Here is a 261680-nt window from a genome sequence, read left to right as displayed (position 1 = left end):
CAAAACGGAAGTATCATGAAGTTTGGGGGACGCCGAAAGGTTGCAGAACTGCAATTATTTAGAAGGAAAAGACAACCTTAAATGGAGAAGAACTGCAACAGCCCAATGAGAACTGTGCATGTTAAGAGGCCACAGCTACCTGACTCCGGTTGGTGGCAGGACAAAACCAGGAGAATGAGGGGGAAAGGAATGAAGTGGCTGGAATCCTAGGCAGGAAATCCCTCAGCACTGCAGCATTTTGTTTCAGATCCAGATTGTATTGCCTCGTCTTTCCCAGGATCGTAGATGCATATTTTTGTGCATTAAGTTCACTCTTATTAGTGAACTTAACTCTGTTTCTATAGTGGGGCAGTTTTTTTCTGAGCAAAGTTGTGCACTTGAAAAATGTTGCATCGTTCTAAATTGAAACAATTTAGTTTTGAATTTCCATAGATCTTTAAATGAATTGTTCCAACTTTGGAAAGCAAGACTTGGAGGAAAGGAGAACTTGCAAAGCCCCTTATGAATATTTCCTCCCTTCACATTTAAGCTGAAAATCATGCTGGTAGATAAAGGGTACACACACACACACAAACCGACGATGCAGCAGCAGTATATGCAAGATATAAACATCAGTGTAGCTCCTGCAGCTGGAGATAATTTTCTCAGTTTGGCAAAGTACCCATTTTCAAACTAAAGCTCTTCATTCGTGATCTTCCTTTATTACTCAGTGGAAAGTCCCCAAGGATGGATGGAGCTATGAAGAACATCAGGTGAATTATAAAACACTGAGCATACTTGGTCACCCGAGCGAACAATATTTGGTTGTTGTGTGTCAACAACTAAAAACATCTGGAGAACCACCATGGATGGGTAGTACAGGACTAGAGCAGGCCCTTACCTTAGGTAGAATGAGGCAACTGCCTCAGGCAGTAGATCCTGCTGGGTAGTAAGCAGCAGTAAGGAACTGGAGAGCAGACTTGCATGTGGCATGTGGCTTGCCCTGTACCCCCAAACTAGCCTGCTTCCCTCAGGTGCAGTCCAGGATGCTGTCCTGTCGCTAGTACTGAAGAAATATTCTATCATTTTTGCTGAAGTACAACCACCATGGCTTTTGTGAGTGTGAGCCCTGTCTCACTAACCTATGAAGGTTGTTTAAGGGTAGGGTCATAGCTCAGTGGCTAGAGCACATTTGGCATGTGGAAGGTCACAGGTTCAGTCCTTGGTATCTCCAGACAGCTTCCCTGCCGACTCACATGGGGGCTGGGAATGGAACTTGTTCTTCACTTCTGCGGTGTATTACTTCCTTATCTTCACTATTTTTACCCGGGGGGTTCTCCTTGCTGTTCCTCAACAGTACATTCTAAAGGGAGTGGTAGCGACTACAAAAAGCAGAGCAAGAAATACATGACCCTCTTCCCTTGGAGTAGTGGCTGCTGGCCTAAAATGGCTTTTGTGTGGTTCTGATTCTCTTCAGTTTCCACCTGATTATTTTTTTTAAAAAAATATTTATGCATTTTTACAACTGACACATACATCATGCAATGTTCATCATTTATCCCTTATCCTCGGACTTCCCAGTCCATCTCTCCTTGGCATTCTAGGTAGTCTTTTGAGGGCTGCATATTCTATTCTTCCACCCATTTTCATCTCAAAACTTACTTTATTCAGTGTTATCTGTTGCTCGTATGTCCATGCCTACTTGTAGGTTAAATTGACTATTACACCCTCTAAGATACTCTCCAAAACACTTTCACTCATCTCTTATCCAGGACTGATCTTTATTTCTTAACTTTGCGGTTGTTGTTTCTAATTCCGTGTATTCTATCAATTTCTACAGAATATAATTTCCACCTGATTTTACCCTAACAACAACCCTGTGAGATAAGTTAGGTTGTGACTGATCTAGTGTAATCCTTTCTGCTCACCCAGGTCCAAGGCTGAGGGAAAATATGGACCCCGGTCTCCTGAATATGAAAAACTAATTTTGAATGGAACATGAACAATTTAGCTTTGTAAAATATGAGTTTAGGCGTTTCCTTCTCTTGGCCCTATCCCTTAAAATGATGTGTGCCTTCGTGAGTCTATAACTTTTTCCACACATAGCAAGGTGGAATAATTATAGCCCAAAGACTGATGTATGAAATTGGAATTGGAACTGTTCCATATTTATTACGTTTGAGTGAATAAAGGAGGACTGCCATGTTTGAGGTTGCAATCCCATTTCCTATCAATCTCGGGGAAATACCTTTCCTTTTAGAAATAAATTTGAATGTCACAAGCAATGCCTCTGTTTGAAGAAATGTGCATAACAGAAAATGAATTCTAACAACTTACTCGCCTTTCAAACCTGGAGTTGCATGCTGCGTTATCCTTCCTACTCCCTGCCTCTTAGCTGGATAATTCCAAGCTATGGGTTCTCCAGTTATTAATCAAATCCCAGATGCAATAAAAGGGCATGTCTTACTGAAGGAGAGGGCAGGCCTGCTGCACTAGTGGATTGTTCCTGTGCAAAAGGTCTAATCACAGAAATTGTTTGGTCTGAAAATGGTACATCAGAGAACATATGGTATAAATTATACCTCAAGCCCGAAACCACTCTTACATTTGAAAATCTACTGGGGTCAGACCTTCACTTTAGAGATGCTCTGATGTTTCTGCCTTAGTCTGATGTCTCCACTAAACACATTACTTTACAACGAGAGGAGCTATGCCTTCAAAAAGGTTGCCGTAAGAAGTGGCATTTTTACTAGCTCTGCAGAGACAAGGTTGTGTTGCATAAATCATTGCACCTGTGACATGGATAAGATTCACTTGAAGTATTACAGATTTCTAATCACTTATCTGGTGGGGGGGGAGGGATCAATGCATGTGCATTGTAACATGTGAAGACTGCATGCATATTAAGATAAAGGTAAAGGGACCCCTGACCATTAGGTCCAGTCGTGGCCGACCCTGGGGTTGCGGCGCTCATCTCGCTTTATTGGCCGAGGGAGCCATCCGCGTCATGTGGCCAGCATGACTAAGCCGCTTCTGGCAAACGAGAGCAGCACACGGAAACACCATTTACCTTTCCACCGGAGCAGTACCTATTTATCTACTTGCACTTTGACATACTTTCGAACTGCTAGGTTGGCAGGAGCAGGGACAGAACAATGGGAGCTCTCCCTGTCATGGGGATTCAAACCGCCAGCCTTCTGATCGGCAAGCCCTAGGCTCTGTGGTTTAACCCACAGCGCCACCCGCGTCCTGCATGCATATGGGTGAAATGGTCAGTTTTGTTTTGTCTCAGTTTCTTATTTTTTCCACTCTTGAGTTCAGTTGTCTATATCTCCAAGGGCTTTTTAAGGCCTCGTAATTTTGGTTCAAATTTATCCTCATATATATTTTGCCCAATATACAGATTTTTGCAAAGCCATTAGCCTTATAGGTTACATTTTGTATGCTCTTTTCACCAATATATGCTTTTTTATGCACACTTTATGCTAGTATATGCACTTTTGTACCCATTACCTGCGTGGAGAACTGCATTGCAACATTTGGAGAAGTGTGGAAATATTGTGCTTTTGTTTGCATATTGTTTTGTAAAGTGTGATGTGATATTGATGTGTATGCATTAATGGAATGCTGTAATTGGCTGAGGGGAAAATCCTGTGGCACTTGGAAGGGTAACAAATTTATAGTAGCATGAGCTTTCTCATGTAAGACTCCCATTGATTGGATTCATGCATCCCCAACTGATGTATGTGTGAAACTACATGGAAAATGCAACCTAATCGGATTTTACTTTATTGTAAAATTGTGGTCTAGGGACACGGGTGGCGCTGTGGGTTAAACCACAGAGCCTAGGACTTGTTGATCAGAAGGTCAGCAGTTCGAATCCCCGCGACGGGGTGAGCTCCCGTTGCTCAGTCCCTGCTCCTGCCAACCTAGCAGTTCGAAAGCACGTCAAAGTTGGTTGAAGCCAATCTAACTTCCTTAGGGCCCGGGACCACTAGGGTGTTGCTATTTATGGACCTTGAGGCTCTCCGTGGGGCATACCAGGAGAGGCGGTCCCGTAGGTACGAGGGTCCTAGGCCGTGAAGGGCTTTAAAGGTCAAAAACAGCACCTTAAATCTGACCCTGTACTCTACCAGGAGCCAGTGCAGTTTGAAAAGCACTGGGTGAATATGCTCCCATGGCAGAGACCCCGTGAGGAGCCTCACTGCAGTATTCTACACCCTCTGGAGTTTCTGGGTCAGCTTCAAGGGCAGCCCCGCATAGAGCAAATTACAGTAGTCAAGCCTGGAGATGACCGTTGCATGGATCACTGTGGCCAGGTGATCACTTCAGCAGGTGGGAAAATGGCACATTTGAATGCTTTCGCAACATAAAGACTCCATGCACGAGAAAGCATCTCAAGGAGAAAGCTCAGCAATCCTCTTGTCTCTTAGTATTGTTTGCCGCAGTTTCACAGATCTACCTAGAAGCAAACAATTCACCAGTTATAATCTGTACATCCCGGTTTAAGAACTAGCGGTTTAGATAAATAGGTAGAATAACAGAAGCATCAAATATAAACCCAATTTCCCTGGTTTACATCTGTTCTACAGCCACAGTCTGAGGACCTTCTTTTACCGAAATAATGGCATAAAATTATCAATTGAGAGAGTGAGTGTGTAAATATATACAACAGCTCATTAATTCAGCAAGATGAATGCGCTGCTCTGGATAAAGGGCTGTTACTAGCTGATCCGAAAGCATGTCCCTGGGTTCTTTCCTATTTTTTCCGCCACAGTAGCAGCAACAACAACAAAGGATTTAAGTAATTGCATCAATGTTCCCCAAGCAGAAGCAAAACGAGAAAGCATCTGAAAAACCCAGCTCAAAATGAAATGTCATTTCCCCCCTATTCTGTTCAACAGCTTAAGTAAATCCACTTGTCCCTCACATCTGGTATATACAAATTCATAATATCTATATACGCACACATACATCATATGGGACTTCCACATGTTACTTTGAAGATGTGAAAAGTGGGTGTTGGAGCATTTTCGGCTCTGCAACTGGCTTTTAATATTTACCACGTGTAAAGCACCGATCAAGCAGGTAACCTGATGGAGGGCTCTGTTGTCTGGGAGTTGGTTGGGTCAGGTGACAGTAAATGTAATCTATTCCTTCCCCAGCATTAGAAATCCACAGTCCTGAAGAAGAAGAAATGATATCTAGGCGTTGTTGTCCCTCCCGGAAGAAGCCCTAAAGACAGGCAAAAGTACATCTAGTTCCCATGGTGAAATAGGGTAATGACTTCTGAATGTGTAAGAAAGGAATGGAAAAAGAGTTAAGGAACAGCTGCTGGCAAGTTACTGTTTTAGAGTTCAGCCACTTTTAGCCAGATAACCACCAGCAAACAAAACTATGATAGTATTTCAGAAGGGGAAAGGGGCAATTAATCTACCAGTGACCGGAGTTCCCTTCACATCCGCATGGGCTCTGGAGCAGCAACCACAGTGACTTTTGACTCTTCGTCAGAACCCGAAACTCAGTTCTAACAGTGCCAAACTACATGTTGACATTCAACACAATCCTCAATTTATCTGGTCTGCTTTAGTAGTTTTTTTTATAAATAGTAGCTTGCTGCTTCCCTCCTGGAAAAATTAGCGGCTTTGTGGGGGGGGGGGGCAGTTTTAATTGGAACTGTAGCTTTAATTGGAATCTTCCCTCCCCATTTGGCATTGTCCCAATTCTTACTCTACCCCTGCCCTGCTGCAATTTTTGTTAACACACCCGAACAAATATTGTATTTTTCCATCTATAAGATGCCCCCATGTATAAGATGCCCCTTATTTGGGGGGACTCCAATTTAAGAAAGTGAGGGGAGATCTATCCGTGTATAAGACGCCCCCAAATTTTGGACATTATTTTTTTGGGGGGAAACCTAGTCTTATACACGGAAAAATATGGTACATTACATGCGATCATACATTTAATGTTATGTAAAGTTTGGCCCTTGGTCAGATATGTGATCCTTTGTCCAAGATGTAGATTTGTGGGGCCTAAATTAACTGCATCTCTTAAACAGCAGAATTAGAAGTTATATAATATACCAACATTAGTGAAAATTAGATCTTATGAACACATGCCGATGAAAATGTGGTTCTTTTAATTTATATCTAGATGGAGATCAGGCTAATGTCTCAGGTTATAATTACAGCTGAAGCTAATTTGGTGGGGAAATATTTGGCTGATTCGTGCACGCATTCAAAAAAATCATCTGAATTTCCCTCTTGCCCTCAGTTATGGATGATGCTGGATTTAGGGCTTTTTGTGGGAAACAGCTACAGTTTTATTGTACTTGGCCGTAATCTATCAGGCCGGTAAACACCTTCATTAATACTTTTCCTGGTGGCATCTTTTATCAGTTTATTATTTTTTTAAAAATGAGCATTTAATTGGTGTAAAGATGCCTTTTAAAAACCAAAACATTTGCAAAACAGTGCATAATAAAAGCAAATTAAATAGATTTCAAATGATTTTAAAATGGGATATGAAGATAAATTGGCAGTGTGTCAAGTTCGTGGTTCTGAATCACCAATGTTTTTCAGGAAGTGTGTAGCTACTCTGAAACAGCAGAAGCTTCTGAGAATGCTTCCACTCTCTTTACTGCTGAATAGCCGCAGTTTGCTCACTCACTTTTTACAGGGCATCTGCATGATGTCATAAGCAAACCATCTTTTGTGTCCGTTTTGTTGCGGAATCTGTCCTACTTGTAGGCCACAGTGGGATCCAATGGAATGAAGGACGGGGCTCTAGAAACACAATAAGTGATAATATTTTCTCTGTTCAGCTTCTTTTTCTCTTGCACACAACTTAAAAAAAACCCAACTTTTTGAACTCAGTGGAATAGCTGCATAATTCCTCCAGGTGCACATAAGTTTAAACCAGCCATGTCCTCCCACATAGGGTACAAGTCTATCTTCACCCTGAAGCATAAATTTGGTGCTCGAATATCCAAACGCCCAGTGCGGGATTCTAACTTCAGATGACTGTCTGGGGACGGAGTTGGAAAAGTAAGTATTTCTCAATGTTCTTTCTCAAACGCTTCCTGTGCTACAAGGCTGCCATTGTGGATGATGGGCTTTGGGAAACAGCTTTCCCGTTTTCAGAACAATAACAAAAATATCCACCATAAACTTTGCAGTAGGAAAAAAAAAGGAGAGAGAAAACAGGAAAATCCTGGAGCTAGTTGTGTTTAGGAAAAAAGAAAGGATCTAGACATTACTTTTGGTACCATGGGTCCACATGGAATTTTCAGAAATGCCATGAGTGCTGGTCACAAAATGGCTGCCATATGAGAGGCAGGACAACAGACAGGTGTGGGAACATAGCCCTTCCACATCAGCCCCCCATCCATAGGGGGGAAATGGACTTGCGTCAGCCACTGCTGTGCTCACTTAGTGAGAGAAGCTCTTTGAACCTCCCCATTGTTCCCAACAGATGGGAGGGTGGGTGTCAAATCCTGGCACCCAGTGAAACGTGGGGAAATTTAAGGGGGTGTATTCAATAAACGAGAAGCTGAGGCAATCCAAGCGGGAACTGAGCAGGAAGAGCAAACAGCTGCTTGTGCATTGTGGATTTTTGAAGGGAATGTTTACTGAGATGGTTATTTTGCGGGCATCACTGGAGCCACCAATGGGGAAACAGCTGACCTCTGAGTTATTGCCTTCATGCCTTGCTTGTAAGTTGCCCTGGACTGTCTGGCTGGACACTGACGGCCCTTTGCTTTTGATGCAACAAGGCTCTGCATAATTTGGCTTTAAGGTAAAACTAAGAGAACAGATCTCCTCTGAAGGTCAAAGATGCCCTTAGGGCAGATCCCTAAGTAAATGATCAGCAAGCAGTAGTCCTCTGTTAGCTTCACTCATTTTTACCCAGACTAGGGCATTTATTGTTGAGCTAAGGGGCAATAGATCGCACCTAGCTATAGTATGCTCAGTTGTTCATGTGCTACATATTTCTCTGCTTTTGATTTTTATGCGCCGGCACCTATGCCAACACACCACATTTGGACTCTTCACAAAATATCCAGAAATGGTACATGGTGCTATCTATGTTAGCTAATGCTTGGACAGGGGCCAGGATAAAGATAAATGGGAGTATTATTTTCATAAATATGCCTTTAGCCTACTCAGGGAGCTAAAATGAACTGGGATAACCCCGCTCCATAACAGTCAGCAGCATTTTTTTATGATGGATGAATCCTATTCTGATTTACTGTTATGAGGTGCGTATGCCAGTAAAAGACACTGTAGGACATTCATATCAAATACGCTCAGATTAAGTGAAGTCCAATAAATCAACGCCACGCTACAACCCATGGGAGATTTATGCTCGGATTCTCCATTTCAGCCATGAATAGATTTCATTCACCGAAAAGATGATTAGATTGGGCTATTGGATATGTAGCCAAGGATGCCATAGACCTAGTGTATCAGATGCATTAAAATATTCATTTATGGGGATTTTAGTTGGCTAATATTTACTTTACTTGTCATTGACTGCTGCCAGTCATTCATAACCGCCCGTTCCTGAGCTCGCTCAGTCGCTAATAAAAACGCGTCCTGCTTGCCAGTAGAGAATCTTCTTACATCTGCAGAAAGTTAGCTGCTGTGAAATGGAGAATTGTCATAAGTGAGTAAGTTGTTAAGAAAATTGTGGGACAGATAAATTGGCAAGGCTCACACATTTCATACGCATGAGGCATCGCAAATCTATTTTGAAGCTCTTCCGTTGTCAGCTTTTCAAGGCAAGGATACAAACCTCCTTCTGAATTCATATTCTGACTGTGTGGAGGAAGAGCAGGATTGTGCCCAGTTGCCCTGCCCCCAACTCCCACATGTTCAGCCAGATGTCAGAAGGGGCTCTACGCATCTCCAGCTGTACACATGAGGGGCTCTGAGCACAGAGTAAGCACACAGTAGGGCATGCCCCAAACAGCCACCCAGCTCACCCACTCCGTTGACAAATGACAGAGGGAACATGTCAATGGTTTGAGGTGGTGGTGGTGGAGGAGTATCAGAGCAAAACAGTATCTCATTTCAGGGTGTTAGGAGGAGGGAGGGGGGCAATTAAGGGGGCTTTCTTAACATAGCATCTGCAGATCTTCTACTTATAATGACACCACTTTCAGAGTGGTAGTAGTAGCCAGAGCAGAACTTCGGCCTCTATTCCCCCCCACCAGAGGTGGATTTAGGGGAGAGCGGCCAGTTCAGTCCCACTGGGTGTGGAGCCTTGGGGGCGCTGTAACTATTGTTTAGAATGGAGTATGAGAGGCAGGGATGCCGAATTTTGAGACTTCAAGGTCCGCCGCTCCACAAGAACGCCTCAGTGCTCTGCAGGATGATGGTAGCATCGGCAAAATGAGACAGCCTGTTTCACTCCAGCCTCTGCCACTGAAAATTGCACCTGTTTTAGGCAAGACAGTGGTTTGGAATGGACTTACCCCAGCCCTAATACGGAATCCTTTGCGTGTACAGTTGTATGCATATAGAGTTTGTGGTTCGAGGACCCGACCCCCGCGATGCGGAATGAATACACAAGGACACATGATATAAGGTTAATGGGCATGGAAAGGCCACAACTTTATTGATTACAGCAGTGGAAAAGGTATTGGCTTAGGCATTGGATCTCTAAAGTCGTGACGAGACGATGGCGAAGAATGAGGCCGGGGAGAGGCTGGCACCGCAGCAAAAGGCTGCTGAACACGCCCCCTCCGAGGCACCTGGTTGGCTGCCTCCCGAGGGGCGTGGGCGCCAGCCAGGTGAGGTGGAGGCAGGGGGCTACGCCCCCTGCTAGGGGCGGTGCTCGGGCTCCCGTCCACAACCACTCCCCTCTCTTCCAGGGAGGAGAGTCTTTGGGCTCACCTGCAGCTGAATGTGAATTGGGGGCGATAGTGAGCAGGTGCAATCTCCACTTATTATGTGCACACATGGAAATGACAGCGAGAAATAGACTTGGATCTGATCAATATTGAACTGTGCTTAATAAGAGCTGTATTTATGAATCCCCCCCCCCTGAATAGGTTATAAATGACTTTTATTACACGGAGACATTGACGGTATTTTAATTTTATTAGAAAAGTTAATGATGTTTCCCACTTGCTGCTTATGGTGCCGTAGTTTTCACACTTTATTCCCAGGAAGGCCTGGGATTCCTTGGAAGCTTATCTCAAGATCTTCAATTAAGAGATCAACTACAACAGTGGGGAAATAGCCCTGAAAGAAGACTTGCACACCACTATGGGGCTTCTCATACAACATGCATTGATGGATAGTTGCTGGATGTGTTCTAGGCCAGGTGTGGGAAACCTTTGGCCCTCATCATGTTGCTGAACTACAACTCCCATCAGCTCCAGCAAGCATGCCCAGTGGTGATGGGATTTGTAGTTCAGCAGCATCTGGAGGTTTCCCGCTCCTGTTCTAGGCACAATTTCAGCTCAGTAGAATTTCAGACAATGCAGAAAAGGTTCTCTATAGGTGCAACATTTGAAAACCTTAAAAATAAAACCAAACATCTAGTAGGACCCAAAAGTAGCATGGATATCATACCTCTTTTGAATCCAAAGTACTGTCTTATTTCAGCCATGAAAAATAAAACAAAGGTTTGTTTATACGTTATAATCAACCAACCCCCAGACTCGGTAACATATTGTATTACCAAGGTTTGTTTATATATTATAATCAACCAACACAATACACAGCAAGATATTTTATTTTGTGAGCCAATCTCCACAGTTTTAGCATACAAATTTGGCATGACCACCCACAATGAGGCAGGAAAAGAGTTTGATTGTTTTGAAAGAGAGACTGAAAAGTATATAGAATATACTCATACCTGCATGATGCTCTGCTTTATGTAAAGTCTTATGGTCACCTTCTTAGTGGCAGACCCGTACCCAGTAACTAATGTGTAAATCTGTTCATGTTTTCAAGCTGTGATTCCACTTTCTGTTTATTGGAAATGTGTTCTACTTCAGTCACTGAGCTCTACTTTGAAGTTTGCCTATCTATGGGTGCTCAAAGTGTGCCGTATCATTTTCATCAATAGCACACATAAGACATTACTCTGCTGAAGTGAAAACACTGAAGGCTGCAATCCAAGACATGCTTATTTGTGAGTAAGTTATGTTGAACTCCGTGAAACTCATGATTGTCAGAATGACTGCATTGTTCTGTGTTTGTGGGAGTGGTTTAAGAACATGCTGACACTACTGATATTTTTTTTAATGCATATACAGTACTTGGTTAGATTGTGTGCATATTCCTCCCCCCACCCAGGGTGATTTTTTAATAAATGCTTTAGCTCAAGTTATTAATTAGTTTTATTGTATTTAACCCGATTCAATGCAAAAAATCTTCCACTCTCTCGTGGTCCCTTCCAGCGCTACAGTTCCATGAATCTATGTTATGTATTTTTTGTTTGTTTGTTTCTATATTGTAAACCGCCCTGTGATCCTTGCATAAAGGGTGGTATAGAAATTTAATATATAACAACCACCACCACCAGAATGTTGTCTCTCCCAGCTGTCTTTCCTTCTTATTTTGGGCTTATTTCAGGACAAGACCTTCCGTTTGGCAGAGAGAGGTGACCACTAAAAACAGCAGATGCTGGAGGGTGGGGAATAGTGTGGAGGAGAGAGCCTTTCCCATCTTGCAGCTTGTCCTGCTAGCCTGCTGTTGTCAGGTATGGCAGACACTCTGTACATGGAATTGCAGGCGGGTGCTGCCATCCTGTCTACCTCAAGCAGCCAGGCCGGTCCACTCACGAGGCAAAGTGAGGCAACTGCCTTGGGCAGCAGCATCCTTAGGGGCAGCGGATCCAGCCACCGAGGAATGCACCACCCACAGCTACTGCAGCAGTGGCAGCTGCACGCTCCCCAATGCTGGCTCTACTGCGGCCTCTAGGTGAATAGGAGGAGCTGCTGGTCTCCTTCCACCCCTAAGGCAGAAATTGCCAGGGGCTGCCCTATGGGGACTTCTGGGCTCTGCACCCACCCTGCATGATTCAGAGTGGGCCCATCCCCCTCCCCTCAATGGCCTCTGATTCTCACTTCAGCTCAACTGGTAAATTTGATTTCCCGCCTTTTTCCTGATGTAGATCTTCACACACTGCTTTTTCCCTAGGAGGGGGTGCACGCCATTTTGTGGTTTGCTTCAGGTGCCCAAATGTCTTGGGTTGGCCCTGCAAACAGCAAAACATCAGGAAAGTCAGCTTACCATTATCCCCATTGCTGTGCTTTGAGGCAGCCGGACTACTAGATTTATTATGTAGTATGAGAAACAATCATAGTCTGCTACATTTACCTACAGCAGGGGTGGGAATCCTTTTTTCAAACCTAAATCTGCATTCTCATTTGGGCTGGTTTCTAGGCACACTCCCGCACCTTTCTCTGCCCAGGTGATTGAAAGACATTATCAGAATTACGGCCATATTCCAACCAGGCAAAAACAGTCAAGGAGGACATAAAAGTAAGTCTGGTGAAGAGTGTAGCCTGAGGAAAGTCCCAACAGCTGGATAGTGAGGCCTGCAGGACGTATTTGCCCCATGCTGAGCCTGAGGTTCCCCGCCAATGAGCTACATTCATGACTTTGCTCCTCTTTGAGGCAAAAGGCATGGATGCCACCTGTTGCTTCAGTTTGTTTGGCCTGGGAACTGACCAGTACCCTGGAGAGGGAACATATGGCATATCCCTCCTGAGCTGTTCCAGCTCAAAATGCAGGTTGAGGAGTCATCTGTATGTCCGAATGCTCACTCACATGTTTAAAAAATCAACCCTCTCTACACAGAAATCTTGATGTCAAAGTGATGTCAAAGAACCCTTCTCTTTGAGCTGCTAGCTTTCCCACATGTTTTTGACATGGAGATTTATCCCACCTTGCAGTCTTCAACCCATGTTCTGTCATGGTGCGTTCCTGAGAAGCGTGTATGACATGCTTCTTCTTCCCACACCACTCCTGGTGCCAAACGACAAAAACACGAGGGACGGAAGTCAAGGATTTCTGTATTTTGAATTGTACGACAGAGAAAAGTTGGTCACCACTTTAACACTGAAGACTGTGTTGTAGTGTTCCAAAAGAATCAATTGGCCCAAATTATTTGTTTTGGGTGTGTGTGTGTGTGTGTGTGTGTGTGTGTGTGTGTGTGTGTGTGTGTAAATGTTCACCTTTTGGACGGTGGTAGAAAAATTCTTCCCCAAAGAGCTGCCTGGCAAGAGGCCGAGTTTACTTGGACAGCATTTTTAAAAAAATATATGTGAGAGAAAAACAGAAGCTGCCTTGTTGTTTCTTTTGTTTCAGTGGATGAACCACAGTCTTTTCCATTTCCTCTTTTAAGCGAAAGCTGGAAAATACATCAGGAAGATAAATTCATTCGTTTTAGAAGTGTTGTTCAAGCGGGGAAATAAGATGGAAAAGTAATTTTGCCGAGTGTATGAAAGACGTTGTGCGGGCAGTTCTGCAGTTGAACATTCCAGTGGACTATTGTTTTGTATGTTTTATTGGTTTTGCAGCTTTGTTTCACTTGTGGAACTCCAGCAAGCATATATAGTTGGAAATGTTTTGTGGTGCGTTGGTAATTTGCTGTTACAAATACAGTAGGTCAGTTTTGGGTTGAAGTTCCAGGTGTATATAAGTTCCATATGCAGGAGCCTCAAGGTCAGCCAGTTGAGTTCCTAAGCATTTGAGAAAGACATGGCATTTTAGACCTTGGTTATGCACATCATAATGCATTAGGTATACTATGCCAGATATGTTTTTAGGTCAAATTACACATATGGAGAAGCAAAATGGGATGCTTCAAGTAAGTGAGCTATATTTGCAATTTATAAAACAGCCTACCCCATCTTTGGACTACAACTCCCATCTTCCCTAATCATTGGCCAAGTTGACCAAGGCACATGGGAGTTGGAGACAAATCCCCTCTCCCATGATGCTGCCAGCCAACCTAATTTGGAGAAAGGAAATCCCTTCTTAACACCTTAGCAAAATCAGTTGTGAAAGCATGATTTGTCCATTAAATACCAATATAGAATATTCACAGCATGTAAGCAGACTAGCACATCCTTTCTGCTGTTTGTTCTCTCTCTCTCTCTCTCTCTCTCTCTCTCTCTGTGTGTGTGTGTGTGTGTGTGTGTGAGAGAGAGAGACAAATAATAAATAAAATATTTAATACAAATGTAGCATTTCAGTTTCAGCAAGGCTTTTCAGACACCAGATTTAGTGACGTGTATTAAATGTTTTAAAATCAGGTGCCTGGATAGGATTTCTGAAACAAACTTTTCCAAGCAGGCATGTAAAACAGTATTGTTTATGTGTATCACTAGTGCTTAGGAGGAAAACAGAAGCAGGTTTTATATGGCATCCATTATCCACATGGATTGCAATACAAGCCACTGTAAAATGCATTAAGTAAGAATTACAATTTGGAAATGTAATCCCAACCCACTGAAAAAAGATTTGTGCATCGCTGGGAAGGAAACATTGCATTTAATTTTTTTTTACTGATAGTGTCTGTCAAAATAATTGTTGGGGAAATGTTCTGAATACCTGTAAAGTTATGCACAAAATGCTATATCTGTATATTTTCTAACTATGTTATATTATCCATATATTTGAAATTAACTAGAATACCAAATAACATGTTTTAAAATTAATGAAGATATTTTCTTCTTGTGACTTTTCTAGAGAAGGGTATTCTAGGCTTTGATTTCAAACTCCTGATTTAACAACTATGCTTATTATTGGAGAGGAGGCCAACCCCTGCTTTCTTATCTCCATGTTTATACTTAACCCAAGAAACTCTCTTTTTATTTTAAGAGTCCTCACTTGTAAATCTATAAGGTCAACAACACCTTTAATGTAGGGCCAAGCAGGCATTTCTTAAGAGACCACCCTTCCATTTTGTTACTGTGTTTGAGATAGCGTGAATATGTGCATTTTGAATGTGTGTTCCAAATGAATTTTGGTAAATATTTGTGGCGGGACTGAATCAGACCTTGTACTAATAGTGTAATTCTATGCCAGACCCTCCAAGTGTCTCTATTTTCCAGGGACAGTCCTGGATTTACAGAATCCGCCCGGTTTCTGATTTGATCCCAGTGTTGGAGGGTATGTTATTCACATTTAATTTGAAGTAAATCTTGTACATATTATCAGCTTGCATGCAGTTCCTTTAAAAGAAACAGCTATGACTCAGGAGGCCAGGCTTTGGAGAACCAAGTCAGAGGTGTGGCCTGGCTGGAGGAGTTAATTACAACTCTGAGCGGCCTCCCAGGTCTCATCAAGATCAAGAATAACATTAGATTTACCATTAACTCAGCTGCTTGTGAGTTCATGCATAAACTGCAGAAGACAATACAGTGGTACCTCGGGTTAAGAACTTAATTCGTTCTGGAGGTCCGTTTTTAACCTGAAACTGTTCTTAACCTGAAGCACCACTTTAGCTAATGGGGCCTCCCGCTGCCGCCGCACCGCCACCGCACGATTTCTGTTCTCATCCTGAAGCAAAGTTCTTAACCCAAGGTACTATTTCTGGGTTAGTGGAGTCTGTAACCTGAAGCGTATGTAACCCAAGATACCACTGTACAAGCCTCATTAATTTCATTGAGTTTACTCCCAAGTAAGTGTGTACAGGACTGCAGCATAAGGACATTGTAGAGTACATCCCTGTCACTGCATCCTTTGTCGTTTAATTATGGTTCTCTCATACTCATATAGTTTTATTTAACTGAATGTCTTGCTTGTACATAAAGGCCTGCTATATTTTTTCCTGGTTGTAAGTAAATTACTCAGTTATTTTTCATTCGCAAGGGCTTTCAAAAAGAAAAAGGATGCTCAGTAAAGAAAACCTAGCGCTAGAACCTGCTCTGAGTCCAGAAGAAGGTGTCAAAAACAACAAGGAAGTATGTGTGTGTCAACATACATATACTAATTTTTCTCACCTCCTGCATAAGGCAGATTTGCCGCTCCTGTCAACTTTGAAACCAACGAGTAGGAAAACCATGTGCAAGTGTTATGCTTTGCCTAGGATTTTCATGACATTGGGCTCAGCCCAGCAATGAGTTAATGTCCTATTGAAATGCAGTTGAAGCTAATAAAATGAGAAATGTACAAGATGTGCACAACCCATCCTTTTCCCATTTACTCATCCCTCCTTTGTTTCCAGCGACTTAACGCAACAACCCCCAGGAGACATGTAGAGCAAAATTAGCCTTTTGAAAAGAAGGCTCTGAACTCTGTATTTGCATTCACCTTCTTCTTTTCAAGGAGGGGGGAAAAACCAGTTCCTTTCTAGAAGATCAGCTGGTTTGGGGTGATGGCCAACAAAACTCAACTACTCAAAGTAGAGCCAATGAAATCAACATGCTAGTCAATAGGTCTACTCTGAGTACATGGAGACACACAAGTTAACGCACACGTGTACCCAGACCACTAGTTCAACTGTCCTAAGGGGGAAGCACATCCAGATGTTGGCTGAGAAGGTCTGGAACGTGATGCTCCTGAGGTCTCGCTGGATGCTGAAGAGGAGCCAGCACTGCACCAAGGTCCAGAATCTGTGTGGCATCATGGTCCAGAAATGCATCAGCAGGGATCTCTCCAGGTGCTGAAGGTAAGCCTACAGAAGCTGGAGTGGGGAAGAGGGAGCAAACATAGCAATTTGGTTTCTTGGAGAAGCAAACTGGTTCCCGTCCTGTGCCAGTTATGGATCCATGCCAGAGGCAGGGGTCAAGACATTTGCAGACAGGGGCCACACTGGAGACATCGCCAAGACATCATGGGGCAAGTTCTTGTTGTGAAACAACTGGCTGTAGTGAAAATGGCAGCCCAGGAAAACTTGCCACACTGCAATGGTTGGGGCATGGCAACAGCTACCACATACCTCCAGATAGCTAAGAGGGCATGGTCAAGCACACTGTTCTGGGTGTACCCTGATTATGTCATTGCCCAAGATGGCCTCAGGATGTGCTTGGAAATGGCTGTAGCCAGAGGACATCGCTGGTGGTTTTCTGACATGTCTCAAATGGCAAAAGTGTACCTGATATTCTGCTGGCATAACAGCCTTCTGCCACATCCTAATGCTTAATGTTTTACATTTTATTACTTTTTATATTTTGCTGGAATCTGCCCAGAGTGGCTGGGGAAATCCAGCCAGATGATGATGATGATGATGATGATGATTCTTCTTCTTCTTCTTCTTCTTCTTCTTCTTCTTCTTCTTCTTCTCCTCTTCTTCCCTTCTTCTTCTTCTTCTTCTTCTTCTTCTTCTTCTTCTTCTTCTTCTTCTTCTCCTTCTTCTTCTTCTTCTTCTTCTTCTTCTCCTCCTCCTCCTCCTCCTCCTCCTCCTCCTCCGGAAACAGATCTCAAGTATAGGATTACATACTTAACCATCTTGTATAAAGTGTCATTTAAACTGTGTTTATATTGTTACCGTTGTGGGCTTTAAAAAAAACATTTGTAGCAAACCTGGGAGGAAACATTATTTTTGATGGGTTGGATCATTTCAAATAAATAACTTAAGGGCTGCAGTAGGATAGAATCTGGACCCATAAGATGGGGCCACAGGGTTTTTGGGGGTCAACTTCCTTTTCTGCCGTTTGGCTAGAAGTCTCCAGGCAATCTGGTGAAGTTCTGTGTGATTCCTCATTGGTTCTTTCTTTTGAAGGAGGAATTTGAAACCAAAATGTATGCAAAATCAGCTACTGATTTTGAACTATGCAAAAATATATCACAACGGAAAACAAGATTTCAACAATTCATGAGTCTTCATAGTCTCCGGACCTACAAAAAATTGTTATGCTGTGACCCATTCACTTCCCACTGTAGGAGTCCTTCAGTTTAGTTTAGTTTAGTTTAGTTTAGTTTAATTTAGTTTAGTTTAGTTTAGTTTATGAACACTGAGCAGTCCAAATGCAAACAGATATGACATGCCTGTGCAGAAAATCTTGAAACGTCAGTCTCTTTTGAAATATACATATAAATAAATGCCGTAGGCTTTGAAAGATCTTCTATGCATCAAAGCACGGGGCAGGTTATTGCAGGTTGAAATACCTGTGGAAAGTGGATGTGCTTATTCAGTTCACTTAGATTTAGCTTCAAATATGATGGAAGAGTGAAAGGGAAGGAGAGTGAACTCCAAAGGCACTTTATAACGTCAAGGGGAAATTATTTCAAATTCGGTAATAATTTGGGCTATTACAATAATTCATTCTGCCTTTGTTTATTGCTGCAGTATATTATTTCTCAATTATTCAGCCAGCTTAGCCGTTTGTTTATATAGACAGTAACTATATGTGTGTACCTTGCTAAGCAACTTTGATATCAGTACCTGGGTTCTGAATTTTCATCCTTTGTGACACAGTTCTAAAACATGGCCAAGCTCATTAACTCATGGTTTTGGATGAACTTCACCAGCTTTGTAAACCATGGTTTATGAAGCCAGGACTGAGCAAGGGCTCCTTCCCTCACATGTCAGCTTTGGGACTTCATTCCTGGCAAGTGTAAAACCAGTCCCCCATCATGTCTGAATTGGGCTACTTCAGCTTAATGTCACTTAACCATGTTTGAAGCCCTAAGCTTCGGCTCTCTCCTTCATCAAGTGCAGGTCAGCAGGGCTGGGAGAAACTCCTGCCTAAGAGCAGGAGAGGTGCGGAACTTAGTTCACTCTGGTTCAACACTTTTGGAACCAGATATACAAATCAATGGTCTAATATCATCCTGTGCATCTTGTGGACTTCTTTGGTCAAGCTTATCCTTGGGAAATGATCATGAAAATTAGTGGCATGCTTTCCATTTATAACTGAATCCTGGATATATGCATCCCAATCATACCATCATGCATATTTATTCAGAGGTAAAACCAACTCTGTCCAATAGGTCTTATTTCAGTAGCTGTGCCTAAGTAGGATTGTTGACTTTGTTTCACCAGTGCACATTATTGAGGCATCATAAGATGTTAACATTACTTCCTAATTATTTGTAGTCCTGTACTGTGGGGGCATTCAACATTAATAATCCTTTCTCACCTTAATTTTATATTTCAGGGCTTATTTATTAAGACCATTTTTAAAGCACTTGATAAATAGAATGATGTCTAAAGAGGTGTGCAGAAACATTACAAAGCTGTGAGGAACAAAACCCACAAATGTTACAGACACATACAGCAAAACAATCAATGCCAACTACTAAGAACAGCAGTGAAAATTAAAGAAATGCAGTAAAGCATTGTAACATACAGAAACCAATGCCCAGTTCTAAAGACCATCTTGGCTGTGAGTCCTGGAAGACCTGCTCCCTGCCTTGTAGGCTGTTTTCTACTTGGCCTTGAAGGCGGGTGGCTGACTGACTCCAGCTACAAAAGGTGAGGCTGCTGAAGAGGCCAGAGACCACCTTGCGAGACCCAGGTTATCCAGCCTGAGCTTCCACAACCACCAGCCACCATGAACCACCATTGGCAGAAGTGGCAGCAACAGCAGCAGGTATGTTCAGTGTTTATGGTAATATCTTTTCCGCTTGTTAGTTGTGCTGTTCTAAATGTGTATTCTGTAGCTGACCTCAAGTGTAATGTTTTATACTGAAATCTTTAAGATAAAAATTTAGTTTCCTGTTAAATATGTTGCTTTGAATGTTTACTTTGACTTTCTTCCGTAAAGTTGTATGTTGGATTGTTTTATTTGATGTTTTAGTGGGTTACAAACTGCTTTTGAGATTTTTTTTCCCCTTAAAAACAAAGTGGTATAGAAATGACATTAATAATAATAATATTTGGGTAACCTCACAAGATTAAAGTTCTTGTAGCTCCACAATGCTAATAAGCACATTTTGGATTGAAATGCCAAAGGACCAGTGCTTCATAACACAAGCATGGGGAAAAATGATTTTGGTTTCGAAGCTACGTGGCAAAGTTAGCTCCTCGTATTTTTGGGGGGAGAACATGATGCAGTATTCTCGTTGGCTTCTACAAAACCAGAGTTTCTCATTCAAAGTTCAACTTTGTAAATCAGTTAATCAGTATATAAGAAGCAGAATATGAACCATTAATTTCAAGTCAAAAACTTCCCACATCAGTTGTGTTTCGCTTCAAATACAGCAATGGCATGGAAAATATGTAAAGAGAAAACAGCTTTTGGGAAAGCCTAAAACTACATCACTTGCAAGAAATCCAGCCTGTCCATTCTGCTATGTTCACAAACAAATTTTTAAATTGTGAAGTGAAGAATATTGATTCTGAACACTGCAAGGTAATTGTTACTGTAACCTCTCTTTTTTGGCTTTAAATAGAGGAAACCAGAATGCCACCAAGTTCCACATGACAAAAGGAAGCCCTTATATCAGGTATAACCTGTGGCCCTCAGGATATTGTTAAACTACAGATGCTGTTACCACATGGGCTGTGGTTGATGAGAGCTGGAATTCTTCAACTCCTGGAGGGTCACAAGTTCCCCAACCTTGCCTGATATTGACAACCTTCAGTCTATGCTTGTGCATTTCAAAGTATATCCCAGCGAGTTTAATGAGATTAAGTTCTATCTGAGCATGCTTGGCTTCACAGCCAGAGCGTGCGAAAGGGAACACTCTGAAAGAGCTTCCTGTTTGATGCAGAGACCAGCCATAGCTTAAGAGCAAAGTAAGATTGCCAACTGACAAGAAAAAAAATAATAAATTGGCTTGGTCCTTTATTAGCACCTTGATCTACAGCCACCAACCGCTGGAGCTTTGTACAGCAGGGTGATGAAAAGGATTGCCCGATAATGACTCCAGATCAAGCTGCTGTTTTAAAGACGTAGGGGGGGAGCCAGCTAAAAAGTTGGCAGCCGTGGAGCCGAGACAGTTCCAAGTGTCAAGGAGCATGGAATGGGTATAAGGTGCCTGAATGAATGTAGAAGAATTGCCTCTTAGCAACTGCTGCTTAGCTCAGCTGTTAAGACATTCAGTAGCAATGTCCTAATATGCTTCAAGAGCCGCTTGCTTACCAAAAGCTTCCAGATGAGTTCATAACGAAGAGATATACCACCCACAATTCACAAGTGGCCCCTTTGTTGTAGCTTCCTTTGATAGATCGGTCCAGCCACATCAGCATTCCGAATGCTTGCGCTGTACAAATGACCAAGTTGAAAAACACAGTAGTGGGAGCCAAGAAAATAACTCCAACAAAACAGCAAGGCAAGCAAAGCCCAAGAAACCTAAGACGGGCTCTGTGAAAAGAATATGGCACACCTAGTCAGGCATTGGTAGGGTTGCCTCTTCCAAAGCCTATGATCAATCTTGTATGCTCTATAGCAGTGTTCCCCAACCTTGGACCTCCAGCTGTTTTTGGACTACAACTCCCATCATCCCTCGCTAGCAAGACCAGTGGTCAAGGATGATGGGAATTGTAGTCCAAAAACAGCTGGAGGCCCAAGGTTGGGGAACACTGCTCTACAGCATCTATTTGCAGAGGTACTTTTAATGGAACAAACCAAAGAGACATGGAAATGAGGACCTCTGCAACAAGGTTGTGGTTAAAATATCTGCCCTGTGTCATAAATGTGAAAGCGATCTTAAGAGACCAGCCCACATATGATGGGAAAACAGGCATTTTAACAAGCAAACACCCCATCTTCAGAATATTATGAACACTTAATAACAGACGTACTGTAGGCAAGACTGTGGTATACGGTATTCTGTGCAGAAATCTGAAGACTGTGGTACTGGGGAAAACTTCAGCTTCATGAGAATCTTGATTTCCAGTTTGTTTGTTTGTTTGTTTGTTTGTTTTCAAAAGCCTGTTTCAAGTCTTTTGGTTGTAAAGAAGGGTTTTAAAATGTGTGCATGGCAGTGCCTAGTGAAACCTTAGAAACAAGAGATTCAGATTTCCAGTGTCAGCATGAAAATCCGCTCCACTTCCCAGTGGGGAGGAGTTGCGGTGGACCGCATGGCCACCCACTCCCCACCGGGGGTGGGGGACTTTGTCCCCTGTTGCCTGGGGGATCCCAGCCGCGTCAGAACCCGGCCAGCCAATCCGCTGGCTGGGGGGCGTGGCTGGGGCCGTTTAAACCGAGGAGCAAGCCAGAGGACTTCCTCTTTGGCTCGCTTCCTCAATCACCCACCCTCCCTCCCTATTTGCAGGTTAGGCACTGGCCTTGCTATGGACTTCGGTTGGTCGCCTTGGTTGTCCAAGGGGCCTCGTAGGAATTATTCCATTTGGCAAATTGGCACTGGCCACTTGGTTTTCGCCTACCTCGTAGCAATCGTCACAACTTGGTTAGGGTTGCGGTTAGGCATCGTTTGACCTTGTGTGGGGGAGGGGAGGTGTGGCCATCACCTGCCCCTCCATGCTTAAGGGTATTCCGTTAAAGGAATCCAGGGGTGTTGATCTTGTCTGAAGCCCGGCTGGGGGCTAGGGCCTGGACACAACTCCGACGGGAACACCAAGGGGAGCTTGAGTTGGTTCGCATCGACAGGGCTCCCCCTACCAGTGGCTTACCCTTTCTGGACTTCCTGCACTGCGAGCAGGAGTCAGATATAGTCAGGTCCAATCAATGCCTAAGCCAATACTGCTCACATTCTGTAATTCAATAAAGTTGTGGCCAAAATTTGCCCAATAACATAAACCTAATATCTGTGTCCTGGTGTGAGTTATTTCCTAATGAGGGGGTGGCTGTGGGGTCTCGACACTCAACTGCTCTCCACAGTTTACCTGTATTATCTCTCCCCCGACGCTATGGAGCTACAGAAGCCAATGAGAGCAGAAACATGAAAAACAAATGCTTGATTGACATCGGACATTCACATTTCAAAAACGAGCATTTCAAGGGCAGCACTTGCGCTATTTGGTGCAAAGTTTTGTGTAGCAAACACAGCCTTGGATTATAGAAAAAGTATATGAATGCCCAAGCAGGAGGCACTAGGCGTATGAAACTTTCAGATCACCTTTCTGGATTGAGTCTTGGTGCTGAGCAAGAAACCAAGCAACTGATAGATAGATGTGGGTGGGGTTTTCCTGTTCCATACTGCGGCTCGCAAGAATATAATGGGGGGGGGGGACAGCATCTCAACTCGATCCTTGTAATTTTCACCCAAGGCATTCCCCCTAAACACCAGCTATTTCCCATCTTTTGGCCAGAAATTCTTGTTTTTTTTATGCTGTGAATGATTACTTGAAGCCATATTTATCCATTCTTATGAACGCACCATATGGAATTCATTTGAAGCCGTGGCTGTATTTTGCACTGGCGAATGAAAGCTCTTTTGCTTAAATTATGGCATTTTATCTGCAAAGTAAACGTTAGGAGCGAATGCTGTGCTATTTTGGGGCTCTTCCTTGATAACAGGTTCTCTGTCTTACAGCCATGGTGGTGAGCAGATGTGGCAACCCAAGGGCTCAGCAGCAGCCTGATCCTATACATGTTTATTCCCAAGGAAGTCCTGAGCACAATGGACTGAATCGCCCATGTACCGTAAGTGTGCATAGGACTGAATACTAAATGTTTCGGAGTAGGACTATATTGTGTTGAGAATAAGTGCAATGAAAGTATTATTTGCGTTATTTCTTGGTAACGATGCCTCTTACCTTCTTAAAGGTAAAAGGGACCCCTGACCATTAGGTCCAGTTGTGACCGACTCTGGGGTTGCGGCGCTCATCTCACTTTACTGGCCGGGGGAGCCGGTATACAGCTTCCGGGTCATGTGGCCAGCATGACTAAGCCACTTCTGGTGAACCAGAGCAGCACACAGAAACGCCGTTTACCTTCCCGCTGGAGTGGTACCTATTTATCTACTTGCACTTTGATGTGCTTCCGAATTGCTAAGTTGGCAGGAGCAGGGACTGAGCAACGGGAGCTCACCCTGTCGCAGGGATTCGAACCGCCGACCTTCTGTTTAACCCACAGTGCCACCCACGTCCCTTCCCTTCTTACCCCATCCTATTTTGTAAATCAGCTAATAAAGGTCCAGACCTTTACTCCACATCAGCTACAAGCCCAGATGTCCCCTGATCTTAGATGCTGGAGTTACCATGGTGAGGGAGCAAGTTTATCCCCCATCTCAGCTGTGTTCCTCAGGGTATCACCCTTTACTTTCTTCCATATAAGTGAATGGTTTCTATATTTCTGGAAAAAGAGGTGCTGCAAACCACCCCCCTCTTATAATGGAAGTGCAGGAACTGAGTTCTGGTGAGCTCCCGCTGGGAAAAAAAGCCCTGGTTGCTTTCTGTTCTGAAAGGGAAAGTAATGGGGGAAAGGTGGGGAACTGCTAGTGTAAGGACGAAATCTGCCTCCCCTCTCCTCGAACCAGATGTTCCTTTACCGATAGAAATCTCACAGAGGCATACACTCAATGTGCCACTCTTCAAATGCCTGCCACAAATGAGAAGCCAATAAGTTTCTTTCTGCTCTTCCAGGGGGCAGGACTAGATCTAATGGGAATGATTGACAGCGCGAGAGACTTTGGTTGAGGATTAGGATAAATGCCTTGATGGTCAGAACAATTTGATGATATTTTTTTTTAAATGATATTTGTTGGGAATTTAAAGTTACAGAAAAAGAGAAGAAGGAAAAGCAAAGAAAAAAGAGATTAAACAATACAAATCAATAAAAAGAAAATAAAAAGTAACTAACATACAATACACCAAAATCAAAAACAAGAACAAAAAATAAATAAATTTAAAAACAAATCCAATATTCCCATACCCTTATCTTCATTAACTTGTTTCCTCGACCTCTTCACACCTCCCTTTTTTGTATTCTAATTATTAATTATCTCAGCAAATCCTTTCCATCTTTCACTGTATTCTGTCCTTTAATTGTTTTAATTTATTTTAGCCTTATCTTACCATAAAAAACCCTAGAACTTAAAAACTTATTTATACATAACTCCTTATAACATTTCTACTAAAGCCTAATAGTTTCATTCCAAGATTTTCCTAACAGTCGTTAATTTTGCAATATTTCTCTAAATGAATTTTTAAACTTTCTGCCAATCTTCATCCACCGTCTCTTCTTCCTGGTCTCGGGTTCTGTCAGTCCTTTCTATCTGTTCCATCTAGTCCATCAACCTGGTGATCTTATGTCCGAGGCTCTTAACTCTTTTCCATGTCCCTTCTGCAGATCTTCTTCATAATTGTACCTGCACTTTACTTTGTCTTCTACTGGTCTTGTTCTTAATTTCCTTCCTTTGTCTTTGAGAAGTAGATCTCGGGGGAACAACCTAAGAGTGTCTTTATCCCTTCCCGGCCGGTCAGCCCGTTCTCCATGGTTAGCACTAAAATCCAAAAAATATTCCAAAACATACTTCAATGCCCCTCCAAAGTTGAGTGCCTCAACCACTCCAATCTCCTCCTGGCCCAAAACCAAATCCCAAAGGTCAGAGCATCCCTGCATAGGAGGATCTGACCAACTTGCCATCTCCAGTCCCGACAGGACTCCGTCTCTCCAAGTCTGCCTCACTCCAGATTCAGTCCTCAGAAACGACAGCTTATGCTCCTGCAGGGCCGCATCTCTCTCAACTTGTATTACTTGAGGTTCAACAACAACCTCCTCCTTTGTCTTCTCAACTTGCCCTGTCAGGGCAGATTCCTGGGTCAGTTGTTGAGCAGGTTCTATGTCAGTGGTCACTGTTTGACCGAAATTATCAATCGCAGTAGTCATCAAATCCATCTTCGCATGACGCTGCTCCAACAAAGCACTTGTCCTGCACAAAGCAGACACTAAGGTTTCCTGTGTCAACATTCTTATCCAAGGTCAGAGCCTGTTTCTCACACTCTCTAATCTCTACAGCTGTAGAGTTCCCCAGGTCCACTCCAACAACAGTTCAAAAGCTCCCTCTAGAGGAAACAATTTCTATTTGTATCCATCCTTTTACAAGCAGATCCAGCAACAAAATTGCTTTCGTTTTTCAAATCTTTGTTCCTTTTTAGTGCAAAAGGAAACATTGGAGTCAATATGTTTCTCTTATTTAACTATCTGTCAACATGTGTTATTATTCACAGTCAATGAACTTTCCCCAAACGTCTATCTTTGACAGCCCGTTCCCAGGTTCAAGACGATAGAAATTTATCTTTCTTTACTCCCTCTCCTGCAGGCTTGAACAATTTAAGATTTCCCCCCTCTTCTCCTGCTTCAAAGGGGGGTTTGTAGTTTTAACCTATGGAAATTTAGTCCTTTGGAGATGACTTTCCAGACTTTAGCTTGCGATGTCTTTGCTTCAACTGTTTACAAAAGCGGAAGGCGGACTTCCTGTTTAGACCTTCCTGCTCCGGTGCCAAATTACGAAGTTTAGTAATCCAATTTTTCCGTTCTACTCACGGGTACTTGTTTACAGTCCAATTGTCCACAGGAAAAAAGTCAGCGCTCTCCGACAACAGCAATGCGGCTTCACTCTGTGAAAAGAGCAATCGATTTGAAGCACCGCGCTGCTCACCCCATGTCACTCCGGATCCCCGTAGCTGGGTTTCCCCGCGAGTAGGGGAGGCGCTAAAGGTGCCAGCCGAATCCCAGGTCCACAGACTTCTCCCGCCTGTGGTTTTTGATGGGTCTCCGCCTCGCTGTGGCGGTCCAGACCCTGATTTTCACGGAGCGGGTTCCTCCAGATCAGAGGAAGCCCGCCATTGCCGGTGGCGCTAACCCGGAAGTCTAGAACAATTTGATGATAGAACCAGTTGTCTAGAGGGGGTGGTTGTGGTCTTTTCTGTCTCTCACTGGAGATCTTCAAGCAGAGCCTGGGCAGCTGTCTCTTGGGAGGAATGCTCTAGCTCTGGATTTCCTACATGAAGCTGAGGGGGTGGGTCAGACTAGCTGGCCCATAAGGTCCTCCAGCTCTATGGTTCCAGGATACCATCCATAACGTCTGAGGGACCTCACGTTATTTGGGCCTTCCTCTCACACACTTTCTGTCTATCACAATGAAAACGCAATGCTCTTGCTGGTGATGTTGGAAGCTACAGAAGGTTCTGCAGCTGTGCATCCTGGTGCTGGTTTCTGGGTTTACACTGCATGCCAGTTTGTGCTACATGACCTTGCCTTAAATGAGCAGTTATAATAACTTTGACTTTCGATAGCAATTTAAAAACAAAAACAAAAAACCAAGATGGTGCCAATGGACCGTTTTTCTGCGCAGCTGCTTCGTTCTTAGCATTTGTTTAAATCTCATGAATACAACCGGGGTTTTTAAAGATAGTGCAAGTTTAGAACTGAAGCACAAAAGCATTCTAACTAATAATATAAGAGAGGTAAAAATAGCAATCATCTGTTGGAGCTGTCTGCAGTCTGCTGCCTTCAAATCTAATAGTGAGTTGCCTGGTTTGTCAGCTTTAAAACAACAACAACAAAGACTGCTTGTGCTCCTGTGTCCTTAACAGTAGCTCGACAAGAAGAAAGAAAACAGCCTAATCTTTTCCCATCCCTTACATCTAGCTGTCAGGGACTTCTTCGACTACAGTATTAGATTTCTGTGCCACACGGCTCTTTTTAAGGCCCGAAAAAGCGCAAGAAATTAGTTACATGCAGGATTGCTGGATTAGAAAGCCTGAAAACTATCCTGACCTCTTGCATATGCCCAGAACCACAATAGAGATGGTTGGGTCTATGTGGGCTTATCCACATTCCTCTTATGCCTCTGCTTTCTCCCAGAGAAAACAGCTCTTTAGCACTCAGTTGGAACAAACAGCAATTTGGGTTTTCTCCAGATTGATGTTTTCTCTGATTAAGCACTAAAGAGTGGGTTTTCCCTGGGAAAGGAGCAGGGAAGGGGGAAACTACTTGGACCTCTGCTGAGAAAACAGGGGCAAGCGGAAAACTGCACAGACTCATGTTTTCCAGGCACAGGGAAAATGGAAGTGTGGCCCCATCCTCAGTTTCAGTTTCAGCTCACCCACACTTCCACAATCCCGCTCCTAGAAAACATGGGTCTGGGCAGTTTTCTGCTTGTCCCACCACTTCCTGATTTAAACGCTAAATTTGAGCAAGCATCAGTCTATGGAAAACCCAGTTGACATTTGGTTCAATTCAGCACGAAAGAGCCGGTTTTCCCAGAGGAAAGTGGCAGGACATGTGGAAGTTTGGATGAGCCCTTTCTCCGTTTCTCATTTCCTAGTCTTCAGTTTTCCACATTTCCACATCAAGTTTGCAATTTTTATTTTTTTATTTCAAAAGTCGCATGAAAATTCATCAGTAGATTACTCATAGTAGGCATATATGTGTGCAATTTTGCCCAATACACACATTTTTGCAAATAGGTTCCTCCTATTATGATGCATTTTTAAATGCTTTTTCACCCAGCTACATATTTTAATTGCACACTTTACCTTCGTATATGCATTTTTTTGTACACGTTACTTGGCTGGAGTGCTGCATTGCATTGCATTGCATTCGGAAAAATGCTGATTTTGAAAGGTGGCTGTGTTACTGATCACACACATTGTTTCAGAAAGCATGAATTAAGTAGATATTCCTTTAAATGCAAACAGAATTGAATTTTATTCCCCATCCCAAATGCATTTGTAAGTGATATGGGCTAATAGTGAGCATGTGGGCTATATGATCCCAGAATCAGGGCCATTGTATGTCGCTGACTGCATATATGAATGGATGGAGTTCATCTGCCCGTGAGTCCTCAAAATGTAGTCTTATATCTGGCCCATTTCCGCTTGGCTTGGGGAAGATGGAGTCCTGGCCAACCAAATTTTTGTTAGTTCGCTAATGTTAATATAACGACTATTATTTACGAAGCGTAATACATTGCATTTAGATGGCTTTTGGTCCAACTCAGTAGAGATCTTCTTACATTTTTGGTATTCACTGAAGATTACTTCCACATAAACTTGAATATTTACTAGGGAGTAAATCCTACTGAAGACTATGGCATTTGCTTTGAAGGAAACACACATGGGATTGTGGTGTTGCACTGTGAGTCTTTTTGGAACAGAAATTGCTGCTTCTGCTAAATCTGAAGAATGGATTCTATTAGCAACATACTTCCAACAATTTGCAAGGAATCCTGTTGGGAATGACATCAGCCAGTGACTGTAAACACCACAAGGACATGAGCCCTCTTCAGGCGGAGTGTCTGTATTAATTTAACTCACAAAGAGATTGCTGGGGGTGGGGGATGAGCACACCAGCTCTGCTCCCTGTTGCTATTCTTGACTTTCTGGAATAGGCAGCCCCTGATACACATGAAGGCTGTCAATGTGTTTAGAATCCTGTTTTCCCTATGTTCTCAAATGCACAGGGGTCCTTTGTGAATACAAAGTGCTCCCCATTTAAAGATTATTGTCTCACACCAAGCCACGAAGAGCCATGGGATGACAATGGCGGGCAGAGCTAGCACGCTCATTCCTGTGGTTCCTTTTACTTGTTGAGTTAATTTGAAGACTGAATGCCTGAAGAGATCTGTGGGGGGGGGGGGACCTGAGCCACAGCACACGTTTATCCTTCCACATGGAAGAAAGCATGCTCCGCGAATAGTTTTGAATAGTAGGGAAGGGCCATATCTCGGTGGAAAAGGACAAGCTTGGCATGCAAATGGTTTGAGGAACAACCCCTGACATCTCCAAGTGGGGTTCAGGAGACTCCTGCCGGAAGCTATGGTGAGCTGCTAATGGCCAGGATAGAGGATATTGAGCCAGATGGACTTCAGTACATGGTATCTTCCTACGTGCTGCAAGTGTTTGTTTTTGCTGTTAAGAGCACAGACTGGAAAAACCCAATGCTTGCAATGTCTTTGTAAGCTGCTCTAGTGCTGGAGGCATGATTTCTATAAATTATGGTGAACTTAGGAATAAATCATATTACAAGACAGAAGATAAATTGACTAATGGATAGTAGTAGCATCTAGGAAAATTATGTGATGATTTACAGATTGTTATGATCAAACATTTTCCCCTTGGCATGCCTTACATTACATATTTACCTAAAGAGCACTGAAGTGCAAACTCTCTGCTTGCTTTCGGCTATAGGAGTGAGAAGCCCTCTCCTTATCTCCTTGGTATCTCAAAAGCTTCCTAGTTTTCTAAATATAAGGTTTAAAACATTTTCCTTTTGCTTCCTGGCAGCAACAAGCTTTGTAAAAGATGGAAAACTCATTACGCATTGCAATGTGTGGCTAGAGTTTCCTCTCCTTTGAGGTCAGTGAATGGGCAAATCCTCTTTAGTAGTTTATGAAAATACCTACCTGAAATGCATAATACAGAAACTTGTTTTCGGGATCCGTTCCACCAGCCTTAAAACTAAGAGGCTCTGCAATGCTTAGAATTGAAGATAATTGTTAAGTGGCTTTAAATACAGCCAATGTTAAAACCATGTTTAATTGGAAGTGCATGTCATTGGTGTTCTAAGCCACTTACTGCCAAGTAAACATGCTTAGAAATGCTGTGCCTTATCCCCATATTTGTTAGTGCTCTCTCTCTCTCTCTCTCACCTGCTTCAGTTGGCTTTTCTGCAGAAAGAAGTGAGGCAGACCTAAGACCCATCTCCTCTGTTCTCTCAGTGGCCAACCGGATGCCAATGGGAAGAAGCACACAACCAGCATAGAAGTCCATTCCCTAACATCTGGTATCCAGAGGTATATTGCCTGTGATACAGCCATCATGACTAGTATCCACAGGTAGCCTTATGCTCTATGAAAGTGGTGCATTTAATGGCCTTATGTTCTCAACCAATGAATAAATTACCTTTGCTAAAAGCAAGACAAGCCATGTCCAAGTGTAGGGCTTCCTTCAGGAATTTCCAGAGTACAATCGTACTAAGTCTCAGTCGCATGGCCTTCTGAAAAGGTTTGTTCCTTTTCCTCTGCTCAGCACACCGACTCGCAAAGACAGAAATTCAGCAAATTGTCTGTGATAATGCAAACTCAACTCCATATGCTAAGCCAGTGGAGTCATTTGTCTGCTGTAGACATCACACTGAACAGTTGTTTCAGGACAACTCCCAGATCCTCTTCACATGTCTGCAAGAAGTTTGGCTTCCCCTTCTGTTTTAGATTAAGCCACAGCTGGCTGTGTGATCTGAACCTGGGGGAACAGGGGTTAATCTCAGCTATGGTTTGTTGGAAAAAGCCAACTTCAAACCATAGTTTAAGAAGCTGAGTGGCTTTTAACAAAACCTAGGGAAGATTAACCACTATTTGTCCGTGCTTGGATGAAACAGCAGACTGAGGGTAATCTAAAACAGAAAGGAAAGCTTCGGAATACTTCCATGTGGCTGCACAAAAAGAGGGAAGGGGGAGTGTGGGAGTCTAAAGCTCAGCTTGTCTGCGTAATGCTAAACCATGGTTTAGTGATAAGTGTAAACGGGATCATTGTGTAGCAACTGACTCTGAGCCCTAGTTTTCAATCTGCCAAATGGAAATAACAGAGGCAAACCCTGTGGAGCTGATATTTGAGCATGGCTAATCAACTGTAACAACTTTACAGCCTATATTGTTGTCCTGTTGTTTTGCAATTTTCAAAAGTTATGCAAAATTTAAATTTGCAAGTTCCTCAGGGCAAGGACACAATTTTATTTTATTTTTGCTTACTATCTGTCATACACTCTATAGGGTCATGGTGCTAAAGCAGAATGCTCTTAAAATTATAGTACTGGAGTTGGCCACCCATATTTTCATAGTATGATTTCATTATTTGTGTGAGCCGGGAATTGTTTCTGGATTTCCTAGTATGGCTACCAGGACAACACCCTGGCACAAAAAGTGAATGCCACGCAGTCGCAGCCAGGAAGAAATTCAGACCCACTAATAGAACATGCTTGTCTTGCCTAAATTTGGCATCACACCTACGCAAAGACTTTATTTCAACAATGCCACACTTTGCTTGAACCTATAGTTCGTGACTATTAAAAGGTCACATTTTTTAAAAAGGCGGGGGGGTTAAATTTCAGTCCCTCACTTTGTGTATGTGCTCCAAAGTTACTTAACACTTGCTTGCTCCTATTTTCTTAGCATGAAAATGCTCATCAAAACTTTTTGAAGTGTACTTTTGGACAGAATCAGTATCACTGGTGCAGACGAGTAGGGCTTGCAGCAAAATGTTCCAGTGTATCCTACGCTAAAAGGAGTGTTTCTGTTCGCAGTTTCAGCCAACTATTCCACTGAAAATCCCCTTGTTTTCCCGATTTTTGTTTTCTTACTCACAGTCAACATTCCATGAGTACTCTGCAAGCTCAGTTTGCCCCTTGGGTTTCTTAAAAAAAGTTTTATTATTGTCATTATTTATGTAAACCTCAAAGTTACTACTGAACATGCCAATATGTCTATTTTGTTTCTCGGTGGCCCTGTTTTGATCCATTTCTGCTGCCACTCACCATCTGAGCTTGCTGTTAGGGGGTGTGATGCTAAGGCAGAATGTCAACATATTTGGCTTCCACCTTGAGACTTCAAAGGCTGGTTAGAGCTTTTCCATTGCAAAGTGAGGCTGGAATAGCATGATTTCCAACAAAGAGGGTGAAGGCCAATTTTCCTCTATAGCTCCCCACAGCCTGAGTTCCAGAACCATCCTTCTGTTGCAAACATGGCCTGGGATATGAGCTAGGAACAACCCAGTTGACAGTTGTTGGAGGGGGGGGCAAGTGCCCTCCTCCCACTTACGCTTTTTCAACTGGCAGTTGTGCCCCTCTCAGCCCCACTTTTTTAAATGCCTGGACTGTCACTGAGGACACAGAGTGGAGTGGAAGTGGAATGTGTATTTCTGCCCTTATAAATGTCTTGGCTTTTCAGACTTTTTATTAAAAGGGCTGCCTAGGAAGTCTAGGATTTGAGATGATTATTATTATTCACAAACTTCCAATTGTCTGTCTGGTATTATGCTTAAAAAAGGGGGGGGGAGGGGAGGACCTTTGTCCCAGAAAAATCCCAGAAGCAATTAATTGATAATGGGAAACACATGGAAAGGGAACTTAAAAATAAAACATGACATCCATAAAAACAGAATGTTTGCTGTATTTACTCACTGCAGTTGTAATGTGGGTGGTTGTTGTTGCTGTTGTTATTATTATTATTATTATTATTATTATTATTACTATTACTATTATTATTATTTGCATTACTAGCAACTGTAATCAGGCCTAATTGTCCTAAATGGTGAGACTAAGGCACGGAGAAACACTGGCTTAAATTTTTTTTTTTTGATTTTTTTAAAAAAGCATGTGCACCACATTAGTTCCTTAATTACCTTTTCACAGTACCCCTCTTCACAACCGGCTCCAATGTGGTAACCACGAGCGCCCCTCATAGTGAGCTGCCAGTTGAGCAAGCAAATGTGGTTACATGATGGATGCCTTCATTTGTGGTACCCAGCCTTGTCGTAAAAAGGTCTGTCACTTCAATTAGTTGTGGTTCCCAAACCTGCCTCCATCTATGTGTCTCCTCAGGAACCTTGCGAGATATCTTGACAGTAATCTTTGTGCTGTAGGTGCTTTGTGATGCCCTAATCAGGCCTGTTAGACTTTACCACTGTCCCCAGCGCTCTTTGCTGGCTCTGTAAGAGAAGGGATATCGAACGCTGGTCAGGATGTCTTTCGGAGTAGCTGGCCTGCCATTGCTGATCTGATTGAGGAACCCTCAGCAGGTTTGCAAAGAATGGCCAGAGCTCCTAGGTGCATTCTCATATATGTTCTTTGAATTTTTACCATGTATGCTCTTTGAACAGAGTCTGCAAACTTGTTTCTTGAGAGTAATATTTTTTTGGATGGAAAATCTACAGTGGCATATAATGGAGTCACAGTCATTTTAGGATGAGTTGGCATTATAAATGAAAAACCGGGGAGTAGCCTCTATGGCTTATAGCTGGGAAATGGTTTAGCAGACTAATTTGAAACTTGGCAGTGTATGTGAGGTAAGTTCACACCAAACTGGGGGTAGAAAAGATAACAAATGACTTGTTTTGAATGAGTAAAATGTTTCATGAAAGACTTTGGTATATGGAAAAGCAGTGTCTCTTTCAACTCTCTGTGGATGAGCCCTAAGTCTAACATAACCACACAATGTTTGTTGTAAGGATAATATGGAAAAACAATACCTTGGGTTCACTGAAGAGAAGGCAGGATATAAATCTAATAGGCTGGTTATTCAGTTCTTTCTAGAAATCTATATTTGGGTGGTGTTGGTGTTTTGCCAGCTGCATTCCCTCTCCATTAGATGTTAACTTGATATCATGCTGTTGCCTCTGAAAAATTCAATGGGTATTTCTATGAAAGGACTGAAATGTGATTGGGACATGAATTGGCTAGATAAATCCTTACTCTCCTGCCTCATCAACATTCATCAGTTTATCATCTGGCAAATACCCTTGACCGACTTTCTTCTTCTGCGTAACTTGTTGGGTGTTTGCCTAGGTTTCTCATGGTTCCTCGTAAGGCACATACTATGTCATCTCTCAAATGAGATCTGACAAGTTTCCCACTCAAGCGCAGAGCTGCTTCCATAGGATGGTTTGCATTAAGGGCACCTCAGTCTTCCAGCAAAGATTTTGCTTGTAGCTTTGTCATGGACTTCTCCTCCTTCAGGAGCAGCTTTCTGAATGCGTTTTGTGGGCAGCACATTCTGGCTTCCTGAAACACAGCACTTCTTCTTTCTCAGCCTGAGAAGCCTTGTGGCATAAAGCCTTCATTCCACCTCACGGTTTACTTACCCATCTCCCCCCTACGCTTTCCCATTTCGCTCCCTGTCTACATTCCTTCGTTTTCTGTAGCTGCTCATCTTACAACATTTCAAGACTGCATAGTTATTTGTGGCTTGGCCTTTTTCTTGCGAGCTATACGCCACCTCAAGTTCAGGCCTATAGACGACTTCTATATTTGGGTTTTCAAGATGTTCTACTGCCCAGGCGGGTTGGCCATGCAAGTTATCGGGCAACTAGGTGATTGGTTGAATGGTTGGAGCTTAATTGAGGCAACAGCTTTTTGCCTTACTGCAACCACTTACGGTATGTTCCCCCAGGTGCTGGCTGCTCTCCAAATTGAAGCCAAGGCTCACTTGATCTCTAAATTAGAGCCACACCCACATGCCACTTGATCCCTAAATAATAACCATACACACAGAGACCAGCAAAGGCAGATCAGAGGGAGAAGTTGTTGGAAGTCTTGAGATGCAGCTGTAGGCTGCTATAGCTGCAAGGGAAGCATAGCTAGTGAGGAACCACCAACCTTCCTAGATGCTGCTTCTTTTGCCAAACTATTGGTCTTCTTTCAGTATTAGACTAATAACTTTCAAGTTATCTGACCTCATTTCCTACTTCCTTCTTCCTCTTACCTGGGGAGAAGAGACATCTTTGTGTGTGCCTCGTGCTGAGATGAAAGATGGCTCTTTGTATCTTCTCCTTAGTTAGATAGAACTAGGATATTTCCTATGAAGGATGTGCTGCTGTAATAAACATAGTTTTCTTATTTCCCTAAATTCAAGAGCCACGGTGCAATTATATAGAGAGCAAAGTGGGCTTCTTCCACTGGGATCTGGTATTCTGTACAGCTTCTGTAAGCATGTTAACAAGTCAACACCAACGGAAGTAGCTATGGCTGTCAATGCATTAAGTGTTAAAATATCTACTGATTGTTTTTCATCTGAACTGATAATGGTGCAAAAGTCTGCTTAAAAAACGGTAAGGCAGAAAGCTAAGAAGGCTGATAAAATCAGTGATCATTTGCAGCATTAAACCTAGTACCCCAGAAAGGAGTTAGGAGTGCAAAAAATAGGACAAAATATGAGACCAATTTGTACATGTTAGCTGATCTTTAAAGATTGGAATCTAGAAATAACCACTATACATTAAACAGAAATACAGTATGTCTGCACCATTGTTGGGAAGACTGTGACTGCTCAGTCTGCTCTATAGATGGTCACTGTTGCTAGGCAACGCCACATCCTCTGCTCTCCTCTTCTGATGGTTCTCCATCTTATTGGACTTGGACCAGACAGCCTTTTAAATAAAACAGCTATTTCAAACTGAGAACTGTCCTTTGTAAAGTAGGATATGCAGTCACCCTAACTTGCAAGCTTTCTGGATTTAGGAATAATAGGAAATGCAACTGTTTGAAAGCACTGCATTTCCCTTCATTCTATGAAATACTAATACTAATACGAGCTAATGTAATCCATCACAGCTGGTCTAACCCATTTGGACTGATACAGTGCAGTCATGTTAGGGCTGCACTACAGCAGAATCAAATGATGGATTCTGTGGCTCTTGCAAAACATCCATCCTGCAGTTCATAACTAGCAAACCAAAGAGAATTGGTCTAGCTCAAGCACTCTCCCTGATGTATTGGTTTCCTGTGCTTTGTTTATGCACCCCAGAGGAAGTCTCAACCGTGGCAGTGTAAGGAACACTGGAACAGCTGCCATGACAGGATGAAGTGGAAGTTCTGCGAAGTTTGGGTTGGGTGGGGGGAGAGATAAAGTGCGATGTATATAAAAATTTAGCTGAAAGAGGCCAAAGGCAAGTTGATAGGGTTTTTTTTTAATGCCAATAGGCCTTTGCAACTGTTTAATTAGCCAGTCACTTTTAAAATTCTATTTTTATTGGGGAGGGTTTGTACACTGCCCTTATATTTTACGATATGGTAGTATAGAAATACTTTCATAAATAAATGAATAAAATAAATCTGTCCCAATGGCACTTCCTTGACTGTAGGGAGAACATTATCTTCCTTCAGCTAAGGTTTGCTAATTGTTTTCTTTTGCAGTTGGCTCAATTCAACCCCCAATACACAGGGTGGTGTTTTTTTTGTAAAAGTGAAAACATTCAGATCCATTAAACAGCAGTCTGACATGGTACAGTCCCACTAAAGGTGTCCAGCCAGATTATTCTGAATGTGCAGACCACTGTTGCAGTTTTCTTATTTCCACAAAGAAGTACGAGAAATATTTTAGGAACCCATATAAGCTTAGCGAGTTGTCATAAAAGACATGGTGTAAAGCTTTCCATTTCTTGGATTTCCTCAATCCATATTTGATAGACTGGTAATATTTTCTTTAACCAAAGCAATCAAATATAATTTCTGGCTTTCCCTTACATAACTTAAAATAAATATTGTGCTGCGTTACATTCCATAAATCTTGGTATATGGCCTAGCCCTGTATATTGTGGTATTCAGAGGAAATACTTTTTTTGAAGTAGCCTCAGTTTCCTTAGGATTCTTCTGCCAGACACAGGAACTACAGCAAAAAAAACCTATATAGAAGTCAAATATTTATTACATGCTTCTTGGACTGATAGGCTCTACTATTCCATTCCCAAAGGCGTGTTATATTTTTGCCTTATTTTAGGAACTTGCAATGATTCTGACTATAGTTTCCTACTGTAGTTTCTCATCTCAGTGATAATACTTTTCCACAAATCATCGCACCTTAAAAATCTAATTACAATGCTGCTTGTTTGTTCATTTGAAGAGAATATTGGTACTGCCTTGGCTGCTTTGCAATCCCAGGTAGATAGCTCGTGTTTCCACAACTCTTCAAAAATATATGATATATGTATATCCAAATTCAGCATTCTTTCTTTTCCATTGAAAGAAAAAATTGCAATCCCAAGAAAAGGGATCATTTCTCATAAAGAAGAAGTATTAAGAATGGCACAGTGGCACTGGGTGCGGAAAGGAAATCAACCAAACAAATGAAACTAAAATATACGAGACACAGGATGCTCGTAGAGGCATATCTTACATTCTGGTATGTGGAAATGGGCAATAATAGTCCCTTATTGAATTTCTGACTTGGTTGTTGCTCTTTTCTATGGAAACATCCACCGCAAATTTTGCCAGGGCAAGCCACAATGGAACTTCTGGGTGCTACCATGCTTTCAGTGGCAGCTAGCAAGGTAAGTGGTAGTGCCCGGAACTGTTGAATGGCTGCCCTAGTTGTGGGGGCCCTAGATCCTTACTAGTAGTCAGTACTTTTTTTCTGGGGGGATGCAGGGGTATGTATACCCCTAAACATTTTGTGAATCTAACGGGATCTAGCATGGTGAATCGCCAGTTCTGTAGCTACCCCCAATGGCAGCCTCATTTCCTTTCCTGGTGTTTCCTGAGTCTCAGACGGAAGCAAGCGTTTAATGTGTGAAGTAGGAGTTGAAATCTAGCATGGTGATTGGTCAGTTTTGTTGTTACCACCTCCAATGGCGGCTTCATTTCCTTTCCCGGTGTTTCCTGAGTCTCAGGCGGAAGCGAGCATTTAATATGTGAAGCAGTTTAGAATGTGGATGTGTGGAGTTTTACTGATGAAAGTTTGGCTTCATTGAGGGGCAGTATTTCAGTATGAGTAGGAAAATTACTGTTTTTCATCATCACAGCCAGCAAAGAAGTATAAAGTTAATGATGACAAACAAAAGATGGGATAATGGTGTTGTGCATGTTCTTTGTACTTTTGTCCATTTACTGTATTTATCTCCCCCTGATTTGAACTACAAAATGGTGATTTTCTTAAGTCAAAATGAGAGTACCCCTAAACATTTTTTTTGTTTTAGAAAAAAAAGCACGGCTGATAGTCACTGCCAATCAGGGTGTGCTTGGAACTAGCACAGTGCAGATGCACACCTAAACTAAATCCTGTAAGTACTTGTGTTTTTACAGCATGCTGACTCAGTAATGTCCACCAGCAAGGGCTTCATGGGGCTTCCTTAGCTGCTTTTTTACATCCTCATTGTTTCACTGCTGCTGTTGCATATAACTAGGGTGCGTAGAGGAGGTCTTCCTAGTAGACCTTGCTCTAAACCATGACCTGCCATGCTAAGCACTTTTAAACCATACTGATTTCAAGATGTACAGCTCAATCCTATGCCCATTCAGCAGGAAGCATGTCAAACCAGGAAGTATATTTATGATTTCAACCTTCAGGATGTATTTAATTCTTTCCCATAAAAACTAGTGGGGATTAAACTTGGGTGCACCAAATCCATTTTTTTCTTTTCCTTCCTGTGTTTCAACGGCTTTGAGAAATAGCTGTTCTCATAACTCCTGTAACGTTATTAGTATCGGAGGTTCTGTTTACATAGATAAAGAATTTAGTATGTATGTGGTAGAAATATTTCGCAGTGGGAAAAATAACTGCGTTGCATGCAGAGGACATTTTTTAATTTTCACCATGCACATAAAATCCCTCATGCAGGAAAATATGCTGAAGTCAGTGGGAGTATTGTATCAATAAGGGTTTGTTATGAATATAATGTCTGTGGATTTGGCAATCTTTTTGTCACTACTCCTTTTATAATGTACACAGGGCCCTTGCTTGTATTGTTTAACTTTTTCCTGTGCATGTTTCAGGGGACAGCTTGGATGAAGCCTCTGAGACAGAATTATACAGAGCTTCACAGTAAAGATAGAAGCACTGGAAAAATCAATTGAAGTTAAAGCAGCAGAAAGGGGGAGAAGAGTATTGTGTTTCTTTTGGCACAGTGTTACTCCCAAATTACATCTGTTCTTCGAACATTTTCCAGAAGGAAGGTTCTTAGATCGTACCCTAATTGTATTCAGTAAAAAACCTCCATTCCATCATCTTTTAAATTCTTCTCTACATTTTAGCGCCAAGCTTTGCTGGCATACCCCAGAAAGAATAAAAGCTGCCAGTCCTTTGGAATCACACTAAATAAAGAAGCCCACATTTTTAGGCCTCTTGTCTCTGTTTCTTGGCTGAGTGCAGCATCGCTGATCGAGATCAGCAACTTACAAACAGAATGTTCTATTTATGGAGAGCGGAAAATGCTGCTGGTGCTGGTACACTGAAAACTGAAAAAAGGAATAAGGGTAAAATAATAAATATTAAAACACTGATTTAAAATGCAGAAAGGTGAAACCTGCATAGCTGTCAAGTGTCCCTTATTTGAAGGGACAGTCCCTTATTCCAGCACCATGTCCCGCTGGTGTCCCTTATTGATGGATGTCCCTTAAATGTCCCTTAAATTTCAAAGGAAGCAGCTCCTCTCCCTCCCTCCCTCCCTGCTGGCCAACTGTGTTGCTTGGCTGTGTTGCTCATCCAATAAGAAGTCTAAGAACAACTGGGGGTGGAGCTTGCATGCCTTGTGTGTGGCTAGTTAATGCAAGCTGAGGGGGTTTTTGAATGCTGGGCGCCATTTTGTTGCACGTGCTGCTGCAAACTTTGCAGTGCAAAGCCAGGCCGGGGAGCCATCTTAAGTTGAGGCTGCATAGGCCTTGTGGTGCATGTGATTCAGATTCTATTCAGTTGAACCTCTGGTTACAAAGTTGGTTGGGCAGTGTTCTCGAAGCTACCAGCATGAGTTTGACCAGACTGCAGGAGGACAGGAAGACTGGAGTGCCTGGAACAGGCGAGGCTGCAGGTCCCTTATTTTGGCTGCTGTTCCCTTATTTTCAAATCTGTAAGTTGACAGCTATGAACCTGCAAAAAATAAATAAATTTTGGGCCAATCCTGGGAAGTGAGCACATAGAGATACTAAGTGACTGTAGAGCAGGGATGGATAACTTGCGGCCTTCAAGACGCCAATTCCTATCAACCCCTGCCCATATGGCCAATGGTTAGGGATAATGTGGTTCTGAATTGGAATACAAAAAAGGGAGGCGTGAGGAGGTCCGGGAAACAAGCTAATGAAAAATAAGTAATGGAAAGATTGAGTTGTTTTTAATTATTTTTATTTTGTATTTTTCTTTTTTCTATTTTTCTTTTGTAATATTTTGAAAATCTTAATAAATATCATATATATAGATATAGATATAGATATAGATATAGATATAGATATAGATATAGATATAGATATAGATATATAGAGATAGATAGATAGATAGATAGATAGATAGATAGATAGATAGATAGATAGATAGATAATGTAGTTATAGCCTGACAACATCCGAAAGGCCACAGGTTCCCTGCTCCGGCTATAGAGATTTTAAGTACCTATTTTACTCCTTCCAGTTCCCTTGGGATCTCAAATTTCAGCAACATCCTGTGCAAGGCCAAAAGTTGGTCGTCCCCATCCCCTTCCTTTTGTCTTCCATTCTACATCAGAGTTGCGTCACCCCTGAGACGCCGCACCCAGTGCGAACGAACTGGTTGCGCTCCCCTAAATCTGCCTCAGCAGTTCCTTGGAGGAAACGGACTCCCTTTCAGATTTGCAAAACTTGGGAGCAAGAGCAGTGTTATTTCTTGTCCTTTAATGCTGGCACTATCAGGGTATGTTCGAACCTATGTGAATATGGTAAGGGGCTGGCAGATGTATGGGAATGGATGAGGTGTATGTTTCTCTTTGAATTTCTGTGGTAAAGCGTTCTGACAGCACTCACACCTTGGCCATTATCTTCATGAATGTCTGAAAGTGTTGTGAATGCAAGCAAGGTGGAAGGAACTTGTCATGTTTATCTTTGGGGGAAAGATGGACCTGTGTGGACATTGACAACCCAGACTTTCCCCAAGGGGTGATCTAGCTACGTTGATGTATGATCTACTGATCTGTGATGCATTTTGTACTTGTTTTATGAGTGTAAACTTGTTGTTGAACTTATGCTGCTCACTGCTGTGGTATTTTGTTTTCTTCATGTTGGTGGGACAATACGTTTTGCTGTTTTCGAAAATCTAAAAACTATCAGAGGCTGAGCCAAGTACCAATGGGTCACAACAAAACATAGGTTGGATATACATTTTCTAATTTTAGCAAAAGCTGAACTGTATAGTAGGAGCCTGTCCATATGATTCTTTTAGTGTGTTACATGAGCAAGTTGAAGAGGCCTTGGTTGCCACTTTGCTTGAAGTGAGGTAGTCATGATTGTAATTTGTTGGTCTGAATGCCAGTTAAAAACTTCTGAAAGTATCTTGAATGATGCTATGTTGACATGTGATATAGTTTTATGGCGAATTGCTCAAACCAAAATTACCCCTGCAATAATGTCAGTCCACTTCTTGGCATACCAGAAAATTGGCTCCGAATTATGTTGAGAGGGACTGAATCTCCCGTTCTGCAGCTTTTAAAGAGGCAACAAAATGATTACCTGTCAAAAAAAGGGGTTTAAATCTGGGAAACCTTCACAGAGACCATCAAGCTTCACCCCAAAGTGCCAATTCTGTGAAGTTCGCTTCTGTGACTATTTTTCAACTCTAGTTTTATTTTTGGACTTCTGAGAATATTTTAATAGGCAAAAAAAAAAAAAAAAGAAAGAAAGAAAGAAAGAAAGAAAGAAAGAAAGAAAGAAAGAAAGAAAGAAAGAAAGAAAGAAAAAGAAGAAAAAAAGCAATAAACTACTTTAAGGAACTTTTTGCCCCTCTAAAAACCTTTCTGGTAATTCTATACAAATGGGCAACACTAGACAGAAAAAAAATGCTCCGTGAGTTTCAAAAAATTAACTATTTGCTTTTAACAACTCTATAAACAGGTAAAGGTAAAGTACCCCCTGACAGTTAAGTCCAGTTGTGAATGACTCTAGGGTTGCGGCGCTCATCTTGCTTTACTGGCTGAGGGAGCCAACATTTGTCCGCAGACAGTTTTTCCGATGACGCAGAAATCAAATAAGTTTCTTCTACAACACTTAATGATAAATTTTACAACCCAGTATATAGCTCATATTTTTAACCATCCCACTTTTGCGTGAATTGGAACGTTTCAGAGGTGTTGCAGTGAGTGCACTGAACCGTTTAAAATCTCTGTCTCAAAACACATCAAGAAGAAGCATCTTCTCATCTCCCTCTCTGCTGGAGATCCAACAGCTGCAATGCAAATTCTTGTTAGATTTGCTGACACCTTTATAGTATTGTGGCATTTTGCAAACACCACACTCTAAGGTAGAAGTACCCCTTGTATATATTGAAAGTGAATACAGTGTAGCACCCTGATTGTGGTTAATGCTTAGCTGGAATGAAATATTCAACGAAGCAATAGAGAAATTAAAATAATAATTTATTTGTCAGACAAATAAATGAGAGACACAGTGGTATATGGATACCAAAGCTCTGCCCCCTCCAGCCCTGATGGCCAGCACTTACCGTATTTTTCGCACTATAGGACGCACTTTTTCCCCTCCAAAAATGAAGGGGAAATGTGTGTGCGTCCTATGGTGCGAATGCAGGCTTTTGCTGAAGCCTGGAGAGCGAGAGGGGTCCGTGCGCACCGACCCCTCTCGCTCTCCAGGCTTCAGGAAGCTATCCCAAGTCTTGCAAGCCCGGTGGGATGTCCCGCGGGCTCGCAAGGCTTGCGGGCAGCAGCCTGCACCCAAAAGCTGGGGACAGCGAGGAGGTGCAGAGCCGCCACCCCGCTATTCCCCGACGTGATCTGGAGGCTGGCGGGGGGAGAAGCAAGCCTGCTTCTCCCCCCCCCCAGCCCCACAAGCTCGGGGGATAGGGGGATGGCGAAGCGCCGCCATCCCGCTATTCCCCGACCTGATCTGGAGGCTGGGGGTGGGAGAAGCAAGCCTGCTTCTCCCCCCCCCCACCATCCCCACAACCTCCAGATCAGGTCGGGGAATAGCGGGATGGCAGCGCTCCGCCATCCCGCTATTCCATGACCTGATCTGGAGGCTGGGGGTGGGAGAAGCAAGCCTGCTTCTCCCCCCCACCATCCCCACAACCTCCAGATCAGGTCGGGGAATCGCGGGATGGCAGCGCTCCGCCATCCCGCTATTCCACGACCTGATCTGGAGGCTGGGGGTGGGAGAAGCAAGCCTGCTTCTCCCCCCCCACCATCCCCACAACCTCCAGATCAGGTCGGGGAATCGCGGGCTGGCAGCGCTCTGCCATCCCGCTATTCCACGACCTGATCTGGAGGCTGGGGGTGGGAGAAGCAAGCCTGCTTCTCCCCCCCACCATCCCCACAACCTCCAGATCAGGTCGGGGAATCGCGGGATGGCAGCGCTCTGCCATCCTGCTATTCCACGACCTGATCTGGAGGCTGGGGGTGGGAGAAGCAAGCCTGCTTCTTCCCCCCCACCATCCCCACAACCTCCAGATCAGGTCGGGGAATCGCGGGATGGCAGCGCTCCGCCATCCCGCTATTCCGCGACCTGATCTGGAGGCTGGGGGTGGGAGAAGCAAGCCTGCTTCTCCCCCCCACCAGCCCCACAACCTCCAGGCTTCAGGAGAGCCCCACCGCCAGCCCCACAAGCTCGGGGGACAGCGGGAGAGGCGCAGCGCGCCCCTCCCGCTGTCCCCCAACTTGGTTAGAAGGCTGGCGGGGGAGAAGCCTGCTCCTCCCCGTCGCCAGCCCCACAAACTCGGGGGACAGCGGGAGAGGCGCAGCGCGCCATTCCCGCTGTCCCCCGACTTGGTTTGGAGGCTGGCGGAAGGCTTCCTCCTCCCCCAGCCCCGCAAGCTCCCAGAGCGATGCCAAAGCTGCGCGCAGCTTCAGCATGGCTCTGGGTCCCGTTCTGGGGGAGGGGGAAGCTCGGGCTTCCCCGCCCCAGCCCCGCGCCTGGCGGGGGGGGGGATAAATTTTTTTCCCTTTATTTCCCCCCCCCCCAAATCTAGGTGCGTCCTATGGACCGGTGCGTCCAATAGTCCGAAAAATACGGTATATTTCCTCAGCCCAGCCCCCTTGCTCCTCCTTTGGCTGCCTCTGTCCAATCAGCCTAATTGAAATTCTTATTGGCTGTTTGCTAGAACCAATCATAAAAGATACACCCATTTCCTATTACCTTTTATGGGAGACAAAGAGCTATATTTCCTTCTATCCATAAATGGCAGACAAGTAGCCATATATCTTACATTTGCCTCGACAAGGCACCTTAATTATCAGATCATCTTTGCCCTATTGCCCTATTCACTCCAAAACAGATGGCTCATGGTTTTAAATTTTTATCTTAAACAGAGATCTTGGGTTCACCTCACACACCATCAATGAAATAAGAATCTAACATAAGAATCTAACATTTCTTACTTTCTAAATCCTTTGCATAATTACATTTAGCCAATAAATTTCATACATTAACATATATAGCTTTTTAGAAGGAAAGGAACTTAGTAAAAACAGTTTCCAAAAGCAACCCCTTAAATTTACACCCCCCTTTCAAGCCAGCTGCTGTTCCCATTAGCTCTTGCCCTTTAACCTTAGGAAGATGTGACTCGAGTCTGATGGGAGGCACATGGTATTTTCTGTTAAACAATAAATTTCACTATTTACCAACTCTTAATTAGTGTTTTTGCAGCTTGATTGTATTCTGTAATTTGTATGGTCAATATGACCTCTGTTCCCAGCCTGTAATTTCCTTTTACAACCCTGAGGTACTGCTATAGATCAGGGGGGCCCTGTTTAGGAAGATAAACAACTGCCAAAGCACCCAGCCAGCTGCTTTATGCCTGGCATGAAACACACAAGCATCTGCAAATATATCTTTTAAGCTCATTTTAAAATACAAGTCTTGATCAGATGCCTCAACAGTACAGTATACTGTAATTTTTGTCTTTGTCTTTTAGAGATGAAAAATCTTAACGTGCTGAGTCTGACTTGAAATATGGATGGTTTATGTGCATATTTACCTCAACCACCCAAGCTGGGGGGGGGGGACGCTGTGTTGACACACAGTGCTGTGAGGAGAGCCCTCAGATTGACATTTTTCCTTAAAGAGGATGGCCTTTAAAAAGTCCTTTTCAGTAAAAAACAAAGAAACGTAAGGTACAAAATGTAAGGTGGAAGGGAGGCTAGAAAGAGAACAAACTAATTAATGGTAATTGCACCCAGGCAATAAAAGTGCAACCATTGTCACACATATTCAGGGCTGTATTTAGGTTTGATGAGGCCCTAAGCTACTGAAGGTAATGGGGCTTTTTATGTGTCCAGCTGTCCTTTGTCAACAACAAATTGTCACTGTTTTTTGTGTTGAATATATGCTATATGGTGATTTATGGACCTAATGGGTATCTAAAGCCATTTGCACATGTTTCTGTATGTAGATTTTATTTTATTTATTTTTCATCTTATATTTTGGAAATGTACATCCACGGGTTTTTTCCCTTTAATTTTTTTTTGCCCCCCCCCAAAAAAAAAGAGTGGGGCCCTAAACTACAGCTTGTTTAGCTTATAGGAAAATCAGGCACTGGATTCCTTAGCAGATAAGACCCACTGACTGAACTCGGTAAAAAAGCGCTTTGGGGGATTGCAGCCTTAATAAGGGGGCGCGAGCCATATCAAGGCAGCAGAAGCAGCAGCAGCAGGCCTGGGCTGCTTCGCTTGCAGAAGCGCTTTCCCTCCAAAGCGGGACACAAAACCGCCGCCTTGAGAGCGCGCGCGTCCAACCCTCTTCGGGCGCTGCAATGGGGGAGCCCAAAGTCAGCAGCAGCAGCAGCAGCAGCTCCCGGGCTCCCCTCAGCGGCGGCGTCGGGCCGCCCACCCAAGTCCGGCTCTTGTCTCTCGCTCTGCCTCCTCTGCTTGGCGGCTGCCGGGAGGCCGGGGGAAGAAAAGAGAGATGCGTTTGATGATGTAATCGCCAGTCAGTGAGCGGTGAAATTTAACACCGAGCGGCGGTGGGGAGGATTCGCTTTGCTTTGGGGTTGGCTGCTCGCTCTGCTCTGCTCCGCAGCCAGAGGCAGAGTCTCCTTTTCAGCTCCGGATGCCTGCGCTGTTGCCACTAGAAGCTGCAGAGAGAGCAATTTAAAAAGTTTGGTGGGGGTTTTTTTTTGCCTGCGCGTTGCAGAGCTCCCCCCCTCCTTTTTTTCTTTGCCAGCCTGGACCTTTGCTGCAGCTGTTCCCCCCTTTCCGTTGGCCCAGAACTCGTGCAAAAACCCACCCCGCCGAAGCCCCTCACGCCAACCACCACGCGACACCCAAACAACAGCGCCCGGGCGGCCGCCGGCGAGGCACGCGCGAGGCGCCCCCTCTCGCGCCTTTGCCGAGCTGGCGCTTCCCCGCCATGCGGAGCGAGACCCGCTAGGGCGACCTTCGCGCAAGCAGCAGCAGCAGCAGCAGCAGCTCCTCTCTGGGCGGAGCGGAGCCGAGGAGCGGCGTCGGCGTTTCATGGACAGTACCTGAAGCCCCTGGCTGTGAGGAAGCGCTTGAGGAGGAGAGGGGGCGCCCCGAGGAGAAGAAGAAGACAGCCGCCTTCTGTTTTCGGTTAGAACTTCGCTGCCCGGACAAATGCATACAAATGCCTTTAGGAGCTCAAAGGACAAGGAGTGGAAGCATCTCTCCCACCGCAAAAACGTGAGTTTCAGGCAGGGGGAGCGGGGGGGGGGCGGCCGGGGAGGCGACAGCGCGGGATGGAGGAGCTGCGGGGCGCGCCGCGCTCTCGCCGCTTGTCAACGCGGTGGCCGGGCGGCGGGTCCCGGCTGTTGCAGCGACGAGGGGGTGGGGGTGCCTGCTTATGATGGGGGGGACACACACAGAGGAACCAAGTTCCCCCAATGAAATATTTTGAGGGCCCTCCCCCCAGAAGTTGATGGCCATTGGCATGGCCATTCACACGGTGTGCGTGCGCCCTGACTTGCGATGATTGTGTGGGGCGGGGCTTTATTTTATTCAAGTTGGCACGAATGAGTTGACAATGGTCAACAGCAAAGATGCTCGTTTGTTGGAAGATCTCCGTTCTCCTTGCCCGGCGAGGCTGTTTCTGGACTTGATGTTTTAAAGCCCTCGTGGGGGAAGGTGGCTGGCGCGTTTCCCATTCCTGGGAGGAACAGGATGCCGGGACTCCCAGGTTTCCCCCAGCTGTCCCTGGGAGTTACCAGGTCCGCTCATCTGCAAGGAGTCTCTAGCTTTCTCGGTTGACCTTTTCCCTCGTCAAACCAGAAGGAAACATGGGTCCTTTTTTTGCATTTTATTTTTTAAAAAATATTAATTCTGTTTTATTTCCAGCACCAGATGACAAGTTTGAGTGGGCTGGCCTGAGTTGGGAAGTAGTTGATTGATTAATGATGAACTGGCAAGTTTGTTTGGGTTTGCTGAGAGCAGACTTAGGGAGGAAGCATCTCTTTTAACCAGAGATGTCTCTGGTTGCCCTAACCACAGCATTCTTCTCCACAGTTTGCCAGCTCTCCTGGATAGTCTGCAAGGACATGCCAGCTCTGCAGAGCAGCAGCTCCCAGAATTAATATTATTCCTATTGGAACTGGGGACGGACTTCTGTGTGTGGATTCCAGCTCCACAACCAAGATTGAAACCCCCCCCCCCTCAACATCTACCACTCTGGCAAGAACTTGCTTACATTGATCCTGTGAACCATTAGATTAGCAGATCTGTCCCAGTCCCTACAATGGAGCATAATGATTCTCCCCTGATTTCTGAACATTGATGCTCCCTAGAGCCAACACATGGTTTTTTTTAAATAAAAAAATATTTTTATCTTTGGACTTCCTACCTACCTAGGAGCAAAAAAATTGCCCTTTCTTGCCCAGTCTGATGAGGAAGGGCCTATCAGGGTATAAGGACAACATGCAACCCATGTGGGGAGGCTGCACATCCCTGTGCATGTGTGAGATGTTCGTGGTATGAGACATAATAAGGGTGAAGTTGTGCCTTTCCTTCCTGGAAGGGCACAGTTCATGTGTATTATTTTTAGAGAAGGAACCATTTGGGTTCCAAGCAGATTTGGCTGCATTCTAGGAGGGAGCCGCTGCAAAGACTTAGCTTATGTATACACCCGTCTTTCTTTCAAGAAAGAAACAAAACCCTTGTTTTAAACCAATCTTTTTTTTAAAAAATTTACTGGTGATCTGGGGCTATTTAAAGTTCCTGCGTTCATGAAGCATGACAGAAAAGCACTTGCTTTCCCATCTGTGCAGCCCGGTTTTGGGAAGGAAGCAAAAGGGCACCCAAGATGACTGTTATTGGGAGAGGAAGGAGAGGTTTGGAGAAGGGTTGCTTGTTTGTACATGTGTGTGAGAGAGAGGGAAAGAGAGGAGGGGGCAGGGAGGCAGCTGACTGGAAAACCTCTCTCCCACCCACCCTCTTTTGCTCAATTCACAGGCAAGTGCTGCATTGAGAGGTCAGGTTGCCAAAACTTAGCTTCAATCCGCTTCCCTAGTTCATCTTTAGTAATAATCTTTCTCTTTCCCTGAAGGCAACAGGAGCAAAGAGGCATTTGTTGTTACTTGTGATGGATAGGACTACTTAGTTAGGTTTGACTTACAGGCATGAGAAATCAAGGTGATCTTCCTGGATGCAGTTTGATTTGCCCTGGGCTTTTGCTCATTTTCTGCTTAGAAAATCAACAGGCTCTGCCAAGCAGCCAATTCTTTTAATTTAATACAGCAGAGTCTCTTGGGGCAGCTCTCTGTAAACAAATCCCTTGGCGTGCGAGGTAGTCTTTCCACGGAAGAGCTGGAGAGCAATTTGCTTTGTTGAGATTTGCAAGGCTGACTCCTTTTGTTTTATGCTTCGCTGGTCTGAATTTATTTTTCGTCAGATGTGTCTGTTCTTTAAGGCCCAGTTCTCATTGAGGTAGTTAAACATAGATCTGGAGAGGAGCACTTCAAATGATTGAATGTCCTTTCAACCAGAAAAATAAAAAATTATGGGAGCAATAATTTTAGTGGAGAGCTCTGGCAATCATTCCATAAGCATAAGCATTTCAGCCCAAATAAGTACCTGCCCCTTAGGGTTGCGCTGTGGGTTAAACCATAGAGCCTAGGACTTGCCGATCAGAAGGTCGGCGGTTCGAATCCCCACGACGGGGTGAGCTCCCGTTACTCAGTCCCTGCTCCTACCAACCTAGCAGTTCGAAAGCACGTCAAAGTGCAAGTAGATAAATAGGTACCGCTCTGACGGGAAGGTAAACTGCGTTTCCGTGCTCTGCTCTGGTTCACCAGAAGCGGCTTAGTCATGCTAGCCACATGACCCAGAAGCTGTCTGCGGACAAATGCTGGCTCCCTCGGCCAATAAAGCGAGATGAGCGCCGCAACCCCAGAGTCAGTCACGACTGGACCTAATGGTCAGGTGTCCTTTACCTTTACCTTTAGACTTACGTGGGGCTTAGTCATGCGGCCACATGACCTGGAAGCTGTACGCTGACTCCCTTGGCCAATAAAGCGAGATGAGCGCCGCAACCCCAGGGTTGGTCACGACTGGACCTAATGGTCAGGGGTCCCTTTACCTTTACCTGAGTACCTGCCCCTTAGGGGCTAGATGTCTAATTTTCTACAAGCCAGTCTTCCAAAAGGAACTTTAGATTGAATAACTTGACTAGCCTAACCCGGTGTTAGGCTAAGAGATGGTGACTGGCCCATGGTCACCCGATGAGCTTCATGGCTGAGTGTAGAATCCAATCTTGGTCTCCCAAGTCATAGTCCCACACTCTAACCATTATGCCACACTGGCTCATTGCCTGCAGATAGTGCATGGGCCCAGCAGATGATGGTTATGATAGGCTAGTGACAGCAGGGCAGGGATTTCAGATGATGAGTAAATGCGAGGGGATCGTGTTAGCCCCAGCTGATGCACGTGCAGGGCACAGGTTCAGCTGCCATGAGAGGGAGCCATACATGTGTATGCATGCATGTATGTATGTATGTATGTATGCATGCACATAGCGCTCCTCTGCCTGAGAGAGGGGTTCCCTGGTCGGTCAGTATCCTGCATGCATGGGGCAACATCAGTATGCACTTAGATCTTGTTCTCATGGCCATGTTGGGGTCTGTCTGAACCCTCCCAAGGTTTTGGGAGAAAACCTTGGACTCAGCTATACAGCTGCAAATATAATGTTTTAAGTGTGTTTTAAGTGCATTATACAAATGGGACACCAGATGGCGCTGATGAGCTAACGACAAATTCCACAGGTTTTTAAGAATGGTTATTTAAAAAAACATTTGCACAGTGTTTTTTATATGTGTGTTGTTTCAGCCCTTGTGAATTTCACCAATGATGGTAAAATTTACCCCCACTTAAAAAACCCTGTATGTATCCACACAATACAGGAGGGGTAGCTAACATGGTGCCTGCCAGATGTTTTGGTCTACAACTGCCATTATCCCTGACTGACCTTTGACCTTGCTGCCTGAGGCTGATGGGAATTGTAGCCCAAAACACCTAGAGGGCACAACGTCGGCTAACCCTGTATAAGTGCTTGTCAGGGCCGGCCTTACCGTTAAGGAGTTGGACAGCCATCCGGGGCAGCAACAGTCCTTGGCAGATCCTTCTGCAACTCCAGCTGTTCTGCTACATGGCTTTGTCTGGGCTCCCTAAGCTGGTCTGCTGCCCCAGATGTGGTGGTGGAGCTGTCCTGTCACTAGTGTTGAAGTAAGATTCAGCTGCTAATTTATTTGGCTTCTGCATGTGGAACTAGGAGGAGTTGCTATCTTGTCCTTTGCCTCAGGTCACAAAATGTGTCTGTCCTGATGGTTGTGATTAATGGATGCTTCCAGATAGGTCTTTATTATGGGATGGGAGCTCATCATGCTTACCTTTTTTCTATAACATCAACATAACATCATTGGCGTCAAAATGCCAACCCCTACTTTGCCTTTAAGGGACGTGGCTGGCGCTGTGGGTTAAACCACAGAGCCTAGGACTTGCCGATCAGAAGGTCGGCGGTTCGAATCCCCGCAACAGGTTGAGCTCCCGTTGTTCGGTCCCAGCTCCTGCCAACCTAGCAGTTCGAAATCACGTCAAAGAGCAAGTAGATAAATAGGTGCCGCTCTGGCGGGAAGGTAAATGGCGTTTCCGTGTGCTGCTCTGGTTCTCCAGAAGCGGCTTAGTCATGCTGGCCACATGACCTGGAAGCTGTACGCCGGCTCCCTCGGCCAATAAAGTGAGATGAGCGCCGCAACCCCAGAGTCGGTCAAGACTGGACCTAATGGTCAGGGGTCCCTTTACCTTTACCTCACTTTGCCCTTATTTAATCTGGATTTAACATTTCTGGGGGAAAGCTGATTGGTTAACAAAAAAGCTTTTGGCATTGACCTGCTTGTGATAGCTGTCCAACTTTTTGCAGTATTAAGCTTCCATCTGGAAACACCCCCAAATCTATGGGGCAGGGTGTATTGTCAGCAGATACCAAGAAAATCTGTTTCTCACGCTTTCTGCAGCATATATTGCCAGCCCTGAGAATTACTGAAGGATTTGGTCATGTAAATGACTGTTTACGTTTTTGGCAGTGGCTAAAAATATTGGCACTGCTATAACAATAGTAAAATACTGTTTATGTTATAACTTTCTATATGCAGGATGTTGTTTAGACAGTAACAGTCCGAAAACCTAGGAGCCATTGTGGACCGAAGACTGAATATATGAATGCGATGGCTGCAGCCAAAAAAAATGGCAGTGCAGTAACCCCCTGCAATCTGCATGCATTTAACTTGTGCACATTCAGCTTTAGGCACTTGGTCCCCCAAAATGGGGCGGCGGGGGGGGGGGGAATTAAAAGGCGGCAAGGTATTAGGGAAAATTAATGTGGCAATCCACGCCCCCCCCCCCAAGAACCCAGTGAGTTTTGACTATACAGTGGTACCTCAGGTTACAGACTCGGCTAACCCAGAAATAGTACCTCGGGTTAAGAACTTTGCTTCAGGATGAGAACAGAAATTGTGAGGCGGTGGCAGCGGGAGGTCCCATTAGCTAAAGTGGTACCTCAGGTTAAGAACAGTTTCAGGTTAAGAACGGACCTCCAGAACAAATTAAGTTCTTAACCCAAGGTACCACTGTACATGCTTTTGGCTTTAGGTGCAATCCCTGGAACGTAACCCCGACATAAGTTGCTGGCCTACTGTACTGTTTTGGGTTACATTAACAAATGCATTATTTAAAAAACAAAACAAGAGCTAACAGAAACTTGGGTAATTGGTGGCTTGGGAGCTCTCAAAGTTTTCCATCACACTGCCAATACTGGACCCACCCCACTGCAGTGCAAGCTGAGAGCTTTACAACAAAACAAAAGAAGCAATCTCCTTGCCTTGTGAATAACATAGCCCTATGTGAGGAGTGAGGGTGTTAAAAAACCAGTGACTTACTGCTTAGCTTGTGCAGGAGTGAGTCAATGAGTAAAACCATCTCAGCAAGCACTAGCTCAGTTTCTACTTTTTGTTCCCATGTCATCCTCTTAGGACGTGGGTGGCGCTGTGGGTTAAACCACAGAGCCTAGGACTTGCCGATCAGAAGGTTGGCGGTTTGAAACCCTGCGACGGGGTGAGCTCCTGTTGCTCCGTCCCAGCTCCTGCCCACCTAGCAGTTCGAAAGCACGTCCAAGTACAAGTAGATAAATAGGTACCGCTCCGGCGGGAAGGTAAACAGCGTTTCTGCGAGCTGCTCTGATTCACCAGAAGTGGCTTAGTCATGCTGGCCACATGACCCGGAAGCTGTACGCCGGCTCCCTCGGCCAATAAAGCGAGATGAGCGCCGCAACCCCAGAGTCAGCCCCGACTGGACCTAATGGTCAGGGGTCCCCTTTACCCTTTACTTTACATCCTCTTGGTAAGATGCACGTATGATAAGCCCCTGGCTTAGGGTCATAATAGGGAGCATGCAGTCACAGCCTGCAGCCATTAAAGGCATCAGGGTCTGGACAGCCTGCTTCAGACACCTGCTTATCCTTTCCTGTCCCATGTCCTATGTAGGGTTTCCACATGCAACACATGCTGCTAGCCTTCTGCTAAATGCTCACTGCAGAAGCTCTTCATTGCTCCTTCTGACTTGCTACCTGTCCTCTGAGCACCCTGTTCCTGTCCGAATGAGCATTGTTTCATGATGGCAGGAGATCACAGAGGTGTAGCAGTGGAAGGTGGATGTTTTTTATTCATTTTTTACCAGGAGCATGGAGAAAGCAGGAGTAGGTAAGTGCTGAAGCAGGCTCTCTTGTCTGCAATATTTATTAGGGGGAGGGGGCCTCCTCCCTTATAGAGTCACAAAGAGGCAAAATACTACGCAGTTCTCATCCAGGGGATTTTTCCTATGTACATCTATCATCTAAGTTGACACCATGCAGTTCAGTATCTCATAACCTGCAGCTGAAATGTGCACACTACCTCCATTATTTAAAAAAAGAGGTGGCTTTTTGAAATTTGCTATCTCTCTATGGTCTTTGATCCATGATTATTGTTTCGTACATACAGCTTGTGATTTGATGTTGCAGTGATGACTGTGCATACACTTCTCAGAACGAGTATCTTCATCCAGTGGCATAGCCTGGGAGTGCCCACAGGTTGGCCCGGGCGCAAAATTTGTTAGGGGCGCAAAATTTCAAACACCCATTGCTGCCTCCATACAGCTACACACTTCCATCGCTGGGCTCTGTTGAAAACAGCTTCTCCATTCAAACCAGGAAGTGACCTCTCCAAACAACGGAACAACTCTTCTTAGCTCTGCGGCTGCGATCTCCTGGGTGACGTGGATGCCGTAGGCAGTTGAATGTGCATACGTACTCTGTCTGTTTCCCTCCCCCCTCTTTCCACGGCCCCGGACACTGGCAACCCACGCTACGCCCCTGTCCATCTGAGGGTTGAATAAACACTATCCGTCACCTCAGAGTCATATCATAAGTCCAAACAAAGAGTGAAAGCATATAAAGCTTGGTCCGATAACGTTTCCGTATAGCTTCATGAACATGGCATATGACCAGCTACCGTTTGTGGCAGTGTTGCTTTTAAGCTTTTCATTGAGAAATAATGTGGCTAGATGCACAAGAGGACAGGGCTTCTAAACTCCTAGTAGCTGAATTCCGTTTTTCTGCATGACTATTAATGGCGCAGGAGCCTTGCCTACTTTCACAAAGAGAAAGCATTTGGAAATCACAGTGAATTGGCAGCACAGTACTAGAAAAGTTTGGATTTGATATCCCGCTTTATCACTACCCTAAGGAGTCTCAAATCGGCTAACAATCTCCTTTCCCTTCCTCCCCCACAACAAACACTCTGTGAGGTGAATGAGGCTGAGAGACTTCAGAGAAGTGTGACTAGCCCAAGATCACCCAGCAGCTGCATGTGGAGGAGCGGGGATGCGAACCCGGTTCCCCAGATTACGAGTCTACCGCTCTTAACCACTACACCACATTACTAGGCATGTTTGCTCCTAAGCAAGTTGTGCTGTATTCATTCGGGCTTGTTTCCAAATGCCATTGCAGCCATACTGTGCCAGCTTGTTCATGCTTACTCAGAAATAGGTTCCATCCACTGTGTTCACTGGAGCTTTCTCTCAAGTAACTGAGAACATAGGAAGAGCCCTGCTGAATCAGAGCATCCTGTTATCACAGTGGCCAACCAAGTACCTAAGGGAAGCCAAAAAGCAGGACACGAGTGCAACATCACTCCTCCTACTTCTGCTTCCTAGTGACTGGGTTGTAGCCTTGTTTTACCTGCATTCTTGTTTTCTAGTTTTAGCATTTAGGCTAAAGCATTTTACAGCGCATATCTGCAGCAATAACCGATTAAAACCAAAACCCAGACTCTTAGGTTGCTAGTAAAAAACTATGTGCTGCACAGGAGGGTTTCTAGGGCTGCATACTACCCACCTGTGTTTAGCACACGAATGTTGACAGCTAACCATGTGGGGGGGAATAAGAGCCTGTATAGAATATTAGGGAAATGCTCTCTACAACTTTTCCAGCCAATTCCGGGGGGAAATATTAAGAGTTTATCACTTTAAGCAAAAACGCACAGAGGCTAAACTGCAAATGCATATGAAGTGAAAGATGAAGTGAGTATCCTTTCCTATACAATCTTGCTTCAAATTGCATTCCCCTCCCCCTGTGCTTTAGAGCCCGATGGAAAAAAATGTTCTGTAGGTAGTGGGGTTTGAGCAACTGCTCACTACTTGAGTAGCTGTGATGGGATTTGCTCGTCATTTGTCTTTCTGCGTACATCTTTCTCCAGAGACCCTCTGATAGTTTCCTGGCTGGTTTTGGGGCCTTGCAAATTGGGTCCAGATGAGGGAAAAGATTTTGAAGTTGGTGAGCAAAAGGATGTGTGTGTGTGGTGCTGGTGATGGGGAGAGGAATAATCACAAGCGTGTTTATCGGAACTGTGAAAGAAATGGCCAGGATGAAGTTTGGCTTTCGGGTAAGCGGGTGAGGTGGGCTTCTGAGAGGCTGCAAACAATTTGCAGATTCCAGGCAGCGAAACCATGAAGCCGAGTTTGTGAAAGGTTAATCTGGACCACCCTAAGCATATTATCCCATTGTTGATGTGTGGTCGTCATCCCCTGCTTCCCAGTTTTTTTCTGGGCTCAGTTCAAAGTGCTTGTCTTGACCTTGAAGATTTAAAGATCCTGAGACCTTAGTGTCTAAGTCTGATGTAAACTAGGACCACTTTCCACACATGGATATGGCCATCAGCTGAAATTATCTCTGAAATTACCCTTTGAGATTAGGTGGCAGACCATCAGACAAATCTGCACAGATACAAGACTATAGAAAATGAAGGAACTGTTTTGCAATGTGTCACAGCAATTGCGTTCAAGTTTCATTCAAGCTATCAACATGAAAGGGACTTGGACTTATTTTTTCCTTCTCTTCATTCCCAACTTACAACTGTGGAAAAAGAAATAATACATGTATTCATGGGAAGAGATCAGTTTTCTAAATTGATTCACCTTCTGTAGCTTGAGGAATGGATTGCCAATCTTTAGAAATCCCTGAACCTTTTGTTTGTGGTTTCTTGTAAGTTCTACCTCTGTTCTTTATATTAGGCAGAAAGAACTGCAGACCTTGAACAGCCATTTCCCTATCTTCCTTTAGGCTAGAGTTGAATAACTCATGGCCAAGTGAATTTTCAGAAACCTTACAAGGGATAGATAGATAGATAGATAGATGATAGATAGATAGATAGAAAATCCTTTTTTTCTGAAAAAGATAACCCTGACAACAGGAAACAGATCAATATATCAGTTACAATAGGACATTAGGATTTTGTGGGGTTTTGTTTATCAGATCTCTTTGATTGGTTTATTTTGTAATGCAAAATGTAGCATTACTAATATTCAATCATTCTTAAATCTGGCATGGGCTTTTGGGATTGTTTGATTTAGACTGCCAAGCAAAGTATGAGTTATTAACCAGTACTGAATCTTAATTATAGGGTAATCAGTATTATGCTTGTTTGTTTTTAAGAGGCACATTTTAGCGGGTGCCGTTGCCAATTTTGAAGTACTGTACCAGATTTCATAATTTCCTTACTGTAGTCTTGTTCTTTAGAAGTTCTGATGTTACGGTCTATCATTATACAAGGATAATAAATTTTTCCTTCCCTGCCATATCTTGATAACTTACTTTTTAATAGCTGCTTCTCCACTGGCCCACCTTCTTTATTTCCGGAAAAATACGTTGATTACAGTAGCTTCCGACCCTGGGATTTATTCTAAATCACATGCCATTTATTAATATTTCACCTAGTAAGGACAAGCAAAGTTCACATAACAGTTTGCAAGAGAGAAGCAAAGGATTCTGGGAGTTGAGTCAAGCATCCTGTCAGGCTAATGCAGCCTTCTCTAGCCAGGGCCCCACAGATTGGCCAACAGACACCAGTTGCCATTTCAGAAGGAAGAAAAGAGTGAGGGAGGCAGGCAAAAACAACACCAGTCTGCTCCCGTCAGACTGGTTTTCAGGTATAAAACATTCTCATTACATTCAGTTTTGGAAGGCTCAGAAATATATCTATCTAGTGCCATTTTTAGCATAAAATGAACAGTTCCTTTTCTTCCTGTTTTCTGAATTGAGAATTGGCCGCTGAGCATAAAATATCATTATCAGTGTTGCTTTCTCTCCTGGATTTTAGTGGGACGACTTTTGCAGCCAAAAGAGAAGGAGCTACACACTTGGTGCTGCACCGTTTCTTTCTTTTCTTTTTTAAAAAAAAACCTTTTAATGTTGACTAGAGACAAAACAATGTCGAAGGAAACATTATTCAGAGCCTATGCCTTGGTAATTTGTAAAAAAGTTCCCTCTGAAGTATAACATCTGCAGCAGGTGTGTTTTCTCATATCAGATGTCGAAGGGAAACCAGACAGAATGAAGTCAGCTGGAGCAGCCTCTCAGGAAGAACTTGTATAGTAAAACTGAATTATTTACAGTACAAGAATGATTTTTTTTATATTTCAGGTTGCCAACAGTTTTTCGGAAAGTTTTTTGTTTTTTGTTTAAAGCTGTGTGAGGAATAGAAAGGGAAAGGTGAACTTGCATTTACAGGGATAACTAGCAGAGCCCTCAACGCCCCTGCTTGAAAAATTTGCTAATACTTCTTGTATTTAGACAGAGGTGGGGGTGGTGAATATTGTGTAGAAGCAAACAGCAAAACGTTTTCTGTAGAAGCCTCAAATTGTTATTTGTTTGGGGTAAACACTTTTACAATTATGTTGGCAAAAGATTAGGAGGTGAATCTTGCTTTGGCATGGAAAGACGCTGTTTGAATGGAATGCTAAACTATGGTTTATTGCAGAGTGGCTAACCTGTGGCCCTCCAGGTTGCTGCCGGACTCCCAAATGCAATCAGCCCAAGCTGTGAACAGGAATGATGGGAGTTGTAGTCCAGCAACATCTGTGGGGCCACAGCTTAGCCACTTGTCATTCAGAATTACGTGCACAAGTCAGCAGGAGCTTCACTCATAGACTGCTCCTCTTTTCAAGATTGGGCACTTTTGTTTATTCTTGTTACTTTAAAATGTGATTTCTTCAAGCCAGCCGCTAACAAGTTGTTGTTTATGATCCTGACTTGTTCTCAAACTGAAGTTTCAGGTAACCAGAGTTTCCCAGGTTTGGCTGTAACGAGGAACTGTTGTTAGCTTCACAGTGGAAGCGGATACTTCCTGTCTCCCCACCTTCTTGGGAGTGGGGAGGGAAAGCTATCATGCAAGCCCATGCCTCATGCATTTAATGCATTTGGACCGAACCATCTGCATTCTTGCTGCTGCTAAAGATGTAGGGGCAGAGCCAGTTTAAAAGTTGTTTTTATTCAGAATGGAAGCAAAGATAATTACAAAACGCAATATATGTGCAGCCTGATTTCATGCAGAGTTAGGTAGGTAAGTATAGTTTTCAGTCAACTATTTTTCTCTTCACTCAGGGCTGATTCATGTATTACATTTCACCTTCCTTGACTACTAACACTAGTATAAGATGCAGAATAATCTCTCTCTTGTGAACAGCTGGATGCATTTTTGTTTGATGTCAATTTCACTCCCCCTCACAGGTGTTCATCTTTGGAGAGTGCATTTCTTTCACTCGAGTCAGTCTGAAAGACAAATAATACGAAATTAATAGTGACTTGGTCATGCAAAAATAACGTTGATACATATCTTAGGACAAGGGGATTAGAATTCGCACTGATTGAAAAATAACAGGATAGATAAATTCAGAGCCTGTTCACTATTCAGGTAACCATCTGTGCAGGCAATAGCTACAGGAAATTTTTTACTCTGGAGACCTTTTGTTCATGGATTTTTATGGGACATAAACTCTCGTCTGAAATCCCCCCCCCACTGCCTGCTTCACTCCCAACATTATAATCCTTGCTGGCTCCACCCCTTGACTTCTATATGATTGGTGTGAGGTGTGAACAAGGAGCTTATTTACATTATACCTGAAGGTCCTGTATACCTGAAGGATTATTCGGTTCAGGTCCTGTATACCTGAAGGAGCATTCTCCACCCCCATCATCCAGCCCAGACACTGAGGTCCAGCTCCGAGGGCCTTCTGGCGCTTCCCTCGCTACGAGAAGTGAGGTTACTGGGAACCAGGTAGAGGGCCTTCTCGGTAGTGGTGCCTGCCCTGTGGAATGGCCTCCCAGCAGATGTCAAGGCAATAAACAACTATTTTACTTTTAAAAGACAACTGAAGGCGGCCCTGTTTAGGGACGTTTTTAATTTCTGGTGCTGTATTGTTTTTAATATTCAGTTGGAAGCCGCCCATCTGGCTGGGGAATAAATAATAAATTATTATTATTGTTGTTGTTGTTGTTGTTGTTGTTGTTGTTGTTGTACAGCTGTTGTTATTTATTGATTTGATTTATATACTGCCTTTCATCCAAAGATCCTAGGGCGGTGTACAACATTAAGAACACGTTTTACAGAGCATCAAGATTAAAAACCTAATAAAAAAGCATAACAGACAATGTAAATAACAAATTAATCATAACAGTACCCCCCCCCATTTTTATTTGTCTTCTGCAAGATGCAGAACAAACGGGGGGTGGGGTGGGTGGATTCTGCCTTGGAGCAGCCTACTTGGGCTGTGGGCTCATTGCTGTCTTAAAAACGCTGGTCGTTCTTCTTCTTCTCCATTTGGATCAAAATCAGTTTGACGGGGGCGGTGTTTGCCAACAGGCGGGTGGTGGTGGTGGTGGAGACAGTTGAAAAGGCAGCATTCCCAGGGATAGTGCCAGACTGTGGTTGGCACCCAGTGGGTGCAGAGTAAAGGGGCTCTTGGGAAGGGTCCACAACAACATGGAGCAAATGGGTCAGTGCATCTGGCTGTTAACTGGAAGGTTGGTGCTTCAAGCCCACCCATGGATGGCTGTAGGCAAAAGATTCCTGCATTGCAGGGGGTTGGACTAGTTCAGTGTTTCTCAACCTGTGGTTCCCCAGATGTATGTTGGACTACAACTCCCATCATGCCTAGTCAGCATGACCAGTGGTCAGGGATGATGGGAGTTGTAGTCCAACAACATCTGGGGACCCACAGGTTGAGAACCGAACCTTGGGTACCTTCCAACTCTGCAATCCTATGATTCTATGAAATGCTTTGTGCAAATTCTTTCCCACAGATCTCCATGCTGTGTGTGTAGCAGACCATGTGTGTTCATTATAGTTTGCTTTACACTTTCCATGGTATCAGTTGCCTTGGGTGATGTTAATCGACCAGGCTTGAAAATGCTCAGGGTATTTTGCCTTGCTGATGCTCATCTACACGGAACATAGCACAAGCAAGTGCTGGTCTCTTTCTTCTCCTTCTTGGCTCATTATATGAAAGTGTTTGCACATCTAGCTGCCACCATCTTCTTCCTTATAGGCACATTAAAAGAATAGTAATCCTATGAAGAGACAGGGTAAATTAAGGTTTTGAAATGAATAATAATAATAATAATAATAATAATAATAATAATAATAAATTTGTTGACTGAAAGGCTGTCACACAGAAGAGGGCAAAGTCTTGTTCTCTGCAGCTACAGGGGTCAGGGATAAACTTGATGGCATCAAGTGACTGGAGGATAGATTTCAGTTGAACATTAGAGGAAACCTGTTTCCAATCCAGTGGAACCAATTAACTTCAATGGGTAGTGGTCTCTCCCTCCCTGGAGGCCTTCAGTCAGAGGCCAGACACCCATCTGTTGGGGATACTCTAATACTGGATTTCTAGAAGGTGGAATAATGGCCTTTTCGACCCCTTTTACCTCTGACTCTTTGGCTAAACGTTAACATTTTGTGTAACACAAACATTAATGCATATCACAGCTGGGGTCCCCAATGTGCTCTGCCTCAGACAAACACCTTCTTTGGCATCTACTAAGGCCTCTGTCCCTGACAATTTTATACTGTATATCTCTTTAAAGAGATTGAAGGTTTGGGGGCTTATTTGTTTGTGGTGCGTACTGCTTTATCATTATGGTTCGTCTTGCGGCGCCACCTAGGTCTTTTGCCTGTTATCTGAGTGGACCTCTGAGCTTCGCCCATGTTTCTTCTATGAAATGGGCATTGTGGGACACTCAGAACTGTTTCTTAGATTTCCAAATGTGTCCAGGGCCCAGAAAGATTGGGGGCCCTTGTATTGAACGGTATGATGGCTGCGGGATTGAAAAAAGCCCTGACACAGTGTGTAACTATATATATATATATAGCACACAACCTCACAATTCTACTGTTCACTGTGTTTGTGCCAAATAAGGAATTCCAAAGAGAAGAAATATAAGAATAAGAGATGCAGGTGGTGACGGATAAAATGACACCTGTGAGAGTGGGGACAGCCAGGAATGGTGGTGGAGACTTAACATGTTTACCCATCACTAAACCAACATGTGGTCTTCTGGCAAAACTGGATACTGACCTGGAAAAGCCTAATAGAATCTGAGAATTGGGTGGTGAATAAATTGTTTCATACCTAAGGATTGTGCATCACTTATTAGGGATAAAACATATATTTTTCTGTGTATTTAACTTGATATTATTTTCTTTTTTCTTTTAGGAAAACCCTCCTCCTTTTTTTTGCAACATGTATAGCTGTGGGTGCTACACAAATACAAGAAGAAGGTGAGACATGTTCCTAATTTTATTACAGAATATTTGAATGGTCTTCCTTTAAAAAAGAGAGAGAGAAATTATATGAAGGATTCTGGTAGTAATGACGTGAAATTCAGTTTTTCAAAGGCCTCTAATGCCAGATAGTTACAATAGGAGCAAAAGTTTAAAGAAACCAGTTTAGAAAGGCTGACCTTTTCAAAATTACTCAGATTTTCTGTCTGTGAAATTGCTTACATATTTAGGCAGACTCCTTGCAAAAAGGAAGTTTTGTACATTGTAAAGGCTTTGATTGTGACTTCATTGCACGTGGGTGTTTTTGGGGGTGGCAAACCGAAGCCGGATTACCTTTGCACTTCTTGGGACTCTCCAAAACAAACTAGTTCACATAATAAGTACTTAGTCTGAACTTGCATTTTTAAGGCCAAAAAAGTAAACTTGCTTTTTTGGCTTATTCCCTCCACCCACAAATTTTCAGACGCAGCTGTTGGCTAAAAAGCAACTGATTGTGCTTTTGTTGTTGTTTGTGTTTATTCAGAGGACAGATGGCTGGGCACTTGTTCTGGGATGCTAACATCTGAAGTTAGCATCTGTATCTATTTTAGCAGCAGTTAAAACCTGTGCTGGGGTTGTCATCTTTGAAACAAATGAGCTGGTTTGCATGGAACACTAAGCCAAGGATGGGGAACCTGTGACCATCCAGATGTTCATGAATTCCAACTTGCATCAGCCCTAGTCAGCAGGGACAAAGGGTTGGAATTATGGGACTTGTAATCTAGCAACCTCTGGAGGACCACAGGTTCCCCAAATCTATACTAAGCCAAGCTGTAATTTCGTTTGAATGTTTGAGTGTGAGACTTCTAGGAATGAGGATTGTGGCTGCTGCATTCCTCCTCTCGTCTAGCTGCAGCTGCAGCTGCCCTGCCATGGTTTGTCTTATCATGTTGTCTGAACCCAGACCCGTGGTTTGTCTCATTCCAGATAAACCACAAGAAGTAATTCGTGTTTATCTGGAGGAAACAAACCATAAGCCCAGATTCTGACACCGTAAAGCCAAACCATGGCTTCATTCAACAGCAGGACCCAGAGGAGGAGAAAAGTGGCTGCAATCTCCGTTCTCTCAGAGCTTACAAATTTGCAATATCCTAGTTTGACTCAGTGTTTCATCCAAACCAGCTCACTATGAGACTTCTGCTATTTTGTGGTATCTACTCAGGTTATAGTTGCATGAAGAAATATGAAGAATTTTAGAGGTGATTGAGAAAGACTACAGTTCACATGATAAAACTGTTCCTGGCCTTTACCACATTGGTCTTCTAGTACAGTGGTACCTTGGGTTAAGAACTTAATTCGTTCTGGAGGTCCGTTCTTAACCTGAAACTGTTCTTAACCTGAAGCACCACTTTAGCTAATGGGGCCTCCTGCTGCTGCCACATCGCTGTTGCGCGATTTCTGTTCTCATCCTGAAGCAAAGTTCTTAACCCGAGGTACTATTTCTGGGTTAGCGGAGTCTGTAACCTGAAGCGTCTGTAACCTAAAGCATCTGTAACCCGAGGTACCACTGTAGTTTTGTTGTATGGAGGACAAACATCCTGCTCGCTGAAAAGTTTCATGTCAGGGAGACACAACAACTAAGCTAGAACCTTTCTCCCTGACGGTTAGCTTTCTACGTTTAGGAAGTTCCTTTCCCCCAACCATCCCTACTAATCTCATTTCCTTTTGTGTCATAGCTTCTGGATTTTAAACTTGAGGACAGGGACTGTCTTGTTGATACCTTGAAGCTGCTCTGGGAGACCATTCAACTGCAAATTTTGTCATCACTTTTTGCAGCTTGGCAGCTCCAGGTTTTTTAAGTCAGGGCGCCTAAGAAAGGTAGTTGTTTTGGATATTCACACTCCAGCAAGCATTGCAAATCAAAAGCTAGCAGATTTAAAAGTTTTAAGTATTGGGAAGTGTCCGCGCGTTCGTGTTTATATCTATGTCTGTAGCTCAGAGTGACAGAGAATTGGCTCAAGGTGCCATCTTAGGGCGATGATGTCACCACCTTCCCATCTCCTGCTTCTTCACAAGACTTACAAAAAGTTTGTGAAACTTTCTGCTCCTGGGAATCTGACCCCTATCAAGATTGATCATTCATTGGTAATATTAGCCAATGAGATCCTGAGCTAGTTTACAGTCATCTGACACACACTGCAAGTAGAGTTTACTGACATAACCCGTGCCTCTTGTCTTTCATTTTTCCGATGTTTTCATGGGAAACACTTAAGTTCTTTGTTTTTGTCATATGACAAAGATATTATGTCATATCTTTTCATCATGCCCTTCCTCCAATGCCCCCTTACATTTTATCCTCACAATAACCCTGTTGAGGTAGACCAACCTGAGAAATTGTGAGTGGTTCAGGCTCACCTGGTGGGCTTCATGACCTAATAGGTATTTCAACTCACTGACTCTTAAGTTACGTTCTTCTGAAGATTTTACCCATCATATCTGCTGGCAATGGCTGTAGTTCTTATTTGGCCAAGATGCAAAAGGCTGGTTTAGGAACACCAAGGATTTGGGATTATGCAATTTGTTGTTTTTCTAAAATTGAGCAGTAGACTTCTTTGTGTTTCAAAAGTGACTTCCATTGTGGTGATGGTAGGGATGCCATTTAAGAAGCCTAAAGAAACAGCGAAGTAGCTTCATAGTTCTTTGTATTCCTTCCTTCGTGTTCTGCTGCTCTTGAATTTATCACACACACCTGTGTTGTTCAAAGCATTATTCCTTACCTCAAGCCCTTTAGATGTGATGGGCTGAAAACCTGTTCTGTCATTTGGCATATGGATTTCTTAGGTTATTTGGAATAGAAAACTTTCAAAATACAGGAAAAACTGGAGACATGTGGCACATATAGGGAGAAAAAGAGTTTGATGGCTTCCCTGACTGTGCTTCCTTGACAATGCACGGGGTGTTTGAGGGATAAGATGCAGTCCTGTTACCCTTATCCCCCTATGATTTAGGGGAATGATTAATGGGAGTCTGCAGGCAAGCATAGAAGAAAGTCTCTCCTGGACTTGAAACAAGCCATTTTCAAGATGACAAATCATAAATATATGTTGCAAGGAGATTGCCTATCCTTTGATTTCTTTCTTCTTTTTTTAATTTAGAGAGTAAATGAAATCAGATGCCGACATCTGTGTGCGGGAAGGAATAACTGATCATTAATGGGGGGGGCGGGAATGGCCGCTGGAATGAGGAGAAAGCAAGTGGATTACATGTGCTCCAAAAGAATGCATTCTGTTAAGTGTCTTTGAACACTGTTATATTTAGAAAGAGCTTTTGAGCAGTGCGGATGACGTGGTTATAGCTTTCCGCACATTTGCCTCAGGCTTAAAGGCCTGCCTGAAACGGTGTGGGTCATTGCTTTGAGGTGATTGCCCTCACATCCCAAAGCTTGCTTGCACATTCATAGCTGGCCATGTGGAGGAATAATCTGCTTTCTGCATTTGGGGGATTGACGCATTGTGCTCTTAATCAGAAATATATACCTGTAGTGGGATGTATGGGGTGTTAGGGGAGGGGATAGTACCTCTGGTGGGGGGCACATCATGCTCCTTCTGGGGTAGTTTGCCCACCTTTGGTCCCCACCCTGCACTCAGCTCCCACCTTTGTTTCAGAGAAACACCTTCCACCTTCAGAGAGGCTTATATCATAATTCTTCAGGAAACCTCTGTTTGCCTCCACTGCTAATCTCACAGTGATGTGAGGTGGAGAAAAATCTGTTTCATAAGGCCATCAGTAACAATGAATAGATGCCACTTGCAAATAAATGCTAAGCTAGCTGGTCAGTTTGATAGTTTTTAGCTTTGTTGACTAAATGCAAGTAAAAATAAACAGGGCAGATCAGGCCATCAGAAATTTTTCCTGTGCAAGTTACCCTAATTTGTATATGAAAATTTTCTGGAAACATTTTCCAGGGGGGAACCCTGTATAAATGTATTCCTGACTCTTTTGAAAATCACACTTTCAGTTTAAAAGTTAAATTTAACCATATGTAATTGTTTACATAATAATTTTAATTATTTTGTTTATTATGTATTATGTTTTTGGTTTACCTTATTATTATTATTTTTTGTAAACTGTCCTCTGACTAGTTGTGGTACAGAGTAGTATGAAAAGATCTTAGTAAGTATCTAGTCAATATCTTTATTGGATTTAAAATAGGTTTTTATGTATGTAATTGGGTTTTTATAAAATAGATAAAAGGAAAATGCAGTTGTTTGATATCATGTTGTGAAATCACTTTGAATGTCATAATAAGTGATTCAAAAATGAAATACATAATAAATAAAAATATATGAGGGGGACCTGCAACAAAATGTGGGACACTCTTTCTCATGATGCCAGCCAGCTACTAACCAGCGATGTCCCTTTTTTGTACTTATTTTTGCAAAGTTTGGTCCCCTCATCCCAACACATTTCTCATTCTGTTTAGTCTTGAATCCTGTCAGCACTTACTAGTACAATTTGCCATTTGGAAGAGGGAGAGATTGATATGTTAAACTTAGCATTTATTAGGGTTACCCACACCCCACAGAGCGGAAAATACCATATTAGACTTGGAACAAAACTTCTACTGTGCCCCAGAAAAACCCAATCTATGCTTGATTTGGCCTCTGTAAAACAAAACGAAAACAATTTTTTTTAAAAAAAAGTAACGAATAAATAAATAAATTTGCAGCTAAGCCATGATCATGCATGGAAGATTTTGGCCTTCAACTTAGAACATTGATTTCTCACTGTACCATAACCAAGCCTACAATTACTGCAGATTAGACTATAGCTTAAATAAATGAATTGTTTTGCAGCTGGACATCCAAAAGAGTTGGCAGATGTGTAACCCCCCCCCACCCCACCCCACCCCAAATGATAGGACTTCCTGTGCCTGAGGCCATGCCGGCTGCTTGCCATTTGTAAACTTGGCACCATTGTGCACTCCCTAACATGACTAGAACCACTGCAAGGTGTGTAACTAATTTTCAAGATGTATAGCACAGTCAAACGTATGCATTCTATGCCAATTTTTAAAAACCTTTCCAGAAATGTCTTCGATATTTGTGTGCATATGTGCACATTTTTGCTGGAACCGGAGCCAAGATGTGTCTGCTCTTAACATTTGCTAGTAATATCTTTGGTAAACAGAGGGAAGGCAGGTTGGGAAATGCAACCTAATTTCTTGGTAAAGTCTGTGGAAATCCTTATGTTTCAAGGACTCTCTTGACTTAGCTTTGGCTCCGACTTGCTTTCATGCTGACAGAGACTTGACCGTTCATCAGCACTTTAATCCTGAGGTAACATCCTGCTGTTCTCAGAACTCAAAGAGGAATTGATCATGTAAATACCCTTCCTGCTTTGATACTATGAGATGGCCTAGCAGCTTTTAGGATTAGGCACCAGGTGTATGAGGATGTGATGCCATTTTAGGGACTTAAACACAGAGTTGCTACTCTGCTAACATTAGTCCAAGCAACATTTAGTATGTCAGGTCCAATCTAGTTGTGAGAATGGCAGATCCATGTGTCAGAAGCAGGTGGCCATTTCTTTCCTATGAACTAGGTTGGAGATAGAAGATGTCAAGCACAAGATCAGTGAGTAAGAGGTGAGGGAGCTGGATTAGTGTTGGAAGCAATCCCCCCCCGGGCCATCTAGTCCAACCCCCTGCAATGCAGGAATCTCCACTAAAGCATGACAGATGGCCATTCAACCTCTGCCTAAAAACCTCCGGTGGAGAGTCCCCAACCTCCCAAGGGCATGTTCCGCTGTCCAGCAGCTCTTATCTGTCAGAAAGTTCTTCCTGATGTTTAGTCAGAATCTCTTTTCTCCAAAGCAGAAGCAATCAAGTTTGCTCCACCTTCCATGTGACAGCTCTTCAGATATTTGAAGACGGCTATCGTATCACCTCTTCCTTTCCTCTTTGCCAGGCTGTACACCCCAAGATCCTTCAGCCATTCTTCCTAAGTCTTGGTTTCCAGACCCTTGATCATATTGGTTGCCCTCCTCTGTACACATTCCCCAACCTATGCTTTCTCCCCAAAAATAATTTCTCCCCAGCCATTTTTTCTCCTGAAGTGGCTCTGTGTCCAGAAGGACCTGCTGGTAGAAAAACAACTGGGGGAAGAAAAGTGTAGATAGGAATGAGTTCAGCAGGTTTTTCTCTCATAACCATAGAACTCATGGGAATCTAAGGAAGCGTAAGGTTGGAAGATTCAGGACAGTCAAAAGCAGGGGTCAGCAAACTTTTTCAGCAGGGGGCCGGTCCACTGTGCCTCAGACCTTGTGGGGGGCCGGACTATATTTTGGAGGGGGGGGGAATGAACAAATTCCTATGCCCCACAAATAACCCAGAGATGGGTTTTAAATAAAAGCACACATTCTACTCATGTAAAAACACCAGGCAGGCCCCACAAATAACCCAGAGATGCATTTAAAATAAAAGGACACATTGTACTCATGTAAAAACACGCTGATTCCTGGACCATCTGCGGGCCAGATTTAGAAGGCGACTGGGCCGGATCGAGCCCCCGGGCCTTAGTTTGTCTACCCATGGTCAAAAGGAAGTACTTATTCACACAGTGCTTAGTTGTAGTAAGAATTGGGCTCCTGCTGGGGGCAATTATGACCACCAACTTAGATGGGTTTAAAAGAGGATAAGACAAATTCTCGGAGGACAAGATTATCAATAGTTACCCAGACACAATGGCTATACTCTGCCTTCACACTCGGAGACGGTATGCTTCTTAATAGTAGTTGCTGGAAACCACAGGAGGGGGGAGTGCAGTTGTGCTGACATCCTGCTTGTGAGCTCTCCATGGGCATCTGGTTGGCTGCTGTGAGCCCAAGATGCTGGACTAGGTGGGCTACCAGCCTGATCCAGCAAAGCCAGGCATCCCCAAACTAGGCTCTCCAGCTGTTTTTGGACTACAATTCCCATCATCCCTGATCACTGGTCCTGTTAGCTAGGGATGATGGGAGTTGTTGTCCTATAACAGCTGGAGGGCCGAATTTGGGGATGCCTGGTCAAAGCTATTCTTACATTTGTTTGTTTTTTTCTCTAGGGTTTAGAATCCAAAATTGCCCCTCAGTTTAATATTCACCAAATGCAGGCCTTTCTAGTTATGAAGTCAGATGAAAAATGTTGTCGAAAGACCAGCAGAATTCTGACATTTTGAGGGCGGGTTGCCCCGTTTAAAACAAAAACAAAATTGACTTAGATGAAATTTTAATGTATGAAACTAGTTCGGAAGTAGAATTGTTAGCCTTGTGTAAGGGTCAAGGTTATGGTCAACCATGTGGAAATAACATATTGTGGTGGCATCCACAGAACCAGGAGAGATGCCTTCGTTATATGTATGAAATATTGTTATGAAATACTGTTAGGCATACATTATTCATATGAATTCATACCACACCTTCTGCCATTCTCCTATCCTGTGTTTGAGTTGGAAAACCCTCTCTTTGCTACTCACTTGGAACAAATGGTAATTCTGTTTGCTCCAATTCAGCTTTAAAGAGTGGGTTTTTGTGGCGCTTCAGGTGTGGACCATGCCTGGAAAGTGTGGAGGAAAAGAAGGTGTGGATAAGCGCAGAGTTAATATAAAGCATTTGAATAAAATTAAGAATGAAGTTGTCTCACCCCTTCCTTTCTCTTTCCTCCCCTAGGCATAGATATTCTTCATCATTTAGGCCTAAGTGGGCAAGCTCTTCATCAACCATCAACAGGGACTGCACAGCCTTTGTCACGTACTTCATTACCTCAGGGGGTTCACCTAAGTGCCTCAGGAGTTGTTTTGTCCACAAATGCAGCCATTGAGGTGCCTGTCTCTCAAGTGATAGCATCACACATAGGCTCCCAGTTCACCCTTTTGGTTAGCTTACGTTCTTACGCAGTAAACAATGCCTTTCTTTTCAGTGTTAGAAATAAAAATAGACTGCAGTTTGGTGTCCAGTTGCTCCCAAGGAAGATAATGGTGCATACTGGAGGGAAGCAGTCTGTATATTTTGATTACACTGTTCATGATGAGCAGTGGCACACATTTGCTATTGACGTTACGGAAAAAGCCGTGTCCCTGTATACCCAATGTGGAAGAAAGCACTTCAGCAGGGAGACTATTTCTAAAGTACAGCCGTTCGATTCGCAGAGTTTGTTTACTTTAGGAAGGATGAACTCCCATTCAGTCAACTTTGAAGGAATAATTTGTCAGCTGGACATTATCCCCTCTGCACAAGCCTTGGCAAACTATTGTAAATATGTGAAACAACAGTGTCGTCAAGCTGACACATACCGGTCTCAAACGATTCCTCCAGACACATCCCTTGGGGTGCCGCCAAGCAAACAGTTGGATGAAGAAACCCAACCAGTTTCCATGCCATTGAGTACAAGGAAAGGAGAATCAAACCTTCGTAGCAGCAACGGTGCATCAGTCCACATGCCACCAGAACCCCTAGAGACATCCTCTCCCCTGACACCTCGTTTATTAGAAAATGGTACTGCATTGGAAATTATACCAGAACCAGATGACCAGGGAATTGTGAAAGCATCGAAAATTCCTCAGCAAGATGCCAGCAAAAAGAAAGATGGCTTCCAGGCTCTCACAAAATTGCCTCCAAACCTTACAGATAATGCCATGGGTGATACAAGCAGGAAAACCTACCCCGATCTGCTGTTTTCCATAAAGCAGACTAAAACCAAAACTGGCACATCAAAGCAGTATCCATATGAACCCGTGGAGCTGCAGCAAGTTTTAAACACAACATTATATGGAGCCTCTGATTCCACACCTTTCAATAACCAGCTTGGTTCAAGGGACGAAGGGACATTTCCGATTGATGACATTTACAACGCAGAAACCAGTTATGAACTTGATATTGACGGTTACGATTACGACTATGAAGAATTGGAAAGGATGTTTGAACTTGAGAATCTGAGAGGGCCTAAAGGAGACCCCGGGCCACCGGTAAGTTGTCTTGTTTATGTTCCTTAATAAAATGCAGCAGGAGTTCGCAGGTTATACACCATAGCGACTCAACAAATTGACACATAGCGACTCAACAAATTGATGCAGGAATTTCCTGTGGTTTCAATTTGGTACTTTAAGATGGAGGTATGAGAAATAACCTTGAACTTGTGATCCCTGATAAAAGTAGGGTTTGCTGCTGTGGATGCAGAAAAAACATGTTGAGGCAGAGAACTAAACTGAAGGTTAGAGGAAGAGGCTAGAACCTTTTCTCATTTATGACATTCTACTGTTTGAATGCTAGAAGCCTTACAGTCAGTGCAAATAAGACACTTACTTGGCACTGGGAATCTGCCAACTTAATCTTGATAATGTTGTTTAATCTATAACATGGTTTAATAGGTGGAGAGTACCTGCTCTAAGGGCTGGTTCGTTACCCTATAGTAACACCTATAATGAGGTTACTCCACTCTTCTTTGAGTAGTCTTTTCTTCTTCCAACTGATGAAGTTGTCCCATGCAAGGAGGTGCAAGGAGCTATCACTACAGGGAACAAGGGCGGAAAATAGGCAGGGAACCTCTTTTTGTTATTTTCTGTGGAAGATGAAAGTGCTGCTGTCAAGGTGAGTTTATAGTGGCAGCAGAATGTGCTTGCCCAAAGTTAGACGCAAGGTGAGAGCCAAAACAGGGCACAGGGACATGGTTGTCTAATTTGCCTGTAGTTGGTGTTGGGAATGAAAGTTATTTTAGGCATAAGGACAATTCAGTACACATGATCCCTCCTTATTGGATCATTTCTGAGATAGATATGTAACTTCCAGGAGTCTTCTAGGTCATGTATAGGGAGTCTCCCCCCCCCCCCAAATTGCTGAACTACAGATCTCAGCATCCCTTTCCCATTGGCAATGCTGGCTGGGGCTGGGAGTTGTGGTTTAGTGGGGGCCAAGATACCCCACACATATTCTAGGTTTCTGATTCTCTAGTTTTGTGTTCAGGTACTTTGTGCGGCTTTTGAGCCACTTGTCAGAAGTCTGCATTGTTTGATGTCAGGACAGTTGCCAAATATATTTAGTTCCATGGCCTATTGGCGTACAGTAAATTGCTCCCATTCTACAATTGCCAATAAATGAGTCCTTCTGTTTTCACTCCTTTTTGCTGATTCATGTGGTTTCTAGACTGCTAACAGTGTATCAACCTTTGACAAACTGGACTCTAGTTTGTGAAAGCTTATGCCAAAATACATTTGTTAGGCTTTAAGTGTTACACAATACACTTTTTGTTGTTGCCAACAATGTAGTCCATCTCTGTTTTACGAAGATACAACTCTGTCACTCCTAAGTCACTGAGTGCTCCTTCCTGTGCACCAGTTTCCTATTAATACCTGTGTCAGAAGAGCACACCTTATAATGTGCAGTGCAAGATGATGTGTGCGTTTATGTACTGGGGAAAGTACAGAAAGTGGATATCCCCAATGGTTCCCCTGTGTTTTTATGCATGCAGACTGAATAAATTTAAGGGATAGAAGCTGCTTTTCAGTTAAGTCTTTTTAGCATCATATCACTTTACAACCACAGGATGAAATCTCTAATTTGATCCACAGGCAACCAGAAAAGTGACTATTTAAAAGTCAATGTTAAATGAACACAGCTATTTAAATAATCATTTTCAGAATGCTTTTGTGATATATTCTACATGTAATTATGTTTTTGTGTTATTTGAATTTCTCGACAGAATCATTTTAAAGTGTATCAATGTATCTCTAAATATGAGAGAGAGAGATGTGAAGAATGTTTGTTTCAGCTCTAGGGCTTTAGTTTATTCAGGAACACTGAAAACAGAAACGTTTTAAGGCAGCTTGCTACTATAGCTTTTGTTTTGTATGTGATGTGTATTTGCTAGAAATCCAGACGACGGAATTCTGCATAGCAGTGTTACTTCTTGCAGCTATGTGCAGAAAGCATGATCAGAGATGTTCGAAAAATTAAAAGCAAACAAACTAATGGAGAAACCAGATGTTTCGCTGAGATTTATAGTGTACATAGCAATAGTACGTGATTGCTGATGGCAAAAAACGAATATCAGCTCCCTTTCTGTTCCGCCATTGAGTTAGCATAGCTAATTCAGTTCACCTTCCTCCTACTCTGTCAACATCTTTACCAAACGTTTGCAACACTAGTCTTTGCCTAAAATCTGTTGCCTGGGCATCCACTGAGGAAGATTCAAGCTGGCTTTGTAGAGAGGCCTGTTACTGGTATATGCATTCTAGCAGAGACCACCAAGGCTCCCCTAGTACCTGAAGCTAGTTGTGCAAACATGTAGCTATGCCAGGAGCAGCAATTGGAGGGCGGGGGGAGTGGGAGAAGGAAGCAGTTTGCCTTATATTGTTATAGGCTCTTGTCCTCTGCTCTAAACCAAATCACACACGTACTAGAATGGAAGGGATGGAGCTGGAGAGTGGAAGCCTGCTCTCTGCTTCTGCAGGGTAGATTCCTGCAGGATCAAGCAGGTGTTTCAACTAGGAGGAAGCTGCCCTAGAGCAAGTCAAGCCATTTGGTCCATCTAACCCACTACTGATGGACTTGTTTTGCTGCTGAAACCCTGAACCACCAGGGACCTTGCAGACACCCCTCCCTGGCAATTCATAAGACCTTCTGAGAAGACCCTCTGGTCATTTGACGACCACTGGATTGTCACTTGGTGACAGCACAAAAACGCATCTTCTTGGTAGTAGCATCTCCCTTATGGAGTGCCCTCCCTTGGGTAGCTCCAGCTACCTAATCCTTTTTGTTGAAGATGTCAGGGATTTGAACATGGGACCTTATGCAGGCACCGCTGTACTGTTGAGTTGCCACTTGCTCCCCATTCCCAGTTGGGGCCCTTAATCTCTGCTTCATCTTGCAGAGAGCTGCTGCTGCTCAGGGATAGATCTCCACAAGAGTAAGAAGTGACCAAGAGTCCTGGGCAGAAAATGGCAATATCCCTCTTAAAGAAGGGACACAAAGACTGATAATGCAGATGTATATGCACAGTTGTTCTTAGGCAGCTTCCAGTCATAGGTCCTTGTTTTGCAAGAGTGGGATTTGCGTCGGGATGAGAGAAGAATGTGATCTTCATTCTGTGATTCTGTACTAACTTTCACAATTCAGAAATTTGGTTTTTCTTGTCCCTCTTATCTTTAAAAGGGGGGGGGGTAGATTTAAAAGCTGCAAATGGAACTTTTAAGCAGAGGTTGAATAGCCACCTGCCATGTATAATCTAGTTGAGTTTCCTGCATTGCAGGGGTTGGACTAGATGACACTTGGGATCCCTTCCAACTCAGTTCTGTGATTCTATGATTAAACATTTCACAATCTTAATCTCCATATGGTGGCCTCCAGATATTTTGGGCTACAACTCTCATCAGTCCCAACCAGCATGGCCAATAGTTAGGGATGGTGAGAATCACTGCAGTGGTTATTTCCAGCAATGCCTTTTCCTCTTTCAAAGAACACACAGTAAAAATAATCTCATGCAATTCAATGTGTCTAAATGTTGTCAAAATAGGATGTGTTGAGTTACACTTGTCACCAGAGTTCGTTCATTTGTTTGATGTTAGCTTTAACCTGTTTGTTTGTTTGTTTACCTGTAGGGACCCCAAGGTTCTCCAGGATTACCTGGTCCAGCAGGGAAAAGAGGTCCGAGAGTAAGTAAAGGCTGATCTTTTGTTCCTAAAACATGATAATTAATGATCAAATTGGACGATATAACTCTGACTCTTCTCATACGCTCATAACAGATTAAGTGCAGAAAGCTTTGTTGTTAATTATCATGATATGGCATGTGTTGAAATAAGAAATAGACAAAGCAGTACTTTTTGCTTTGCACTTCCACTGAACGTTGGTTTGCTGCTACACTAATCCTTATGTTTTTCAGTCTTCTCATCGTCTGTGACTCTGCAACCTAAAGGTCATGTTCATTTGGTTGTTGGAATGAAGGGGAGTGGGCTTCCTAGATCACTGCATTCCAGAGCTAGAGAGTAAAAAACAATGAAGGAGGAATTATCCACAGCTGGAGAGAGGAAAAGCTGCCTTAGGAATATATAGTGTACCTTATTAGCAGGATAATGCAGTCATACTTTGAAAGACTGCAAGGGAATTCTACACCTTCTAAATACCCCTTGAAATACCCAGGACTGCACCCTTTCGAAAGAAAAGCCTAAATTCTGATTCAACACAGCTCGTTTTGCAATTATAGAAATTAAGCAAAGTTGCATTAAAGCACATAATGTGGCTTATCTGTCTTAATGCAATATTTGGTAGATTTTGTCTCTGAGAGCTTTGAATATTTGGGCAACTCTTGGGGCAGTGGTCAAATTATTAGAGGAAGTAGGCTCTTAATGAAATACACTTTCCATGGACATCTGGCTTGCTACTGTAAGAAAAGGATACTGGATTGGAAGCGCCCTCTTATAAACTTATGCTTTTAAGTGGAGAAGGAGGGAATGTGGAGCTAAAATTTGGGGAAAGGAGATCCATTAAATAAGTATCCTGCTTATCCATTAAACATTAATCTTTGATTTGTATCCTTTGCCCAGTTGAGTCAATATGCAGCCGCTTTAGTAGTCCAGTCAATGTGGAGATGCCTTTAGTTAAAGTTACGTATTTCTGTCCATTTCTAACCTAAAATAAAAACTCACCGGTTTATGGAATTTCTCACATGAAAATGAAGTTAAAGGACACTTTGATGATTTCACACAAAGCAAGACAAGTAAAAAAATTCTGAAGCATTTGACAGCTGTTTACTTGATCTTGTTTTTTGCCTATTCAAGCATGGCTGTTTTTAACAGTGCAATTCTGAGTATGTTACAAACTCCAAGCTTATTTTATTTTAGAGTAACACTTCCCACTTCTGATACTGCAAGTTATAGCACTTTATGAATTTTTTTTTCACCAGTGCTTTTTCTCTTGTACATCCCTGGGTTATCCCTGAAATTTCCTTTAAAAAATCCCTAATATTTACCTGAATATGTCACAAGTGGTGTAACCAACATTTTGACGTTCCAATGGCAAGACCGTTAGTTGCAAATGAGTTGACATATTTAAGAAGTACCTTTCAGCATGTTATAATTAGCAAAAACTAACTCATCAAGTAAACAATGGCACTGATGCAGAGATTCCCACGTGTATTGGCAAGCTGCATATGAAGATCTCCTTGCCAAATAACTGAAGGTGTCAATTTTGGCAGCCCTTATTAACTGCTGTAAGGAGAGGGAAGAGAAAAAAGATTCCAACAACGATCAGCAGTATCAGAGTTGGCTGCACTGACTGATTATTTGGGCTGAGCATATGTGGTGCAGAAACGCACATGGCGCAGAACTCCACAGCACTCTCATTGCATTTGGACCCATTCCTAACAGGTGGCCTCTATACAAAGGAGCATGTTTCTGCACATGGATTAATTAATCTTTCTGGATTAGCATAATGATCTGGAATTTGGTGTTGCTGAAATCACTGGGACTTGATTATTTCATCTCATTTTCATAAATCAAGACTTGCACGAGTGTGTGGAAAGTTACTTGAACTAGCATAGGTGAAACATATCCAGAAATTGAACTGAATATGTTTGAATAGCATCTCTGTTCAAACATATACTTATATTTATATACATTACCAATAGAACTATGGGGTTCTACTTTTCATCCACACACTTCTATTTGGGTAGGAGCAGAACACTTCCTGCTGACCCCTCTCTCTATATTTATATTTTATTTTTACTGGGGGGAAATATGCAACATGTTGAACCTCTGCTAATTTATCATTCTCTTGCTAATTGTGTTTTAAGTGCACATCTTACATTTGACTTCCTTTAGCAAGGTTTTCTCTGAAATGTTAAAAGATATTTTTCGTTAACTTGTGTTGCTTTGTGTTTGACTTTCTTCATTGATGTTTTATTTCGGCTTCTTCCATTTGATGGTTTAATGTAGATTGTGAGCCCCTTTGAGGTTTTTCCCCCCTTGAAAAATATAAAGCGGTATGATAACGATAACAATAATGATAATGATAATATATTACATTACTATTACTCAGACCCGGGTAGTGTGGTGGGGCTGTGCCATTCATCTGACCTCTCTCTGACTGAGTTGGTACTACTTGGGCAGAGAAGGGGGTGTCTCAGTGCCACCGTGCCAGTAGGAATGCCAGGTTGGCTCCTCAGGCACTTTTGCACTTCACTGTTGCCCCTTTTCTATCCAGCTTCCAGGGGCGACTTAGCAATCCTACCCTACCACCCGCTACTGCTTCTTCTTCATGATCTATTACTTAACGTGGTGGGGGCCAAGTTGAAAGTTAAATAAATCACTAGGATCTTGCTGAGCAGGTGATGATACAGGGCCACATAAACCAGCCATTTGCGTATTGGAAGAGAATATGTAGAAATAGCTGGGGGTAGACTGAAAGACTGAAACAAAGGATGAGGTTGGCCCCTCTACTGACTTGACAGTTGAGGGTGCCATAAACATGGTGGCCTCACTTAGGCCTAGTTTGTTAGTCAAGGAGGGCCAATTGTGTGAATGGAATAACCCTGCTTTGCCTGTTTTTCTTTTATTTATTGTACAACTCTATGCACCAGTTAAACAAAGAAACAAAGAAACAGGGGAAAGCAACAATCTAAAACAAACAAACAAAGTTCATTGTATAAAAATCCAACCTAATCAGGCAGCGGTAAAGAAATCATATATTGTTGAATCATATTCCAGAGAAGACCTCTGTGGATACGCTGCTATATATATTTTTTATTCTCTTCATCTATTTGTATTGCTTGAGCATGTCCATTTTACTATGCTTATCAACGGAGGCCTTGAACCAGTTGCTCGTGCTGTAAGAGGCCCTGTGAATGGTGTGTAGAACAACTATTTCTCAGTGGTATCTCTCAGGCTTCCCTCTCCAGAGACATATGCTAGATGTCCTATGTTCTTTCAACGCTTAACTAGCTTTGAGTTGGCATTCAGTCTGTGAGGGGAGAAGGGAGAAACTTCCGATAACTATTCTTTTGCTGCAGTTCACCTGATGTGTTTTATTAGGATTTTTCTTTTTAATTTTTTATTATTACTGCATTTTTATTTGAGTACGTTTCATTGGCTGGCCTGGGTATTTCAGGTAGAAAGGTAAAGTAGAGATAGTTTAAATGAACTTTTTTTTATTGAGAACTGTTTTATTGGGTCTGTTCAATGGAGAAAGGGAGGATAATTATAACCATAATAATCACAGTAGTAGCAACTAAATAATATAGGGAATAAGGCAGTTAGCGGGTTATTAACTTGTTTGGGGCTTTTTTTGGAGAAACCCCCCATACACTATTGACTACTGAACTAATGATCTTTCAGAACGGCTGTTTGTTATTTTTTACACAAAGCACTCCTTTACTCTTACTATTTTGTGTAACCTTTCCTCTCGCTTTCTGTAGGGTATTCCAGGTCCACATGGGAACCCAGGGCTACCGGGGCTGCCTGGTCCCAAGGTATGCTAACACATAAACAAAACTACTGTGTGAATCCAATGCTCTTCTGATATGTCCATGTTTGGAATGGTTAAAACCTGCTTGCACAGAAATTAATGAGAGTCATGTATTTGGTCTATAAATGAAGTCCTGACTATAAATGGTTGTCAGCAAATATAGCTAGTAAACAGAAGTGCAATAATAATAATAATAATAATAATAATAATAATAATAATAATAATAATAATAATAATTTAGTATTTATACCCCGACCATCTGGCTGAGTTACCCCAGCCACTCTGGGCGGCTCCCAATCAAGTGTTAAAAACAATACAGCGTTAAATATTAAAAACTTCCCTGAACAAGTGCAAGACTGAGCGCAAACAGACAGTACTGTAGAATTCAAAAAAATGCCCAAAGAATTAAATATTGATATGGATTTTGCTCCTTTAAGTCATCATTAATTTTTGTAAGAGAGAACCGTTTCAGATGGAAAACGTCACCAAACTGCGTCAAAGGTTCAGTGGTGGTTAAACTGGAAAGACAGTGTTAAGCTTTGATAGATTAAGGCCTAGTAAGCGACTCCGAACTCAAACCAGAGGAGCGCAAGCTATGTAAATAGTTTTGGACAGATTTGTGCCGTTGTGGAATGCCTTCAGCTCATATTTAGTTATAACAGTTTGATAGATACGTTGGAGGGGGGTGGGGTGGGGGGAGACGCAGCCCCAACCATGATTTGTTTTAGTGTGATTCCTCATGGCAGGAATCTGACCTGTAGTGACAGGTGTTAAAAATTGCCCCGGGCCAAGAAAATATATCAAATAAGGCTCTCACAGTTTGACATTGTAAAACAAAGTAGCCCATGATTGTTGGGGCGCCCTCTTATTAGCATCTGGTGTTTTAAGAGCAGGTAAGTGGAATATGCAAAGTTCACTAGTTCTATCTGTGTGGGGTTTACGGTGAGTTAAAATATAGACAGACCAATCGGAAGCCGTTACGAGCTGCTTGTTGGACATATTCTATGACGTTCTTCTTCAGTGACCAGGTCGCTCATATTTTGAGGTGAAATGTTGGCTTCACCAAAACCAGTGTTTCTAACATTACTGGTTCTAACATTACCGGGTGTTTGTTTGTTTTTTTGTACTTAATTAGTTCAGAAAGCAAGAATTGCTTTGTACTTGCTCCATGGGTTTTTTTGTCTTTTGTAATCCCAATTCCTGCTGAATTCTTAGTCGAAGAGTAGTTATTTATTAATCAGCCACACATCAATTATTTAATATATCAATATTCAGTGGCTATATATTTTATATGCATGGCAAATCTTTCGATAAGGGTCAGTATACAAATCTAATAAATAAATAATGGCAAAATAGCAGCTGGGTGGTAGATTACATGGATGATACATTAGCAAAGTATTGGAAGAAGAACCTACATACTGGGCCTTTCTGCACTTACCAATAATAAAAATTATAATAATTTATAATGGTATAGTTGCTGGTTGTTGATTTTGGGGAGTTTATTGGCATGGTGCCACACAACATCATCATCATTCAGCTTCTATTAATGTGCTAAAAAAACCCAACCACCCCTGTTTTTTCTTCTACTGCAAAAAACCCAACATTTGTGAAAGCTCAATATTTTCATTTAATTTGTACAAGCATCGCCCCCCCCCCCTGTGTGAAGGCTATGAGAGGTGATAGCTATTGTTTTAGAGACATCTGTTTAATGCCACTTCCCTTTGACTGGAGCAAGTTGTCAGTTTGCAAGCTATTTAGTTCAGAGAAGAGATACAGCAAATCGTGAATGGAGTTCAGAGACTAGCTGTTGCTCAGGCAGACACACATAGTTCCTCTCATCTGAACAAACCATTCTAGGGCAAACTAAATGTACAAAGAGCCAAGTTCCACTACCTTCCATTTCATTGCTGTCCCCTGTTTATTGACAGCTGACTGAGGTTAAAACTTTCAGGGGTTACTTAGGTCATTTGCTATCATGCATGTAAGATTATGGTGCATTGTATAGTTTTATTTTTGGTCTTATTTCTGGTCTGTTGCCTAAAATAAATAAACTGGTTAATGTGAGGTTGAAACCTGGATGTTGGCACTTTGCCTGCTGCAGGAGGGAGCAGGAAGCAAGTTGTGATGTTCCTTCTCATCCTTTACTGTTTTTTTGATTGACATTATTACTATATCCTTCAGGGGTTTTTGTTCCTCTTTAGTACTGACAAAATCCATCAACTGCCTTTTTTCAGGATTTGGACGTACACAAAACGGAACATGTCATGGCATATATATATTATTAGAATGCAAAACAAAGCAACATATACTCCTCCTTCTATGACCCAAACCCAGGAAATAACAGAAGAGGAAAAAGGGAAGAATGGTGATTGAGTTAGTGAATGAGAGAAGGAATTGGGGAAAAAACCACCAGAGACATCCAGAATAGGCAGTGCTTTTTTGTGACAGTAGTCACTGTCAGCACCTCTAGTTTGGTCGCCCCATGGCAGCCATTTTGGGCTGGCACCCACAGCAGTTTTATCAATATATGAGTAGTGGCATCTTTTTTTAAAAAAAAATCCCCGATGAGAATTAGAATTTGGACCAAACACCATTGAATGTAGTGCAGGCATTGTGCCTGTTGTTTATGAGATGTTGCTTCTGCCTGGCAACTGGTGACTGTATCACCAAAACTCACATTGAGGAAGTTGTAGCTCCATGGAAAGCTAGTGTTGCCTCAGTGCCAGTTGCTGCTCAAATTACTACTAAGAATTTGTAGGTCTCGACATACTGATTCAGGGTGCCGAACACTTTTTAATCACCCCTGTTCTTCCAATTGTAATAATATGTAGAGACTTAATGGTGTAGTCTTATTCAGATTTACTTATTGTGTTCAATGGAGCCTACTTCCTTGCAACTGTGTTTGGGATTGCAGCCACAGAACCATTTTGCATGTTCATTTACCATGTTGCCTATTCAACAACTATGACGAAATGTGTGTTTCAGATAATTTCTGGTACTATATTGGTTAAGTTTAAACTAGTTTGCAGAGGCCAGAAATATATACTGTATTTTCCGCTCTATAAGACGCACCAGACCAAAAGACGCACCTAGTTTTTGGAGGAGGAAAACAAGAAAAAAAATATTCTGAATCTCAGAAGCCAGAACAGCAAGAGGGATCACTGCGCAGCAAAAGCAGCGATCCCTCTTGCTGTTCTGGCTTCTGGGATAGCTGCGCAGCCTGCATTTGCTCCATAAGACGCACACACATTTCCCCTTACTTTTTAGGAGGGAAAAAGTGAGTCTTATATAGCAAAAAATACGGTACTTTGCTGCATTCTTGTAGATGTGAAACCCAAGTCATCCATTTAAAAAAAAACTCCAGAGGTTCTGACATGGTAAATGCAGGTGTAAAACCATTGATGTATGGCATTAATTTTGGGACACAATGGCCTACTTTATTAGTTGATTTCCATTATACCATTTCTTTAAAAAAAATATCGTAATTTTATTAATCTAGATTTTCAAGGTATCTTACAAAAGAGAACATGAAACAAATATAAAACAGATCAAAAACATCAGAAACAAAAACAATTATTGTAGCAACAGTAAACATACAAAAAAAGTAGATATAAATTCAGTTAAAATCCTGGGCACGTTTTAGACATTATACCACGTTGAAGCAAATTATCTGTATCTCCTAAGTAATGATAGCAATCATATGTTGTTGTTGTTGTGGTGGTGGTGGTGTAGTGGTTAAGAGCGGTAGTCTCGTAATCTGGGGAACCGGGTTCGCGTCTCCGCTCCTCCACATGCAGCTGCTGGGTGACCTTGGGTTAGTCACACTTCTCTGAAGTCTCTCAGCCCCACTCACCTCACAGAGTGTTTGTTGTGGGGGAGGAAGGGAAAGGAGAATGTTAGCCGCTTTGAGACTCCTTAAAGGTTTTTAACTCTTTATTTAATTTCTCAACCACAGGGTCCCAAAGGTGATCCAGGATTCTCCCCAGGACAAGCAAAACGTGGGGAAAAGGTAACTAGTTTAATTTTTTGAGAGCCATCTCCACAAACGTTTGAAATCTTGCCGATATTCTTGTACTCATGACATAAAATTTAAGTCTCTCCTGAATGTTTTCAGTAATAAACTACAGGTAGCTTGTTTATACTGGGGGATTTGCAGATTGGAGGAAAACATTTATATTTTATTGTTAGATACAAATCAGAACTAGTGCCAAAGTCAGAGTTGTGTTAAAGCAGACATCAAAAGCAAGTGTGGAAATACCCTTTCTTGCCTTGAAGCTCCATCTGAATCTGTATCTGGAAAACCTAATAACCCTAGCTACATTGTTCAGAAAATGGTGCTAGATCAACACAAATCTCGTTTCAATATGTTCAACGGTGCTTGTGTAAATCAGAGTTCTGGGGAAATAAGGTGGGATGGTGGTCAACCTAGCTAAGTCATAGAATGCTCCAGGTTCAATTGGTAGTCTCTTGCTTGAAAAAGTATCCAGGTAGCAATAGAAAATAATTTTTCCTCACTGGGAATGCCAAAGATTGAACCCTGAACCTTCTGCATGCAAGGCATGTACTGTGCCATGGAGATATGGCTCCTGTATTGTCTTTTGGAGATATTGCTGATGATTTACTCCGGTTCTGTGCATTCTGAATGGTGTTGTGTGGGTTTGCTTGTGTTGAACAGGCTGGGGAGGTGGGAGACTCCTGTGGTGACTCATTGGCTCTATCTTTAGGGAGGGGAACATAGTGGCCTTTATCATGTCTTCCAGCCTTAGACATGCTATGATTTCATCCCTCCCCAATATTGTGACAGGTTACAATAATTGTTTGAATTCTGAAATTACAGGGCGATACAGGACTAATAGGCTTGCCAGGCCTTGTAGGCATCAAAGGTGAAAAGGTAAGGTGTTTTGTTATGATTATTATTATTAACTTTCAGTGCTGTTACTGGAAGTCTACAAACAGAATGCTGGAGGCTTATGTACACACAGAGTTTCAGTGTGTGGAAGGGTTTCCTTACAGACTGGTGCAAAGCTGCCCATGAATAAGATTGCTAGTGAGCAAACAGAGCTTTGGATCAGAGCTCTAGTTACAGGTAGGTCTGCCATAGTTGAAACAAAATTTAAAAATTCCTTCCAGTAGCACCTTAGAGACCAGCTAAGTTTGTTATTGATGTGTATCTGAAGAAGTGTGCATGCACACGAAAGCTCATACCAATAACTAACTTAGTTGGTCTCTAAGGTGCTACTGGAAGGAATTTTAAAATTTTGGATCAGAGCGTAATTGTTCGGTGACGATTGTGGCTCTCAAGTGTTGATCAAGATCTTTTTCCAGAAGCCTTTTAAAAAATAATTTGCCACAAAACCCAATCTACAGAAATGTCAGTTTTTTGAATGCGCCAACTTTGGAAAACATGAGATTGTGGGAATTCAACAGGTGGAATTTTGTTCTAATATTTGATTTTGCGGGGATGTAATGTCCCTTCTGTGACTGATTGCCATGGGATCCTCAAGCTTGTTCTGTTTTAGTTTTTGTCACAGAGGTTAGGTAAATGAACGCTTATGGAAGTCAGTTTCTCCACTGTACGCGGCAGCAAACAAGAAATGGAATTGCAGTTGTTTTAATGTCTCGGCACTGAAATTTAGTTCTATAGTCATTCACTTCGTGCCACAGTTGACATGCTTTCTAGGCTGGCAGTGTAGAGATCTTTGCCACATCTGTGTGCTAATTTAGCAAATGATATCCATTAACCTTGCTATGAGGAGCTGCTAGTAAAAAGTGAAGCATTTTGAACTGAACAAAACTACAGTTCTGTCCTTTCCCATTTCCTCTACCATCTGAGTAGAAAATAGCAGGGCTGCCTGTAGATTTACTGGAAGTACGTGCTGCAGTGGTCCTTTAAAAGTTCCAATGTAAGTTATGTTCTAAAACCACAGGGGTGATGCATGTTTATCCATCGAAATAGCTTTCATACATCACAAGAACCAAAATCTTTTAAATGTGCTTTTATTCACTTTACCATAGAGTTTGAGCAGTAATTTCTGTAGTAAAATTCTTTCATGGTGCCTTGGCTACTGTAGAAAAAAAATTATGAAGTTCAAATATGAGGGGTGATGGGAAGATGAGGAAAAAGTTATTGGCTAAACCAAGCATGTCCAAAATCCGTTTATTTATTGGTGTCAAATCCTAAAAAAGCTCAACAACTTTGGTCGGCCCTCACACATGTTCACTTCGGGCCCTTTTTGAAAAAAGTTTGGGCACCCCTGGGCTAAACAATAATAACGTGTCGAACAAGGAAATATGTTCTTATTGTTAGGCTTAATGAATCCAATTAAAACATGTTGTTGACCATGCTTTTGTCTCAAGATCTGTTAGTCTGCTTTTTATTTTGAGACATAATTTCAAAACTTCCTCACTTCTAAAAACGACGCATGTAGATTATCCCAAAATGGTGTGCGCTCTTTAAGTGATCTTAAAGAGAAATTGTATATCATCTCTGCCAGATTGAGGTACAGACTGCAATAGTCACAAATGTGATTTTATGTGAACACTTCTCTATAGTGTCGTCCTATCCTTCAGTCAGTTTCAGAACCTAAAAATGTACTCCACATGGACAGATTTTTTTCCTCCAAAATCCTAACATGCCCATTTCTAGATGCAAATGGAAAATGTGGATGAGCTGTTGATGACATGTTGATGAAATGTATATACATAAATAGCGTTCATTTTCCATTCAGAGTAATGCAAGAAAATGCACACAGACAAAAGTATCCTTCAATGCTTCTTTATATTGTTTAAGCCAATACATCTGGTCTATATTTTGGCAAAAACCGACCTACTTTTTCATGATTACAGCTGCAGTAAACTGTGAAATTAATTAAGCATGTTGCAATTAGTTTGTTTTAAAGGTTGCAGACATAATGCAAATTGATATGATCATATTTGTCAGCACGTGCTCCTTTCTTTGCTGACCAAAATAGTTCTCTTAAAGAACCTAAAGTAAATTTAAAATCTGCCTCCTCAAAGCAGCTTTCCCTTGCCTCTCCAAAAGCTAGCCGTGAGAGTCATAGAGGAGACGTTCCCAGAGAGGAATTCAATGCTGCGTTAAGGGCTGCAGCTGAAGTTCTACAGTATATGTGGAAGGCATGCATTTGGGGTTCTTTGGATGTAATTTGGGTGCACTTTTCCTCATGCTGGATGTGAAGTCTGGACTCTATAGACAAAGTTGGGCTGGTTTGACTGTAAAAAGCATCTGAATCAATTTTTTGGAAGCAGCAATTCAAACGTACAGCTCCTCACTGTTGCTTCTAGAATCTATTCCAGACACAGAACAAATATAATATGCTTAATTAAGCAGAACTGTAAGCAAGAGATGAGTTAGCAACTTGAAATATTACAAGACGGAAGCTTAATGTGCAATTGTTACATGGTGGGGGAAATGTTCAATTTGTACATTATCTTGTAAGTAAAACGTTTTAATGTAATTTAGATTTTTTTTTTTTACATAAAATAATCATGAAATAGAAATAAAATGTTCACGGTCAGTTGTATGCATAGAGTTGTTTCGTTATGTGTGTCTTTTTAAAGTTCAGAAAATTATGGCCCAGATTATCTAGTTTCAGGGTCACTTCTGTGCCTGAATAGAATAGAAAAGTTCAGCGGATGTGCAAAATATACCTCATTTTATGTAATCCGCTTTGCAGTTCACACTTATTTGCATGTCCTTGGGGGGACTCCAATGAGAAGGAGCTGAAACCTAGCCCACTCCCTTTTTTTTTTAACCTATTGCGCTAAAAAAGAAACTAGCCTTTTTTATAGTGTGGCTGGCTTCATGTGTCCTCACTTCATGTGTGTGTGTAAGGACTGGTTGTTAGTACCTGGAATCCTTGGGTGTCTGTCAAGGTACCAGTACCCTGGCAGGTCCCACGCCTGATGCCTGCCATGGGCCCCTTGCTACATTTTTTCAAGGAGCACTGGGCAGCTGCCATTTTGATTTTCCACAGTGTCTCCCAATGTAGCATGTAGCTCCAGGGCATCATGATACATGAAAGTGGCCCAGCCCCAGCGAGATGGTGCTGTTTCTGCTGCCTACCAGTGCTGCCAGGTATGCTTGCTAGGGTCACCAGTAGAGGGGAGAGGGGTACATCCAACAGCCATTTTGCCCACCATCCCAAAGCTACCCGTGTGTGTGCGTGCACATGTGTGCGCGCATAACACAAGGTAATTTTTCTACCCATGGTTTGAAAGGTGCTTACAAACGGAATGCCAAGGATTTTGTGCTTTTTTGGGTACAACTGCCGCAACATACCTTGGGCTCTTTTGTATGGAAGAAGAGGGAAATTGGTGAGATGAGCAGGTGGACCCTACAATGGAATTAATTCCTCGCCTCTTATAAGACTAGAAATAGCAAAGTATTGATCAGAGTGTAATTTTGGTTTTTTTGGTGATCATAAACTTTCTCAACTCGCATTATTTTCCCAAAGCCAGACAGTAAAATTTACAGGTTTAGTTCACTTTCTTAAACAGCAGTAATTCTCTATAATGCAGTTTAGGACAATGCTATTTAAGTAGTGAGACAACAGCTTGCTTAAGCTGGCTTGTTGAATATTCCAAATTTATCGGAATATTGATGTTTTCTTTTATGTGTGTAAAATTATCTTAATTAATCTTTTTTCCAAATAGCTTCTTGGAGCTGTCTGTGAAAAACTTCTTTATAGCTACCTCACAGTATTACTCAGAGTGTTGCGAAAAGGATTTGGAATGGGGGGAAACTGCCTGGACCGGATCCAGCATTCAGTAATTACAAGCATATTGCTCCTGGAGGTCTTTTTCATCTACGTGTTACTTAATGCAAACCTCTGCTTGATTTCAGGTTGGCATATCAAGAAGTTGATAAAGAGTATGGAGATACAAGTGTCTCCCCATTTCTCACCAGTAGACTTGTCTTTTCAGACGCCAGCTGTTAAAACTAAGCTATATTGATATCAGATGAAAATAGGCTTGGCAAAATTTTCTTTGCTTATGGGTGCGGAGGAGAGGGGGAAGCAAAGTGCCGATACCTGATGTGTTTGTATGATCATTTCAGCATTCATTGAAACATTTATCTTTCATACCTGTAGGGTCCCATGGGGTATCCAGGACCACCGGGGCCACGTGGGGAGCAAGTAAGTAGTCCACTCACAATCTGATGCATCTCTTATAATGCATCTCTCATTTAATAAGCAATTTGTGCCAGAGTTTGGGAAAGTGAGGCTGATACCATAGGCAATTTTTGGAGGAACCAAAGTTCAGTGGTAGAGCATCCTTTGCATGAGTAAGGGACTAGTTTCAATCTCTGGCAATGCCAGCTAGAAGGATTTCAGAAAAACGGGACTGGGGAAGATTCTGGCTTCTGAGCACCACTGCTGGTCACAGTAGATAATTTTGAGCTAGTTGGACCAACCTTCAGATACTTCAGAGACATTTTAGGAATACATGATGTATCACAGTGGTGGCCAAACTTGGCCCTCCAGCTCTTTTTGGACTACAACTCCCATCATCCCTAGCTAACAGGACCAGTGGTCAGGGATGATGGGAACTGTAGTCCCAAAACAGCTGGAGGGCCAAGTTTGGCCACCATTGATGTAGCAGATGATGTATTGTTGGGTGGTAACTGGAATACCATGAAATGCCACTCAATGTGAAAGGCTGTACCGGTGAAGAGTAAGGCCTTACTTGGATTGGAGACAGGGATTAGTTATGGTGTTGTTTATTTGTTGCTGTTTTGTCCTCAATTGGGGGGTGGGGAACATTTTTTTTGGCCGTCAGGCCAAAAAGGACAGTTGGGCAGGGCTGCCCACCTGTCACATATCTGATGTGACTGGGTGCTTTGAAATCCCAAATTTGGGATGTGCACTCAGTCCATCAGTTTTGGTCTCTGCTGCCCATCAGATGGTTTCCCTAGCCACTGCTCCATTGGGAGCACACTTTAAGCCTCCCAAGTTTGCCTTGTCAGACATGCCTCTTCCTGTGCCAGATCTGATGTCATGTACGATGGCAAATGTGGTTAGTTGGGGAAAAGCCACCTGGTGGGCCAAATTTGCCTGTGGACCAGAGATTAATTAGCCCTGCCCTGGATGGAGGTGGCGAATGAGCTGGTTGTAAATTATGCTTAATTCTGCCAGGGTGGGCTATTATTATTATTATTTGTAGACCAGACATTCTTTTTACAACAAATGGTTGCCTGAGAATCAGCTGTGTTATCCGTATGAGAATAAGGTTCATATGTGGAAAATTGGTAAGGATGTATCTGGGAGACGTCACTGTGTGTGAAACAGGTGAGATCACCTGCAACTATTACATATTACCTAGGTTCCCTTTGCAGTGCTAGAATGGATGCAGGGAGCATCTATCTAGCAGGCAGCTTCTATCCCCTGTTAGTCAAGTTAGAATATTTTCCTGTCTTTAAGCATTTTATAATCTTCTGAAACAGCATTTTCATCAGCAGCAGACAGTGTGATGTGGCTGCATCACTCACATGATCTCTGTTCAGCTGAGTCACTGCAGTATAGCAGGACAGAGGAAAGGGCCTCAGCAAAGTCAGCAAACTATTATGGTGTAATCGCTGTGTCTCTCCCGCTCTTGGTCCCAGGATGCTGCAGTGACTCACCTGGATGCAGGCCAGGTGAATGGTGCGGCGAAGCCATGTTGCCCCCCCCCCGGCCGATTTTCATTTATTCCAAATTTACATAATCTGCACCCTGTGTATTTTAGAATGATTTGAAAAAATGCAGACTGTGAACTGTGACGGGCGGTGGTGGTACTTTTGCCAGAATTTATTGCAGGTTCATTTCCCTACTTCCCTGACATCCTTGTCCGCTTAGCTGCTCCCATGCAGAAATCTTCTCAGATCACCTCAAATCCTACCACCTAGTGGGGTTTTGAGCCGCAAAACAGCCATTTAACTTGGCTTCTGCTGTTGCACCGGGGTACCTGACAGCAGACAGCGTTGAGTAAATACTTATGTAGATATTGAAAACCTTCTCACATGGTTCCCCCCACCCCATGTAAATAGCAATCGTGTGACCAAGCTCAGGCTCAAGTTTCTGTAATCTGCATTATAAATCACTGTCCCTCGAGGGAATCTTCCATGTTTCACTTTTTCCGAAAAGTGGTCTACCAGTTTCCCTCATGAATCAGCCTGTGTTTCTCGCATTTCACCACTGAATGTCACGGCCCTCCTCTTCCGCCCACTAACTGGTGAGATACATGTTCCATTGCTTGGTTGAGTTATCATGCTGATGCACAGGATTGACATTTTCTGTAAGTTACGTGAAAGGCAGTCTTGAATTGAACGTTTAGGCCTTACCTACAAGTGAGAAAATGCATTAATTCTTCTTTCCCCCACCCCTTTTCTTCAATTCAGGGAATTCTAGGAATGGCTGGCAACCCTGGGGCTCCAGGTTACCCTGGCAGGCAGGTGCAGTAACTATACTTCAAACCTAAACTATCACATTATTTTTTTACTACATACCCAAATAATCAGATTTTCTTCTTTTTTAAAAATAAAATAAAAATACAGTCACGATTACAATCCCACAATAATTTGTCTATTGCTCTATTCTGTTTAAGTTTGTTGGTTTCTTTGCACGGTTTGTTCACAGCAGTTATAAAAGAATGACCGCTCACCTGGTCCTGGGGTGGACAGTGGTTGTGGCCCATCACCCCCTAGCTCCCTGGGGTGAAACGCTCCCAACATGGCTGCCAGCTGTTGGGGAATTTTCCTGGCTGTCTGCAAGGCATGGTGGGAAATCCTGCCCCTCTCAAATTTAAGCTGCCCAATTATGGGCAGTTGTGTGTGGAGTCTGAGCAGAGACTCGACTGGAGAAGTATTTGTTCCGGTTTGCCACCTGGGGATATAAGCCATCTGCACCTGAGTATTGTCTAAGTTTGTTCCATAAGTGGAGATTAAAGGCAACATGCAATATAGGAATTAAGACCTCACCAAAGTATGACTGGTGTGTCATTTGTTCACTATGGCGGCAGGGACACATCATGGTAAAATCACAGTTAATGGTTTAATCATGCACAAGGTGATTGCACTCACTTTCAGTTAGTCCAGCTTGCCCCTGGTAGAAACAAACCATGATCCCAGGATTAGCAATATGCCCAAACCAGGGATCACAAGACACAGTCAATTAACCAATAACAAATCTTGGCATATCACCATGTTTTGTAAGGAGCAAAACAAACTATGATTCTGACTTTGGTGTATTGCAAAGATATTTGAAAGAGATGTTACACTAGGTAAAGTGCATATTGAAGAGATGTGGAATTTTGTGTCAGGATATAGTGTGTGCATTTGTCCTTACGCATCTAGAAGTTTTGTGTTCTGGTAAAGTTTATTGATATAAATTAGGCTGGTCACTCTGTTTTTTGTTTTAATCTTTTGGTTTGTCCTATGCAACATTTGTCTTAAAACCTCTATGAATAAAGAGATACGTAGATGATAGGTTTTGATATATTTCCCCCATTGGAGCAACAACCATGTTAATATGTGTTTCCTGCTCTCCTTTTCTTTTGTTTACAGCTCTTTCTTGTGTTCCTTTTATATTTTTTGTTTCTGTGTTATTCTGATACACACCTGCCTTCCATCAGAAATGTTAGAAACCAAATAACCAGCCCAGTAGACACTCTGAAGTTACAAAAACTCCTTCTCCCCCACTTTCCCCAACATCTGTCTTGATTCTTGTGGAGGAATAATTATGTGATAAGCCACTTTAGGACAGTAAGAAGCACCTGCTGGTTTTCAACCCCAGTTCTGATGGGAGTATATTTATCAGCACCAGAGTCTATCCAGAATCTGAATCTGGGAGTATGATATTAACAGCTGCCACTAGCGTAGTTTTATTTATATAAAAGCAAAGAGGCAAAACTTGAGTCAGATTCTCAATTCTGGCCAAGCTGAAAGCCTGAAACAAGCATGAACCAAAAACTTTTTTGTTAGGTTCTGTGCCACCCCTGTCAACTTCTTCCCCCAGGCTCTGTGGTTTTAATTCCAAGAAAGCATAAAAGCCTATTTTTAAACTGTAAGGGAGTCTTGGTTCTCACTGACTGAATCTTCTCTCAAAAAGGAGTTTCATGAGTAAAAGAGAGCAAAAGACATTACATGGCAAGAACATCTGGCAAAATAACGGCTTACTTCTTTAAGCTGGCCTGTTGCGCTGCCGACTTAAAATTGGCTCCAGGCCTTCTTTGGCAAATCCAGTTATTGTGTGTACACTGAAGGTGTACCAAATATGTAACATGTGCAGAAAATAAGTGCCCTGTGGATAACATACCCTAATCCTTAAGCACATCTGAGAATACTGACGTCCAAGGCCATGAACACCCTTTGTAAAACACGAGATTAAGGCATCGACAGTGTCGGTGTTCCCTGTGGGAAACATCAGTTGTGTTTGTCATGTGAAGTGCCCAGATTGGAGAAAATAAGCAAAGTAGTTACAGCATACAGTTATGTTATCTGTCTTCAGTTCAAGCCATGGTCCAAAATATCCAAGATGGATGCTTCTGCATTACATTTTCCACAACTCTTTGCTTGGGGCCAGTTCCTATAAAAGACAAACAGGTCCTGCCGATTCTTAAAACCTAAACCACCTCAGCAACCAGATCAGTCCTCCACACGCCGCTGCTATTGGCCAGCTGAAATCCAGTGACTTGTTATCAGGTGTTAGAGCCAGCTAACCATGCCTCCTCCATGTTGTTAACATCTTAATTACATGTGTCAACAGGAAGAACCAGGATCGGGGCTGTACTTTTCAGAAGCACAGCCATTAACTGCAAAGGAATCTGAATTAAATGAATAATATGACAGAGCATATCAGTTGCAGCTGTCTTTGCAGGCTCATGGGGTGTGTGCAGGAAATAGATCTGGATCCACTTGTAGATCTCTGGGTAGTTTTCAATGAATCCACAAGGCTCTCTGACTTCCAATAAGAAAAAGGCTTTCCTTGCCACAAAAATAATAATGAATAAGAGACTGCTGAGATGAAGAAAGCTTTGGGGGATGGTGTGGTTCAGGACTGGGTTTTTGTGTGAACTTTGTTCTGGTATCGTAAACAAATTCCTAGGCTGAGGGTATAAAAGTTAAAGGGACCCCTGACCATTAGGTCCAGTCGTGGCCGACTCTGGGGTTGCGGCGCTCATCTCGCTTTACTGGCCGAGGGAGCCGGCGTACAGCTTTCGGGTCATGTGGCCAGCATGACTAAGCCGCTTCTGGTGAATCAGAGTAGCGCACAAAAACGCTGTTTGCCTTCCCACCGGAGCGGTACCTATTTATCTACTTGCACTTTGACATGCTTTTGAACTGCTAGTTTGGCAGGAGCAGGGACCGAGCAACGGGAGCTCACCATCGCGGGGATTCAAACCGCCAACCTTCTGATTGGCAAGTCCTAGGCTCTGTGGTTTAACCCACAGCGCCACCCGCGCCCCACCAGTCTGACGGTATGCTCAACTGCTAAATGCGCCCACCCTCTTGAGTCGCTACTTTGCTCCTGGTTTCTTTTGGTGAATCTCAGAATTCGATCAGAAAACAAAAGTTCACCCAACGAGCTTGAATTCTGTCCACCTAAGAAGGTGGTATGTACTTTTTCAAGTGCTGGTCATTCAGGTCAAGGAGGTTAAATATTAATCACCATGAATAGCACAGACTGAGGTCCCTCACAGTGGTCCTCGGAGTTTAGGAGAGAGGCACAAAGTGGCTCGCCAACAAGATATGAAGAGTTAATGGTTGGTGATGGTTGGTATACTCACAGTTGGGCTACTGCCAAAAGTTAGCAGTAGGGAACAAAGGGTTATAAATATGGAACAAGTCAAGAACTGAAGAGCCTGCTGAGAACCAGCCCTGGAACAACAAGAAAAAATACTACTTCAAATGCACTGTACTTTCCCTTCAATATTTGTGTTGGTTTCTTAATTGTTTTTAACCACTGGAACTTTCATAAGCTCGTTAATATGTTAAACGACTCTTTCCATTAAGTCAGTACATACAGAGAGAGAACCAACTAAAACATCCATCGTCATAGACACAGGATTTCCTTAATACACTTAATATCAGGAACAAAGTTGAATTCCAATGTACACATACAAAGGGGTCAGTTTTATCCCTTAATTTTGGCTTTTGCAGTGATTCTGTGTCTGCTAATTGGTTTCTAATAACTCACAGTCATGAATAGGGGTTATAGCAACAGGATAATAGCCTGCCAGCTCTTCCCAACTATCAAGCACTTTGAATGACTGGAATCAGCATGTTGTTCTGGGAAATGTCTGGAATTGCATCCGATCTTAAAAGTGTATTAAAAAATGGTTGTGAAGTCATAGTAAGCCAAGTCTCTAATTGAAAGGGGGTGAGGTGCAATCCCTGCAAATAATTAACTGAAAGAAAAAGAAAGAAAGTTGCACCCATACCAAGGGAACTATATGTTGTTGTTTTAAAAAAAACCCTTTGCAAATTTGATCACATATAGAGAGTTCTGACTTACACAGTCATAATTTTTGAAAAAGCATTTTGCCAGTTTTGCAAATGAATAGCTATGGCATTTTAAAATATAGTATCTCTGTGTATTAAAAATGAAGTAAAAGGCATTTCTTCTTGTGCTAGGGTTTAGCAGGACCAGAAGGTAACCCAGGCCCTAAAGGTGTAAGAGTAAGTAAGCATTTTTAAAGGATTATGACATGCATGACTTTATTTTATTTTTTGCCCATTCACAATGTAGCATGGAACTGCAGATACTTCATCCAGATTTACTATTTTTTCCGCTTACGGGGTCACTCTGTGAGTTATTCACAAACTGCGTTTCATTGACGTTCATGGAAGGGTTTGTTTCATTGTGCTCACAGTCTACAGTCTATCCATGCAAGTGCTCCATCTTTGATTGGAATACAAAGAGAAAGAGACAGACCCTGGAGGGAAATAGCATTGTGTGGATGTGCATGTATGGATGCTGGGCATTTTGTGCCTGAAACAATAGATTTTGTGTTGTTAAGAAGACAGGATGGAAGAATAAAACAGACTTTCCCCACAGTTATCAGGTTTGCAAAACTAAAGGTGTGTTTGGACGATACTTTCCTGATTCCTCCTTGAACGCAGTAAGGTTGTGAGGAGGTCTTGGGCTTGTGTGCTTCCACCCAGTCCCTCTGTAACTGACCCAGAAGAATGTGAAATCTCCTTTGACCTTGGGTATTAAACTTGCTAAGCAGAAAAGGTCTAAAAGAGTTACATGTGTGCCATCGAAAAGCAAAGCAATCCATTGTTCTATTTAGAATAGCAATTTTAGCAGAAAGGTGTAACAGTGTGGGGACATGATCAGCGTTCAGTCTCTTACCATAAGGCAATGGTGGCTAATCTGTGTCCCTCAAGCATTGCTGAACCACAACTCCCATTGGGCCCAGCCAGCATGGCTGGTGATGAGGGATGATGGGAGCTGTAGTTCAGTATCTTAAGGGCCATGGGTTAGCTACGCCTGCCGCTTGATCTAGGAACTAGTTTGCTCATTTCTTTTACATGGAAGAGGTTACTTCAGATTCTAACGAGTCACTACTGAACTAGTTGAACAGCTAGTCAAGCCAGGACAACAAGCTCTGTAAAGTTAAAGGACTTAAGTGCTGTTTTACACTAAATTTAAGTCAGTGGCCCAACTTACTCAGCATTATCCATCCTGTATTTTGGGTTCCCAGCATCGTTTTCTGGTGTGCATGAAGTTTATTTTTAACTGGAGATGCTGGGAATAGAACGTGGGATCCTTCTACCACTAAGTCTATTCATTTTAATTGCCGATTAGTGGAATATTTTGTGGCAACATCTGAGAAATACGACTCTTTTTCTCAATAAACATTTGCTTGTCACCTTGGTTACTACTGCACAGATTTTGTTTTCCTTTGTGGGTTTTCTTTGTGTGTGTATGTATCATGTGCACAATTGAGAACAGTTGTCTTTAGTTAGAGTTTTCTGTATTTTGACACTATAAGTATAGACTACTTGGACATACAGATTCAGTTCCTGTTCTGATGCCCTGTTTGAAAAATGCATCAGAATTGATACAATTGGCTGTTAAATCGGTGGGGGAAATTTGGTTAGCTTTAAAAGACAATAGGCTGATTGGAAAAAAATAGTTTGGAAGAACAATTCACAAAGTTAAAATTATGCAATTAAAGCTAGGTGTTTCTTCAATATTTGAATTAAAATAACTTTATTCGATCATTCAGCCTTGGAAATAAGTATACAAAAGTTACTAGCCAATGACAGATTTTAAGATCAATCTCTCCTCATATTAATCACTCAGTTGTGTCTTAATTTTCTTTTTTAAACAACCCCAGTTCTTGAATCTTTCTTGCCATGGGCAACCAGACAAGTGACTGTTTATTCTTTTGATCAGTTCATTTAATTGCAACAATAGGGTTTTCTCTGCAACATGTTTTCCTCCTTAGTTAAATTGCATGTAGCATTTGGTGCTGGTCATCTATGAGCGTAGCAAATCGTAAGTGACTTTGTGCTGGAAAAACAATTTCTGACCTGCTTATTTCTTTTGTTTATAAAGGGTTTCATTGGGCCCCCTGGTGTGGCAGGACTGCCTGGACCCGAGGGAGAAAGAGTAGGTTTTATGGAATTTTTGCGCATTTATGATAAGAAAGTGCTATGAAATCTAAATGTGACATGCATTTTATAGGACTCTGCCTCACATACGCCAAACAGAGGGCCAAACTAGACATGGCATTAAATGGGTCATTTCTCTTAATGTGCACATTTCATAAATTGTAAACAGCTGCTGCAAGGGAACTCAGTTCTCCAGGAAGTGTAATTTGTCATGTCCTCTCCTTCCTTAATTTAACAGCAACAACAACAACAAAATCAATGTGTTTATTCTTATGGCTTTTGGGGTCTATTCTAACGCTATTGACCGAAACAACTGAGAAATGAATGTGAGGTGCTTTGGTTCAAGTAATCCCTTTGGATGCTGTTTAAATTTATTACTGCCTGCACACTGCCCACGCTTGTGCCCCAGAAAGGTCACTTCAGTGCTGCTAATGCAGCAAAAACAGTAACACAGGAGGCAGTACTTATGAGTTACCAGTCTCTGTAACCATAGTGGGTGCTGTGATTCTCCAGCAGTTTGACTCCACCTCTGGAGGCGAACTCCATCGTCTTTCGGGACAGACAGATGCCAACATGTCTACATATACTTAGATATCTGGTCTTTCATTGTCCCTTGAGCACAGAGGCAGTACTTTGTCTATTTTTACAATAGACAAATTACTCAATTTCTTTTTGACGTCAATACAAATAGAGTCAATTAGGAGCCAATAATACCCACAGGTGTATATCTCCACCCCTACGCCACCCCACCCCCAAAAGATAGATATCATTTTGTGCACAGTTTACTAATTTGGCTTTTGGATCAGTATTTGCCAGCAGCCTCATGGTCTAAATCTGTGTGGAGTCATTCTTTCAGTGGGTCAGGACCTATGCTTTGAAACTGCTTGCCTATTAACATTAGGTAGGCCCCTTTTAATATTTAGATGTCTACTAAAAAAACTTTATTTCAGCAGGACGTATAGTTTAGTTACTCATACTTGTTTTTAAATTTTGCTAATTTTAGCTGCATATTATTGAAAATTATTATGCTGTTTCATATATGCCACTTAGATTTTGTTAAAAAATAAATAAGCAGGCTATAAACATGGAATTAATTGATTTATTAATTAAAGATTGTAAACAAATAACAAGAACAGTAATAGAAACAAACTGCATTATCAAGAGCCTGCAACTTTAATTCAAGGATTCTATTCTGTGACTTTTTTGTTTCAGGGCATCCCTGGTTTACCTGGAAAAAGAGGTCCTAAAGGGAGACAGGTAAAGTGCCTCAATGTTTCATTAATTAATTCATTCAGTCTTTATTGGCATAACGGGCCAATGTATTATTCACTTAGTTTGCTGCTTATTTAGTTTGATTGGTTGTTCCCTGTTATATTCTGAGGCTATTTTCCTCAGCTTATTATTATTTTTTTAGTTTTGTCCTGGAGGAAAGATTTCTTATTAAAAGGATGTTCTGTACAAAGGCCTGAAAAAGAAAAGCGGGGGGGGGGGGGGAGTAGAGGACCATATCAAAGAGCAGAAGGGTGCAGACAGCATGGAAGGGACCTCAGTAGGATTTTGAAAAGAGCAAATAAAGTTTAACCTCCCCACTTTAGTTGTAAAACCTTGCTTTGAGAACAACTTAGCTTTATCAGAGTAGAGCTTCTTGCCGTCTCATAGACCTATGCAGTGAGAGACAGCACGAGAGGTAGCACTCTGTGAAAGAATAAGTAGGGGTGCTCCTAAAGAAAGATTTGGCATTTGAAATGCATCAGGCTAATTTAAATGATGGGGAGAGCCATTCCCATGCACCTTTCTCCATGTGTGAATTAGGCAAAGGTAAAGGGACCCCTGACCATTAGGTCCAGTCATGGCCGACTCTGGGGTTGCGACGCTCATCTCGCTTTATTGGCCAAGGGAGCCGGCGTACAGCTTCCGGGTCATGTGGCCAGCATGACTAAGCCGCTTCTGGTGAACCAGAGCAGCGCACGGAAATGCCGTTTACCTTCCTGCCAGAGCGGCACCTATTTATCTACTTGCACTTTGAGGTGCTTTCAAACTGCTAGTTTGGCAGGAGCAGGGACAGAGCAACGGGAGCTCACCCCGTCGTGGGGATTCAAACAGTCAACCTTCTGATTGGCAAGTCCTAGGCCATCTGTGTCCCTCTATGTGTGAATTACACTCCTTGAAATCCAAAAAGCAGCTGTAGTAGTTTTGTGGTGCCTGGCTTGCCCACCTGGGCCGTAATAGCTCCTGAGATACGGTAGATCTGATTTCCACTCCTCGCCATTATACAGGTTGATGTACTGCTTTCAAAATGGTCTTGGCTCCATCTTGGTTACTCTTTTGCTACCGTTTCATAGGCAGTAGCATTAGAACATCAGACTTTAGGAGAGAGAAAAGGGATTCTGCTAAGAGAGCAGTTGTGATTAGTACTTCAAATATTCTTGGCATACGTGAAGTGGAACAAAATATTAAACTGGTTAGCTTTATTATTAAGAAAATTATAGGGTCTGGGCTACAAGCATTTTTAATATTCTGAATGTATAGTATGTTTAAATAAGAAACACTCTGTTATTCAAAACATATGTATCAAGTTTCTTTTCCACATTATGTATATTATATGAAAACTGGCATGTTTTACTGTATTTGAAAGTTATTGCCAATCGTATTATATTTGATACACAGAATTTTTGCAAACCTTTTATTTGGTCGGGAGAATAAATTATATGAGGGCTTTCTTATATATGAAATTATTCTATACAACTAGAAGTCAATCTGATGTAGGACACTTCATAAATTGAATTTACAGTTTTCCAGTTCAACTCACTGTAGCTGCAAGAACAATCAATCATAGTTCCTAGTAAAATATTAATAGACTTCCTCCTAGGGATGTTCTACAGAAGCCCAGCAACTGGTACTATTTAATGCTAAAGAACTGTGTACCACCTGAATTGTTACAGGGATGTTTAAAATGTAATGGGAGATAACACTTTTAAAAAAGACAAATCCTGACAGTGGCTTATGGGAGATTTAGGCTGGCATCTGAAGAGTTATTTTTGTATCTCCAAAAGTTTTTGGACTGTTATTGTAATAATTTTTTAGCAGAGGACTGTCTCTTTGCTGCCATGCCTTATCAGATACTGCTTTTGAAAGCAGCCTCAGGTGTCAAAAGAGAATGGCTATAGTAGAGTATCGTTCAAGGAACACAACTTGAAAGCACCCCTGGGAACGCAGAGCTAGCAATGTAATTCTTTGGATCCTGATTTTTAGGACTTCTCAGTTTTCTGAACAGTGTTGGATTTAAAACAACACCGACCGATATTTGAGAATTAAAGAATTGCCTTGCTGTAGCAGTTCATAGCAGTATGAATAGAATCATGCTCTGTTCTGTTCTGTTCTTAGCTTTGTTTTGTCTTGCTTTTTTATATATAATGCTGACTTGTTTTAAATTGGCATGGCGTGGAGTTGCTGATTGCTGTCATGGTAAAAGTTGATTCCCAGGGGGTCATTAACACAATAAGGATACAGATATTTATCTAGAGAAACACTCAAAAAGGAGTTCCTACTTCACCACTTGCTTCCAGTAGCAAATGCTGTGGTTTGGCTGTCACCTGACCTCTAGTTGGTTGTGTCACTACTGGTTACCAGGAGGTAGAGGGGAAGGGGTGAGGCAGTGGTGAGGTCAGTGTGGCACAAACAGATATAATATGCATGGGTTGCATATTGGGTTGTTGCATGTGTGTGGGTTGTTTGATTACTCTTGAAGACTATACACTTGAGGAGGATTCATGCAACCCCCTCAATGCGCCGAAATAAGGTTTGTGCATTCAAGTTACATCAGAAGGAGAACCACTCATGTAGTGCTCCTCCACATGAGGAGGAACCCCATTCCAATTTTGAACATGTGGATGTGGGGGCACTGGCGGAGGAAGAGGGGTGCAGGGGGAGCGCACCGCCCCCGGCAGCATGATCCTGGTGGGGTGCCATCGTGACTGCCCCCCCGCCCACGCTGGGTGCCACGCCCTTGTGGGCGGTGCACCACACCCCCAGGACACGCGCCATGCCTCTGCGGGCGGTGCGCCATGCCCCCAGAATGCGTATCACACCCCTGCAGGTGGCACACCACACCCCCAGGAATCGTGCCAGCCCCGTCCCCACCTGCTCTCCACCCCCCCCCCCAGTGCCGGAGCATGAAGCTCCACCACTGTGAGGCAGAAAATGTGGTAGCAGTCCATGCAAGTCATCACTGGAAGCTGCCAGCCTGATGGTGTTGACTCAGTGTGCAGCAGCTGTGAAAAAAGATTAATTCGACATTGGGGGTCGTTAGGAAAAGCTTTTTTGTGGGGGGAAATGCCTATATCATAATGCTGTTGTTCAAATCTGTGGTGCAACCCTACTTGCGTATAGTTCTGGTTTTCCTCACCTCAAAAATGATACGGCAGAGCTGAAAAAAGTTTGTCAAAGGGCAACCCAAACGATCAAACAGTTGTAGAACTCCCCTGTGAGGAAAGGTGGCAACGTTTAGGGGTTTAAAGTCTAGAAAAATGGTGAGCATGAGGGAGCAGAGGGATATAAAATTATGCTTCATGTGGAAGGAGTGGCTAGGGAGAAACTTCTCTGTCTTGAAATGCTAACATCAAGCTGAATGTTGAAAGGTTCAAGCCATATGGCAGAAAGTACTTATTCACATAGTGCATAGTTAAAACTATGGAATTTACTCTCACAAAAAGTGGTGGTAGCCACAAATCTGTACAGCTTTAGAAGAGTGTTAGCCAAACTCATGGGGGATAAGGCAGTCAGAGGCGTCGTAGGCTGCATGCTTCTGAATAGCAGTGGCTGGAAACCACAGGAGAGGAGAGTCCTGTTGCCTTCAGGTCTTGCTCGCAGGTCTACCACAGGCATCTGATTGGCTACTGTGAGAACAGGATTAGACAAGATGGCCTGATATGCTGGGGCTCTTACGTTCTTTATGTGGGAATCAGGCTGTTAGAGCTGGAAAGCCGATAAGAGACTAAATTAGTAAATCAATGAATAACCCCCAAACACTATTTGGTTTGAAGATTCCTAAGAGCAAGTCCCCCCCCCCAGCTTACTCTCAACATATAATGTTAAATATGCACTCATATATGCTGTGACTCCTAACAAACTATTGGTGATGTTTTAACCAGGGATTACCAGGTGATATTGGAAATAGAGGCCCCCCTGGTCCTGATGGAAGTCCTGTAAGTATGATGTCATGCGACAGAAAACAGTAATGGAATTTTCGAGGTTATTCAGTCTCTGACAACCTGTAAGAGGCATTGCTCCAGGATTATAACATATTCCTATCTATAAGAGGTTCCATTTACCTAATATGAGGTTAACCTCTCTCAGTATCTGGGTTGGAGAGATTGAGCATCCTAGGTCCCTATGTTTTCAGAGTGACATTTTAAGGTCAAGCTAAATGCCAAGTTGAATGCATGATTGTGTTTGTGTATCTTTAACCTAATAACAGCCTTGGAGCAATTGGCCTGCAATATGGGAGGAGAAAGGGAACTTCACCTCACTCCTCATGCCATTCTTATTCTTTTTTTTCCTTTTTTTTTTTTGCTATGTGCCTTGTGACAGGGACACGGGTGAGCTACTGGGGATGCAAATAGCAGAATCCCCCCCCCCAATTCCAGGGACATTGTTCAGGAATGGTCCAGAAGGCCCAAGGTGTTTTGTTTTGTGCCCCACATCTCATGTCTTTCCCCCTGCTCAATAACAACAACAACTTTGCATACATGCACACTGCAAAGAGCAGTGCTAGTGTGATCCCAGCCACCCATCATCTTAATTTACCCACAGGCACTTATTTCCGCTTTAATATGTACGTGAGCAGCAGTTCTTAGGGGTTCAGAAATTACTAGGAAGGTCCAATTCACATACAGTGTACCAGGCTCAGAAAATCCTGCTAGCATTGCATAGCTCGGAGATAGCCCTGGTAGCCAGAGTTCATCCTAAATTTCCACATATATACTAATTTGTGTCATGAGTCTGTGTGCAGAGTATTTTAAACATCTGAAAGCTACACAACTGCTGAAGGTGAACGGCAGTGTTTTTCTTCAGGAGAAGAATATTATGTGGATGTATTCGTCCCTTTTCTCTTATGTTGCAGTCCCAGTCCAAATCAGGGCCTCCCATGACTGTTGCATTAATAATAATAATAATAATAATAATAATAATAATAATAATAATAATAATAATACAGATAGACAGATTAGGTCAAACATTTTACTTCTTAGGGATGTCATCAGAAAGAAGGCAAGTGATTCCTTGGTTGTATTCATGATAGACCCTTATAACAGTAGCTGCTGTTGTGGAGCTGTGGACCCACGCTCCTGTTCGTGGCATCATTGCAGAGCCAATCCGCCATTCCTGCCACTGCCTGACCTCAGTGTTGCCCCACTTCGGTCCCACCCAGGGAAGGTGCAGCAGTGCTGATATTGGGAGGGCATCTCTGTCACTCAGCTCCACCAAACCAGCCACTGCAGCTCTGTAGCAGCTGAACACTTGAACTAGGACTTATGAAGAATGTCGTCCTGGATGGCTAGGAATTCACAGCAATCTGAGTTTGTAGTCTGGGATGCTGCAAGCGCTGGACACCGTCAGAGCATTTTATGGGGGCTTCTTAATAATTGCTTATATCAGAATTAGTTTGTCGTGGGGTTCGTTTTGATAAGTAAAGAAAATACCTTGGACCTTTGGCCCTGTAAGAAGCCTGAGCTAACTGCTAGCAGCTGCTTCTTTATAAATGCTCAGATAAAATATTTTGCAAATGCTGCTGCAGAATAAACAGTTTAATTATAGAATCAAACTTGGCAGAACCTGGATTCCAAGAAAGAGAGAGAGACACACAAAAACTATTCAGTGCAACTGAGAACATTTATATAGAAGAAGAAGAAGAAGAAGAAGAAGAAGAAGAAGAAAAGTCAATAAATCCGTTTGCAAAGGAGTTCCTTCTAATTGTCTGTGACAGCTGCTGCTATCGAACAACCAGTCCAGCCTGCCCCGCAGGGTTGGTTCAGGCAAGCCGCCAAACCTGCAGCTGCTGCGGTGGGGAGGGTTGCAGATGCTATTGCACCTACTGTAGGAAAAATGTGGGATGGCTCAGAAGCTAATGCAGGCTTCCTCCAAACTCTGACATTAGAACTTGAGCAGCTGGTAATGAAGAGAAACCTATGTTTAAAACATACCTAGATGTCATACGTATAACCAGCACTTTGGATAAGACACAGATAAAGGCAACTACAGGTCTCTCCTTGTACAGTGGTACCTCGGGTTACAGACGCTTCAGGTTACAGACTCCGCTAACCCAGAAATAGTGCCTCAGGTTAAGAACTTTGCTTCAGGATGTGAACAGAAATCGTGCTCTGGCAGCGCGGCGGCAGCAGGAGGCCCCATTAGCGAAAGTGGTGCTTCAGGTTAAGAACAGTTTCAGGTTAAGAATGGACCTCCGGAACGAATTAAGTACTTAACCCAAGGTACCACTGTACCATTTGCAAATGTGCCCACAGGCCCCAAACATTGGCAACCCTTGCCATATGCTCTCCTCTGCCCCACGTGTTCTGCTATAATAGAGCAAATGCTTGTCTAAAGAATAGTTTTAGGTATAGTTGCATTTCTACATCACCATTTTAAAAATAGGAACTGGAAAGAGGGTATACCGACTCCATGATACAGATTTGGCCACCTGAGTAGTTGTTTAAAGTGCCAATGAATGGAGGAAACAAACAAAACAAAACAAAAACCCTCTCTGTGGTTCTTTGTGGCTTAATAGCACGTGAGACTGCAAATCAAGAAGTCCCTGGTTCAAATCACGCTTCAACTTTTGATGTCACTTAATCCTTTTGGATCTTATTAAGTCCCCCTCTAAAACACGCCCCCACGTCAATCATCTGCCATATGGGAATAATACTATTGTTTTTTCCTGCAGGGTGGTGGAAGGGTGTGTGTGGAATGCTTTGAACACTTACAGTGAATGTGAACTATCATCATTATTTGAAAAATAATGTTGATTGTGAGGTAGAAATTATTGTAACTGTGCAGCAGAATTGTCAGCCCCCCTACAGGTAAACCTCTACCACCATCACAGATCCTTGAGTGCAGCAGTGTGGTCTGCATGACAATAAATAAATAAAAATATATATTTCACACATTGAGGGGTGTTGCAATCAACAGCGAATCCTCAGAGCTGCAAAATGGAAATGTGTGAATCAATAACCTCGATTCCGTTGCATGCTGAACAGATAAAGCAGCATATAAATGGAAAGACTGAGCAAAGCACCTTTTTGCGCAGAGTGTGGAATTTGCTGCCACAAAAATCACATGCCCAGATGCATGAAAGGTGGGGTGTCAGAGCAAGAAATGGCACGGAGACAAGGCCACAATTTTTATTTTGGGTTACAGCAACCTGGGTACAAGGCAGGTCCCATTCATGCAGCTCACTTGTAGTCCAAGGCCCTTGCCCATGTGCTGGGGTCTGTCCACAGGGTGTTGGCCTGAACTTACAAGCCTGCTTACAAGCATGGACCAGTCCCAGTGGGCTCCTTAGGAAACCTATGAGCATTGCCAAGCAGCAGCCCCCCGAAGTTGGGTCGGCTGTTAGAAGGCAGACTCTCTTAATCCCTTATTATGGGAGATCCCCATTGGGGGGCTGGGAGCCAACCCTCTGCTTTGCATGGTAATTACACAGATTCATGGAGAATCAGCTGCTTGTGATCATGAGTGCTCTCTGTCACCTGCAGGAACAGAGGCAACATGCCTCTGGATGTTGTGAGCATCTTGTAGCCATCTGGCCACAGTTCTGATCCAACGGGGCTCTTACATTCTTTTTCCCTATGCCGAACTCATATCCTGCAACCTGTGCCCTGTATTTGTCACCATCTGAACTTTTGCTTGGAAACATGCAATTCTAATTGTTTTACGCCCATTTTCCCCCCCAAAGGGAATTGTTGGTGGTGTTGGTCCTCCTGGATTTCCTGGACTTCGAGTGAGTAGATATGCTTCATCCCATAGACCTTTTTTCAAAAGTTCAATTAATTACTCATGGGTGCTGTGCCATGCATTCACAGAAGTTTCTGCTAAATATTGAGGGGATTTTAGGGATAGTGATTTGCACAAACCTTCTGTAGTTCACTAATGTACATGCAATTTGTACATGGCTGCCCTGATCTGTGCTCATTTTAACTTTGTGGTGATCTTAGGACTGTTGTGATTGAATTGTGGCAACCTGTGCTGTAACACCAGGGTGTTAGTGCTTCCTGCTGAAACCGTACACAATGGCAGATTTGGCTGAATGGGAGCTGGGGCAAGATGGAAATGGAACAGAAAGCAAAAGGTTGTGGGGTGGGGGAGGTTTGCAGCCAGGATGAATGAACTTGAAATAAAGAGCAAAGTAGGTCATGCTGCAACACAAACTATGCATGTTTATTAGAGAAGCTTTATTTATTTTTTAATTCCGGGGGAAAAGTGCTTAAATGGGTTGGAATAGAGAAAACATGGCTTGGAGATATATGCCCATATGCTATTTACTGAATAGGAAGACGTGAGCTGCAGTCTTTTAGCATGTAACTGAAAACATGAACCACCTACACAGATGCATGGCAACGCTAATTTTCTCCAGAGGAAACATGCATCAAGGAATCAGTAAGGAGGGAGGGGATTGTGTTGGCATTTTGTGGCCAACCACCCCGTCCTCCTTGCCACAACCACCCAGGCAGATGCATGATAGGAGTATCTGCTTATCAGAGTGCAAGGCTATAGCACATGTGTAGCATCTGGCAGTGCTGGTTCACTGCCAAACTTATGTGCTCTGTCTCTGGCCCCCGGACAAAATTAACTGCTCTGCCATTAGAAGCAGCTTTTAAAATTTGATTCTTGATCGCAAAAGTCTTTTTGCATCTAAATGCATTTGAGAAAGACAGTGGAAAGCTCCACTGCATGTTTAGTTATGTGAAAAGATGCTCTCTCAGCCAGAAACTCTTTTGTGCACGAGATCCGTAGCCATTTCCCATCAGTGGCAAGAGTAGCTGCACATTTGTTGCAAATTTGTTCATGTATGCTGTTTGGTCATCCATCCTGAAACATACGCGGCGGCACAAAAATGATAGGATGTTGATTCAAGTATATTGTTTACGTTTGAGTTCATAAAGCCTGCTCAGACTTTTGACAAAGCTCCTTACAAATTAAAAGTAGTCTCTTTTCTTACTTTCTAAGTAGCAAAATGAGTTCTTATGCACAGCCACGCTTGTATTCTTTAGTCATCATGTTACATGATCTGCCTTTCAGTGCCATAATTTTGATTCTTCACAGCATTCTTTTATTTTGCTTCCTAAAACAGATTTTTTAAAATGTGTTTTTCTTGGATGTTGCTAAGGAGCAAGTAGCACAAGTATTTCTCCCCTTCAGTGGAAACATATTCCCATTCTGTGCTTGTAGAAAGCCTTCGTTTCCATCCAAGCTCACATGTGAGTCTACTCTAGATCAACACACCGGGCCCAAGTTATTTTCTCTTTCTTATAGCTGGAATAGTTTCAGCTGGCTTTCAAGTCGGCGCAGGACTTTGCCATATGGATATTTCCATAACATCAACATTGGCTTGGCTGTTTCTAGACAAAAGTACATTTAGCCATTGCCAGATCAAGGCTTCCAGGCTATGGCTGAGATCCTAAGCACACTTGCTTGGAAGCAAGTCCCAGTGAAATCAGTGATGAAATCAGTTCCAAGTTGTGGTTAAAATAAGGTCCCAATATTCTACTGTTTAAAAAAAGACCCAAACAAACTCCAGAAAAAAAACCTATAACTGGAAACGAAACCAAGGTGGACTTTGCCAGAAAATACTAAGACTAATGGTATGGTGGCTGCTTTTGATTTCTAGGAATAAATGATGTGACAGAACATGTATGCACATTTAAATGAAAGGGTCAATTACACATCAGAGCAATCTAGTCCAAATGTCTGCTTCAAAACCTGAAGTAAAAAAGGCTTTAAAAAAAAGTTATCTACACTCATTTTCAGGGGAATATTTACTTACTTTACTGTTAGTTTACTCAGTCCATTTCTATTTTGAAAAATACACAATCCACTTAAGTGGCATTCTTCCCTTTGCCTGTGCTGAGACACAACCCACTCTTAAGAGGAGTTTTGGCCCAGGTGATTACTCAGAGTTGATCTACACCCTCATAATAATCACGAGGTATGAGTTATTCAGAAGTTCCCAGGGTTCCCTATGAATGCCTTGTATTTAGAAAGCTAGCCCTCCAAAACATTCAGATCCTGAAGTGATTTATGAAATCAGATGTAGGAGAGCAAGCTGAGACTGAGACAAGACAGAAATGCTCTTGTTGGTAGGATGGTTGATGTATCATAGAGATAGAGCCTATTTTAGACAGGGTTGCAGTTCCATTGAAGAATCAGGTTCATAACCTATGAGTACCTCTGGAAAAACCGTATTTTGGCTGTGCTAGGAGAGCTTTGGTATAACATAAGCTTGTGTCCCAGCGGCCACTGCAGAAAGAGGACATCGCCTGGGTCACTCATACTTTAATTTTATCAAGGCTAGTTTGCTGTTACAAGCTGTACTTGGGGCTCTCTTTGAAGTGTCTTCAGAAATTTCAGCTAGTACATTTAAAAAAGAAAGAAAGAAACGAAATGAAAACATTCAACTGGGTTGTTGTTTTTTACCAACTTCACTAACTCCATGTCATATTTTGAGCTTAGTTCAAAGTGTTGGTCATTATTTATTTATTTTGTAATTGTTTTCACTTTCTGATACACAAAAAGCAAAAATAACAACAATAAAGAGAAACTGCCAAAGCAAGATGAGGGGAAGAAGGGAAGGCTGAGAGAAGAGAGGAGGGAGTGGTACTATTCTAAAAAGCAGCGTTATAGTTCCAGACAATTGTCCTTTATTGGCATATTATCCCAGAATGTTTTGGTTTTTTTTTAATGAGAAGAAGGCTTTTCCTTTAATACATTCAGTAAATGGATGCCAAACTTTAGAAAAGTTGTCTTTCGTTTTCGGATGCCGTACCAATAGTCTTACATGTCCCCTGTAGCTGACTTCCATTGTCTGGCCGCTATAAGCCTGGCAGCTGCGAACCAAGGGAATCAAAGTAGTTCTTTATTGGAAAACTCTGCTTCTGAATTATCAAATAAGGAAAGAAGGGCCATCACTGGGTCCAGAGATTATGTTTGGAATGTAAGATAGGCTTATTTAATAAAGCCTTGAAAGACTGAATAACAGGGCAAGGCCACTGCATATGGTTGTATGTACCCATCCCCTCCCACTCCTCCAGCAAACTGAGCTGCTTGTTTTAGTAATTCTGCTCAGGGCATGGGGGGGATAGGTACCACCTGCAGATAACCTTATGTGCATTCTCCCAAATGCACGCTAATAGGGTGTGAAATCGGTTAACGTGACCTTCCACACTTGCGAGCAAATGAGTGGCGCTTCCTGATACTTCATTTTTCATCCCGTCATTCAGCATAGACATTTCCCCATCTGGAAAGAGCAGAAAAGTTCTACCTGGCTGTATTGTTCAGCCCTTTTCCAGTCTATCAGGCAGGCAGGATATCCTTGCAATGTATTTTCCAGCTGAGGAAAGAGAACGGTAATATCATGATTACACACACATCTTGGATGTTTTATTGTTGTTTAATTAGCTCTCAGACAGGTTAGCTTGGATGGGTCAGAAGAAAACCAGCACTCAAGCAGCAAATACACTATATTGTCTTATGACAGAGGTGGCCAACATGTTGTTTTCCAGGTGTTGTTGGACTACAACCCACATCTTCCCTGGTTATTAGCTGTGCTGACTGGGGCTGACAGGATTTGTAGGCCAAATGCATATGTTGGATACTCCTGTTATACAGGCTCTCTGTATGACTTAGTTCCCTTTTAAGAGTAAAGACACAGAGCAGTCATGTTCTTTATTGTCTTTTAGGGTGTTGTAGGACCAGCCGGATCATCTGGCGCACCTGGGATTCCTGGACCTCTGGTACAGTGTTTCATAGCTCATACCCAAGTGTTTTGCTGAAAGCCCTTTTCTGCCAGACAGTTGAACAATTGTGTTTTGTAATTTCTTTTATCTTTCTTCTGCATAGGGTCTTCCGGGGAGTATGGGGCAACCTGGATTGAAAGGTGATAAGGTGATCTAAATAGTTTCATTATCGGTGCTCTTTTAACTTTGAACCTTATCTACACCTCCTAATGTGATTCTACAAAGAACCCTTTCTTACTTTTCTTTTTTTTTTGGGGGGGGGGAAGCACCTGCAATAAGGTTCTACATTTTACCCGCCGCTTTGTTTTGTACAAGCTACTCGGGGCTAAGAATCTCTGCCAACACACACTTACTGCTGCTGTAGCTATTACTACTGTGAATAATCTCATCAACTGCTGAGACCTGTTTTAGCCATTAGAGACTCTGAAATCATACTCATTTGTGCAGCAGTGCAATGCACTTGGGCTGTGAATAACAAGCCATACTGACACATTTCTATGTCTGTTGGACTTCGTAAAACTTTCTATTAAAGTGTCCCTTCTCTCTCTCTCTCTCTCTCTCTCTCTCTCTCTCTCTCTCTCTCTCTTTTTCCCGCCCCCCCCCCAATGTTTCTGAATATACTAATACATTGTTTAGGGCGAACAAGGCATTTCAGGAGAGATGGGGGAGCTGGGATACCCAGGAGACAAGGTAACTCATAACAACTCTGTTTTGACCAACTTCTATAAGTCTTAGTCTTCTTGGAAATGTGCTACACTTTATACAGAGTGGTCTTATGTTCTGCACTGTTGTGTTTATCAGTCATGGGTGGTATCCAAATAACTCATTCTCAGCTCTGCTGATGTCACTTCCTCTTCCTCTGGCTACACTGACTGCTGGGGCTCGCTCATGGTTTCATTCAATCGTAGGCGAGCTTGGAGGCATGACCTGGGGGGCAGACCAGAGGGAAGACTTCATCTCTGACTTCCCTCTGATCCTCTCCCTGGCTGTATAAGCCACCCACGCCCAGGCACTGGTCTAAATTGGTGTTTGGTATCCCCACCCACTCGGCACTCTGTGTTCAGGACTGCCCGTGGACATTCCATGCATAAGACCTTGCTACGGATGCCTTCAATCACTGTATTCAGGGCCAGGGAGCATTTTGCCTGTGATATTTTTTGAGGCAGATTGATTCCAAAGTGTATGTTGCTGCCTTCCGGAATACAACATCCTCGGTGAAATTCAACATAGTGCTAAGGCTAACGTTGCATTAATGCAAGGATTTTTCCTTGCTCAGCAGAACATTCGCCGCTTCCCTGTATGTCCTCTAGATAAGCTCCCTGCACACAAATCAGGGTGATTGCTCAATTAACAGGTTGTCTGGAAGCAACCTATGTTTCTCTGACAAAATGGGGAAGGATAAGCACAGGAGGGAAGCAAGAGGTTTTGTTTTGCTTTAAAACCCATCTAGGTGGATTGGTTTTCAAAGAAAAATGTTTCGTAGCAGTGGCAAAAAGAAAGAAAGAAAAAGAATTAAATATAAATGTCTGTCTTTTATTCTTGTCAGCCCCCACGTAGCTTTGTAATGCAAAATATCTATGGGCGCAGGCAAAATAATCATTATTTTAGCTGAGCTGCAGAGTTAAGCTGTATCTGGATAGGATTTTCCTATATTTCTATGGGAATGCTTTATCCCCCAAATGGAAGCATAACAAGTCCTGTGACAGATAATTTATAAAACCATCTCCTCCCTCCTTCTATTTTTAATGGGAATGTGCTGCCATAATTTTCACTTAAATTCTAGCCACTCTTAACTGTATTTCTCAAAGGGTACAGCTGGTTTGCCGGGACCACCAGGAATCAGAGGAAAACCAGGACCCCCGGTATGCCTTAACACTTAACTTCATTTGCACTTCAACAGTAGCAGCATTTATTTGAGTTTGGTATTTAATAATATCTAAAAGGGTTGCTGACCAAATCTTATCCGGCACATTGCCATACAATGCATGTTATTTATAAGAAGTAAGGAACTAAATCATTGGGCAATATATTTGGGGTGTGTATGTGGTTGGGGAGCATTTTCAGATGTTCAGCTTTCATAATCTATAAAGTCCTGATACTGGTTATGCATGTTTCTTATTTCAAGCAAACAAGGATTGTTTATAAATTTGAAGAATGTAAATGGGAAAATTCTTTCCGACCAAATTAATAACAACAAGAAACTAGGGAGAAAGAGAAACACCTACAGAATCTGATTATTTGAGCAAAATAAGAACCCATTGGATATGAAACCATTAACCTATTTGATTCATATAAGAGAAAGGACAGTCCAAAAATGGGGAGGGGGTGTCATGTGACAGGAACTGAACTGTTTTTCGAATTGCAGGGATACGATGCATCCTAGTTGTATTTTCCAATATGCGTGCATTGACATTATTTTAAACACAAAAAATAAATTAATAACCAGTACAGAGTGAACATTGGTAATATCCAAATTGATAATAGGAAACTTTATATTCCTTGGACCGTCTGTTGGTGAAAATATAACAAATGGTATATTAAAAATCACTCCAGATAGATAATAGATAAAGGGGTTGTATCCAAGACTAGTCATACTTAGAGTAGAGCCTTTAGGTAAAAGTAAAGGGACCCCTGACCATTAGGTCCAGTCGCAAACGACTCTGGGGTTGCGGCGCTCATCTCGCTTTATTGGCCAAGGGAGCCGGTGTACAGCTTCCAGGTCATGTGACCAGCATGACTAAGCCGCTTCTGCCGAACCAGAGCAGCGCATGGAAACGCCATTTACCTTCCCTCCGGAGCAGTACCTGTTTATCTACTTGTACTTTGACGCGCTTTCGAACTACTAGGTTGGCAGGAGCAGGGACCGAGCAATGGGAGCTCACCCCATTGTGGGGATTCGAACCGCTGACGTTCTGATCGGCAAGTCCTAGGCTCTGTGGTTTAACCCACAGCGCCACCCGCGTCCCTCAGTAGAGCCTTTAATACACCCCTATTTTGGAATTAAAAATTTACCAAAAACGGGAGCCATTTCACCATGAAACCCTTAAAATCAAGATAGATAGATATAAACTTTTCTTTTGGTAATTGTTCAGATGTACGTTTTTGTGAAGAAATAGGAAATGTCTTATGCAGAACTAATCAGAAAAACCTGAATTTATAATGGATGCTCTAATTTTAGGGTAAAACAGGAGATCCAGGACCCCAGGGACCACTGGGACCTCTTGGACCTGAGGTAAGGAACTATTTAAAGAAGTAAATAATGCATCCTACTTTGCACTGAAAACAGCACAATTAGGCCAAGCTTTCGCTGCTCATGCATGAAGGGTGGCTGATTTGGCTCATGATGCAATAACCATACTGAATTTGGTCAGTGCCTGAATGGGAGACCACTTGGGAACTTTGGATGCCCCAGAAGAAAGGAGGTGTATACATGTAATAAATAAATAGCCATTTCTGATTCTTCGTTTAATGCAGATGTTATTCAGTACTTGCTTGGAAAGCAGGATATACAGTTTGCACTGATCCGGTTAGCTGGGATCCTTTTAAGATCCTCAATAAGAATCTACATCCATGTTTTGCAATACATAAATATATTTAAGTTAGGAACGTAATTGCTTAAGAGCCAATAAGTTGTTTAGAAGAAGAAAACCCTTTAAAACTGGTTTATTTGCCTTAACCAGGTGTCATATTTGGTTAATACATTGCTGCATTACAACCTCAGTTCTCAAACGTCTCTGTTGACGAATGATTCGGAACCCAAACGCCAAAAACCCGGAAGTACCGTTTTCCCCCGTGTATAAGACTATATATTTTTCCTAAATTTTTGAAGTTTAAAATAAGGGGTCATCTTATACATGGATAGTGTATAGTGCATTTTCTTAATTTTGAGTCCCCAAAAATAGGGGGCGTCTTATACATGAGGGTGTCTTATACACAGAAAAAGACGGTAATTGCTTCCATTTTTGAACAAGCCTCAAAAGTTGAATGGCTTCCACTGCATGTTTTTCCATTTTTTCAATGGATTTTGCCGACTGCCCATTGCTCCTTGGTTTTTGAACGTTTCGGAAGTCGAACCGTCTTCCAGAACGGATTACATTCGAAAACTGAGCTTCCACTGTATTGCAGAAATACGTTCAAAAGTTCATAACTATAATCTAAGGCTCATAAATATAATCTCAGGCTTGTGTTGCATGGCAAACTGCAGTGTGATTCAACAAGCATTTTCTCATGTAGATTGTGTTTGGTGGTGGGTAATGAGGGTCAGCTGACCGAAAGCAGGTAGAGGGAGAAGTAAAAATAATAATCCCAACAGGCGCACCCATTCTCTTGGGCCTAGCTACAGTATATTTTTGAATCTGAGTTTAAAGACTTTATTTTTGCTGTGAAAATGGAATTTCATGAGAACAGGAGCATTGTTACTATTATCTGCATTGGAAAGCCATCTGATTAAAACCACTATCCTGTGTATGGAAAAAGGATTCCTTGCCAACTCCGGCAGACTGAGCTTCTCTGTGTCTTCGTGGGGTTCTTCCCCCTTCGGTGGGGAAGTCCCTGCATTGCATCCCACAAACTTCTTTCAAAGCAGAATTTATTGTTTCCTCAAGGGGCTTTACTCCAGACTGCATCTGGAGTAAAGAAAACATAAGTCATTTCTTTCAATAGATACTTCATTGTATCCATAAATTGTTTTGATCTGAAATTGCGCACTTAATTTTTTTCAGGACGGTCAGCCATATGGGAGTCGACTGCCATATGTTTTGTGCACAGAGCTTGGGAATTACAAAGGAAAAGGGGCACGTTTGATTTGAATCATGCTTTGGTGGCAGCAAAATGCAAGTTTCTTACGCACGAATCCCTGATCGTGCTCCCAAAAGTCTACTTTCAAGCCATGTTTCATCTCAAACTGTGACGTTTTGAGGTTCTGCAGACAATGCTGTAAGCACTGGGGTATCCAATAACTTCTGTTTACTATTACGTACATTAAAAAAACCCCCAACCTCATAACAGCTGGTAGTTAGCTATCAGTGCTTCTGCATAATTTCCTGCAACATGAGAGTGCTTTGAATCTCTTGATTCTCAAGTGCCTTTGGCCAAGAGTAATTTAAATAATTAAGGTGCTTCGACCTATATTTCCAAAGCAAGGCTTGTTATTTCAGGGTTGCCAGGTGGAAATTCCAATCACAAGAGACACCAAAGGAGCTATGGAGCAGTTCAGTTTCAGTTATCTGAAATTAGACACATACTCTTAAAATAAGAGACATCTGGCCACTATACAGTCATACCTCAGGTTGCGAACGCTGCAGGTTGCGCATTTTCAGGCTGTGGACTGCGCCGAACCCGGAAGTACCGGAACGGGTTACTTCCGGTTTTCAGCGCATGCGCAGAAGCACAAAATGGTATCACGCACATGCACAGAAGCACCAAATCGCGTCACGTGCAGATGCAGTGCTGCAGGTTGCGAACGCTGCGGGTTGAGAATGTGCGTGATAATATACCACTGTATATTATTTCCTCCATGCAGCTACAGTGACAGAACTGCATAGCATGGGGGATTTTGAATATATGAACCATTATTGGATATACAGTGGTACCTCGGGTTACATACGCTTCAGGTTACATATGCTTCAGGTTACAGACTCCGCTAACCCAGAAATAGTACCTTGGGTTAAGAACTTTGCTTCAGCATGAGAACAGAAATTGTGCTCTGGCAGTGCGGCGGCAGCGGGAGGCCCCATTAGCTAAAGTGGTGCTTCATCTTAAGAACAGTTTCAGGTTAAGAACAGACCTCCGGAATGAATTAAGTTCTTAACCTGAGGTACCACTGTATGAACTTTTCATTAATTCCAGACCTGGTCACAAGAAACATGACGTGTTCCGGGGCTTTCATATTTCCAACAGAAATGTGCTAGCATTGCTTAAGTTTTGTGTTTGACATTCAGAACACCTGAAAGTGTGAAATTAGGATTATAACAATTATACACATACACTTGGAGGCTTTAGATTTGTTTTTCCTCAAACAGTACCTTCCTCTGTCCTTTTAAATGCCACAGTACGAACCACTTTTAAAACTGAGGGAAGTTTTTAAAGCATCTTGTTATGACATAAGAGGCCTGCTGTTCAAAGAAAAGCAAACACTCAGCTAGGCTAGCATGTGAGCCTAAACAGCAATGGTTTTTAGGCTGTGTGTGTGTGAAGCTTTATTTAGTCAATGGGGAAATTAGCTGATGTTTGTTTAGACACAAAGCAGTTGCGTTACCGTTCTGAAATTTCACTGATTCTTCTGTGGTTTGGAACTCCTAGAATGTTGAGATATTTTGTATTTATCCAAAACGGTCATAGCGCTGTATTAGAGCACATACTCTTGGTTCTGCTTCAGAATGTATAAATCTGTCACCTTTTACTAAAGTAACAGGGCACGTGATTTGTCTGCAGAAGTTCCTAGGTTCAATCCAAGTAGAAAAATATCCATCTGAAACGTTTGTTTCCAGTCACTGCTGCTGACCTATAGAACACCAGTGGTCTCACCCAAGGTTGAAGAAGGCATTCCATGTTTCCTATAACAGAGCTGTTGGTTCTGCAGAGGAAGATAGTTGATGATGAACTTGAGGTAGCTTCTGAACAAAGAAAAGGATGTAGATAACCAGGGCCTTTTTTTCAGTCGGAACTCGCCAGAACTCAGTTCCGGCACCTCTCAGGTGGGTGTCATTGCCATTTTCAGAGAACAAGGGAGGTGTTCATGGTGAGTTCTGGCACCTCTTTTTCTAGAAAAACAGCATTGGAGACAACTTTGTTCCTCGAAGTAGTTCCTTCCTTTTACTTGTGCCTAACCTGCGTGTGGCGCTGTGGGTTAAACCACAGAGCCTAGGACTTGCCGACCAGAAGGTCGGCAGTTCGAATCCCCGTGACGGGGTGAGCTCCCGTTGCTCGGTCCCTGCTCCTGCCAACCTAGCAGTTTGAAAGCACGTCAAAGTGCAAGTAGATAAATAGGTACCGCTCCGGCGGGAAGGTAAATGGCATTTCTGTGCGCTGCTCTGGTTCGCCAGAAGCGGCTTAGTCATGCTGGCCACATGACCCAGAAGCTGTACGCCGGCTCCCTTGGCCAATAAAGCGAGATGAGCACCGCAACCCCAGATTCGGCCATGACGGGACCTAATGGTCAGGGGTCCCTTTACCTTTAACCTGCCACAGAACATTACAAACTACTAAAAATGCAAAATCTACAGATTCTTTGGAGGAATATTTTCATTTCCAAAATTGTTATTTTCAATAGCTTTGCATATGGCTTGCATAACGTGGCAGAGCAGTTAAGCGCATAGCATCGTTTTGAGTCTTCTGAGGTAGGTTGCTCTTGTAGCAAAATAGAAAAAACCATAACAATTTGGGCTGGGGAACAGAATGTGAAAATATTTCCAGGGTGACTTTTACATTTCATAGGTATTTATGTCTAAGAGTGAATGGTTTGATATAAATTAAGTTATTATTAGATATGTAAATAATATAATAAATTATTGTATTAACTAGATCTAGAAAATGTGAAATTAGTAAAGTCTTTCTCAAATGCATCACCCACACCGACATTTTCTCCATACACCTGTTGGATTTTAGAACTGAATAAGCAGAATAAAAGCGTTATTTATTTCTTGATTTCTAGGGTTTTCCAGGGGATATTGGTGTTCCTGGTTTGAATGGCCCTGAAGGCCCAAAGGTAAGCATATGTGAAGTACTCTTTGTAAGCTCTTTCAGAGTGAAGGATAATATCAGTATTCCTTACTTAGAAAAAGTGTAACTTTTTTTTTTTACTTTGAAGTCACTATCCATTTGCTTCAAATAACTTTTATTCAGAGGTCGGTCTGTGAGAAATCTTTTAGATCTTGACGTAGGTAAACTTGCTGCTCTTTAAAATACAATTGTATAGTTCTCTCTCAAAAGCACAGTAGAAGAAAATGGAAGAAAAATAGGCACAGCTGTTGGATCCTACCAGTTGGATGTATGAAGGAAGCAAGGGTAAAAAAAATAGGCAGGAGTTTGAAGGAACAGATCCTGCCTCATTTGTTTTCACACTTCCCTTATCAAGGGATCCCTGAAGCCAGAAGGGAGACTCCATAGACTTTGTGATGCTGTTCTAGGCATGGTCAATGTTCAGCTTACAACTGAGACTGTGAGTCTTTGGCTACCTAGTCATAGGCAGGGCTAGATCTCTTAATCATTCATGGATGATGAAAACAGCAGTAAGATGATTGTGCAAGGGAGCTATAAGCCTGAATCCTAAATTCTCTGATGCAGCTATTAGCATTTCCTAATCCACTGTTACCAATAATTTTGGACTCTAATTAAAACAGGCTGTCTAGAACAAGGGCAAGAGTTTGGTTTCCCCAGCCATGATCTAGTATCCTTGCTTTGTGGCTGAATGACTAACACATTGAATCATAAACAGACAGCGCTATCAGAACTGTGACAGAGTTGGGTTCAGATGACAAAACGCCTTGTTCTCAGCAGCTTCTTCCTGCTTCTTCTTGGATAGGCTTCTGGAACACTGGATCCAGTGTGGATAAGGAAACCAACGTAATGCTAGTTGTATCTTGATAAAGGTCAGTTGGGAGGGTCCAGTGGCACAGAATCCACTGAATTTTGAGGGTACTCTCTGAAGCTGCCTCACAGGGACTTTGAATTTTCAAGTGGTTACAATCAAATGCCCAAAGATGAACTGAACGTATGGTGTCAGCATGCATGTGGACCACCTAGGCCATGGTGAAGAACAAGCTTTGCTGAAACAGAGTCGGCATGGATTATGCAAGGGCAAGTCCTGTCTCACGAACCCATGAGAGTTCTTCAAGAGCGTCAGCAAGCATATAGAGAAAGGTGATCCAGTTGACATAGTGTACTTGGAGTTTCAGGTACCAAAGACACCTAAGTAAGCTTAGCAGCCATGTAGTAAGAGGACAGGTCCTCTTGTGGATCAGGAATTACTTAAGTAGCAGGAAGCAAACCATAGGAATACTGTAAATGGACAGTTCTCTGAATGGAAGGATGGAAGAAAGTGGAGTACCCCAAAGACCAGTGCTGTGGCCTGTATTTTTTAACGATCTAGAGTTAGGGATGAGCAGTGACATGGCTACATTTGTCCATCATACTGAATTGTTCAGGATCATTCAGACAAAAAGAGATTGTGAAGAGTTCCAAAAGGACCACTCCAAACTGAGTGGGCGGTCAAATGGCAAATGCAGTTCAGTGTAAACAAGTGTGTAGTGATGTATGTTGGAGCAAAAATTTATTAACGTATATGTTAATGGGGTCTGAACTGGTGGTGACTTACCAGGAACAAGACTTTGGGCTCAAAGTGGACAGCTCAATGAAGATGTCGACTTAGTGTTCCACAACTGTGAAAAATGCAAATTTCATGCTGGGGATCATTAGGAAAGGAATCAAAAATAAAACTGCCAATATCATAATGCTGTTAGGCGAAGCTATTGGTGTGACTGCATTTGGAATACTGTGTGGAGTTCTTGTCACTTCATGTTCAAACTGATACTGTAGAGCTGGAGAAGATTCAGAAAAGGGCAACCCAAATGATTAAGAGGTTGGAGCGACTCAATCCATGAGGAAAGGTTGCGTTATTTGGGACTTTTTAAATTTTTCACTAAATCTCATTGATATCCAATAAAGTTGAATGCTGGAAGATTTCATGACAGATTTTAAAAAAGGGACTTCTTCATGCAGTGCATAGTTAAACTATGGAGCTTGCTCCCACAGAAGGCAGTGATGTCTATCAACTTGGATGGCTTTAAAAGAGGTTTAGACAAAATCCATGGAGGAGAAGACTATCAGTGGCTATTGCGTATGACAGCTATAGTCTGCCTCCATGATTTTCAGCTGTATGCTTCTGAAATACCATTTGCTGGAAACCTCAGGAGAGAAGAGTGCTGCTCTTCTGCTGAGGTCTTGCTTGCAGGTTTCCCACAGGCATCTAGTTGGCCACTGTGAGAACAAGATGCTGGACTAGATGGGTCATTGGCTTGTTCCAACAGGCTGGTCCTTATGACTTGTTTAGAAGTTGGCAGGTGCTGCTTTAAAACATGGTCGCCATTGGTTGAAATTTTTGTATGACTATGTCCCAAGTTTCTGCTAGAACGCCTATCAACTCTAAATACACCTTGTGTGGACTATGACTTTCTCCCAAGCCTAAGACCTAGAAAAAGCACCTCTCCTGCAGCAACAACTTTGATTGCAATCATTGTCCAAGTCCAATGACACATGTTGATATTAATGTTGATGTTATGTCAACATTTCAGCCATTTATTTGGGTACAAATATCTGCGATCGGGAAGTATGTTCACATTTCTCCCTAGTAAAATATACTGTCACAACCCTCGCTGCTCTAGTTTATTGCTATTCACTCAGATCCCTGCCAAAATGCTGATTAGTTAGTTGGAAACTTCAAATGTTGTTTGCTATAATAATAACTTTTACGAAGAGACTTTATGGTCTCCATAGATTTTTTTGGCTCTTGTACATGGAGAGCTCAAACAGCCATCTCTAATCAGAGAAAATTGGTGTCTTACATTTGAGATGAGCGTTAGACAAAATGGAAAAGCTTTTACACAGTCTATAAGACCAAGAGTCGAGGCCTACATGACACTGGAAATGTTCAGCTTTAGCTCTCCCAGCTGCTTTGTGCTTACTGCGGTTTTGAGGAGTTCCCTCTTTCTTTTATTTTTGGAAGAAAGCTTTGCTAAGCCTCTCTTTTCCTCATTCTTCTGTTTTTATGCTTCCACAGAAGTTAAATGTATGCTAACTGCCAAGAAAGCATTACAGAACTTTTGTGTTAACAGTAGTTTAAGATATCCGTGTTTCATACTGTCTGCAAACGCTAGACTGGCTGGTTCATTATTATTTTTTCTATTTCTTTTTCCAAATCCCTACAGTAATCAACAAATGTAATTCCCTGGTATATTTGAATTGTATAATTATGGACCATGATCTGAACATACAGTTCAGCTTGTAAACAACATTTTTCTTTTGACCTTTGGATGTGATCAACATCCAAACATCGTTGGAAGCATTTTCATTTCATTAGTTTTAGAAGAACCTATTGGTGGTTGATTTTGGTATGAGTGCTTTCCCTTGAGTTGTGTTTGCTAATGATATCTCTGGCCTTTCCATCACAAGAGCAGCTGACGTAAGGATGCTAATTGGTTAGATGAATCAATTAAAAACATTTTGAATATAAAGGCGCCTCCACAATTAACAGATTTAAGCAGATTTTATCTCAAGTGATTTTTTGATAATTAATATTAATTACTATACTTAAAAAAACCTACAGGTAGCAAATGCTATCTTCGAAGAGGCATTTTGCCCTATGTGTACTAAAAGTGGCAATGTGTCGTCTAAGGATCAAAGTATGTGCAACTTTAGCTGCATCCTCATCACAGCTAGTTTGGCCTTGGATGCCGCAACCCTCAGAACAAAGAGAGAATGTTTCCCCCCCCCCCCGTCTGAAGATTTATGCAAATTTAATAGACTGATAAATCAATTAATCGGCTCATACTGATATGATTAATGGACTACAAATTGTCTATTCCCATTTGAACTTGCACAATAACTTGGCTCAGGTTCTGAAGCCCTTCCTGTTGACTCTGACAAAAGTGCGCTTGGTGGGGATGTGGGAAACAGCATTTGCCATTATGTGCATCCAGTCCCATTTAACCATACACCCAAAAGCAGAGTTTGTGATGGGGCAGAGCACCAGAGCCACCCTTTCTGACGTTGGCATCTCTGTGGCCAACCTGGACCGGAATGGGCAAGGCCATGGTGAGCTTGGGGCCACGTAGCTGTGCCAACAGCAGTACCAGATTGTTAGTCCTACTGGTGCAATTGTATGTCCCTGACCTTGCTGCCATCCTACTCCTGTCCTGTAAAGCAGTGTTGGGAAGGCAACTCCATGGCTGTGCCCACTGCATGCATTGCCACTGCGCTTTGCACAAGCTGCTGAAAGGCAAGGCTGTCTTATTTGCAATGTAAACCTGGAAAGATGTTTTTCTTTTCCACCCAAAAAGTGTATTGTAAGAGTAAGAACCGCCTCTCCTCAGAGGAGGCTGCCACTCAGGTTTCTACATGTCAGTGATCTGGACATAATAATAATATAATTTATTATTTATACCCCGCCCATCTGGCTGGGTTTTCCCAGCCACTATGGGCAGCTTCCAAAAGAATATTAAAATACAATAGTCTAATAAACATTAAAAGCTTCCCTAAACAGGGCTGCCTTCAGATGTCTTCTAAAATTCTGGTAGTTGTTTTTCTCTTTGACATCTGGTGGGAGGGCGTTCCACAGGGCAGGTGCCACTACTTAGAAGGCCCTCTGCCTGGTTCCATGTAACCTGGCTTCTCACAGCGAGGGACCTCAGTGTCCGGGCAGAACAATGGGGGTGGAGACGCTCCTGCAGGTATACTGGACCGAGGCCGTTTAGGACATGCCTCCTGATTGAAAATGGTCAGATCCAGAGCACTGACTCAGGCCAATGATGCAACATGAAGCCCCCTCTGGAGATACGTAATTTTATGATTGAATGATCCAAGTGTGCCCAGTGCCGTGGTATCTACCTTCTAGCAGAGTTGGATTTAGAAGGGAGCAAGCCTATATCAAGTATACATTCGGATAATCAGAGCAGGGCCTTTCATCTGTGGCTCACGGGAACCTTTAATTATTTAATTTATTTATGTCTTTCAGCGCACTTATTTGAGAATTAACTGCCACGCATGCTGTAAAATGGAAATAGCTGGTAGCTTCATTCCATTACTTTCTGGTGTTTTGTTTGGACTGCTTACATGATATTAAGAACTTCACTAATCCTGTAAGAGAATGCTAATGGGGAAGTTACATAGCAATGTGAAGTATATATGACTCTTTGTAGACTCTCTAGATTCTTTCCTGGCATGTTTGATAAATCTCTGAAAGACCTTCACTTTCTTTTTTTAGTTGAAACTGCTGTAAGGAATGGAAACTTCAGTTAATTATCCTGATAGTGTCTGGAAACACTTTTTGCAAACTGGATAAGTCATGTCTAAAGATCCGCAGTAGCAAAGAAAGTTGCTGCCCATCTGCATCACATTAATTAATTAATAGTGAAAAGTATATCGTGTTCGTTGACAGGCATGCGGGAAAGAAAACCAACAGCCGTTTAGTAATATTTATATTTCCCCGGTACAACGTCAATGTTTGAATGTGTTCTTTGGCCCTTTCCAAGAATTTTGGATCCGGTATGTGCCATTTCTGGCCCTCTTCAAGCCATTCAGAAATTATTTTAAAATTATGCTGAATGTAGAAGCAGAGGCTGCATTGTACAAACCACAGTCTAGCAGATCTCATTGGCAATGTGGTTCATTAACTCAAAGGCTCATGTAGGACCTGAGGATCTGTTTATCCTTTTACCTACACCTTGCATGATTGGGTTTAATGTATGTTTGCAGGATCATTTGGTCCAAGAGGAATAAACTGGCAATCCACTAGACGGGTGGTTTAGCTGGGTCAGCAGGATAAAACATAGTCCAAGAGCAGGAAGTGTGGAAGCTTGGCTTGAGAGTGGTTCCAAGGAGAAAGGATGAAGTGGCAACAGAGGCAGGGCAGCCAAACTCCACTAGGCTGGAAACTGGAGATGTGTTCAATTAGAAAAAGAAGAAGTACCGGTATATGCTGGCACCCATCTGTCTCAACAGACAGTTGAGGGCGCCTCCGGGGGAGAAGTTCACACTGCTGGAGAATCACAGCACTGTGGGCTGCAGAGACTGGTAACTTGTGACTGCTGCATCCCCTGTTGTTTTGGTGCAAGGCAGTTTAGGATCAGAATTTTCACAGCTGTTATAACAGTGGTTGTTGTTCCTAGATAATAGCCCTGCCGATGAAGAGAAGGACTGTGTCTCAGTGGCAGAGCAGCTGCTTTGCATGCAGAAGGACTCTGGTTCAATCTGTGGCATCTCCATGTAGGGATGGGGATGTTCTCTGTCTGAAACTCTGGAGAGCCTCTGCCAATCAAGGTAGACAATACAGAACTAGACGGGCCAGCTCATGCCATCGTTGTGTTTCTCAGTGAACATTCCTGGGTTTTGGGTGGTTCACACAACCTACTTTGCACAAGGGAGCAAGCAACGTGGCGAGCTAACGATTGGTTGAATTCAGTTCTAGCCTCATAAACGCTTCTTGAAATCACACAATTTCCTATTGTGAGAAATTTTTGGAAATGTAGCTTGATGAAGGAGGTTGTAAGCCAGTTACCATACTGAAAAATCACGTGAAAAGCTGATTGTAGTAATTACTGTTAGTGGTTTTAAAGTAGACTTCTCCTGTGGTGAATACAGTTGACCACTTACTGAGTTGTAACTTAGTACAGTTATAGTTGTGCGTGTAATTATCTGAGCAGTTTTGTAACACTTGAACCCAATCAGAAATGTGTGAGGGTGGGACTTACTTCTGAATATATCCCTGAATATTAGGGTAGCCCTGCAGAACAGTGGTGAAAGTGGCCAAGCTAAACATCTGGCCTCCATCTACAGCTTGGTTATGGTGTAATATGAAATGGCAAAGCTGTTGCCATTTACTGTACAAGCAGTAGTGCTTCACTAGATCCAGACATGCTCACAGTGCTGAACTTGTTCCTCAACCCTTGTTTTCTATCCTGAAGTACCCCGGAAGAATATAACAATTTCCCCTTAAGAAGTCACAGTATTGGCTATGCTATATTGCGATGCTGGATTATATAAAACAGCAGTTTCCAAATTGTACACAGGGGCACACTGGTCTACTCTGAGAGAACTGATATGTTATACGAAGAACATTAATTAAGTAAGGCACCTGCAAGTACCCATCCCTGGAGGAGGAGGAGATTTGCATTTTTGCATGATTCAGTGCTCAGGGCTTTCCTGCTTCCTGTCAGCCAAAGCTGGGGCTGGCAGACGTGCCACATATCTACGTTTGGTGAGATCAGGCATCTAACTCAGTTATTTCTAATGTATCAAAAGAGGTTTCTCCTTGTGTCTCTGTATGATTAACTGCTCCAGCCTTGCCTCATCCCTATACGTTTCTGCTGTAGCAGTACTTCCATGTCTCCGCAAGTATTACTGGATCATTCAGCAGTTTGCAATGCACAAATGCAGTGTAATTATCCAGGTCTAGAGGTAGCTGTCTCTTGCATCTCTGCATCTCTGGACTTGTCTCCTTTTGATCAGGACTTATGCTCAGAGCAGTTGCTTGCAGAAAACAACATGGAACAGGGTTTCTCTGGTGGTGGGTAACCCTAGAGGGTGGGTTGTTTGTGTATTATTTAAGTAGCGTTTTAATAACTGAATGCATACAGAATATATAGCAAAGGCTATTTTATGATTCTTAAATCAGACACACAACTGGATAGTTTATGGATGAGTTATGGTTGAGTAAGGCCAACTTTAAATAAATTGTGCAATGTACTCCTCTCATTCCAGGCTGTTAGTGAATTGATACTGCAGTCCTGTGGAGTTATCAATTTGATTGTTACAGCAAAACTGTTGGAGACCCTTACCATGGAGCTATGTTGTGTCCGAAACTCCTTTCCCCAGTTTCTTTCTCACCTAAAATAGGAAAATATGGATTCATTCAGATCAGTGCCATTAGCAGGAAATGGTTATCAGCTTTCCCTCGCTATAACCAGTTAGTTTCCCATTGTAAGCTTCCTTGTTCTGCGCAGCTGAAATGCATATGCAGATAATTGTATACATATTGTAGTTTTACTAAGAAATTCAAATGGTCACAAGTGTGCTTCCTAAGGAAACACTTAAAAGAATAAAATAGAGTGAAGTGTCTTAGCTTTTATAGCATCACTCTTTCTAAGTTGTCTAGACTAACATGCTCATTCATTAATCTAAATATTTTGTGTGTGTGTTACTTAGGGATTTCTAGGTGACAGAGGACCTCCAGGCCCACCAGGCCCCAAAGGTGTTGAGGTAAGAAAGCTACATTGTTCCCTTAATTTCACACCATTTTTTCCTTGAAATTGGACTCCATTTTCACTAACGTGGTTGCTTTTGTTTGCAAAGATATCGACCTTCTGTTTTGGCAGGTGTTGAATAGAAATGGTTACACATCGCTGTGCTATTTATTTCTTTTTATTCCTATGCACTGTTTAAATGAGCTGAATCTGGCAGCTTGCAGATATACTGAAGAATTAAGTTTCACATTCTGAAGAAGAATGATCTGGATGCCTAAATAAATTGAATGAAGTTGTTGAGCGCATACATTTTTTTTTCTTTGTAAGGTTAGTTTTAAGAGGTATTAACGTTAAAAGATATTTCACTTGCTGTGGAGACAGTGGAGATATCTTAACATTGTGACCATCAGAAACATAAGTAGCATCAACATAGGGTTTAATGAATATCTGTTTACCTTGGGAATTTCAGTAAATACAGCCAATCAAATACTTGGTATGTGAATTCTAGATGGTGGGTGAGATAGAGATGGAGAACCTATTGCCTTCTAAATGTTGTTTGACTACAACTTCCATCAACCCTAACAATCGGCCACTCTGGCTGGGAATAATGGGAGTTGTAGTCCAACAACAATTGGAAGGCCACAGGCTTCCATTCATTTTGTTTCTAAATCTCTGACTGCTGGTTATTAATTATCATTTTTAACTCTTTCATGTTTAACTGCGCACAGACCCCTTTGGGTGTTTAAGAGAATAGTACACCATGTGCTTAAAATAAACACAGCATTCAAGAATGGAGAAGAATGGCTAACCTGTTTTTATTTCAGGGAGAAGAAGGACCTGCTGGACCTATTGGGGGAGCTGGACCAAGGGTAAGTAACTTCATATTTTAGAACTGCAGTAGAAGACCTGCTGAAAGTGAAATTCTCCAACTGTTTGCCATTGTGGGCTAATGGACATGAGTTGGGTTTGTATTTCTGTCACTGACTTTTTAGAGAGGTCACCCTGTGGCTAAGTGAATCAGTAGGGCATAGAAAACCCTTCCTCAGATTCCTGCTTGGTTGTGATACTTGCTAGGTAGTCTTGGGCATGAAACTCTCTCTTGATGTCCCTGCCTCATAGGGCTCTGAGAGGTTTAGATGAAGCTGGGATGGAAACATAGTCAGTGTTGTCCAGTTTTCTGCTTCCATCAGTGACCTGCCAGGTGCCTCAGGGTCAAACTGCGTGATGCACTTACTGCACCACATGCAGCTGTCTCTTTGTCTTTCTTAGATTAGTTACAGCCATGTCCCACATTGTTATTGGATTGCAGTGTGCAGGGAGGGGAGGGTTATCCCTTTGCTGCTCAGCTGCGATCCTTCTGAAAACCACCCCTTCACACACCCTGTTTTATTTATATACTTCCATCTCATGAAACATCAGGGTGCCGTTCAACAACAGGCAAAAACATGAAAAAGCTTTTAAAACAATATTACGCCAAGAGGCCTAGAGAAGAGAAGAGGAAAAGAGAAGAAAGAGAAGAGAAGCTCTTATTGGCATCAAAGGTTACTTCCTTTTCTTCTTTTTTATAAAGACTCATCACCACTTTGGAGAGGCAATTTTAGGAGGTTGTAGTTGGGAAGAAGGGATAATCGTACCTTCTATGTGTGTTTTGATCCCAACACATCAAGCATGACATGTAGTTTGACCCTCAGAGAAGCTCAGAGAAGTTGGGGATAATGGAAGCAGCCATCACTTGATGTTTGTTGCCACCATCTGGTCATCAAAGGTGTACTGCATCTGGATATGAAAGTTGCATTGAAATGGGAATGGTATTATTGCAAGCAGCAGTGGTTCATGTTTTCTGCTGTTCACTTTCATGCCTCTTATCTGAGGGCCAAAGTTGACAGGACAGTGTTCAAATAACTTATAAATTGGTAGGTCCAGTTTAGATCTGCGACATGTGTAGGGCTTTATTCCTTTTCAGCTCTCTGTGGTCCAGGCCGACACACATCAAATTTCTGTTTACCTTTAGACAACTCATTGCATAGTTGTTAACTGCATGAATGGTGTCACTTCTGGTTTGGCTCTGACAAGGCACCAGATGGAAAACAGTATGTAAAATGTCAAGGTTTATGAAAGCTGAATGATATCACTCTGTCTTGGTTCATCTGTTTTTATTTATTTGCTTTTTATTATTTTTTGAAAATATATGCTCTACCGAAATGTATACACTTAATTAATTAAACAAGTTTTATATTCAAAATACAGTGCTTGTTTGCTTTTTCCTCTGAAAACCCAGGATAGATGTGGAGTTAAAAAAAGAGGCCCAAGCAAATGCTTTCACCAATAATATAAAGGACTATATCCCCAGTTTAATCTCTTCTGCACATACAACTTGCCAGAATCTCATAACATTTTTTGCATCTGCTGATTAGACATTCTTCTAGAGCTTGACAAGAAGACACTTTTATAATATTTTTGGAACCTTGCTTGATGATGAGGACGCTAAACATGTTCCTCAGTTATCTAATGAGTTGATATTAATGGTGCAAATCCTGGAAATTCATTCTCCTAAATTTGTCTGTGCACCTTTGATGGCAACAAATTCCCCATATTCCATTTCTTGTCTTTCACTGTAAGAACATCCCAGAATTCAGTGTGATTTTAAGAAATAAATTCAATGAATTTTAAGGAAGAAATTCAAGTTTTTATTATGTTTATTAATTTTTAATCCATTAAAATACTCTGCTAATACGACCTTTTTGTAAAAGTAATATTTGAGGTCCTTCTGCACGTTATTTGTTCTGTTCCCAAACCTGGCACACATCAAATTGCCCAGGTTGTTACTGTGTGTAATACAGCATATTCTGTGTTAGTTTAAGCTAACAGCCTCTACATGTTAGTTTAAGCTAACAGCCTCTACAACAGCCTCTATATGTTCAATTTTCAATTCTAGCTAATCAGCAGTGGCAAAGTTTAGCTAAGCATTGCTTTTCCTGTGTCAGCGTAACTCAGCTCAGTCTATTGAAGCATGGACAGGTATTTTGTGTCAGGCATGATGCAACTCTGGTGCATTTCATGATTCCAAAGCCATTCAAAAGCAGAGGTTTTTCTTTATTTGAATGCAGGGAAAGCCTGGTCGAAAAGGTTATGCAGGTGAACCGGGACCAGAAGGCCTGAAGGTAGGGTTGACTTTTTTCTGAATTTACTGTTGTAAATATATATATGTATATAAAGTATTTATTGTATAGCTAATACTAGGTTCACAGATGAAAACTGAAAGCTAGTAAAAATATATCAATTTTTATTTTAATTTATTGTTCCTTTTTTCAAAAAAAGCGACTTACAAAAATGAGCTTTCAGAACACAAGGATAAATCAACCAAAAATTCTTTCTCTCTCTTCCCGCTCTCTCTGATTCAACTTCACCCCAACATACCCAAGGATGAGCAGAAGATCCCCACCTTCTCTTCTCCATCAGCCTTTCCTATTTCCACCAACATTTTCAGTATGCCCCTTGATCCACCCGAGAGGCTTTTTGGAATGTTATGGGCACCTGAGGGAGAAGGTGATAGGAAATTTCCCTCCTGTGGCTCCAAGCCATAATCTCCAAGTGTGTAGGACTTTAGACACATGTTGGCCACCCCTTCCCTGCCCATAAAACACACAGCAGTGTCCACTCTTATAAAGAAAGTCCAAATGGTGAAGCCACCCATAATTAAGAGACCATAGTCAGCAGGAACAAATCATATAATGGTAGAATTGTTGAGTTGGAAGGGACCCCAAGGGTCATCACCCATGGCAATGCAGGAATCCTGCCCACAGATGTCCTTTTGCGTCACTCTAGCCCAGCCCAGGAAGCTTTGGGTTGAGGGTTAATATGATGAAATGTTTAAGGCAGGGGATTGCTTGTATTGCTTTGGCTGTCTCCAACCCAGGACTTCAAGGCAGGCAACCATTTGCCAATTATTCTACCCTATGCAGACCAGCAAACCACTATCTAGACCACTTTGAGTAAAAAGAACTTACACCGCTTCTCAAAAATATACAGTCTTTGGCTGTGGCAGGTGTCTAAGAGAAGAACATATCGATGCCCACAAGAGATGCCATTGTAGATCTGACCCGGTGCATTGATGGTGTACTTTTTTATTTTAAAAAAAGGTGTCCCTAGACATGGCGGAACATAGAAGTAGGGGAAAATCTGCCCAAAATGCTTGTTTTTTTAGTGGTTTATGGGTCATCAAAATTACCTCTGCTTGAACCTGGAATGTAGTTGGGAGTCAGGTTGGGAATGTTGGTGCAGTCCTTATGACCCACTCCTTCAGGAAGCAAGTCATTTTGTGCCAGTTGAAGCCTCTGGATGTCTCTGAAAGCTTCCCCGCAAATGACCTTACAGTTTTACCTGGAATAGGTATATTGAAGGTGCACATAGGCCTGTTTGTGAGTAGCATCTGGTGTGGCACAGTGTGCGTTCGTTCACCTGTGGGCCATGGAAGATGGAGTGAAAAGGTCTCCTGCCAAGTGCACAATTGCATCAGTTTTTGAGCAGCGTGTATGCATTACTTCTTCCTGAACTAATCAGCTTCATCCAACAATTAATCAATGAATATATTGTGCTTTTAAAAAGGGGCTCTGGCCAAGCAACATTATTACAAAATGCAAAATATAGCCAATTTATTTTAGCATGGCAAATTTGTAAAGATGAGTAGTACTGGAAAGGAAATATTTTTATTCTGTGCATTGATAAACTGCCTTAGGGAGAGGGAATGCACTAAGCTGTTAGAGGTAAGTAGGGATTGAAAACTTCCTCTCTGTTCAGATGAAATTGTGTGCTAAATTACTAAATCAATTTTTAAATTCACAGGGAGAAACAGGAGACCAAGGAATTATTGGGAAAACTGGTGAAACAGTAAGGATAAATTTATGTTTTATTCACAGTATGGTATATTTTGTAATGATAGCCAGTGATTTGAATGGGAAAACTTACAACTTATGGTAAATAGTGGTGCTGGGGGCAGGGGAAGAACTTGGCATGAGTCTGCAGTTTTCAGTGGCATCCCAACGCCAAGTATATTGTTCCACCCTCAGTAAAAAATTAAACTTTATCCATAGATTAATATTAATAATTTTATTATTGATATCCCACCCATCTGGCTGGATTTCCCCAGCCACTCTGGGCAGCTTACAGCATATAGAATAACATAATAAAACATCAAACATTAAAAATTTCCCGATACAGGGCTGCCTTCAGATATCTTCTAAACATTCAACCTTCAGCACAGCTGCTTCTGTTGAGATGCTCATTTATCTTTGGGCTGCTCCAAAGTTTGAGCAGGCTGGGTTCCAAATGAAGGGAAAAAAGGAATTAACTTGTGTTTATATTTTAGCATAGAATATCTAATTAACTATCTCAAATAGGTTTGCATATAGCCTATCAGATAAGCATTCACTTACATTGGTTGCTTTGATTGCAATGCAAATAGCAGCTTGGGAAGAGCAATTTTCTTCTGTTTTCTTCAGAAGTGTTACACTCCTGCTCCCAATCTGCCGCAGTCTCAGTAATTATCTGTCCCACTCAGGAGCTGCTATTTGCGTTTTTAAAAACCTGTATGTTACATGCAAAGATGCATGCAATATCACATTAATTTGGTTTGTATAAAATGCTACAAAGGTGCTCACTGTTGTTATTAAGACCCCCTTGACATCTTTTCACAGAATCTATAGGATCACTTTCTTTCAATAGTTGACCTACAAACCTGACTTTGTTGTAGACATGCTTTAATTCTCCTTTATGGTATCCATAAACAATATCAGTTTTCTTGTTCCCAACAACTCCTACTAAGGGCCCTCAGATCCCCGTAACGGTTTCTTACTTCAGATTCTTCCTGGTTTAGCCAAGGGCTGAAGTTTGAAAGGAACCAGGGACATCTTAGCTATAGGCACTAGGGGTGCGGGGTGCCTGGCTCTCAGGGATACCAGGCTGAGAGTTGAGTCCGGGGAAGAGCCCGCCCATCGGTTGGAGAGCCGCAACAGGCTCTTCTGCTACGGGCGGCTGCACTGCTAGTTCAGGGGCGACCAAGCCAGTGAGACGCTGAGGCAGCCGGCTGGCTCCGCCCTCCTGCATGCCTGGGACTGGGTAACCGGGGGGGGGGCGCCGGACGGATCTTTGCACCACTGTGCCGCATATTCCCTGGAAGCAACACAAAACTGAATAATTAGTACAAACTATGTGTAATGTGCCTCTGCTCCACTAAGAGGAAGGAGCTTGTATTTCTCTGGGGACACAAAAAGAATACAAAAGAAAGAAAGAAAGAAAGAAAGAAAGAAAGAAAGAAAGAAAGAAAGAAAGAAAGAAAGAAAGAAAGTCTTGATTAATTTAAGATTGGGTGGGTATGCTGATTATAGATGCTATATGTTGGTGCTTATGTTTTCCCCCAAATTATTTTTAGGGTAATGCCTATTTTTCATATGCAATAAAGAGGAGATCTAGTTATAAACTCCAAAAATATTAACACAAGACACTACTAAACATGTTCATCTGCTGGGGCACAAATTTTGCATTGGAGCTAATAAAATATGGAGAAAAGTATTTTAGATGGCATGCCTTGCAATACTTTGAAACAGATGTTGGAGAATATCACCACAAGTGAAATAAATTTTGGAATAGTGGTTACACACACACACACTTACTTTATCATTTCATTCTTCAAAATATTGGCAGACATTCATCCCTGCTTCTTGTAAAGACATAGGTAAATATTATTGCCCTTCATTTTAAAAATCAAGAATCTGAGGTAGACATTAACCAAGATGAACAGGGGAGGTCCAATCCAAAATACCAGTGTGGCATACTATCTGGAAAGAATTAGGGAGAAATGTTCATGGATTCATTGGTATTCTTTTGTAAGAAACTGTATGCCTTGCGATATAAAGCAAAACGGGGTTAAAGTTTAGCATCTGGTCTGAGCCTTTTTATTGAATCCACTGTAATTAAATTTTACGGATATTTTGTATAGGTAATCCCAAAGTTGTCTCTCGGCCTAGTGGAACTACTGAGCTTTTTTAAAAAAACCAGCTGTCTCTGTGTTGCATCTCACTCAGTTTGTGGCATTTCGGCGTTTCCTTGAGCTATGTTGTGTAGCCTGTGTCGGTGACTGTAGTTTCCTGGAGCTTTAAAAATAATTCTATGGTGGTTGTTCACAAGGTTCTTAAACTGTGATTCCATATATGATTCAGGGACAATCTGGGACCCCGTTTTCCATGTGAGTCACATGACCCATGCGAGATTGTGGCCCTCCAAAAGCACTTTGGTGGGGCACAGTGGCCAAAAGCATTTGTTTTGGGGCACCATGTGAGATCACGGCCCTGAAAAAGTGCTGGGGGATTTTGGCCAGAAATTGTGCAAGAGCACGGCGCCCAAAATGGCTGCCATGCTCTCGCAATAAAAAATGGAATCAGGACAGCTGAGGCATGTGTGATTCATGTGCATGAACTGATTGGCAGCTGTCTCCCAGGTGCTGATGACAAGATTAATCTTGCTAAAATTTGAGAATTTTTCAACAGAATTGAATGTGAAAGTAGAACTAAATGAATTGTTTAGTTGACTCTTAAATGTTTGTGCTCTCCTACAAGAGACAAAATAATAGTCATCCCCTCAGGAACACATAGACACTAATACAGAATATTGGAACAGCAGTCTGGAGGATGAAATACAAAGAGAGAGGGATAACTCACTTTAAAATAGAATCCCTGGTTATTTGCTTCCAAACCACAGATATATTTGTGTAACCTTTGGCCCTACTTGCAAATAAGTATTATGTACAGAAACGGCCTTAATTCCCTCTAAAAATATTAACAATATTGTATACAATGTATGTCAAATGTATTGTTTGTTTGGTTTCTTTTCATGAAACAAAGCTGTATTTACACAATCAAATATATAACCAGACATATATTTATTGTAAAAACTCATCTTGCAACTTTACTTCATTCGAAATGATCAAATAAATAAACAGCACATTTGGCCTATATGGTGCAGTAGCCAAAAAAGAAAAATGCTTTTAAAAAACAAAAGTAGGAGTAGTAGACTATGGTGAGTTGTGTACATAGCACTTAATTGTAAATTTGGACCAAATGTTGCAATTACTGAATTTAAGGAATATTTTTTGAGGTAGATGATAACATAGAATAGTAATGGAAAGAACTTTTTGGCTTTGGTTCAGTATTATCATGAGTGCATAAACTTGACGAATCCATGGACCTGAACAACTGAGCCTCCTCATTCTGTTTACAGCCCTCCTGGCCAAATTCTGTACCAGGTGCAGCTTCCAGACCAAGGGTAGACTGAAATAGTATATATGGATTTTGAAATACTTTCTTGGTTTTTATAAGTGATGCATGCATGAATGTGGATGGTATCTATAGTCCCATTGATAATTGGAGATTATTAGGTCATAATTTTCCCACAGTCTGAACATTTTTATCCCACATTCATGTATTGTTGGAAACACAGAGTTCCAAACTTCCCTCCTCTTTATGAAGAAAATACCGCTGCTGGTGGTACCATACTTAATAATAATAATAATAATAATAATATGTTGTTGTTGTTGTTGTTGTTGTTGTTGTTGTTGTTGTTAATAATAATAATAATAATATGTTGTTGTTGTTGTTGTTGTTGTTGTTGTTGTTGTTGTTGTTGTTGTTGTTGTTGTTATTTCTACCCTGCCCATCTGGATGGATTTCCCCAGCCACTCTGGGCAGCTTCCAGCAGAAGGTTAAAAATACATTAAAACATCAGTCATTAAAAACTTCCCTAAACAGGGCTGCCTTCAGATGACTTCTAAATGTCATATAGTTGTCTATTTCTTTGACATTTGATGGGAGGGTGCTCCATAGGGTGGGCGCCACTACCAAGAAGGGCCTCTGCCCGGTTCCCTGTAACTTTGCTTCTTGCAGTGATGGAACTGCCAGAAGGCCCTCTGCGCTGGACCTCAGAGTCCAGGTTGGACGATGGGGTGGAGACGCTCCTTCAGGTATACAGGAATAGTTATACATTTGATTAGAAGATAAATGTATTTAATGCTCCTTATTTGGATTTATGAGTATGAGCAATACTCACAAAAGTGATAAAAACTTGATAACAATCTCAATCAGTTTATTACGGTCATAGACCAGTTTAAATCTGATAACAGTTTTGCTTGTTAAATTATATCTGAGTTCTAGATAGTCCATTGGTTTTTTTTTATACTAATTTTTATTGAATTTTTCCTTTTACAAATTCACCATCTCAAACAGTATTCACAAATTTCAACTTTTTGGACTTCCACCAGCTTCTCCACCAGTCATCCATATTTTCTATTTTTACGCATTCTCTGTATTTAATATTGCCATTTAATATTATCCTTTCCATTCTATTTCTTTTTTACAATACATCTTTAACTTTTACAAAGTCTCTTTAAATCCCACTAGCGTTGTCTGTTTGTCACATATGCTTTTCAGATAATCTGTAAACTTTCCCCAGTCCTCGATGAACTTGTGATCCCGTTGATATCTGATCTTCCCAGTCAATTTGTCCAATTCTGCATAATCCATAAGTTTCATTCTCCACTCTTCAAGGGTCAGCAACTCCTCTTGTTTCCATTTTTGGGCCATTAATATTCTTGCCACTGTTACTGTGTGTGAAAAAGTTTGTAGTCCCTTCTGTCTATCTCTCTTCCTATTATTCCTAACAAAAAGGCTTCTGGTTTCTTTACAAATGTATATTTAAACTTCTTCTTCAACTCATTGTATATCATTTCCCAGAAACCCTTTACCTTCTTACATTCCCACCACATATGGAAAAACGATCCTTCTTTTTCTTTACATTTCCAACACTTATTACATGTTTTAAACATTTTTGCTAACTTAACCAGTGTAATATACCATCTATATACCATTTTCATAATATTCTCCTTTAACGCCGTACATGCAGTAAATTTCATATTTTCATTCCATACTTTTTCCCAGTCAGCCAATTGTATATAATAACCAAAGTCTCTGGCCCAATGTATCATGACCGACTTTACCTCCTCATCCATCGTTTGCCATTCCAACAACATTTTATACATTTTTGACATTATCTTATAATCATTATTTATTATCTCTGTTTGAAATTTCGATTCTTTTTCTGTATATCCACTCTCTTTAAAGTCCTTTTTAAACATTTCATTTACCTGAAAATAATGCAACCAATCAAACACATGTTCTTTTACTTGTTCATATGGCTTCATTTTACATTTCCCCCCTTCTTTAATTATTAAATCTCCATAGGTAATCCAATTCCCTCTCATATTAATTTTCTTTATACTCATAACCTCTAATGGAGACAACCAGTGTAGAACTTTGGGTTCTAATATATTTTTATACCTGTTATGGAACTCCTGAAGATATGATTCTCAAAGCCCTTGTGACTTTTCTTCTTCTCCAACCATAAATACGCGTGCCATCCAAATCTGTTATCAAATCCTTCTAAATCTAAGAGTTTATTGTTTTTTAATTTTATCCATTCCTTTAACCAACAGAGACAAGACGCTTCATAGTATAATTTCAGATCTGGCAGGGCAAAGCCTCCTCTTTCCTTCGCATCTGTTAATAACTTAAATTGTATTCTTGGCTTTTTACCCTGCCAGATATATCTTGAAATTACTCTTTGCCACTCTTTGAAAGTCGTTGTCCCCTTAATTATAGGAATCATTTGAAACAAAAATAACATCTTTGGAAATACACTCATTTTGATCGTTGAAATTCTACCCCAAAAAGAAAGTTTCATCCTTCCCCAAACTTCCAGGTCTTTTTTGATTCCGTTCCACACTGGTATATAGTTGTTTTGAAATAAATCAATATTTTTTGAAGTTAACCATATTCCCAAATATTTTACCTTCTTTGCCACTTCAATCCCTGTTTCTCATTGCATTGCTTCTATTACACTCTGGTCTAATAGATAGTCCATTGTTGATGACACTTTTTAAACAAGCTATATCCATCTCCCTGGACTTGTTTAGAAGTTCTAGCAGGGATGTGTAGAAACACACATATATGGTAATAAAAGTTCCTGAAGCAATCTAGACAATATGCTCTAAAGCTGTCCAACAATGTCCTCAGTACAGGTGGGGAGAATGATTAGATTGATAGCTCTAATGTCTGGGGTTCCCCCCCCCCCCGTTACTTGTACAATTCTTTGTTATGCAGGATCTCCATGTGCCCTTGGCAAACATCAGTTTATTTATACTCCACATTTCCACAGTGGTGGCTTACAACATACCAAATGAACAATAATGAACAAAAAAAAAACCCCCACACATTAAGAACAATTAGAAATAATCATAATGTCAATGAATACAGAAAATCCACACAGAAACAATGGAAATAAGCTAACCAAATTTAACATCTTAAAACTCAACAAGAGAGAGAACAATAGCCAGATGGGCGGGGTATAAATAGCATCATCATCATCATCATTATTATTATTAACTATTATTATTAACTATTATTATTATTATTATTTCTAAAGGAATAGCATTAAATGTGTGCACAGTTACCTCTCTCTGGTTTTTCCAGAGTGAAAGGGCATCAAGGAAGCTTTATAAAATCTGATGTGCTGAAAATCATGACACTTTTGAAGCAGCAGAGAAAAGTTGTGGAAAATTCTACAGGAATAATGGGAATGCCTTGCTATAATGGGATTTTAACAGGCACAGCTGGCCGTAGTTCTTTCCTGTTTGAAGGGTACCCATGTAAGTTGTGTTTGCCACAGTTATTGCTTACAGTGAGTCTGTAGACACTTCCAAGCAAGCCAGTATCTTGGTTCCTCCCTCCCTTCGTTTTTGTTGTGAGCCTTGGAATGCAACAGGCTTTTTTTATATAAGGGGAAGCTAATTTGTTTAAGATCCTTATTAGATCCATGACTTTGACAGAATAGAATTTAAAACCTGAAGTGGAATTCTGCAGCTTTCCCTGGCTGGTAAGATTAGCCACCTCTTACAGAATCAGCAGATCCCTTTAGACAGCATTTGATTAATTTAATGAGAACTAAAGGAGTTCAGCCAGAGCAGATTTACAATGCTGATGAGACAAAGTGTTTTTTGGGTTGGTTTTTTTTTTTTTTTGAAAGCGATGCCAAGAAAAACATTGGCTTCAGCTACTGAGAAAATTGCCCCTGGATTAGAGGGAGAAAAGTCTCAACTGTGCTGGCATGCACAGTTGAGTTTCAGATTTTTAAATTACTAGCTGGCAGAACTTTGAAACCACATTGTATTACGCACAGACGCATGTAACCTGTCTTGTCCATCGCTGAGCATAATCCACTGCATGAATGGGTTTAGACGTTTGAAAAAGATGATTGAAAGATGACATTCTTTCACACATGAAAACTAATGTGACCTACAAAAGCGTTATGTTTCTTGGATGCCATTATTACTTGGAAACATAACTCATTGCCAAGGGGCAGAGGAAACACCCTCTGAATATTTGATTTATATGGATGTGGGTTCCTCGTAGAGAAGGCCAATATAAAATTCAGTCTGTAGACAGTCAGACCAAGATAGAAAATGTCAGCAGCAGACCAAAGGACCATAAACAGTGCCAGAATGTTGAGTTGTTGTCAGAAGGGCAAATAAGAATGTCATGTGAGCATATGAAGCTTCCTATTGGTCTATCCAGCCCAGTACTGCCTATTCTGATTTGCTCTTTCAAGCCTGAAGCAGTGGCCCTTGCTAACCCAGTGAGTTCTTTAAACTGGAGATAAAACCCAGGATCAACCCTGGGATCTTTTGCTTCAAAGCATGTGGTCCAATGTTATAGTATGGGATACCACCAATCAAATGCCTGCAAAACTGTATTTAAATACATATGTCTGTTGGTAGACAGGTATTCATTACAAGTATATGTATTCTGTTCTAGCAACAAACGCACAGAGGGTAACTAAAACAATGTATGGGAGTTCTGCTATAAATGATATGCCTGGTTGAGCTATTACAGGCTCACATTTAAGAAAAAGCATAGCCAATATTTTTTGTATAGACCTGCCTGCTTGGAAGCTTTGCACTTAACTGCCTCGTTGCTAAACTTGTTTTAGGCCTTGAGGATACCTAATTTATCTAGGAGAGGAAATCATAATTGCCTATGCCCAAAATTAAAGGGAAAATTGAAATTGCTTTAAATGATTGAGGACTTGAAGATGCTGAGTAGAACATATTCTTCAAACTTTGTAGAAATGCCTCAGGTTTGGAGATAAGGAGCCAAAAAATAGAAGACAAGGCAATAAATCTGCAATATGATCGCAGAAGAACTGGACTGCTAATGTTTCATTAGCACACAATGTAACTATCTCAGCCAGTTTTCAAAATTAACATCTGTGTTGCAAGAGCTGTGAGTTTGTAGCATCACAAGAGTCATAAGTCTCTGAGCCATGCTTTCCAAGGTAACTCACAACAGGAAAAAAGAATTGTAATGTAACAAAACACATAGGTGCAGTTCAAATGTGCGGCCTTGTGGTTGAGCACATACCCGTCTATTTGCATCATCCGGAGGAGGAGACAGGAAGCATCTGTTTCCTGGTTTAAACTAACCACAGTTTGTTACGTCTGAACCGGGATCTGTGGTTAGTTTAAACTACAGTTTATTCCAACTAGCCAGTGTCACAGACCACAGTGTATCTTGATTTGTTTAAAGAACCAGGTTAAACCCAGAAGCGAATGCTGGTGATGTCTACCAGAGAAATGGGGTGATTGCTTGACCTAAAGCTTGATCCTGTCCATTTGTCATATTTCAGTGTTCCGTCCAAACGACATTACATCAGAAACAGGCCTCAACAAATTAAATTTGCAATTAAAGCAGCAGGAGCAAATCCAATTTAAAACAGAAGGCATTTTTTTAAATTTTTTAAATCTCATTAAATGGCTGGAAAAGCAACTGCATTTTTAGCTGACCTTTAAATGCCATCAAAGAGCATTCTAATGACGCGGACAAGAGAAAGGCGTTCCTCAGACTTGGAACAACTAAGTAGGTCTTGGCTTCATCGTCACCTCACCTCAGAACACCAACAAAGAACGGGGCAAGTTTGGATGAGAACAGGCAGTCCTTCAGGTGCCCTGAGCCCAGGCCGTTTAAGATTTATAGGTAAAAATCAGCACTTTGATCCGTGCCTGAAAAGTAAGTGGTAGTCTGTGATGATTTTTTTCAATACTGAAGGTGGCGGGAGAAACTGGAGGAAATGACACTGAGAGAATTAAGCCTAGAGAGCTATATAATTTCTATGTATTAAGTGCCATGTGTTAATTCCTATGGTTGTTCCAGAAATTCAGCCACTCCTCACTTGGAGTGCCTTTCAGGGCTCCTAAAACACTTCCTTGTGGGAAAGGCAAGCTTTTATGAACTCCCCTGAGCAACTCACAGCCTTATTTGGATCAGAGCAATACCTGGATTAGAGATGGGTGCATTGCTTCCACAAACCCCTTTCTTCTCTCTGCCAGCCCCCAAAGCACCCTTTCCTTCTTTTCCCTTCCTTTAGCTGTTTCCAGGGATTGCGGCAGCAACAGCAGAAAAGGAGACAAAGAAGTTCTTTTTTCCTTCCTCCTCCCAGCTCTCAACTATTGCTACTACCAAACAAGAACAAAGTAAACCAGGAACCCCCACTCTTCCCCCCCCCAAAAAAAAATCTTAGTTGTTTGCGTTTGGGGAGACTTGAACCATCTTTTCATTTGCTTAGGTTGGCTCTGGAACAAAATGAGAATCCCTTCTTGAGAATCCTTGGCTAATCCTATATTATTTCAAATGCACATTTGAAATGTGGGCGCTGCGTGGTTCATCTTGCAAAATGTACTTAACCCAGCGGTGGGTTAATGACACAGGTTTTTACCCTGACTCACGCACCTTTGATTTGCTACCCGGTTAAGATTTCACAAGTCAGAAATGTTAACACAAACATCAACCAGACTCAATTCTTTGGGAACTTTTAGAAGGAAAACACACCTTTATAATCATATTCCCAACGTGAGTGAGTTTCTGCGAATCCTGGTGCTCCTGCCATAACATTCTTAGTACTTCAGCTAAGTGGCAGGAAATTGAGTTTGAAGTATGAAGGTGAGACATCAACCCAAAGACCACACACAAAAATTCCGGCTTGCTAGTCTGATGGAGTGAAGCAGCTCTTACTCTGTGAATTGAGTATGGGTTTGGTTATAACTCAGTGCCAGATGAACTGTGTTCCATCCTGGTTTTGTTAGGTCTGGAAAACTCTACTATCTTAAGATGAAATGCTTGTGGCAAATAGCTACTGTGGCAAATACTACAGAAGTACGACCTGTAGTTTGCTTACTCTCTAGAAATTCTGTATATGACTGCTACCATAATGGGGTTTGTTGGGGTGGGCACTCACATGCATGTGCATTCTTGTGTATTTAAATTTAAAGCAGCCCAATGAGGACTGAGCATGACCAGGAGCCATGAAATGTACCATGGAGTGTTGGAAAAGGAAAAATGGAATGGGGCAACAGCATGAGATGATTGGAATGCCCTACTTGGAGAGAATGGATGACCAGAATAGGACCTGAATAGGAGGAAAGATATACTGCAGTATTTTGTTACAGGCCTCACTAGTCGTTTCATAGGTAGCGATTACAAAAGACTTCAGCTCTTCTTTTGAAAACAATAGGCTGGACAACAGATAAGGAGACTCAAATTATATCCAAATAGTACTGTACTACTGTGAGTTTTTATCCATATAGGAAAATCATGGTACATACTACCAATCACCTGTGAAACATCAGTTTCAACAACAATAACAACAACAGCAACAAATTAAAGATCCTATAAACGAACAGTTGTTCCTGATTCATTGATTCCATCTGGAATGATGAAATGCACTAGTCTCTCCAGAATAGTTGTGTGTTGCAATTCTTCAAATTTGATAGATCTCCTTTTATAGGAAAATTACATCTTGTGCTTCAGTATACAGAACAAGCTGTCTGAAATACTTGTATAACTCCGCTGCCTCAAGGAAATCTGTGTTTCTTTTTCTTTTACCAAAAAAAGGAAAAGAAAAGAAAAGTTATCAGGGTTCTGTTACATATGTCCTTAATTCCATGCTAGTCGTTTACTCTGGAATTACCATCTGTTCACTTAATTTTTTGCAGAGGATCCATGTAATGTCAAATTGTTGCAGTCTGGTGTTTCATGTGTTGTCCTCTCCCCCCCTCCAGGCCTGGTGTGTGATGATCCCCACCCCTCCCCATGTTTTTGCAATAAAACACTGTCCAGTGTGGACACGCAAAGTACTATCAAGGCTTTTCGTGGCCCCTGTGTGTTTAATTAAAGTTTCTTACTTGCAGATCCCATCCATTTAATTGTTTCCTGTTGATAATGTTTCGTCTTAATTGTATGCCGCCTTTACAACAAGAAGAATAGTGATACATCTTACTTGGGGGATTAGTGATTAATAGCTTTACTTGATATATAATAATTTCGTTATTTATATCCCACTCATCTGGCTGGGTTTCCCTAGCCACTCTGAGCGGCTTACAACATACAGTGGTACCTCGCAAGACAAATGCCTCGCAAGACGAAAAACGCGCAAGACGAAAGAGTTTTCCATTTTTTTAGTCGTTCCGCAAGACGAATTTCCCTATGGGCTTGCTTCGCAAGATGAAACGTCTTGCGAGTTTGTTTCCTTTTTCTTAAAGCCGCTAAGCCGTTAATAGCCGCTAAGCCGCTAATAGCCGCTAAGCTGCTAATAGCCGTGCTTCGCAAGACGAAAAAACCGCAAGACGAAGAGACTCGCGGAATGGATTAATTTCGTCTTTCGAGGCACCACTGTATCTAAAAACATTATAAAAACATCAATCCTTAAAAACTTCCCAAAACAGGGCTGTTTAGCCCTGATAGCCCCATCATTACTTTCTATTCATGCTGCGGGGTAATGGAAGGGTTTACCTTCTCATATATATATTTTTCTTTTTTATATAGTGAAACATTGACATAAAAATGGAAAGAAAACCAATAATTAAAGCTCCTCACCCTTGCAGGAGCAGAAACCAACAATGGTGCCATTAGCAGGCTGATGATTAGTAATCCCCAGCTGTAATAAACATAAATAAGGAAGGAAAAAGCTGAATCGGGAAAGTATGAATTGACTTTGTGAAGGACCTTTGCCCAACAAGCTGTGATTGTAAATAAGCATTATAGAAAAATGTTGGCCACAGGGAAGGGCATTTCGGGGGACCATGGCGGTTCTCTCTCTGGCTGTATGGACTCCCTTGTTTAATTCCACTTCCAGCTAGTTACAGAAAAGTAATGCCTCAGCAACGCTAAGACTTGTTTGGATGCAACATTAGCATAGCAAGATGATGCAACTGAAACACAGGATTTATTAATTTGGGGATGAAATAGCTAACTACCAGTATGGCTTTCCACCAAAGAGGCAACACTGTCCATCTGCTAGTTCCTAACTCTTCCTATTTTTAGTGCTCCACCCCTGAATTTGAGGTATTTTGTGCCTGTAGGCATTTTCTTCCATTGCTAATCTGTTGGAAGCAACCGTATGTGAAAATTGCACTTTTCTAAACATATCATGCCAGAAAGGAAGGCACAAACTTCAGCCAATGAAGCAGCTTTCTCAAATGAGAAGTGTGCATAGCAGTAGTGGGGAAATGATAAGATAAATGTAGATGAGGTGATTGTTTTGAGCATCCCTTCAGAAACCTGGTTGGAGGTACAGGAAGAAGTAAAGTGTATATAAATATATGTGATAAGTACCTGCTTGTGCAGGGAATTCATGGAGCTACCTAGTTATAATCTTCTTTCTAAAAGGGTCTACTGAAGGATGATTATCATTGCTATTACATGCTCAAGTGTCGTCCCCCCCAACACTAAGCACATCATGTTTCCAATTATTTTACTGTAGTCCAACTTTTTAACACACAGCAGATGCCCTGGCAGAAGCTTTGCCTGCCTTAAGCATGTGTTAGATGTGGGATCTACCCTATGATTAATTTTCCAGAAGAACGCATGTGTCAAGGAGGCTTCCAAAAAGTCATCTTTGCCGTTAGAGAGAGACAAACAGAAACCACGGCACAATATTTTCTGTAGTTGTTTTAAAAGCGCATTCAACTTCAGTTTGAGATTGCCATTCGTTTTCGTTTGCATGTACAGTGGTACCTCAGGTTACAGACGCTTCAGGTTACAGACTCCACTAACCCAGAAATAGTACCTCAGGTTAAGAACTTGGCTTCAGGATGAGAACAGAAATCGTCATCCAGCGGCGCGGCGGCAGCAGGAGGCCCCATTAGCTAAAGTGGTGCCTCAGGTTATGAACAGTTTCAGGTTAAGAATGGACCTCCAGAACAAATTAAGTTCTTAACCCAAGGTACCACTGTATGCTGTTTAGTGTATTGATGGTGTGACATTTTCTTTAGTACGATATCACACAGAAAATCAGTTGTTTCAGGAGACAGTGACTTTACCAGCATCCAGTAGCTTCTGGTTTTCATCCTGTGCTTAAATTGTGATAGCCTTTGGGAGTGCTGAAATGATCCCTTTTATCTTTAGGTAGCCCATTGTTTCTGACTCAGATGCTGGCTTGTATATTTTTGTGTTCAAACCCTACAGTTTTGCCTTTTTGTGCTTGTTACTTCTCAGCTTTGTTCCTGGCTCTATGATCCGTCTGTGCTCCAGTCTTGATTCTATTAAAAAGCCTAATTTCTAGCTTCAAACCTACCTGATCTGAATCTCTGCTTGTCCTGGACGGGGTTTCATTAGGGTATTTTGTCAATTGCCTTTTAATTACACATTTTCTGGATACATTTCAGCCTGAACTTTTTAATTCCTTTTCACCCCCTAGTTTAATTTATAGCTTGTCACTTGCCCTGGGGGCTGGACCATGCCAGTCAGTCTTTGGCACTCATGGGCCTTGGGAATATTTTTTTAAGCAGAGGAAAACAACTTGGCTTTTAGCCTTTATAAATATAGAGTGCATAATGCAGTACCAATCTCCAACTTCTCCACTATGGAAGAAAAAAAAACCCCTCACCCTCTAATTAAAATGTTCTCAGGAAAACATCTGAGAATAGCACTTTATAGAAGTCCAGATAATGAATAAAAAGATTAGGCTTGCTGCGCGTGTTAAGATGGATGTGAAAAGATACCCCAATTGGTTTTGTGATGTCTATTAAATGGGCATTAAATGTGCTGAGGCAGGATGGTGCTGCAGGCGTTTATGCCTCCCTGGTTGCCAGGACATGTGTGCAACCAATGCCTTTTCAGCCTGCAAGGCACACCCCCTCCACCCACCAGAAGAGGCCATTCATTGGCCAATTTGAAATGCAGCAGCCGGTGGGAACTCAACGCTAGCTACCTAGGTGGCCAATGAGAATTCCCCCTCTGGCCGCCTGGCCATGTGCGTTCCTTTCTCACTGCCCGGGGATGGCGACTGAGCTCGAGGGTCCGCAACAACTGCCCACCCGGAGGAAGGGATAAGTGTCCATTATGTGCCTTTGATGATAAGCAGGCAGTTGACTGGTTCACCACATGCACAGCCTGGCTGTGAGCAAGGAGAATCTGTGGTTACCCCCTTCTCCATCCATGGAAATGCCATTTGCCTTCCTGCTACAGCAGTGCCTATTTATCTACTTGGGCTGGCTAGGTTGGCAGAAGCTGGGACAGAGCAACGGGAGCTCACCCTGTCGCGCTGACTTGAACCACCAACCTTCCAATCAGCAAGCCCAAGAGACTCAGTGGTTTAGACCACAGTGTCACCTGCTCCCGATAAATATATATCCCAATATATTGGCACCCTGATAATAAAAATCAGTGCCACTACCAACAAAGCTGTGTGTTTTCCATGATTCTGAGATCACCCAAGCATGGTCTTTGACTCCCCAAAATTTCTAATTAGTGAAACTAGAAGATACTTGACTTCCCAAATGCCATACATAGCTAATCTCAAATACCAAAACAGCGAAGGGCTTTCACCTTGGCCCGTTGTCAGGCCCTCCCTTCAGCAATTCAGGAAGGCCGTTATAGGAAGATACCATACGAGGAGAGGAAAGCCCATGTGGCTCTGGGCAGCAGGAAACAATGGAACATGCCCTTCTTCATTGCCAGTCTTATATAGACATTCGAGCCAGGTTTATGCAGCCCATCCTATAAAAATTCCCAGGGCATTCAGAACAACACAACATCTCCCTATTATTGCAGGACGAAAGCCCAGAAGTCACATATTCCGTTGCCAGATTCTGTGCTGCCATGATAGATACTTGTTGAAGGATGGTCTATGCTACAAATCAGTCCTAAAATGAAGGCCCATATTGTTAGATCTGTATCATTGAAGCCCCACCCCATATAGCTGTTTTAACTGGTCTTTTTAATTCTTCTTATTGCCTGGGGAATCATAGTTTGATGGCCAGTGCTTCAATAGTTTGATACTGATGAATCAATAAAGCTAATTTGATATGAGGTGAAATTGGTTTGTTCCTATTTTCCAATATACAGAGCCAAAAGCCAAGTTATGAGTTTTTAAAAATTAAATATCAGCGGTGCTATTTTTCCAGAAAAAGAGGTGCCGGAACTCACCATGAATGCCTCCCTTTTTCTCTTATCGTGGCAATGGTGCCCATCTGAGAGGTGCGAGAACTGAGTTCCAGTGAGTTCTGGGTGGAAAAAAGCCCTGCATATCAGTCTGCTACATTGCACTTCTAATACCTTGTTTTAATCTTTTGAAGATTGTCAGCTTCTGTTAGCGGTATTTGTGATCCCGGGCTCTTAACGCTGTTTCATCAAACACCAATTTTAGAAGCTCTTAGAAAGACTGGATGTTTCCAATAATACTTGCTTTACAATTACAGCATCTTGAGTCTCCTAAAGTTTGTGTACTGCTATTGTTTGAAGTCTCGAAGGTATTTTCCCAGGGAGGAAAATCTTGCAGCTGAGAGCCATTTATACACAGAAACACATCTGTATCGCAACTACCCTTTATTCTTGGATGAGACTCCCAGTGCCTAAGCAAGAAGCTTCAGAACTTGCACTCTTTTTTTGCTCTTGTCCTTTCCTTCTGCTCCAGAATACTTATTTGGCAGTTGCTAAACTTCTTCTGTAGAAATATAGCATGCAAACAGTTTATGGGGCAGGCAGAAAGCTCTGTGCTTTCGTTAGCCAAATTAGTCTTGGGTGAGGCTTATAAATAGTTACTTGTGGTTCATAAGGATTGCCTTAAAGGCACCATGCAAATAAGCTTTTTGTAATCTTGAGAGTTTTAGACATCTGTATTCTCCCCTTCCAAAGTCTTGAGGCACCTTCCAACAAAATAAACAATAATACAATAATAAGAAAGCACAGTTTAAGGTAGTAAACAGTCTTCACTCACCAAGCTGAATAATTGTCCAGACTGATTGGAGTTATTAGTTATATTAATATAGTGTTGGCAGCCCTAAGTTCCCCACTACTAGGCCAGAAAATCGGATAACGTGTGACAGTTCGGCAAAATGAATTTGGACTAAGCTCCCCCCACCCCCCACAGGGAACACTAATGAGTTCCATGAGCTCGTTTAAAATAAAGATTGGACCCATTCATTGTAGCGTCATTCCAGTGACACAGTTGTGATGAATTTATGGTAGCTTGACTGGGGCTAGGATTAAAGTGATATTAAAACAGCTTTGCCATTAGGATTCATGCTCTTCCAATATTAATCTCAAAGTTGAAATGTATACGGATGAAATCACTAGAAGACATGAGAAAATAATAATTAGCTCCCACTAAACCCCAGTGGACCAAACTGTATCTTTGGGTGTAGGGAAAAGCACTTACATTGATGATTCTGGTAACACCATTAGCATGAGTTGATGCTCAAATATGAAGATACGAAATTAGAAACCCATCTACTTTTGTTTTCCCTGTAGGGTCCCATCGGCTTACCTGGTGAAACTGGATCATCCGGAGGACCCGGCGAGAAGGTGTATAATGAGATGCTAGTACTGATAATGTAATAATCACTCTGGCACACGTAATGTTCCAAATACAGTAAAATTGCAAAAGCTGCATGTGAGGGTTTTGATCTTGGTTAATCTTGCCAAACTTGACAAGATGATGAAGACCTGTGCTTGGACCTCCCACCTCTTTATCTTTTTCTCTAAAATCAGCTGCTGCCTCCTTCCAGTATGGAGAATAGGAGTTGCCCTTGTGCCATTTCCCCAATTATAAAGAACCTTTCCCCTGGAGCAGGGGAAAGGTTTCTTGTTAGGGGAAGCTTACATTTATTTGAAAGATTTCCTTAATGGGGTAAATAGCACCTTTGAGAGTTGACTTTCATCAAAAATGTGTAGGAGGGAGGGCGGGTTTTGGAGGGCATTGTCCAATGCCCGTGTGACTCCAATTGAGATTAAAAGGCTACAGCAGCTGCTTTCTGCTAACAATTGAAAAATGGAAATCTGCACCCTTGATCTTTGCTGTCTTGTCAAGTTTGGTCCTAAGTTACAAACTACACACCTTTCGAACATGCACACATATTAGTGGTGCTTGCCTATTGTGTCTGTTGAATTGTAAATTCATTATTATTATTATTATTATTATTATTATTATTATTATTATATTTTATTAAAGATTTTTCTTTGGTTACAAGAGTACATACATCATCTCAATTTTCATAAATTCTTTTCGGTAGAACAGTCATACTCAATGTGAGACTTTAATGTTGTATACAGTATAAGGTTGGGGGAGAAGAGAACTGCATGGAAATCAAAGACTGGCAAAGCAAGAAGTTTTATTCAAGAGCATTCGGAATGTCTGGGAGATTAATAGCCTTATCTAATTTTAGAATACACAGTAGGGTTAACTTACATTTCCAAATGTCCTTATTACTACAGCCCTTTAATGTTCTGAAGAATTCTCCATTATTCCTTTTCTTAAAATTGAAAACAGGAAACTATTATTTAAATGGATGTCAGGTTTCATTATGCTAGAAACCTAAATATTTTTCAGTGTGATCTAGCATATTTGTTATTTCTACCCTGAAGGGAAAAATTATTTCAGCCAGTTTAATGTCAGGAATTCAAAAGGAAATTCTAGAGAAAGAGAGGGATTCAGCATAGCGCTTAGTCGGCAATGTATGCAGGAAACGAGGTTTGCTCACGCATTGGGGCTGACCCCTATCTCTCCTCCCACCACTCACCCCCTAAATCAGAGCAGATTTGGGAGGAAGAGCGGGGGGGGGGGGAGTCCTGTTGCGCAAGTGGACCTTGATTTGTGCACACAACAACGTAGTGGCATCCCACCCCAAAAATTTATTCTATGATGGTATTGTATCTGACATGAAAAATGTGAAAAGTCACTTTCGTTATACGTTAACATCAAAGTAAAATAACTGAAAAATAAACTTATTTCCTCTGTTCAGGATATAACTAAGAGATGGATTTTAATAATGCCAAGCAGTATGACACAGTAATTGCAATTGGTTGCTACTTAAGGATAAACTGACAAGTTTATTTTCAGATAAAATGAAAGTTTTGAATCAAGAGAATAAAGTATTGGGGTAATTAATCGGTTTTCAAATGCAATGAAACCCTTAAGAGGCACTTATCATTATCACACCATTTGCTTATTTCTCTGTAACATATCATTTTACATAGAGTGCTGAAATATTTTTCGCATAAAACCATTTTACACTCATGAAAGTAATATTGTAAGGTGTAGTTTAATAGTGTAACACTTTTTTTTGGTCTATTGTTGATAATTGTGCTATTTTAATACACATTCCATTAGGGCTACACAAAGTGTTTGTATGCCAATGTTGTTGTTGTTGGTATTTAGATTGGTGCACCACCCTATACCTGTAGATCTCACAATGTTTCACAACATAAGAGTTTTTCAGTACTTGGGGGCAGTGGTCAGCCAGAAGTATGAAACCATTCCCAAAGACTGAGAGCAGGGTCAGAGGTTTGTTTCCAAGGCAGGAAAATCAGATGATGCAAGTTTATAGTACTTTACTAACCATCCAAGGGCTGTGTTTTTAATTTTGTTTCCCCCCCCCCCTTAACTTCTAAATTAAAATTATTGGTTCGGCAGCAGAGTACACAGCAACAGAGCTGCAGTGCCCTTGGGAAATAGACCTACTAATGATCTGGGAACAATGATACATAATAATACGGCAAAAGAAAAGAGAAAAGCAGTAGCAGGAAGAGAACTTCCGCTAGCCGCAAGACCATGCAGCAATAAAGATGTCCCCTCATAGTGGCATTTTTCTTCCAGCCAACAAGCAGGTGGTTCTTTCTTCCAACCAGTTTTCTGAGCCACACAGGAACCAACTCAGGAATATGTTGACAAACCGAACGCTTCAGCTTCAGGACCTATAACTTTTCGTAAGCAAAATTTTCCAGAAAACTAGCAGGAGTCCAACAACATCTGGAGGACCATATGTTCTCCACCCTGGCAGAAGAATTATATGGCCAGGCCCCATTCTCCCACAACTAACCTTGTATTTTCTCACAGAGAAAGAAAAATGCAATGACAACCTATCAGAAAGTTTCATTTTTGTTGTTCTTTACCTTTTAGGGAGAGAGGGGTAGTCCGGGCCCAATGGGCCCTCCTGGGGAAAAAGGTATCATGGTAAGTAATTAATGGGAAGCAACTTTATATGCATATTTATTTTATGTTTTTAATGGCATGAACAGTGAGAAACCTAGTACTTAGAAACTTAACTGGAAATTTTCTGCTTTGGAAAGAACTCTTGCAAGAAAAAGAAGGAAAAGCAGTGTTAGTTAATCCTTTTTTAAGAAGCATTTTAGGACCAAGTCACATGTTAACTTCAAGGTGTTAAAGTCATGATTGCTTGGAGAGGCATTTGTGTGAAATAGCCTCTACCTAATACAAAATGAGAAGCTGTCATATCAAAGAAAATAGTAGACACATGTATTTTTGTAAAAACAAAACCTGTTGTGGCCTGATTTTTCAAGAAGCAATTTACAACTTGCCACTTTCACTGGGACAGAGTGTGTTTCTGGAGATAATCGACAGGGCAACACATGAAGTCTCAGAAATGATAAATTAGCCAGGCGTATGAATAAAAATCTAAAGTATCTGAAGCTCTGGGAAAGCCAACTCTCCTACTTCAAAAATAAGCATCTGGCCAGAGCAATTGGCAATAATTGTTTCTGATAATAGCCATTCTTCTCCCTCATGTGAACATTCTCATGTGTTTGTGAAGACCCGAAGGTTAAAGCCTTGAGTCTGTTGGGTTTTCCTGACCTGCAGAATGAACATGGTGCTGGTAAGATGCGAGCAGTCGCAGGTGTTGAATTGTGAGCAGTGGGAGAAAACACATGAGAGCATTTCGGTGGCTGCCATTCAACCAGACTAACCATTTCCTTCCATTTCAGGGATATCCAGGTCCTCCAGGTGGCTCTGGGGGTATAGGGCCACAAGGATTGCCTGTAAGTGAAACTTATTTTTGTTTGTTGGGTGCAGTGTATTACACATACAAATCGCCCCACAATTACATATTAACCCTAGCTTTGTTAGTATACTGTGTATCCTTGCAGAAGGCTGATGAAAATTCACCAGCTACGATGTGGGGTGGGATGCAGACACAGTGAGATAAAACCAGCCATACTATTCAACCAAAATTAATAATCAGCAAGTGTCAGTTCAGAAGAAGACATTTAAGCGCATGTTTAACAGAAAGGGCTTTGATTTAATAATAATAATAATAATTAAATAATGGGCTGGGCTCAGGGCGGCTGACACCAGATATGAATGAATTACAATAAAACATAATAGGGGAAGGAAAAAAACATACACACAACAACAAATAAACAGTTAATTAAAATACGGCTTAAAATACAGCTTAAAATTCAGCCTCGTTTTAGTAGTAGCCCACAAATCAAGACCATAAAGGGAGGAAACATCAGATATTCACACAAGCCAGCTATCCATGCTGGCCCTACATGGGCCAGCAAAAAAGCCAAGGGGAATTTTGTATACCAAATCCCATATGAGGGGTCAGAGTGAGTCTAAGCCGAAGGCCGGGTGGAACAGCTCCGTCTTGCAGGCCCTGCGGAAAGATGTCAAATACTGCAGGGCCCTAGTCTCTTGTGACAGAGCATTCCACCACGTCGGGGCCAGTGCTGAAAAGGCCCTGGCCCTAGTTGAAGCCAATCTAACCTTGAGGCTTGGGACCTCCAAAGTGTTGTTATTAGGCCCTCCTTGGGGCATACCAGGAGAGGCGGTCCCATAGGTACGAGGATCCTAAGATACATAGGGCTTTAAAGGTCAAAACCAGCAACTTTAACCTGACCCTGTACTCCACCGGGAGCCAGTACAGCTGGTAAAGCACTGGATGAATGTGATCCCACGGCAAGGACCCTGTAAGGAGCCTCACCGCGGCATTCTGCACCCGCTGGAGTTTCTGGGTCAGCTTCAAGGGCAGCCCTGTGTAGAGCAAGTTACAATAATCAAGCCTGGAGTTGATTGTTGCATGGATCACTGTGGCCAGATCAGGGCGAGAAAGGTAAGGGACCAACTGCTTAATACGGCAGGAATGGAAAAATGCCACCTTTGCTGTGGCTGCAACCTGTGCCTCCATAGAAAGGGAGGCATCAAAGATTACACCCAAACTCTTGACAGAAGGCGCTGGCACTAATTGAGCCCCCGCAAGAGATGGGAGTTGGCCCCCCAACTCCATGTTGTCCCAAACCAGCCAGAGGACCTCTGTCTTCGAAGGATTCAACTTCAAATGGCTCTCACGCAGCCATCCAGCCACAGCTTCCAAGCATCTGGTCAGTGTGTTTGGGGCCAAGTCAGGGTGGCCGTCCATCAATAAATAAAGCTGGGTGTCATCAGCATATTTATCAGCGGGAACAGTGATATTTTATTATTCCCCCTGCGCTTTTCCTCTCAAGCACTGGGGGATGCCCTGGAACAGTGTGAGAGGTTTGTGGGATGGGCTGAAGGGGGAATTGGCCAAAATCACTTCCCCCATTTCTGTTATATGAAAGTTTCATTTGAATTGGAGCTTCTTCCATGAAATGAAGGGCACCATTACATCCAGCCCGACAGATTTTATCCTTTGCCATGATGACCTGATAGTGACTTGGAAATGTATGTACCTGTTAGTAACTCATTTAAAATTATTGACCTTTCAGTCAAGTGGGAACAGCATGACTGATATGTTATTGTATTGTGCTTCTTTAAAAAAATGTTAAAGAAAATTCACAGAACATATTAAAATAATAACAACTTGACTCTCATACAAGAAGTTTTCCATAATCTGCTTGCTCAACCAACATCAACAAATCTTTAGAAGGTGATGGAACGTACATCACTAAAAAGCTGTGTGGTGGATAGATGATTTTCCTTGGGAAATCCGGGGGGGGGGTGTATATTTGTTCAGCCATTTAAAAAAATGGGTAGCTTTACATAAGTCTTAATCTAACCTAGAGAGAACCCTCATATCAGGGCTGCAGTGAGTTTTTTTATAGGAAAGGTTGGAAGAAAATATAATAATAAATGCAGTCTCCTACTCAGTTAACAAGAAATGACTTTGTCCTTAAGTGACCTAAAGGCAATCTAATCAAATTTCTTTTGTTTAGCAATGTGGTTCTTAAGAACCTGCTGCTTACAATGCTATTTGGATAAAGTTATAAACAACATATTAATGTGTTTACATCATCATCACTTCCCATCTAGGAAAAAAATTATATATATAAAATTAATTGGTTAAGCAACTTGGAATAGGCATGGGAGGATTATTGTTTGGTTGGTTGGTTGGTTGGTTGGTTGCCATTGGCTGGTATTGAAGCACTTTGGAATGCACTTATCTATGCTAAAAATTAAATTGTATTCACTAGCTGCCTCAACTGGCCTTCTGAAATTATTAATGTTGAAAATCTTTTTTTTATTTATTTCTAGGGTCCTCCAGGGGCAAGAGGACCTACTGGACTACAGGGCCCCAAAGGTCAAAGAGTGAGTAGTAGGATTTTATTTGTTGTAAGATAGATTTGTAGTCTACAAATATATATATATATGAGATCATCTGAAGATATAGTCAGCTGATCATCTGTCAAGGTAAAGGAGAAGAGCTCTGGAATATGATTCCAGTCCCTACAGCTGTAATTGGTGTTTTGAAAGGAGCTCAGGCCAGTAATCTAGGTAGGATAATCACACTGGATACTCTTGAGTTCTGAATCCACATTTTTTTCTATTACACATAGAATATACTATGCAGGCCAAATCACAGGTGAAGGTCTGTTTCCACATGCAGATTTCCTTCCTGGGTATGGATAAAGGACCGGTAATACAGCTGTGTGAGCTTTTTAAAGAGTATTTAAGTGATTTTAAAGCTTTTATGAGCAAGCCCAAGATAGGTGACACTTCCCTCAAGCTGCCCCGCCCATAGCCGTGTTCCATTAAGCTGCACTCTGCGCATCCAGTTGTCATATGTTCTGAGATTTTGGTGGGCTGCTCAATGGTTAGATGGGCTATCTGGCTTTGAGAAAATGAAAATGCAAGAAGCTGCCTGAACACAGTTTTCCAAAACTAGAAAAAACTGCAAGAAAGAGGAATTGTTCTTTCCCTTATAAAGAATGATATACTAGCATGTTATCTTTATCTTTGCATGTTCATGCTAAGCCATGACTTGGCTTTGCATTACATGCAAACTAGTTAATACTATCCTCCATATGAGAAAGCCGTGGAGAACGGAACTCATGCAGTCGTTGAGAACTTTTGAAAACAGTAGGAATTTGAGTGAGCCGAAAGATTGTACTATCAAATCCAGTTTTGCAATTCATGTCGGAAATGTAGCGGAAAAGCTTACATCTGGATGTTGGTTACTCTGAAGTTAAGTAATCTGAACAGGATCAGAAGGAAATAATTTATTATGTAAGTTTCATTTATTTTACAGTGCTATTGCTTCCAAGTCACCGATACTAGTATAGTGCATTCTAATAAGCTTTTGCACACATAGGAGCTGGTGTTAACATTCAGAACTCTTTTGCCAAACTTTAAGAACCACTTGACCTCATTTAGAAAACAGAAAAGATAGAGAGATGATACAGAGAGGATACTGTTAACCTAATATTCTGTATTTCAATTGTTGTCATCCATGGAACCATGGTTTGCCTGATTTCTGGTTCCCTTAGACCAGGACTCCTTTGCCATCAGCCTGAGCCATCATGGCCAGGAGTCAAGGATGGTGGAAGTTGCAGTCCAGAAACATCTGGAGCACTAGAAATATACCTATTCCTTCTTTAGACCCCTGCTGCCCCACTTGACTTTCAGTATTCTCAATTGCCACCAAGAGTATAAGCTCACAAGTGTTTGTCGGGCCATCCTGAAGTGGGGTTTTATGTTTTAATTTACAATTCTATATATTCATTTAGTATACTGAATGTAGACAAAAATAATAGATTTGGTGTAAATATGCATATGATTTGTTTTTCTGCAAAAAGCATAAATAAATGAAATAACTGTCATTGTGCTTCAGGTATATGTTTCCGCATAGCTTGAGGGTCCTCTGAGCACGTAGAAAACACAGTCTTGTTTTTAGTGGCTCTGTTTCCCTTTTAAACTGAAAGGCATTCGGATGTCCTAGTTCTCTTTATTAGAGTGGGGTACCCTTAGTGGCCAAAATACATTGAGCAACTGTTTGGTGGAGGTGGGGAGGGAATGGAAAAATGGGACGGGGGGGGGGAGGTGGTGTTGGACTCACTAAGTCAACTTTAGGTAGCGTGGTATCTCTCAGCCCCTCACTTGCAATATGGGAACAGTGAAGTCAACCTACCCTAGAAGATTGTTGCAACATTTCTGGATATTAGATATGTGAATTATTCTTACAACTCCATATAAACACTACATTTAAGTGTGTGATATCCTGTTAACTTTTCTTCGAAACAAAGCTGACTCAATGGCACTGGGCGGGGCAGGCAGTAGCTGCCGTTTGGCAAAGTTACGCTTTTGACTTCTTTGTTTATATGGAATCGTACAGCAGACAGCCCAGCAGAAGTGACCACAGCCAAGTAGCTTAGTGCATCCATTGTGCACTCCCTGAAAATGCAGGATGCCAGCAGTGAGTCACACTGTGCTATTTATAGAAATACTACAACTCTGCTTTTTGCTTTTTTTTTTTTTTTTTAGGGAAGTCCAAGAGTCCACTCCAAATATAGGCCTATTATTATTTTGGTCTGTTATTGCAAAGGAGTTTATACTCCGTTTCAAACTCCTGGTATCTCCTGGTGTGCATAACCAGCTTGTTTGTTTTAGAACGAATATGTGGGGCCTCTTCCCATTGCACCTGAAAGGTTCAGAAATACTATCCGTGATTGTGGCTCCTGAGAACTGATTTGGAGTGACTCTCCTCACTCTCCGTAGACAATTCCCAGGCAGCGGTGATGGCTGATGGTTTATCTCTTCAGGATGTTTCCTCTATAATGTTATGGAAGAGCATCATTGGTTGTTCCTGACTTGGCAAGACTCGCTTGATAACAGCAAGAAACAGTCTTTAGCATTATCATCCCAGTACAGTCGTGCCTTGGAAGTCGAACGGAATCCGTTCTGGAAGTCCGTTCAACTTCCAAAACATTTGGAAACCAAAGTGTGGCTTCTGGTTGGCTGCAGGAAGCTCCTGCAGCCAATTGGAAGCCACGCCGGACATTTGGCTTCCAAAAACCGTTCAAAAGCCTTAACACTCACATCCGGGTTTTGATAGTTTGGAAGCCAATTTGTTCGGGAGCCAAGGCGTTCAAGAACCAAGGTACAACTGTATTGTGGAACACTTTGTCTACAGAGATTCAGCAGGCTCCTTCTATTTCAACTTTTAAACGCTTGCTGAAAACCTTTCCATTCTGCCAAGCTTATGCAGGCAATTAAGAATACATTTTTTCCAATACAATAGTTAATTGATATCTGATTTTAACTATTTGTAGGGTGTTTATTGTATGGTTTCTCTATACTGTTGTAAACCACTTTGATATTTTGAAATGAAATAGCGATATATAAATATTTTTATGAGTAAATATCTCTTTGGTACCTTTCTTTTTTAATATGGATATTTCACAGAACCTCTGGGAGAAAGTATGCAGAGGTGCAGCCAGTGTGTTGCTTCCATCTTGCATTTTCTCTCTACCCTTTTCATCTACCCAAGAATCGCTTATCCTTGGGCCTTTCCAAATAAACAGGTTTTTGTTTTTCTCACAATACATGTTTCTCATCTAGTATAACACATTGTCCGCATATTTATATTAAATTCTTTGTGTGTGTGTGGATGTAGTTTTAGCCACATTGCAGTTGCTTTGAATGGGGGGGGGGGCAGAAGGATGCTATCCATCTGCATGTACAAAAAATGGTACTGTGGCATTGATTGTTCTTGTTTTCTTTAGTCCATATACATTGTATAATTAATTGCATTATCTTCTGCCTTGCTTTTGACATTTCCCTTGCATGTAAATGAATTGAAATTTGGGCCATAGCAAATAACAAGAGGGATAATGTAATTGCAGTGGAGCTCCTTACCCTTTGCTGCACATTCCTATCCACATTTCCACATTAATTTGCTATTTTTTTATTTTAAAAAAGTCATTATGAAAACTCATCAGCCTATTAGTGTTGATTTGTTGTCTGATATACACATTTTTGAGGGACGTGGGTGGCGCTGTGGGTTAAACCACAGAGCCTAGGACTTGCTGATCAGAAGGTTGGCGGTTCGAATCCCCGCAACGGGGTGAGCTCCTGTTGCTCAGTCCCTGCTCCTGCCCACCTAGCAGTTCGAAAGCACATCAAAGTGCAAGTAGATAAATAGGTACCACTCCAGTGGGAAGGTAAACGGCGTTTCCGTGTGCTGCTCTGGTTCGCCAGAAGCGGCTTAGTCATGCTGGCCACATGACCCCGAAGCTGTACGCCGGCTCCCTTGGCCAATAAAGCGAGATGAGCGCCGCAACCCCAGAGTCAGTCACGACTGGACCTAATGGTCCATCCCTTTACACTATACACATTTTTACAAAACGCTTTCCCCCAATATAATGCATTTTTATAAGTTATTTTCATGAATATATGCATTTTATGCATACTTTCCCTACTATATAATTTTTGTATGCATTACTCGGTTACAGAACTGCATTGCAAAATTCAAAGATGTGTGAATTTCAGTTCACGTATTGTTTCAGAAAGTGCACATTAGGCAGGTTCGTTTTCAGTTTCTCACCCCTCTCAATTCAGGACCACTTCCTCTGATTTCAGTGGGCCTTGCATAGGATTAAGCCTTTGGGTTATTCTTAAAATGCCAGCAGCCATACAACTTGTTTTCATGAAAACAATGAGAGAGCTATTGCTGGAAATGCTGCCAACTTGAGAGAAGCTTTTCTCCCTAACACACACACACACACACTATTGCACCAGTACTGAAATGCCCCTTTTATATACCAGAAATTTGTTTCTTAATTTGTAGGGACCAAGAGGCCAGGATGGTCCTCTGGGAGAGCAAGGGACACAAGGTATTAAGGTAATACTAACTTGTTCTTTTTTGCTCTTCAGAAAGTTTGTCATCATGTTGCTAGAAGGTGAATGAAAGCAAAGGCTGTTGAGATGTTGTTGCTTTCAGCTCTGTGTGGTTCCTGTGATAAGCATTCTTAGCATTCGTGTGAACTGGCGTGGAAGTGATGTATACATTTTGAAATAAATAATGGGGTACTTGGTGGAATTCAGCATAGCACTAAGGTGAACATTTCACCAGTGCAAGGATTTTTCCTTGTGCACAAGAACGTTTTCCCATTACCTCCCCCCCCCACTCCCCTAAATCTGTTCTGGGGTTCCCACATACAAAAGCAGGAGAGGGAAGGTCTGATTGCTCAAGCAGAATTCCTTGTGCTGATGGCACTTATTAGTAGAATATTGATCTCTGCATTTCTCTGTCTATGTACATGGTGACAAAAGGCCCATGGTTTGGGACAGGCATAGGCAAATTTCCGGCACTCCAGATGTTTGGGACTACAATTCCCATCATCCCTAGCTAACAGGACCAGTGGTCAGGGATGAAGGGAATTGTAGGCCCAAACATTGGCGGGCTGGAGTTTGCCTGTGCCTGGTTTGGGATTTAAAAGACGAACTGAAGAAACAGTCAACTTCTGATTGTAAATTTACAATAAATTGGCTTTCTATTGCCTTTTTTTTCCCCAGGGAGAGAGTGGTGACACAGGGAAGAAAGGCATCCCTGGACTCATTGTACGTGCCAGAGAAGTAGTGTTCTTTCAGCATTTATATTTACAGTTGCAATTGTAGCAAGATGCTTTTTAGAATTTTTTTTTACATTACCATTCTCTTAATTTTGTCTGAGCAGGGCAAAGCTGGAAACCCTGGAGAAAGAGGTAGCCCAGGAACAGCAGTAAGTTCTTCATACTTAGGCAGAAGAATTCTTTATATTGCCATTGTGCCCCAAACCTAATTATGTGTGCCTGTATTATTTTGCATTTTTCATCTGAAGGACTTCAGTTGATCAGTTATGATCTAACTAAGCTTCCCTTCTATATTACTATCTGCTACTGAGGACAGAATAATTGTTCCTTTTTGGGATGTGTGTGTGGCTGGTGGCTTCAGATTGAGCAGAGACTTGACAGGAGGGTAGGGAACTATTTAACACTTTCATTGACATCAGTTAATCCCCTTCAGACTTCCAGCAACACTTTCCCCAATACAGTGGTACCTCGGGTTAAGAACTTAATTCGTTCTGGAGGTCCGTTCTTAACCTGAAACTGTTCTTAACCTGAAGCACCACTTTACCTAATGGGGCCTCCCGCTGCTGCTGCTGCTGCTGCTGCACGGTTTCTATTCTCATCCTGAAGCAAAGTTCTTACCCCGAGGTACTGTTTCTGGGTTATGTAACCTGAAGCGTCCATAACCTGAAGTGTCTGTAACCCGAGGTACGACTGTTTGTCAAGAGCATTGGAGCAGCATATTCTTGTTGCCCCCACCCCCCGCCGGGGGGCGGCAGGTTTGAGCAAATAAGCATTTGGCAAAGAAAGAGTTGAACAACCTCTTCCCCTCTCCTGCCAATCCTCTGCTCACACTGAAGCCATCAAATTCTGCTTTGCACTGTGAAACAAAACCTTGGGAACAGAAGGGGACAGTTGTGACGTTGCACTTTAACAGAGTTCAAGTGGTTTGCTCAAAATAATAATAAAAAGGCATATAAATTTATTTTCCCAAGAGATTTGATTTTGAAATGTTATAAAAGTGGCAGAAGGAGCAGACAGGGGAATTAATTTATTGCAGATTGAAAGGGTGACAGAATGGCAAACAAGAGGCAAAGTTAGCAGAAGCAGCTGTTATTCCGGCAGGGGGGGGGGTCATTGTTGCTGACTGGAAGGAGAGCTGCAGGGAGGTAGGCATGGTGCAAACACACAGATGCAGCCAATCTTGCACTCCTTCCAGCGCGTTTGCACTGTACTGACCTCCTCCTGGTCAGCAACAGGGGCCCACCAGCAGAGAAGCTTGTGTAGCATATCCACCCTATCTGAAGAGCCAGTTCTGCAGTGTAGGATCTAAACTGGCTGTTGAGTACCCTATGGATAGGAACTCCACCATTCTACGCTTGTGAATATCTGTGGCTGATTATCGTTGTACGGAGAATGCTGGACCTTGGCTTGATCGAGCAAAGTAGCTTGTATTTTTTTTTTGACCAATTGTCTTTCTTAAGAGAGTATGGCAAAGTCACACATGGAAACGGGTTTTCTTGGAGAATCATTTTAAAAAGATGAGAGAACTTCCAGAGAATATAGGTTTTTTTAAAAGGGGGAAATAAAAATCTAGAGAAACCCAAAATTTTTGGGGGAAAGCCTGTGTGTTTGCAATGCACTGTGATACTTCAGTCATCCTGATTAACATTGCCATTGATCTACTTGACATGTTTGCCTGCTCTTTTGTTGTTGTTGTTTAATTTGGAAATCTGCTGCCCCCTTCCTGCTGCTTTCTAAAGTGCCACAAGCGTGGTCTTTATTGTATTCATTTGAAGAACATTTGAAATACACAGTTTACTAGAAAGTAAGAAAACCTACAGAGAAGAAACACCTGAGAAGAAACACTTCATCAGGATAAAAGAGGTGCATTGTTTTGCCTTCTAAACCCGTTGCTGTGCCCACCTGCTTTAGGATATTATTGCTTTGATTTTGAACTTTTAATGTGTTGTAAAATCAAACAAGGGATGCAGGTGGCACTGTGGGTTAAACCACAGAGCCTAGGACTTGCCGATCAGAAGGTTGACAGTTCGAATCCCCGCGACGGGGTGAGCTCCCGTTGCTCGGTCCCTGCTCCTGCCAACCTAGCAGTTTGAAAGCACTTCAAAGTACAAGTAGATAAATAGGTACCGCTCCGGCGGGAAGGTAAACGGCATTTCCGCGCGCTGCTTTGGTTCACCAGAAGCGGCTTAGTCATGCTGGCCACATGACCCGGAAGATGTACGCCGGCTCCCTCGGCCAATAAAGCAAGATGAGCGCTGTAATCCCAGAGTCGGTCACGACTGGACCTAATGGTCAGGGGTCCCTTTACCTTTTAAAAATCAAGCTACAGCAGGCATAACCAGGTTCGATTTGGCAAAAAATGTCATTTTATTATCAGTTATCATGGATAGTATTTGACTCAGAATAGACCCGTTGAACTTAACGGACCAACTTAGTTTTTGTGTACATTCATTTCTCCAAATACTATTAAGGATCCAGCTTTTTTCCTTTTTTAATTGGCAAAGCAGCTAACCAATTAACCACAAGAGTTAATTTGGCAAGAGCTGGGAAGAAAACCATAAATGTCACTGAAGGGATTTTGTGAGCAGTGTTTTGATTGTGTAGGCCAAGGAATGTAATGCCTTTTAAATGGAATTTGAAACAACCTTTTTTCCCCCTCTGTTGGCTTTCTGCTTTTAGGGTTTGCCTGGTCCTCCAGGAAACACAGGAGACAGTGGTCCTATGGGTGAACCAGTAAGTTGATTTCTATGATTTCTCCTATAACATTTTCCCATGCCATGCCGAATTCCTTGGAAAACAGATGTTGCATTTTGCACTGTAATTAAGTAGGCCTTGTAAAAGGAGCTATACTAAGGCTTCAGCCCTTTAGAGTAAGTCTCATTGTATTCAATAGGACTTGCTTCTGAGTAAGCATGTATAGGCTTGTGCTGCTAAACTAATTACTAATTTGTACTTGCAGTCTGTTTACATGATTATTTTAGCCTGTGGTAGTGCATGAGAAAAATCTGCGCATGTTGGTGCTTAGCCACTTGAGCGTGTAGTAGTCTAATCATTTGCACCCACCACCAGATGAAGCAGTCTGCTTTTTCTGGCACTCCCACATATAACTTTGCAGTGCCTGCAGTAATGTTACAGACACCTAATGTTGCTTGTGGTTGGAAGATGAAGACAACTCAGGCAAATGGAAGAGCAATACATTCGAGGATTTTCACGTCGCTGCTGTGCATCCCTGCTCATGCCCTCTGTTTCTCCAACTCTACCTTTCTCACGCTCCCCAAATTCCATGGTATCTTTAAATGACTGCATCTCTATTCCAGGAGTGCCCCTTATGGGAACTCTCTCCTAGAACACTTAGATCACCGATAGGGAAACTATGACCTTCCATATATGGCTGGACTGCAGATCCCATAATCTCTGGCAATTGGCCATATTGGCTGGGGATGATGGGAATTTGAGGGCTACAGCTTCCTCCTCCCTGAAGTAGGCGATATCAGTGTTCTCTCCTCCTCCCTTCCTCCCCGCTCGCCTGTCATATGTTTGTGCGCATTGATGCTGCTGTATAAAATACTGTTTGTGTTATTATGCTGTTCACCCACATTGTTGTGTGAAGTTGTCAGCATGCATAAGCAGTTGTTCTGAGTTTAAGAGCATCGCTTTGGCAAAACATATCCAACAATAGTTAGGTTGGTATAATCGTATTTCTTATGCAGCTCCGTGTTGCTTGGAGGTAGACAAATCTACATTACATGTTCATATAAATAGTTTTTTAAATACTAATGTTAGTGGCTTCTGTGTTGCTCTCTGCCTCTAGAAATTCTGTAATGTTAGAGCTCCATGCAATTGCCCTGTTGGTACTTTATCAAAAAGTACTGTGCTGTAAACACCAGACATTCTTTTGCTGGAGAATGTCTTCTTGTTCTCATCTCTATACGGATCTTATTTATGTTTAAAACTACTGAAAATGCAATATAATGTAGAATCAATTGAAAGGTGTAAACACAATGAAATCCAGAAAAAACAAACATATGTCATGCAGTAATATGTTGCTTCTTGATTGAAGCAGCACTGGAGCTATTATTTCACATGTCAAAAAGTCAACATTACTTCTGGGATTTCATTGTTATGAAAAAGTACTCTTCCCAGTAAGTGATGTAAAAATATACTGCAATGTTTCTTTACATCAGCAATATAGTTCTAAGATTTACACCACTGTCAATTTTTCAAGGTCTGGCTTTGCGCCTACTTATCTCAGAAGTGTGCCTGCAGGCATTTGTTGCATAACATTTTTTTGGCTAGAAATACAATATAAATCTAGCAGGCATAGGGTGAGAAAAATCATATCTCACAGCATAGTGGGGGGAAAGTCAGATAAATGTGTTTGAGTGAGTGTGTTATCTATATATCATGTGGGACAATCCCTCACGCATATTTTTACTGCATGAGCTCAGGAGGAAAATGTGAGCAGCTAAAGGGATGAGGACTGTGAGGCCTTCCAGATGAATGTTGGACTCCAACTCCCATCATCCCTGACCATTGGCCATGCTGCCTGGGGCTGATGGGAATTGCAGTCCAGCAGCATCTGGGGAGCTACTGGTTCCCTATCCCAGTGTCAGAAGGTTGAAATGGCTTTGCTAGGGAAATTGCATGTTGCAGATGGACACAAAAAGCAAAGAGGTGCTTGTTCTGTGTTCTTAAAAACTTGGGCAAGATGCTCTAAGCCCAGGGTTCTAGACTTAGCTCTTTACCTGTTATTGGACTGCGGCTCCCATCATCCCTAGCTAGCAGCACCAGTGACCAGGGATGATGGGAATTGTAGTCCAACAACAATTGGCGACTCAGGTTAGAGAAACCCAGCGTCTAAGCAACCAGTCATAGAATCATGGGATTGGAACGGACTCTGAGGATCCTGCAATGCAGGAATCTCAACTAGATCATATGTGACCGATGGGCATTTGCTCTGGAATTCTCTGCCTTTTTTAGTGCATAACAAAGATCCTTCCATTGAGGTTGCAAGGTAGTACTGGCTATACTTTGAAAGGGATTTCACCTCAGTGTCACACCGCCTCATTAAAATCTGTGCTGGTGGCCACTTGTGTTCTTGGTTTTACCTGAGCTTTCTAGTATTGTTCACTTACATGCTTTGACTTCTGGTTTTCCACTGGAGTCATGAGAAAAAGGTGTCTGTGCCAAGCCTGTCTGAGCTCCGTGGGAATAGTATGGAAAAAACATTCTCCTGTTCGATCAAACCCTAATCTTCATGACACCCGAAGCAGCAGAATACAGCGGAGGTGCTCAAAGCGCTTAGGTTGCCATATGGATTTCTGCCTAATGGTGAAATTCCAATTCCTTGAAGTAATTTGGACCTTGTTTTAAAATTCAGGAAGGCACCTGTTGATAAGTTCTCAGCAGTATCCTGTTTACTGTGGTGCTAGGGGAGAGGAATTTCCTCCCCCACCACTTCAACTTTGTCTGTGATTGCTGCCCTGCCTGTCTCTCTGCCTTCTGTCAGCTTTTCCATGGGTTCATTTGCTTTCCCCACTTTGTGACATAGGCTTTCCTTCTCCTCTTGCTCCAATGTGGCCTAGTGGTTAGACTAGAACAGGCGTGCCAACTCCTAGGGGCCAAAGCAGTTTCGGAGTTTCAGAGGGCGTTCAGCTCTGCCCTCTGGCTCCTTGTGACATCGGGATATAGTGTTGGGCCCCCTCAATTGTCCTGAGACGATGGCGCCTCTGGACTAGAATCTGGGAGACCACAGTTCACATCAATCAGGATGCTCACTAGGTAATCTTGGGGTAGTCACAGCCTGTCAGGGAACTGCCATCGGCTCAGGGGCGAGAGGGGAAAAGCCGGATGGATTACAGAGAGCCCCCAAAGATTGTGAGAAGCAGCACCTCCTCAGCGGAGGAGAGTAACCACGCCTCCAGTGGAGAGGAGCTTCAGGGCTCGGAGGAGGCGAGGTGGTGCCAGGACACCTTGCCTGGGCAAAGTGGGGAGGAGAGAGGTCCTCCGTTACCCACGCCCTCCCTGCGCAGTAGGCTTCCGCGCCGAGAGGGGAGGCGCAGACTGGGCGTCAAGAAACTACTCTGTTGGGGAAGGTTTAAGGACTGCCCACTCACAGATTCTGCCAGTGAATGAGCCAGCCACGGGAGAGTGGCGCTCTGTACAGAGAAAGTTTATTTTGGCATCAAAAGCAAGGCTTCACAGCCGCGCGGGGAGGCATTTGCCTACTTGATCTCGAGCAACCCCTTGGTAACCTAACATAGCCTTTTAAGCTAACTTACTTCACAGGGTTATTATGGGGATAAAATGAGAGGAGGGGAAAACCATAAAATGCCACCCTGATCCCTTGGGAGGAAAGGTGGGGTAAAATTGTAAATAACAATTAATAAATAAGATACAGGGTTTCATTCACCCTTGGTGGTTTGCATCATTTTTCTTTTTTGTAAATATGCAGATAAAACTGATAAGGGTCCCCTTCCCCATCTTGTATGTTTTACTGGGAATCAGAGAGGAGGGATGGTGAAGAGAATAATGGGGGGAAGTATGCAGATGACAGGGAAAGGCAGGGGTTCTTCCACAAAAGCACCCTCCCACGTTATTAAAAAAAAAAAAGCTTCCGAACTCAGGTGAAAGACTACCACTAGTCAATTTGCATGTAAAAGTTTCCAAACTCCCACTAGGCTAACATGTATTTGTTTTGCAGCATAAAGGGAGCCCCACTTTTTTTGTAAACTGCTTTGAGGTTTGTTTGTTTTTACAGTCAGCAGTATATAAAATAATAATAATAATAATAGCCAGTGTGGTGTAGTAGTTAAGAGCGGTAGACTCGTAATCTGGTGAACCGGGTTCGCGTCTCCGCTCCGCCACATGCAGCTGCTGGGTGACCTTGGGCCAATCACACTTCTCTGAAGTCTCTCAGCCCCACTCACCTCACAGAGTGTTTGTTGTGGGGGAGGAAGGGAAAGGAGAATGTTAGCTGATTTGAGATTCCTTCAGGTAGTGATAAAGCGGGATATCAAATCCAAACTCTAATAATAATAATAATAATAATAATAATAATAATAATAATAATAATAATAATAATAATACAATAATAAATGCTCACTCTTTTCTTTGAACTAACAACTAACAAGGCTGTTATTCGTAGTTAGGTAAAGGTAAAAGGACCCCTGACTGTTAGGTCCAGTCGTGACCGACTGTGGGGTTGCGGTGCTCATCTCGCTCTATGGGCCGAGGGAGGAGGTGTTTGTCCGCAGACAGCTTCCGGGTCATGTGGCCAGCATGACTAAGCTGCTTCTGGTGAACCAGAGCAGCACACGCCGTTTACCTTCCCACCGGAGCGGTTCCTATCTATCTACTTGCACTTTGACGTGCTTTCGAACTGCTAGGTTGGCAGGAGCTGGGACCGAGCAATGGGAGCTCACCCCGTCGTGGGGATTCGAACCGCCGACCTTCTGATCGGCAAGTCCTAGGTTCTGTGGTTTAACCCACAGTGCCACCTGCATAGTTACTTTCACTTAATTAAATTCCAGACTGCCTTAACAAAACAAAGCAGAAAACAAATTACATCCTATCTAAACAAAGTCTATATTAGTCAAAAGGAGGATAGGGTAACAGAGACAGAAAGCTTATTTCTGGTCCAAGTTGGAAGAGAATAATCCTTAGACGGAGCAGACTGAATCTCGTATATATTCTGACATGCGCTAATACTACAGGTATAGGTCTATAAAAGCAATCCTTCCATTCATTTCTTATGAGAAGAGCTGCTGTAGTAAATAATTGTACTAGTTTCTACAAAAAGATAACTGAATGGCATTCATACATAAACTTTTGTTTAATACTAGGGACCAAGGGGACAACAAGGTGATGCTGGTCCTGTAGGAGAACCAGGCTTTGAAGTGAGTATTGCACAGGAACACCTTGTTTTATTGCACTTCGAGTTATTGCGCTCTGCAGATATTGCTTCTTACAAAGACATGGGTGTGGCTGGCTGCAAGCAGCCCAGTCACTCGCTGCCCCTCTTCTGGCCCTGGGAGGGGAGCTGGCTAGCGTTATCGTACACTTCATAATGTGTGCATTCTGTATATGTGTTTAAAAATAAAGAAAAAAAGCTGGGTCGAATTTGCCCCAACGGTCTAAGGACAAAGTCCTAGAAGTCTGGCGTGAGTTTATTGGGGGGAAAGGGAGGGGATGCATACAATTTTAGGATAGCCACCTTCAGCAAAACTGAGCGTTCCAAGGTGACAGGTGTGTGAATTAGGATGATGCCGATTAAGTGTGCCCATTGGCTATCACACAGGGAAATAGTTTTTCTTGGAAAGAGGTTGGAAGTGTGTTATCAGATGTTCAGCTATGCAGCCCAAGCAGGATGCAACACATAGGGAAGGATGTTGGGATGTGAACAGGACGCATGTCTGGAAGGAAAGCAGGTGCAAGGGGTCATCAGTGGCCATTGTTGACCTGGACAAGGTAAGAAGCACCAAGACCTGTAGAAGAGATGGCATTCAAGCACCTCAGAAAGGGTTTTATGGGACCCTGTTAACACACAAACCTGTTGGGAGAAGTGTACCTCCTATTTTAATCCCTCCCCCTCTAGTTGTATAATCCTCTTTGTGTGCTCCATCTTGCTTTTATGGTGGGAAGCATTTAGTGGTGGAAAGTGAATAAGCTTGCTTATGTTTTCAATTCAGGGACCACCTGGCCCAGAGGGGGACCCAGGGCCACAAGGAGAACCAGGCACAAAGGTAATTGTTTGCATGCTGTTTCGGGGAGACCTTCTGGGATATGGGGAGAAAGAGGTGGGGAGTTGCCTCTCAGGCCACATTTGATTAGATCTCAGGCACACCTGAGTATGGCATGTTCTTGCTGAGCTGAATGGCTGTTGTTAAAAATAAAATGGGCCTGTGTGCTTGGTATGCATGCCAGGAGCCCAAATCCCTGTGGTTCAAAGAAAGATGAAAGGCTGCCAGCTTCTCTATTGATATAATTGATTGAGTGAGTTATAAATAAGACAAACAAATAGAGATGCTTGCAAAATTCTAAAGTACTTGTTGCAAATCTACCTGCTTGTCTTGCTGCAAAATAATTTTTCTTTATTTATCACCTTTTCTCAGTAAGAGCCCAGGGCAATGTAAATCAAACATACGAACAAAATGCAATAAACCAGCACTAAACACACACACACACACAGAGAGAGAGAGAGAGAGAGAGAGAGAGAGAGAGAGAGAGAGAGCGCATTTGTAATAGTTTCATTTAAAAAGAAATATGTACATTATTGATGTACCCCTTATTAATTTGTGAAAGCCTGGGCAAATTTAAAACATTTCGAATTGATGTCTGAAGCCCAGCAATGTGGGAAACAGATGCACTTCTAAGTAAGGATGAAGGATAAAATTGATTTGTTACCATTTTAATAAAATGCTGCCTGATTTTCACTTCTTGAACCAACAAACTGAAACACTTCAAAGTTCAGTTCTCCAGTTTTTGCAATTTAGTTCTCCAACCAAACAATATACGTTTACTGTTTGCATGCAAAACAAAATGTTGTTGTTGCTTGAGTTTATTTTGTTACAAGACTTCTGCCATGTTAGATAAAATGTTTTGTTCTGTTGCTCCTGTTATGTAGTCCATCGGCTTCATGTATTTGTGTTTTATGTCACAGGGAGATGCTGGACCTGTTGGCAATGCTGGAGAATCAGGAGAACAAGGTTTAAGAGTAAGTGGTAAATATGAAACATATTTTGGAACTAAAGAGAGTCCTGAATTTTAGAAATGCAAAGCGGTATGCAAATTATGAAACCAGAGAAGGGATGAAGGAGACACTTGGATTCCTGTGCCTGGAAAATTCTCAGCATCATCATAAGCAGAGGCTTAAATATGACTAGTGTAGATATCTTATTTTTGAAAGAGACAATAAACATGTTAATAGGACTACAGTAGGTATAAGAAGGCTTTAGGTCAGCCTTATCTAAACTTCTCATAACTGAGACATGTTTCTTTCTGGAATGAAAAATGGAAACACCATTCTTACGTCTGAATAGGATTACTTTTTAGAGCATTCTTGAGTAAGATTTACCTCCTTCCCCCATCAGTTTCTACATCAGTGATCTGGGTGTGCCTCTTTATTGGAAGAAGGTAAGCCCTTAGCAATGGATGGCAAGATCCAGTCACACCTGGTGATATAAAAATAACTTGTTCCCAGTAGAGATGCATTGGAAGCAAGGAAGGCTAGAGCAGTAAATCCTGCAGAGAAACAGGTTCACAAGAAAACTTAATTAATCGTATTTCTTTTTCCTTGTAGCATACTTATGCCATTGCGGCCTTGAACACAGTTTTGGGAATAACTGCAATAGGCATTGTAATTAATATCAGAGTTTGTTTTATTTTCAGTCTTGGCTAATGTGAGTCAAAGAGCACGGTTGGGCCTTGTTCCTCGTTGAAAAAAATATTAATATTGGTCCAAGAAACCTGAACACAATGGTTCACTTGTCAAACTTAGTGTTACATGAATTAGATTTGCATGTTCGTTTCCTCCCCTCCCTCCTATCCTTGTGTACTGTAATTCCATTCACATCTGCCTGTTTAGGGCAAACCATAGTTCATAATTACAGCAAACTATTGTTTGTGCTTGCCTCCAAACCAGAATTGGAAATCACAGTCAAAATATTGGCTTTCACTTATGGTTTGGAGGTCAAGTGCAAAACATAGTTTGATGATTTGTGTGCAATGGAAACTGTGGATTAGATAAAGTTGGATTGTGTAAGAGGAAGAGACATAAATCTAAGGCAACAGTGGCTAACCTTTTTCTGTATAAGGACCCCTTTGGTTAACCCTTCAAGGGCTGCATGTAAAAATGAGTGTGGCCAAAGTATCAAAGTTCACATTTGGATGGGTTTTTATGGGGTTACAAAGACATTTTGTCATTAAAAATAGCTTTTAAAATAATGTAAATATTTTGTGGGGCACAAAAACTTTTTGGAATCATGACATCACAGCAAGAGAACCATAGATAGAGTATAAAAAGGACAAAGAGGAGGGAAACCTAATGGCCAGATGTGGTGGCGATCGCTGCCTTGTGGTGTGGCGTGGTATGTTTATTATAGCTCATTTTCAACTATGTAGGCATTTCACAGTTTTGCTGCATTCTAGACTTCTATAATTCTGATTTCTCTTCAATATGAAGGCAACAAAAATACATTGTCATCAGTGGAGACACTAAAATAATGTTGTTATTCAATCCAAGCAAAAACAATGAACTCATCTTCAGGCTAGAAAAAGACATTTCTGGTAGAAGACATGATAGAATAAAGAACTATTTTACTTTTAAAAGACAACTGAAGATGGCCCTGTTTAGGGAAGTTTTTTTAAAAATATATATATATTATTCAGGATTTTCTTGTTTTACAGAAGTGTAGTGCCTCGTATTTTTTTTTCATGTAACATTTTTACAAATCCGTTTCATTAGTTGAGGCATTAGGGGGAGAAGAAAAGAAAAAAGAAAAAAGAAAGGGGGGTGGAGAGAGGGAAGATGGATAGGGGTGGGGTCGGGTGGCGGTGTTTCTATTATGTTTAATGTATGTAGAGTTTGGTGTCAGCGTTGCTTGTGTTGGGGAAGTTTTTAATGTCTGTCGCTATATTGTTTTTAATATTCGGTTGGAAGCCGCCTAGAGTGGCTGAGGAAACCCAGCCAGATGGGCGGGGTATAAATAATAAATTATTATTATTATTATTATTACTACTACTACTACTACTACTACTACTACTACTACTACTATTATTATTGAAACCCAACTACAATCTTAGAATGATAATGAAAGCATTGCTTTGCTGATTAATGGGCCCGATTTTATATATATCTTAACAATCTCAGGTTGCACCAGGGCATTCTGTGAAAAAGAGGCAAATACCAATCGCGCTTTCGAAAATACGAAAGCCAGCAGTCTGTTGTCATCAACCTAAAACCATTTCTTCCAGAATGTTAAGTTGTTTTGAATAAGTGAAAGGAATATGCTGCTTGCCAATAAACACATTAGCCCTTTCGGTTCAGACGTATTTCAAATTATGATGTAAGCCCATAGAAATTTCCCATTTTGCGGAGGGTGCTAAGCCTTCCTTTAAAAGTCCAGACCCCTGTAACCCCCTCCTTCCCTCCTGCTCACTTCCTCCAGCTACACACATCTCAGGTATAGGGAGCTGAAATCCCTATTGAACTGTCATTCACAACTCACTCTGCCAAGATATGCTCAAGACGTTTGTCCCTGTTTATCCCCTCTCCTTTTCAGGCAGGTCTTGTTGTTGTGGGAAGACAAGACAAGACAGTCGAACCCCCCTCAATATGCTGTTTGTCCCAACCCCTCACATGGTGTTCCTTCTACTGTTGTTCCCCGGGGTAACGTACCTCAATTTTAGGTATTTGTACACCACAGTTTTTGGAAGTAACAACATTTGGATTTATTTCTTCTGAAAAATAGGGTGTACCAGGACCACCGGGGGAAGATGGTGTCCAAGGGAAAGATGGACCAAAGGTACATTTTAACAACTGAACAGCCCCAGCGTTGTCTTTGTACGGTGTTTCTTTAAACAAAATATATAACAAAATACAGCATTGCCGCATTTGTGTACATAGAAGTTGTCCAGCAATGTCACCCTGATGCTGCATCCTCATTAAGAAATCACAGAGACAAAAGGCACAGAGAATTTGCATCTTCGCACAATGCCTGTCCAAAAGAGCTGTATTTACTGTGTTGTGGAATGTATTTCAAGCTGGTTTCTTGTGATTGGCAAAGCAGGCTTCATGCAGACATTGCAACAAAACGGAAGGATTAAGATGGTGATTTAGAGGGGTAGGAGAGTTGAAAAAAATAATTCACATCTGGTAACTGATTCGACCCTTTGGTTTCAGATAGTACATGGGTAGATGAGTCTGAAAAGCCTGGGGCACAAATTTTCATGGCCCTCTAGCAGCTATGGTGGCTCATGTACCAGAAGTAGTGTAGTTAGCATTAGCTCTGGAAGTGGATTCTGACCAAACTAAGCCTCCTATGTATATTTTGCTTTAGGGGGCTTAGTTTGGTCAGAATCATGTAAACACTTCCAAGGTGGTTGAACTTGATAAACAGATCCCATCCCCTCTTGACCTTTGCTTATGCATGTGACTGTTTTAGGGCAGTGTAGGAGACCGAGGACTTCCTGGGGAAGATGGTGAAAAAGGAGAGACCGGAATCCCAGGAATCCCAGGCCCTTCAGGTGCACCCGGCATAAGGGGCATTCCAGTAAGTAATCTCAAAATTATAGTGCAAATAACAGCAATGTGACTTATTCACTCCAAGGGAACTTGGCAGATAAGTATGCTATATGAGTAGACTCTTATGCGAGTGGTATATTAGCCGAATAAAGAGTTAAATACAAAACCCATGAAACAGGTTGGGGGGGGGGAGGAGTTATATTCCTTATCGCCTTTGATCCCACTAGGTGCCTCCCATGACACTGGGGATGGTGGATTGCATTTTCCCAGGAACAAAATGTTGTGGTTTGAGTGCTAGAAAATATGACTTCCTACACATCAGAAACACTGCCTTAGGGGGAAATGTTGGGATCCTCTCCAATGACTACCCCATCAGAACTACACATTTAGTGTACAGAAATTGTCGATATAGGCCTTGGAAGCCATGGCCAAAGTTGCAACAGCTGAGTGGCTCATATGGGGGGGGGAGTTGTTGATTCCAGTCCAGCTCAATTTGGATAGGTTTCTGTCTCACAGCTAGCACTAATTATCACTTCTGCTGGCAAGCACAGTAATGGGACCACCACTGTGGATGGTTGTGGAGAATTAACTGTGTCTCAGATTGACTTCACGTAATAAGCAGTGGCACTTATCCTCTCAGTTTTCGTTTCTACACATCTGTGCTCCCGCTTCAGACATTACACAGAAGCATGAAAACAGAAAGCGCGTGTTCACTTTTGCTTCCTGTTTCCATTGCTTGTTGAATGTTCAAAGCCCCACCTAATCCTATGGGATGACTCTGGTCTCAAAACAGACTTTCATCCCAGTGGTTTAATCCAGCAGAACATTACTCATTGCACAGAGTTGTTTGTCTTAGAATGAAATGAAGTGTGTAAATCCTGCTCAGAATCAGAGCTTTCCACATGTTGACATCTTTAAAAAAATATATGCTCCAGAGATGTAGATCTTTAAGAGACAACGCATAAAATCAGAAGATTTGGGACTGCAATTCTATACATATTTACTTGGGATTAAGTCTCACTTAATTAAGTCATGTTCACTTCTGAGTAAGACGTGTAGCTTACATTATAAGCGTCTCTTCCTTGCGGTATAATTATTGTTTTGCTGTAAAATGTTCTGGTGCTATTTCTCCCTGATTTAACTCTTCCTTTTATTATGTAGCATGTATCTTCAAGGTTTGTTAAAAACAAATGTTTGATGTTGGTGTCAGCCCCGCTATTCATTCTTTGCATATATCTAGGTAAAATGTAGTAAATCATATCTACTTCCTTCACATTATTATTATTCACACATTATCACATAGTAACTTCATACTTGAATAGTAGGTTTAGAGACCCTGCTGATATCTACCCTGGACATTACCAGAATTTTCCGGTTCATATGGCAACCCTATCTTGGTTACTCAGAGTTTCATTTTAAGTAGATCCTAACAGATATTGATGCCAGTATTTTTCATTGGACCATGGGATAGATTTAGCATGTCACATACCATTTCACTGTATATTTTTATATAATAAGAAGGCACAATGTATTCCAAAGATGCTCCATGCAGCCCCTATTCTGTCTCAAATATTGCAGGACATTTCAATAACATGATATAATCAGAACATTTGTTTGCTACTATCCATTTAAGATGCAATTTATAATATAGATTTCCCCTAAGCACTGGAACATATGCACGGGCCATTTTGTCTCTGGACCAGACTAAATGAGATTGTTGCTGTTGTTAAATTTCTGTTCCGTCCTTCCTCCTGAAGGAAACCTGGCTGATAAAAACGAGGTGCATGCTGTTCATTCAGCTAGCAATTATTGCATGAGCGGCTTTTGAAAAGTAAATAGTGGGCACAGGGAGGGAGCAGCAATCTTAATTGAGACTCTGGCATGGTCTGTGAGGTCACAGATGTTATTCAGGAGCTGCTAATTGCATGATTGGCATCTCGTCTAGCTTGGCCTTCAAGGCTGCTGATCTTTCAAGATAACCACACGGTTTGGAACAAACCAGAAATGCTTTTGCTTTGCATAATGCATTAGCTAGAAAAGCCAAGAATGAGACAAACAAAATCTGGTCAACTGCAACACGTTGTCCTCTAGTTATTTTTCTTAGTCACCAAGCATATACAAAGTGTTATCAGTTAATGAGTCTAATCCGGAAGTCAGCTGTTGATGAAAATGCCTGCTGAAATCTTCATACTTTGGATGTGTTGTTTTTTTTTTGTAGTGTGGCAATCAACAGCTTTCCTCCATTCCTAAATTACTGTTTCTTGTAGCCATAAAAACATTGATGATGGGGCTGGGAAATTAAACAGAGTGATGAAACATCCACTTAATATGTGCGAAGAAAATCAATGAGACAAAACAATAACAAAATTGTTAGAAACACAGGAAAGAAAACTGTCTTCTACTGAGTCAGACACAATGGTCTTTCTTGCTCAATAATATCAACACTGTGTAGCAGTGACTTCCTTGGATTTTAGAAGCAAAGCAGCTACTCTACTGCTGAGCTATGGCTCCTCCACCAAGTCCTGCTGTGCATTTGAGAACAGGTACACAATACTGTTCACGCCTAGGCCAGGAACTGTGGCTTCCAGTTTAAAGGTGTAGTTTGTCAGTGATAACTGAGCTATAATTTCCAGGATGATAGAACAATCTTGCTAGAACTGTTTTAGGGCTGTCATACGTCTAGCATTTCCTGGGCATATCTGGGATTTTTTAGGCAAATTTCCTAAGAGAACTTCATTTCCCCCCCCGGAGATTTTGCAAAAAAAAGCTGAACAACTTGCTCCCCCCTCCAAAAATACCTCAACAACTTCTTGAAATATGGCAACCCTAATTTCCTCCTACATTTAATATAGGTGCATATTGGTGCCATGGAAGGTGTTTGAAAGCACTGGGTAGGACAAAGAGAAGGAGAGTTTTCAGGACCAGAGGGCAAAGTTCTCTTTCCATTGTGCCAAGTGGTAGTTGGGGCTTCTATCCCTGACTGCCACATAAAAGGGGAGCACTAACTTGCTCAATGAGAGGACACTTGTTGACCTCTGTGCTCTTCCAAAACACTGGGAATATGGGGACGGTGGCTACATAATAAATTTAGTATTAGTGGACTACCTATTGCTTCAGTTGTGGTGGTTCCTGAGCCTTTGATTTGCACCATGCCAATGCAAATCCAGAATATCTTGTTGTTTCCCAAAAGCTTTCCCAATCAAGTACATGTAGGGATGATTGAACATGTCCTGTATTGCTTAAGAGGAAAACTTGAAGCCTGGACATGTGTCTGCCCCAGTGGGCTTGATCCCTAGCTTAGTGTGTAACTGGCTACTATCTCCCTTGTCGAAGCCTAGTCAGGAACCGTAGTAATGCAAATACATCTACTTTCACTAGAGATACTTCTCTGGCCTGAATCTGACATTCTTTAGTCCTTCCCTGACTGAATATAGATCCCTACTAAATGAAGTGTTTGGCTTGAGCACAAAATTTATTTTAGTCTCCAGCTGTTGTTTTCTGTTCAGACATGTTAGATTTTTGTGGCATTTTCACTGGCTTGATAAAAATCACCAGCATTATATCACTCTTCTCCAAAACAGAACAATCATACTAATGTTTAATAAGAGTTTCCCATAACCCTCATGCTGAATGTTATAAGACCTTGCTAAGATTATGCAGTTCACACCAAAGTTTAAACATGTTCTCAAAGCTCTCTTCCTTCATATTTCAGGGGCCCGAAGGAGCTCCAGGAACTCTAGGTCAAAGGGGCCGCCCAGGGAAAAAGGTAATTCATCTTGGTTCTTCTGTCATGTATTTTTATTAATTGAGGGCCTAGCATTTATTTATTAATAATGGAGAGGTCGTAAACAAACGGTTTTGAAGCAGAATGTTAACAGGATGTTGGGACTCATGTTTGGCTCTCCAGTGCAGTTTGCATTTGGAATAACATCTTGTATTGTCTTATCTTTGACTCTTAACCTCCCCAAAAGGGGGCAAAGGGACAGCATGGCCCCCCAGGAGAGATTGGTGCCACAGGTGACCGCGGGCAGCCTGGAGAAATTGGTCCAAAGGGTTCAAGAGGAACTAGAGGCCCAATGGTTGGTATACAGTTGATCTCCCTATTACCTTCATGACAACCCTGTAAAATAGGTTACACACAGAGAGAGAGAGACAGAGAATGTTATTGGCTGAAGGACCCCCAGTCGGTTTAATGGCTGAGTGGGAATTTGAACCTTGATCTTCCTGCTCCACGATGCCACACTGACTCTCTGTTCATTTGTTTATCTAAACTCTTATAGAACTTGTTTGCCTATATTTTTAGTTCACTGGGGTATAGGTTTTGGGTGGGTTTTTTTTTAATGCATGTGCCAAACAACAACAACAACATTGTGCTGTACCTATTTGGAGAGATATATTCTGAAATGGTGCATTCAAAGAAGCAATTTGCATCTACTTTCACCAATTACTTATACCTATATTATATGTGTTTTCATTATTTTTATTTTATTTTATAAACATATTTTTATAAAAGATTTTGTCGTTTACAAAAATACACGCATTGTCTCTTTTTCAAGTTGTGTTTTCTACAGATCAGTTTCATTTGTTGTGAGACATTAGTGTTGCTCACAGCATTATTTTTATGTAAAATATCTATTTCTGGTTCAAATATGCTGAAGGTAGACTTTTTAATCTGAGCTGCGTTTATTCTGGTTCCCTTCTAGGCTGTTTTTTTAAAAACAGTCGTTAGGAGAATCTGCATGCTTATACCTTTTTAGGTGCTTTTCAGGAGAGAACACCATCAAACCTTGTGCTTGCATTTTTTAAATCATATGATTTATTAACTTTTTAAATGTATATCCTACACTTTCAAACACATGGGTTCCCGGGGCATTTGGTTATATAAATATTACTACATTAAAAAAAAATAAAAATCCTTGGGCATGAACCAGCCACTATGAACATATGTTATGTTGACTGTATGTGTTTGACTCTCGCAATTTGAAATCAGTGGGATTTAGATCTGCTTAACTTGGATGAGGGTTATGCTCTTTGTGTTTTTCCGATCAGAAGGTTGATTGAGAGCTTAACTAATTAGAAATTAAAATGTGTTTACTGCTGTTTATACATACAGGGACATTTAGGGTCAATGGGATCTGCAGGAGAGCCAGGAATTCCAGGTTACGGGGTAGGATGCACTTCCTGAATGTCTGTCTGTACTTTCTGTTGAGTTTGTTGACTGTGTATCGTCTTTGTACATTGCGCTGCATTTGTTATGGCCCATTGACTTGTGCAAACAAATCTTATACACCCTCCCCCACCATTTGGGTGCTGGCGGGGGCCACTCGCCCACCCATTCATTAGTCAGAAAGGGGAGGTTGGTTACCATTGGCAGGAGGCCAGCTTAGCCAGGAGAGCTGGACAGAGCTACACCGCCACATAAGTCACACACGCAGCCTGGTATCAAGGCATGTGTGTGGATTGCTCTGCCCATTTGTCCCTTGTCTGCTTCAAGATGGCCATTCTGAATGAAGCCTATTGAAAGCTGCCATCCTTCCCACAGCTATACTTAACTCTCTCTTTTTTAAAAATAAGTTATGCAGTTTGAATTAACCATCGAATTTTCATTATTCAAGAAAATTATATTTTAAAAAAATCAAACTGATACACACGCATTAGATAGCTCCACTTTATTTATTTATTGTTGGGAAACTTTCATTTTTCAAGAAAATTATCAAAAAGGCAAACTGACAAACACATGTTAGATTTTATTTATAGTACTTATTGGGATTTATTTATTTTTACACACACACACATATATATATTACCTTTCTTCTGTCACGGATCAAAAGGCATCCTCCATCAATCCCAACAAGACCAGAAAACACATGTGGTAACTAAAACTGAATCTGGGCCTGTTGAAAACTGGTGGTTTCTGTTCCCAAATGTTGTGGTCTCTTGTCTTCAATTGTCCAACTATCCTGTTTGCCCAGCATGTCACCTTTGACAGCATATTGACTACATAACAATGCAAACAGATTGCTCACATGGCATGGCGTTTATGTTTAATTGTTTCTTTTCCTAGGGTCACCAGGGTCAGCCAGGCGATCCTGGCCCACCAGGAGCCAAAGGAGAGAAGGTATGAAGAGTGGTAGCAAATACTGTAGTTGACAGAGGTGGTTGCTGTGGGCTAGAAGTCTCGGCGGCTCACAAAATAAGCATATATTTTACACAAACCCCTCTAGTAGATAGGTAGCCGTGTTGGTCTGCCATAGTCAAAATAAAAAAATTCCTTCCAGTAGCACCTTAAAGACCAACTAAGTACGTTCTTGGTATGAGCTTTCGTGTGCATGCACACTTCTTCAGACACCAAACCCCTCTATCCACTTAGAATTGTAGAGTTGGAAAGCACCTTGAGAGTCGTTTTGTCCAACCTTCTGCAATGCAGAAATCTTTTGCCCAATGTGGAGCTCGAACCCACAGCCGTGAAATTAAGAGTCTCATGCTCTACCGACTGAGCCATCCCTGATTTTTACAGATTCTTATTTTAAAGCTCTGAGGGAACAATATTGTGTGAAGAAAAACCTCTGAATATTATGAATGAAATGACTTGGGTTGGGTTGCACACATTTATGCCAAAGCATAAATCCTCAGGTTCATTTTACAGCATAGATGCACTGATGCTCAGCCATTCTGCGTGACTGATGACATTGTGCTGGGAGCAGGGCATGTGCTGATTTTTCTAATCCGTGTTGTCCCTGATGTAGCATATGCTGTGTGAGCTTTGATTCTTCCTGTCACATCATACTGTTAAAAGAAAAACTGCTCCCTTTCCCTTATGGGGTACAGTGGTACCTCAGGTTACATACGCTTCAGGTTACAGACTCCGCTAACCCAGAAATAGTGCTTCAGGTTAAGAACTTTGCTTCAGGATAAGAACAGAAATTGGGCGGGGGCGGCACAGCAGCAGCGGGAGGCCCCGTTAGCTAAAGTGGTGCTTCAGGTTAAGAACAGTTTCAGGTTAAGAACGGACCTCCAGAACGAATTAAGTACTTAACCCGAGGTACCACTGTATTCTGGAGCCCATACAGAGTCCTTAAGTGGGTTCCCTATCAGAAGGAGAAAATAATAGAGGCCAACCAGAGAATATTGAGAAGCAAAGCGGCTAGTAAGCTTGATCTTTAGTAAAGGAAATGTTGCAACAGGGTCCCCGCTCACCACACGAAGGAGGGAGGAGAACGCTGAACAATGGTGCGCAAGCCCTTACATGGACTTTTGAAATTTCCCACCCTGTAGCCCAAGACCCCACCCCTCAAACCACCATACATACATTACAGAAGGAAATGGTCTACAGCAGAAATCCTGTCTGCCAGGATAGCTGATAATGGTCCCTGATTGCATTACCTGGGCAGTCTGGCCATTCTTTTGTGATGGATAATACTTTAGTTCCTGAATCCAGGTCACAGGCTCACGCTATTCATACACAGATATGCCCTTAAGACAGGGTTTGCAAGCAAAAAGGCAATGGGAAGGCTTTCCCCATTTGCCTCCCTTACTGCAGAGGAATATTTGAGGTCATTGGGATAGTTAAAATGGCTTCAGGATTGCTCTCCCATACTATTTCAGACACATGATTCATATATTTAGATATGTGTGCATTTATGAATATTCTGTATTTGAGACCTTAAAATTCTTATAGCAATATCTTTGGCTCCCAGCAGTGCAGACGCTTCTTAAGAGTTCATCATATAAGATTCTATGCTTCTTGTACTTGTTAGGCACTTCCACTGTTCTAATTTGTCCTTAGGGTACATGAGTATCTCTTTGTTCACTGTGAAAGAGGGCAGGGCTTTACACAAAATAGGGGACTTCTCCCATGGTTTGTAGCAACTGCAGCTTGTCTTCTCCTCCTTTGTCCCCTGGCAGAAAAAGGGGAAGCAGGTGCGGTAACAGTCAGAGGTTGCTTGCAGGCATGCAATTTCCAGTACGCACAACACACACAGCTCTCCAGTATTTAACAGCTTTTCCATTAATTTTGGTGGATACTGATAACACTTGCAAATAAAGTGTAACATACATCTTTCAATACATGGGCGGCTTATTGGGTCCAAATTGATGTACTTTCAGACATGTCTCTCTACACTGCAGTTGGTGGGAAAGTCTTAATTCTGAAATTCTCCCAGGTGTTCCATTTGTGCATTGGAGAGCACGTGGAACTGTGGCTCAAATAGATGATTTTCTGCATGCAAATCTACTTCTTTTTTTCTTTTTTTGGTACACTCACAGGATAGCAACCAACTGATGATGAAAATATCTAATTTCACCTGTTTGTGTTTGGTGATTGTGCCCTTACAAAATATGCTTAAACTTTTAATTTTAATAAATTATTGTGCTATGCAATGTAGCTTGCGTAATGGCAACTGATTTTATTATTAAATTGTGCTTCAGATATTAGCTGTTTTACTTTGCTGTGCCTGATATAATTAGATTGCATGTCTGTTTGTAATGGTAGTAATTTGTACATTTCGGTTTATATCGGTTTATGGAAAGAGAAAGAATGGAAAAGCAATTTATGCAATACTAAAAATGGATACACAATCTAATACTCATCTATCTGGGAGTGGTACTTATTGCTGGGGAGCTGTCTGTTAGGAAACTGAACTTACTACTGGTCAGCCAATAGATTTGCTGTGAAGCAGCAAGTACAGTCGTACCTTGGATCTCAAACGCCTTGGCTCCCAAACAAATCGGTTCCTGAGCGATCGAAACCTGGAAGTGAGTGTTCCAGTTTTCGAACGCTTTTTGGAAGCTGAATGTCCAATGCGACTTCTGTGGCTTCTAATTGGCTGCAGGAGCTTCCTGCAGCCAATCAGAAGCCGCGCTTTGGTTTCCGAACATTTTAGAAGTCGAACGGACTTCCGGAACGGATTCCGTCCGACTTTCAAAGTACGACTGTATATGGTTCTTCAGAATAGTTATAAAATCTGTTTGCTGAGAGAATGCTACAGGTATAACTATCACAAACTACTAAGTCTTTTACATAAATGGCTCAGTACCTCTTTGCGTACGTATGGCCTGCATAGGGAATATATTTCAATTTTTCATGCATATTTTACTAACAATACCCTGAGGCTTCATAGCCAATAAACCATTGATATGTCTCTATTACAGGGTTACCCGGGGGACGACAGCACAGTGCTGGGACCACCTGGGCCCATAGGTGAACCAGTAGGTCTTTCTTTATCCAGAAAACTATATATGTGATTCAGAATTGAAAGTCTTCCCAAAAATTATACAGTTGCCCCCAGAGACTACACTCATGTTGTGCAAAGATGTGTGGAATTGTTGTAGTTGCTTTGAAATACGTTATGTTTAGATTTGTACAGGTTCCAGCTTTTTCATTGCTACCAGCAATTGCAGGGTTTTTTGGGGGAAAGCAGCAAACATAAGGGGTATCAAGGGGCTAAACTAGAAATGGCGCTAAATGTGTAATTAGAAACTGTGTCAGGGTTTGTAAGGCATTTAATAATAGGGGTGTGAGGGCAGGGGTAGGGGTTCACAGAGACAGCAGGACACAGGGAGATGAGGTTTAATGTTTTCCTCCGCAGTCACAGTTCTGATGAGAATTGGACCTATTTTCAAAGTCAAACAAACAAACAAACCCAAAACCCTGTCATAGTTTTTAACACTTTTAGTATCTCATCTAGTTTGACCCAAAGTTAATGTTAAATGTAGCATTTTAGAGGGTTCGAACTGCTGTATAAATGCTAAGTCCGACAAAGATTTTTAGTGTTAGTAGCACCAGTAATTTAAAACATTGTTGCTATAGAAATCAGGCAGGTACCTACAATTCTATTTCATCACTTGCTCAAAACGATTTTGTTTTGCCTTTGTTTTTAGACAATTAATCTGGTTCCATGATGATAATCGGTTTTGCATTTTGTTATTTCCTAATTTTGTGGCACTTTGATAATTTATTGTACACAGAATGTTATTTTCTAATGAGTTTGCAGTTTTAAAATATTCTTATCAATAACTAAAGTATGATTAGTGCTAATTTCTTGAAATTTTCTGCCATATGAGGAAGAGTAAACCTACATTTTCAGTTTGTTTGTTTTTGGTTTAACATATATGTGATTCAAAACCTCAACTAGCCATAGTACAAATAATTTTAGACGTCATTTATTGTATTGACTATGTTTGCTTTGCTTTGCTTTGCTTTTCCTTTCTTTCTCTCCCTTCTCTCCCTTCCCGCTTCCCTGGCCTGCCCAAAGTTTCTTTTGAATATAAGTTCCCTTTTCTTTTTTTATTCTAAAGCAGCCATATTTCAAAGAAATTTTAAACCATCTGGACTTCTTGTGGTTATTTCTCTAGGGCCCTATTGGTGAACGTGGAGAGAGAGGAGAACCTGGTGATTTTGGTTACAAGGTAGAATTCTGCTTCCATTTGTATTTATATGGGGCGTACTCTGTAGTTTATTCTAAAACAGCAATAGAAAAAAACACTCTTTCGTACATCTGAATGCATGTTAAGTACAATATCACTAACATTATACTAACTTACTGTGGAGTACCAAAAATGAAGGGGAAATCTGGGTGCGTCCTATGGGGCGAATGCAGGCTTTTGCTGAAGCTTGTAGAGTGAGAGGGGTCGGTGCGCACCAACCCCTCTCGCTCTCCAGGCTTCAGGAACACATCCGCAGCCTAGGCAGCCCTGTGGGATGTCCCGCAGAGATGTCTAAGCTGCGGATAGCAGCCTGCCGCCCAGCGCGAGGGGCGCCCTGAAGCAGATTGCCCCCCGCGCCAGGCAGACATCCGCAGCGTGGGGAGCCCTGCAGGAGTTCCCCGCAAGGCTCCCCACGCTGCGGATAGCAGCCTGCTGCCCAGCGCGAGGGGCGCCCTGAAGCAGAGCGCCCCCCGCGCCCGGCAGACATCCACAGTGTGGGGAGCCTTGCAGGAGTTCCCCGCAGGGCTCCCCATGCTGCGGATAGCAGCCTGCTGCCCAGCGCGAGGGGCGCCCTGAAGCAGAGCGCCCCCCGCGCCCGGCAGACATCCACAGCGTGGGGAGCCTTGCAGGAGTTCCCCGCAGGGCTCCCCACGCTGCGGATAGCAGCCTGCCGCCCGGCGGGCGGGGCGCCCTGAAGCAGAGCGCCCCCCGCGCCCGGCAGACATCCACAGCGTGGGGAGCCTTGCAGGAGTTCCCCGCAGGGCTCCCCACGCTGCGGATAGCAGCCTGCCGCCCGGCGGGCAGGGCGCCCTGAAGCAGAGCGCCCCCCGCGCCCGGCAGACATCCACAGCGTGGGGAGCCTTGCAGGAGTTCCCCGCAGGGCTCCCCATGCTGCGGATAGCAGCCTGCTGCCCAGCGCGAGGGGCGCCCTGAAGCAGAGCGCCCCCCGCGCCCGGCAGACATCCACAGCATGGGGAGCCTTGCAGGAGTTCCCCGCAGGGCTCCCCACGCTGCGGATAGCAGCCTGCCGCCCGGCGGGCGGGGCGCCCTGAAGCAGAGCGCCCCCCGCGCCCGGCAGACATCCACAGCGTGGGGAGCCTTGCAGGAGTTCCCCGCAGGGCTCCCCACGCTGCGGATAGCAGCCTGCCGCCCGGCGGGCGGGGCGCCCTGAAGCAGAGCGCCCCTTGCGCCGGGCAGACATCGGCCAGCCCCACAAGCCCGGGGGACAGCAGGGAGGCGCAGCGCTGGCATCCCGCTATTCCTCGACCTGGTTCAGTTTCCCCGACCTGCTTTTGGGGGGGAAATAAAGGAAAAAATTTTTTCCTTTATTTCCCCCCCAAAAAACTAGGTGCGTCCTATGGGACGAAAAATACGGTAAATTCCGTTAAACTCAATGAATCTTTGTTCTGTCTAGACAGGGCTGTAGCTAGGGGGTGGCGAGGTGGGCCCTCGCCAGGGGTGCAGGCGATTGGGGGGCGCAAAATCGGCTAAGAAATATGTCCATGAATATTGATTATTGCCTCATAATAAATGGTTTTAAATAGAGGGTGAATTGAATGGAGGGGTTGGAGGAGAGGCGGAAAGAAGAGCTAATTTGTCTGTGGCTAGGAGCACAGTCTGGACAGTTCTGCCAGGGGTGCAAGATCACATAGCTATGGCTCTGTGTCTAGATATGAATAGAATTTCAGTGTAAGTGATACTGCAAAAGACAGGGCTAGAGTTGACTACTGCCAAAGAAATTATGGACAGGATCTGATACTAGAAGCTCATCAGAATTCAGGTTCAGCTGTATCAGGGTCACCCCTGGAAAACTGGGTAAAGATTTGGGAACTGGCTGGATGACATCTGTGTTGCTTCTAACTGCCTTGTCCTGATCCTGAACTGCTTTGTTTGCTGCTGACCCTGTACTGCTACTTGTCTGAATAGAGATTCCTTTCTTACAGGTTAGAGCCTCTGCCTGTATGTGTTGGGCAGGAGCCAGGGCAGATGAATAGGATCAAAGCCTAGGCCAAATGCTATCTGACAACAACGCCTCGGGATTGTGGGCAGTAGCATGGCTTTAAGACTTGGGTACAGTGTAGGGGTAGTGCAGATACAGACCAGAAATAAGGACGCATAAAGGCATGTGAGCATTTTTCCACTGGCAAAAGCCAGATGGATGAACAGGTGGTTGTACAGAAGGCAAGGGCAAGATTTACCAGGCTATGAGCCAATAGGTGGAGCAAAGGATTAACAGATTAATGCAATATGTTGCAATAGATGCTTTAGGACGAAACAGGTTGAATGGAGTGTATCTGGGGTACCTAATTTGGGGTACCTAATGCTATGAGCAACAGCTCACATCATCCCCAGCCAGCATAGCCGGTGGTCAGGGATTCTGGGAGTAGTAGTCCACAACACCTGGGGAGATGGAAAATATCTTGAAGACTAAGTTCCAATAAGGTGATTAATATACTGAAATATATTGAAACAAACATGTTGGAGTACACCTTGGCTCCTCTCAGGCTTGTCCTCTCACCAGAAACGGATAGTATTAGTTGCCTGCCCAATAATATATTGCACTTCCTATTTCTAGGGTCACATGGGGCTTCCAGGACTTAGAGGTGCTGTTGGACAACAAGGGCCACCAGTAAGTCTCTTGTGAAGTAGGTTGACTTTGTGCTTTGATAAATATAATAAAACGAATGGTACTTCTATATTTGTTACCAGGTGGGAAATCCCTGTTCCATTGCCTTGATGTCTCCTAGGCTTTATTCATATTACTTTTCTTTGCTTTTTCCAAAGGGTGAGCCAGGTGAACGTGGTGAACCAGGACTAAAAGGAGAGAAAGGATCTCAAGTAGGTAGAAAAGAGCAAGACACATTTTTTTGTCATATTTGAAATTAGAGCTCTGCAACACTAGTCAGACCAGCAGTTTCATTTATAAGCTTGCTTGTTTTGTTAGCTTGTTTCTGTCTCCAGAACCCATTAACTCTAAAAGGAATATAATATATTTCTGAAGCTGCTCTGAAAGTGGGATATGTATTCATAAGGAGGGTGCCATTTGCTGGAAAGTCCTTCTCCTTAACCCCATCTGTCTAATTTTACATAAAAAGGGCATTTTGAAAGCAGTACCTGTGAGTTTTCAGAGGCAACTCTTTGGCCACTGTTGGTGAAAAAGCCTTGGGCAAGATGATGCAACAAGGCAGTTCTTATTAACCCCATTAGCTTTGCATATCTCATTATGTCTGGGATGAGGAACCTGTGGCCATCAAGACTCCAGCTTTTCCCATTAGGTGGTACCTGCTGCACTTTTCAGCAGACAGTGGCAACCTGCAGAGGTCTAGGGTTGGGTGCTGGAACAAGAACTCCAGGTGTTGATCTCAAGTGCAGCGAGCTTAATTTTCATAGTGCTGTGATATCTTGAGAGGCGGTTCCTAGAACAAAGCTGTTAGAAAATAAGCAGATGAAGATCTTAAGTGCTGGCATCAATGATACAAAGGGCAGCAGCATTTATGAACAGTTGCCTTTCTGGCTTCATCTCTGCTGATATTTTTAACCATTCTTTTTTGTTGTGAAAATATGCTTCCTCCCTGGGGGGGGGGGGGAGTCCTTTTATTTTGTGACTTTAAAAGTAAACTCAGGAAGCCAGATCTGAATGAGCATTTGGGCTGATAAAGGCCATCATCAAAAGAACCACACCACAAACTCTGCATACCTTGCAGAACTTTTGCCTTGTCTAGTTTTTACCAGCAGTTCCCCCCTCCTCTGCCCTCCAGCACATTTGGAAATAAGGTTAATTTCAAGAGCAGTGATGTGGCATTTGGGGGCTGCTACTCTTGGGCATGGAGAGTTTGCTATCCCACTGAGCATGCACGAGATCCATAGGAGCTCTTTGGATTCTGGCCATGGTACAAATCCATTTGAACTCATTTGTAAAGAAGATACAGCACATACATGTTTGGCGTAATGTGTATTGGGCAAGTCCCAGAGCGCCAAGTATAAATGTTCCACTTCTGAATAATACTTTGAATTGAGGCTACAGTGAAAGCTGCCAAAGGAATGCTATGCTCTGCCACAGAGTGACTTTTAATATGTTTTTAAAGGATTACACAAGGAACGGCTTTTAATATCCCCATTGCACCTTCATACTTCCACTTTCCACCAAGTCTTGCTGCAATAAAGTTGTTTTCTGAAGGGTATGTGATAATCTGTGACTCAAAGCAAAACCACATTTTATTAACTTGCATATCTCAGTAGTTCTGTAAAGCCTACACTGTGATCACAAGCCGCTTTGGCAGGGTGTGCGTAATATAGAACCCCAAATCCACAGCCTCTTTGGGCTTCTTTCAAACTTTCTATGATGTCCCTTAGGCTGAAATTTTATATCAGAGTTTTATTCCTAAAAATAGTTTTAACAACCAGAAGCCTAGTGAAAAATGCACATCTTAAGACTGCAGTTAAACCTGTGTCCACAACTTGAACCATACTGTGCTGCTAAGTTCTGCAAAACGCATCACGTAGAACAGGAATCCAAATAATAAATGAACCGCTTTTCTTTCACATGGACTCCAAATGTAAAATTGTGTAGGAAGGTTCATATCCAGTGTTCATAAGAGCCTACTTGATCTGGTTAGTAGCCCATCTAGTCCAGCATCCTGTTCTCACAGTGGCCTATGGGAAACCTGCAAGCGAGAGCACAAGCGCACTGTCCAGTAACTGGTATTCAGAAACATTAGTTCCTCCAACTATGGCTCACGGCCATGGATAGACTTCTCCATGAATTTGTCTAATCCTTTTTTAAAGCCGTCTAGGTTGGTTGACATCCTTGCCTCCTGTGGGAGCAAGTTCCATAGTTTATAAACTATTGGTTCAGCAAACCTTGCAGGTTCCTCCCTCCTCTCATCAGAGCAGCCATGAAGAAGAGATAGGAGCATTTGCTTCTTTAAAAAAAAAATGACTGTAGATTTGCGTTTAACCTAAAGTTAACCATCGCAGTGTTTTATTGAAACAAATCATTTTCTTAAACTCTGGTTTTAAAGTTGGCTTGTTCCATCAAACCCTAGTTAATATTAACCACAGTTTGTTGGGTTCAGATGACCCTGCAAACTGTGGCCAGTCAAAAATGGAAGCAGAAGCTTGCAAACAGAAGCTGTGAGGTTTGTACTTAGAATGCACTGGGGTTTAGCATTACCTCCAAAGCAGGGAGGGACATGTGTATAATCCTGTCGACCCCCCCCCCCAACATACACACAGATACAGAAATGAGATTGTGTGACCCAGCCCAGCATGCTTTATCTTCTGTTTATGGATATTGCATTTTTAACTTCGGGCGGGCAGCAGCTGTGATTCAAAAGACAGTGATGCATAATAATATAGCTTACATTTATAACAAAGAAGCTGCTGTAGAAATTAATGATCATTAAGTGAAATGACATTGTCCTGGTTCAGACTGAATGAACCATGGTTTCTGCCCTGGTTTAGTAAGCAGATATTAAACCAGTTTTCCTGGCTTGGATGACACAGGACTCTTATTTTACGCAGTCTTAAGCACTGAAGCAGTATGTATTCTGGCAGGGGCACAATCTGTTCTTGGGCTAATATAGAGCAGTTAAAACGTAAAAGTAGTCCAGTGATGTTTAATTTATTAATAGGAAATACCACAAATCCTATAAATAGGGGACATTTTTTAAAAACAAAAACAAAATCCATTCTGACCTGTGAGCAACGTGGATGCAATTCTGTCTGGCCCATTCATTCTCTCTCATAAATGACATGTTGCTGAAACGGAATAACCTCGGGGAAATGATAATGTGCTTTTGTGAATGAATGCGGTCCTTTGACAGATTTTGTACTCAAGTAGAAAGAATATCCAGCCCGTTTATGATCTTAGATTCCCCTGAAACTGAAGTGATTCTTGTGTTCTTTGACCCCAGTGCTAGATAATAAATATTCTCCTAGCTTCTATTCTGCTTTTATGTTTCATTGGCTTTGTCAGTGAACACATGTTTTGAAATTTCTAGGGTCCCACTGGGAAAAAAGGAATGAGTGGTCAAGCTGGGAAACCTGGGATGTCTGTAAGTAAGCAAAATGTTTTATTAATCACACACTAGATTTCAGGTATCAGGAACCCACCACAAATGCAAGTATCCCTGTATTGGGAAGTTTTAAACGTTTGACATTTTATTATGTTTTTATATGTGCTGGAAGTCGCCCAGAGTGGCTGGGGAAACTCAGTCAGATAGGTGGGGTATAAAAAGAAGAAGAGGAAGAGGAAGAGGAAGAGGAGGAGGAGGAGGAGGAGGAGGAGGAGGAAGAAGAAGAAGAAGAAGAAGAAGAAGAAGAAGAAAGCAGTGACATGTAGTGATGAAAAACAGCTAATCAGATGGAATTATATTCACTAACATGCAAAGTAGAAAAATTAGTTTAAATTGTACCATGTGTATATTTCACCTTTATATCTCAGTTCTATGCATGTTTACTTGGACTGTGCTTAATGGAGATTTCTGCCTAGTTAGTGTGTTTGGGATTGCAGTCTAATAGAGCATTATAAAGCCACACTTCATAAAGTCTCTGTTGTAGTCCTAGACATGCCTACAAAGGGCTGGTCACTTTTTCTCCTGCCCCTGGGATTTCTCCTGCGAAAGCCCACTCTTTATCACTAAATCGGAACAAATGGCAGTTAGGGTTTTCCGCAAATTGCCATTTGCTCTGATTCAGTGGTAAAGTGCAGGGAAAACACTAGGGCCCAAATTTATTTTAGCATGCTTGGACACAGTGCTTTAAAGCATGAACCTGTTCCTAGATACAAAAGGAAGCCCTAAGATTTCAGTGGTAATTTGTAATGAAACCCACAAGTGGGGTGGGGTGGGGGGATCTCCCTGGCACATTTTCAAGTATTCCCCCCCCCCCAGGAAAGTTCTCTAATATAGATCTTTCCTCTTTTCTGATCTTTTCCATTGCATAGTTGTGTACAACATGTTTGTTCTTCTGCTACAGAAGTTGAATGGCCTGGATGGAAAGAGTGGTTGTAGTTGATGTTGCTAGGTGTTGCACTTTAGCAGTCCTACTGATTAAAAAAAAGGCATTACCCAGTATTATTTCCCTAAAACAAAAGAAGGAAAATCCTGAATATAAAGTGTCTCCATCCAGAGAGGAAGCATATCTAAAAACAAATTAAACGTTGTCTGCTCTCAGACTTAAGTAACTTTCTCGAGGTATATAACTGTACTTTTCTTAATTGTGTAAAATCATGTTTAGCATAGCTTAGCTGCAAATAGTGTGCCCTTCAGGGCTGTGCTAATACATCTCAAATTTATTTCAGGGTATACCTGGTCCTTTGGGTCAAAAGGGTATACAAGGCTATCCTGGACCAGAGGGCATTCCTGGGAATCCTGGAAAGGCTGGCTTACCTGGACAACAGGGCCTTCCTGTGAGTCATACTTGCATGGTTGTTTTCCACTTGAAAAAGTCTTTAAATATTATCAGTGCATCATAAACACCTGTAAGCAAGAACCATATGGAAGAAGGGAATTCCATAATTTCCTCCTGCCCTATTGCCACCTCTCCCTTGAGGGCCAGCAGCATTTGTTTGAGAAGTAGCTACATCATTTGTTTGCCAGTATGATTCTTGTTCCATGCCATTGTGGTGTAGGCCCAACTATGTCTCCACCCCCATTGTTCTGTCCGGACACTGAGGTCCGGAGCCAAGGGCCTTCTGGCGGTTCCCTCACCGCGAGAGCAAAGGGCCTTCTCGGTAGTGGCACCCGCCCTGTGGAACGCCCTCCCTCCAGATGTCAAAGAGAAAAACAACTACCAGACTTTTAGAAGACATCTGAAGGCAGCCTTGTTAATAATAATAATAATAATAATAATAATAATAATAATAATAATAATAATTTATTTATACCCCATCCATTTGGCTGAGTTTCCCCAGCCACTCTGGGCGGCTTCCAATCGAGTGTTAAAAACAATACAGCATTAAATATTAAAAACAGGGCTGCCTTCAGATGTCTTTTAAAGATGAGATAGCTACTTATTTCCTTCACATCTGAAGGGAGGGCGTTCCACAGGGCGGGCACCACTACCAAGAAGGCCCTCTGTCTGGTTCCCTGTAACCTCACTTCTCACAATGAGGGAACCGCCAGAAGGCCCTCGGCGCTGGACCTCAGTGTCCGGGATGAACGATGGGAGTGCAGATGCTCCTTCTGGTATACAGGGAAGCTTTTATTGTTTAATAGGTTATTGTATTTTAACATTCTGTTGGAAGCCACCCAGAGTGGCTGGGGAAACCCAGCCAGATGGGCGAGGTATAAATAATAAATTATTATTATATTATATTATTATGCAGAAGCATCTCACATCCTGCAGTGGGAACTTATTAATCAGATTTGGCCACCTTTCTGCACAACCTTAGTCGCTTTTTTTCCTGCAATAGTAAATCGGTTCCAGGAGCCCCAGTCTGCTTTAGAGCGGTCAGGTGCAAAAGACACAGAGCTTCTGTAGCTTCACAACATCTGGATAGCTCAGCTGGTTAGAGCATGGTGCTGATAATGTCAGGGTTGCAGGTTTAATCGCCGTACGGGACAGCTGCATATTCCTGCATATCTGCAACCCACTTTTCATCAACAGAGATACCAGGGCGGGATACAACTGCTGAAACACCACTTTCTATGTATGCAGGAACCCTGGCCAGTTTTACACCCTAGTCTGCTTTGAGCTAGGGCCTTATTTCTCCAAGTCATTGGGGGTTGCGAACTTAGTGCTTATTTATGAAATGTTAAAAGTTAATTTCTAAGTAACAATGTTTTTCAGTAGACAGCATGTCCTCATATTAAATAGTATTGTTAGTATCACCATCATTTAATCACGTTTCTGAGCACAATTCAAAGTGTTGGTGCTGAAGGAGCATCTCCACCCCCATTGTTTAGCCCAGACACTGAGGCCCAGCTCCGGGGGCCTTCTGGTGGTACCCTCCCTGTGAGCTTACAGGGAACCAGGCAGAGGGCCTTCTTGGTAGTGGCGCCCAACCTGTGGAATGCCCTCCCATTAGGTGTCAAAGAAATATCTGACTTTTAGAAGACATCCGGAGGCACCCCTGTTTAGGGAAGTTTTTAATGTTTGATGTTTTATTATGTTTTTAATGTTCTGTTGGGAGCTGCCCAGAGTGGCTGGAGAAACCCAGCCAGATGGGCAGGGTATTATAATAATAATAAATACCATATTTTTTTAGATAACAATTTATAGGATGCCATCATTGTACTGATGTTGTGTAAGACTGTGCATGCAGATAGATGTACAGAGGTGTGTGTAACGAGCATGGCTACTTTGAAGAAACAAAAGCATGTGTTTGGCATATTGTTCAAAAAAAATAAATGGAACCAGTGGTTGATGTGACTATGTATAACTTGCTTGTCAAGGGTAACAGAGGAAGCGTGGGACTAGCTGGACTGGCAGGATATCCTGGAACTCAGGGACCAAAGGGGTTACCAGGTATGCCAGGAAACACTGGACCACCAGGACTAAAGGTACTTCGAATGGGGAGCTTCTCAAGCCGGCTGGCACTGTGTTTGAAATCTTTCTGCCCGCTCATTCGGAAGTAATATCAAAGGCAGAACTGCAGCTTCCACCAAAGCTTATGCACCTGGCATTGTGGAAGTATGCTCCTTCCCTCTCTGAAAATGCATGTATGTGAGCTGCCTTAAAAGAAAAGGGTTTTTCTTATAGGGCTTCCCATTTATTTATTTTTAGGCTCTTTACAAACTTTCGCAGTTCACACTAGCATTTTATAGGATCACAAGGGCAACCTGTGAAATCTGAAAGCCCTAATTAGTCTAGGAGTGGTACAGGCATTTCTTCAGCCCCAGTGCAAATTGAGCTATCTCTCTGAATTTACTTCAGGAGCAAGACAAGGCTTTTTGAAAGGGTAAAAAAAAAGGGGGGGAGCATTTAATTTCCCAGCGGTTTGGAAAGAAAGATAGGCACAGCCTGCTCTCTGTACCGAAGGGAAGGCCAATTAGTTTGTACTAATTGCCTTGAAAGAGACTGCTTTCTGTGTTTATGATAAGTGAATCAAACTTAAAGCGAACTACCGGAGAGGGGAGGGGGTAATTATAACTGTCATTATAATTTCATTTGTTAATACTGTGGAGGAATGTGGGGTTGTCAGTTTATTGGTTGCTATATTGCCAGCTAGGAGCACATTAAAACAGCAGAGTAACCCTAACTCCCTGCTTAGGGGATCCATGGAACTTTGGATCCTTTGGACTGAATGGCACCACTGCTCCCCACCCTGAAACGCCCCATATCAGGGTTCTTTGCTGGCTTCCATCAGTGGCAGAAGACCCAACAGTGTTTGTTTCCCATCTAGCTGGGCATAATAAGGGTCTCTGCAGCAGTGAAGCCCACACAGTTCCCCAGGCCAGAGACATGTCTATTCTACCACATCCCAACCCCCTCCAGCAGTAAAGATCAAGCTGGGGTTTGTGGGAAGGAATATTCCTACTGAGTTTACATGCCTGGTGGACTGGTTATTAGGCTGTTCTTCTTCCAGGTTTGAAAGAAGGAGTTTTTATTTTATTTCAGCAGCGTTAGCTTTGCTTCTATGAACACGCAATGCAAGAAGTCTCAGCATTCAGTCCAAATTAGCTGATAATTTTTTGCTTTTTTTCAAAATTCACCAACAGAAAACGAGGGGCCAAAATTAATGACATCACACAAGCAACAACAATTGTCCACCAACATTACCAAGATCAGGCTGATAAGCTGATAACTTATTCAGATCCTAAGCACAGTTTTGAAATAATCCTTTAATCGCTGAACCTCAGAATCAGGGTGAATTCCTGTCAGGAGTAAGCATGGACCAAATAGTATAGGAAACAGCCTTACTAGAAAATTTAACCAATAAACTGAAACTAACATGGGGACAAATAGAAGAAGACGCCTTCACCCTGGTATGGCTCCCCTTTATCACATACACAGCCCAACAAGACAATGACAAAAATCCACCAACAGCATACAAATCAATATGGCTAACCTGATCCAAAACACCCACCCACCCCATTCATGCATGAAAACAAAGACCAGCACAGCCAACCACAAATGAACAGCCACACCCTAGGCCAACCCCAACCTCTCTCACCACCAAAGGAACACAAGTGAACAGCAGAGAACCTGCACAAGCAACGCTGACACAAAACCTCACATTTATTAAATAATATAGAAACATCACCACCTAACCCCACCCACACTTTTCTCCCCTCCACCTCTTTCCCCCTAGTCTTCCTAATGTCTCAACAAATGAAACCGATTTGTTGTTCTTGTTTTTAAAAAAGTGTTACATGGAAAAAAATACAAGAGAGAGACATTGCACATACCTTTGTAAATCAAGAAAATCTTTAATAGAAATACATTTTTTTTTTAAAAAAAAGAATCAGGGTGAATTCTGCATCAGCAAACATTATCTATGATTTCTTCATGAAGAAATTCTGAGGCACCGTCTGCTTCTCCTGTATAAGAATAATAATGAATGCATACTTTCCGTCTTGTTGCAGGGTGAACAAGGGCTTCGGGGTCATCCAGGAAAGCAAGGTAAAAGAGGTCATCCTGGGACCCAAGGCGATCAAGGCCCCCCGGGAGATCCTGGCCTCAAGGGTCATGCTGTATGTACCGCCTGTTGTATGTAAAACAGTCCTTAGTACCATTCAGGTGCCATTTCATATATTAATCTTCCTGTCTGCTAATATTTCAGGGAGAATCTGGAGATCATGGTTTGATGGGATTTCAGGGATTCCCAGGTCCCAAGGTATGTGCTCGCTCTGAGCCCAGTCCCAAAGCTAAGCATCTTTACATCCCATTAAATGGGAAATAGTTAAGCATGCCCTTAACCCTCGCATTGGAGTGAATGGAACTAACACGTTCTTAAACTTTGTGTGGCTGGATCATGTCCTTTTTAAAAGCTGAACTGTAAGCCATCTGTCGTGTATGAAAGATCTTCAGCGAGCACTTCTTAATTGCCCTGAGATTGGAGAGCAAAAGAAATAATATTTCACTTTATGAAACAGCTACAGTAATTTGACTGGAAGTGCATTTTCTGTTGAGGCTTTTTCACTGTATCAGAGATCTAAAGAAGAAGATTGCAGTACATAACATTTCATATTTTATATTAGTTTCACTTTCATTTACTTTAGCTTTTTCTTTTTTTTTTTAGACAAATGCTTTTTTAAAAAGTGTATCAGGTGTACTATAACTAAGCTTTTACTTTTCATTTTTTAGGGTCCCGAAGGTGACCTCGGTTTAATTGGAATTTTGGGACCTAAAGGCCCGGTAGGACAAATAGTAAGTGATTCGGTCTATTAATAAACTCACTGTTCATTGTACAATCTAACTGACATCTCTGCAGTTCCCATGGGTTTATAGTGAAAACTCAGACCACTTTCCTCCTATGCCAGCAGATAAGTAGGAACAACTGAATTTGAGGACAGGTGACCCAGAGCAGAATTTGTGAGAGTTGTACTTACACCTTGGTTGACCCTGGTTGAGGCAGGGTCAGGTGACCTGCTTCTGACAGCAAATTTGGGGGATACCAAGGGAGGGTAGCACATTGCCAGTTATATACTTTAATTCTAATCACCATGGAGGCAAAATTTGCTTTTCTGCAAGATTTACTGAATTAATTAGCACCATTGAAGCTTTAACCATAGATAAACCTGTTCCCCCACACAATCCCCAGCAATTAACTAGCCATAACATTTCAGAACTTGCCAAATGGATCACTGTGCAATCTGCACAAGCACACCAGTTAAGGATCACTTTTATCTTATTACTTATTACAAGTAATGGTATTGTTTGTCTGTTAAGCTGAAAATTATGTCACATATAGATAGGGCTCTTAGATAAACAGCAGAGGTCAAGTTCCTTTCAGTATTCAGGTGTTCAGAAATGCATGTTCAGAAATACAATCGATTTGGTGTGCAAATGAAAGGGATGCAAACTTAACTTGTCTATTTGCCCTTCTTATATCCAGAAACAGAACTGGCCTTCTTTGAACATGAATTTTGAAATATCATTTCACTATTGTTTAATTTTCACCGGGCACGGAATTGTATGTTCTTTAAATAGTCAAATGTTGCACAGTACTGTCGTTCATTTATTGCTCCGAAAATTTATTTGCATTTTGTTTTTAGGGAAACATTGGCCCTGTTGGTAATGAAGGCATCATAGGTCCAGCAGGCAAACCTGTAAGTGCTTAGTCTTTCCCAGGATTGCTTTCCATCGCATGAAGGTTTCCACACTTTGAACAACAAATAGACGAGAACTCTTTTGCATTGTAACATGCATGCAAGATAAAAGACTTGTTTTGTAGACAAGAACACGAGAGCACTGAATTCCCTTAATAATCCAACCTGGTGTCCTCTGGGCATCCATCAGCCCCAGCCTAAATGGGCAATAGCAAGGGATGATGGGAGTTGTAGTCCAAAACATCTGGAGGGTGCACCAGGTTGGCAAAGGCTGCTATAATCCATAAGTATTGCTGCTCGGTTCATTCAGGTGGTGTTTAGCCATTCCAATATATCTGCACAAATGTTATGCATAAGTGAAGTAAAGTTAGATATCCTTCTGTTCTGTAGAAATGAATGGTTTATTTACCGTGTAAAACACATTGTAATAAATGGTTTCTGGAGTTACTATAATTCACTGTATTTGGGGGGTTTTAAGATGACATGTATTTCTTTTAATTTCAGGGACCCAGGGGTGAAAAGGGATCCAGAGGCGAAATGGTACGTGAAAATAAAGTTTGTAATGTTAAAAATAGGGTAGGATGCACAATATATGGGACACGGCATGTTTGGGGTGATTTCTGCTCCACCCACATCCTGCAAAAGTACCAAGTTGGGGGGAGGGATCATAACTTCCTTACTAATTCCTTGTTTTCAAGAAGTTGTGGGCTGTGTTTATCTGCATCTTTCCAGCTGCTCAGGTGAAAGAAATCTATGCACTTACAGTGAGTCAGATCACTAGCCTGTCTGGTTCAGTATTCTCCACACTGATCGGCCACAGCTTTCTAGGGTTTTAGGCAGGGCTCTTACCTGGATGCCAGGAATTGAACCTGGGAATTTTGCATGCAAAGGATATACAGTGGTACCTCTGGTTGTGAACGGGATCTGTTCCGGAGCCCCGTTCGCAACATGAGCAGAACGCAACCCACGTCTGCGTGTGTGCGGGTTGCAATTCGCTGCTTCTGTGCATGCGCAAGTGGCGAAACCCGGAAGTAACTCTTTCCGGTACTTCCGGGATGCAACCTGAAAAGACGTAACCTGAACCGAACGTAACAAGAGGGATGACTGTACTCTACCACTCACCTACAGTGCTTCCTGCGACATCATGATTACATAGCTTCTGGGGACAGAAGTGCAAGTGGTAGATAGATGTGCCTCTGCATAACTAGGAATTGTAGAATGTCACCAGAAACATTAGTTATGCTTGCAGCTGCAGTGTAGTAATATGGGCTTTTTGTTGAGAGCATCTTTAGGTGACGCTTGTTAATACGTTCACAGAATGGTAGCTAAGTCCAGCAGCCAGCAGCACTCAGACTAATCCTGAACTCTGTTGTCACTGCAGTGACTTGAGTGAAGATCAGGAGCAGCCCAACTTTAAAGCAACCCGTGAAATTCAATATTTGTTCAGGGGTCTTGAGACGATGACTGGAACAGCAAAGCGTCTTGGGCCAACCCTGGTAAAGTGACCTTATTGAGATTTAGTAACAGAGATGGAGCAACATAGGCCAGAGATTACAGACTTTTTCCTTTCTCAGAAATGTCATCTTCAATGCCAAATCCTTGCAGCTCAATCTTACTTGAGAGCAAAGCAATTATCAGAGACCTTTTGGAACCATGGTACATCCCAATGTCTTTCCCATATAAGAACCCACAGTAGTCTGGTCCTAATAACTTTCAGATTCGTGGCTAACCTTCAAAACAATCACTGGTTTCTGTGATCGTTATTGTTTGTGTTTTCGGCAGCAGGCATGTTCCATGCATGGTTACCAGAAGTAAATTCTTCTGTGTTCTTGATATTTTTATGGCTGTTCAGTGTCCGAAGATGCTCCTCCTCCTCCTCCTCTTATTTTTTGCCTGATAGTCTACTTTGCTGTCACATAAACACGTCTTCCTGTTAATGGATCTTTCCAGGGCGTTTCAGTGGAAAATAGGCGTCTCTGTGTCATTTAAGTACTCTTTTTTTCCTTTGAAATTGTGCACCGCTGGCAATTAGCAATTTCCTTCCATCACAAATTCATTGCGTGAGCCACTTGTCAGAAAAGGGGAATGCGACTGTTGGCAGCACAAAGCAATTAGCTTTGCCTTTACAGCCAGGGTGAAAGTTCTATTTCCATGTATTTTCACAGACATCAAATAATTTTCATTCAGCTCTGTACTGAGTCTGAACACATTCCTTTGAAGCAAAGAAAACCGTTGGCATCCTTCCTAGATGCCCGATTACTTTTAACACGGAATGGTATTAGGATTTCTGAGCAGAGCAATTAAAAACAATAAATAAGAAAGGGGTAGCCTTCTTTTTCTATGAATAAACAAGAAGTCAAAAGTATACTGTGTTTCCTGGAAACAATATTTTTTGTCAGTACTGACAAGGAGAGTGTACAGCAAAAAATATGCAGTGCAGAAACAGCAAAATCATGCTTCTCTGAGTTTCAGGATTATAGTCTTCTGCTCACATTGGGGGGGAAACCAAGTACATCAATAGTCAGAAAATGGTAACTGATTCTGAAAAGTCTGGATACAAGGACGAGGGGAACAAACTATAATGGAGGTCCCAAGAGTACTATAAGAGGTATAATATATCTCAAACCTATCTCTCTTCTTCTCAGAAAGTCAGGCTGCATACACAATATACATTTAAAACATACATTTGACTTCCTCCAAAGAATCTTGGGAAATATAGTTAACTCCCTTGCAGAGCTACAGTTCCCAGCACCCTTAACAAGCTACAATTCCCATGATTCTTTAGGGGAAAGCCATGTTCTTTAAATTTATGGCACATACCGGTACTCAGCATCACATAGCTATCCTGTTCTGGACCTGTGGAAGAGCCTGCAAAGCAGTTATTCTTCTCTTGAGTTCAATGGCATTGCAAGGCCAGAGGAAAGGCCCTATTGCTGCCACCTACTGACCTGTAGTGTTGTGGTTTTATTGTTTTAATTTTATTAAATATTTCCTGTGGCTTTTGTTTTATGGTTTGTATCTATGTCTGGAGAGCACAGAGACTGCAGCCAACTGTCATGCTGCATCCTGGGTGGTCCTATCCCATAATAAGGTTGGACAGACCAGAAATGAGACCGCAGAGTGACACTAAGGCTTCTGAAGCCTTGCGATGCTTGTACAGACAATCATTTTTGGGTTTCTGCGACGTAAACAGGGAGGCAGAGCAGATAAGGGAAGCTGGTGTAGCAGAGAAGGCGATAGATAAACAGAGGGAATAAGACTGACAGAGGAGAAAAGGGGGGGACTTGAGGGGACGGATCAAAGAATTGTAGAATTGGACAGGACCCCAAGAGTCGTCTAGTTTAACCCCCTGCTATGCAAGAATTTCAGCTAAAGTATCCAGGGGTCTTAGTATGGACCACAAGTGTAACATTAGAGCGTGGTGCTGATTACGCCAAGGTTTCAGGTTTGGGACAGGTATGGAACAGCTGTATATTTCTGCATTGCAGAAGATTGAATTAGATGATTCTCAGGGTCCCTTCCAACTCTACAATTCTATGGTTTTATGAGCCAACAGTGTGATACAGCAGCAAAAACAAAACAAAACAACTAATGCTATTCCAGACTCCATCAATGGACATATAGTGTCCCAAACAAGGGAAGTCATAGTCCTGCTCAATTCTGAGTTGGTCTGACCACACTTGGAATACTGTGTCCAATTCTGGGCATCACAGTCTAAAAAGGATATTGACAAGCTGGAATGTGTGCAGAGGAGGGCAGCCAAAATGATCAAGGGTCTGGAAACCCAGCCTTATGAGGAACGGTTGAAGGAATTGGGTATGTTTAGCCTGGAAAACTGGTTGGACAGTGTTCTTGAATCTACCAGCATGAGTTTGACCAAACTGCAGGAGGCAGTGGAAGACAGGAGTGCCTGGTGTGCTCTGGTCCATGGGTTCACGAAGAGTCGGACACGACTAAACAACAATGGCCTGGAAAACAGGAGAGTGAGACGAGATATGACAGCCATCTTCCAATATCTGTCTCCGGGAAGATGGAGCAAGCTGGTTTTCTCCTGCACTGGAGGCTAGAACCCAAACCAATGGATTCAACCCATCCCATGGCACAGCATGTAGACATTATATGGGGAGGTGTTGCTTCTCTATATGGCATGCTTATTTAATTTTCTGGAAAACACACACAGTGTACATTATACATGACTAATAAATTAATAATACAAATTTTAATAAATGACATTTTTTTTACTAATGGGTTGGCTGGTCGAAAAATACGCAGAATTGCTTGCTCGTGACATGCTTTAAATCCTTTATTCAACCATTTTAAAATGCTAAATGCACCCGCAGTATTCACAGGGGGTAGGACTGGATAAACAGAGAACTTCAGTAATTGAGTCGTATTGGGCTGATGCCTTTGACAGAAAGCTTACTCAGTTTTTTTTAAAGTACACAGACTCGCTTTAAAAAGTACACAGCAACTCAGGCAAATGGTCTACAGTGCACTAAGAAATCCTTGTGTAGGTCATAGCTGGTAGAGAATAGCCTTTGTCGTCCTGGTCCATTTTACAGCTAGTTTAATATATGCATTAAACATGCCAGTCTTCTTTGTAAACTGCATTTCATTCCAAGGTGGTATATAGAGCTTTATTTTACTTTTTTTTGAAAAATAAAAACTATATTTCATGCATTTCTATCATCTCTTTTTACTCAGGGACCTCAAGGGTCACAGGGCCATCCAGGTCCACCTGTAAGTGAATATACATTATTTTAAAGTTTGCATAACTGCATAATTGTATGAACCACTCTTATATGGTGTCCCCCTCTCTCCTACCTTTTAGGGTCCACCAGGGCCACCTGGTCCAAGAGTAAGTTGGATATGTTTTCTATGATGGTTTCAGCATTGACTACTAAAAAAGCTGGGGCACTATCCTCTAGAACTTTTGTAGTCACCATTAAGAAGGGGTGGTGGTACAGTGGTGCCCCCAAGACGAATGCCTCGCAAGACGGAAAACTCGCTAGACGAAAGAGTTTTCCATTTTGGAGGTGCTTCGCAAAACGAATTTCCTATGGGCTTGCTTCGCAAGATGACAATGTCTTGCGAGTTCCTGCTGGTTTTTTCCCCTCCCCCCCTTTTTCTAAGCCGCTAAGCCGCTTATCAGCTGATCCGATCAGCAGATAAGCCGCTAATAGCGCTAATCCGCTAATCCGTCAATGGGCTTGCTTCACAAGATGAAAAAAACGCTAGACGAAGAGAATCACAGAACGGATTCTTTTCGTCTTGCGAGGCACCACTGTATTAGTTTTTTGTTGTTGTAAGATTTATATACCGTCCTTCATTAAAAGATCTCAGGGTGGTTGACAAGATAAAAATACAGATAAAATACAAATAGTTTTTTTAAAAAACCAATAGCCCCCCCCTCCCACAAAGACTGTAGAATATTAATCACCCAAAGGCCTGGTACTGAAAATGCCAGACGAACTTTCCCTGGGGAGAGGGATGTATTTCGTGTTCTCGTTTTTGTATTTTTATGTTGCAAACTGCCTTGTGATCTTCGGATGAAGGGCGGTATACAAATTTAATGAATGGAAGGTAGACAAGAGTAACCATGCCCAGCCGCCATCCCTTTCAATGGAACATGCCCAGGAGGAGATTCTGGAGGACACTGCCCACCCACTGAGCAGGGGCAATGCAGTGTAGCTGGCAGTTTGAATCTCCACAACAGAGTGAGTTCCTTTTTCTCTGCCCCAGCTCCTGCCAACCTAGCAGTTCAAAAGCACGTCAGTGTGAGTAGATAAATAGGTACCGCTCTGGCAGAAAGGTAAACAGCGTTTCCGTGCGCCACTCTGGTTCGCCAGAAGCGGCTTAGTCATGCTGGCCACATGACCCGGAAAGCTGTCTGTGGACAAACGCTGGCTCCCTCGGCCTGAAAGCAGAGATGAGCGCCACAACCCCATAGTCGCCTTTGACTGGACTTAACCATCCAGGGTTCCTTTACCTTTTTCCTTCTAGGCATGTTTACTTTCATGGGGCTGCATTTAGGATTGCAGCCTCGAGCTGTATCAGGGCTTAGAAAGGTTTGCCTTTAACTTGATTCATGTTCTGTGTATAAGCAATATATTGAGTCTTTATAAAATATTACACATCATGCTGTTCCTAGGGATCCTTCCTAAAAGGCAACATCTGACTAAGCCATGCTAAGGATAGATCCATTGAAGCCAATGGATTTACGTGAATCATGGCTGACTTAAGTCCATTGCATCTACTCCGAGTATTGCGGAAGTGTGTCCACCCAAAGTATTTCATGCTTTTAAAAAACCCTTCTCCCTTCTTTGCCACGTTTTGTTCTTTTTAACCAGTATCCACCAGTCCTCAGTCACAACTTCACCACAAGCCTTAATGTGTTATTTATGGCAGTTGGAAGGTGCAAACTACCTTGAAGCATAAAAATGGCAATTGTAGGAATTGCAAGCAAGCCTGGAAGATTATAGTAAAATTAGCACATTCTCCTCACTCCCCCCCCCCCGCAAAAAAGCCATCTCTTTTTTATAATATTTTAAAATTAGTTTTCAATTACAGTCAAATGATAGCCTCATTATAACAATTTCTAATACAATTATTAATACCAATCGTTCAAATACGAAATTATATAATTTAGATAAAGTGGCATGCTATATTTGCTGGTTTGATGATTTTCTTTATTCCTGCATTCCAAAATCTTTTTAATTTGAATTGCATTCCAGTCATAATAATAATCCCTTTTACAGCAACAGCAATATTAATACTCTTTGGCAATAAGTATTGTAATTATGTGGCAGGAGCCAAAGAATGTGCATAATTAATTTCTGGTGTTCTGATGGTTTGTTTGTTATGCTGCTGATATTAAAATGTTTGATTATATACAGAAGCAGATTGACATCAGTGTTGCTATTCAAGCCTTGATTGATTCCAATACTGCATTACAGATGGAGGTAAAAATATTTGCATGTTTAGCTTGTCACATGTATACATGTTATAAAAGTCGCTTCACTGATAAGCTGTATGTCTTCACAAATATTTAATTCATCACACATTTACAAATATCATACTACTTGGCAGGGGTGGGAATAATGAGGGGGAACTGTACATATAAACACCGCAGGATATAGAGAATAAGTTTTGCAGCTGAGTCTTTGAGACCTCTGGCCTAAATGCTCAGAACATTTATGCAATAGCGGTCTGCTTAATTGGAAACACATTATATGAATGAAGTATTGTGTTTTTGTGAGGCTGCAACTTGAGAGAGGTATGCACACAGCGCAAAGCATAATTTATAAAATGTACTGGTGGCTTTTGTTCGGACCTTAACCACTCCATCAGAAGTTGTTTTGTCGCTGCCGTTCATGTAATAAATGTGCTTGTGGGGTCAGTCATCGCTGTAGGGGGCTGAAATGATGTTCTTCTGCAGAGAGTTCCCAATTTGTCAGAAATCAGACCACAAGGTTCGGTTACTGGGAAACGCTGTTTTTCCAAACAGGCCCACACCATTACGATCGCTGTGTGAAATAGATAAATAAATATCTCAACCCCTGTGCCTATGTCATTCCTGAGCCATTTGATGATTTTTTAAAAGTTTTTTTTCAATTCAACCTACTTTAAGGGACAAAGCACCCATCTAACCTTTGAAGATGTGGTGGTTTCTTTCCCTTCTTCATTTCACATTTCTTATTGCCCTCTCTAGGATAGGAATGCAAATCTGCATTATTAATGTTATTATTCTTTTCCTTGAAAGGGAAGGCAGTATTCCTATTTACTGCAGCAGCAGCAGCATCCAGTCTCTTGTTTCCTTCCATGCGCCATTATGTATGGGAAGGATCTCATGCTATTGCCTTAGAATAGTGATTAGCTATTTTGTCTTTCAAAGACAAAAATGTCATTGGGGTATACTTGTTTGGATTTTGGGGGGGGTTAGCATGTGTAGATTTTCTGCATGTATGAATCACTTTCACTTAAAAAATTAAATTCCCTCTTTATTACGTATCTTTTACCTCAGTGTAACTTTCAGTATCTCTCGTGAATACGTTGCCCTTTCAGTTGAAAATCCAGCTTTAGGATCCAGTTTGCCATTTGGCCATGTCTCAGTACTAAGCCTTTTTTTTTTTTGTGATACCATAAAATGTCAAATTTTGTTGTTTTTTTCTCCTTGGCAGAGCTACCAAAACACTGAAGTAACATTACTGGATCACAGTGCCGAGATATTCAAAACATTACATTACCTTAGCAATTTACTGCACAGTATTAAGAACCCTCTGGGAACTCGAGATAACCCAGCACGTATCTGCAGGGATTTGCTTAACTGTGAACGTAAGGTGTCTGATGGTAAGCCCCCCCCCCATTGTTATTAATTGCTCCTAAATGAGTCCTAATCATATCTGTAGCGACCGTACACAATCTACGGTGCAGTTGATTTTGGGTTTAATTCATCTATCTGGGCATTTTTGGCCAGTTTGAGGTACCGTTTCTAGGTTGGATGGTGACTATGGTTGGAGAGCCAGCGTGGTGTAGTGGTTAAGAGCAGTGGACTCATAATCTGGTGAACTGGGTTTGATTCCCCGCTCCTCCACATGCAGCTGCTGGGTGACCTTGGGCTAGTCATACTTCTCTGAAGTCTCTCAGCCTCACTCACCTCACAGAGTGTTTGTTGTGGGGGTGGGGAGGGAAAAAGATTGTTAGCCGCTTTGAGACTCCTTAGGGTAGTGATAAAGCTGGATATCAAATCCAAACTCCTCTTCTTCTTCTTCTCTGCCTCTGCAGCATGGCTCTCACACTCCTTGAGTGTTCTCTTGATTCTCCTATCACTGCTGTAGGATTCGGCTAGCATAAACATATCACCAAGAGAAAAGTTACTCTCGCTACTCTCACAAGATCATTGTACAGTCCTTTGGCTGTTGTCACTGTGGAGCCAATTTTAAAAAGGAGAGGAAACCTTGTAAAACACTTTGTTACACCTTTTCCCACTTCTGGATTTCTCAGTTGAACATATTGAGCCTAAACTCGCATCTATTTTCCCCCCTCCCTCTCCATCTTGGAAGCTGGAAACATAAGGCTGGGAAATTATTTCTAATTTTTCTGCCTTCCCCAACTGATAGGAAAATACTGGATTGATCCGAATATTGGATGTCCTTCTGATGCCATTGAGGTTTTCTGCAACTTCAGCGCTGGTGGCCAGACATGCTTATCACCTGTCTCTGTAACTAAGGTATATTGTTCTCTTCTGAAAGACCATCATGACAGTCTTCTGGATTCTACTTATGCCTTTTTTTAACGCAACCTCACCGTATGCGCCTAAGAACAGGAAAATACCCTGATAGTCTTTGTTAGCACTGGATTAGTTTTCTGAAAATCAGTAAACTTCAACTCCACATTAGGGCTAGTGAATATTTGCAATATATACCATATTTTTCGCTCTATAGGACGCACTTTTTCCCCTCCAAAAATTAAGGGGAAATGTGGAGCGAATGCAGGCTCCTTGGCTTCAGCAATAGCAAAAGCCTCTGAAGCGCAGAGGAAGCGCAAAGGAACCTGAAGCCTCCGGAGCGCAGCGGGAACTCGCGCTGCACTCCGAAGGCTTCAGGGATAGCCGCCTGAAGCCTCCGGAGCGCAGCAGACTCCTGGCTTCAGCAGAGAGGGAGAGCTGCACAGCACCCCTTCAGCCAAGCGGGAGGAGAAATGGAAGGGGCTCCGTTTCTCCTGCGGCTTCGCTGAAGGGGCGCTGAGCAGAGAGGGGGAGATTTTTTTTTTCTTGTTCTCCCCCTCTAAAACAAGGTGCGTCCTATGGTCGGGTGCATCCTATAGAGCGAAAAATACGGTACTTAGGAAGCTGCCGTGCAGAGTCAGACCATTTGTTCCACTTGCTCAGTATCGTTATTGTCTGCACTGACTGGCAGGCAGCTTTCCAGGGGTTCAGGCAGTATGTCTTCCTCACCCCTATCAAGGGATCCTAGGAATTGAACTTGGGCTCTTCTGCATTCAAGGCAGATGCTGTACCACTGAGCTACAGCCCGTCCCCAAAAGAGGGTGCTTTGCAGCAGAGAAGGGGAGGAGAAATGTGTGCTTAATCAGCTACTTTTCTCCATGCAGGGTTGCAGGCTCATGTTTGCAAGATAAATCGGGTTCAGAACCCTAGCAAAGGGAGGAGGGAGAAGTTGGTGGGGAGTAACCTTTGCAATCAGCAGTGAACTCTTAGGCTAATGTTATACGTAGCTGCAGTGAAATGTTAGTTCAGTCATCAATTACAGGCTTGTTCCTTAGGCTGGATGTCCAAAAATAAAAGAAAAAAATAGGTATTTCTGAGTGACTGCATGATACTAAGCTCCACTTACTGTCGTCTCAAGCATTCGTAACATTGAAATGCAAGTGCTTAATTTGAGTTCTCAAGTTACACAGAAGACAAAACTCTTTACTTACTGATAAAATGACAGTTATCACTCAGTAATTTCTGTTGTTCGATGTGGCACTGTACCCTGGCTCCCAGAACGTTTGGTGGATTTAATGGAAAATTTGAAAAAAAAACAAGAACAGGAGTGTCTTAAAATGCTGTTACACCCTGGGACATAGACTAATGTAAAAGACCATGTTGTACACAGCTGAAGAAACATTGGAAAACACTAGCAAAGTGTCATATGGGAGTGACATATGGAAGAGCAGGCATTGCTTCAAAGAATGTCGTCTTCTTTTCCCCCCATTAACATTATAAACTGCCCACTGTCATCTTCCTGCTCATATTTATGTAGTGCAAGTTTTCTGTAAGGAGGACATATTTCTGTGGAGAGCGGTATGCATGTTTTGTCTAAATAGTTTACATTAGCAGATTAAATGTCAATAGTTTGTTATACCAGTGGAAAGAAATGTTTATGAAGCCTTTGTAAAGGTATGTCTAAATTGCATGGGATCACTGTGCTTTTGTGGCTATAAAGCGCAATCTGACTTTCCACACTAACGTGTGTTTTTGTTAAAACAGTTGGAGTTTGGCACTGGAAAAGTGCAGATGAACTTTCTTCATTTACTGAGTTCAGAAGCAATCCATACCATCACAGTCCACTGTCTAAACACCCCGGTGTGGGGAACCAATGACCTACGTGCTCAGAGGCCCTCCATCAGCTTCAAAGGATGGAATGGCCAAATGTTTGAAGCAAATGCTCCGCTTGAACCAAAAGTGCTTCTAGATGAATGCATGGTAAGCCATCTGCTTGCATTGTTAAAATTTGCAGTGAAAGTAGTGTTTAGTTTGAATTAATACAGATGAGAGTCGAAATTCTGGACATTTACTTTACCCGCTACTGTTAACATTTAAGATTGTACTTCAGTGATTCTTATTTCTTAAGGATACCAACACAGAGACACACCTAGCACTCATGCAAAATCCAAACGTGCCTCTGTCCAAAAGTTGCAAGCAGCTGTAGTGCTTTCTTTCCCCGTTACTTAGCATCAGACTCCATTTAACCACAGAGTTGTTAGCCTTGGTGTTCTTAATTACTCACTGGGCAGGTTACAACATTTCTATCAAACTGTATTTAGAAGCCTCTGTTTGGGAGAAAGCAATAGTGCTTCTTAGGATGATAAAGAGGGACAGGGACGCCGTGAGCCCTTCTGCGACAGTGCACAAGTGTCACAAATCCCTCTGTGCACTACTGGTACCCATGCCAAAGATGGGTCACCCATGTCCTAAATCAGTTTTCCAAACTTGGGTTTCCAGCTGTTTTTGGGCTACAATTCCCATCATCCTTGACCACTGGTTCTGTTCGCTAGGGATGATGGGAGTTGTAGTCCAAAAACACTTGGGAGACTCAAGTTTGGGAAACACTGTCCTAAACGAATGACAGAACTCAAAAAGTCAGAATGTTTTGGACTATTTGATGAAAACTTGAAAGAGCTCCTTTCCCCTCCCAATCGCTATTGAATCGCCTCTGGTTTATGAACAAGATGTTGCAATCCAAATACTTCATGTTTTTTTATTTAAGAAAGCCAAGAAGTATCCATTTACACATGATCTGGTCTTGTCATCATTTGCTCTCCCTGACCTCAGAGAGCAGAATAAATGTCAGCATGACAAGCCCTTAAAGAACTGGAAGCTGTGCAAAGTAGGTGCTAAAATGCTATCAAATCAGCATTTTCCATTTGGTTAGTTTTCTAGCTCTTTCCACTCACAGCTATTAAACATATTATGTACTAAATTTTTTTATCCTACCCTTCCGCCAAACAGCTCAGGTTAGTATACAGAAGGACATCCCATTTTATTCTCATAATAGTCCTGTGAGGTGGGACTGAATGATAATGTGTTAGTCCAGTGTCAATAAATTTAGTAAGTACAAAGGAATCTAAAAACAGATTTCTACAATTCCCCAAACTATCCACTAAAACACACTGGCTCTTTATGAAACTGTGGTGAATGCAGGCTGGAAATATATGATAAAGGTAGTGCTGTGAAGTTACTGAAAAGTGCAGTTTTTCTGTGAGATTCTCTGAGATCTTTATCTCTTTCTGCAGGAAAGAGATTCCTACAGAATTTCACAGATGCCTGTCTGCAGGGATTTCACTTTTCAGTGGCTTCCACTGTGCTCACATCTTTGACTGGTTGGGCAAATACAGAAATTGCAAACTTCCAAAGCCCTCGTCAACTGTTGTTGTTGTTTTGATATATTTATAGATTGCACAAAGTTTTGATTCAAACGTTATCAATCCTGAAGTGTGTACTAAGATGTAGCTTTCAATTTATTCATAACTTTTTTTAAAAAGAGCATTTTTAGAACTGAAGATGTTACACAAAAATCTCACTTTCCAAATCCTTCCTGGATTTTCTCCATGGTGCTGTTTTCCACACAACATTAAGAAAGCATAAAACAGGGGTCAGCAAACTTTTTCAGCAGGGGGCCGGTCCACTGTCCCTCAGACCTTGGGGGGGCGGACTATATTTTGGAGGGGGGGAAATGAACGATGCCCCACAAATAACCCAGAGATGCATTTAAAATAAAATGACACATTCTACTCATGTAAAAACACGCTGATTCCCGGACCATCCGCGGGCCGGATTTAGAAAGCGATTGGGCCGGATCCAGCCCCCTGGGCCTTAGTTTGCCTACCCATGGCATAAAATAATGTACCAAATCCTGAACTCATTAATAAAGAAGACCAAGTGTAATGAATAAATAATTGTCCTTCGTTATTGTTTTTCTCTCAGAGGCCTAGGAAATATTAAAATAAAAAAAGCATAGTGGCTGATTGTTAATGTGTGTTAATTAACACTCTTGTTATATGCATTGCAGATTCAAGATGGCAGCTGGCATAAAACCCAGTTCCTTTTTCACACTCAAGACACCACTCAGCTTCCAGTTGTTCAAGTGCAGAAATTTCCTCATCTCAAACAAGGACAACAGCGTTACATAGAAAGTGGCCCGGTGTGTTTTCTCTAGACTTCTGAATGGAGTGGAGTTTCTCACATGGAATTGCTGCAAGTAGTGGTTTAAAAAAAAAAAAAAACTGCAGAAGAAATATAAAGAAAAATGTTGGTGCTTTCTAAATGAATCTCAGGAAGAAAAAGACTTCCTCCTAAGAAGGAGATATTGCTCTTAAATAAAGAAGAAGAGAGAGACCTTGACAACCTTAATAAAGTATTTAATTTTCCATTGGTGCTTTTTATATTATTCGCTGGAACTGAAAACACTACATATATCTGGAAATTCTTCAGAAAACCCAGTGTTTTTTAACCTTCGTAACAGCATTGTCCCGGGACACCTTAAGGAAAGATAGAGGCATGCAGTGCTAGGAGCAACTCTGGCTAACGCTCCCAAATGTGCAATAGCTTGTATTATAATTGTATGACAATGAGTTATGCCACCGTAAAACAAATGGTTCCCTTAAACACTTAAGTTGTATTACAGTCCTTTGTGGACACAGACATCTTAACAGATGATACACTACCTCTTATGTGTTTCCTGTTTGTGTTGCCTGGTGCTCTCTGTACAACTCAAAAGTCTTTGTGGCCTTGGTCAAGATTATTTCGCTCATTTTTTTATTACTTTTTTTTGTTAGACTGTATGTGCTGGTTGCATTCATTGTAAAATTGTGTCTTTAAAAAAATATTTGGTCACATACTTCATTATGAGTGAAAACATTATTTATGTGAAAACCTTGTTTAAAATGTTTAAAACGTCTGTAGACATGGAAATGGTACACGAGGCAGAACAGTATCTGGTGCTTATAAGAAGAACAGGATTTTGTAGTTGTAGGACGACTACACACAGTAGTCTTTTAAGAAGTTTTTGGACTGCAGTTAAAGATTTTATCTATCAAAGGCCATCTACAATGATGTATTGTGTAAATATTTTGTAACTTGTTGAAAATGTTAATACAGCATATATTTAAATGGCTGCTATTAAATTATAATAATCTTAATTACTTCAGCCTCAGGGGCATTCTATCCCAGTAATATTATACTGTTTCACATATATATTTATTTCAGACCAAATATTTTGCGGCTCAGGACTGCAATACCTCAAGGACCGCCTCTTCCCATATGAACTGACCCAGACTTGTGGTCATCATCTGAGGCCCTTCTTTGTGTGCCTCCTCCTCAAGAGGTCCGGAGGGTGGCAACATGAGAATAGGTCTTCTCTGCAGTGGCCCCCTGTCTGTGGAATGCTCTCCCCAAGGAAGTTCACCAGGTGCCTTCATTATACACCTTTATGCACCAGGGAAAAACATTCCTTTTTAACCAGGCCTTTGGGTTACATCCTATGCCCTTTTAAAAATGTATTTTTTGGGGGGGGAGCTGTTGGGTTGTTGTTATTATCTTTATTAGGTATTTTATGGTTTTATATCTTGATTTTATTCTGTGAACTGCCCTGAGACCCCCGGGTACAAGGTGGTATATAAATTCTAATCATAATCATAATTATAATCATAATATATTTTATCCATCAAACTGTCAGAAACAGTCTAGCAACTTTAAAAGTTCCTTTCTGTTGTCAACAAGGTTCAATCCAATATTATCTGCACCTCCTTGTATCTGGGGAGGGAAAGTAGTTGTTTTTAAACAGTTTATCAGTTCCAGTCCTTCCCTCTGGAGCAAAGAGAACAAGTCTGTGCCATCTTTTGCATAATAGGCTTATGCAAGCCTTCTCCAGGCTTAAATGTCTCTTTCAACCATTCCTCCTAGATCTTACTTTATTGACTCCTCACCATCTAGTTTTTCTCCACTAGGTGCACACATTTGTCAATTACCTTCTTAAAAATCTCCTCAACATGACCATTAAAACCTGATGGATGCTTTTTGGACAGGCATTAAAACAATTTATGCAGTTCTTCCAGATTACAAGATGTCCTGCCCTGCAACTGTTAGATCCTATGAAGTCTAAGATTTGACGTCTAGTTTCATGAATCAGAATGGTAAAACCTACGAAGCATATACCTCGAGTCTGCCCACCAGCAGCAGAAAGCCTTTGCTTGGTGTTCTGCAAGCTTGTTAACTCATTAATGTAGCCCTACTCCCATAGCTTCAATTGTAAGATCTGACATCTATAAAAGGAGATGTAAAGGTGAGATAAAGTCATACACATAGGGCTTTGTGGCTTAAATGTTCAGAAGCAAAAAAAACACACACCAAAAACCCACAAATGTTTAAAATCATTCTTATTTGTTGTGATTTAAGTGGCAAAGATGGAGTTTGGGACTTGGTTCATATTTTTTTATGCATCTGGATCTGAAAATACAGCTGCTGCATTTGTTTAAAGAAATCTACACCCTTCCTGGATTTAATGCTTCATCCATTGGTTAGTAACATCATTATTGCAGATGTTTCTGCTAGAAAATATACCAGGGTTAGGAAGCAAACAAGTAAAGTGTCACTGTTTCACAGATCCACCCAAACCAATGCCTCATAAATTTTTCAGTTGCTGTCCAAAAAAAAAAAAAAAAAAAAAAAGAGGATTGCATTGTAAACAACCCTAACTCTAGGGTCAAGTCTGTTACTTGAGAGTCTCATCAAAGGGATCATTCTAGCGTAAAATGACTTGGAAAATGTAGTTTGCTTATACTGCATTGTAATTTCTATCTGCTGAAGAGTTTAAGGATTTCTACTGAAGTGCTTAGTGCTCCTGAAATTTTACTACCATTATATATGTACAGTGGTATCTTGGTTTAAGAACAGTCCTGTTTATGAACAATTTGGTTTACGAACTCCACAAAACCAGAAGAAGTGTCCTGGTTTGCGAACTTTACCTCGGTCTAAGAACAGAATCCGAACAGTGGAAGGGCACCGGCGGCAGGAGGCCTCATTAGGAAAAGCACACCTCAGTTTAAGAATGGTTTTGTTTTAATAATGGACTCCCGAAATGGATTAAGTTTGTAACCGAGGTACCACTGTATAATGTTATGCTGGCGATAGGTGGACCACTGGATTGCTCTGCCCTGCTACACAGATGTGATAACTGAGGTTAATCCGAGACAAGCTCATGAGAATTCAGCTCTAAAACCTGTTGTCAACACCAGGCCTCCACAATGTAACATAGGAAAAAAGGAAATATATTTGCACAGGTGCAGAGTGCCTTTCCTGGGAAAGTAACAGTATAGGTTTTTTTTAATTTCTGAGACGAGAAGGGTGTCTATGGCAGAGGAGGTGGCTTATAAATTCTAGACAGTGGCTGCCATCTTGTGCTACATGTTATGAACCATCCTGGGTATAATGAGAAAGCAGAAAAAGAAAGGAGGGGTTTCCTTTCATATCCTTCAGGTACTCTGCACATTTGTATGTGTAGATGTGTGAGTGTATATATGGTGGAAGCATCAGGAATATTAAAAACACACGTACGCACATAGTCTTGCATCAGGAATATTAAAAACACATGTACACACATAGTCATCCCTTGATTCGCCTAGAAACAATTGTTTTTTATGGTTGTAGAATGTGTTTTTAGGATTTTTGAGAGTAGATCTGGAAGAAGCTACAGCAAATTAATACAACCCTATACTTGTTTGCTCAGAAATAAGTCCCAGTATCTTCAATGGGGCTTATTCACTAGAAAGAGCATTTAGGCTTGCAGCCCAGGATAGGTTATTCAGAATACACTGCTGAGTAGGAGCACTACTCAGAGAGATTGTTGTCTCAAAACAATTTTGTGTAGCTAGCAACACTTCCTTCTTTCAGGCTGCAAAGGACATTTCATATCTTACATAGCCAAGTTAGGGTTACCACTTATAAGGAACAGTCCCAAGTGTACACTTATGGTGAGGAGTTCAGAATATGTCTCCCTGAAGGCCACAGCTCATCTGTTACACCTTTACATGTGGTTGCCCCTTTAATATTTACATTATTTCCCAGACTGGAATTGTGTAACACGAGAAGCAGCCTTAGCCGATGTGGGTTATAGACAAAGGCCAGGGGAAGGGGAAGGCCCTTCAAGCCACTATATTGTGAAAAGTCGGGTCTACATTACCACACAGACAGTATCTGATGGGAGGCTCCTTCCTTTTGCTGCCATTAACTAGGAGAGCTCCTGAGAAGTGGAATGGGACTTCCTGCCCAGTTGAAGGAATAGGATCTATTTTACCTGTCAGGGGAATGGGCAGAATATACATAAACACAACAACGAAGAAGAAGAAGAAGAAGAAGAAGAAGAAGAAGAAGAAGAAGAAGATTATGCTTAGGGCTGCCATATTTCAAAAAATAAAATTCCTGAGCTTTCCTTGAGCTTTTTTTTGGAACAAACCCAAATTGTTGGGGAAACCTTTTTTGGAGCAAAAAATCAGCAAAATGGATGCCATTTTTACACCCAGAAACCAGAACATGTCAGGAATTTTCCTGATGTAGGGCAAGCCTAAGGATGCTGGAGTCCCACACGTCGGCTCAGAAGAACAAAGTTCCATTAGGTCCAACAGGATTTACTCCCAGATAAGGCCTCCAGATAGCGGTCCGTGGATCATAGAATTTTAGATCTGTAGAGTTTAAAGGGACCCTGAGGATCATCTAGTCCAACCCCCTGCAATGAAGAAATTTGCAACTACGAGGATCAAACCTGCGACCTTGGCGTTCTCAGCCCCACCCTCTTAACTAACCAACTGAACAATCTGCCGGAGGTCCACGAGCTTCATTCTGGTGGCCTGTGCGGTGCATCCGCATTACCGATTATATCGTTTTATTTATTAAACTTGTACACCGCCCTTCCTCTGAAGATGGAACCGAAAAGCACAACATGAAAACACAAAATGCCTAACAAAATGCATAATAAAACACTCCCATTCCCACCCATATTTTAACGCTGAGCTTTAGAAACCCCAAAACCCCAATTCAAATGGGTCCGCCAAGCTCCCCTCAGCCGTCTTCAAACGGGGCAAGTTTGAGGATCCGCCTGCGCGCGGGACTGCGCTCCTCCAAACTGCGCACTGCATCCCCAAGGCTGGCGCACTGCATCCCCAAGGCATCCTTTTCGCTGCACTTTCCCAAGCTCCCGCCAGGGGTCAGCAGCCTCCCTTTCCCCCGCGCGCCGCCGAGGCGAGGCGACTGTCTAGGACTTCGGAAAGGAGGAAGGGGAGCCACCTCGACGGGCAGGCCGTTTGCTGAGCATGGCGGCGGCGGCGGCGGCGGCGGCAGAGACCGAAGGGAGCGCGAGGCGGAAGATGTCGCTGCGCAGGTGTGTGTGTGAGGCGGGGAGGAATGTCTCCTTGGCCTCTTTCCCCTCTGCCCTCCTGCCCCAGAGTTATTCTTATTAGGTTGGCTTGGGAGGGGAGAGGCTCAAGCCGGGGGGAAAGGGGGGAATCCGACACACGCGCCCACACATTCACACGCGCACCCTGGAGGCGACGCGGGGCGCGTGCGCAAAGCCAGAGGGCTCCTCGCGGCGTTGAGAGCAATGTGTCTGGAAGGCGAGGAAAATTAACAGGATAATATTTAAGGAGCAGCGTTATTATTATTAGTAGTAGTAGTAGTAGTGTGTGTATAATAAAATAAAATTTATCATATACATACACATATTATTATTATTATTATTATTATTATTATTATTATTATGTGGGGGCGGGGGCAATATGTTGTGATGTCCTTGCAGGCAGCGGATTGTAGTTTTCCAGAAGTTTTCTTCTGCGGAAGATAATCTGGGGCTAAATTAGCCTTCCTCTTAACTTTGGGTCAAGGCAACTTATTTTAAAAGGGATACCAGATAGCCGTGCGCTGCTGGCCACATGACCCGGAAGCAGCACGCCAGCTCCCTCGGCCAATAAAGCAAGATGAGCGCCACAACCCCAGAGTCGGCCACGACTGGACCTAATGGTCAGGGGTCCCTTTACCAGATAGCCCACGCCTTTCTTAATATGGATTTAAAAATCAACACCACCTTATTTGTTACTTATTTATTAAATTTGTACATAGGCCTGGGCAATGTAATGATACATCACCCAGAACTGGTTTGAGGGTCAGAGCATGATGGCATTTTCACCTGGCGGTAGGTATATCACGGGTATAGGGCTTGCCTGAGCCTGGCTCTCTCTGCCACCAGTGTCTGGCATGTGGAGGGAAGACCCAAGCTGTATTGGCTCCAGTCCTGCAAGGCCCAGGGGTGAAAGCGCCGCTGTTTCGGAGGTGGTCTATGCTCAAACAATGCGTGATCTACTCTCAAACAATGTGTGATTTTTGTGTATTTTGACTTTACTTGTTCCATATCGAGTACAATAAAGTAGACAGCATTAACTAAGACACTTAAGTGATTAGCTGTGAAGGGCATAGAAAGCCTGTCAGGAGAGAAAAAAATGTCAGCCCCAAACCAAAGTCCCAGAGTTATTAGCTCACTGTTGCCTTTTGGCTGATCTGTAAACCACTTCCTCAAATTTACTGTGTTAAACTATAGCCTGGGTCAGTCTGACCTAGCTTTCAAATTTAATTTCTAAAAATGTTTCTGCAGGAAAAAGAGGGACAGCAGTTAAACCAGAAGTTGAGATGACTGTGTGTAAACAAGGTCATTGTGTTCTGATGGAAGTATGTGAAGAACTTTGTGGATCATAGGTACTTCTTGTGATCGGGCACATTCTCTCACCAAAGGATTCATTTCAGAGCACACATTCTCTCATCAGACTTTCCCCCCACTAAAATAGGAACTCTGATGTAAAATCACAGACTTTGCTATTAAGATGTTACCATCATCCATCATAGGGCAGGAAGAGCACTTGCTAATGAATAGAAGAGGAGAAGTAAAAAGCAAGTGCAAGCTTGGTGTTGGAGAAATACTTGTTCAACCTTTTCAGAATAGTGGCAGCTCATTAGAGGAGTGTTAGTTTATGTTTTGTTGTTTCTGACTGAAGGCTCTGAGCTACTCATATTACTTGTGTCTGTATCCCAGAGCCTTTTGCTGGAAGCATATCGATAATACTTAATCCTTGTTATTGAGAGATGTTCTGGACCACTAATGTAAGATAGATTTTTAAATACTATTTGTATGCACCAAAAACATTCTGGATGGATACACACATACACACACTTATCAAATAGATCTATTGCTTATTAGCATGAAGTGACGCTTTCTCAAAATGGTGTTTTAGCACCTATGTTATTCCAATGTAAAGATGTCTCATTTCCTTTTTTTCTCCTTTCAGTTGTGAAATCTGCAATACAGAAGAAGCAAAATATCGATGCCCCCGTTGTATGAAATACTCATGCAGGTAGATATAAACTGATGGGCATCCCTTGCTTATATTTTTCTTGTGTAGTGAAAAGAGAGTGACAAGATTGCTTTGCTTTCTCTGTGTGCTTTCAGTTTGGCCTGCGTGAAGAAACATAAGACTGCATTCAGTTGTAATGGAGTAAGAGAAAAGACAGCATTCGTTTCCATAAATGAGTTCAGTGATTTAAATCTTCTAAGTGGTAAGAGAGTTTCTAAAAATCTCAATTGTTCTAGAGCCCCAGGGTGTTATTGTGATGGGTGGGTATGGAGGAGGCAATGCTCTACATCTACAGTGTTCTATACCTACCATTATATAGTGTTGTTGGAGATTCCTATCTGCATTGCCAGCAGGCACAAGTTCTTGGGTGGCACTAGTGAAGTAATAATGCAATCATTAGTGTGTTTACATATAAATAAGTTGCCTTGAACTCAGGGTTTAGGATTGCGGCCTAAGCATAGCCACCATCAGCAAATGTATAGTTGCACAGAGCTGTTAAATGGCACAATAAATACAGCTTGTGGGGCGAATGAAAGAAAACAGGTCCTCCTGCTCCTTGCTACCCTACAAACTTTGTCCACCGTAGAGAAATCTGGCCATGTATGAAGCAAGTGAGTAATGCACAGTAGGTAAGTAGTTAGGATGGTATTAGCACAGGCATTTATTTCATTTAAAACATTTTTGTCCTGCCTTGCTGCTTCAGATATGGTGGTTCACATTAAAAAAAACCCATCAATAATATCACATATTTAAGCTTTAGAAAGCACAGCGACCAAAGGACAAATTTTCACTGCACACCCTCTCTTATTTGCTGTGAACTTATGCTAAAACTCATCACTTTCGTACGATCCCTTAAGAATCACGTTGTAAAGGGTTTTGGGAGCTAATTTCATTTGAGCCTATCTCCCATTGCCCTTCTCAATTTCAGATTACAGGTTTCTGGAAGATGTGGGAAGAACGGCTGATGGCGCTGCTCGAGACGACACTTCACATAGACCAAAAAGCAATAAATTTGTAAGTCTTTCTAGTTACCTTGAGCATACTACAGAAAACAAATGTTCATTGCCTTTTTTAAAAACAAAAGGGTGGTATTAGAAACTTAAATGACAAATACCAGATGGGGCAGATGGGGGTGGAAGGAAGAATTTGATTCAGTCACAGTAGTTGCTTATTATCCTTCAAACTGAGAAACATATTGAACCAGATTCAAAAAGTGATCCCTCTAATTGAAGGGTAATGTTTTAAAGAAATTTGTCAAAGAAAATCACTTAAGGACAAATTATACACAAATGTGTGCATTTAACACACACACACACACACACACACACCTGATGTGTGCAAAGGTTTGTGTTCATTTAAAAACCCACAAGAACAACAAAAATGATATCCAGCTGTTTTGAGCAGAAAAATGAGTGGGGAAAAGATTTAAGTGCCCCCTTTCCCCATTGCTTCTTCACTTTCAGTCACCCCTATTGGTAGCAGATTTTCTAAAAGCAAAGTAAAGAAACAAAACCTCATTAACTCAGAGGATACGTTTTTTTAAATGAAGCATCAGGAAAAACCCATCTCTTCTGAATTTAGTCATTTGTTAACGTAGCGATATTAATTGGTGACAGGGCTTAATTTTGTTTGTAGTCAGACAGTTTGGCTGCTTTTCTGTGTGTCAACATGCTCCCCCCCCCCCCAGTAGCCAAGGTGTTGTCCTCCAGATGTTGCTGTATTTTAAGAGGTTGGAGAGATTGGCCAGATAGAATGGCATCTCAAGCCAGCTTTTGTAGAACATTGGCTTCTTCCATTCCGCCCCCTCCCCTGGTAAGTTACATTAATTTTAGTAGGTGTTTGGGGGACTGTTCACTTTCCATCTCTTGCCAAGCCTGCATCCCCAGCTGGATCTCTGCAGCTGCAAAGTAGCCCCAATGAAACCTCCTCTGGAGACTGGTCCAAAACGAGCTGTGCACCTGGTCTGGCCAAAGCTAGATGGCCTGCGTCAGGGTTCACAGGGATAATTGTGCAGGTTTGGGGAGTGTGATACATACGGTACACCCATCTACCCTCAAGGTGGAGGGCAGCCTTTGGGCATTATAATGTAATTAATTGCATTATTCATTTAGTTCCTCTTGACACTTAAAGGTTGCAGTGTATGATACAATGATAGATTAAGTGTTGTTCACACTTCGTTCTCCTCCAGAGATAACACATTTAGTGAGTAATGCCACACTAACTCCACTATCAAGATCATCTCAGTCTTGTGCTTTCAAAAACAGCACTAATAACTCTTTTTAATAGCAGTTTTAAAATATTTGTCCTTCAAGTCAGATTGAAAAGAATGCGAGGAACGAAACTACAGCATTTGCCTGTATTAGCGGGAACAAGATCCAATCCAGCTTATTACATTATGTCCTGATAGCTTGATAATGTCTAAATTTTATGGGTTGGATCAGGGAACTGAGTTTCTTGGGTCTAAAAGAGCGCAGGAACAATTTTGGTAAAAACTTTCTCTACTCATTTAGAAGGAATGTGCCCACGTTTCTATCCCGTGAAACTGCAACGTGAAAGAATCTCATCTCAGCCTCTTGGTTGCTAGAGGGTCGGAACATTTTTATTTGTTTATTTTTATTTAACAGAACTTATATACCACTAGATTGGTATATGTGGCTTACATAAACATGAAGCATTAAAATTATTGCTAAAGACAAGTATTTAAAAATATGCAGAAGGTGATTGAAATATACAGTATCTGAAAAGAAACAGAACACATGTAACACATAAGCTGGGATGCGGGTGGCGCTGTGGGTTAAACCACAGAGCCTAGGACTTGCGGATCAGAAGGTCGGCGGTTCGAATCCCCGCAACGGGGTGAGCTCCCGTTGCTCGGTCCCTGCTCCTGCCAACCTAGCATTTCGAAAGCATGTTAAAGTGCAAGTAGATAAACAGGTACCGCTCTGGCAGGAAGGTAAACGGCGTTTCCGTGCGCTGCTCTGGTTCGCCAGAAGTGGCTTAGTCATGCTGGCCACAGGACCCGGAAGCTCCCTCAGCCAATAAAGCGAGATGAGTGCCGCATCCCCAGAGTCGTCCACGACTGGACCTAATGGTCAGGGGTCCCTTTACTTTAACACATAAGCTTGGGTGTGTTCCTGGGTGCTTGTTTTTGCTTTAACAAAATCACATTACTACTTAGCATTGTATTTGCAGTACCATATCAGTATTGTAGCTGTTATAGAGTGCATATACTGTGCATTGTGGGATAGAGTTTTAGTTATTAATGGGCCCAAGTGTTGAATATAGTGAGTAATATCCAGGAACATTGCAGAATGTCTGCAACCTTTGACACCACAGAAGAGTGCTTTACAGTACTTCCTGTAACCATTTACTAATAAACATGGGCATATAAATTTCTGTTCCTCACATGAGAAATATGGGAGTGGGATTCAAAGGTGATGCCGGGGGAAAACATTTGCCCAATTTAAAAATTGCCTGTCTTCTCTGCCCACTCATCTGTGAGAGGGTGTCACTGAGCCAAGGTGAGAAAAATATTTCCTCTATCTCTCTCTCCCTCTCTCCATTTGGCCACACAGGTAGATTACTTTCTAGCACAAATATGTCTTGATGGGAAATGCCACTTGTTGAATTACTTCCTGCTGGGTTACTGTTAAGGAAGAGGAACCCTGCAAAGGGAGGGAAATTGGCAACTCGCCACTCTCAACCTGGCTGTACACTTAAGAATTTGTGGTGCTATGAGAGAAGCATTTTGTACACCAATATACACTATAGAATTGTTGCTGGTAACAAAATTATAACATAGAATGTATATATGCATGCACACCTTAGCAAATGTCTTCAGAGTTGTGATGAGACCTGGAGGCTGTAATATGTGGTTGTTGGTATCTGAATTTAAAGCAGGAGGATCTCATATCATGGTCTGGATTATTAATGCAGAAGTAATAGATTTATTTTAGTTGTGTATAAAACCAATCAAACATCTTCTGAATCTTAAGGGGACAGCATGGGTGAAATATGTTTTAGAGTTCTGATGTATTATTTATACAGTAATACATAAATAGTTCTTCATCAAGTAATGGCATTTATGTGCTACTAAAAATGTACATTGATGGGCCTTTAAACTACAGCTTTAAGTATAATTATGCTTTTAGTGACATCTTACTGAGACATAAATCCAAATGAAATTGATGAGATTTACTTCCAGCTATATATGTTTTATATTAAGCCATTAATGAGAGCAACTACTTGTGTAGCTTGTGAATTGCACTTTTGGTTATTTATCTGATCTCTGTAAAGACTACTATACTAAAATAGTATAAATCAATAATAACGTTAACTCCTGTAAATTAAGCCCAAGTCTCACTCAGCTCTTTAGCCACTGCTCTGTTTCATTGGCTGTGTTTGGATGTAATGTTAAACCACAGTTTAGTGTTTCACGAATAAGCTGCATTGGGCCTTGGACTCAAACATTCCACCCTCTCTACCTTTGGTATATCTGTAAGGAGGAGATCAGAAGTTTCCTCTTCTGTTTTAAATTAACTACATATATGCCAACCTAGATAAACGGTGGTTAATCTTAACTATGCTTTGTTGAAACAAGCCAGCTTCATAAACTGGTTTGCATTTGGGTTGTTTCAGTAAACAATCATTACAATAAGCTATGTTTCATCCATGTTCAGTTATCTCAACAAGCAACGGTGAATCAAAAACCAAAGCAGCAGTTTCCAAACTTCTCCTTATGGTCACAGCATGCAAGTGCAAAGCTTACTGCAGCTCATTCTTGTAACACTTACTAAACCATGGCTTAGCATTGCATAAAAACAAGACCATTAGCCTGGACTTTGAAATTGTCAGTAATTATTTTTTCTGTCTTTTGAAACACTCAATCAGGTCAATTTTTTGAGAAACCGAGCTCGAAGGTACGACATCTGCCTACGAACTTTGCCAATTGGATTCACAAAGAGACGAGAGAATTCTACGTTCTTTAACAACAAGTAAGTTTCTAGTTAATATTACTGTGGGGATAATGTCATCAAAAGTTGTCATTCTGAATAACTTGTGGCCCCCCAAGTTAAAGCTAGCCCATCAGCCAGAAAGAGTGACTTGACCAGAAACTCAGTGATACCTGTTTTTTGGTCAAGGTTTGCTAGGACTGCAAAAATAGGTTTGGACTGTGCTAAGTTGAAAGGTCCCAAGTTATACAGACCTGTTCTAAATGTCATTCTAATGCATTAAATTTAAGCCTATACGTCACAATTTAGTATTAAGCCCACTGAAATAAAAAGGCTTGTGTATGCTTAGCTTTGTGCTTGATTTTAGCCCATGGTATTTTAAAGATTTTTTTCTTTAATTAATTCCTTTACTGTGTGCTAAACTTACGCCATGGCGATAGTTGGACAATAGGAACAATCCCTTGATGGATATTTAGGTTATATAAACAATATAGTTGACATTAATTCAATGTCTTCACCAGTTTCCGTACATTCTAATGAATATTTGATGAAGCAAAATTTTGACGGAGAGAATAGAAAATAACTTGCGTTTCTTCTTTTTGGGAGAATATAGGGTAGGATTCACCTAAGTAATCCCATCAACTTAAGCCCGGGACAAAGACTTCTGCTTGCACAATGGGACTCCCCACCCACTTCTCTCCTCCCTTGCAGTTGGCTCAGGGGGGTGTTCAAAGAACCCTGCGCTAACAGTGTGCCTGGGGAGGAGAGAGGGGGCTCATTCCATCTGCAAGCTGAAGTTCAACATTGAATTCCATCCCATAGTATTTCTGAACTACAATGCACATTTTATGAAATACTGGGATTTTTCAAAAGGATGTGAATTGGGCAGCATGTTAATTGTCAAGTGAAATTAGAAATATACTTTCATTAACATAATGCACCTACAGTCGGTAGAGCATGAGACACTTAATCTCAGGGATATCCCTTACTCTGCAATATTTTTGTTTTGTTCTGTATGGGGCAATCAAGAATGTTGGGACCTTTTAATTAATCCACTTGTGTTTCTGTTAGTGGTAAGTAGAGGCTTTCTGTTTACTAGTGACCAGGTACTTATGGGTCACTTGTTTATGTGTGTGGTTTATGCCAAAGGAATTGTTTTTTTTCCTGGCAAACAGAAAGTCCTCAGAAAACAATGAAAGAAATGGAAAGTGAGAAGCCCTAGAGTAATACCTTGGAAGGAACACTAGAAAATCATCTCTCGTTGACAGATAGTGATGGAGGGGAACTGTGACGTTTCGCTATAAACCAGTAGATGTCTCCCTTGCAGCATATTAGCAAACAGATTCTCCAACACTGATGTGCTTGCAAGGAGTAATTATGAAACCAGCCCAAATAGTTCTCTATTGAGCATGTATTTTCTGAACTAAGCAGCAAAGTATCACAGGAATTTGCAAAAAAGTTACCTAACACTTAAGTCTAGGATATAAAAGATGCAGCTTTGCAACGCAAATGCAATTTTTCTTTCTTCCAGAAAATACAATGCTGCATCTTTTCTTCCTAGCAACAGGACTCAAAGAATTATTGAGTCTGACAAACTTTTAGCTTGTAGCAATTTTACCCTAAGTAAATCCAGAAAACCATTTGGCCAGTAATAATTTACAATGATGTGCATGTAACTTATTGGTATGTGCAGTTGTTGTTTTTTAATAAGCTACCCACCCTTCCTGCAAGGAGTTCCCTGTTTCCTCCATCCCATTTTATTCTCACATCAACTCAGTGAGGTAGGTTAAGCTAAGAGATAATGACAGGCACAAGGTCACCTAATTAACTTCATGGATGAGTGGGGATTTGAACCTGGGTTTCCTTAACATTTTTTCCAGCTCTCTGCACTATAACACTCTACTATGTATGGTTCTGTTTGGGTCACCATTCCAAGGCGGGGAAAAATTGCAGGTGCCTGGCTGGTATTTGGGTAGCAAAAAAATTGGGAATATTCTTTCAAATGCAGAATGAGGTTCCAAAAACTGATGTTGACCCCTTAACATGATGCTGCCAAAAATATAAAATATTTCCAAGCCTTAGCTCGGGGTGGAGAACTGGAACATGCTAGATCCTTATGTTCCCCACCAGAGTGGGCCAATGTTGACAGGTGCGTAGGACTGCCAGCATGTCACTCACCCGGCATCATAATGTGATCAGGTAACTGACACCTGACACAGATCAAAGGAGGTAGTTGTAACCCCCAATCAGTTGACTGTCAATTAGACCAGCCTCCTTTGAAGATGCGTTTTCAACTGCAATCAGCTGATTGGCACTGGGAAGAGGCTTTCAAAAAGGCTTACTTTAAATTTCCATCCCTTGAACTGATGGTCGGTTAGGGGAAACCGCTTTGAAGTCCCTGCAGAGGGGGAAATGCTTCTTTTAAAAACTGCATTCCCCCTGCCCTGGAAGCTTGCAAAGCACCTAGTGCAGTACGTCCAAAGCACCAAGTTCAGCTGATTGTCAGATGCTTGGGAAGTGCTATTCAAAGGGCTTGCAAGAACCTCCGGTAAGCTGGTTGGTAGTGCCTGCAAAGCCCCTTGCATCCAAGACCTGCCCTTTCAGCTGTAATGCACATTGCTATGGCTTGGTCAAAATGGCCTTGTGGGACAAGTGTGAAGGCCTGATGGTTTGGCATGAGGGCCAGAGCCTCCGTGCCTTTTAGATTATATCACTCCCCAGCTGTATGGCATATAGACTAGGCAGATCAGATCATGTTTTTGTCTAGAATTAAGCTTTGGGTACATTGAGATTTCTTGCATACACTTTGAACCATTTTTGTTCCGCCTCTAACAAAAATAGATTTTGCTTGGCCACAAGCTGTAAACCAATGTAATCATGGTCTTTGTTCATTTGGGTTTCTCCTCCAGTCAGCAGAATGCAGGCAAAATACTATCAACAGCAGCCATTTAAAAACACACTCATTATGCTAACAGACCCATGTAGTGCAAATCAAGCAGTACAGGTGCGAAGCAATCAGGGGAAACAAAAACATGTAAATTCATGTGGATGTAGGTACATGTTAACAATACAATTTAGACCGACAGTTAGAATTGTGTACTCTGTCAAATGCTGAAATGCTATTTGTCTTCCATGTATTGAGAATAGTAATGTAGCTTTTCCATTCTGATCATAAAAATGAACTGAAAGAACAATAGCAGTTGCATGTCACAGTAAACCGTAAACATTGGCTTACCACGCACAAGAAAATTGTGCTCTCTTTGTTCCTTTAAGCTTGTGCTGGGAGGAAGCAAACCATGATCCCTAGCTTAATGTTATGTCCGAACAAGGGGTTTGTGATGTTTTCCATGGTCAGTAAGCCAAGACCAAACTTTATTGTGTCGTTGTTTGTTGAGAGTAATGGGAGCAAAGCAGCCCGTGATTAGTCCTTCAGATGCAACACTAAAGCAGGTGGATTGAAGTGGGGAGCAGTTTGCTTGTGTGTAGTAGTAAGCCAAGGTTTATGTGCAAATGTAGCCAATAAAGTAGACATTGTTTTCAATCAATGAAGAATCTTGAGAATTTTTAGATTGTTACATGTTTAGTCGCCTTGGAATTATCCTTCTTGTAAATTTTAAATCTGCTGCATCATGCTTGAGCAAGAGGGCCTTCTGGCAGTTCCCTCAATGCAAGAAGCGAAGTTACAGGGAACCAGGCAGAGGACCTTCTCGGTAGTGGCACCCGTCCTGTGGAACGCCCTCCCATCAGATTTCAAAGAAATAAACAACTATTGGACTTTTAGAAAACATCTGAAGGCAGCCCTGTTTAGGGAAGCTTTTAATATTTGCTTAATTATTGTATTTTAATATTTTGTTAGAAGCCGCCCAGAGTGGCTGGCGAAACCCAGCCAGATGGGCAGGGTATAAGTAATAAATTATTATTATTATTATTATTATTATTATTATTATTATTATGCACCTAGCAAGGTAGTTTTCCTGCTCTTGTGAGGCCTTTCTGGTAAGCCATTTGTGTACCATGAAAATGGACTTCAGTCAGTTCTGGGTGAATTGTCTTGTTATACAAATTATAGGGATCAAAAAATAGTTGAACTTGCAGTAAAGTTAGCACAACTTTCTTGCCTATATATCAAATCTCTACTGGGTTGTTACTGATGCTTAGCTAAGCTTCAGTAAAACAGAGGCTCCTCTGGTGCCTTACGTGGTTTAGGACCTCAACTATGTCACACTGGTGATTCAGTGGTTGGTGTGTCATAAAAGGCTCAGCAGTCATGTACTTTAATGAGATTTCTCGGTGGGGGTGGGGGTTCACAGGAGACTATAATCACTTAATTAGTCTGGATCTGTGTTGTTTACAGAAGCTTATGAGACATATATAACACTGCAGGGACCTCATTTACTGAAAAGTGAATTAAGCCTGGCTGTACATGCATTAAGATTCAGGAATGAATGCTGCTTCACCTTTGCAGACCTCCTCTACCCCCCCCCCCCAATTTTTAACTGGTGCAGGACAAGCCATCTTGGAGGCTCTGTGAGAAAGGTGGGATATAAATTTCTTAAAGAAGTTTAAGGTCTTTATTAAAGCAGCAGTTGGGTTGTTTGAAAATGCCATTGCATATCCCGGTTCTCATTTCCCCTCCTTAATGTCTAGTTCTGAACAGAATGAAGTAATGCACTTACGTATAATTATGTTTGGGTAGTAGCTATTGTCCTCCCATGCCTGTGGTTCCACCGTTCCTCTTAACATACCTCAGCGTTATTTTTTGCAGCCTTGTGGACAGACCCCCTCAAGGACTCATGATTAGACTGGCTAAAAAACAGAAGCTTAGCATGTGGTGGCCCATACCCAATGGACAAACAAGTAACCACTAGTTAAAGAAGAATAAACCTTTTCATAATTACTTTGGCTTAATTTTGCCCCACTTGACATCCATGTCAATGCAACAAGTGGTTTATATAACTTGTGGTTAATGTTTCCAAAACATTAACCCATTTTTCTTTCTCATAACTTGCCTTTTAATTACTCTTACCTTTTTTTAAAAAAAGCAAAGAGCTACAGCTAAGCCCGTTCTGTGATCTTGTGAATTCTAGTAAGATAATTCAGATTAAATTTCCTGCATTCATGGCAGTGCGATTCCTCAGGGGTAAGGGAGAATAGGGCACTGGACATGAAAACAGATAGCCTCAGGAAATCCACTTTCAGCTGCCGTTTATTCTGTAAGCAAGTGGATCCCTTGTACAGCAAGGGTGGCTATCCTGTGGACCTCAAAATCCCATCGTTGGACTGCAAATCCCATCCAGAATATGTTTTACAGCATACTCGTTTTCTGCCTGGTCAGCTTCTAAAACATGGCATCTTCACTCTAGCGAAACTTGCATCTTGCTTTCTGTGTAAATATTGCACAATGCTTTGCTCGTTACTATACTGATCAATCCAACAATATCTCAAGTGAATATTTAATTGTACATAGCAACAGATTTGTCTACTGTTTTGCTACTGTGCATGTTTCTGTAGCAAGTTGGACTCAGCTGAATGTTTTATCTGCCCAATAGTCAAAGTAACTTTGCTATGGCAACAGTGCATTGTTTCCAGTCACTGATATCAGAGCCTCTTAAACTTGATACGTGTGTGTGTGTGTGTGTGTGTGTATATGTATGTATATATATATATATGTATGTGTGTGTATATATATATATATATATATATATATATATATATATATATAGCCTTGTATAATAAAAGAAGTATTATCACATCTTAAATATCAGGGAAGCTGCATGATCAGGGAATCATACATTTTAAGCTATACAGAATGTAAAGGCACCATTGTGCTTTGAATGAAGCAGTAGTCATTAGTTCTGTTCAATGTTGGGTTGAATTGACTTGTATAAACAACCCAAGGTGGAAGTGATTTTAAGAAGTTTGTTACCTCCATAAGTGATCATGTGAATCCTTTCGTGATAATATTGATCTACCTTTTCCTACCACCTTGTTTATTTTGGACTCTGCCACAGAGCTCAGGCAATTGCATTTGTGATTAATAGTTTACATAATGAAATAATAATAGTCTGCGCTGGTTTTGTTTCAGGGAACAAAAGTTCTACTGGCACTTGAAGCTTCTATTTCCTCATAGTCATGCTAAATTCACAGAAAAAAGGTACCCAAATGTTTTTGTTAGCCTTTGCTTACCATGAAATGTAAACTACTACCATTGTATTGTATCACAGCTTGTTTTGCTTTTTGTTTCATAAAAATGATTATTGCAGCCTTCTTGGCTAAACAACAAACTGAATTCATAGCATAAAATTTAAATCTTGTTTTTAAAATACTGTTTCTGTGGTTTGGTTTAAAACCTACTGTTTTAAAATGTCCATCTTTACCACTGAGAGTTGTAACTGATCTGTTATAAAACTGAATGTGTTCCATAGTTTTTAGGTTTTATTTATTCATTCACCATGCAGTCAAGGGCAGGTCTGATCATTATATGGTTTTTGCTGACCCTGTTGCAACACATAGATGTTTCTTGAATTATTACCATCCATTTTGTATCTTGCTTGGTGACTACCATTGCTCAGTTAGGCACCCTCCCAGCTATAATTTCTTATCTAGAAAAGGTGGGAGAAAGCTTGTCTTCCCATAGAACAGATTGAAAGATGTGGAAGATTTCTTTAAATTTAAAGCACCAGCTCATCTCTGTATTTCGGAAATGAGACATTTAGAACAGGAAAATCTTTCCTCAAAGGCCCTTGGTATTCTTGGACCATTGTCAGAGAAGTCAGGTACTCTTTTCTTCTTGAATGTGCTCTTTTTTATAGCCTTTTCCACAGCTCTGACACTGGGGCTTATATAACTACAGTTTCACACATGTTAACCTGATTATTCTAGTTCTTGCCAGTATTAGGCTTCATGATTGATACACTTTTGTCTTTTTGTGTAAAGGGTCGCAGATGATAAGCCACTGTATGACATTCTAAAGCGGTATGTTGATCCTCAAGAGTCTGACCCTGTCATTCATCAAAGGTATGTGCTTCTAAATATTTAGCATCCTAACGTTCTATTGAGATACAAATCAGTCATTAAAGCATATTGGGCAGTCTTGTGATGCATCGTGGCTTACACCCAACAAGCACATTACTTGGTCTGGTTTGTTTTGAATGAAACAGATTTCTTCTTACGTGGCAAGGTTTATCTAATGTTACGCCTTTCATTTCAGATTAAAAATATATGCAATGTCCCCTCAGTCAGACATACGAATTTTAATGAAAGTGGAAAACAGACCACAAAACTCCATCAGGTAAGAGATTTTTGTTTTACAAAGCAGCAAACTCTGTATCTCCATTTACCTTTTGAGTAGTAAGGCAGCTATAAAATGGCCAGCTTAGAAGAATGTGGAGCGAAATGTTGTCCCTTAGGTCCAAAACGCAAGACATGCATGGAAGAACACAGTTACTTTCTTTTCACTTGTGGTACTTTACAGACGCGAGTGGCGCTGTGGGTTAAACCACTGAGCCTAGGGCTTGCTGATCAGAAGGTCGGCGGTTCGAATCCCCGTGACAGGGTGAGCTCCCGTTGCTCGGTCCCTGCTCCTGCCAACCTAGCAGTTCGAAAGCACATCAAAGTGCAAGTAGATAAATAGGTACCGCTCCGGCGGGAATGTAAATGGCGTTTCCGTGTGCTGCTCTGGTTTGCCAGAAGTGGCTTAGTCGTGCTGGCCACATGACCCGGAAGCTGTACAGTGGCTCCCTTGGCCAGTAAAGCGAGATGAACGCCGCAACCCCAGAGTCGGCCACGACTGGACCTAATGGTCAGGGGTCCCTTTACCCTTTACCTTTACTTTAGGGAAGAGCTGCTGCTTAGTGATGCAGCGCATGTTTTGTGTGTGAAAGAGCCCGCATTCATTCCCTAGCATCTCCTGGTAGGGCTGGGGGTAAGACCACTGTCTGAAGCCCTGGAGAGCCACTGTGGTAGATGTAGACCGAGAATGGGGAATCTGCACTCCTGTATCACCCACTACAGCACCAGCCCACTCAGTGGCTTTTAGTCCTTTTCAGTCCAAGCAGGTTTCCAGTCCTACCTTTCTTTCTTGCTCTGGGTTTGGTGACAAAGAGAAATCCACAGATCTACACGCTTAACAGCATCCACAAAGGAAGTCCATAAATAGACTCGCCTACCTCAGAAACAGCAGGTGCAGCACGGGAGCTGAACTAATTAAGTCCCAGGCAAAAGGGAGGGTGGAATGTGAAAAGGAGAAGAAAGACGGGATTGTAAATTACTCAGAGAGGTTAGGAAATGGTTATATAGTGTTGCCCTTACTTTAGAGTAAGTTCCATTGAAAGCATTAGGATCTGCTTCTGCGTAATCTTGACTGGCTCCAGTTCTGTGAGGGTATCTGAATTGTGTGTTACCCAGAATTCCAAAAAATATAATATCTGAAATGCCAATAATGCAATCCTATTGTACAAATCAGATATAGGTGTTCAGGGTGATCACAGCTAGGTATCAGTAAAGAAATACTATGGCGTAAAAACAACAACAACAACAACAGGCTTGCTAAATATTCTAAATTCTAGAATTTCCCTCTGAGTAGGATGCAAAAGCCAATGATCAAAATCTGGATAAATTTCTAAAACAAATTTGCTATCTGGTAACACAGTAGGTGATTTTATTCTTCTTTTTCTGTTGTTTTGGGGGGCAGTCAGTTCCAAGTGAGGCTTAGCTGATGCATACTGAATGGGGCTTCTTTGCAGTTCATTGCGTTCCTTTTAGAAATATCTATTTGTCCTCTTCAGAATAAATTAATAACTTTGTCTGGTGCTTTATGTTTGGGATGCCTTCAGAATGACTTCATGCAGTAGGGGATATTGCTTTTTCCAGTAAAGGAAGGAAAGAAACTGCTGCCAAATTATACAATGTGGTTAGGGAAGTTCACCTTCTCCTTTTCCCAGGAGAGTGGTCAGACAAGTCTTTGTAACCAAAGAAGTTGATATTAATTGACACAATGAGTGTTTGAGATACTTAATTAATTATTTTAATTCAAAGTATAACACCACCCTGGTGATAATTCATGAATGACTGGTATGGCTTTCTGACTTGAATGTGACAAAGTTTTATTGCAGGACAGCATTTCCCTCAAGCTATTTCTCATAGAAAGCTAGCATTACCTGGCTTCAAATGCTCAGTTAGGTGTGTCTCGAGGGTACAGTTAAGTCTGGTTAATATCAGTGCAGATGTTAAACCACGTGGCCTGTGCTAGATCCTTAAACAGTTGACTAGCGTGACACCTGCGCTAGCCATTAATAATATATAGTTTTTCTTTTGTGAAGAGTCTCTGCTTTATGTTCTTAGGACCTAAACACTGTTCTAGGGTTTTGCTCCTTGTATGGTGGGGACCCCATGAATTGACTGCTGGTTTAGTGCTGTACTTCTGCTGATCCCAGTGTAGTAGACTCCAGCCTGAAAGCTAGTATCGGAGCATATGGGAATTCAGTGGGTGTAACTTCACTGGTAGAAGGCATACATCAGCAGAATAGGGAAGGAAGCAATTTTCAGCCATTCATCTTCTCTTCTGCAGCCTTCCTCAGGACGGTTCTCTAACCCTTCAGTGCAGAGGCTCCATGGAGGAAGAGAGGTTGCTGAAAAGTGTCTCTTTGTCCGTTCTGTTGATAGATGTCTTTCTTCAGCAGATCCATTAAATTCCACCTTATATACTTTTCTTTTGTTGCAGAATCTACTTTGATGGTTGCATATCGAAAGCACTAATTGGCATGGTTCACATATAATGCTAAACCATGTTTTTAGCACTGGGCATGCTTGAACAAGTCTGGCCCAAGTGAAGCTGTGGGCCTATGCATATCCTCCTCCTGCTCCTATTGCACTGAATTTAATTTTTATGAATCTGGTCTTAACATTATACAGTCATACCTCGGTTTAAGAACAGTCCTGTTTACGGACGATTCAGTTTACGAACGATTCAGTTTATGAACTCCGCAAAATCCAAAGTAGTGTCCCAGTTTGCGAACTTTACCTCGGTCTAAGAATGGAATCCGAATGGTGGAAAGGCACTGGTGGCGGGAGGCCTCATTAGGGAAAGCGCACCTCGGTTTAATAATGGTTTCGGTTTAAGAAGACTTCCGGAACGGATTAAGTTCGTAAACTGAGGTACCACTGTATTTGAGCCAAGGTTTCATAACCCGTGTCTGATGTTGACTTGTTACAAAATATACTAGAATTTGTTTTAAACTTGGATCCCAGGCTTAAATGTAATGATAATACAGTAAAACTGAAACTGAACAAAGCATCACTCAGCCTCTTAGCTGCAGGGGAGCAGCAAGTGCAATGCTTCATTTGGCCTTATTGAGGCAGATGCTGCTAAAGCAATAAACCATGGTTTATGCGCGAACCAGGCCATTGTGTACCAATCATGATATCTCAAGGTGACCTTACTTTCTTTAAAGCTAGTGGTAGAACAGATGTATTTGGCAACTTGTTTCAAGCATAGTGTGGGAAAGAGACAGACTGCAAGTGAGTCTTGTAAGACTTTTGTGCTTAATGCTCTCTCTGTTTGAAGTCTTTGTTCTTCGTTGAGGTAGTATAGTCCTCCTTATGGGAAATCTGCAATAAAACACCAGTCTTAAGTTTTACTTTCAGAACGGATGCTTATTTCAGCTGTGTGATATCCGTTTTTGTGCCCAAAAAGACATTTCCTAGTTCAGTTTAAGGATATGTAAAGATGATGGTTACCTTTCGGTTTTGTCAGTGCTTTAAGTTCTGTCAGTGCTATTTTCCTATATAACTTAAAAGTTGCTAACTATTTTTATGGCATTGGTGGGGATCTTCCAGACTGTGGGCCAAATTTAGGCCCATGAGGCCATGGAGATAGGCCTGTCAGGCCGTTTTGGGTGATCCATGCCCACATTTCCCAGGCTTGGTGTCATAAGAAGTTGGGCATGGGAAAGTTAAAGTCATGGCTCAAAACTTGAAGCGGCTGCTGTAAAGGAGAAAGAATCGGGTACACTGAAGAGCACACTTCCAGTTCCTTTGCAGCTGCAGAAACCAGGGATTGAAAGCAAGTATTTTAAGGATTGCAACTTGCTACCATTAATTTTAGCACTTGCATGGATTAGACCCAGTAGCTGCAATCAAGTGGACAGTCCTCAACAAAAAAAAATGCTTTTAAAAATGTAACCATGATCTGTTGAACTTCATCCAAGCATAACAGCTTAGTTTATAGCTGTGGCTTAGAAAACTTGTGGTCTATGAGGAGAGTTCTTGAGAAGCTTTCTACCTCCTGTTCCCTCACTACTGTTCCAAGGGAAAGTAAACTTTTGGTGAAACGAATTACTCTTTAAGTACGTCATTTTTGTGTGATCTTAACAAAGCTTTGCATACCTAAAAGTCGAAAAGGGTTTAAGAGTCATTGCTGTAAAATCTGCTTTTGTTTCTCATGTTATGTTGGTTTCCTGTGGGTATTTACATTCTGCTGAAAAACAAGCTGGCTTTGTCTCATATGCTTAGTAAGAAAACTCCTGCTTACATTAAATACACTTTGAAATAACCATGAATACAGTCGTACCTCGGGTTAAGAACTTAATTCGTTCTGGAGGTCTGTTCTTGACCTGAAACTGTTCTTAACCTGAGACACCACTTTAGCTAATGGGGCCTCCTGCTGCCACTGCACCGCCGGAGCACGATTTCTGTTCTCATCCTGAAGCAAAGTTCTTAACCCAAGGTACTATTTCTGGGTTAGCGGAGTCTGTAACCTGAAGCGTATGTTATCCAAGGTACCACTGTAGTATGTTAGCAAGGATGACTTGTGTCATTGTATTGAAAACTTGGCCAACCTTTAGCGAATTGGTTAGTAGATCAACACTGGCTCTGTTCCAGGTCTAGTTGCATATTTAAGAAGTATCTACCTGTGACTAATAGGGGTGCCTTTTTGTATGCCCATGCACTCCATCAAAAGTGAATGGATGCAAATAGGCAACACTTACCTTCAGATATAAATCGGATTTGCCTCTGAAGTTCCTGATCCAGCAAATAATCTGTGTGTGGACATCTCCTTCTGTGGCTGCAGCTCAGTGCCATTCAGAGCATCTGCTATTCATTCAGAAAGTCCCAGGTTCAATCACTTTCTCCTAGTGCCCAGATTGGGGGCACAGGAAGAGGAGAGGATGGGAAGCTCTGTTATACTATTAAGGACTCCTTGTGCTGGCTGTTGATAGTGCAGCAATTTAGTTGCCATGATGATGATGATGATGATGATGATGATGTTCATCATTGCTTTATTAATCACCTTCCAAAACAACCATCCCAGTTTAATTTGCCCCTTATGGACTAGAAATGAATCAAAAAGTTTGCCAAGTTATTTCTTCTAATATAGAAGCAGTCAATTAGGGAGCAATCAAAATGTGGCTAAATGCAATAGATCCTCAAATAAATATGGGGGACCTTAATATCGAAACGTGTCCCACTTTGAATGTTTGCATTCCAGCATTGTAACGTTTTCATTAGTTCACTGATTATCTCCATTTACTTGTGATTCAGTCTGCCATCACCACCTTAAAGGAATTAGCCTGTGTCTAGTCAGTTCTTATCTCTGGTTAACAGCTCCAGGATTTCCATAAGTATAAAGAAAAATGCTGTAAATCTGAAGAGTTGCACAGAGCAAACAGTGCGTTTATAGGGTGTTGATAGTGCCTTAACTCAAGGGTCTATTCTGTAACCATCTTGTTGAAATCACTTTAACCGTTGTGACCTGTAACTGTTTTGTAAAAGTTCATACAACCCAGAGACATTCTAGAAACTTTAGAATGGAGCAATAAATACATATGTCATAGTATACGGATGTACCTGAATATGAGCTGGTGTTTTGAGGTGAAAAGGGGATAAAGGCATAGCTGGGAATAGTATTCTTAGGATTGTTTCTTTCACTGGTTTTGAGATGGGAATCTTACATGTTGCTGTCGAAAAGAATCCCCAGAATGATTTTCCATTTTATGTTGCCAAAAGGGAATCCCTCTGTTTATCTCTTTCCGACAGTAATGAACTAGAACTGTTCCTCTGACCTTGTCAGGAGAGGTTTGACCTTCCTTCCTTGGCAGAGAAGAGGGAACATGTTTGTTTTGCAAGGGTTAGTGAATTTTTGGCAGGCAGCAAATACAACCTTTGTAAGAATGTGAAGACCTGTGATGGGAATGTTAAAAGTACAGAGATTAATATACTTGTGTTTTATAACTCAGTGTGCGTTAATTGGGAGAATAGCCTCAACTTTCTCTTATTCATGGAAGAAAACATGCCAAATAAAATGAATACAGTACATAGAAGTAACTATTCCTTTTCGTAAAGTTTCATTCTCTCCACAGTAGATTAAAGAGTCCGTGTTTCTGTTCCCAGTGGCCTTGTCCAGAACCACAAATGACTACATAGAGTTATGTAATGCTTGTTGCATCAGCTATTTATTCCCACTAGGTTTTGTCATAACTGTAGTTAGGGAAGAAGACCACTATTGTGTGTCTGTGCGTGTACACACATAAGTGCGCGTGCGCACGCACACACACAGGGCCTTATTTTGGGGGTTAGGAGGACACAGTGGTGGGTCAAGTGGCGCTTATATGGCATTTGCAGATCTGAAATCCATGACCTGGATCCAAATTTCATGGGAGGCTCATGGTTGCTCAGAATTGGCCAGCTGTAGAAACCAACAAGTGTCAGCCAGTCGTCAGATAGAACTCTATATAATTGCACCATCAGTATCTTCGACTGTCCCTGAAGCTACTCATTGATCTTCACATACCCCTGAAAAAAGAGACAATATGATTCCAGACCAGTGGTTCCCAGTTTTTTTGGCCATGCCCCACCTAAGCATCTCTAAAATCCTGATGCCCTGCCCCACCCCGGTTACATATAATTCTTATTATTCAAAAAGTGAACTCCTATTCACATGGAGAAAGCCTAAAATGCCATTCACTGTTAATAACTCATTCTCAAATTGCCCCCCTTAAAAATCAAATTACCCCATGTTGGGAACCACGGTTCTAGACTATCATTGACTATGGTATAGTGCTCAGTCAATCAATATAGCTTTCGCATTCAAGGTTTTTCTATGTCTTTCAGCTATTGGCCAGATGATCCCATTGGGATATTTTGCAGCAGGCATCCCATACTGGTGTGATTTAGTTTGGGCAAAGTTGTACATTATGTAGCACAACAGAATCTATTTGTTCACATCACAGAAATGTCCCAATTGTATCAAGATCATGGAGTGGCCAGTATCAATAATATACCGCTTACATCTGGTGTTGGACCTGATGGAATAAATCTGCATGGGAATTGGTATAAGTAACAAGGACAACTCTTCAACAATAAGCTGTGCTTAATCAATACTTATTTTTGTTTATATATGTGGGATTTGTACTATGTGCCTTCAGGGCCACATTCGCATTTCCAGGGCAGCTTACAATTTCATAATATGAATCCAGAAGTGGCATGGACTCTGTTTAAAAGACATCATTGTGTAAGCAAGGTGAGAATTTGTATGCTGTGGTTTGAAACGGTGCCCTAGTTTGCTCTGTAACAAGCTTCATCAAAATCTCTGGACAAAATTCTAAGGCAGAGCTTTCCATGCTATATCGTAACACTTTCGTGTGTTGGCTGCAGTGTGTAGGTGCGCTATGTGAATGCTCCCCGCGCTCCTCCCAGGGCTGGAAAGGGGTTAGTTTCACCTCCGGTTTGCTTGTAAAACTGAATTACTGTGTTGCGAAATGATGCATGTCTAAAAAGTGTGTCACCAACATGAAAAGTTTGGAAAGCTCTGTTCTAAGGTATAGGAGAACAACTGCTGGGACTGCACTGTTTGAAGCAAAACAGTTACTAGGTATTTCATAGATGGAACATTTTTGCCCAAATCAAAATTTAATAATTTTGAGCTATTTTCCCGAACTCCTGTTTAGGAAATTGGCAGATATAGGGTTTGTGGCAAATCCTTTTGATTAAGTAATTTGGTGGATACTTCCATTGACAGGCAGCCCTACTGCTCCCAATCAATTTTCCATCAGTAGTGATGATTAGCTGCCAGAGTTTAAGCTCCTGAGTGTATGCTTCAAACTTGTTTTGGTTGATATAAATCCAGATAACCTTTGTGGCAGAGGTGTCATCTTTCCTACACATAGATTACAGGTGCATAGCAAAACAATTATGTGAAAGTTTTGCATGTATCTTTTGCCATGGCAATTTATTTGTACAACATGCAACTTCATCAGCATAATAATAATAATAATAATAATAATAATAATAATAATAATTTATTATTTATACCCCGCCCGTCTGACTGGGTTTCCCCAGCCACTCTGGGTGGCTTCCAAAAGAATATTAAAATACTGTGATACATCAAACATTAAAAGCTTCCCTAAACAGGGCTGCCTTCAGATGTCTTCTAAAAGTCTGGTAGTTGTTGTTCTCTTTGACATCTGGTGGGAGGGTGTTCCACAGGGAGGGCGCCACCACCGAGAAGGCCCTCTGCCTGGTTCCCTGTAACTTGGCTTCTCGCAGTGAGGGAACCGCCAGAAGGCCCTCAGTGCTGGACCTCAGTGTCCGGGTAGAACGATGGAGGTGGAGACGCTCCTTCAGGTATACTGGACCGAGGCCGTTTAGGGCTTTAAAGGTCAGCACCAACTCTTTGAATTGTGCTCGGAAACGTACTGGGAGCCAATGTAGGTCTTTCAAGACCGGTGTTATATGGTCTCGGCGGCCGCTCCCAGTCACCAGTCTGGCTGCTGCATTCTGGATTAGTTGTAGTTTCCGGGTCACCTTCAAAGGTAGCCCCACGTAGAGCGCATTGCAGTAGTCCAAGCGGGAGATAACCAGAGCATGCACCACTCTGGCGAGGCAGTCCGCGGGCAGATAGGGTCTCAGCCTACGTACCAGATGGAGCTGGTACACAGCTGCCCTGGACACGGATTTAACCTGTGCCTCCATGGACAGCTGTGAGTCCAAAATGACTCCCAGGCTGCGCACCTGGTCCTTCAGGGGCACAGTTACCCCATTCAGGACCAGGGAATCCTCCACACCTGCCCGCCTCCTGTCCCCCAGAAACAGTACTTCTGTCTTGTCAGGATTCAATCTCAATCTGTTTGCAGCCATCCATCCTCCAACCGCCTCCAGACACTCACACAGGACCGTCACCGCCTTCACTGGTTCTGATTTGAAAGAGAGGTAGAGCTGGGTATCATCCGCATATTGATGAACACCCAGCCCAAACCCCCTGATGATCTCTGCCAGCGGCTGCATGTAGATGTTGAAAAGCATGGGGGAGAGGACAGAACCCTGAGGCACCCCACAAGTGAGATCCCAGGGATCTGAACACTCATCCCCCACCACCACTTTCTGAACACGGCCCAGGAGGAAGGAGCAGAACCACTGTATGACAGTACCCCCAGCTCCCAGCCCCTCAAGACGGTCCAGAAGGATGTTATGGTCGATGGTATCAAACGCCGCTGAGAGATCCAGCAGAACTAGGAAACAGCTCTCACCTTTGTCCCTAGCCCGCCGGAGATCATCAACCAGTGCGACCAAGGCAGTTTCAGTCCCATGATGAGGCCTGAATCCCAACTGGAAGGGATCCAAATGGTCCGCTTCTTCCAGGCGTGCCTGGAGTTGTTCAGCAACCACTCGCTCAATCACCTTGCCCAAGAATGGAAGATTTGAGACTGGGCGATAGTTGGCCATCGTGGCTGCATCTAAAGATGTTTTTTTAAGAAGCGGTTTAATAACCGCCTCTTTCAGCGGGTCTGGGAAGGCTCCCTCACGGAGGGAAGCATTCACCACCCCACGAAGCCCATTGCCCAGCCCTTCCCGGCTAGCTTTTATAAGCCAGGATGGGCAAGGATCAAGGAGACAGGTGGTTGGTTTCACTCGTCCAAGCAGCCTGTCCACATCCTCGGAGGTAACAGATTGGAATTGATCCCACGCAATTTGACTAGACAGGACTCTAGCACTCTCCCGTGTTACAATAGCATGTAACACTATTATACAACAACAAGATATGTATTGAACTTCCATTTTAAAACTAAAGTTCTCGTATGGTGCAGGAGAGAATATTTAACATGATGATTCTGTATGTGCTACATGGTTCCCGCTTCATAGTTAAGTTCTGTGTTTGTACTCTTTGAACATCTGTGTATTAAATTAGATCTCTTGGCTACATATTTTTATGAATTTCATTTATGTTTAAGTTAATATCTTAAATTCCCACGATGTTGGTGTTTTGTAACTAGACCAGGAATCACCAAGTTTTTGTGGGTTGTTGTTTTTTTGACATTTTGAGTTCTGGAGGCTGTGGTAACTTTAACCACCTATCTTTTCCCCTTTTAAGTTCTAGACTAGCTTTTCAAGCCTTTTCCTTTGGATCATTGCACTATGGAGCGTCACTAAACAGTGTTACACTTGGAAACTGTGGGGGTGTGCGCTTGTTTTCGGGGATTCCCTAACTACCTTTCATATTTCCTCCTATTGTGCCTCACTTGTTGCATATTTTCCTACCATCTGCTTTCCTGAGATTTGACTGCCATTGTGCTGCTGCCTTCTGTAAACTTACAGAGACGCAATGCGGCTGCACTTGCAGGACAAACACTGATTGTTGCTAAGTGAATGGCTGTTTGTTGGATTAGACTCTGAAATGTTTGCACTGGGCACTGTACCTTTACATCCAGGGAGTCCTTTCAGTAGAAATCAGGGCCCTTGCCTTGTGGCCTGTAGCCCCTATACATCTATCCCTCCTAGTTCCTAGTTTAGGTTGTTCTTATTTTTATTATGTATTTTGTGGCTTGTATATTGTAATGCTGTGTTGTGAACCGCCTTGAAATCTACAGATGTAGGGAATAATAAGAATAAGAATAGTAACGTCTTAAGGTTTATCGGAGTCTGTAGTCTGTTCCTACATCAAGCTAGCAAACAACCACCGGCTCATTGGTTTATGTTCTAGGCTTGCCAGTAAAACCTGGGTCTTGATACATAGCTTAACCCCATGAGCCTCAGTGGGCTATTATCTACTTCTTGCCTGTAGTCCTTTTTCCTGTGCTACATGAGTATGGCAGAAAAGAGAAGAGTGCTGGGAAGGGAAAGTGGCTTCTGTCTGCTTCTGCATCAAAAGTGCTCTCCTGTTTTGAGTGTCATATCTTCTTTTTATTGTCCTCATCATTCTCTTGGCTGTTTCTCCTCAATCAGTGCAGGATTCAGGCAGTCATGATTTATACATATCAGGTGGTTTAATTGCCTCAGTTTTTGATTTATCAGTTGCCTGGACATGGTGCGGGTGGGGGGAGGCCTTGGTCATGGGTTCTGTTTCCCTTTCAGGATAAGCTGCCCAAAAGCCATGTAATTTTGAGAGTGTGCTCCTAGCACTGGGTTCTTGAGACAGAATCGGTGTTCCTTTGATGTAATTCCAACTCCACAGTCAGCTCAAGCAGGAAGACACTTAGCTGTGTAAGGGGCAGCCATCATTTAACATTGATACCAAGATCTCTTTCTCAGGTGTGACTCAGAATTCCATTATTTCCATAGCAATGGTGGATCTGTCATATTTGTGGCAGGGCATGCTCTTGATCAGGTATTATATCCAGGATACGAAGATGATCAGGAATGACTGGCAGCTTTGTGCGGCTCCTTTATTATGGACAGATCTTTATGTGGCAGGACTTACAGAGAATCTAAAACGGTATAGGCATGGGGGAATCTATTAAGATAGTCCATCGCCAGGTGGATCCTGGTGGTTTCCCGAAAGGTCTTGGGGTTTTGCTACTGTAAGCTAGAAGCTAGGGAAATCCTTGGCCTATTAAGAGCTTGTGTAATGTAGTGACAGGAATGATGACTAGAACAAAGATGCTAGGCTAGACCAGACCTGACCAATTAATCACAGATAAGATCTGATCTTTGACCCTACTGCATAGCAGTGATTGTGGTGAAGGTACTTCTTTCCAGTTGTTGCATCTTCCATGTGGTGGAGCTGTCCTAAGTGACTACAAGTGGCATGTTTTTAAGACAAAAATGTTCTTCAGATGTCAGACACAGACTCTAGGAACTTTCTCTTCATATATTCTCATGCCCCCCATTTTGGTTTACATAGGCAAAGATATACAATGCCGGTTTACAATTCAAATGATTATAGTTATATAGCCTGACCTCTAAATAGTGGAACCTATCCCCCACAGAGGTATGTGTGGCCTCCATGCCACTTATTTTTGAGTAGACCTTTAAAACCCATCTTTTTCAGAATCCTTTCTCCTAAACAACACCCATTCTCTTGTGTAGCTAATGCTCCCATTTCTAGTTTTAGGCTGAAATTGTAAGCCACTTTGGGTCAGCTATATTCCGAAAGGTGGGTGGTGGCTGCTTATAAGTGAACAAACGTTTATGTAATGGAGCATTAAATGTAAAGGATATGTCCTATTAAAAGTCAGGCTTTCATGGTGAAATATGCTTCATGAGGCAAACAATTGAAACTAATTATTTTTTGTTAGCTGGGCAAAATGTCTTAATTGGAGCTAAGTAGCAGTGAAGGGAAGATAATTGCTATCCTTCCAAAAAATGCATCTGAAGCAGCATCTTCCTCTTCAGCTGGCAAATATACAAGTGACTCGTATGCACAGACACTTTTGGTTAGCTGAGGTGGAATATTTGATAATTTCAGTGTACAAAGCATATCTATTTTCAGGAAGTTGCATTTTATTGCAGTGTTGTAATCCTTTTTATGGGGACTTAAACCAAGTTATAGTTCAAGTGCCAAAGCTCTTTCTAAATCCTTTCGGAAAACATTAGCTCCCTTAATACTTCACAAATCTGAATGATCACATTAGTAACGAGACAAACATAAGTGCAAAGTTTAAGGTATGCTATAGTTGTACTGAATTTTATAATCCGGAATGTAGTTTCCCCCCTTGCTGTATAACTGAGAAGAGCATTTCACTATTTTCCCGTTCACAAATCATAACCACAAGGAAGAGTTATTCACCACTTCGGAATGAATGTCCATCTGTTAGTTATTATCTCTGCAGCACTGCAGCCCCTCAAAACTAGTACTTGAAAGGATTCTTAAGTGCAGTGGACATCTCCTCTGTTCTAACCCCCCCCTCCTGAAATGGGGTTAAACCTTCTGCATTATTAGTAGCAGTAGTACCAAAATTCATTTATATTTTGTGTTTTGGCAGTAATATTTCTGTCAAGGAATGCTCCGATAAAATGGGATGGTGCCCATAGCTGCTTCAGCAAGTACTTCCATTTTTCATTGTATGCTGATGTCAGCATGTTTTGTGGGGGGGTTTCAAAGCCTGTGTTAAAAGAGTTTTTTTCCTCGCGAAGTACAAATACATTGTTCCAGTGAAGATGCTTCAATGGAGCAGTCATGCTTTATCATAGGAGAGTAGACTCAACGGGATTTTCGTTTTTATCTTTAATCACAGACTACAAAAATGCCATTATTAAAACGAAAGGCTGTGCAGATGACATGCAGGAAGGACTGATCTTAGCAGGGAATTTCCTGCTGTCTGAGCTGGCAGGGATGACTGAGTTCACCACTAAGATAATAGCTGGAGGCTCCATTGGAGAGGTATACATTTACGATGGAGGGTTCTGTAGAATGCAGCAGTTTTCAGAAGGATTAGTTGGCTGCCTTTTTGGCCTTCTTGCAAGCCAGTAGGCTCTTTCGGAGCTTATGCGGCTTCTGGTCAGTCATAATGGACAAAATTAAAGCATTAAAATGCAGGCGCAAAGCTCTTGCCAATATTGTCTCTCAGCATCATCGTTTTTCTTGGAGCACAACAGGTAAATCCATTCCATCATGTTGCACTGATGATACTTGTTCAGATGCTGTTTGAAATCCTTTAATATGGTAGTCATCACAGGATAATTCTAGAAAATACAATCTTTTTACACACACACAAACATAAATTGCAGGTGTGTACATCGTGATCTTATTTGTATGCCACTTTTCCATGCTAGAACCATGCTCGAAAAGAGTGGCTCACAACAACGCACAGAATAAATGCAACATTTCGTGATGATGCTTTAACAGTTACAAAGCAGAACACAAAGTCACGCTAATATCAATAAGGGCAAACAAACATCTCATGTTAATAAACACTGAAATAATGCCTAACAATAAAGTACAAAACATCCAAATAGCAGCAAAAACGATACCACCAACCCCAGCTGGCGGGAATGCTGAGCAGGGGGGAGCTTGCCCTTGATGATTCCAGCAGACTGTCCCCTGTATCAAGACACTAGAGCCTCATATTCCTTACAGTGGTATTATTGCTTAATTGGGAGGGTGGCGCAGTGGTCTAAACCACTGAGCCTCTTGGGCTTACCGATCAGAAGGTCAGCTGTTCGAATCCCCGTGACAGTGTGAGCTCCCATTGCTCGGTCCCAGCTCCTGCCAGCCTAGCAGTTCAAAAGCATGCCAGTGCAAGTAGATAAATAGGTACCGCTCTGGCGGGAAGGTAAACTGCGTTTCCGTGCGCTCTGGCTTCCGTCACCGTGTTCCGTTGTGCCAGAAGTGGTTTAGTCCTGTTGGCCACGTGACCCGGAAAGCTGTCTGTGGACAAACGCTGGCTCCCTCAGGCTGAAAGTTAGCTGAGCATCGCAACCCTATAGTCGCGTTTGACTGGACTTTACCATCCAGGGTTTTTTTTACCTTATTATTATTATTGCTTATCATTAGACTTGTTATCTAAAGGTCTCCAGGCAATTAATACCCATTTTAAAACATGCAACAGCCACACAAGCAAAACAGCATAATCTCAGTCCATCAGTGTTTCATCTGGTGCTAAAACAATGTCACCAAAGGTACCGGGTGGACCACAAATTCCACTAAAAGAAGAGTTCCTGAACGTGTCACTAAGGAGACCACAGCCTCTGACTTGTGAGAAACTATCTTCACAATCGATCTATCTTAAAACCTCCCACCCCAAAATTTAAAATTTGGCTTTGTAATTTGGAATTTATGTGATGTGATTTGATTTGATTGGTCGGTTAATAAAAATTATTATTAAAAAATAAATAAAACCTCCCACCCTCAAGGATAAAATTCAAGAACGCCAAATACAGTTGCACCCTCTTAATCGCAAGCCCTGATGGACCACAGAGCAAGGGCCCATTTTGACCAGCACAGATGCCTGTAGGAATCCCACAAGCAATGACAAGAGCCCCACTGCCTTCTCCCGCTCTTCTCCCCCAGTGACTGCCATTGAGAGGTGTGTTGCTTCTGATTCTGGAGCCAGTACACGGTCATCATTAACGGTAACCATTGATGAGTTAGGCTGAGAGAGTGCAACTTGTTCCAAGGACAGGTCCAAAAGTGGACTTAAGGTGGGTGGGATTTGTTCCTTGAAATACATACTTTGGGTGAGGGAACAAGTTTGTTTTCTCCTGCTCTGGGGCGTAGGGCTTGAGCCAGTGGCTTGAGGTTACAAGAAAGGAGATTCTGACTAAACATAGGGGGGGAATTTCTGACAGTAAGAGGCGTTTGACAGTCTTCCATGGAAGGTTGTGGGCTCTGCTTCCCCTTGGGGGTTTTTAAGCAGAGGTTGGATGGCCATCTCTCATGGATGCTTTAGCTGAAATTTCTGCATTGCAGGGGGTTGGTCTAGATGGCCCTTGGGTCGCTTCCAACTCTACGATTCTATGAGTCTTTGTTTTTGTTTATTACTGGTTTTATATGCGGTTTGTTTATGGAATTTTTTAAAATATTAAGTTGGTCTGTGCAAAAATATGATCAATAGAAGTAATAAAATGGTAAAATATTGGTCTAACATTGTCATTTACTTTGAAACATTTAATACTTGCAACAGTTTTTTGTGTTTGAAGTGCTGTGAAATGTGTTGATAGATTTTATAAATGGGACACTCTTTAATTTATAAAAGCAAAGCAAATCAAAGCTGTATTTGAGAGAGAGCAGAATACAGTTAACAGTTTGTTTCTTTTTATGGGGAGAGGGAAGCCAGGAAGGTAAAAGCAAAATAGAATAGTAAGTTCCAGAGATTTAGTTAGATCACTACAGGAAAAAACTATTCTCTAAAGAGTCTTTTGCTCTTCGTACTGCACCAAAGTCTTGGCTATTTGCCAAAAGCTGTCACTGTCTGTCAACCAATAAAGTTTACTTAAAGCTATGCCTTGGTGATCTAACACTTGAATAATTTACTATCATAAAATAGTTTAAAGTACAAATGTTTTATGCTATGCCAAGCTGGACGCTAAAGATGTTTTGTCTAAAACATGAGATAATGGAAAGTGTATTGTGGCATGTGAATGACTTTAGCCTTTTGGTGGTAGATGTTTGCTTAACCAGAAAAGAATGTGTTGAGACTCTTGCCAATAGAAAGGTATTGCCATATTTTGCATTAAAGTACTGTAAATAAATCAGTAAATATGGTTCTGTTCATGTGTTAATCCACAACTTATGAATGCATTCATTGAATAAGAAATGCAATATACTGTTATCCTTTTTAAAAGGTTTCAGAAAGAGCTGATCATAATTACTCTGGGTTGAAAGAAACATGAAACCAAATATTTTCATGATGATTGAAGTTGGATTTGAGGGACATAACCATTGCTTAAAGTTGTTTCTTCCAGAACCAGAAAAAGCAAGTTGCAAATTTTTAACATCTTGACTTTTAAAAATCTGACTCCTGATACAGTGTTATGCAATAAGCAGTGAGGTATACCAGTAATATCAATTTAAAATATTGTGGTAACTGGTAAGGAATTCTACAATAGATAATACAGTTGGTGGAAGTCAAGGCTAGGCAACATACTGGGAATCTATTTCAGGCAAATACTTTATATCTAAACTTTTTATTCACTGGATTTAGTAGATTGGTGGCAATTGAGGAATTACAGCTCACTTTGCTTTTTTTGTAGTAATTGCTGAGATAGTGTTGGCTAATAATAGCCTTAGGAGTTGAAGTTTTCTCTGGTTTTTTTGCTCTTGAAATGTATAGGTCTGGAAGGACCGTAGCTTGCTTATGTAATAATTATTAGGAATAGGCACAGTTAAGTTCTTAGGATTACTTCAGTTATTTAGAAATGCTATGATGATGCCTGCTCCTGGCTTTGAATGCATCCTCCTAAGAAGGAGAAAGTCTCCCTTATATGGAATTGGCTGGCTGATCCAAGTCACATGGATGAGCCAGAACACACAAATAAAATGAGGTTTTCTTTTGGGAGTTTAGTTTGGAGCTGCTGGTGTGAGTAGCTGTGGATTATACTATGAAGTTATGACATTTTAAATTCTATTTCCACAAACAAATAGTTCTTAATTTCGTCAGTTAGATTTCTGGTTTTGTTTTGCTACATAATTCGGCCGTTCTGTGACTTTCAAAGTTTTGCACATGTGTATTGATATAATTTTATCCTACCTTTGCCATCTAACTACGATAGTTCTTAATTACCGTATTTTTTGCTCTATAAGTCTCACTTTTTCTCTCCTAAAAAGTAAGGGGAAATGTGTGTGCGTCTTATGGAGCGAATGCAGGCTGTGCAGCTATCACAGAAGCCAGAACAGCAAGAGGGATTGCTGCTTTCACTGCACAGCGATTCCTCTTGCTGTTCTGGCTTCTGAGATTCAGAATATTTTTTTTCTTGTTTTCCTCCTCCAAAAACTAGGTGCGTCTTGTGGTCTGGTGCGTCTTATAGAGCGAAAAATACGGTAATGTCATATACACTAAAGTCAGATAGAAGATACCCCGATTACTGGATTTTTTTTTATTTTAAAGGAAGCATTTATATATCTTCCTCAAATGACGGAGCTATTTGTAAACATGTGTTCCCAACCTTTTGAGCCCAGGACACATTTCTTCACAGAAGAAAAACTTGCAATGCCCAGATCACGTAAAATACCTGCATCCCACTAAAACAAATAAAATGGATGAAGAAGGGAGCATTCCCCAAAACTGGTAACATCCCCCCCCCAATTTTTTTTAAATAGAAAATGGGAGAGCCTTGGTGGGCAGCAAAGGAGGGTGTACGGGTGCCATGGCTGGGAAGTTGCAATTTTATATAGGCTGCAACCATTTTGCACAGGGAATGTGATGGCCTGGGATTTGAACTTGGAGGCTGAACCTGAGGAATCCCAGCCTGCACAGGAGTCCCCGCCTCCAGAACCAGCTGAGCCGGGGCTAGGGCTTGAGCCTGAAGGGTCCTCACCTGTGCTAGATCCTCAGGTGCAGGCACCAGCTGAGTCTGCTCTGGCTCCTGAAGTGATGGAGGACCCATTGCCTGCAGGTGCTCCACTCTCAGCCCCGTCAGGGGAAGCTGAGGTTGCCTGTGGGTCCAGTAACCCTCCAGCCTCTCCTGAGCTGCAGAGGCTCAGGGCAGAGAGACGGAGGGAACTAAGTTCCTGCAGGAGGAGTGCTCGCCTCCACGCCAGGAGAGGTGAGTCACCTTAGGACCGGGGCCGCCCTATGCCTCGGGGCAGATAAAAGCCAGCCAGCCCCAGTCCCAGGTTGCGGGAGCAACATTGTTGGTAGCCTGTTCCTGCCTGCACCCTGTCCTGCTTTTCTGCCGGAGCTCCTGACCTCACCCGACTCCCTGCCTTGGACCCAGCTTCAGCTTTGACGGACTGCCTCCATACTGCACCCTCGACCTAGGACTGGACTCGGACCATGCCTCACGGTTATCCCACGGGACCAGCACAGGGAACCTGGTCCCTATGCACATCGGTGCAGCATGCATTATCGCCCCCTGTTATTCCCCGCCCCCATTATACCCCCATTTTTCCAGGTCCCAAAGGACCCTCACGTTGCTTGGACATGCCTAAAATAGTCGGATTATTTATTCTGTTTAATCAAGTCACTCTTGTTACTAGAGGAATATAAAAAGAGTCATAAAAGGCTTGGAGGTGATATATATCCACATCACTTGCAAAACCAAAGTTTGATACATGCCTGCAGCCCAAGTTATATCGAAGAGCCTAAAAATAAACCATTTTTTTCTGTTTGTGTCTCGAGGCAGAGGCCAACAACCCAGAGGAGAACTGCACATTGGTACGGAATGTTGAGCTGTGGGCATGCAATTGCTGCTTCAAATACTTGAAAGAGCTTTGGGGGATTTCCAGTGGCAGCCTGGAATGTGCCTCCATGTGTACAGCACAGCATACAAACTGAATTACGAGAGAGAGTGTATATATATATAAACAGTGGTTTCGGCTGACTGGCTCAACAGGTTATGAAATGTTTGTTTTATTTCCAGGAAGCTGAAATTTGGTTCACATCTATCCCAGAGTACACTGATAGCCTCCTTTTCAGATTTTTATTTTCTAACTCTGTCCCTTAAAATGGTGGACCTAATCCTCAATGGCCATGGTACTTCAGCACTATCAAGGGAAGGGAAGTCTGAAATGGGAGGTTTTTATGACGTAATCAACAAAACGAGACCTGGAATTACTTATATAGGCCCGTATGCCAGCACAAACTAGCCACACTTTGGACACAATGTTAGATTGCAGAACTGCCCTTTCCTTTCTTGGATTTGACCAGTGCAGAGCACAGCACGGCGTGGGTGCCATAGTGAAGCCAATCCAGCATCTCTGTGCTTCTCACATTGTCCCTCTTAGTAAATGGCAGCAGTCATTCCCGTCAGCAAAATAGGTGTGCCACACCGCCTACTGGCTGCTACTGGATTTGGAGGAGGAGAGATTTGTCACGATGCCTGTGAATAAGTTTGATTTGCTAACGCTTTCAAATATCTGCTTGCCGATAAACTTTTGCAATTACTTTTTCAAAGGTACGAAGAACTGGATGCCAGCAAAGGCCTTCGAGACAATTTGAAAGGGAAGGTTGTCATAGAATACCCAACTTTGCATATTGTTTTGAAGAAATTCCAGACGGATATGGTGATTCTTGGCCACGGTAAGAAACTATACATTGCAATGCAATAACATTTTATGCAAACAAGAATTAAGGCTCTTTATCCTGTTAAAACCAGGAATGAGCATCAGCTTGTAAATAATAAAGCATTTTGCCCTATTGCAATTACGTAGATTATATATATTATCAGTGTATATGTTGATCCTTTCTAGTTAGGTTTCAAGTAGTTTAATCACTGTATTTTATTTTAGCATTTTATTTACCAGTTTATGATAATGTAAAATATATCTAAAATATGTCAAAACCATAGTTCCGGGTTTTTAAGCCATCAGATTTGATGGGGTAGACAAACACATACCTGTTATATGAATAACCTTCCAGACAATTTTGCAGCATAGCATTTGTTAGCATCTGCAGCTGATTTGTTTTACCAGATCAAATGCCTGCTTGGTAGCTGGAAGTTTGAAGGCACCAGGCAATGCTTGAATATCTCTTACAAATTATGGTTGGTTACATAACTGAGAAAAGTTTGCTTCCTCTACCGTGAAACCTTCAAAATACCTTGGGACAGAATTAATCCATTTCTTTTTGCTGGTCATATCCTATATTCCAGAGTCAGTATGCTAGGAAGAAATAATATTTTAATATTCTGCCACATAAATATGGTAATGTTTATATTGGACATGATGGCTATATGCTACCTTCAGGCTCAGAGGAAGCATGGTCCAGATATCAGTTGCTAAGGCATAAAAGGGCTGTTTCATGCATACGCAGCTTGTGGATTTCCCATAGCATCTGGTTGGCCACAGATGGGCCTTAGGCCTGATCTAGCAAGGCTCTCTTACATTCTTATGACAAATAAGGCATCTGCTTTGCAAACTGCGCAGATCTGAACATGCCAAAGTGTTTTCGAGTTTTATAGCCTATACATTTGGCCAATATTTCTGGGTAGAGTGGATGCAAAAGAAAAAAGAACGAATGCCTCTCAAAATGCTACCTGGTTATCAAGTACAGCTTTAAAGAACCCAGTGGCGTCTGGGCGGCCAGCTGTTTTGCAGCCAGACATATTAGTAATTGGCACAGAAATGTTGCTTGGAGTCCAAATTGAATTAAGAATCAAGGGTGACGTGAAAAGTACCAAAAAGTTGTGGTAGTGGGACTCTATACAACCTTACCTCGCTGGTTGCTGCAGTAACTTTCCAGGGTGCATAGCAATATATTTTCCTACCATAGACTGACTCCATGTTATACCTAGATACCACAGCAGAGGCAGCATCATATGCTACCTGCAGACTCCCTTCCTCCTTTCGCTATGTTTTTAGGAGTTGAGGGTGCTGTACTTAATGGAAGATGAGCTTTTAAATGCAGCTGGAACAATGTTTTAATCCCTTGCATTGTATTTTAGTTGTATATCGTGGCATTTTAGTATAGCTCTTTTCTGTGCGGCAGTTTTTTGTTCCGGATTTTTAATTGTGCGTGGTACTTGCAATGGTTACGCTTTTGCAACCCACCCCACAACTATTTGATGGAAGAGGAAGTTATAAATACAATTAATAGTTAACAAAGATCAAACACTTCAGGGTAGGTTTCAGTGGTAAATGGCTACAGTGTTGCACTGGCAGTGCTGAGCAGGCACAGTAATGGCATACATCTTAAAAAGGGAAGATGCCATTGTTGTCTTCTGGAATAAGTTTGGGGCTAAGGAAGTTTTTCTGATATCCCGATTCGCTTGCTTATGTTTCTATTTATACATATGTCTTGTATATATAACCAGGGTGGAAGGTGGTTTACATCAAAATAACCTTTTTCAGAAAGCTTGCTCTATAAGTGTGTTCAGTAGCTTGAACAAAAAAAAAATTAATCTAGCTGCTAATAGCATAATGTGGATCACACCTTTCCATTTGTAGAACATGTGAGCACTAGCTAATCTGAATGGGAAACTGAACCTTACAAAACCTCTTCTCGCTAAGAAGCTGCTGTGAATTGTGCCCGATTGGCCGTTCTTAGCAAGCTTTGGCGTTCCCATGGTATTTTAGTTGCTGCCTATATAGAATTTTTCTATTTTATTTTACATAGATAGATAGTCAGTTGTAATGTGGATATAAGTGCAGGTCACAACCAAACACTTCTAGAATTGAAATATCTGGAATGTTTTTCCTTATGAGACCCAAAAACTTTGAAAACATTCATGAGCCTATTGAAACAGCAGATTCTTTCTGTTCTGGTCACCTTTGAAAGATCTTACAATGGGCCTTGCAATGAGATCACCAAAATTCTGGATTTATATTCTTGTCTTTGAATAAGATTGATATTTCATTGGTTACGTTTGTAACTGAGCAATATGTTAGAAAGTATGTGTTTTTCGCTGCATAAATTGACAAAGGACACAACCTGAATTTATATATGCATACACAATAAAATCCAGTATTCCACTTAAAAAGCAGGCAGTGTTCTGTGATGAAACCATAATAGAAAAAGGGCCCTAGCCTTCAAATTAAAAGTAATTTTAAATCAGATTGTTTACACTGCTTTATGGGGTTAGTATGGTTGGTCTTGTTTAAAGAAAGTACAGGTGTTCGCCATTCTGTCTGCAAGCATAGTCACGGCTAGAATTACTAAAGGATTATAGAAGTTATTACAAGACTTAGGGACAAAAACATTTCTTTCTATCTCAGTACTCAGTACATCTCTGGCATATAGATGTTAATTGATTATACACTAGATTTAATGTAGACAAAATGTGACCTCAGCCGTTTCTGGGTGAAGTGCTTTTATTTTCTTGTCTAGATTCCATTGAAGTTATACAGGTGCACACTTGATCCCAGTGTTACCCCTGCTGACCATCTGCTCAGCATTTCATGATTACGTAGCAATTCCCCATTAACTCCATCTTAGTAATATTTCTCTAATAAGAAGCCTTTGGCCTCATATGTACAAAAAGGCACATTGGTGTTAAGCAATGTTAGTTAAATGAAAATACCCATAAGAAAGATTATGTGTATTTCCTTTGTAAAATGCATTTTATATGTGTGTATATATATATATCTGTTGACCTCATCTGAGGAGGGGTTGGTAGGGCTGTGGCAGGAGAATTGGGGTGATCTGGAGGGTGGGAGAGGGAGGGGAAGGTTGACAAACACTTCAGGAAATGATGACACCAGTCAGTCCTGGAACTCTGGGCAGCTTGAATCTGTAACATCTTCGCTTTGGCTCAGACTTGCAAACGCTATGTTGAAATGTTGAACTATACAAAAAGGCAACATGTATGCGTCATGTCTTAGTTTCGTTGAAAGGCTTCCAACATGAAACAAGACCAATTCTCAGTAGTGCTCTGTGTAAATCAGAAGTTTTAACGAAATGCCAAATTCTGTTCTGCCTGACATTACAAATGATGGCTGTCATGTTGAGTCTTTCCACCTAGTGATACATCACCACACCCTGTGTTCCACGAATCCAGTTTTGCTTTATAAATACGGTTTCTTATGAGAGCCAGTATGCTGAGAGTGCCAGACTAAGATTGGGAACACCCGGCTTCAGCTTTAAAGCTCACCGGGTGACCTTGACCCAGTCGCTATCTCTCAGCCTAACTTTTCTCACGGGGGGGGGGGGGAGAGATATGCTGCCTTTATTCCTTGAAGGAAAGGCTAGATAATAGACACTGTAGCATTGTTCCATCAGTTAGGTGTTACATTGAATATAGAAAAATATGCATCCTTTTGTCCTACGAAAGAAATGTTTAATGAAATAGAAAAGAAACTCACTCAGGAAAATTCCCTCAGTGGTCTTCCTGGCCAACGAATTGCTAGAAGCACTCACTTGAAACTGCACCCATGGTCTCCGACAGCACATCAGAAAGGAACATTTTTATTATATTTTCATATTCTGATTTGAATTGTTGTGAGCCGCCTTGTGCAGTAGAAAGGAAGGTATACATTTTTTAAAAAGAAAAAAAGTCTATTGCTGTGCAGTTTTTGTGAGGCAGCAGTCACAGGCATCCCGTTTTAAAGAAAGTAGCTCTCTGAGCACCACTTGGAAGCCATCCTCATTGGAACTAGGGGCAAGGAAAAAAGCCTGACTGCTCTGTCTAAGGGAGATGGAGAAGAAATCAGCCAAGCAATCTTTTACCCTTACAAAGCCCTCCTACACTTCCAAACACTCCTCAGAAATTGCAAGCCTATGTGGCTGCACCTCCAGAACTATAAGCCCAGGTCCAGTCAATAAACACAATGCTCAGGTAAGAAGTCCAACACCACATGACAGTCCTTCTTGGATTCTGATTAGGGATTGGTTTAGGAGTAACTCCATGAACAATTGGTAGAACTTCCACCTATTAGTGATGAACATCTTATACTCTTTTTAAATGTGTTTGGGGGGGAGGAGGTTTATTGGTTTGTGGGATTATTTTTTTGTTATTATTTTTTATTGTGTATTTTGTAGTTTTATATTGCATTTTTATATTGTGAACCACCTCTGAGAGCTACAGATGGGCAGTATACAATTTATAAATGAATGAATGAATGATAGTTACTTTGCAAGTAACTATGTACTGTGGAAATGTGCATTTATTATTCATTTATTCCACCTATTTTTATACCACTTAATCACCAAAGTTTGTAAGTGGTATAAATAAAAATAGAAAAAAGCATATACTGTAGTAGATAAGAATCCATTTAAACTGAAAAGAATAATAGGAAACATTTGTGGAGGGTGCAAAACCAGGGCTGGGGTTAGCTTAGTAAATATATAAATATTGTATTTCTTTCCCCTTCTCTCCTTTAGATGCCAGTAAATCCAATCAGGAAAACTCGTCTGAGGAAGAAGGGGAAATCCATGATAGTTCCTGACAAAGCAAAATCGGATGTGGAGTTGGAGCAACTTGCTTTGCACCTGACTTGTTGAACATATATTCAGCAAATTAGTTTTGAGCATTGCTTTTTATTAATAGTATCCAAAACCTATAGCTATTAAAAAAGCACTGCAATCTGTTAATGTATGTTCTACATTATGTTCTAATCTATGTTTATAGATTAAGGTGCCTAGCTTTTGCTTTCTTTTGTGAAAATCACTGATGTAACAATTACAATTTTACAGGACTCTGTTGCCAATCTTTGTACGCTTGGCTGTTTTTTCCACTTATTGAAGTAGAAAGCTATAAATACTTTTAATAAAACACCTAACTCTCCTTTCATCTGGGTGTGGTAAAGAACATGAAACAGAAGCAACCAACTCATAAAAGAAACAAATATTTGTTGGAATAAATCCCTGCTTTAATATCTTGATCTGGATTGCGCATAAGCAACAGCTTGAGGTGAGTTTGTGGGCTCCTAGAGTGATCACAGCCACTTGCTCCTTCCTAGTTGTTCTGCTGCTACACTGTGCTTAGACATCATTAGGCTTAACATGTCATCCAAATCTGGGCTTCCAGTTCTTTCCAAGCCAATCATGAGCTGCAGCCAAGGTTTGGTCTATGTTCTACTGCTCATGGTTTGCAAAGGAGAGCTAAACCACAAACCTGGGTTTGGATAACATACTGAGGCTTAGTGCAGTGCAGCAGCAGAATGACCAGGGAGAAGCAAAGCTCCTCTGATCTCCTCGAGCATGCATGCTCATTCTAAGCCAGTCTTTTTGTGATGCACGAACCAGGCCATTGTTAGAAAGAATTGTGCAAGGTTCAGCCCAGGGCATATTTCGGTAAAAGAATTTCAGGTAGCTTGGCACGGCGAGGCGACTGAACCCTTGGAAAGTAGCTGTCAATCCATGTAGAAGTCACAGAACTAGATGGACCAGTGGTCTGACTCAGTGTTAAGCTACCTTAAAATGTGTGCGTAATTGATTTAGCTTTTTAAAAAAGAATGCAGGCAATGTAAATATTACGGAGAGATTAGTGTTGAATTTCCCTTAGTGAGTTTATTGAAACAAGAAAATGAGAAAAAGCCAGGGCATCCAGGACTCAGCTACATTCACAAAGAAAAAACTTTTTATGCATTGTTTATACATTCTAACACTGTGACGCAAGATGGTGCTCTGGAGTTCCATTTTTGCTAACCCAGTTTCTCATACAAAGTTTTCAACCCGTTTAACTGAAATACTTCTTCAATGGGTCTAGATCCAGCCCTACTCTAACATACTATTGAAAGATTTTACCACATAGTGAGCCAAATCTGTTGCTCATGATGCAGCAGAAGTGGATGGAATCTAGAGAAATTTTGCCCCATCGTGTGCTCAGAAGAGCACCTGTCTGGGAAGATGCTGTTATCAAGGACTAAACTCGCAAGAACTTACCTTAATGTAACTGATGATGTGGAGTCGGGTTCATAGGTAATTCAAACAAGCTTTTGATATCGTGAAGACCCTATAGGTTGCTTGCCCTTCTTTTTACATTGTAACTGGTCTCTTCCTGTGCTGTGTGTATATGTGGTAAGATCACAGCCCAACTACCTTTTATAAGGTGGTGAACAGCAATCTTTTTTTCTCTCTCTTGATTTATACAAAGCACTTGAAGGATCAGCTGCTGTGTGCCCTCAAAATAACACTCCATAGTGGATTGGTGATGACAGTTGAAACGTGAAGTGAGATCAGTATCTGAAGTCAGTCTTACTTTGGCCGGGTTATACCCATCAACAGCCTTAATGGTTCATTAAGACTTCAGTTTCTGCCCATGAGGACTGAAAACTGAAACAAATAGATGCTTCCCGGAGGACACGTAACGTACTCTTCTAAACATGTTCCTGGAACTTTGCTTGAACCGGGCTGCAAGAAACTCTGGGATAATAGGTTTGAGAAGAAGGAATTGCATTGTGTTACATAGTTTGCATGATGTCAGGCTTCAGGGAATCAGCTCCCCCCCCCCTTGGCCGTAGATAAGCAGAACAAAGAGAAAGGACTCTTCTTACCAGTTATAACCTTTAACGATCACGGCGAGAGAACAGAGAATCCATTCCTAGGAATGAAGGTGCTCCCAATTAAGGGTCCCACCCACTTCCTAATCACCCACGTCACTACCGCGTCTTGTAACCTGGTCTTGTAACCACTGTGCTTTCTGTGCTGCCACCTTATCTGCTTTTCTTGACCTTGGGCAGAATGGGTGAATGCTTTCCAGAGACAGTGCGTCTGTTAACTCTGTCCCAGTGCTTTTCCTCCTAGCTGTTCCCCCTCCAGTACTTCCCAACTTCTGCCTTCTGAACTATGTCCTTCTGCAAACCACTGTTCCAAATCTATACTGTCCTCCTGCTCCTGGAAGCAGCAGGGCTACGGGGGGGGGGGCTCCCACCATTCCTCCCCAGTGCAGCCCTCCTCAGCATGGTCCCTGACTCATGAATAAAAGGTAAAGGGACCCCTGACCATTAGGTCCAGTCGTGGCTGACTCTGGGGTTGCGGCTCTCATCTCGTTAATTGGCCGAGGGAGCCAGCATACAACTTCTGGGTCATGTGGCCAGCATGACTAAGCCGCTTCTGGCGAACCAGAGCAGCGCACGGAAACGCCGTTTACCTTCCCACCGGAGCAGTACCTATTTATCTACTTGCACTTTGACGTGCTTTTGAACTGCTAGGTTGGCAGGAGCAGGGACCGAGCAATAGGAGCTCACCCCGCCGTGGGGATTCGAACCACTGACCTTCTGATTGACAAGTCCTAGGCTCTGTGGTTTAACCCACAGTGCCACCCGCGTCCCGACTCATGAATAGTTTAAGCTTAATGACCTATTGAATTCCCAGTGATAGATCCCTGGTCGTCTTATGGATGCAATTAAACCTGCCCTGGATAGATGGAACTTCTGACAAATTTAAATGTGATTGTAATGTTATAAAATGGAAATAATGCCTCGGCAAGGGGCTTATCTCTCCCTGACCTAGGTAGGTAAATTATCACTTTTCAATGCTGCAGTTTAGAGAGCTAGATAGATATAAACAGAAGAACGCATAGCTGCCCTAAGGAATATCCATCATTGCTAGCAGATTGTGTCAGAACTGGGAATGCTTAAAATAAATAAGCTTTCTGTTTGCATAATAAAGTAAGAAAAATACAAGCAGCTATAATTATTTGCAAAGGTGCAATGTGCTCCTTGCTAATTTGTAGTTCTGAAATGATCTAATGTATTAGATAGAAGCCAAACAGTATATGCATTTGAAGCTGTTCACTATAACATTTGGCCATGGATAATTGCCTGAACTTGAATATTGTTAGCTACCTGATCCATTGGGCTGACCTTTTGCCTCCTTTTATGCTATAAGGAAGCTGTAGACAGTGGTGTGCCATAACTGCATCAGCCAAATAGACCAGGTGGATCAGGATGGACTTCAGTTTAAATAAGAAAACACAACAAAATCAAGCAGTTGACAGATTTTGGATGAGTACCCTGAAAGTCTTGACAACTTGTTCAACTGCACTGCGCAATGATCTCCCTGGGGAAATGGTGAGCATCTCATTAACTGAGTCATTTAAAGCTAGATTGGACAAAGCACTGGAAAAAGTGCTGCGGCAATAGCAACTTCAGCTCATGTGTTGGTACATTTGCAGCTTCAAAGTACTAAATAAACATTAGCTCATTGTCCTCGCATGAAAGAGTGAGTAAGTATTTATTACAATGACTTTATTGTCTTTGTTTTACCAAAAAAAAGCACACAACCCACAGGAGGTGGGGCGGTGTAGCAAACCCCATAATTGTTTCAGGGCACATAGAAAATTGGTGCAATACCAAAGCGACAGCCAAACAATTCATGTGGTCTGTTTACCAGATTAACTGCCTGTTCAGAGGACCCCAAGGAATAGTCTATGAGAAGCTGACTTATACTGAGAGAGACCAACAGCCTGGCGACCAAGTACTCTCTGCAACTGACTGCAGATAGCTGCCCAAGATTTTAACTAGTAGCCTTTCCTAGTGGGGGGCGCTAGCAGAACAGGGAAGGAAGATTGAAATTGTTACTCTATCTCAAGCCTACTTCCTGAACAAGCAAATAAATTGATACATCTGTTCCTGAAAACTACTTTTTTATTGGCAATGAGAAAAGAATTAACGGTCCGATATAAATTGGCTGGAAATTGGGTCACAAAATTATATCTCCTCATGTAACATCTGCCTTAACCTATAGCGTGATCTGTTTTATACTTGGGAGCAAAATAATACAGTGGTACCTTGGTTCTCAAAATTAATCTGTTCCAGAAATCCGTTCCAAAACTAAAGCATTCCAAAACCAAGGTGCACATTCCCATAGAAAGTAATGCAAAGTGGATTAATCCATTCCAGACTTTTAAAAACAACCTCTAAAACAGCAATTTAACATGAATTTTACTATCCAACAAGAGCATTGAACCATAAAATGAAAACAATAAACAATTTACTGCAGTCACTCTATCTATCTATCTATCTATCTATCTATCTATCTATCTATCAGTAGCTGAACTGGATTCCACACAGTCACAAAAACAAAACAAAAAAAGAGCCACAAAAACGCAAAACAAATAGCAAAAACAGGCAGACCTCAGTGTAACACTCAAAATGGAAGTGTGGCACTCAAATCGGAACCGTAACATTCAAAATGGAGCACGGTCAGCTTCCGAAAAAGGTTCGCAAACTGGAACACTTCCAGGTTTGCATTGTTTGGGTTCCAAGTTGTTTGAGTACCAAGGCATTTGAGAACCAAGGTACCACTGTATTGGCACTGGGGCTGGATATAGATTCAATCATGTATGTTCACGACTGTAGTGATAAAAGCTCAGGAGGCATTGGCAGAACTTGCAGAAGGGCTAGTAGGGGCTTAGTCATATTTTGCACATGCCCACCCAAACAAAATGTCTTACCAGGCTATGAAAGATCCACATTTAAAGGGTGATCCACACCTGGCAAGTTGCCATGTGTGACTCAGCAACCTTTTAAAACAAAATGGATTCGCAACACCCTGTTTGCTTTTCCAGCTTCCTGAATGTGCACAAAGAGGCAATTCTAAAAACACTTCTACATGAATCTGTATTGCACCCTTCCAGGAAAAGGTGTGGCTGGTTGTAAGCAGCGATAGCTGCAGCAGAACTGAAGGGAATGTAGGAACTGATGAACAATTCCTGAAGTCTGCTCTATAGTGAACCACTGGAGCTTGAGATGGGACCCGTGTTTGTCCATAGACAGCTTTTCAGAGTCATGTGACCAACGTGACTAAACCGCTTCTGGTGCAACGTAACACTGTGATGGAAACTAGAGCGCACGGAAACGCTGTTTACCTTCCTGCCACAGCGGTACCTATTTATCTACTTACACTGACATGCTTTTGAACTGCCGGATTGGCGGGCAGGGGCAGGGCAAGGTGGGTGCGGACGGCCCTGGTGTCATCTCCGAGGGGGGTGACATTTGGCGTGCCTTCCCCGAGTCGTTGGGGGAGGGGGAAGCTGCGCCCTTCCCCCTTCATTTTTGACAGGCCCGTGCTCCCGGGCTGCCCCCCAAACCATCCCCTAAAAAAAAAAAAAAAGCTCCTGGCAATGACAATAGGTAGATCACAGGCAGTCTTTTTATACTGTGAGTAGATCACAGTCTCTTGGGAGTGCAACTAGATTTTGATGGTGGGGGGTGGCAAGAAATTTTCTGCACCGGGTACCACCTGACCTTGCTACACCACTGTTGGCAGGAGCTGGGACAGAGCAACGGGAGCTCACCCCATCTTGTGGATTCAAACCACTGACCTTCTGATCGGCAAGCCTAAGAAGCTCAGTGGTTTAGACCACAGCGCCACCCGCATCCCTACATGGCAATGGTACACAGTGCTGTCTGGTAAAATATATTACTACCACCACCTTCTGAAAACAACCAACATGCCCTAGGTATTTGGCAAGCATAATCACTGGAAGCTAAATTTTCAAATGCAGTTGGGAATATGGATGAATAGGCATGGAAAGGATGCTTTAAAAGGCAATATACTCTTGAGTCTTTTTAAATGCTCCAGATAGCCTTCAGGAATGTTTCAGGTGCTTCCTTGTTGTAGGAAAGGTCTGCGAGATTTAACACTTGATGCTGCTGCCTCTGACTGGTTTTGCCTCCTTCTCTCAACTGCATATAAAGGCAAAAGTAAGGGAAGCTTTAGCATCCAAAGCATCTATTTTCAGTTCTTCAAGCCACTTGCAACTTAATAAATCCCACTAGTTGCATTGGGATTTGCAAGTAATTTCAGAAATAGAGCTTTATTTGTGTAGCATTTTCCTTCTGCCTCTGCTGCTTCTAATAACAAGTATAAGGTATATTAGTATAAGAGACACTCTTTTTCAACATATTTCTAGTTTATAGAAGTCCTCAACTTGCAAGAAGATAGACACAGAAAAAAATTATAGTCAGTAGTGCTACCCAATTCAAGCTGTGTTTGCTTACAAACATTGCATTCTGCCCTTTTAAGTTCCAAGCTATTTCCCGGAAAACTTTTTTTTAAAACCCCCAAAAACATTAATTTGTATTTGTGTGGTTGCTATGGAATTTGGGTGAACTGTATGCAGATGCAGATTGTGTTAATAAGAAATAAAAAAGAACTGTGTACTCTAGTGAACAAAGATTAGTCTGTGTTTGTATTAGAATGTTGCTATGGCAGAGCATATGGTTTTATTTCGTGGACGTTTGCAGCGAAATGGAAGGAAATTGGATGCATGCAAGACAAACAAACAAGAAATTGCAACAAATACAGCTCCACATACATGCACAAGTTGAATGGGTAGTCACAGATGAGAAAGGTAAGGTAATTGCCGGACATGTTAGGTAGACTTCTTTCCTGCCAAGCTGTATTCTTTGGTAGGAAGCCAACACTCCTACTCTCATAGAATCGTAGAGTTGGAAAAGATCCCAAGGATCATCTAGTCCAACCCTTTGCAATGAAGGAATCTCTTAATGCCATAAACTTAATGCTATGTTCTTTTCTCTGTGGAGACAGTATTGCACACCGTATTTTTTGCTCTATAAGACGCACCAGACCACAAGACGCACCTAGTTTTTGGAGGAGGAAAACAAGAAAAAAAATATTCTGAATCTCAGAAGCCAGAACAGCAAGAGGGATCGCTGTGTGGCGAAAGCAGCCATCCCTCTTGCTGTTCTGGCTTCTGGGATAGCTGCGCAGCCTGCATTCGCTCCATAAGACGCACACACATTTCCCCTTACTTTTTAGGAGGGAAAAAGGGAGTCTTGTAGAGCAAAAAATACGGTAATCATTCTTTTTTAAAAAGGAATCTCAAGTAGATCATGCATGACAGATGGCCATCCAACCTCTGCTTAAAAACCTCCAAGGAAAGAGTCCACCACCTCTCCTGGCAGTGGAAGACCTTAGGGGCTCAAATTTCAGCGGCGACCAGCATGTGTAACGCCAAAATTCGGTGCCCCACTGCCTCTCGTACTCCATTCTAAATAATAGTTGCAGCATCCTCTGTGGTGCCTCCAGGACCCATCGTGACCAACGTGGTCGTGCTCCCCTAAATCCACCTCTCCTCATGGGAGTCAGAAAGTTCTTCCTGGTGTTTATTGGAATGTCCTTTCTTATAACTTGAAGCCATTGATTCAATTTCAATTCCTACCCTCCAGAGCAGGAGAAAACAAGCTTGCTCCATGCTCCCTGTAGAAACCCTTAAGATATTTGGCTATCATACTTCCTCTCAGTCTCCTCTTTTCCAGGCTAAACATACCCAATTTGTTCCTCATAAGGCTTGGTTTCCAGACCCCTTGATCATTTTGGCTGCCCTCCTCTGCACACGTTCCAGCTTGTCAATCTTAAATTGTGGCACCCAGAACTGCCCACAGGACTCCACGTGTGGTCTGACTACTACATCCCTTGATTGGCACACCTTTAGGATGTGGAAAGGATGACACAAATAAGATAGCTGTGGTGGTTCGTGGGGCCAGAGAGGAAGCAGGTATTTCTAGCTCGGAGGAAAAGCGAAGCACTCGTGTATTGTTCTTAGGTGTGTTTTGAAAGATACTGAGATAAGGGGGTGGAGTTGCGGGGAGCTTGGTGGGATTTTGGCAGGTTAGGGTACAGCCTGGGGTTTGCTTTGGGTTTTTTTTTTTGGTAGATAAGACTAGAGAGAGGGTCTAGTCAGATCAAAGGGAGGTATAGGAAGCGGCCTATTGGTCCATCTAACTCAGGGCTATCTGCATTCACTGGCAATAACTTTCCGGAGTTTCAGACGGGACATTCTTAGTCTTACTTGGAGAATGGATTATCTGGGACTGATTCTGAGACCTTCAGTATGCAAAGCAGATGCTCTATCACTGAGCTCTGGCCCTTCCCCTGAAGGTGGAGCAGAGTAGGAGGGGATAACTTCTTAAAATATTTTTTTATTTTTTTCTTTAAAAACCTTAATCTGAACGTGAGGCAAAAGTCCCAACTGGGCAGAAAAAATATCTTAACGGTTGCCAACCCTAACCAGCAGATAGCAGCATTGTACAGTATCCCCACCCCACCCCCACCCCCGTATCAAGACAACTGCTTTCAGAGAATGCAAACAATGAACTTGATGTTGCCTCTAATAATTTTCCACAGATGTTATGTGCAATATCTTGAATGAGCATCTTTCCTGCCCTCCCCCCTCCTCTCAAGCCCTTTCTCCTATACTACAATACTGGGGGTTTTCTATGGGTTCTACCAAGCTGGGATGCTGGCCAGGAGCTTCCTGATGCTTCAGAAATGCAGGAAGGTGAAAGGCTTGGCTCAGGGACTTGTATGGCTTCCCAGCGTTGGCTAGCCTCCAAATTCCCATCTACCCTGCTGTGCAAATTCCATGGAACAATGTTCAGGGGCAGGCGGAGTTCCCCTGGCCTGCCTACCTATAACCTTGTCTGCCCTCTGTTTAGAAGGATGGCTGATGGACTGTCTGCTTTTGAGGCCTTGACGCAAAGAGGATTAGCAGCCAGCCAGGCCTTGATTTTAAAATATTTTTAAAAAATCAGATCACCATGTTGCTTACTTTTTCTTTTACCAGTAAGCATGATTATGATTGTGCCTTTTTGCGGTCTTTTGGACTGTGCCTCTGTGTGGCGTTCATGATGAGAGCGGAAGACAAAACGAGCCCCGCCGCTAACTTGGACTCTTCTT

General features: G+C 42.0%; 2 protein-coding genes across 2 annotated transcripts; both read left to right on the top strand.

The window, feature by feature from the left end:
- Nucleotides 1-46490: 46490 nt before the first annotated feature.
- COL24A1 (collagen type XXIV alpha 1 chain) lies at nt 46491-209584 on the top strand. Its single transcript, XM_081193937.1, has 60 exons — nt 46491-47056; nt 61943-62007; nt 69697-70991; nt 74619-74672; nt 78431-78484; nt 82436-82489; nt 83318-83371; nt 87591-87635; nt 89876-89929; nt 94109-94153; nt 96045-96098; nt 97313-97357; nt 101251-101304; nt 105051-105095; nt 109051-109104; nt 109211-109255; nt 109744-109797; nt 110916-110969; nt 112286-112339; nt 116759-116812; nt 125023-125076; nt 125885-125929; nt 128168-128221; nt 129903-129947; nt 146963-147016; nt 149610-149663; nt 150434-150487; nt 152964-153017; nt 157495-157548; nt 158223-158267; nt 158383-158427; nt 160958-161011; nt 166123-166176; nt 166969-167022; nt 167940-167993; nt 170749-170802; nt 171442-171549; nt 175234-175287; nt 175493-175600; nt 176635-176688; nt 177586-177639; nt 180672-180728; nt 181875-181928; nt 184522-184575; nt 184731-184784; nt 187949-188002; nt 189250-189357; nt 191345-191452; nt 193478-193585; nt 193675-193728; nt 194199-194261; nt 195110-195163; nt 195668-195703; nt 199868-199903; nt 199995-200021; nt 202060-202125; nt 203344-203512; nt 204283-204392; nt 206154-206369; nt 208456-209584. Exons 1-60 carry the CDS (start codon nt 47001-47003, stop codon nt 208600-208602), a joined length of 5070 nt encoding a protein of 1689 aa, XP_081050063.1. The 5' UTR covers nt 46491-47000; the 3' UTR covers nt 208603-209584.
- A 4077-nt stretch (nt 209585-213661) lies between these two features.
- ZNHIT6 (zinc finger HIT-type containing 6) lies at nt 213662-252816 on the top strand. The gene is made up of 10 exons (XM_081194098.1): nt 213662-213816; nt 215768-215833; nt 215929-216035; nt 216762-216847; nt 220724-220827; nt 226871-226939; nt 227722-227802; nt 227996-228076; nt 247552-247676; nt 252414-252816. Exons 1-10 carry the CDS (start codon nt 213749-213751, stop codon nt 252476-252478), a joined length of 852 nt encoding a protein of 283 aa, XP_081050224.1. The 5' UTR covers nt 213662-213748; the 3' UTR covers nt 252479-252816.
- The last annotated feature ends 8864 nt before the right edge of the window (nt 252817-261680 follow it).

The sequence above is a fragment of the Podarcis bocagei genome (genome assembly GCF_964188305.1).
Source record: "Podarcis bocagei genome assembly, chromosome: 5".
Lineage (NCBI taxonomy): Eukaryota > Metazoa > Chordata > Lepidosauria > Squamata > Lacertidae > Podarcis > Podarcis bocagei.
Note: the sequence above shows the minus strand (reverse complement) of the source record. Positions and strands in the feature narration are given on the sequence as shown.

What these genes read in the sequence shown, in the direction of transcription:
- COL24A1 (XM_081193937.1), top strand. Translation starts at nt 47,001, where the DNA reads ATGCCTTTAGGAGCTCAAAGGACAAGGAGTGGAAGCATCTCTCCCACC. An exon ending in CGGGACCAGAAGGCCTGAAG is followed by an intron (nt 128,222 to 129,902) that starts GTAGGGTTGACT and finishes TTAAATTCACAG; the next exon opens with GGAGAAACAGGAGACCAAGG. An exon ending in GAGGAACTAGAGGCCCAATG is followed by an intron (nt 175,601 to 176,634) that starts GTTGGTATACAG and finishes TTATACATACAG; the next exon opens with GGACATTTAGGGTCAATGGG.
- ZNHIT6 (XM_081194098.1), top strand. Translation starts at nt 213,749, where the DNA reads ATGGCGGCGGCGGCGGCGGCGGCGGCAGAGACCGAAGGGAGCGCGAGG. An exon ending in TCTACGTTCTTTAACAACAA is followed by an intron (nt 220,828 to 226,870) that starts GTAAGTTTCTAG and finishes GTTTTGTTTCAG; the next exon opens with GGAACAAAAGTTCTACTGGC. An exon ending in AGACCACAAAACTCCATCAG is followed by an intron (nt 228,077 to 247,551) that starts GTAAGAGATTTT and finishes ACTTTTTCAAAG; the next exon opens with GTACGAAGAACTGGATGCCA.